Genomic DNA, 288,358 nt, shown 5'->3' with positions numbered 1-288,358 from the left:
CTTAAAGGCTGTGCTCAGAAACTAATCTTTATTATAAGAATAACAGAAAGACTTGAATAATATAAACTGGAAAGGGTTATTATCAAATTTAATGTTTTTAATGGAGAAGAGTATGGAAACTGTTTTAAAGAAGGCAAGAGGGGAATTTGGGAGACTGAATATATAGTTATAGCTTTGCCATAACCTAAACCAGATATGAAGATAGGTTGAACTAGAGTAATGAGTAATGAATGACAAAGAGAACTGAGAGAAGTATTTTATTCAACTGATATTCAGCAGGTATAAATCAATAATTTTTTAAGTGATTGATTGAGTTTGAGGTTGAGAGTTAGTCAGCAATCACGGACATGACTCTGACATCTATGGCTGAGGGGTGATAATTCCCTTTGCCTAGATTAAAAAAAAAACAGAGAGAGAGAGAGAGAGAGAAATACCAGTTGTGAAGACTGGCATAAATTGAATGGGAAATGGGATAAGATACTGAATTATGCTTGAACCTGTTGGTTTTTTAGTGCCTTTGAGGAACATCAAGAAGTGTGTGCTGGACAACAAATATAAATTTGAAAGGAATTGGGATATAAATTATATTTGACCTATAGATAGAAGACACAAAATCACTAAGGGAGATAGTAGGAAATAAAAAGAAAAGAAAGTCCAACATGTTGCTTCAAACTATAACTCTTTAAGATTGTGCAGAACTCTGAAGAAATGTTTTTGTATGTTTACCTAAAACATTTTTTCATCTTGTGAGTGGATATTGTCATAGTAGCTATACTGAAATCAATAATTTGAAGCACAACATCATATTTTTTATTATGACCACTAATATATACGGTGTTAGAGGTCCCAGGACATATCCATTAAAAGCCTATTTAACCACAAAACACAATTTGAACAGAGAGTACTAGATAAAAACAAAAGTAACAGGTGTTTGAGAACACAATCCAGAAGCATGAAAGGGGAGTTTTAGGGTGTCTATGTAGGAAACATTGTTAAAGCAAGGTCTGCATCATACCTAAAGGCTAAACAACAAGATGAATAAAAAGAAAGCCTAGAATTTATACAATATATAGAGATGTGCAGACAAGATAGACCCATGAAAAATATGTACAAAGTAAACATGAATATATATATATTTTTTTCACAAAGGGAAACATTGAGACAACATTCAATTCTAACATGAATTGCTATGAAGACATATAAAGCATGTTAACCTGATTTAATTGTTTTAGTCAAAATGTGTGATCTCCAATTTACAACCCCTGAGACTTAGAAGTAATCCACTCTTGCTTTCAATATCAAATTAGATTTTGTAAGAAAATTTTTAATACTAGAAAATGTTGTCATATTCCCTTTAAGTCTACCACAGAGTTTTCTGTATGTGAGACAAAATGACGTATTACAGAAAAACAAAATATCACATTGGATAACCTTGGGAATTAAAAAAATTAGATTAGCAGCAGGTGCTCAGAATGGAATATCACAGTTCCACCAGCCACATAGAAGTACAAAAATAAATACTGGAACAGGAGGAAATTCTTCCCTAGATAGACTTCTAAGGAAGATCTTTCAAGGAGAAAATTGCTACTACCCAGTTTGTAGCATTTCAGGAAACCTGATTCTACAGAACTACAGGCTTTATACAGACCTGGATTCTTGGGAAATCCACTTATGACTCATTTTGCATACTAACTACACTATTTATAAGCTGCGTGACATTAGGTAAGTTTTTTTACCCTCACAAATGTGTGTTTCCGTTTTCTCATCTAAAGAGCTTATTTCATAAGATCATCATGAGGATGTAATGAGACAGAATATGTAAATTCTTATGTACTGAGGACCAAATCTTATGACTGTCTTTGTAAATAAAGTTTTATTGGAACACAATCATGCTAATTCATTAATGTCTGCTCTGTGGCAGAGTTGGGTGGCTATGACAGAACAGAATGTTCTACATACAAAATGTATAAACTTCAAGAACAATGCCTGACACAGATATTTTGCCAAATTTTGAAATATGATTTATATTTTTGTCTCAGCAAGTACTCACAATGTACTTACAAGATAAATTACTTACATTAGGACATTGAAACACATGTATTTAAAAAAATCTGATCTAAGTTACATACTCATTAAAATATTTCTGAGGATTTTTTTAGGTTCTAAAATTAGATTTATTACAGAAATATACCGCTTTATACTTAAGAGTATAATATGGGAAATTTTCCCTCTTTTATTATACTGTTCAAATAACACTACAGCACTTGGCTGACCACAGTGAGTATAATTCTGTTAGAAATGCACTGGGCGGTACCACTTGGGCTAAGAGAAGCATATCTCCATGTAAAATGGAATCCAAATATATTCATGTTCATTTGCTTTGTCATGTTATTGCTTGTTCTGTGATGTGGATTGGAAGGAAATAGAGGAAGAATACGTATGAAAGTGATCCAATAGTCCCATAAGTAGTGTTTTCATAAACATAGAAATTGTCCCTTCAAGTCTTCAAGCATGAAACTTCAATGTGTTCTATGTGAGTTCCTTCCTCAGGAAAGGACTTTGAGACCTCTCAAAAAAGTATCAAATAACTGAAACTCAGCAGATCACCACATCCCAACAATGAGATGCCAGGCACCTCACTCATCATGATTGCTTCATTGCCCATCCTAGTTCCTGTTTTCTTACACATCGTTACACTGCTCCCTGCTATATAAACCCCTAGTTTTAGTCAGGGAGATGGATTTTAAACTGATCTCTCATCTCTTCACTGCAGCACCCGATTAAAGCCTTTTTCCTTGATTGGCTTTCTGTGTGGTTAGCAGCAGGATCTAGACTGAACCGCCAGTGTTTTGTTAACACATACAGTGATGAGTTATGGAAATAAGTCACATTTATCTACATTTCATATATAACAACAACAGCAGCTACAAATGTCTCTTGGGTATATTGAAGCATTAGCAATGGATGTCATTCTGAAGTGAGAATTCCAAAAGAACTTCTGGAGGGAGCACTGAAATGTGGTTTAAAGCAGGAGACAGTAAACATTTTCTGTAAATTGCTACACAGTAAATATTTACATTCTGGGGCATATGGTTGTAACTAGTCAGCTGTGGCATAGACAATACATAAGTGAATGGAAATGGCTGCGCTCCAATACAGCATTATTTACATAAACAGGGAGCAGGCTGGATTTGGCCCTCAGGCCATAGCATACTAACCATTGGTGGTTTAGGCATGAAGACTGGCTTGATGAGACCAAGGCTGAAGCCACAGGGAAGTCAATGAAGGAGGGAGTTTCAGGGACAGATCCCATTCTGGGATTAAGTTAGAAACTGGGTTGTGTGTTAACCACACCACAAGCTGACTAAGAGAGGAATAGTATAAATAATGTATAAACCAGCCAAATGGGATGGCAATTTCAATGATATAGGCAAGTAATGAAAACAAGTGTGAGACTGCTTATATAACTATATATAGCATACAGCTATGAGCTACTATAGTTGAATTTTGTATTCAGGTAATTAAGGCTAATTCCCCAATGAGAAAACTGGAGAAATTGTTGCTCCAACACCTCTGATGGTGACTATTTATGCTCTCTGTGAATTATACTAGCAGATATTATTTCATAAGATACCACTTTCTATCCATTTAAAACTCTAACTATTGGTAATTTATCAATTGAGCTAAAATTTCTCTCCATTTAATTGCTATCTAATCAACATATAACTGACTCTATATAACAGTCCTTCGGCTGTGTAAAGGTCATTGTCATGCATATTGTCTCTGACTTAATGACCTTGGGCAAACAATAGAATGGATTGGAGTACATATCCATGATTTCAAGGCATCTACAACATCTGTATACGTAAACAGTCCTGCAAGAGTACAAACCCCTGTGGGGAGAAATATGTCTATTTTTTATAATAGTTAATATAAAACAATGCATGATATGAATCAAAAAATTCTCTATATAAATTACTAATATTCATTCCTTCTGCAAAGTATCTTGGCCTGTTTCTCAGCCAAATAAGATACTTTGTATGAAAAAGGGAATGCATAGGCAAGCATAATATTTGGCAGACAAAGCACTCTATATTTAGAGGTGTGTGAGAGTATAGAAGAAAAAAAGGAAAGATGACCGATAGAGATGTCAGATGAATATATATTTTCATTTAAAATAAATAGCTGCTGGTATGATGCATTGTATATGGCAGATACTCAGGACACAATTTTAGGAATTAACTACACTATGGAAAACACTATGAAGATTCCTTAAATAACTAAAAGTAGAAGCACCATTTGATCCAGCAATCCCACTACTGGGTATCAACCCAAAAGAAAAGAAGTCATTATATAAAAAAGACACTTGCACACCCATGTTTATAACAGCAAAATTTGCAATTGCAAAAATATAGAACCAGCCTAAATGCCCATCAACTAACTAGTGAATAAAGAAAATGTTGTATATACACACCATAGAATACTACTCAGCCATAAAGAGGAATCAGATAATGGCATTTGCAGCAACCTGGATGGAGTTGGATAGCATTATTCTAAGAGAAGTAACTCAGGAATGGAAAACCAAATATTGCATGTTCTCACTTATAAGTGAGAGCTAAGCTATGAGGACACAAAGGCATGAGAATATATAATAGACTTTGGGGACTTGGGGAAAGGTGGGAGGTGGTGAGGGATAAAAGACTACACATTGGGTACAGTGTGCACTGCTCAGGTGATGGATGCACCAAAATCTCAGAAATCACGACTAAAGAGAACTTATGCATGTAACCAAAACCCACGTGTTTCCCAGAAACTATTGAAATAAAAAAAGAATTAACTAATACTAGTAAATGTATTGACATTAATGTAATAGAACTCTCAACTAATTAATATGTTCCAAAGAATTCATGTATACATGCCAGAACATTGCTCATCAAGATGAATATTGGCTAAAACTATTTGATGGAAGGAAGAAATGTATTTGATTGCAAGTTATCTTAAGCATGGTTCATATTAGCTGTAAAGGACACAAACATTTAAAAAAATAGTTCAAAATAATTATATTCACACAAATTTTCACCTCAGCTTTGTTTACCTCTCTGGGTAGACCACTGTATTTATTCATGTGGTGGTAACAGACACCCTTCCCACAGTCCCTATCCGCACTGACATCTCATTTACTTTTCAAATCTTGATGCTATTTGACTTCCCTCTTAAGGCCTTATTTGATTCACTTGATCAGAATTAATTGTTCCTTCCTCAGCACTGCCATGGAAAAACTCATATTTTGCAAATTAGTTTTCTTATGGTTTATTTAGTTATTTATAGCTTATGTGTCCCATAAGAGCTTAAGTTGTCAGTAGCAGTGACTATTTCTGAGGCATCCTTGAATACTTACTGGGCCTGGTCCAGGATCTTGCACAGAGTAGGTGCCCAAACCGCATTAACAAAGTCGAATTGCATCTCAGAGATATGGTTTTAGCATTGTAGCATTCTGTTTGATTAGGTGGCACTTTGGCCATGAAAAATGTTGTATGAGATGTATTTTTCAAAATTGAGGCTAATTAAAATTAATTTTCTTCTGAGAGTCATTGTAGAATTTTACAAGAGCCTGTGTGATAATTAGAGACACCCAAGGGTGTCACCAAACCTTTAGTGGGAGTCACTGTTCTATCAAACATGACCCTCTGAAGTAGCTCCCGTGTGGCTATTAATATCACCAACTGCAAAATATGTCAAGGTTTATTAAGTGAAAATCTCATAAAGGTTCACAAATAAAGTACTGCCTATGCAATATGGATATCACGTGGTTCAGCTCTCTTAAGAAAAAGATAATTAATAAACAAACTAAAGCTCTCTCTCTTGTTTATTCTCAGGAGTGTCCTCCAAAGATGTTGATGAGAAGTACAGAGCCCTTAATTCTTGCATTTAAAAGAAATATAGCATGAAGAGTATTTGAGGAATAGAGTCAATGAAATCTTTTCTATTTGTAATGAAGTAAAAAGGATGGATCTGTGATCACACATAAATTACACAGCAATCAATATTTTAATTTTAGCTCTATTGCAATATAAATTTTTTCTATTATTCTTAATTTTTAGTGTAGTCTGAGGGTTACACTCAAGCCAATTGAAGCATAAAAAAGGGAATACCCCAAGGGCAGAAGTCCTCTGCCTGAATCAAGGAGCTCTTGGAGTTAGGCACTTGTGTCAAGAGGTCTTGAATTATCCAGGCTGTAGCTTTTATGGTGTGGGAAATGGAGAAAGGTGAAGGGTAACACTTCATTAAAGCAAAAAGGTGAAAAGCTGTGGATTGAATTGAATTAGATGACAGCATACATAGACAGAGTAAGAAAGCTTTCCCATAGAATCAGTGCTCTCTGGAGGAAGACAGTTTAATTCTTACTGTCATCAGACTGAGGGCATGTGTATCCTTAGTTAATTTTATTTCTCTCAGGAGGGAAAAGTCTCTGGGTAGAGATTGACATACGGTTTAGTGAAAGGAACCTGGTGGCTGTCTGAGATGCCTAAGTACCTAGGAAAGAGGCTGCCCTGGCACCAGGTCACAAGAACAAACTTTCTACAAAAAGCCTGAAATAGTCTGGAGAATGCACTAAACTAATAAGGCATTATTACCATATTATTTTGGTTTAAACATTTTGATCTATCAGTCTTGTCATAATATGGTCCATGAATTGGCAACAGTAGTAGTTGCCACCTCAGAGAGGTAGAACACGGAAGATTTTACTTCCCAGTTAGTTTAAGGATTGCTTTCAGGAGTCAGAGATAGTACACATGTAAGAACAAAGGGGAAATTATACTTAGTTTGTACCATGAGGCTTATCAAAAAACTTTTTAAATATCTGGAGCTTAGTTTTAGACAGAAATGTAGCCAAGAGTAGAGCTGCAAAAACAACTCTAAGAAATGAGAATTATTTAAGCCAAGTCAAGGATTCAATACCATTTTAAGAGCTATTAAATTATTCATTATTACCCTGTCTCTAAAAGCAAAAGCAAAACACAAAACAAAGCAAATCTTCTCGTGATAAATGGAGTTCTATTATTTGACCAAACATTTTCCAATTTGATAGCATATTTCCAAAATTCAAGTATGTACAACCCAATATTTTAAACTATCTCAATGGTATTCAAGTCCCAGTATGCTAAGAACTTCTAATGTATTTTAAACCAATTAATTTGTTCTAAATGAAAAAAAAAAAAAAGGATGCATCAAGCAAGTGTAAAAGGTATTAGTTAATTTCCACTATGTTTACAGAGAAGAAAGTAGGGATTTTGAAATAAACTTATTTATGCAAGTCGGAGATTTATCACATCCCCTTAGACTGGATAGAATCACAAATAGAAGAAAGATGAGAAATTAATAATTTCATAAAATTATGGAACCGTATGCATTCATTGCATTCATAAATGTTTTATTCATTATATTACTGAATCCTTTGATAAGTGTAATTGAAAGAAAGAAGAGCTAAAATTTGTTAACATCACAAAGATAGGGAGAATTTTTCAATTAATCAATAGCAACAATAATAATAATAAAGCTACTAATAATAATGATCATGATAATGAAGTATCAGTTCTCATTCCTTGATAATTATAAAATATCTTTCCTATGTGTAATGTTGTATCAATATATATGTACATTAAATGTATATATAAGCAGACATTTAAGAAAAATGAGGATACTAAAAATATTAAATAAGTTTATTGCATGCAATAATGATTAAAATTATATCTATAGCATTATCTTAAACTAAGTATAATTTCAACTTATGGCTTGCAAACCTATGAAAATATCCATTTAGCAGATATTCAGAAGTTTAGATAAGGGTGTCTTCATAGTTTTGATGTGTGCAACTATGTAGAGACACACTTTGCAATATAATCCTCAGTGCATCTCTGGCTATTCATAAAATATTTTCACAGTTATTTTCCACTTAATGCAAAATATTAAAATATTCCAAATAATTTTACAGTCTTGTTTTCATAATTGACATGGTTTGATGTTGTGTCCCCTCCAATTCTCATGTGGAAATATGATTTCCAGTGTCAGAGGCAGGGCCTTGCTGGGAGGTGGTTGGATCATGGGAGTGGATCCCCTATAAATGGTTTAAGTTCTTACTCAGTTAGTTCACATGAGATCTGGTTATTTGAAAGTCTGAGACCTTCCCCTGTCTCTCTTGCTCCCACTCTTGCCATGTGATGCACCTGCTCTGACTTTTCCTTGCGCCATGATTAGAAGCTTCTGGAGGCCCTTACCAGAAGCAGATGCCGATGCCATGCATTCTGTACAGCATGCAGAATGGTAAGCCAATTAAACTCTCTTTCCTTTATAAATTACCCAATCTAGATATTCCTTTATAGTAACACACGAACAGCCTAATGCAATAATGTAATCCCTTTGATCATATCTTTCAGAGATTTATTCACAATTGGTTTCGGCTTTGATATATTTGCCACAATACCAAGTTTACAAATAATACTTCACAATTGAATTTTAGGAGTGATACTATCTTTGTAAGTCTACCCAGGACTAGAATGCCTGCTCTTCCCAAAGTAACCTTTCCATTAGAAGATTCTATTTTCACAATTTTTCTCTATGACACATGTTTATGTAAGAAGTTATTTTGTGTTAATACTTTTTTTTCCGATTCACATTTCTTACAGTGGTTCTCAAGGAGTCATTCTTGCTATAATTCACGGCGAAAAAAAAAAAAAAAAAAACACAACCAAACAAAACCCCCAAGAACAACAACAAAACCCCAAACACTAACAAATTCTACAAGAAAAGACGTGTTAAAAATTTTTAAACAACTGCATTCTAATTACTTATATCTTATATTTTTCTAATACTCTTCAAACTTTCAGCAGTGCTTTCTATTTGTCTGTGAATACTGTTTGCTGACAAAAAAAGTGTTTTAATGTTTCAAACTATTTCAGCATGTTATTTTTAAGTTTGACTAAAGCAGGAAGAACAATTGTTCTGAACGTTGTGGATCTTTCTGTTACAAGGCATTTAGTAAAAATAACTTAAGGCTCCTCAATATATAATAAGATAAAATTGTAAAGTCTTGGATTGAATATTTCATAATTGAATGTCACTAAAAATGTTGAGTTTGTTTCACACTCACAGTCTGCTTGTGATGTCATGTTATAATTAGGTAAAATCACAAGCCATTCTTATAAAATTTAATTAATAGTAGATGTAAATTCATAGGCAAATAACTATCTCAGGTTTTTTGGCAAATTATTATTATTATATTTATTTATTTATTTATTTTTGAGATGGAGTCTCGCTCTGTCGCCCAGACTGGAGTGCAGTGGCATGATCTCGGCTCACTGCAATCTCCACCTCCCAGGTTCAAGCGATTCTCCAGCCTCAGCCTCCCAAGTAGCTGGGATTACAGGTGCATGCCACCACGCCAAGCAAATTTTTGTATTAGTTAGTAGAAATGGGGTTTCACCATGTTGGTCAGGCTGGTCTCAAACTCCTGACGTCAGGTGATCCACCAACCTTTGCCTCCCAGAGTGCTGGAATTACAGGCATGAGCCATTGCACCCAGCCTATCCAGGTTATTAGTCATAATTGGTTCATAATCAGCTCTTATGTTCCTTTTTTATTTCTATGATATCAGTCTCCTGTTTCACGTCTGATTTTACATAATTTAATCTTTTCTGTTTTCTCTTTTTTCTTAGTCTAGCTGAAGGTTTGCCAACTTTGATTGCATCTTTTTTTTAAATCAACTCAGTTTTATAGATTTTTTAAATTCTTTTCTACCTTCTATTTAATTTAGCTGACCTGTATTATTTATTATTTCCTTCCTTTTGCTAATTCTCGGTTTGTTATTTTTTCTGCTTCTTAAGGTATAAAGTTAGCATATTTATTTGAGATCTTTCTGTTTTTTAATGTAGGAACTTGTCACTATAAATTCCATCTTGGTGCTACTTTTGCTGCCTTCAGTAAGTTTTGGTACGTTTTGCTTTTTTGTCAACTGACCTTCCACAAGTGTGACACAAATGCACAATAGGAAGAAGATGATCTATTTAACAAATATTGTTGGAAAAACTGTTTATCAACATGTAAATGCATGAAACTGGACTTTTATATTACACCATATACAAAACTTAACTCAAAATGGAATAAAAAACCTTAAACTTAAGACCTGAAACTGTAAAATTTCAGGAAGGAAACGTAAAAGAAAAGCTTGACGACATCGATCTTGGAAATAATTTTATAAATATGACACTAAAAGCACAGACAACAAAAGCAAGTAAGAAAAATAAATAGATATGGGAACTTATCAAACTAAAAAGCTCTGCAAAGAAAAGAAATAATCAACAGAATAAAAGCCACCTGTAGAATGGGAGAAAATATATATATAAGCCACCCAAATGATAAGAGGTTAATTTCTACAATGTATCAGAAAATTCTGTAACACAATAGCAAAAACAAAACTAAACTAATAACCAGATTAAATTAATGGGCTAACGACATGAATACATGTGTCTCTAAAAAAGACACACAAATGGCCAACAAATTTGAATCTTCTCAATGTCACTAATCAGAGAAATGCAAATCAAAACCACAATGAGATACGACTTCACATCTGTCAGTATGGCTACTATTTAAAAAAAAAAAAAAAAAAAAAAAAAAAAAGACTTCAAGTCCTGGAAAGAATGTGAAAAAATTGGAACCCTTGTCCATTGTTTGTGGAAATGCAATACGGTGCAGCCAGCATGAAAAACAGTAGGACGGTTTCTCAAAAAATTAAAAACAGAACTACCTTATGATTCAGCAATCCCCCTTCTGGGTATTTATCAAAAATAATTTAAATTGGGATTTCAGAGATATTAGCATTCTTATATTCATTGCAGCAATATTCATTATAGCCAAGATGTGGAAACAATTTAAATATTCAAGGAAGGATGAATGGATGGATAAAATGCCGTATATACATGTAAGAAAATATTACTCAGCCTTTAAGAAGAAGAAAATTCTGGGATATGTGACAACACGAATGAACCTTAAGGACATAGTGCTTAACTGAAATAGACTAGTACCAGAAAATCAAATACTGCATTATTTTTCTTTTATGAGATATATAAAATAATCAAATTCATAGAATTAATAGAATGGTGTTGCCAGGAGCTGAAGAGAGGATAAAATGACAAGCTGCTAGTCAATGGGCATAAGATTTCAGTTAAGCAAGATGAATAAAAGCTAGAGATCTACTGTATAACATTGAGTCTACAGTTAACAACACTGTATTTTACACTCAAAATGTATTAAAAGTGTAGATCTCATGTTACATGTTCTTGTTGTAAATAATCTACACTTTAGAGAAGGTAAAACATAGCTATTACTAATTGATTATTATAATAAAATACCAATAAAGCTAAATTGCTTAAGAATACATATTTCATAATTATAGAAGGCAATGATTTTTTTCTAATTTTAATGAGAAAAAATCTGGAAACAAAAATGTGTCATTCTTTGTTACACTTATATAACATATTTTCATAAATATAGTGAAATTCAGGGAATTTTAATGATGTTTTTAAATAGAAACATTGCAGAAATATGTCTATCTTATCAAATATATCAATACTTACATAATGTGCTTTATCTCTTCATGTCAAATAAAGAATGCACATTTACTTTGCTTATTTTAAAATCTGGTTTATAATAAAATAGTTAAAAAATGAGTAAGTTATGCATATTCATATTTTCCAAATTAGAATATAATATTTTACACTAATTATAAGGGATAGATAAGCAACTCTCTATGGTGCTGCTATGAAGAATTCTCAAAAAATTTTTATATTAAGCACTGATTATCTTTTCTCTAAAGAAATTCAGAGTAAAAATTATATTAAAATTAGGGATTTTTTGCTCACTTTGAACAGTAACAGAGGTAAAGTGTTAACATTTGCGTTAGGAAGTAAAATATATGCCACATAAATGACAAATGTTGTACTCTCCACCTCTATTATGCTGGTCTTTTCTCCCTTCTACAATCCTGCTAACTAAAGCACTAATTCAAATAGTTCTTTTCAGAATTATTAGAATATGATATACGTAATATGAGACATAAAAAGGCAAACCTTCAACTGTTCCTCATTTTTTTCTTAAAATAGTTGGTAACTAGTTTCTATAGAAAATATATTTGAAATAATTATATTGAGTCATAAAAACAAGAAGTTCAGACTTTTAATTAGAAGCAGGTGTATATTAAGCATATATACCAAGGAGCTTGTTTTATAAGCCTAAGCTAATTACAGCATCTTTCTGGCTCATTGTATTTAAATAAGACATTCCAAATAAAAATGTTCCTACTTATATATTATTGGAAGACAGCAGAAATAACTACTTATAATGATGATTAAATAAAGTTTCAGAGAACTGGACATTTTTGCAGATACTAACTTAGCATTCAGACATTCCTTCATTCATGTATTTATTCTTAATGTGAGGCATTTCTTTATTCATTTATTTATTCTCACTCTTACTTATTCATTTATTTATATGTTTAAATGATATATATTAATTGTTTAATCACTAGGATGCTTCAGAACCTACATTGCAGACTATAGCAGTAAAAAAGGCAGATGTGTTCTCTAACTTCAAAGAAATTTAGTCGGGAAAGAGTGATCAACATTAAATTAATACGCAGATAACTCTTCTGGACAACAATAAGGAAAAAGCACAACAACTATGTGAACTCATAGCAAAAGGTACCTAAATTCTTCTTGGGGACAGAGACCTAAACGTTTCACATACATTATAAGTTAAATTAAGAGAATAAAGGGGAAGTTGTTTCCAACAAAGGAAATCACATTTGGGGCAGCCTGAGATGGGACACAACTTTGTACGTTGATGAAACTCCAGAAATCTGGCATTACCTGAGGCCAGTGAAAGAAGGAGGGTGAAGCAATGCGCTGGAGTGGTGAACAGAAGCCCACGGTGCAGGCCACATTCTGGACTCTGTGGTTAATGCTAAGAGAGATTGCAAACGATTGAAATATTTTAAGACGGGGTGTGAAAAGCCAATATTTTCTTTTTTCTTTTTTTTTTTTTTTTTGAGACGGAGTCTCGCTCTGTCGCCCAGGCCGGACTGCGGACTGCAGTGGCGCAATCTCGGCTCACTGCAAGCTCCGCTTCCCGGGTTCACGCCATTCTCCTGCCTCAGCCTCCCTAGTAGCTGGGACTACAGGCGCCCGCCACCACGCCCGGCTAATTTTTTGTATTTTTAGTAGAGACGGGGTTTCACCTTGTTAACCAGGATGGTCTCGATCTCCTGACCTCATGATCCACCCGCCTCGGCCTCCCAAAGTGCTGGGATTACAGGCGTGAGCCACCGCGCCCTGCCGAAAAGCCAATATTTTCTTTTGAAGAATTGACCAATGTAGATTGGTAAGAGAGATATAGCAATGGTCTCCAAATGGCTTGGATAAGTTCATAATAATTGCCCCAACTCATCGAACACTACATTTTTATGTGCCAAGCAGTGTGTGAAAGGTATTTTTAGGTATTATTTTCATGCACAAACATAAAATTAAAAAAAGAAGAAGCTCAGAGAGACTAACAATTGCTTACGATCAGAAAGCAGATAAATGGATGACCTGGGAGAGGACGATAAATAGTCTGTCTCTGAAATTTGCACTCTGAATCAGATATAATAGAACAGGATTTGGGCAAAGAAAGAATGTGAAGTAGATAATTTGAGACAATTGCAAGTTAAATTAATTGATCTATTGAATATATGAGGTTAAGTGAAGTTTCAAATTTCAGAAACTGGGTGCATGGCAATAACACAGACATAAGATACACAGGTGTATGCATATAATTAAGAGGAAATTATGATTTACAAATTATGAATTGAGTGGTCAGTGAGATATCAAAGAAAGATGTGAATGAGACCATTAGCTACAACATTCTGCTGCTCAGAAGAGATGTTTTTCTTCAAGGTAATGACTTGGAGTAATCAATGTATAGATGGTCTTTGTTTCTTTAGGTATAGCTGAAAGCAGAGAGTGTAGAGAGACAATTGGCAAAGACCTGGTTGTTAGAGGAGAAAGAACAGCCAAGCCGGGGCATGGTGGCTCATTCTTGTAATCCCAGCACTTTGGGAGGCCTAGGTGGACGGATCACGAGATCAAGAGATCGAGATCACCCTTGCCAAATGGTGAAACCCCGTCTTTACTAAAAATAGGAAAATTAGCTGGGCGTGGTGGCGGGCGCCTGTAATCCCAGCTACTCCACTCGGGAGGCTGAGGCAGGAGAATGGCTTGAACCCGGGAAGCGGAGGTTGCAGTGAGCGGAGATGGCGCCACTGCACTCCAGCCTGGCAACAGAGCGAGACTCCGTCAAAAAAAAAAAAAAAAAGAAAGAAAGAACAGCCAAAATGCTCTATTGACAGGCAACTGGTTAGATCAAAACCACCAAGGTACTTGTCATCCATGCCACAGTAAGAGACTGTGTTTCAAGAAAGAATGTGTAGTCAGCTTTGTCAGGATTCCCAGCAATATGATTGAAATAGCAACGCAGGCCTTTTAGAGTCTGTTATCAAGAGGAATTTTCTAAGGGGGTTGCAAGGGCAGAGAAAGGAGTAAATAAGTAGGGAGGATCTGCTATCAAAAAAGGTGAACCGTCAGTTTAAGAATGTACTGTGAAGGGGGAGAAAAAATAGAAAGGTAGGAGACTTACTCTTGCTTTACTTTAAAGCAATACGTAATTAAGCATGTTATAGTTCCCACATTAGCACATTCAGGAGAGAAGAGGAGTTTAAGGATATGGGAGACAAATGGCATAACAGAGGAAAAAGGTTTTTGAAATCCTGGCGGGGAGGCAGGGAAGAGGCAGTAGTGACGGAAATCTCGGGCATGATGGAAAAAGCTATCCATAATATTGGATTTTTTAAATATATAAATTAATAGGTTTTCATTTTAATGCCTGAATTTGCAAGATAAACTGTACAATATTTGTTGATGAGCCTTTTGGTATTTATCAATAGCTTAGCAAAGTTTGTGCAAAGGGTTCCTTATCTAATCATCTTTCATTTATTTCTAAAATTAATAAAATTTTGGATCTATCTTTTTTGGGTTTGCCACCAAAGGAGTTGAGAGGAGTTGACATTTTACCAGACAATGAGTTAAACCATAAAGGCTGAACATCATTGGGAAGAGCAAGCTACAACCTAACAGATACATCCTATGTGCTCTTACTAGCCTTTTCTGACTTAATTGGTAGACCCTGACACCAACAAACATTCCATCATGTCTGAAATAATCTTCTCTGCTAACTTCCATGATGTATCTATTTTGAGTTTATCTTCTTTTTGTGACATTTTATTCTCAAAAATTAAATGAGAAAAATCACTTCTCACATGACTTATATGTTAGAATTCCCTATGCCTCCCGCTATGTTAACTTCAAAGATGTTCATGCTAATGAACCCCAATTGGTAATCTCTTTCAGGAGCAAAAATTGTGTCCACAATTCCAAACTCCAAAAGCTCAGACAACCAAAAGTCTTAAAAAAAAATTACTAGTTGTGTGGAAAAACATTGACTTACCTGAAATAATTTGGTGGCAAAACCAAACTGGCATGTAGTTATTTCTAATTAATGACAATATGTATATATTTTCATATTTGGTTACAAGGAGCTTCTCCAGACCCATCTGGAGTTACTTCTTGATATGTGCACCTTTCCACAATCCAGAAGCTTCTACAACCTAAAAGTTAATTCCAAAACACATCTGGCTCTAGGAATTTTGGACAAGGGATTAATTACACCGTTATCACATAGTTATGTCACTCAGGGCAAATGAGTCTTCATTTCATTCTACTAGCCTCTAAAAGTTGACACTTTTGTTTTTTTCTACATAAAATCTACTTAAGGATCATATCTACTCCCAATCTGTTGTCACCTTACTGTGATTAGATATGTCACACAAGTATATATACAGATCTAACATGATTCTCAACAAGAACATTAGGATATTAAATATTTCATTGTCTAAAATATGTAAAAAATCTGAGAAATTTGAGCAATCTATTTTGAACCCTTTCTAATGTATTTGGTGATATGTCCATAGTCAGTGTAATAACTGAAAGAAAAGGGCTTCATAAGAAAGAAATCACATTTACATTGCCTGTTGTAACATGCAAAAAAAAAAAAAAAAGCTGAGCATGGTGGCTTACGACTGTAATCTCAACACTTGGGGAGGCTGAGGTGGGCGATCGCCTGAGGTCAGGAGTTCAAGACCAGCCTGGCCAACGTGGTGAAACCCCGTCTCTACTAAAAATATAAAAATTAGTTGGGTGTGGTGGCAGGCAGCTGTAATCCCAGCTACTCAGGAGGCTGAAGCAGGAGAATCACCTGAACCCAGGAGGCGGAGGTTGTAGCGAGCGGAGATCATGCCATCGGATGCCAGCCTGGGTGACAAGAGTGAGACTTTGTCTCAAAAAATAAATACATAAAATAAAAACCAAAACCTAATAATATGCTACTTGAATTCACATACTTTGCTACTTATAGCTATGGTCCATTCATTTTTATAAACATACGTTATCTATATTGTTATGTATTTTTATTAATATATTTTTTGAAAAATTTTTGATTTTAGAGAAAAATTGAGCAGATGATACCCTATCCCCTCTCTTTGCACATAGTTTCTCTATTACTGACATCTTTCATTAGTCTGGAACATTGGTAATAATTGATTTGTCAATATCGATACATTACTATGAACTAAAATTTATAGTTTATTTAGATATCTTTAGTTTGTACCTATGTCTTCTTTTTCTGTCACAGTATCAAATTCATGATACCACATTATTTGTCACGTCTCCTTAAGCTCTTCTTGACTGATAATTTTAGGGACTTGACAGTTTTGATGAGTACCAGTCAGGTATATTGTAGGATGCCGTTCTGTGGAAATTATTTTGGTGTTTTCCTCATGATTAGACAAAGATTATAGGCTTTTGAAAGATGATCAAAGTAAATTGCCTTTTCAATACGTCATATCAAGGATACATATTATCAACATGATTTATGCCTTTTGATATTGAGCTTGGTCCATTGTCTGAAGTAGTGCTGTCACGTTTTTCTACTGTAAAGTGACATCTTTCTTAATCCTTTTTCATGCTTTACCCATTGGAAAGAAGTCACTATACATAGCCCACACTTAAGGAAAGGGAGTTACACTAACCCTTCTTTAGGAGAGCATATCCATGAAATGTATTATTTGAATTTTTTTTGCCTAAGAGATTTGTCCTTTGTCTTCTATTTAAGTGTATCCATATATCTGTATGCCCTCATGGATAATTCATAATTTATGTTATAATCTCATACCACTTTATCTATTATGTTCAAATTATCCTAAGGTTGAACATCGGGACATCTTTTAGTTAACGCCTGTGCCCCTTTGACATACCTCCATAAGTGAAAGCTTTCTTGTTTAGTTTTTTTTTTTTTTTTTTTTTTTTAGCACTTCCTTACTTTCTGGCACTACAGTATGCTGCAGGTCCATCTTGCATACTTTATCCCCAAGTCCTAGAATCAGACGTCACTCCACAGAGCCCTGACTCCTTCTACTGAAGAATGAGATTAAAAATCAAAATCTAGGTATTAGATTTTTTCATTGCTGCTGGGATGCCATTTCTTTTAGGTCTTATCAGCTGACAGAGTAAATAAGTAGACGTGTCTATAATAATCCATATACATATACACACACATATCTATAAATATTTCTATATGTAGCCACCTTTATCTATGTTAAGATAAACATGAGTTCTTCAACTGGTATTTTTTAATCTACACTTTAGAGAAGATAAAACACAGCTATTAATAGTTAAATAATTGACTCAAGAACAAATGCACAGTGAAAGCGAAAGTAGACTAGAAACCAATAATTGTCTAACTTCAAAATCTATGCTCATAATGACACCTATCAGTTTCCTGGAATTTTTCAAATAAAATATACATTTCTTTGTTGGTTTCAGTATGTAGTATATGATACCAACCAAGCTGCAGAAATAAGTGCCCGAAGGAGACATAATTATACTTCCTGTTAACTCCACAGACAAAAGACATGCAGTCGGGGTACTGTAGGGTGGCAGAGCAACTTTGCTCTCTGTGGTTATTTAGAGACCATGTCTTTATTCTACGTCTCTGCTTCATCATTCTCTAGGGTTTGCCTCTGTCATTAAATGTAATGTCATATATTTAAGCGGCCTCACCACTCCACCCGAATTCTAGACTGTGGAAAGGAGAGACAGGAAATCTGTGATTAAGGGGCACATCACAAAGAAGTTCCAGAAGTTGCAATTATCACTTCCACACACATCGTAGTCTAAACTTAGTCATATGAACTGCACTCGTCTAGATAAGACAGAGGGGAATGTGGTTTGTCACTGGGAAGCCATATCACCAACTATGACTGAAAACCCGTTGATTGTTAAAGGTAAAGAGGAGAATGGGTACTGGGAGTAATTAGTGGTCTTTGCTACGCTCTGATTAACTTCCAGTTAAAGAAAAATTCTCATTATTTATTAAAATTAATCAGATATTGATGTTCTATGACATTGGAGGATCAGCACAGTAAATCCCGTATGTTTCTATTCATAAATAGAAACATAAATACATAATGTGCACTTAGATGTAGAAAACAAAGTTGAGCAGAATGGAGATAAAAATATGAGACAGGTAAAAAAGAAATGAAAAGTCTGTAGAGAGAAAATAGAAAAAAGTTCAGGGAAAAGGAAAATAAAAATTAGTAGAACTAGATTGATACATATGTATTAAAGTATCAATAAAAGTTATTATTTAATGTGAATTAAGTATTGATATTTTACAATACATAGATACTATAAATGCATGTCAGTTGATTTTCCCACAAAATTATTCCTCGTGGGAAATACATATTCAAATTCTAAAAAGTACATATTATCATCAATTTCTCTCAAAGTCTTTATTTTGAAAGATAAGCATATTTTGGAAAATCTACATTAGTATGAAGCAATGTTATTCAATGCTTGTTTTTTTAAAAATAAAGTTTTTGATATGTTCAGAGTCAACTGTAAAATGTATTAAACAGGCAGCAAACACAGTTTGAAGACTTTAAATATTTATTCTTGGGATGTGGCTGCACAATAGCGACTGTTGAATGTCACTGTGAAGAAGCCTTGTTAACAGTCACTTAAAATGCAATGCATTATGCAGTTATCACTGTTGTGATCACACATGCCCCCATCTACAAAATGCTTAGGAGAGAGAAACTAATTCATCTTGACTTTGTGCAATTGGATACTAGTGATTTGAGAAAATATTTCCAGGAACAGGAAAATAGCCATCTTCAAAAACGTATCTCAAACAATTTAAATGCAAGTAAAGCCAATATGGAAAACTTGGTAAGATGACTTAAAATGTAGGCTTAGTAATTTTTAAAAAACAATTATGTTGAAGATGCTTATATGTAATTTTTTAAAACATAAATGGGAAAATGCAATATTTCAAATTGATTTTTATCTTATATCAGTGTGATCACATAAGTCACTAAATTTCTAAATTAATTAATGTGATACATATTTATTGAACACTCTTTGTACGGTAGGCACTATTCTAGAAGCTGTGGAAAGATTGGCAAGCCACAAAGATAACTCTTTTGTGCTTTCATTTTAGAGATCTAAAATTAATTACTATAGTAAATGTTGTATTAGGCCTGTGACTCTTTCACCTAAGACCTGAACATTTAAAAAATTGCTCTCAAATTTATCTTTTGTATGTTGTACGCAATTTCCAACTGTGAACATTAAAAATACATCTTGTATTTTGTGACACATGACATATATGATACTTATAAAAATAAAGTGCTAACTCAGTCTTAGTTCTGCATTTGAACTAAGTTCAATGCAGTTCTTCCATCTACATATCATTTCCCTTTTACTGCATAAAGGGAATCGATTGAGACACAGAGAACCTGTAAATACTACACCATCACATTTTTTTCCTTCACATTTTTGAAACACATGGTTTAAGACTAACTCTGCTTTATCTTTAGTTTCCAGATAGCAAAACTCCAGTATATAAGAGAAAGTATGTTATTAAGTCACTGAAGGGAATTTTGAAACATTATAGTCTACTAGGGCTGCCATAAGGAAATATCACAGACGAGAATGTCTTAAAAATAAAAATACATTTACAGTCCCACCAACAGTGTAAAAGTGTTCCTATTTCTCCACATCCTCTCCAGCACCTGTTGTTTCCTGACTTTTTAATGATCGCCATTCTAACTGGTGTGAAATGGTATCTCATTGTGGTTTTGATTTGCGTTTCTCTGATGGCCAGTGATGATGAGCATTTTTTCATGTGTCTGTTGGCTGCATAAATGTCTTCTTTTGAGAAGTGTCTGTTCATATCCTTCACCTACTTTTTGATGGAGTTGTTTGATTTTTTTCTTGTAAATTTGTTTAACTTCTTTGTAGATTCTGCATATTAGCCTTTTGTCAGATGGGTAGATTGTAAAAATTTTCTCCCATTCTGTAGGTTGCCTATTCACTTTGATGGTAGTTTATTTTGCTGTGCAGAAGCTCGCTAGTTCAACCATTGTGGAAGACAGTGTGGCAATTCCTCAAGGATCTAAAACTAGAAATACCATTTAACCCAGCCATCCTGTTACTGGGTATATACCCAAAGAATTTTAAATCATGCTGCTATAAAGACACATGCACACATATGTTTATTGAAGCACTATTCACAATAGCAAAGACTTGGAACTAACCCAAATGTCCATTAAGGATAGACTGGATTAAGAAAATGTGGCACATATACACCATGGAATACTATGCAGCCATAAAAAAGGATGAGTTCATGTCTTTGTAGGGACATGGATGAAGCTCGAAACCATCTTTCTGAGCAAACTATCACAAGGACAGAAAACCAAATACCGCATGTTCTCACTCATGTGTGGGAACTGAACAATGAGAACACTTGGACACAGGGTGGGGAACATCACACACTGGGGCCTGTCGTGGGGTGAATGGAGCGGGGAGGGATAGCATTAGGAGATACACCTAATGGAAATGATGAGCTGATGGGTGCAGCACACCAACATGGCATATATATACATATGTAACAAACCTGCACGTTGTGCACATGTACCCTAGAACTTAAAGTATTAACAAACAAACAAACAAACAAAAACATACATTTATTTTCTCAAGGTTTGTTTTCCAGTGAGACCTCTCTCTTAGGGGTGTGGATGGCCACCTTCTCACAGTGCCATCATATGGTCTTACCTCTCCACTCTCCTGGACAGAGGGAGATCTCTAGAGTCAGTTCCTCTTCCTACAAGGACCCCAGCCCTATAGGATCAGGGACTCACCCTTATGACCTCATTTAATATTTGTTATCTTCCTTAAGGCCCTAATCTTCAAATACAGTCACACATTTTGGGTTAGGATGTCAACATATGAATCTGGCAGAGTGGACTAGGTTAGGGCACAATTCAGTCCATAGCAATTAGTAATCAATGCTGGGCGATTTTATTAATAGGTAAAATATTTTGATAATTTTATTTCCAGTGAAATTTGAAAAGAATATGTGCCAAGATACGTGTGTGTGTGTGTGTGTGATGCAATTTGTTAGTGAGAAAAATTTTAAATAATCAACTGTAATTTTTAGTTTGCAGTATTTTAAAAAGTCATGAATAAAACATTTGTATATTTTAGAAGAATAGCTATTGGAACTAATTTCTAAGTACAAAAATAGATGAGAAAACCAATGCAGTATACAAAGAAAAAAAAATCTCGAAATAAATGCAAGAAGGAAGCTGGGAACCAAGAAATCTAATTTAATAAGTTACTGAACTTCTGCATTTTAACTATAAAGAAGGTAAAACATGTTAGGGTTCTTTAAAATCAACAGCAATAAGTCAAATAAATTATAAACTATATTTACAGCTAATAGAAAACCAAATGCAACTAATGACACATGTTCCAGAAAAGTTTACAGTTTGAAGTGGGAAAAGATAAATATTGCTTCAAAGAGTTTGACCTATCTACTGTAGTCCACATTCCAGGTATTTGTTTTACTGCCAGAAATTATCAGCACTTTAGAATTCACAAGGGTATGGTTTATTTATCTTTTTTAAAAGAATGATTTAATTATTATTTATTTCCACAGCAAGTGAAATCATCTTGTTAATCGCCTCGATGAACTTTTATTTTTATCATCGAACACTCATTTTTATTTATTTGCTTTGCAATTGCTTCTTGCTTTTTTGTTTCCAGTGGAACTAGTTGTAGCTTAACAACTTTGAGAAGGGTCATAGCATCTCTTTGGAGAGCTATGAGGAAACTCTTGACAGTATATTAACTGTCAAGACTCTGGTGGATGACAAAGATGCAACCTACTCTCTCTATTTTAGAAACTTCAAGAACATCATTTCTGCAGAGCCGCTGGTCACTGTCAGTCTCTGGTATTAAAAGTGAAGTCCATTAGCTAAACGTGGTTCCCTCTTTCAGCACATTTTATTCCCTATGGAGGCCAGGAATAGTAATAGAGAAAATAGTTCAACCAAATGTAACTAAAACATATACAAATGAGACTGTTTTTTCACACTCAGTGCAGGTATACCTACCTAAAAAAACAATGATATTTTCATTCTGCTTTTGGTGAAGTGAGACTAATAGAATTAATTATAATGGCTTCAGTCTAAGCTCAATTTGTCTTCTTTCATTTTCTTATATCCTTTCTTCTTTCCCCTCCTTTTCTCTCCTTTCTTCTTTTGTTTTTTTTTTGTTTTTTCATTTTCTTGGTGTATCCAATCTTTATTACTCTGACCCACGATAAAGTTGTCACAAACTGCAAGGTACTAGGACTGTCAGCTCCCTTCACTTTGTTTGTTGTTGGCTCATTCATTCATTCATTCATTTTTGGTCAGGTTTCTTTTTAGTGATTTCAGAGAATTCTGTGTCTCTGCATTTGTAACACAGATTCTTAACTTACTGGGTGTATTTACAGGAAAGCTTTCTTCACAGATGCCTTCTTATAGGGTTACTATGGTTTCGTTCACTGTCAGTGGAAAGAGCAGAGGTGAGTGGGGTTGGTGTAATTTAACCATTTTATTCCCGCTCTTCCATAGACATCATATGCATCTCACAGCATAGCAGGAGGAGGAAACGAGAAGTTTGCTGAACTAACAAGGACCAAAAAAATATGTAACAATGACATTCATTTTATTTCTGTTACAAAAAACAGAACATATTGTCTGTCTAGAAATATTAGAAACTAAAAGAATTTATAGTTAGTAAAAGTCCCAGTAAATACACATGTCTCAGAAAGCTACTGGAAATACTGATGTGTGTTTTCAAGTTTGTGTTTTCAAGATTGTGTATATTCAAGCCTGTCCTGTGTCTGTGTGTGTGTACGTGTGCAATTTCTGGAATTATACCACAAATATACAAATGTTCATACTATACATACTGATATGTGGTTTCTATATGAACAGAGTATTCTGGTGTGTTTTCACATGAATACTTACATATGTGTCATACATTTAAGAGCTGCATTAGGGTCCAGCTTTTGGAGTGATTGAAAGATGCATTTAGTTATACTTGCACTTAATTGTGCCTACTTGCTTTATATTTAAGACATTTCTAATTTTGTATTATTGTAAAAAATATTGCAAGAAACATTGCAATGTATAAGTCTTATGTTTGGGAAGTTTATGTGTCCTAGGAGTAGTGTTTTAAAAATCAATTGATAGAAGAGATGTACGTTTACAATTTTGACCAGTTAAATTTTAAAAGATTTTATTACTTACATATCCAGGAACAGTGTGTGAAAATGTGCATTTCCTAATATGGATTGAGTCATATATGATGAATTGAGAAATATTCATTTCATAATATAGAATATAGTTGAGTTGCATATTCAAACTATGGCTGTCCAAATCTTTTGAAGAAAGCCGATAATTAATGGTAGTAATGTCTGGGCAAGATTAATTCTTTTTTCACATTTATTTCTCATGTAGATAATTTCCCCCTGTGCTTTGGCCATTTACATCCCTTTCTTATTTACCTTATGGATTTGAAAAAGATTTTCACAGAATGGCAACGTTAACTTTTTATGTATTATAAATCTCACTTTTTTTTAATTTTTTATTCTTGGGATCTTATTTGTTTTTTCAACAGAAGTTTTTAATTTTTATACAATCAAGTTTAAGTACTTTCTATCTATAAGTAAGAGTTTTTACCCAAACTTCCTAAACTTAGCTTCATTCTTTTAATATTTCTTGTTTTGCATTTTAAATATGAAGCAAATTGATATATTTAGGATATGAGAATGTGTGGGCAAAGTATGCTGGTGGTTAGGGAGTTAGGTAAGAATCTATAGTAGCGCAGGGAGCACTTTTAAACTGTAATTGTCAAGAAAGAAGTAGATTACAGCCATACCTTGGAGGTTGGTGGTAGAATATCATCAAAAGTACAGACATGAGACTATTTGAGATGCTTTTCTTGACTGTGACTTAACGAATTTTACCTGACTTGAGGATTGATGAAGGAGAATAATGGAGCAAAGACTGTCTTCCAGGAACATTACAGTAGGTGTTTGGAACTATGGAATTGTGTTGTTTGTTTGTGTTTCTTTTTGTTTTTTTAATCAATGATTAACATAATAGAGGCAACATTTTAGAAATAATTTAACATAGAAAAATCTGTCCAGTCAAAGTCAAGTAAATCAGATTTATATGACTCGCAGAGATAAGATCAAGCTTTATTATTTCTAAGAGTATAAATTGTCGATACTTCAGGAAAAGCAAGTGCAAGTCCAGAGGATTGAGGAGAGCTTCCTATGTCCTTCCTTTCAGCATGAAACATCTATTCCTTGACCTAGGGTAGATGAGGTCTCAGAATGAGGTAAATGGGTTATCACCACATACCAGAGAACACTTTAGTCTAGGAAATATTTCCATTTCATACACCAGCTTATATGATGTTTTCCGGAGAACGATGGCTCTTAAATTGATAGATTCTGGATTTATAGTAATACAAGCAATTTTTGACTAGAGACATCTTATTAAGAACATTGCATAGATAAGGACGCTAAGAAACACGACGAGTTTATTTTCATGGAGGTTCATTTACCATGTTGGTCAGGAAGTCAGACTTGTTTCCTGATTCTTTTCCTCCCGCAGAGAGGATCCTCTGTTAAAAGATGTGAATGGATCACAAGACAGTCACTTCAACTCCTTCTGTCCCAAGAATGATGAACATGACTTAGATATAGAAGAGTTCATACCCACCAAATTGTGCCAGGATGGGAGATCAACCAATTTCATGGGGGTAGCTGTAGAGAGCAGAGGCAAATAAAGGTGTTATTTCATTTAAAAGGTGTTTTATAATCCTTTTAAAAACAACAAAACAAACTGAAAACTTTCTAAAACTACATATCCATGTAATAAATAAGCATTGGCAATTAAATTCGATCACCATCCTCTTTATACAGTTTTACATATTTTCCCTAATAAATTTTCAAGAAAAATAAGTATGCACATGGATTTATGTTAGTTTATACGACCATTAGTTTATACAAAATGTGAATAAAATCATGATATAAAATAATTATCAAGTACCTGAAAGTTAGCATTGCCAATTTTTCACCAATCCTGAGGTACTCATCAACAAATTAATTTGGCTCAGAGATATTTATTTGACTGCAACAAGATATACAGCTTCCTTCTTTCCAAATTTCGGGTTGAAAGCTGAGTTAAGGTATTAACAAGGAATTGGGAAATAGGGAAAAATTGTAAATAGCTGTTTTATTTGAAAAAAAAAATCTGTCTCCAAGAAGAAAAGTTCATTCTACCTGTTGCCAACAGCAGTCAAGCGGACATGTTTAAAATTTTTTAAAAAAGTATTTTTTTTTCCAACTGGAGTTTAATAGCCTCATTTTGGCTTTTGCTATTACTGCTGCAGGTGCTTTGATTTTTTTCCTCTGCATTATAATTACCACTAAAGGAAATGGGAGGTAGTGAAGCACTATTCTCTCTAATTTCCTTTGATTTTCTTCTTCAGAACTTATTTTTTCTTTTAAACCTTTGCTCCACATATTTTATTTGTGTTACTGCACAAGCTGTGGGACATAATAAGTGGCATTTTAGCACCATTCTGTTCTTTACTCATGGTGGATAAATCACAGCAGAGTCGCTAACAGCTTGTGACTGACAATCTTCCTTGATAGACAATCTGTGATCCTTTCAGCCTTTTACTAATAAGCTCATTAGGCGAGAATGGCTAGAAATCCTTTCTGGGATATAGCAATGAACCGCAGCAAATTCAGTGCATGTCTGACCACTCAAACTTTAGAGAATCAATCTTTCCTCAATCAAAACTTTGTCAAGTCCTGGTGAATGTCTGCTGAAGGTTACTGATTTTTTTTTAATAAAACTTTGTCAGAAAAATCAAGAAAGCTTTCTAGTCTAATAAAAGTCAAGGGGAATTTTTTTCTAAACAATTTTGTTGTTGTTGTTTTAAATTTTGGTGAATCAGCATCTGAAAATGTTTATCAAATTTCAAAGTTGCCATAATTTTTAAATTAAAAGTGAAAGCTAGTTTACTGCTCAGCAATTCAGTGAGCAAAAGAGATAAGAAGTTGAGCTGAATTGAGATATTCTGATTATTACCATTGGTTAGATTCATGTGTATCTTGTAATGAATAATGAAAGTTTAGCTGGCAATTATAATAAATGATAAGAAGAATTATCTATACTTTGTGCATATTAGTTAATGATAAATTACTATTGTCTTACTGGGACTAAAACAATGTAAAATTCACTCATATGTGTATCTAACACAATTATATTCCAGGTTTTTTTTAAAACTAAATCTTGTTCTCAGATTTACAGGACAAAATAAAAATTTAGTCCCAACTTTATTACTGGGCCAATTTAGTGAAACTCTGCACCTGACATGAATGATATGCTACGATACTTCATTAATATGACATTATAAAAATGGAACTGAAAGAAATGATTGAGAAACAATTAAAGGTTTCTTCTTTTGGCCATTCATGAAGCTACTCAAATTGGTAGAAATTTGAAAAAATACAAATCAAATAATCAGAGTATTTAAAGTGAAGAAAATTTAATCTTAGAAATTAAAGAAAAGCCTAGCAATTAATTAAAACTGAAATTACATGAGCCATGTATGTCTATTCATGTTCTCATTTAATTTCATTGAATAGCTTTTTAATACTGATGAATACATGACATGAAAATCTATATATAGTATTTACGATTAATTGATATTGATAATTAACATATTACAAAGTTAATAGGGAGAGACACACACACACACACACACACACACACACACACACATACACACGAGAGAGAGAGAGAGAGAGAGAGAGAATCTCCAGAGAAGACAAATGTAAAAAGAAGACATAATACCATTACATGGTCAAGTATTTAAAAATAACCAGTCAAACAAACAAATCAAAACAAACAATAAATTAAAAGTCCATTGGAAGTAAAAATTATGAATTCAAATATACTGCTATATTAGGGGAGCAAGTAGTGAGCACTGTTTAATGTTTTAAACATTTGAGAAACTCTAGAGATGGTAAGTCTTATATTTCTACTGTTTACAAAAGCAATCCGGTGAAGCCTATATTTGAAATTCTAATCCTTTTCTTATCAGTCTTGCATGCAGAAATACGTCCAGCAGAAGAGAGTCAACAAATAGGACTTATCAATCAGAAGAAAGAATTTCTAATCGCAGAAGTACATTGTCGAGGTGACCTGATTTTACCAGATAGACTCTACAGTGCCTGCCTCCTCCATTTAATATCCAACTTGGCCTATATCATCAAGCTTGGCCATGATATTTAAACATCCCCACAATTGCTTGGTTTCAACAAGAATCTCTGTCTGCAAATAAATAGAGACACAATATTAATTTGTAATCTTACCAAACTCCAGTAAATTATTGGGTTACAAATCACTAAAGAAATCGCATATTTCTCTTTATTTCTATTTTCCTCTGAGGACCACACAGAGGAGTTAATTACTAAGTCACTATTATTTACAGTGATGTCAAGACATTTTAAGGCATAATAAATATAGCCTAGACTTCCATTTAGAGGAACATTTTACTTCCAAATACATATTTTTTAATTATTTCATTATAATTCTAATTATCTAAACACCACCTAAAATTTAGGTAATTGGATATATGAAGTATAAACTTGGAGTTATAAAGCCCTTGGAGTTTACATAAAACCAATCTGATGAAAATTGATTAAAGCTGACAAATTACGACCAGAAGAAATAAACTTAATTTACTCAACAAACGAGGAATAAAGATGAAAGAAAAATCAACAAAATTATATTTTTATGATATTGCTGTATAGAGTCATTTTAAACCTATCACTAGATATGAAATGAACACATTGTGGCCCATAAAAATAATATACTACTTACTTTTAGAGTCAAAGTCTTCACATTTCTTCTGGTAGTAGCCTCAAACCTAGAAAAAGCAGAGAAAATACATAATAGAGATAATTTGATAGGCACCTTGCCATGTGTGAATTAAATTCATATGATGAAAGAGATAATTGGATCTCTCTCCTTTTCTTTCTCTTTCTGTCTCTCTCCCCCTTCTTCTCTCTCTCTTTCTTTCATCAATAGTTAATTTGTAGGAATTTAATTTGTACATGGCAAGGTGCCTATCAACTTAGCTTTTCTGTATACTTTCTCTACTTTTTCTACGTTTGAGGCTACTATCAGAAGAAATGTGAAGACTTTGACTCTAAAAGTAATAGCATTAGCATGTTATTTTTATAGGTCACAGTAATTTATATCCAGACATAGGTTTAAAATGACTCTATACAGCAATGTAATAAAAATATAATTTTGTTGATTTTTCTTTCATCTTTATTCTTAGTTTGTTGAGAAAATTAAGTTTATTTCATCTGGTTGTAATTTGCCAGATTTTCATCAATTTTTTTTTTACGGTTGATTTTATGTAAACTCCCAGGGCTTTATAATTTTTTGGAGGGGAAGATTAAAAAGGGTATTTTCAACTGTACCCCCTCAACACTTCAAAAATCCTACTAATAAAAATAAGAAGTTAAAATTTCATTATTTCTTTTTTCAACAAATAATCTCAACTTGCAATGTGGTTATGTCCCAATAAATGCATAATAAGTCAAAAATACCATGTCAAAAATGCATTTAATATCTCCATAAACTCATCATAAAGTAGAAAACGTAACGTCAAACCATCTTTTGCTATCAACAATTTCACAGCATCTTAACCAGGAGTAGATTCTATCTCAATAAACCACTTTTTTCTCATCCAAAAGAAGCAACTCCTCATTCTTTAAAGTTTGATCACGAGATTGCAGCAATTCAGTCACATCTACAGGCTCCAGTTTCCATTCTAGGTCTCTTGCTTTTGCTGCCACATGTGCAGTTATTTCTTCCATTAAGCCCTGAACCTCTCAAAACCTTACAAATTGTAATTTTTAAATAATAAGACTTGAAAACAGAAATAACTCCTTGATCCTTGGGCTGCTGAAAGGATGTTGTGTTAGCAGGAATGAAAACGACATTAAGTTTCTTATACATTTCCCTCAGACCTCTTGGGTGACTGAGTACATTGCCAATAAGAAGTAATATTTGGAAAGGAATCTGTTTTTCTGAGAGTAGGTCTCAACAGCGAAATTAAAATATTTAGTAAATCATGCCGTAAAAGATGTGCTGTCATCAGGCTTTGTTGTTCCATTTATATAGCACAGGTGGAGCACATTTGGCATGATTCTCAAAGGTCCTCGGATTTTCAGAATGGAAAATGAGCATTGGCTTCAACTGAAAGTCACCAACTGCATTAGCCCCTAACAAAACAGTCGCCCTGTCCTTTGAACCTTTAAATCCAGGCATTGACTTCTCCTCTCTAGCTGTGAAAGTCCTAGATGGTGTCTTCATTAAATGGAAGGCTGTTTTGTCTCTATTGAAAATCTATTGTCTATTGTAGCTACGTTTCATAAATTGTCTTAGGTAGATCTGGCTAACTTCTGCGGCCTCTACATTAGCTCTTGCTGCTTGCTTCACCTTTTACTTTTATGTTATGGTGATGGCTTCTTTTCTTCAACCTTATGAACCAACCTCTGCTAGCCTTCAACTTTTCTTCTACAGCTTCCTCGCCTCTCTCAAGCTTCACAGAATTGAAGAGAGTTGGGGCCTTACTCTGGATTAGGCTTTGGTTTAAGGGACCATTTTGACTGGCTTGATCTTCCATCCAAACCATGAAAACTTTCTTCATGTCAGCAATAAAGCTATTCACTTTCTTATTATTTGTGTGTTGACTAAAGTAGCACTTTCAATTTTCTTAAAAAATGTTTTCTTCGCATTGAAAACCTGGCAAACTGTTTGGTGTGATAGGCATAGCTTTCAGCCTATATTGGCTTTCAACATGCCTTCCTCAATAGGCTTAATCATTTTTAGTGTTTTATTTAAAGTGAGAGATGTGCGACTCTTTCTTTCACTTAAACACTAGATGAAATAAACAAATAGTTGAACACACAGAGGCTATTGCAGGATTATTAATTGGCCTATTTTCAATATTGTTTTGTCTCATGTAAAAGGGAGGCCCCAGAAGAGGAAGAGTGATGGAGGAATGACCAGTGGGTGGAGCAATCAGAATACAAACAATCTTTAGAGATTGTTTGATTTTTTTTTTATATGGTCACGGATCGGGGGGCTCCATAACAACTCTAACACTATGTAAAATAAGAATGAAAAAGTTAAAAATATTGCAAGAATTACCAAAATGTGACAAAGACACAACGTGAGCTCCTGCTATTGGAAAAATTGTGCTGATAGACTTGCTCACTGCAGGGTTGCCATGAACCCCCAGTTTATAAAAGAGGCAACATTTGCAAATCACGGTAAAGCAAAGCCCCAAAAAACAAGGTGTGCCTGGACATCACCAGCAGAAGTGATTTCAAGGAATGTGACAAAAGTCCTTAAAGAAGAAAAAAAATGACCATTATATAAATATATAGATCTACATAAAAGAATGAGAGCCAGGAATGATGAGAAATCATTTTTAAGGTCAATGTACAAGAAATTTTGTTAGCATTCAAATATATTTAAAAAGTAATTGGTTGCTAAAATAAAGATGAAAACAATGTAATACAGGATTTATAACATATACAGTAATAAAATATATGATAACAATTGTATGAATGTCTGAAAGGAAAAAATGGAGGTATACCACTTGAAAGCTTATTTATCTTATATGATTTGTGAAATGGTATAATACAAATTGATAGTAGACTGTAACGAGTTAAGTATGTACACTGTAAACCCTAAAGCAAACCCTAAAAGAAAAAAAAATAAAGTTACACCTAGTTAGCTTAAAAGATAAAATAGAATAATTAAAAATTGCTTAAGCCAAAGAAGTCAGAAAGCAAAGAAAGATGAACCAAGAAAAGGTGCACATTGAATTGTACAGTTTAAGTGGATGAATTATATGGTATGTGAATTGCCTCTCACTCTATAAAGTTGTTACAGAAAAAGAAAGACAAAAAATATTAATAGGACATATGATCCACCCTTGCTTTGTGAAAATGGCTTCTGTGCAAGTAGCTTTGACTGAACACAAATATCCAACCAACCTTTTGTGGATCTTTTCAATCATATTCACACACCTGGCTCCTGGGTATCATTGGATGCACCATAGGATTATGAAAAATAAAAAATATAATAGAAATCAAAGAATTTGTTGTAGCTTAAATTGTGTCTGCCAAAAATTAACATGTTGAATATTGAGGGTTAGTACTTCAACATATAAATTTGACTATATTTGAACATAGGGTCTTTAGCATATAATTAAGTTAAAACGAGGTCATTAGATTGATTTCTAAATCAATATTACTGTTGTCTCTATAAGAAGAGGAGATTAGGAAATAGATTCACACAGAGGGAAGACCATATGAAAACACTGGGAGAAGGCAACAGCCATCTGTAAGCCAAGGAGAGAGGTCAGGAACAGATCCTTCCCTCCCAACCCTCAGGAGACAAAACCCTGTCAAGACCTTCATCTTACAATTCAAGCCTCCAGAACTGAGACAAATTTCATGTGTTTAAGCCACCCATCCTGTCATACTTTGTTAATGCAGCCTTAAAAAGCTAACATTGAGTCCTGGAAGTTAAAAGAGAAAGCAGTGTTTGAAAAGCACCAGAGTTGCTTGTTGTCTATGCCAATGGCTTCTGCGTTGTATAGAAAAGAATTGTGCACATTGTGCACATGTACCCTAGAACTTAAATTATAATAAAAAAACAAAATAAAATCTTTTTCTTAAAAAAAAAGAAAGAAATCCATGATCAAAAATGTTTCAGGTGCAGGACTTAAAAGAGGGCCTACAGTATGAGAACATTTTGGAAAACATTGATTATGTCAGTTACTAGTAATAAAACCTTGAGCAAGCTCCTTAAAAAAAAGAAAAGAATTGTGTCTGCTATTGTTGGTACAACCTGGAATGGAAGTAATAAATCTGGAATGAGTACTAAAAAACAAAACAATAACAACAGAACTAGGAAAAATAGGAAACAAGAACAAAATGATTAAAAACATCTATATCAAGGATCACATTAAATATAAATGTTCTAAATGTATTATAAAAGTATTATTAATCATAATGGCAAAACTGCAATTACTTTTGCACCAACCTAATAAAATGCAAAGCTGGCTGGGCGCAGTGGCTCACACCTGTAGTCCCCGCACTTTGAGAGGATGAGGCAGGTGGATCACCTGAGGTCAGGAGTTCGAGACCAGCCTGGCTAACATAGTGAAACCCTGTCTCTACTAAAAATATAAAAATTAGTCGGGTGTGGTAGTGGGTATCTGTAACCCCAGCTACTCAGGAGACTGAGGCAGGAGAATCACTTGAACCCAAGAGGCGGAGGTTACAGTGAGCCGAGATCACGCCACTGCACTCCAGCCTGGTAACAAGAGTGAAACTCCATCTCAAACAAAACAAAAAACAAAAACAACAACAAAAATTTACCCCCTCCCCCCAAAAAATTAGCTGGACGTGGTGCACTCCAGCCTGGGTGAAAGAGTGAGACTGTGTCTCCAAAACAAACACTAAAATCCTAAACAACAACAACAACAAGCTTGTAACATGAGAGAAGTTCAAGGCTCAACTGTATGCTATGAGATATGCATTCAAACATTAAGAAGCACATAACATAGAAGAAAATGATGAAAAACAATATGAGATGCTACCACTAATTCAAAAACCTAGAGGGGCTATAGTAGCATCAATTAACAGAGATATCAGAGCAAAGAATATTAGTATTAAAGAAAGTCATTTCATAATGATAAAATGTCAATTCATCAGAGACCCACCAATCTTAAAAGCCTATGCATCAAATGGTAAAGCTTCAAAAATATATGAAGCAAAAACAGATACAGTTAAATGGAGAAATGTACAATTTCACAATTTATAGTTGACGATTTCAATACCTGTCTCTCAATAATTGGTAGAATAAGAGAACAGAAAGTAAGTAAAATTATAGAAGATTTGAATATCGTTGCCAAGCAATGTGATCTTATTGACATTATAGAAACTACAGCCAGCAATATGAAAATACACATTCTTTTTTGTGCATACAGACCTTACACAATGATAGACAAATTCAGGGCCATAAAGCAGTCTCAATCCATTTGAAAATATTTACTCCAGATAAAGTATGTTCACTGCTGATAAGATAATTAAATTAGAAATCAATAACAAAAAGAACTGTGGGGAATCACCAAATATTTAGTATTTGTGTGTTAGGATTAACACACTTCTGAATAACATGGTTTTAAGAAGAAAACAAAAAATTAGAAAGTATTTTAAACTGACAGGAATTGAAATTAAAGTCTCATAAATGTTGTGGGATGCTGACGAAACAGAGTTTTATCGAGGGAGTTCTAGCATTAAACAACTACATTAGAAAAGAAGAAAAGCCTCAGATCATTGACTTCAACTTCTGGCTAATGTAAGTAGGATAGAAATAGTAAAATAAACCCAAGATAATTAAAAGAAAGAAATAATAAATATTAAAGTAAGTGAATTGAAGTAAAAAGAAATAGATAAAAATCAGTGAAATCAATAGCTGGTTGTTTGAGAACAATCAATAAAATTAATAAACCTAAATTTTCTTCTTTTAGGAAAAAAAGTAAGATACAATTTACTTTATAAGGAATTACATAAATGATGTTTCTATAGATGATACAAATATTAAAATAATACAGGAATTTATTAATGACTTTATAAGTTACATGAAATAGACAAATTTCTTGAAAAATATACCCTCTACCAACTTTGAATTAAGAATAAATAGATAACCCAAATAGCCCCACGTTTAATGGACTTACATATGCAGTTACAAATCATCCCTCAACACAATGCCTTAATTATGAATTTTACCTCAAACTTACTAGAAAGTAGTAACTTACCTGAAAGTGGTAATACCAATTATACACAATCTCTTCCAGAAAAATTAAAAGGAATAAATTCTTTCAAACTCATTTTGTTAGACCAATATTACCAAAACAAGACAAAGACATTACAAGAAAACCACAAATATTCATCATGAATGTAAGTGCAACTCTTCATAAAAGCCAATTAAGCATCATAAAATAGTTTCCTTTACAAATGGAACTGTTGTGAAAGCAAAAGGCTAAGGCACACATGAAGAAAAAGGTATTTGCAAATATTTATCTAAAGAAAGACTGTTTCTGTTCCATGATTAGAGGACATCCAACCTAAATTTTAAAAGTGCTCTTAAAAATGCTTGTCGTCGGCCGGGCGCGGTGGCTCACGCCTCTAATCCCAGCACTTTGGGAGGCCGAGGCGGGTGGATCATGAGGTCAGGAGATCGAGACCATCCTGGCTAACACAGTGAAACCCTGTCTCTACTGAAAATACAAAAATTAGCCAGGCGTGGTGGCGGGCACCTGTAGTCCCAGCTACTCAGGAGGCTGAGGCAAGAGAAAGGAGTGAACCCGGGAGGTGGAGCTTGCAGGGAGCAGAGATCACGCCACTGCACTCCAGCCTGGGCAACAGAGCCAGACTCCATCTCAAAAAACAAAAAAGCTTGTCATCATTAGGCATTAGAGAAATGTTAATTAAAATCACAGTGAGATACCAATTCATACTCATTAGAGGGCAATAATAAAAAGCAAAAGAAAAAATGTTGACAACAATGTAGATAAATGAGAACCCTCATATGTCACTGGTAGAAGTAGAAAATGGTGTAGCCCCTTTGGAAATCGGTTTGAAATTTTCTTTAAAAGTTGGACATATATTTGCCATACAACTCAGCAATTCTGCTACTAGGTATGTCACTGAGAGAAATGAAAACATATGATTACACAAAGAGTTGTATGCATGAGTAGCCATTATTCATAGAACCAGATAGCCCATCTGAAATGGAAATAACTCACATGCCCATCAGTTGGCAACTGGATAAACCAAATATAATATATCCATGCAATGGAATCACATTCAGCAACAAAAATGAATTATTGATATATGCTAGAATATAAATGGACCTCAAAAACATTATGCTAATCAAGGATAGAAATACTTTGACTGTCAAAGACCAGCTGCTAAATAGTTTAGGCTTTGCAAGCCATATACAATCTTTATCCATATTTTTTCTCTTCTTTTCTTCAATATTTAAGAATGTGAAAATTATTCTTAGCTTACTAGCCATGAGCTGTATTTGGCCCACAGCCTGTAGTCTATTATTCCTTGTGCTAAGTGAAAAAAGTCAGATTTTAAAAATACACAAAGTTCAAAGGAATATCTATAGTGTATGCTATCATCTGAATGTTTGTGTCCTTCCAAAAGTTTTATGTTGAAATTGAATCCCCAATGCAATAGTATTAAGAAGTGGGGCCTTTACGAGCCAATCATAAATGGAATTAGTGCCCTTATAAAAGAGGCCCAAGAAAGCCTCTTTACCCTTTCCACCATGGGAGGAACTCTAAGCAATATGTTTCTGATGCATATAAGCCACCTAATTTACAGTATTTTTTGTTGTAAGCACGAGGAGACTAAGCGTGCTCTCTTTTTTTTGTAAGAAAAAGCTGATATAAGAAATACACAGGTAGATGCTCATTTGTACAAAAGGACACGGAGGAAGGGTGAGTCAGAACCCAATGAGATTAAGTTTCCTATAAGAAGTTTATGGAAATGGGTGAAAAGGGATGGAGGAGGGACACTTATTTGAGTAGATCTTTTTATAAATTTCCACTCTGTATAAAATGGCAATACTTATTGCGCACACACACACACACACACACACACAAATAAAATCAACAGTGAAGATGAGGGAAAAAAAGGGTGGCAAACAAACACAAACAGATAAATCCTACTGTATTCAAAATGAATAATGAATAACATAAACACACTGAGAGGAAGAAATAAGGCAGCTACCTTCTGAAAACAGTGTATTGACTGCAAACCCTCAGGCGAAAGACAAAATAAACTATAAACAAATATGCAACATTCCGTAAATCTAAAGTGAGTTCCAAAAAGAAGTGTAAAATAATGGAGTACTTACAAATGTTTTAAATAGTATTTTTAAGTTAATTGTCATCATTTCTCTCAAAAATTAAAAAGGAAGTAGAAATGTCATAACGGGGTAATCAGCAGATTACATTATTTGTACCCCAAACAATTTCTTTGGGGAATAAATAATGAGGTACGAATAATGGGGTACAGATTGAGTACAGGCAGCTCTTGGTTTTCTGTGATGGTGTGAGAAAGGTATAATTATTGATATGTTAAATAATACAAAGTTCTCATTTAAAATTATAATTTCTTTTCTTTTCTTTCTACTAAATAGCTCCGTGTCAAGTATTTTGGAGCCAAACCAGGTTGCAGAATGGTTATAAATTGCAGATTTGTGGTAAGTCAAACCTGGAAGTGAAACTTGCTGTTCTACTGATTAGGACTTGAACCCTAGATAATTTACATTAAATTTAAGATCCTCATGTTCCCTTCTATAAATTAATATGAATAATCTTCTAGGAAAGAAGCTGTAAACATTAAGTTACACAATTAATTTTAAGCACCAAGAATAAATCACAGTACGTGACAGTCCTTTGGGAAGTGAAATCTATTTTCATTGTTTGTATTAGTAAACAGGTGAGCAGTCTGCCTTGTTTCCTTTTGTAGCTACTAATCTATGTTAGTAAAATACAAAAACAGTAAATGGCAAAACCAAAAAATTACATTAATTTTAAGGTTTAGAAGAAGGAATAAAGATTCTATCTCCCTGTCTTTTTATAAGTTCCCTCTTGTGTCTGCCTCAAGGGAAAACAAAAAACCAAAAACAAACAAAACAAAAACAACATTTAGAATTAAAAAAAAAAATCTCTGGGTAGTATGGATACTAAAATGTGAGATGACAAGTGTCTTTTAGTGAAAAATCTGTTCTGCAACTTGCAAAGAAAGCAATGTCATGGGATGAAGTGATGAACTTTTTTTAAAGCCAACAAATGATAAATTGCCATAAGAGCTATTTAGTTACAGCATTGGGTTTCATCATGTTGGGAACCAAACAATCCCAAATGCATACAATTTTCCTTAACTAAAATGAAACTGCACCATCCAGTGTGAATGCTCGGTACACAAAAATGTGCAAACTGGAATATTTATGAGACTCCATTTGCAAATGACACTTACAATGTGATTGCTGGCAAATTGACTAAATACGGAATTAAAACAGAAGCCGAGTAGCCATTTTACTGTAATGGGAACTTGCGAAGGTTTTGAGAAATGTGTGCTCTTTTACAGCCTAGGGAAATGCCATTTTGGAATAAGAGGGAAATTTTAGTCCAGAATCTATCTGACTCATTTTTTCACCTTTGAAATTGTGAGTTTGTAATTGAGATCTCAATTCCTTCCTTTCTGATCGTCTATTCTATATAAAGATAAGAAAATAACTTAAAATTATATAACACAATGCATGAAATAAATCAAACTGCTTTAAATAATGTTGAAATTAAAATTGCCAGAAATGGTAGATAACCAATGAGTGTCATTATAAATGCCGCTGTTCACCAGATCATTCTCAATAGCACATAATGTGATCACATTGAAATACAGAAAAGGATTTTGAAAAGATATATTCTTAGATGAGAGCACTTGTCTCCATGAAGTAGAATTATTCGTGATATTTTATCTTTTTCTTATTTTGATTATCTGTGTTTTCTTACTTTTATCATACAATGAGATACACAGATTTATCCTTCACAAAAATATCTATAACTTGTGGAATATATGACATTTATGACAATGACACTTTTAAGGTGTTTTAACAATCACTTAAGCAATTTATGTGGAAAAGCTACTGTAGTTCAGCATTAAGTACAGGTATGTAATATTATCAGTTTCTCTTCTCCTCCTTGAGGCTAATTCTACTTCGAGTTCCCTCAAGGCTTGCAATTTAGTGTTATAATATTATCAGTTTCCATAAATTTACCCTTACAAAATCCTGTCTGAGTTACAAAATGTGCATTCTCTAGGATTCTCCAATCCAGTGTCTTGGTGTTCTTTGTAAGCTGGAATCTAGGTCTGTATTTGCCCTTATAAAATAAGCTATGCTCTTGTGCATTATACCACTTTTAACAAGTACCGGGCTGGGTGAGGTGGCTCACGCCTGTAATTCCCGCACTTTGGGAGGTTGAGGCAGGCGGATCACGAGGTCAGGAGATCGAGACCATCCTGGCTAACATGGAGAAACCCCGTCTCTACTAAAAATACAAGAAATTAGCCGGGAGTGGTGGCGGGCGCCTGTAGTCCCAGCTACTCCGGAGGCTGAGGCCAGAGAACGGCGTGAACCCGGGAGGCGGAGCTTGCAGTGAGCCGAGATCCCGTCGCTGCACTCCAGCCTGAGTGATAGAGCGAGACTCTGTCTCAAAAAAAAAAAAAAAAAAAAAAAGAAGAAGAAGAAGAAGAAGTGCCAGAGTCACAAGAAAATGACCTGTTTTAATTCTTCTTTATTGTTTCATAGTGTGCAGAATGTTAAACTAATAATTTAACCCCAGAAATAACTTACACACAAATTAAAAGCTGGAGGAAAAAAAGAAAAAAAGAGTCCACGTACTATTTGTAAGTATGCACTTAGCTAATGTCACCAAAGTATTAGCTTAAGGAGTTGATGTCTATTCCTGTGGGTACAGCAATATAAATACCCCAAATCCCTGCAGTGGCTCTGTGGTGACTCCTGACATCCCTTTAGAATTACTGGAAAGTCTATTCCTGGGACCAAGGAAGGTAGAGAAGTGTTTTCCTATCTTTCATTTACCTGCCACCTTCGCCACTCTCTAGTAATTTTTATAAAATTATAATAAGCTTATTTATAGAATAAAACTACCTTTTTGCAGTTTAAAAATTTGCTTTAAAAAATAATTGTTCTCTTCATTAACCTCACACCTTTGGGACCAAGTCACATTGTAGGTTATCTATTTTGTATCTTGCTGAGTATTGTCTGTAGTAGATCCCCATGAGTTGTCCAAAAAATCTGTATTTGTTTTAGATAGCACCTTGCTGTCAACATTCATGATTCCCTTGCAAAGACTGCCCATGTGACTGAGATCTGTGCAATGAAAGGGCAGAAGGGGTGGTGCACTTGCAAGCCTGTCCTTCACCTCTTACTTAACTCTTCTGTGCAGTCTTCCCTGGTACATTTGTCACCAGAGGCCAAAGGATGCAGCGAAGGACTGGGAGCCCCACGGAGGAAGCTGAGCCTAGGGAGCGGAGGGCCTTCCCTGGTTGCTGCCCACCTACGTCCCACTGGGATGCATGTGAGAAACTCTGCTGTGTAATCCACTGAGATTTGAGAGCTGTTTGTTACGGCAGTTAGCCTATTCTACAAATATGTCTTTTGCCAGTTGCAGTATAAAAGCAAACAGGGCTGTTACTGCCTTAACTAATGTGCTTATGACATGCAGTACCATAAACTAGAAGCTCATGTGTCAACTTGCACTTTTAATGATACCACGGGCAACAAGCCGCTATAATCAAATTTGAGCAATTACATTTCTGACTCCATTTACATAATATGAACCACATGGGGTGGAGAGGTTATATCTGGAGCAGGAGAAGATGATTAGATTTTTTAAACAAATTGCACATAGAAAGTATAATCAAGATTGGATTGGCTCACAGAACAAGAAAGTCTTTTCTGTTATGTTTTGTCCTTAGAGATCTGAAGAAACCAGAAGTTCACTCTCTGTGTTTCTTTCAGTCCCCTGTGCCAGTGAATTCTTTCTGTTTCCTAATATGCTCATAAGAGTTCATAATATATTATGATTTTTCATTTAAAATGCATGCCTATTTCAGAAAATACGTTACTTATGGTAATTTCCACTGTACTCTAAAAAGCAATAGAAGAAATATACTATTTTAAATGAATATGTAATCTGGAATGTATCTCATTTTCAAAGCTACCTGGTATTTGCTTGTTTTGTATCTAGATAGTGAGTGTTGTCTAAAGGCATTTTGTCCTATACACAAGGTGTGTTCACACATGTTCACATACGCGTATGCATGAATAATCATCAAATAGCAATCCTGATTCTCATGTTGCTGACTTAGTACTGAGGAGGTGTTTCTCTGGAAACTTTTGTACCACTTTCTCTTATTCTAATGAAAACCACTAACATCAACAAGAGTAAGAAATCCAAAAGTAGCCCCTTGGGGCAGAGTATAACTTGTGAAATGTGCCCCCATTCCTCACAAATGCTCTGTGTATCACCTTTCACAAAAAGGAAGAGTTAAATTTTGTAGGATAAATCTCCAGTTTGCCTTTTATGTCTTTACTTTCCAACATTTCACTATTTATCATTCTCAACTATAGCCAATAAGGAAGCATTTTTATTAACCTCTGCTGGATTGATTCCTTTTGTTGTTTTCAGGATTTAAAATCTATCAAACCATATGTACCATACGTTTTGGAGCAGTGACCATTTCGGAAAGAGGACTGTCCTGTGGGGGTGCCAATCGGGGCAAGCTGGCTCTGAATTGAGGATGGGGTATCAGAAATATTTCTGCCCGTTTTCAAGCCCCAAGGTTTTTTAGTTCTGCTTATACTTAGGAAGTAGAAACTACAAGAGAAGATCACTGCCACTCTAAAAGGGGGAAAAATTGTTGTTTTGTATAAAACGGAAGAGAGTTAAATTCACGTGGTAAGCAATTACTAATGGTGATAAGCCACTCCAAAGAAAGACGCGTTGTGTAAAATTGTTTCACTTTTGGCAATTTGTTGGTGGGAGAGTTGGCAACCATAAAACCAACTTGGAAAAAATTAAAAGAAGTTTTAATTAATTCTTAAAGGCCAAGTGCAGGTGAGCATAAAATATTATGATCCCTGGGAGCTTGTGACTAGAGGAGAGGCTGCACTCTGCTCAGCACTGCTGTCTGTGGGCTTCTACCAGGGGATCATTGGAAAGATGGGGTAAGGTCAAGGTCGGATATCCAAGAGACAAAAATGAGTAATAATATAACTTGAGCAACTGGATGACATCCTTGAGCAACTAGACCTGATTAAGATTTTTAGAGCACTCCACACGACCGCTGCAGAATACACGTGATTTTCAAGTGCACATGAAGATTTCACCATGATTAATGAAATTTGGGGGCAGAAAGCAAATCTCAAATACATTTTAAATAGTCAAAAATATTACAAAGGGTGTTATTTGACCACAATACATGAAACTATAAATTGATGGTAGAATAATATTTTGAAGCTTCCCAAATATTAAGGAAGACATTTCTGAATCCATGATTCATGAAAAATGAACAAAAATTGAGAAAATAGTTTGCACTGAATATGAATGAAACCATAGTGTATTTAAATATGTTAACTGTAGCTCAAGTGATGCTTAGATGTCTACAGCTTTAAAGGCCTCTATTAGAAGGGAAATAAATTCTCAATCAATGATGTAAACTTAAACATCAAGAAGTTAATAAAAATCAAATTAAATCTAAAATGATCACAAGTGTGGTAGATACAATATTAAAACTAACCCTGGTGGTGTATGTCAGTATATAACCCACTTCCCCTTGTGTGTAAACTGGACATGTAACTTGTTTCTAACTCATAGATTATAGCAAAGGTGATGGAATACAACTCCTGTGGTTATATTACCTTATATGGCAACAGTGAAATATTTTGCAGATATAATTAAGACCCAGGACTCAGCTGGGCTGCACTGATTGTCCTGAAACATAGAAACAGTGACAAAATAATAAACATACATTGTTTTCTGCTGCTACATTTATTAGAAGACATCATAACAATGGAGGAAATAAATGAAACCAAATATTTAAAGATAAAATAATGATAATTCTATAAAAACCATCCACAAAATTGAGGATAAAATGCTTCCTAACTTACTTTGCAGAGTTACCCTGATTACATAATATTACAAAGATCTTGCAAAAAAGAAAACACACACAATTTATCCATGAAACTAAATACAAATATTTAAAAAATATATTTGTAGAGTGAATTTGTGTGTATGTGTGTGTATGTGTATGTGTGTGTATGTGTATGTGTGTGACTTCATGAACAATAGTAGTTTATCAGAGAAATATATGTTTGAAATGTAAAATTAATCAATGTAATTTTTCATATCAATAAACCAAAAAATAAAAAAAACTCCATTATGTTCTCAACACATGCAGAAAAAGCACCTGAAAAAATTCAACACACTTTTATGATAATTCTCAGCAACTAAGAATAAAGGGCCCTGGCACTGGGGCTTTTCAGGAGGTTGGAGGGAGGTAGAGCATCAGGATAAATAGCTAATGCATGTGGGGCTTAATACCTAAGTGATAGATTGACAGATGCAGCAAACCACCATGGCACACATTTACCTGTGTAACAAACCTGCATGTCCTGCACATGTATCCTGGAACTTAAAATAAAAGTAAATTAAAAAACAATAGAGGAAATATTAACTCTACATAATAAAGACCATATACGAACAGCACAGAATTAACATTATACTGAACGGTGAAAAAGTGAAAGCATTTTCACCATGATCAGGGTCAGCATAGTGTGGATGTTCTAGTCAGAGCAAGTACGCAGATAAGCCAGATAAAAGGAATAAAAGACATCCAAATCAAAAAAGAGGTAGTAAAATTGTTCCTGTTTACAAATGACCTGATATTTTATATAGAAAACCCTAATGACTACACACACACACACACACACACACACTTGTTAGAACTAGTAAACATATTTAGGAAAGTGCCGGAATATAAGATCAACATACAACATATATGCCGGAATATGAGATCAACTATTGCATTTCTGTACATTAGTAACAAACTATCTGAAGAAAAAAGAAATATAAATCTTATTTACACTATCATCAAAAACAGTAAAATACTTAGGAATAAACTTAACTAAAGATGTGACAGACTTGTACACTGAAAACTACGAAACATTAATGAAATAAGTTAAGGAAGACACAAACAAAGGCAAAGAAATTTTGTATTCAAAATTGGAAGACTTAGTTTTGTTAAAATCCTCATGACACCCAAAACAATCTACAGATTTAATACAACGCCTTTTAAAATATTTTTGTCCTTTTTTTACAAAATGGATTTTTTTTACAAAAATGGAAAATAAATTCTAAAATGTATATAGAACCACAACAGATTTCGAATACCTAAAACAATCTTCAAAATGAAGAACAAAGCTGGAGGCATCATATTCTCTGATCTTAAAATAAATTTAAAAGCTACATTAATTAAACAATATGGTACTGAATAAAGGTAGACCGATAGCCCAGTGGAACAGAATAGAAAGCCTAGAAATAAAGCCTCACATACATAGTCAAATTATCTTTGTTGAGCAAGACAAAAATACACAATGGACAAAGGATTTTTTTTTAACAAATAGTATCTGGAAAATCAGATATCTACATGCAAAGGAATGAAACTGAACCCTATACTATAGAGAAAAAATCAACTCAAAATTGATTAATGGCCTAAGTGTAAGACCTGCAACTGTAAAACTTCTAGAAGAAAACACAGGAAATACCATGATATTGGTCTGGGCAATGTCATGAAAATGATACCAAAAGTATAGGTGACAAAAGCAAAAACAGAAAAATACTACTAGTCTCCTTAAAAGTATATCAAAAGGCTTCTACACAGAGAAGGATATAATCAACAGAGTAAGAAGTACCTTACAGAATAGAAAAAAAAATTTTTTTTGCAAAACATATGCTGATAAGGGGTTAACTTCCAAACTATATTAGGAATACCTACAACCAAAGAGCAAAAAAAAAAAACACCCCAGTAACTCAACTTAAAAGTGGGCTAAAGACTTGAATAGATATTTCTCCAAATAAGTCATATAAATAAATAGCCAACAGGTATACTGAAAAATGCTCAATGATATTAATCATCAGGGAAATGCAAATTAAACCACAATGAAATATCATCACCTCGCACCTGCCAAAATGGCTATTATCCAAAACAAAACAAAAGTTCACAAGTATTTTCAAGGGTGTAGAGAAATTGGAATCCTTGCCTTTTGTTGGTGGGAATGCAATAGGTGCAGCTACTCTGCAAAACACTATGACGCTTTCTTAAAATAAAAACAGAACTACCATATGATCTAGCAATGCAAATCTGGATACTTATCTAAAAATAATTTAAATCTGGACTTTAAAAGATATAGTAGCATTCTTATATTCATCACAACATCCTTCACAATAGCTAAGATTTGAAAATTTTGTAAATTTTCATGGACAGATGAACGGATAAAGAAAATGTGATACACACCTATGCATACAATGTGATATTGTTCAGACTTAAAATACAAGGAAGTTCTAGAATATGTAGCAACATGGATGCTAAGTAAACATTATGCTAAGTAAAATAAGCCAGTCACAGGAGTTTAAACAGTGCATTATTCCACATATATGAGGTTTTTAAAATAGTCAAACTCATAGAAGAAAAGAACAAGATGGTGGTTTCTAGAGGCTAGGGAAGGGACAAAGGAGGGGCTGCCAATCATTGGGTATAAAATTTCAGTTATGCAAGATATATAAGTCTAGAGATCAGCTGTATAATACTGTATATATAGATAAAAATACTGCAGTGTATTCTTAAGAAGATAGTGCTCACGTTAATTATTCTTACTACAATGAAATAAAATAACAATAAAGGAAGAAATACAAGTGACATATAACTCTATAACCAAAGGAATAAATACATAAATGCAGAAAACAAATAAACAAAACCCCAAAACATACACGAAGCACTAGTGAGTGTCATATTCCCATGGTAGATTGGAAAGGATGGAGAAATGGAGGAGGAGATATTTCCATTTTAGCAACATACGAAACTTCAAACTTCGAATTTGGTACCCCTGTTGTGGCCCTCTTAAGCTCAGCTTCTACCTCTTTAGCAGTACTGCGATATGTTCGCCCTCAAAGTTCACTTATTCCCCAAGAGAAGTTTGGTGTCTGCGACTGAAATAATATATCTTGGGCCAGGTGCAGTATCTCACACTTGTAATCCCAGCACTTTGGGAGGCCGAGAAGGGCAGATCACCAGAAGTCAGGCATTTGTAACCAGCCTGGCTAACATGGTGAAACCCCATCTCTACTAAAAATACAAAAATTAGCCGGGCATGGTGGTGGGCGCCTGCAACCCCAGCTACTCAGGAGGCTGAGGCTGGAGAATCACTTGAAACCAGGAGGCGGAGGTTGCAGTGAGCGGAGATTGCGCCATTGCGGGGTGACAAGAGTGAAACTGTCTAAAAAAAGAAACAAAGGAAATAATATATCTTGGAGTCTCTTGGAGAGGGACTACTAACGAAAAAACATTAACGTTTTGGGTTCTTACCAGGCCAAATATTGTCTTACATTTATTCACATTGATAGCATGCTGTGTCTTTGTGGGATCTCAGAAAAATTAGTTAACTTTGCTTTAGGGAATGTCTGAGTTGGGACAAATCTATCAGGGAGGGCTTCCAAAGAAATGATTAACTAGGTCCATTTAGTATAATTTCAACAGGCAAGAGAAAGGATTGAAAGGCATTTCTGCAGCAAAGAGCGTAGTTAAAAGCTCTTGAAATGTGAACTCTCATGGCCTGTGAATGTTGGTGGAATATTGAATGTGTCTGAGAAGAACCTGGGTGGTAATGGGAGATGAGGATGAAAATTTTGAAGCAGATCATGGAGGGCCCAGATTTATAGGAAAACCCAGAGTATTGAGTCTTTCCCTGAAAAGAAGAGAAGCCATTTAAGATATTTTAGGTTGGTAGGTGATTTGGCCACTTCAGTTTTTCAAAGTAAAATCATTTCACAGTGCTAGTGCTAAATTCTGGTTTTAGATGTGAAATACCCACAGCAGTGTTCAAATTCATTTGCAACTGCGGTTCTCTTGGGCCACAAAGTGCATTTCTAACCTGATAATTCATGTTCATCTCCAGCCTTGCCAGTAGTATAAGTGCACTGTGTTTTAACACATGCTGAAAAGATACAGGCAATGTAAGTAATGACATGATTCCAAATAGTGCCCATAAAAGCATTGTGTGAATCTGTGGGGAAGTGTGCAGTTTAGTAGTGTTTTGTATATTCTCATATTTATGAAACAGATTTCCAGAACTTTACCATCTTATAAAACTGAGTCTATATCCCCTAAACAGCTCCCATGTTCCTCCTCCCTATATCCCCTAGTAATAACCATTCTACTTTGCGTTTCTGTGAATTTGAGTACTTTAGGCAACTCCTATAAGTGGAATCACATAGTGTTTATCTTTTTGTGACTGGCTTATTTCTCTAAATAATTTTTAATATTCTACTAATTTGTTCTACTAATTTTTAGTAATATCAGAAAGCTTGTTCTACTTGATTTTAGGCATTCCAACAAAAGAGATTGGTTTGACCCCAGATTAAAAAAAGATTTACCCTCAATATTTGATAATAATGTGTTTATCCAGAATAGTTTAAATAGTTATAACTTTTTGAGTAACAAGCTTTAAAAATAAAGATAATATGAAATATTTCAATGATATTTTTTCTCATAGATTTAATAGCTTAACAATTAATTCAACAAATATTTAATGAGTTTTGCTATATTAAAGGCACTGCTCTGTGCTCCGGGGATACAGCACTGAACTTTAGAAATAAATATTTGCTTTTATTGAGTTTGAATTACAGAGGAGTGAGATAGTAAGACAATAGAGAGTTGATAGATAAAAAAAATCTTCAGGCAATAATAGGTGGTATGAAGTACTATGACGATACGGTGGTAAATTTGAGATATACATTAAATGCAGGGGCTATCCCAGAAAAAGAAAGGGAGGAGCTTCAATTTTCCTGGCAGAGTGAAGCACTAACATACAACCTATGTGGCCCAGGAGTACCAAACATGAATTTATCTGAGAACACCAGTAATAATATATTCATGTCAACTTTAAAAGTCACAAGATGCCAGGCGCAGTGTCTCACGCCTCTAATCCCAGCACTGTGGGGGGCTGAGGCGGATGGATCACGAAGTCAGCAGATCGGACCATCCTGGCTAAACAATGAAATCCTGTCTCTACTAAAAATACAAAAAATGAGCCGGGCGTGGTGGCGGGCGCCTGTAGTCCCAGCTACTCGGGAGGCTGAGGCGGGAGAACGGCCTGAACCCGGGAGGCGGAGCTTGCCAGTGAGCTGAGATCCCGCCACTGCACTCCAGCCTGGGCGACAGAGCGAGACTCCTTCTAAAAAAAAAAAAAAAAAAAAAAGTCATAAGATCTGTAAGTTTAGAAAACAGACTTTATTTCTTATAAAGCGTTACAGCCTGCAAGACGGTCAGCCTGACAGGCTGGGAAGCAGAGCCTCCAGCAAAGACCAGAGACAGGCACTTTGATGGAGGGGATTGTGGTAGGAGCTTTATGCTGAATGGGTTGGCTGTACATATACATATTCACGTTCATCAATATACATATTCAGGAGGTTGCTGAAAGAGCTATGAATATTAATGAAGAAGGGCCGGACACATGTGTACTGAACAAACATGCATGTAACATGGCCCATGTTCACTTTGGGGTGGAGTCTTAACATTTAAGTGTTTCACAATTAGGCCCTTTAAAACACCTTTGACCATTCTTATAATGGGTTACAGCCGGCAAAGTGGCCATTATGACCACCTTGCCGGCTGTAACCCATTATAAGACATAAAGTCTATTTTCTAAACGTATAGATCTTCTGACTTTAAAATGTAATACATGTAAATGAAGGCGCTTAAGTCACTCAGCCAGAACCAGTCCACGGTTGCTGGTTTTCTAACCAGGAGAAAGTTACTGAAAGTAGTCTTGTCCCATCAAAGCTGTAGTTACGGAATATGGAATTGGTACTGGGGATCAGTTACTCAGTGTCTGGTGGAGCTGCAATTGCCTCATTGGGTCTTATCTCAAGGCTAGTGCTTGTTTAAAGAAAAAGAAAAATCTTGTGGCTGTCAGAACATGGTGTATTCTTTAAATGTTAGGGGTGCATGACTAGACCATTGCCTGGAATGGCCTTGGGTCTTGTTTATAATTTGGTATCTTATTGCCACAAAGAGTCCATTCTGTTAGTGCACAATCTCCATTTTAACATTAATGCTGGTCAATTGTTGTCTCCAAACTGCAAAACGGTGAGGTATAATGAGGCATGTCTGACCATCCATCCTGTCATGGCTGGAAACTCAGATTTTAAGGTTTATCTGGGGTCCCCTTGACCAAGAGAGGGATCTGTTCACTCAGTAGGAAGCTTACAATTTTATTTTTATTTTAAAACTTCATTGAAAAATATTTTTCTATAGAGACCAACTGTTCTTTTCTTCATTCTCATGGTTAATAATTTTCCCTTGTACTGTTTTTATAGAAATGTCTCCCAAATGCCCATTGATGATAGACTGGATAAAGAAAATCATGGTCATGATAAAGACCATGAAATACTATGCAGCCATAAAAAAGAATGAGCTCATGTCCTTTGCAGGGACATGGATGAAGCTGGAAGGCATCATTCTCAGCAAACTACCACAGGAACAGAAAACCAAACTCTGCATATTCTCACTCATAAGTGGGAGGTGAACAGTGAGAATACATGGACACAGGGAGGGGAACATCACACACTGAGGCCTGTTGGGAAGTGGCGGCAAGGGGAGGGAGAGCATTAAGACCAATACCTAATGCATAAGGGGCTAAAAACCTAGATGATGGGTTGATGATGGGTGCAGCAAACCACTATGGCACATGTATATCTATGTAACTAACCTGCACGTTCTGCACATCTATCCCAGAACTTAAAGTAAATTTTTTTTAAAAAAGGAAACATCTCTTTATTGTTTTATGCAAGTAAAGTTCAAACGCATTTCATCAGTTCATCCCATTTGGCCTTAGACTCACCAACCTATTAGCTTTGCTGAAATGCAGCACTGTTGAAAAAATAAAATAGATTATATTGATGAAACTAATGTGTACAGACAAGATTACATTACTATTATTTCTAGTTGTAGTGGCAATAATAGCAGTAGCATGTATTCATTATTATTTATAGATTGAGGTCCAATTAAAAACACATTTCTGTCTAGCAACACAGGCTTTCAAAGCTGAAAGAAATCCCTCATTTAATCTAATCACACTTCTTACAAATAAAACCAGATCAGGAAGATAAGTGAATGATTAAATTAACATACATAAAATGTTACAAGTGATATTGTCTTCAGGAGATCAGGCATGAAGTCGAGTACACAATCCCTGTGAATGAAGGAGTGGCTGTCCATCCAGTTCTTTTATCTGGACAAGAAAACCATGATACAAATTGAAATACAGTCTCCTGTTCTTCTTACCTTACATATACATCGCTGGGGGGTGGGGGGTGGGAATAGAATCTGATTCTCCACAGCCAAGAGTTTCCTGGGAATAGCTGGCCGATTTGCTATGCAACTCACAATAGATACCAACCCCTGGGGAATGTGGCAAGCAGATGAACTTGGATGCTGCACTAATTAAATCCTTGGGGGATCCTAATTACTAGGAGGAGCCACTGCTCACTTCTTTTGGGTATTTGCATTTGTAGTCAGGATCAAAAGCATTTGTAGATGTAAATATCTGTACAACAAACATTATTTGTCTTGAGTTCTCATAATTTCCCAGAGAGTATCCCAAGAATGAAGTTGGGAAAAGTACATGCAATTACTATTTACAACTGGGATCTTGTCTCCCAGTTCATCTTGAATGTGATTCTGTGGCAATGAGGCTAAATATCAGTTTTATGGACATTGAGTTACTTGGTGATGTCAATCAGAAGATAAAGGAGAAAACTCTATTCCAGGCACTATTATTAACTAGCTACGCCAGTTTTGGAAAGATTATTTACTTCTTTGAACCTCAACTGTTATTTATTTTAAATTATTATTTGTAAAATGGAAATAATTATACCAACTTTCAAAGTCATAATTTGAAATTTTACTGCCTTCACATATTGTGTTTTTAAATATAAATCAAATTTCTTTTACTTTTTGGAATCAAGCTAGAATAATGTAAGACTCTACGTAAATTTTTAGGCTTGTTTGTCCTGAGATTCTTTCCTTGACCTTACTCCGCTCTGCTCTCTAAGGTAGTAATGGCGACCAGTTGAAAAACTAGAGACCAACTGCTGTGCCTGCTGGCTGCTGGATGGGTTAGGGCAACAGATGGCATAGTTAGGAGAAGGGAGAAGGGAAGAATTGAGACTTTATTTTCTGTCCCTTTCTGCTTTGTGCAGTGTTGCTGGCAACAGCTGGCATCTCAGTCTCTCTAACATCTGCTATGCAGGACCACTGATTTTCACGTCCATTAGTTGACTTTGGCTCCTTGGCATCAGTAACACCATTCTCTCCCTTTCTTCTCTCAGAATTTGGGTAGAAGTGGCTTTTGGATGTAGCTACAGTTTGGTTATGAAAAGCTATATACAATGATAGATAGATAGATAGATAGATAGATAGATAGATAGATAGATAGATAGATACATAGATACATAGATACATAGATAAGCTGTTGGGATCATTACAGATTCTGTTGAAGCCAGAAGACTTGTTTCAATGCAAAGAAATAATAAAGCACTGTTTGTTTTTGTTATTGGCATATCTGCTAATACCTGGTATGTTTGAGAGTGCATTTTTTTTTTTTTTGAGACAAAGACTTGCTCTGTTGCCAGGGTGGAGTGCAGTTGCGCGATCTCCGCTCACTGAAACCTCTCCCTTCTGGTTTCAATTCATTCTCCTGCCTCAGCCTCCTGAGTAGCTGGGACTACAAGTGTGTGCCACTACGACCAGCTAATTTTTGTATTTTTAGTAGAGATGGGGTTTCACCATGTTGGCCAGGATGGTCTTGTGATCTGCGTGCCTTGGCCTCCCAAAGTGCTGGGATTACAGGTGTGAGCCACCACAGCATGCATTTTAATGCACTTATTAAACCGGGTTCAGAAACAAAGCCAGTGGCCTGAGCAGGTCCATAGGTCAAAAATGATGGCCTGCATTAAGCTAGGATCCCCAAAGAACAGCACCCTCAGTGAGTAAATTAGGAATAACAAAAGAAGAAATAATGAGACTATGTCTCTCTTATCCTTGAATCTTGGTAACATGAAGAAAACAGAAAAAAAAATCTACTCTTAAATTCTAAACATTCAAATCCTGAATTCACATTACATTTGTGGCCCAAACAAATGCCAAGATGAAAAAAAAATCAACCTCAGAGAAGCGCTCTCCCATAAAATAAGATCAAGAACCAATGGTTCACAATAAACAGAAATCAGTGAGCACAAGTAAAGAAGCCACCATGAGTAGGTGACAGCATATATAACTCTGGTGGCTTTAAATGTGCCAGCTTGATTGAAACAAAATAGGGTCCCATAATTTCCTTCTCTAAACTTTCCATTACTGTTGGACACAGATTTTTATTTCCATGACATTTGGAAGCAGAGCAGGAGATCCATCCACTTAAGAGCTTAATGTAAATAGTCATATTCATATTTTGGAGGATGTTTGGACTCACTTTGTTGCATAGGCAGCAACTATTTGAAAGCTCCTGCCTCCCACACCCCTGCTCTATCCCACCAAATTCTGGCAAGGTGTCAGTGTGGCTCTATGGCAGAGTGACAGTTCCTCCTGGCACAAGTCATCTGTGACATCAAGGTTAGAAACTAGGAGATGTGGAGTGCCAGTGACTATTTCAATTTTCCCTGTTCTCCCTCACTTCCTGTTCATATGTTTTTCCCCTACTGCCTGTTCCACAACATCAGGCTCAGTATCAGATGCAGAAGAAACACCTGATCTATGTGTAATTCACCAGTACCCGCAATTTTAAAAGGTTGAATTTCTATCATCAAACTCTTTTTCTAAATAAGTTCATAATTCTGCTTCTAGGAGTAAAATCTCACAGATGAAATAATAAATAGTATAGTTACATCTAAAAGACTTAAAATTGAATTATCTAAGGTCGTAATATAATTGTGAATTTAATCAGTGAAAAGCAATAAAAGAAGGCATTGAAATTATGAAAAAAAAATGGATAAGTTGGATCCACTGATCCCTGGAAAAGCTAAATAAGATTTCTAGAAATAAAAGCTGTAAAACCTAAAATATTCACAGATGAAGAGAATGTATAAACAAAAAAATGCAATACAGCACTTAGAATAAAAAAGATAAATAATAAAGTGAAAATTAACAGAAAAGAAATTGAAGTGGGAATGTTAATTTCAATCACATAAAAATTATTTCAGAAAACAGAAAAATAGAGCATACACTCAAAAACCAGACATGGACTACAGAAAAGTGAAAGATAGGTATATGTCATCATAATCATATATTTTTAGTATAAAGTATATACTAAATAACATAATATATACTAAATAATATAATAAATTTTTAATGTAAAGTATTTCAGTATAAAATATTTTAGTATAAAATTTATACCATTAAATATCTTCATTGGACATCCAACTTGAGAATCTGTGAAAAGAAAAATTAAGGAAATGAAAAGGAAGTATATGGAAGGGGTTAAGATAAATAAAAGTAGAAATTAATAACATAAAACAGGAAAAAATCATACGAATAATTTTTATATAGAAATCATATTTTCGGAAATATCTACCAAAAATGTAATAAAAAGAATAAGGGAGATTCAACTCTCAAAAAAAAGTATGTATATTTGGGAGATACATACATATGTATAATTGGTAGATATCCTGGAGACCAGCTACCTTATTGACATGGGAAAAATAATAAAATCAGCCTAAAAATTAAAAAGTCGCCTTGAAGGAATACAGACAAGTTTATATTCTAGGATAGGAAGGCTTAACATAGTCAAGCTGCTTATTCTTGATTTTTTGTTTGTTTGTTTGTTTGTTTTTTGAGAGGGAGTCTGGCTCTGTCGCCAGGCTGGAGTGCAATGGCTCGATCTAGGCTCTCTGTAACCTCCGCCCCCTGAATTCAAGCGATTCCCCTAACTCAGCCTCCCGAGTAGCTGGGACTACAGGTGCCCGCCACCACGCCCGGATAATTTTTTTGTATTTTTAGTAGAGACGGGGTTTCACCGTGTTAGCCAGGATTGTCTGGATCTCCTGACCTCATGATCCGCCCGCCTCGACCTCCCAAAGTGCTGGGGTTATAGGCATAAGCCACCATGCCCAGCTGCTTATTCTTCTTAAGTAATATTTTAATTTAACACAATCCCAGATAAGCCAACATTAAGTTTTCTACTTGAGCTGGTCAAGTTGATTTTAAAGTTTATTTTATAGAACAAACAAAATTGGCCAGGAAATTTAAGAAGGAGAAAAAAGGTGAACTAGCCTAATCAGTTATTAAAACATCGTATAAATCTTTTAAAACTAAAACTACTTCATATTGGTTTATGGGTAAAAAGTCTGAACAATGAAATTGAGTAGGACAGTCATAAATGTATCGTGACATAGGTTCATTTATTACAATAAGGCAGATTCTAAAATTAATTAGGAAAAGATGCCCTTTTTAATAAGTAGTGTTGGGACCTATTAAAAATATCTATAATGGGGAATATAATATTAAGCTATCTTTTATGCTGCAAACTGAAATGAATTACACGAGGATAAATTTCTAGAGGAAAATTCAGGTGAATTTCTCTTAAGTGTAGGATTGTGGCAAACTTAAATATGTTTCAAATCCAAAAGAAACAGGGAAAGAGTAGACAAACTTGAACACATGCACACAAAATAGTAAATCTAATAGCAACCTAGATGTTTGGGGTACAAATTATCCCCTCACCCCAGTAGTGAGCTAGTACTCAATAGGTAGGTTTTCAAACTTTGCCCCACTCTTCCCCCTCTGATAGTCCCCAGTGTCCATTGTTGCCATCTTTCTGCCCATGAGGACTAAAGTTCAGCTCCCACTTACAAGTGACAATATGCGGCTTTTGGTTTTCTGTTCCTATATTAATTTGTTTAGGATAGAAGCTTCCAGCTGCATCTGTGTTGCTGCAAAAGACATGGTGTATATGCACCACATTTTCTTTATCCAGTTCTTAGTTTATAGGCCCCTAGGTTGATTAAATGTTTTTGCTATTGTGAATTTTGCTGAGATGAACATACAAGTGTGTGTGTCTTTTTGACGGAACCATTTATTTTCTTTTGGCTACATACCCAGTAGATTCCTGGATAGAATGATAGTTCCATTTTAAGCTCTTTGAAAAGCCTCCAAACTGTTTTCCACGGTGGCTGAACTAATTTACATTCCTACCAACAGTGAAATGGCTCTTAAATGTGTTAAAAATATTTTCAATCTTTCATCTACTCATAAAACTAAAAATGAAAACTACATCTTGGTTCAGTTTCTTTCTTACAGGGTAAAAATCAACAGTTTGACAGTAAACACTGTTGCAAAACTCTGATGAAACGGGACTCTCATAAGATAGTATTAGGAAAAAAAACAATACAGCCCCATTGAAACTATAGAACATTGATGAAAGGAATTGCCAAAGACACAAAAGGAAAGATTTCCATTGTTCATGGTTTAGAATAATTGATATTGTTAAAATGTGCATACTACTCAAAGATGTCTATGGAGTCAATGCAATCCGTATCAAAATTCCAATGACATTTTTCACAGATAAGGCTCCAATATCCAAAGCAGTCTTGACCAAAAAGAACAGAGGCATTATGCTACCTGATTTCAAAATCTACTAAAAAGCTATAGTGTTCAAAAGAACATGTCACTGGCATAAAAAAGACACATAGACAGTGGAATGAAATAGAGAACCCAAAAATAAATCCATGTATTTATAGTCAATTAATCTTTGATATAAGGGCCAAGAACACACAATGGGGGAAAGAACAGTGTATAAAATAATGGTGCTGGAAAACTGGATATTCACATGCAGAGGAATGAAATTAGATCCTCACCTCACACCATATACAAAAATCAACTCAACAGGATTAAAGACAAATACATTACTTGAAATAGTAATTCTACTGTAAGAAAACATAGAGAAAAATCACCATGATGTTACTCTGGACAAAGATTTTTTGAATATGAACCCAAAGCACAGGCAACAAAAATTAAAATAGACAAATGAAATTCATCAAACTAAAAACCTTCTGCCCAGCAAAGGAATAATCAAGAGTAAAGAAACAAGAATGAGAGAATATATTTACACACCATAAATCTGATGAGGTGTTAATATCCACAATATATAAGGAATTCAACGAATTAAATAGTAAGGAAACAAACTAATTTAAAAATGGACAAAGTATCTGAATAGACTTTCTTAAAAGAACACACAAAAATGGCAACAGGTATAGAAAAAATATGCTTAATATCAAACATCAGGAAAATGCAAATCAAAACCAAAATGAGATGTCACCTTACATCTATTAGAATGAATTTTGAATGTTACTGAAAAAAAAATAAGCGTTGGTGAGGATGTGGAGAAAAGTGAACCCTGGCACACTTGGTGGGCATGTAATTAGTATAGCCATTATAAAAAATAGTATGGAGATTCCCCCCTACCATATAATCCAGCAATCTCACTACTGGGTATATATTAATAACTGTAATGATATGAAATTAGTATGTGAAAGAGATATTTGCACTTCCCTATTTATTGCAGTACTATTCACAATAGCCAAAATATGGAATCAACCTAAGTGTCCCTCAAGAGATAAATAGATAAAGAACATGTGTCATATACACACAAGGAAACACTACTTCACTTTAAAGAAAAAAAGGAAATTCTGCCATTTGTGAAAATGTGAATGAATCTGGAGAACATTATGTTAAGTGAAATAATCCAGACATGGAAAGACCAATACCACGTTATCTCACTTACAAGTGGTGTGAAAAATCAGTTGAATTTCATAGAAACAGAAAGTAAAATGATAGTTGGCAGAGGCTGGGGGTTGGGAGGATTGGGGAAATGTAGGCAAAAGGACACCAAATTTCAGTTATATAGGAAGAATAAGCTCAAGTGATCCATTATTATGATGACTACAGTTAATAAAAATATATCATATATTGAAAATGGCTGCAAGTAGATTTTAAGATTTCTTCCCACACAAAAAATAAATATTTGAGGTAATGGATATTTTAAACAACTCGATTTAGCCATTCCACAATGTACACATGTATGAAATATCATATTGTGCACCATAAATATACATAATCTTTACTTGTCAAGTAAAAAAATAAAACAATACAAAGATATGGTACAGCTCACATGGAAGATAATCTGTCAGCATTGAATGAAATTACATATGCATTTCCTTCTGACTCAGAAATCCCACATTTAGTACTATATTCCAGAGATATACCAGAAGAAATGCATAACAAAATAGGCAAAATATGACTATTCATTGCAGGGTTATTTTTAACAACAAAAAGCTCAAAAACATATAACTGCCCATTAAAAAGCACTGCTGGATAAAACTATGTATATTCACACTATGAAGTGTAACATAACTATAAAAATGAATGAAGACAGTCATATGCTCGTTTACCATTTGTATGGCTTCTTTTGAGCAATGTCATTCAAATCTTTTGCCCATTTTTAAATCAGATTATTAGATTTTTTTTCTATTGAGTTGATTGAGCTCCTTATATATACTGGTTGTTAATCCTTTGTCAGAGGGGTAGTTTGCAAATATTTTCTCCCATTCTGTGAATTGAGCGGGTGTTTTTAAACTCTCAGCTCCATGTGAAGAAATGGATTTCTTTTTTGCATAAATCTAATTTTTAGAAAATACTTCCTTATGATGAACTAAAATGGGCTTTCCTACAGTTTCGTTCTGTAGTTCTAAACTTTCATTTGGAGAGTCATCAACAAATTCAATGTCTCTTCTACTTATATCTCATTTCAATATGTGGGGAAAGCTATCATGTACACTAGAAGACACTAAGTGTCTTATACCTAAATCCTCTTAAACAAGCACTTATATCTCTAATTTTGTTGCTGACTTCTTTTCCAGTCCTTCATTCTGACTCTTTAAAGTAAGTCAACTTCCCTGGATATTCCAATTCAATAGCCTTCTGAACTTTGTGACGTCATTAAATTTATGACTATCATCTTATTAATAACATTTTCATTTACATATTTCATCCTTTTATTTCATTTAGAAATAACATTTGTTTAGGTGATTATTTCAAAATACTTTCCTCATTTAATTCTTACAAAAATTTTCTGAAGTTAGCATTGTTACCCTTAATTTACAAATAAGAAAATAAACCCTCAGACTAGGTGGGTGATTTTCTCAAAAAACAATACTTTGTAGCATTTTGCTCCCACTGCTTGGCCTCTCTTCACTCTGGCACCCACTCCAATTTCAAAGCAAAGTTGTGGCTGAGCCCTGGCACTTTCATGACCTGGCCGGGTGTGTGCACACTCAGGGCAGCACTGGCACGCCAGCACCCTACAGCCTCAGACCCCTTCAGACTTTGGGCACCAACGAGCATTAGAGGGATGCCAAGTGGGATATGAAGGGTGGTTTGGCATGGGCTTGCATGTGCCCCTCAGCACAAACAGCTTGAGTGCCATGGGCACCATGGAAAGCAGGTTAATGGAGGCTGGAGGCAAACAGGCTCCTGGTGGGAAAGGTGAGGGTCCCCAGTGAAGCCCCACCTTCAAGCCAGGGAGGTCTGAAGCCCTGGTGCTGGGCTGTCAGTTCTGAGAACTTGTGGTTTTTCTGGTGACCATGACCACCCATGGACCAATCGGCACACACTTCCTCCCCTCTGAAGCCCATAAAAACCCCTGGACTCAGCCAGACTCGGGTAGATAACTGGACTACCTGCCTGTAGAGAGGAGCTACCCATTGCGAGTCTCCTCTGAGCTGTTCTGTCGCTGAATAAAGCGCCTCTTCGCCTTGTTTACCTTCCACTTGTCTGCATACCTCATGCTTCCTGGACGAGAACTTGAGACTCACCGAATGGTGGGGCTGAAACAGATGTAACACAAACAGGGCTGAAACACACCTTTTGCTTGCCACGTTGCAGACAATGAGGACAAAAAAGAGGAGAGAAGCATTACTGCCGTTTGGGGGGCCCAGTCCCAGGAGCCCCGCCCTGAGCCAGGGCTGTGACACCCTCTTTGGGGCTCTGCGGTTCCTGCTGTCTCCAATATTCCAGGCTCCACCGAGTTCCCTGGTGCCAGCCATGGAAGTTGCTTGTGGTAAACCTGCTCCAGCCACAGCCTCGCAGGGAGCCGGCGCCCATGCTGGCACCTGGAGCTGCCTTCTCTGCCACAGCCAGTGTGTTTGGCTGTGTGCAATGGCAAGACCCCACATTCACTTGCTCACACACCCCTTGTCTCTCTGCACCCGGCTTGCCCTTGGCAGGCATGTGATGTAGGCCAGTAGCACGAACCTTGAGTGTAGCCTGCTGGGCCGAGTGAGTGGAACGAGTTCAGTGGGCCCGAGCAAAACTCCACCAAAGGCACCACTGACCACAGAGGTGTTAGGGCAGAAAAGCAACACCCCAAGGATCCTGTGACACGTGTCAGTTACTAAGCACTGTCTTTTAAAATCTTCAAGAACTTTAAAGATTCAGTACTGTTAATGCCCTCATGCTATAGTTTGACAGAGTGAGTCACAGAGTGGTTAAGAAACTTCTCCAATGTCACAGACTTAGTAATCAGTAGAGTGACAGTCACCTAAATAAAAGTTGTGGAATTCTCATAAAGCATCTCAGAAGTGCTCCCCTTTATCTATGTCAAGTACTATATTAGATGCTATAGGTATAAAAATTTTAAAAAAAGACATGGCTTCTGTAATCAAGATATTTAAAGAGGTATATACATGCATAAGTGCAATAAGATTTTGCAAGGGCCATAATAAACTAATGCAAATCTTAGGGATGTGAGGCTTATGGGCTTTATAGAAGATGAGACAAAGCTTTACAAAAATTTGAGTCCCTAGCTTTGAAGAGTAAGTTAGTATTATCCTCATAGGCAAGCAATTCAGAAGGCAGTGTGGCATTTTCTGCACAAAACAGAGGAAATGTGAAACAGGATATGATGGTGAAAATACAAATACTTCTATGTATCTTTTTACTGAAACCAATGTAGAGGAAGCAAGGGAGCTGTACTACACTCAGGAATAAGGCAAGAGGTAGGAACACATCACAAAGTGTCTTCTCTCCTAGGGCCAGGGCTTAGAGATTAGCTAGGAATAATTTGAAAGATTTGAGCAGCAACAACAACAACAACAATAAAACCAAAAAGATTCATTCAATTTCATGTATTCGAATTTTTTGCCCAATTTATTGAGTGCATGCTTTATACCAAGTGGTATGGAATCAGTAAAGACAAAAAAAGCAGATAAAACCCTACACTCATGGAGATTATTTCTGGTCAGTGTTTTACTAAGGTGGCTTTGAAAATAATGTGGAAAAGATGAGGTAAGAGAGAAGACTAGAGGCAGAGATGTTCATTTGAAGCTATTGAAATTGTTCAAAGAACAAATATGGGCCTGAATTTACACGTTGTTAGTGGGTATGAAGAAAGGTGATGTGAAGTTAGACTTTGCGGGATTGGTGACTGAAGGACTTGAGGCTATGAGAGAGTGAAATATCTTTAAGTTAGATCTGAGTCTAAATATGGGCTTATCTGTACTCCTTTTATATTTCTAATTTGATTTACAAAACATATTGAACTGGATGAGTAGAGACACAAAATGTCTTGACAATTTACTAGAAATATTTCTCCACAGAAATGTTGATACATTAATCTACAACATATGATACATTTGTTTCAACAGCTACAAAAAACCGTAATTCAAGAATAGAGTAGCCCCTCCTACTAAGTTAAACTGGGATTCTAATCCCAATTCAGCATTCATTTATTTTGCAAACCTGGGAATTCTGCTAAAGTTGTGAGAGCCTTAGTTAGCATTTTTATAATTGGAGTAACCATAAGAAATTTATAGACTCACTGACTTAACGGGACATCTAAGGAGCCTCATGAGGGTTCTGAAATTACCAAATGTGACTAGGGTCAATGAGTAGAGAAAGGGGAGGTGAAAGTATCTACAAAATGCATTGTCTTTTTAAAAATTTAAAGGTTCTTTGATTTTGTTACCAAAACATCAGGGGTTTGGTTTAGACCCTGCTGCTTACTGCACAGAAAACCAATTACGGAGATCGTGAGTACTGCCAGGGAAGAAGGCTTTAAGCAGATGCTACAGCTGAAGAGATGGGAGATCAGTCTCAACTCCATCTCTCATACTGACTAAAATATAGCAGTTGATATAGCAGGGAAGAAATGTAATTGTGTGGGAAAAAAAGGAACTAGATAGGCATAAGGAATAGGAGTCGATCACAAAGAAGGAGGTGGTTGATTAGGAAAACAGAAATTAGAAAGGGGTCAGGAAGCAATTATGATGAATGAGAGGTCTGGTATCTCATTGGATGTGGTAATCTGGTGAGTTTCAGTTCTTCGATAATTTTTTGAGAGGCCTGTGGTTCCTTTAATGAGAATGGAATTGAGATAAAACAAATGTAAGTTTCAAGCTTTAAGACCAGAAGGTCAACTTCTCTGTGTATCAAAACAAGCAAACAAACAAAATTATCTATGGGACTATTGGGTAGGTTTCAATTTGAGTCTCCTCTTTTACTTATTTATCAAACACTTCTTTCTGCTCTTTGTCTCAGAGGGTTAAAAAAAAAGTCTGGTCGTCTCTTCTTTAGAAGTTTTAACTGTTCTTTTTCTTTGTGGTCTTTGATCTTTTAATTTTTTGCCTACTCTGAAATACTGCTTTCCTTTTCATTCTCAATGTCTCATTTTCCTCAGAAATATGTTCCCTCAGACCACAAAAATTAATGTGAAATCAGCATTCCAATTTTTTAAAGAATCTTTAATTTTTTATTCCAACTTTGGCGACTTTATCTCCTACCCTTCATTACTCTATATGTCTAAAATATAAAGCACACCCATTTTTTCTTTTGTACCACTCAGTGGCTTGTACTCATTTTTTCTCTGTGGATATTTTCTCTTTTTCTCTCTGCAAGACATAGTCCTTCTCCTTATTAGTTTCTACATTTTTATTGTATAAGACTAATATTTTAAAATTATTTTTAAACTATATTCGTGATATTAAGACTTTAAACAATTTAACAGCGACATAATTTAGAGTATCATCCCTTCAAAAAAAATCCTCTTGGCCAGCCATTATTTATATATTTTTTGCAGTAGTTTACCTAAAATTTACTTATATCATTATTCTTATCTGTCTATATATTATCTACATACATACCTGTATCTATCTAAATGTATCCATATATACATATATACATATCTAGCTATCAATGTATACTAATGAAAAACAATTATACTATATATTTTGATCTACAGTCTACATTTACTCTCAACTATTTGTTTATTCATTTTACTCTTTATTTATCATGGATAGCTTCCCAGGTACACAGAGAACATTTATTCTGTTTTTTCTTTTTCCTGAACAATTCAAAAGCAAACTCCAAAGATCATGTTATTATGACTATACATATTTCAAAGTGCATCACTAAAAACGAAGAGTATTTCTACATAATCATTGCCATTATTGCATCAAAAAACTAATACTCTTTCCTACATATCACCTAATATCCAACCCATAATCAAACATGCTGAAAAGTCTCAAAAATTGTAACATGACAGTGAGGATTCAAACAAGATCCACACTTTGAATTTAGTTATAATATTTCTTTGTATCTTAACTCCATATTAACTTAGATAAAGCTCATTCTCTGTCTCTCTCCCTCTCTTTCTATGCAATTAACATTTTTTAAAAACCAAGTCAATTATCTGTAGAATATTCTACATTTAAGCTTAGTCTTCCAAGCTCACGTAGTTGCTGGCAGAACTCAGTTTGTTACATTGCAAGGCTCACGACCCCGTTTCTTCACTGGTTGTTGTCTGGAGGTTGTCCTCGGATTCTAGAAGCAGCCTTCAGTCCCTTGTCACCTGGGATTCTCCAACATGGCCATTATGTCTGCAATACCAGCAAAGTCGCACTGCGATCTTAGGATAACCATGTAGACATCATCACATGCATCCTGACACCTTTGCTGTATGCTGTTGATCAAAAGGAAGTCACAAGTCCTGCCCACACTAAGAGGTGACATCACACAAGGGCAAGGACATGAATGAGTGTCATGGATCCACCATGAGAATGTCTTTCACAGTGACATTTCACATCAGGGAGGGCACAGTGGAGCTCATGAGACAACTCTGAATATATAATTTACTTTTATACTTCCATAGACTTGCTTTCCTCTTATTTATTGTTATTTTTTAAGACAGAGTCTCACTCTGTCACCCAGGCTACAGTGCAGTGGCGTGATCATGGCTCACTGTAGTCTTGACCTCCTGGGCTCAAGTGATTCTCCCACTTCAGCCTTCTGAGTAGCTGGGAATACAGGTGCATGCCACCACACTCGGCTAATTTATTTAATTTTTTTTTTTTTTTTTTTTTAGAGATGGGGTTTTGCCATGTTGTCCAGGCTGGTCTTGAACTCTTGGGCCTAGGTGATCCCTATGCCTCAGCCTCCCAAAGTGCTGGGATTACAGGTTTGTGCCACTGTGCTGGGCCCATACACTTACTTTTATTAATTTCATCCCCTTGTGTAAATTCAACTATTGCTTTATTCAAATGATTTAATGTATTCCAACCCCAAATCTCTCCTAAAATTCAGGCTAGCTTTTAGCATTGCCTGCTGTTCATCACGATTTGGATGTTTTACCAGGGCCTTAACTGTAACATGCCAAATTACTTTTGACCATTCTTCTATATCTGCTTCTGCTTCTCTTGAAATTTCCACTCTGTTGATTCTGCCATCATGCTTAATGATCTAGGATAATTATTCCTTCTTTCTTACTGTATGGTGACACTTAGATTTTAGGTTCTGCATATTCTTCTACCATAATTTCTCTCTTTTCCCCTCTTTATGCTTTCAACTTCTTTGCTGGGTCACACCCTCATTCTGTCTAAAACCAAATGGAAATATTTGTACTAGATCTTCTTGCCTCTTCTTTATTATTACCTTCTTTAAATTCATTTTACACAGCAGTCTGGCTTAATATTCCTAAAGCGCTGATAAAGTTGTATTATGCCGCTCAACACTAGTTAATAGATTCCTATTGCCTGCAGAGTATTGTTCATATCTTTAGTCTCACAAAATAGGCCTTTTATAAGCTGTTCCCATCCTGCCTTTTCAGGTTTATCTCTTGCTATTTCTTTCACACACTCAGAGTAAAGTTACATAATGGATTACTTTTTATTCTGCAAAGGTATCACATGTTCTCCCATTTTCAGACCTTTGCTCCTGCAACATTATAATATCCTCAGCCAGAAGGAACCTTTCTGGTTTCTGAAATTTGATTTTATTTGTACTGCTCTTACACAGAACTACTTTCCTTTGATTATATTTTGTGTATTTTTTTTTGAATTCTCTTTTGTGAGAGGAAGTGATGTTCATATAGTATGTTTGGCATCACCCATAACTCCTCGTTCAATGCCTGGCATATCATAGCCTCTGTATATCTATTTATTGAATTAATAATATGTTAATTAAATTAATGTGTTTCTCGTAATAAGGCCAGGAACGCACTTGTTACAAATGTATTAAATATTTGTTACATTCAACAATATATGAAAAACAACTCTAAATAATACATTATATTTATTATGTGTCTTTATTCATTCATATTCACATATTCTGAATGTACTAACAAACCACAAACAGCCAAAGCTTTGATCACAGCAGTGTCTTCAGAGTTTCTTCTTCAGTTTTCACTGGAATAGCTTTCAGAATACAAGAAAATTTACTCTTCTCAGATCCTAAAGAACAGTGGAGGTCAAGTTGGCATACAAATGTAAACTGAGATTACGAGCTATTTTGTAAGACAGTATTTTGGTCACCTGCCATTTTAACATCTGTTTCAGAATATCAGTTCTTAATAATAAAATGAAACATTAAAATTTACTTTATCCAACGGTTAGCAGTTCAAACTGTGTCACGAGGAAGGACAAACACAAACAAAGAAAACAAACGAAAATGTTCCCTTATTGCCCCAGAGCTCTGAGAGGAAACACCAAGCAGATACACCTTTAATAATGTAACATGCAATGAAATATCCACATACGGAAACTTTATGTCATTTACTGCCTTATAAAACTGTAAGTACCCTCTTAAAGTCAGTATATTCTGACACTTTGCTACCCACAGATATCATGCTGAAATCCACAGGAGTTAGGCATTAAAAATTGAAAGCAGAATGCAGTTCCCTGAAACTGGGTAATTGGAAGCTAGTGAAATATCTCAAATATGGGTGTAATAACAAGTCGACTGCTGGCAAAACATGAGTAATCTGGGTGCTGTATTTAAATTTTTAACTGACCCTTTGGCATACTGAATCATGGAATGTAACCTTCAAAGAAATAAGAGCTTTGTTTTGGCAATTTTGTGCAGGTGCCAGACAACCAACATCCTACTCTACAAACATTATCTAAAAAAAATAAAATAAATTTTTTTAAAAAGGCTTTGTGTGTACTCTATAGAAAGTGGTCTTTTTAGTGTGCTTACACAGAGACAGCAAGCATCATTTTCTTTTTTCTTTTTTGAACTTATTAATGAGAAATATTTAGGTCTTTCATAAATGTCTATGTTAGTTTTGACGAAGATTTACTCTGTTTCTTGTTAATATTGTTCCTTTGGGTGAACAGCTTTCTATAGCATTTGTAAATGGATTAAAAAAAAAAAACTAATACAGGAACAGAAAACCAAATGCGGCACGTTCTCACTTATAAGTGGGAGCTAAATGATGAGAACACATGGACACATAGAGGGGAACAACAAACTGGGGTCTTTCAGAAGGTTGAGGGAGGGAGAAGGGAGAGGATCAGGAAAAATAACTAATGGGTGCTAGGCTTAATACTCGAGTGAGGAAATAATCTGCACAACAAACTGTATAAGACACAAGTTTACCTATGTAGCAAACCTGCACTTGTATCCCTGAACTTACAAAGAATAATGTCATTTTGAAAACTTTCTGTAAGTGACAGTAAAACAGCATGCCATGGTTTGCATACATCACTGGAACTTGTGATGCTTCTACAAATTAGACAGTCCCATTAAGGGTCTAATTATAGAACTCACTTTCCAAACAAAGGAGGTCTATAGACAGCTGTGTTTCAAAATCAGAGACGGCTCTACTGTGCTTTCTGCATAACTCTCTTGTTTCACAGCTGATGCCTAAGTGTTCTTTATTAGAGCATTATTCCCTTAGTTGTTTGTGTGTATATGTCAACAGCCCTGGGAGAACAGTGCTTAGCCAGTAGGGAAGGATGCTTAGCATCAAACACAAGGATACTAGATAAGCTCAATGACAGAACAAGGAGGATGCTCATATATTTATTTCAATACATAATTTTACTAAGGTATATGCTGAACAATATAAACTGAATCTCAAATGACTTCTATTGGTTAAGTCTTCAAAAGTCTATATAGTGATTTGATTTGAGCAAGCATGGTTACAGAAAAATAAATCATTGTAGATATGTGTGAACTACTCAACCTTAAGACCACACTGCCGCATCACACAACGTTAAAATAATTGCATTATGTGACAATGAGGGAGAAACTACAATAATCAAAGCAAATATGATAGTAAGCCTTAGGTTTGTGTGCAAATAGGTTTTTCATGAATTTGGGATTTCCTTTTGAATGTTTTTAAAAACAGAAAAGCTTTACATCCAGAACGTTTTAATTATGTTTCTATCCAGAATTATATTCCTAGGTTCCTTCCAGTGAGAAGATTATTTGTTCATTTAAGAAAATTGTAGATTCAGAAATGTATATTTGAAATATCAGTAGATAATACATTAGCACATGTAACTATATAAATAAAAATAAAATAGCATGTGTAGACCTAAGAAACACTAAAATGCAATAGACTCTGGGAAAAATGGAATATGGTGACACTTTCAGTTGATATTTACAAATTGTTTAATGTTTATTTTTGGTTTACTATTTTTCAAGGCTTTCAAAAACAGAATGGCATTAAATATTTTCAATAAATAATTATCATTTCTTACTCATAGATCAGATTTATGTTGCTCAGTATGTTGAGAAGAGATACTAGGAATATTTGTGAAAGACCTAGAAACTCTAAAAGTCTGAAATTTTGTTTCATGTGTATGACCCAAGGGTTAACTGAAATATCTGTGGACAGCTTTTATTATCATCTGTCTGGGGAACAAAATCCCCTCCAGTCTCCACTCTGCTCCAGCTACCATCATGCTGTCTTTTCCTTTATAGTGGTACTTTCCTAGAAAAATATGACCTAATTTACTCAACTCACCTTCTCCCTACAACTCACTCCCCTTCGACCTCCATCCCTGGGGCCCTAGTGAAGCTATTCTAATGTGGTTTCCCATCTGCTTCTCTTGGCAAAACTCAGGGGTCACCGGTTTGTCTTTGCCATAGCTGAACCCTCAGCAGCAATCTGCATAGTTAGTGCCCTCTTACTGCCTCTTTAAAACAACGTCCTGTTTCATTCCATGATGCTATTATCTGGGAGGGTTTTCTCCTCTTCATTTCCTCTACCTTTCAGTCTCTTTTGATGACTTCTTGCTTTTTATTTGACAACCAATGGTTTTAATATGATTTTTGTGACATTTGTTTCTCAGATACTTACCTAAGCATGACTTCCCTAAACAACTGCCCAGTTGACATCACCTTTTCAGAGTCTATTAGTCTTTTAACATCTTCAATGTGCACATCAGAATGCTTGAGTTTACCCTGAACTCTTTGAAAATTTTAATTATTGTATTCTTGCTCACTTTACTCCAAAACTTTAATTCTTCTATTCTTGCTCACTTTCCTCCAAACCTTTCTCTGCTCACGAGCTAGAGTGAACATCTCAAAAGGCAATTCAGATATTTTTCCACCTACTTGTTACCCACTTCAATCAGTCACTTGCTTCCCATCACATCAAAATCAAGTCTAAACTCATTGACCTACTCTACACAGCACTTTGTGATTTAGCCCCTGTATCTTCACTTCTGTCTTTTGGAGATCGCTTGTATCTTCCCAGTATGCCTGATCCAGTCCCCCTTCTTTCTTTCTTGATCATACCAAGATTATTCAGACCTCAGTGCCCATACACTAAGTACGTCTTCTGCATAACACATACTTCCTCCAGATTTTTTGAAAATGGCTTCTTTATTAAATCATTAAAATAACACCTAAAGTAGCAGCTCTTCAAAAAAGACTATTCTCATCACCAACTTTGGTAGATCCTCACCATAATTATTTTCAATCACATTTTCAGACTTTTAAAAACATTACTTGAAATTATGTTTCTGTTTATTTTGCCTTTAAAAAATTCCTGTCTCCCCAGACTATGATATAAGCATTATGAAAGCAAAGGCCTTGTTCAGTCTAGTTTACCATATAAACTACAGTTCCGTTAGCGGTATCTTTTAACAGCAGACATTTAAATAAATATTTTCTGAATGAATAAATGGATGAATGCTGTTGAAACAGCAAAATCTGCTTTTAACCTGGTTATATTTTAATTAAGAGAAGTTATGAGAATACTGAAGCCAAATTGCACTTCTTGAGACATTTATGTTCTTTTTATCTTCGTTAAACTCTAAAATTTGGCATAAGCAAAAAGAGCAGAATAGCCCAAATTGGCCAGGAGATAGTTTTTGTTCTTGATTTTCTGCCTTATTTTACCTGTATCACATTACACAGAATAAAAGTTATTTTACTAGTGGACCTGTTTCATATATCCTCATTTATTCTGCCATTATCCGATTATGTAATTCAATAAGCTAGTTTAAAATTGATGTTTTTGTATTTGTCCTCTCAGAAATGTGCTCAGCCCATGCACACAAGCTGTAATATTCATCATTTCCTAGCTGAAATTTTTATGTGTATATATTTATTAGAACTACTGCATGGGTCACTCTAAGCAGTAGTGATAAAAATGTATCACTTTACAATCGATGTGCAGAAAGTACTTCTTATAAATAACAAGGGTTTGTTTTGAATGGGCATAAACAATTCTTATCCTCTCCCAAAGAAGAAAATAGACTACATAGGATAATGGGGAATTGACTCTTCTCATTCAACGTTTGATTTTTGTAAAGTTTTGACATCAGTACATTTTATACAGTTGCTGGAAAAGAAAGTGCTATTCATAAACTTGCTGTTATCCTCAATTTCCTCTACATAGTCAAAGTCTCTTTCATTGCTGTATTCCACAGCTTATATTTACATGCATTGCAATTTCTGCAATTGATTTCTTTCCTTCTTATCTCAATAACCTGGCAATGCACCCACAACACTTTATTTACTGGTATTTTTAACTTGAAATTTGTCTTGTTATTCAACATATATGACTGAGCTTCCAATATTTCCTCAGAATCTACCCTCCAAACCTCCAGAGTGATCAATGACCTTCTTACTTAAGATCAATGGCATCAGCAGCATTCTGTTAACTTGGACAGCACAGGAGGGGGGAGGTTTAAAAACACAGAGTCCCAGATCTATCTCTAGAGCTCCTGAATCATAATGTAGGTTTTAATAAACTCCTCCAATGATTTGTGTGTGCACTGAAGTTTGAGAAGTACTGCTCTATGACACCCATGCACAGCTCCACCACTGGCTCCTCCTGAATTCAAATATTAGATGAGCTAGCTCATTTTTTCTCCTTAAACTTCTTTAGATTTCCTTAGCCAACTTCTCTACCAACAGTGAACTGTTTGCAGTTCCCCACCCCTTAAAAGCAGTTCTATGTTTTCACATTGTTGCTTATAGACAACTTAGAGTTATGTAATGGTTAAGAGTGTAGGTGTTGGCATTAAAAATAACTGAGTTGGCCCTGTGCAGTGGCTCAAGCCTGTAATCCCAGCACTTTGGGAGGCTGAGGTGGGCGGATCACAAGGTCAAGAGATTGAGACCAGCCTGGCCAACATGGTGAAACCCCGTCTCTACTAAAAATAAAAAAAAAAAAAACAATTAGCTGGATGCTGTGGCACGCTCCTGTAGTCCCAGCTACTCAGGAGGCTGAGGCAGGAGAATGACTTGAACCTGGGAGATGGAGGTTGTAGTGAGCAGAGATTGCACCACTGCACTCCAGCCTGGTGAGAGAGCGAGACTCCATCTAAAAAATAAATAAATAAAAAATAAAAAGAACTGAGTTAAAAGTTCAGCAAAACATATTAATAGCTGAGGCTTCTTAAAAAAATTACTTGACTCCTCTGTATAGCTCTTTCTTCATCTTAAAATAAAAATTATTGTAATTTGTAACATTATGAGGGCTAAATAAGGAAGTATAAAGAAGGCATTCAGTTGCAATGACTGGCACATATAAGCACACCACAAATAAGGGCAACATTACAATGGCCTCCAGGAGACCTCGTCTCTTTATTCCTGGTGACCAAAACCTACTTGAGTGAAATATCCTCTAATTAACACTCTCCCACATCTGCCTTAAGTATAATTCCTCCATACACCTGCCATACTTTCATGCCTAAATTATTCTCCTGTTATTATCAATTTATGAAATTACTTCATTAAGTTTTTCAAGTCAATAAGAGGAGTAACTAATCTAGGGGGGATAAAGCTCATTCTAAAGCAGGTACCTAAAAAGTGACTTCATAAAATGGTAGAACAAAGTATTAATTATTACGGAAACTGCTAATTGCCTTGGATATCCATTCTTATTTTCATCTTCATTAGCAGAATCATACTGTTGTTTGGGACAGCAATGCACTGCCTAACAATAATATATTCTCTAGCCTTGGGCTCATCCTAATAACAGTGTTCTGACCACTGAGTTTGCTTTTCACAGAAGCTGATCACCTTCATTTTCCTCATGCCCTTCTTCCTGCCTTCAGTGCAGACCAAAGACTGCCCCATGTCGTTACTATAAGACAGGCATGAAGATGTGAGTCTCCTGTCCAAGATTCTTAAGCAGAAAGAAAGATTTGAGACACTGTTGACATTGTAGAGCCACTTGACCACTTCTGGACTGCCAACATGTGGACTTCCTGGAAGAAGAGGAAGAAAACAATATTTTCATTAAACTAACATATTTTGGATCTTGTTACATGCACTCAAAAACATGGTAACAAAGTAGGATTAATTAATGGACTCTTCAGAGTATATTTCAATTACTTAAGCTACTCTATAGCAAATAATAAGGTTATATTAAAGATAACATTTACATGATAACATACATATATTATCAAATTTGTATACCTAAGCATAGGCAATGTCTTAAACACTTTAAAGTTGATATAAATTGTTTGCTAAATTTTTCTGTACTTATACCTAGTGGAATGAAAATTTGAATATACGACAAGCAGTTAATGAGGCACAAGGAAAAAGTCCTATTCTCTAAGAATGTTTTATTGACTATAATAAGCTGACAAGATAGCATTTCAATCATATTTACCCTTAGTTTTTTTAAGTAAATCTTTCTTTTTGTTTACTTTATGTTTTTAGGTTTGGAAAGATATTTAACCGAAAACAAATATTAAATAGATCTAGGGAATCCATAAAGCCTTAAAATTCTGTGCGACTTTTTCTGTGCATGTTAATTTTTCTGGGGAGAGTTTCTACAGTGTTCATTTGTTTCCCATAGTCACGTAAGAATAGCTCTACTATCCTTACATTCCACTATTCTAAAAGAAGAGATTATTACTTTAGTATCACTTCTATTTCCCAATATCACTTTTACATCTCACACATAAAATGGCTATATAAACTGTATCAGGGGAACAAAACATAATTTATATATTTTTATAACTTACTCTTTAAACGCCATCTTCTAGAATATTCATATTAAGTAAGAAAAAAGGCAGAAAACTGGCAAACAGATTCTGATGCAAACTCTTAATTTATACATATATAACATCAAAAACGTATTTTGCTGATTCTGCTCTCATTCATCTAAATTTAGACAGCAGTAATGAAAGCTGCAATTTTCCTTTGAAAATTACAAATCTGCAGCAATAATTGTATCTGCACCTACTCTCTGCCTATTTTTGCCATGTTCAAAAATACTCGTATGGCTAGAGAGCAGGTGTTTGCTATGGCATGTGCTTCATGACTGCCTTCCTGTGCAAAACAAGAACTCAGCAGCATATTAAACCTACACCCAGGTGCACGTGGAGAAGAGCGTCTCCAAATGCCCAGCCTGTGAATTCTTAGCTCTGCCAGGAGAGGCTCTAACTCTGTGTTTTTGATAGACGGGAAAGGCTACAGTTTCTCTTGTTCCTTTGCAGAGCGTAAAATTTACAATAAATATACTTTGTATATTTTAAGTTTTTTTTTTTTCATTTTGGTTATGAAAGAGTTTTGTTTCTGTGGTGTCCTGGGGAAAAGTAAATGGCATGTCATCCAACAATGCCATAAAGACGTGCAAAAGTTATAGCAACATCTTCTGCTAGACTGCAAGCTCTAGGAAGGCAAGACTTGTAACTCATTGAGATTGTCTACTCATTTAGTCTGTTGCGCTAAACCCATCAATACAATATACTGTGCTGAGAAAAATATTGTGACATTAAATATTAAATCAATGGAATATGATAAATCTAGAGATGATGAATTCTAGGATGCTCTGCTGCAGAGAAAAATAACATGGCCAAAAAGCTGTTGGTTCCTCGGCATGATCAGTAAAAGGAAAACACACACTGAGATAAACTTCATCATGGAGGGTGGAGGGAAAAAAGCAAGCTGGATTATTTAAAATACAGTCTTGTAATTGAAATACTAGGTATGATATTGTACCTATTTAAATATCAAATATTTAATGTATACTGCAATATAAGGTAAATATGAGCATGTACGGATCAGATAATATGCTCTTGGAGCAAGTAAAAGACTCAGATTCAGCCCAGCTTTAAAAATAAGAAAATTAATTAATTTGAATAACAGAATATATAGCATGAATTAGGACTTTAGGTTTCATTGATTAGGTGGCTTAATGAAGCTATCAAAGATTCAGATTGGTTGTGTCATTTTGCTTTGCATCCACATTGTTGCTTGCATCTTTACCTATTCCCCATAATTCCTGTTGGATGACAAACAGAAGCTGCCAGGAAGGCAAGCACTCTTGTTTATGAACACAAGGAGAGAAAAAGAGGTCCTCTTCCGCAAATGAAGAAAACCTTTTCCAAACTATTCAGGAAATTTCCAGATGACCAAACTGGGTCATAGGTCTTGCCTTAACAAAATCTAAATAAGGGAAATTAGGCTTTTTTTGTTTTTTGTTTTGTTCTGGGTTTGGGTTTTTCCCCAGTGACACCCACTACTGGAATAAATTACAGAGATTATGGTCATTTCCTTGAAGTACATGAGCTGCTGCTGAGGTGAGGAGGTAGGGTAGGTCAGTGGATACACGAATACAAGCATGATTTTGGAAAAAGAGTATTCAAAATAGTAGAGAAAAATAAAGGAAATGCAGAGTGAAAAGATAATTTCTTCCAATGCAGTATTTAATTAAAGAATGAAAAAATGATCTGAGTTTGAAAGATAAAAATCTCACAAGTAGTAGAGGACCAAGCCAAGGCAAAACTAAAGTTTTATAATTATCTTGGCCAGAAGAGATTCTTTAAAAATGACAAAAGTGTTTTAAAAATCAATAAAAACATATTTCTAAATGTAAAGCCCTAGGGGAAAAAAGCTGTTGCTGAATGACCTATGAAGCTGCAGTTATCCTAGCCACATAGAGGAGATAAAACCGCATTAATTCACCAAAACAATCCTACCTTTATTTTGTCTTGTGCTCCAATAACACAGAGACAGTATCTCAAGGCAATGTAAATTCTAGCCAGAATCAGGATGCTGGGAAGGGATCCTAGTAGATCACGATCCAGCTGAAAACCTGGGATTTGAGACATAACATTGGCCAAGCAGAGCTAATTCTGCCTAATCTGTCATATGGCTCCCTGAGTTTGCAGATGCTCTTTAGTCACAGTCATTCCATTTCTGTTTATGCCAATCCAGTTGAATATTTGGTAAACTCATTTTTTCCATTCTTTTGTTTTTGTGTTTTCATTCAATCACAGCTCTCACTCTCCTACATATCCATAGAGCATACTATATTTTGTAATTTCAACTCGTTATGTTTTGATGATAAAACGTAATTTTTAGAGCTCCATCTTAAGGAAACAGGATTTTTAAACATCAGGTCTTTAACATTCATTTGTTCCACAAAACATGCCCCAATCTTCCCTCCCCCAAAGCACACACTTGTTTATAACCTAGCTATATTTAAGCAACACTTTCTTGCGTTCTCACCCACTATCAAATAGATAGGTACTATAAATTTTATAGTAGTGCTCCTAAACCTGACATTGCAATATGTGAAGCACCCTCATAGTTCTCTACTTTATATATTATTTTTATGGTGGGAATTAAAGCTTTTATGAGGCTGTAATTTTTGACATTACCATTGCTTCCTGGGAATTCAATGTTATCCTATTCTACAAAGAGCTACACAGGAGAAAGAACACATTTCCAAGGTCAGGTGAATGTTCCGAACCTGAAAGTGAGAGGCTCTAAGCAAAAAACATCAATGTATTTGGCTGAAAGTGTGTATACTACAATGAAAAAAATATATGTATAAGTTTTGATAATACAAGTTAATATTATTTACAAAATTTTTTGAAAATTAAAATGTTAATGCTTAAAATTTCATAATATGTTTGATTACTGTAAATAAAACCAAAATGTTTTAAAATCATATTAATTATATAAAACCTATACAGGCAAATTATTTAAGAGAACTATTAAATCCTTAAAATAATATATCAATAAAAAGTTACATTATTTCATACAAGAAATATGTAGTGTGCCTTGAGTATGCATTTGGCGCGATTTAAAGGGCATACATCAGATGCCTCTCAACAGGAACTTGAAATAGAATAACACAAAATATGTTGAAACACAACATGGAGAAAATCTTTGATGATCTCAAATCAATTTGGATTATAAAAATATAGATAAAAAGTATAGTAATAAAATCTTGAAAAGTACTCTTATTATGTAATATTGGTCCTAATCCAATTTACCAGGAAATTGCTTAATATTCATTTCATAAAGTACTATGGTAGAAACAGAGCAAAATGGTTTGGAATCAGCTTTTTCATTTCTTGGCAAAGTGTTCAAGAACAAACTACTTAATTTATCTGATGTTAGATTTTTGTTTGTTTGTTTTAAAGTAGTTATGGTTAAAATGCATTACAATAATTATTGAATTAGATCATTTTTTTTTTTTCGAAATGCAGTCTTTGCTCTGTTGTCCAGGCTAGCATGCAGTGGCATGATCTCGGCTCATTGCAACACCTGCCTCCCAGGTTCAAGCAATTTTCCTGCCTCAGCCTCCCCAGTAGCTGGGATTACAGTCACGCGCCACCATGCCTAGCCAATTTTTCTATTTTTAGTAGAGATGAGATTTCGCCATGTTGGCCAGGCTGGTCTCAAACTTCTGACCTCAGGTGGTCTGCCCACCTCAGACTCCCAAAGTGCTGGAATTACAGGCATAAGCCACTGCCCCTGGCCTCTGGTACTATTTTTTTTGAGATACAATTCACAAAACCTAACGTCACCATCTTAACCATTTTTAAATTATACAATCAGTGTGTTTTAGTATACTCACAATTTTGTGTAATCATCACTACTTTTTAATTCCAGAATATTTCTATTACTCCAAAAAATAAACAAACAAACAAACGGCAAACATACTTTCCAATTCTCCCATCCTCCCATCACTACACAATCTACTTTATGTTCCTATAGATTTGCCTATCTTGGATAATTTAAATGAATAAAATCTCACAATATGTGGCCTTTGGTCAAAGGTCCTCCACGTTTTTGTATATATACAAACTTTGTTCCTTTTCACAGATGAATAATATCTCATTGTATGGATAATGTGTTTTGTTCATTTGTCCATAGATGGACATTTGTCTTTTTGATACTGTTTAGTTATTATGAATAATGCTAATATGAACATTCATGGGCACAGTTTCGTGTGAATATATGTGGATTAGATAATATTTTAAAATTTATAAAGCCTAACAGTACCTAATAAAACCTAATAGTACTAATGAAATCACCTAAGGATGCAGTTGTGAGAATGTAGCCCTGCCATTACATGCCACATACCTACCTGTATTTAGCATATTCATCACCTCATATATTTATCATTTCTTTGTGATGGGAAGCATTGTATTATTTATCATTGCATTCCTATCATCTAGCACTTTCCATCTAAGAATGAATGAGAGTATTTAAATATATATATATATATTGCTAGGTCAAAATGTATTCTTGTCAGTATATTTGATGTTATGACCTAGGTATCTTAGGAGGCCAAAGTTCCAATACATACATAATGACATTCCCATTTTAATCACCTTGGAATATATTCATCCTGCAGTAATCAGACAATAGTAGCATTGTCAACATATCTTTTTCACAGTTACTATCAGTAACTTTTAAAAACTTTTAACTATTCCTTCCTTAAAATTGAGGAAACATATTTTTTTTGGATCCACTATTACTCATGTTGTAGCTTGGAATCTCTTTACTGAAAATTCTTTGCAAAAGTATTCTACTGTCACTAAAAACATACTTTCCTTTGTTTGCTTCATTTTACATAAATGGTATAATAATTTACCAAAGAGATAAACAATCTCATGATTTCATTTTTATAACACATTATTGATGACATATGTGTCATCAATAGTTGTATTCTTTTTGTATGTGGAACCCTAATGAATGAAAATAATCATAACATCTACAGAAATACAAACAAAATCACAATACAATGGTAAAGTGAAAACATTGCACTTGTTTTTACTCATGACTTGAAGAAAAAATAGTAATTTTAAAATAATTTTCAATGGTAACTATTAATTAATATGATAAAATGATATATGTGTTATTGAGTGTAGTTTTAGAATGTGCTTTTCTTGAGATCTTAAAAAAAACCCATACATTTTCATTTGTTCAAATGTGTTTATGTATCTGTATTAGAAAACAGCAAAATGGATAAAATTACATGAATATTAAAGAGTTCTTCTATTTACTCTTGGTGTCAGTATGAAGTTTTCCACTTTATTGAAGTAAAATATAGACGAATTTTGCTGCTCACGGAAGCTAGGATTTCGTTAACTATGGCCACAGTTTGTGAGGTCCATCCATGCATAATCTACACTTATAATATTAATCCAACATAATGTATATTGTGAGTTTGTGGCTTATTGCTTTCATTATTAAAAACCCTTCACGTATTGATTTAATTATGTATTATGGTAAGCTTTTATCTAGATATTTTGCTAGCATTTTGTTTTGCATAGAATTACAGAGCTAATATTGGGTACATATTTTGTAGAGCATCATATACTTTTAATGTTAAAACATTGTAAAAAGAAAAAATCCTATTCCATTGCTTTTTCATCTTGATTTACTTCTTGGATAATTTTGCATTGACTATTATATAAACATACACAGAATTTATCCAAAGCATTTTAATTCATCTGTTCATAAATGCTATAACAATACATTTGAAGGAAATAAAGTGACAGATAATGCGGTTTAATGGAAACAACACAGGAATATAAAACAAAGGCTGTTTGTGACAAATATGGCAGCTCTCACTTTCAAAGAAAAACAAAAGTAGAGACTTTGTCCTTGAACACTGACATTACAGCCTTTTACTTTATAACCGTTTACTTCATGTTTAATGAAAATATGGCATATTTTCTTCTCAGGTTAGTGGAAAATAATAGATTTAGACATTATCTTTGACCTTCAAACTATAGAGGGGATATGAATAATGATGAGCTAAGGGGTAGAGAGCAGTTTAAAATAGCCCACTATGTATCAAATAGGGGCAGTTGACTGTTGTGCTAAGAATATCTTCTTATAACTTTGAAACATTGAACATAAGTCATTTAAAAAAATGGACTATTTTGTACTCTCAGAAGACTTTTTAAACCTCATCTAAAATCTTAGAGCTAAAAGACACATTTGCAACATGTTAGTCTAAGTCTAGATTTTGCAAAAGAGAAACAGAGGCCTAAAAATATGAAGTGATTTCTCCCAGCTGCATTAATACAAAGTGTGATCTTCTATCCTAGTTGCCTGTCTCATTGTGTCACCCACCTTTCCGCTTTACCAAGTTTCCTGTACATCTCTCTCTTGAAGAATCCAACTGGATAGGATACTTAGCCAGAGATCTGCTCATTTGTCTACACAGCGGCGTAAATAGGACAACGTCTCACAACTAAGGAGCTGTAGTCCTCAAGTCATTTTGATAAAGGTCATCCAATCAATAAGGAGTCAGATTCTCAGCAGGTTGAATGAGAGCTACCCCACTAAATTACAGCCGCGGCTCTATCACCCATGGCAAATGTTTAGCCTTGAAAGCATCCTCAGATTTAGGTGAATAAACCAATCCTTCAAGAGAATCTTAGGTTAAACTACAGACAGCACTTTGAAGCTTCTAGTGACATTACTTCTGAACCTCAGCCTTTTCTATTAATGAAACTTATGATAGCAGGTTATCTAATATTTTCAAGCAATATGGATATAAATTATTATTAACTATTTTAAAGGCAAAATAATTTTCCAAGACTCAATGAAATTATGAGCACACATACAATTTTATGTTTTTAAAAAAGTGCAAAAAGATCACCTAAAATACATATATTAAAAAATAAGTCTTAGGTTTGACACTGTTATGAATATAACTGTGAATTATCATGTTGATTATTTTTATTTGTTCAATCAGTTAATCTTGCTTCTCTAGCAATACTACTTTGGATCAAATGGTAATTTTACAAAATTCAGTTACACATTTCTGCTTGCATGCGCACACGCGTGCACACACACACACACACACACGTTTTTGTTGTATAAGAAAAGCTCATCTGCATTATTCCAATTCTAATAGCACCTTTGTGGAACTAGTCAAGTAGTTATTACTTCCATTTGGTATATGAAGCGTCCAACACATGTAAAGTAAATCACTCTCCTACAAATTTCACAAGGGAATTTTTAAACCAGAGTCTTTCCTTGCATTCTCTTTTGATTGAAAGCTCCTTCCACGGCTGAAATTCTAAGAACACGTTGTCTAATGACCTGTTTTTAGTAAGCATTCCAAGTTGAAATGTAATTCCATTATGATATATATACACTTTCATTTGTAATAACACCTCGAAATAGATTAAGTGCCATATTATAATTCTACCAAAAATAAGTGCGAGACAGTAAGAATCAAAAACTTATTTACAAACATAGAGCCTGAAAAATTAAAGAAAATCAATAACAAATTTATTTATATTGCCATACTCAAGACTTAATATTCGAATGCTCTACTTTATTTAAAATTATCTTTCTTTCAAGTTTTTGCCAATCATTTATAGGATGAAGAAAGCTAAGTGTAAATACAAATTGAATAACAAAATATTTACTTTAGTGGTAGACAATACAATTTTTAAAACTGTGACAAAAATTATTTTCATAAATAAATTATAACGGGAATTAATGTCTATCCCTCACTTTGAACATTTTATTAACGCGAAGTCATTGAGAGTTTAGTCTTGTTGTATTATCGTCCCTTTTATTTCCATGATTCAATTTAAATATTATTTAAAGATGAAAACTTTATCTGCTTTAGAAGTCAAGTTTCTGTTCATATGTGGGCTGAGTTTTGCATATATTGTTCAGAGTATTTAATAACCTATTCACCTGTACTTATAATGTAGACAATAAAAACATACAGGCAAGCAAAATGCAAAGTGTGTTTGTTCATTATTTTTTATTCTATTAGCTTTCTCTCTTCATGCTTCCCCAGGTTAGGAAACTGAGAATATACTTAGCTTTCTAAAATGAAAATAGTTTATTCCAAATGAATGGTTACTGATAGAATTTCTAACAAAATGAAAGATTCTGATTAATCTTACTGATAATGGCTGATAACTAAAATATTATTAGATGATAAAGTTTATAGGAAAAGTGGGCCTTCCAAATCATTAACTCTTAAAAATGCAGATGGCACAGTCATTGCGTCTTTCATGAGACTGATAATTCACAAAACAAATTCATATTACATTACCATATCTATATATATTTCTAGGCAATAAAAGACAAGTTTATACCGCTAATAAAATTAGCAATAATTATAATGAAATCTGTACTGTAACACATGAAACACACATAAGTTAAGGAGAATAAATGGCATCCATGTTAAATGTGAAGTTCAGGGAACCACTTAATTCATGCTTCCAAAAGAGGCAAGTGGTTCTATGAAATAAATCTATACTGTTCCTTTTACTGAGTGACTTTAAGGAAAAATTGTATACTGGAACAGCATTCTGATACACTATGTGGTCTTCATTTGGTTAGAGAGGGAAGGAATAGAAATACATATACATGTTGCCAATTCTCTAAAAATGTCTCATTAAGTATTTAGCTCTAATTGGTTTATGTGTGTGTGTGTGTGTGTGTGTGTGTGTGTATTCATACACATGCAAACATAAATAAGATAAAGACACATCTGTATTTTCATTTTCTCATGTTTACTACATTTGATTTTATTCCACTAAATAACCAAATTCTATTCCAAACCCACCATTTTGTTTAAAACTTCTGAAGCTATGCAATACTATTTCTTCCAAAATGTTCTTGATAAATAACTTTCACAAATTGATAGATTTTTTGGTTGTGTTTTCACTGTAGTTTTTAAAATAATCATCTAAGTTATCTAATGAAAGTTAAGTAAAATTTTAAAAAATGTAATACTTTGCCTTGTAAATTTAAATACCCAATTTCTTTTAAGGTTGGCTAATTGACCCATAATTGACCAGTTATAAATATAGTTATATGCAGTTGCTACTTTGTGTTCACAAATAATCGTAGACAAAAACAATGTACACACTAAAGACTTAATAATTTTTTACATATAAAACTCTTTATATTTTGTGTCTTCCAATGGCATGTGGATATATGAAATTCTAATTGGCAGGCACAAAGTATTTTACACATTTTGAAGAAATTTAATCACCTGAGAAAATGCTTTCTATATCACACCATGGAAAGAATAAGAAGCGATTGCAATAAAAAAATTTATGTTTCTAAATATCTTGTCATATGAAAACCAATGTAACTGAAAAGTGGCTGTTACCTTTGACATCATGTCAGTTTCTTGTTTGATTGATGTTCTACCTAGTTGAACTCTTGACCGTTTTGCTATCATGGGATGTTAACAGAAAACACCGACACAGTGAGAAGAGCTACCACCAGTACTGGTCAGTACGTGACCTAGAGCTATCACAGAGCAAACCTAAAATGAACTCTAACCGACAAAGGAAAAGGGAAATACAGAATGTTATTTAAACTTTTTATACTTTATAGGCAATGGCCTTCAGGACATCAGAGAAACATTCTAGGATTAGCATTTCTTTGACATAACATAAATCAACCCAAAGTAACAGTAACCTTTGTTATCACACAGTTTACTAAAATATGAAACACCTCAATACCACACTGATTAGCAGATAAATACCTTCTGTTTCCACAGATGCTAAGTACTTATTGATTTAGCTTTACCTGCTAGTAGTCATTAAGGCCTGAAAAAAATGACCACAACACCATAAATCATTCTCATACTGAAGCATTGATTAAGCACCTGTATGTACATGAAGGCATTTGGTGAAACAGACAAGGTGAATAATGTAAAAATCTGAACATTCAGAGGATGTCAAGATGAAAGACATAATGTGATGCACATGTAGATTACAGCCTAATGTGTGGCTGTACAGCCTCTCTGTAGAATCATTCAAGTCTCGTGGGAGAAGTGCAAGCACACCCAGTATCTCAAATGTGCTACTCCATGGCATAAAATTTATCCAGGCATATTGTCAAATATGATGTTACATCAAAACTAGATCTTTCTTCAATATTTTGTGCATCAGCATAGAAAATATTAGAAGTATATTTGCATTGTGTTTTTGGTCTTTTTTGTGTTTTGGGGTATTTTTATTCTGAAAAATAGACTAGAAGGCTTAAAATCTGAATGCGATGTATGTGTTGGTTTTGTTTCAGTTTCATTTCACCTTTTAATCCTTAAGAAAACACGGGTTTCTCTAGAATGCTTTGGCTTCCGTCTAATCACAGGCAGGGATGGGGGTTTTATGAAAATAACAATAATTGATCAGTAAGAATGAAAATGGAAATTCATCCCAGTTTTGAGAATGTTAACATAACTTTCAAAACCATGAAAATTTGCAAAATGTCCTTCCTTTGCTGTCACCTGAATGATATTTTACCCTAACAACTTGGGCACTCAAAAGGAGCTATCTGATTTCAAAGAAATGGAAGCTTTGTCCTGTTTGTCAAAACGCCAGAGAGCCCTCACAAGGGCAAGTGCTTTTTCTTTCCACTCTACACCCTCATTGGCAAGCACAAGGCCACACACCTTTGAGCTGATTGAAACATAACAAAACTAAGTACTTGCTCCAAGAGTTAGACTCTGACTTCAGGCTACAGCTCAGAACAGAAGGGATCTTTGCTGAACAGAAAGAAAGTTAAACAGATGCAATCCTCAGTGACAAGCAAGAGAGACAACACCGATGCCAGGGAACAACAACAACAACAAAATCTAAGGGCAAGCCGACATTCAAGCAACTGCACAGACACTGAACTCATGAACTAAATGAAGCATTAACAGGTTATATAATTTCAATTGGAGTTTGTGTATAAGAGAAACTTTTTGTACTGAGACAAGAAAATATGCAGACCAAACTGAAAATGAAAATCAACCCTTTGCAAACCATTGTGCTCACTCTGTTCGGAAATGATTAAGAATTTGACCTTCAATGCTCAACAGTCGTATCACTGAAATAAAATAGTAAGGTTGAAGGTTTCACATATTTCAAAAATGAATGTCTTGAATCAGAATTAAAGCAAATTAGTGGCCCAGATTGGAGTGAAGCGGTGTGATTGTAGCTCACTGAAGCCTTGAACTCCTGGGCTCGGGCGATCCTCTCGTTTTCAGGCCTTTTGAACATATTTTTGGTTCAAAAACTGTCTTCAATACTTCTTCAGTTTATATATTAATTCATTAACACACCTATTAAATGCCCATGATATGTCAGGTATTGATGTAGGCACGTGGTACACAAAGGTGATAAGGACCCTGTATCTGTAGTAAAGAGGTATAATAGAGAAGTATTTAACATAAGAGAACATCACCAAACAATAATTAAGGTGACAAGCAAGTTTTCCTTATAATTTTTACTTTATTTACCAAAGGTTTTAAAAATTACTATATCTGTGTATTATGCCATAGGCAAAACAAGAGTAATTTTTAAAGTCTTCCATTGAAAGTTCCATATATTTTAAACACAAAAAGAAATAGCCTAGCATACAAACATTCTAGGGATTCCCAAATAATTTCTCTAATAGCAGAGATCTCTGATGTGCAAGTGGCCAGCGTGTTCCCAAAATATAAGCACTTCTAATCTTGGCAAACTTGTCCTTGAGATGCCAATGTTGACTGGTGACTATCCACAGGCAGGGCTAGAAAAGGGAGTGGAACATTTTACTTAGGCAGGAAGCACTGAAGAGAAGAATCTTTTTTTCAGTAGACATTTGTGGGAAATAAAAATTTGTTTAGAAGAATTTAGGCCAAGAGATAAAATGGTCTTCTTTTGACTGAGGAGAGATAAGATAGATTTTAAGCAGACATCTGAAGTTAAAGGTAAGAGAATTTTGTTTATAATTATATCACATACCTATTATAAGTGTATAAGTAAACTTATAGATAACTAAACTAAAGTTGTATAACTTATAGATACGTTTACTTATACAAGTTGTTATACAAGTTGTATAATTTATACAACTTTATACATGTTGGAACATAAAAAGTACACCAAAATTATGAGCAGACTCATAGTATCTACCAAAATTGATGATTGTTTTCACCATAAAACATAACCACATACAAAATCAACTTAATTAAAATTAATTATCAATGAAACTAGATATTCAAACTGAATAAACCTTCTTTTGGCATTCTTTGTTATACCTATACTATATTAGTTCCCTATAGAAATCCCTTTGTAAACATCTAATGCAGAGTAAGGTGCTTTCAGTCCAATGTCCTCTCCGCGCAAGTGTGATATCAACATTTATTGTATCAGCCTCAAAATGGAAAACTATAACATTGAGCAGAACCTTGGAGGAAGAGAGATTCTGAATTATTTTGCTATATTTTTGTTCTTTTTATGTCAATGGATATTGCTCCAGTGTCTCCTTTATGCTTTTATAACCCCAATTACCTGTCAACTCAAACCAAAGTGACTATCGAGTCATGCATCTCTTAACAACAAGGATAAGTTCTGAGAAATGTGTGGTTAAGCAATTTCAGTTATGTGAACAATATACACAATTTATACAAACCTATGTGGCATAGCCAGCCTCATATTTAGGCTATATGGTTAAGCTATTGCTCTCAGGCTGCAAACCCATACAGCATGTTACTGTACTTAATACTGTAGGCAATTACAACATAATGGTATTTGTTTAAACATATCTAAGCATAAAAAGGTTCATACGGTTTGGCTGTGTCCCCAATCAAAATCTCATCTTGAATTGTAATTCCCATAATCCTCATGTGTCAATGGAGAGACCAGGTGGAGATAATTGAATCATGGGGGCAGTTTCCCCCATGCTGTTCTCCTGATAGTGAGTGAATTCTCATGAGATCTGATGGTTTTATAAGGGTTATGCATTTCCCCTGCTTGCACTCACTCCCTCCTGCCACCCTGTGAAGAAGGTGTCTGCTTCTCCTTTGCCTCCCACCGTGATTCTAAGTTTCCTGAGGCCTCCCCAGCAATGAGGAACCGTGAGTCAATTCAACCTCTTTCTTTAATAAGTTACCCAGTCTCGGTTATTTCTTCACAGTAGTATGAGAACACGCTAATACAAAAGTACAGTAAAAATATGGCATAAACAAAAAAATAATGGTGCACCGGTATAGGGAACTTACAATGAGCGGAGCTTGCAGGACTGTTACTTTGGGTGAGTCACTGAGTGAGTGGTGCATGAATGTGAAGCCTAGGGTATTGCTGTGCACTAATAGACTTTATAACAGTGCACTAGGTTACATTAAAATTATAAAATATTTTTTCTGTCTTCAATAATAAGTTAAACTAATCTTACTATAACATTTTTACTTTACAAACATTTAAGTTTTTAATCTTTTGACTCTTTTGTAATAACATTTAACTGAAAATAAAAACACATTGTAGAGGTCAGTGAGCTGCGATCACTCATCTGTACTCCAGCTTGGGTGACAGAGACACTGTCTGTAAAAAACTTTTAAAAACACATTGTACAGCCATACAAAAGTATTATTTTTCTTTATAACCTTATTTTATAAGCTCATTTCATATTTTTAAACATTGGATATTAGCTTTTTTTAACTTTTAAACTTTTCATTTAAAACTAAGACACAAACACACCCATTATCCTAGGCCTTCACAAGATTAGCTTCATTAAAATTGCTGTCTTCTGCCACTGTGTCTTGTCCCACTGGAAGGTCTTTGGGGGAAATCACATGCATGGAGCTGTCATCACCTATGACAATAATGCTTTCTTCCAGAATGCCTCCTGAAGGACCTCCTTGAGGCTGCTTTACAGTTACTTTTTTTTAATAAGTAGAAGAAGTTCACTGCAAAATAATGATTAAATGTTTAGTATAGTAAATACATTAACCAGTAGCATAGTCATTCCATTATCATTTTAAAGTAGTATGTACTGTACATAATTGTACGTGCTATATTTGTATGTGATTGGCAACACAGTGGGTTTGTTTACACCAGTATCACCACAAACATGTGAGTAATGCATTGCACTATGACATTAGGACAGCTATGACATCATTAGGCTACAGCAATTTTTCAGCCCCATTAGAATCTTATGGGACCATCGTCATATATGTGGTCCAACATTGACTAAAATGTTATTATTTGATGCATGACTGAATCCCGATTTAATTTTCACAGAGTATGTACATGTATCAAAGCATCACTCCATACTCCACAAATATGTATAATAATTGTCTTAATTTAAAAATACAAAAATTAAATAAATTTAAAAAATATTCTAAAGGGAGGCTCAGGCTTTTAAACACTCTTATTCTGTAAGAGTGCATGTCAAAGTGTAGAGGAAACTATAGGACTCCTTGAGGAAACAAGCAGGCAGGCAGTCAAGAGTAGGTGACACCAAATGCTGTGGTTAAAAAATAAAAAAACAGTTAATGAGGGGATACCAATACTTTCATAAAAAACAACTAGAAAATTTGAACAAAAATAGAAGTCATGTCCAAGATGTCAAAGAAGTACTGAAACCAGGATAATTAAAGACAGCAAGATTCCAGAGAGAGGAGAACCTCTGACATTTGTAGAGGCTTTTTACCTGAGGAAATCTGCTGTCTCTGCCTTTGTGGAGGAGGCTGAGAAGGTAGGTGATGGCCCAGAAGAAGACTGCTGTTAGGTAGAGAAAAATTAGCAGACATTTTGTTGGTCTCCTGGGGCTAGAAATAGAAAACAGAGATGTGATGGCCTCTCAATACATGACTGTTTTCCCCTCTATGGTTACATAAAGGATGAGGAGATAAAAAAAAAGACTAAACAGGAAGCCTCTAAGAAGGAAAACAGAGAAAGTGTAGCCTTCCTGAGGAGACAACGGCTAACATTCGCTCAACTGTCCATGGTCAGAGTCATGAAAAACACACCAAGCTCTCAGAGAGTGCAGATATTAAATTAGCAGATCAGGACGTTAAGATAACTATGATTATTCAACTGTAAAAGAACATAAAGGAAAATATTTAAAAAGGTAAAGCAATAGTGATTATACCAAAAAATTGAAAGACTTAAAATAATATAATGAACACCTAGAATTGAAGAAATGTGACTTTTGAAATTAAGAGCTTAATCACTGAATTTAATGATGGATTAGAAACAGAAAAACACAGGATTATTTGTCTGAAATACATGCCAATAAATATAAACCAAAAAAGAGAGAGAGAGAGAAAAAGAAAACACAGAAAAGAGTTTCAGAGAAATTGAACACAGAAAAATTTGTGTAGCCTACCTGTAATTTCTGTTCCAGAGGAAATTAACAAGAGAAAAGGGAAGACATTGAATTTTAGTACATAATGTCAGAAAAAGTATTAAAACCAAAGAAAGGATTTATGGCAGCTGGTTGCAAATCTCCCCCCCAGAAAACTATGGGTTAATATTCCTGCCATGATGTAATGTCCTCTGTTATTGAATGTGGGCCAGCACTGTGCCTTGCTTTATGCAAAAGGCTGTGACAGGGGACACTGTACCATATTAGGCCCAAGCCTTAAAATTGACTGACATCTTCTTCTGAGTCTTCTGGAGCCTGGAGTCACCATGTAAAATTCCAGCTGCCCTTCTGGAGAGAGGCCCTGGAAGACAAGATACAATAGGCAAAGAATTATATCATAAAGAAGAAACAACAAGCAGCCAGGCACAGTGGCTTACGCCTGTACTCCCAGCACTTTGGGAGGCTGATGCAGGCAGATCTCCTGAGATCAGAAGTTTGCAACCAGCCTGGCCAACTTGGTGAAACCCCAGCTCTACAAAAATTAGCTGAGCATGGTGGAGCGCACCTGTAATCCCAGCTACTTGGGTGTCAGAAGTGGAAGAATCGCTTGAGTCCTGGAGGCGGAGGTTGCAGTGAGACTAGATGGCCCCACTGAACTTCAGCCAAGGTGACAGAAAGAGACTCTGGCAAAAAAAAAAAAAAAAAAAGGAAGAAGAAGAGGAGGAAGAAATAAGCATCTTGTACATGAGTGGATGAGCTATCAAAGTTTCCATCTGGAATAAAATATTCTAGCATCCAAATGACTGCATATCCAACCATGAAATAAATGGAGAACCCCAGGTGAGGCTGGCTAAATAAATCTTGAGCCACACTCAGTCAACCCATTGAAACATGAGCTCATAAAATGGTTATTTTAAGCCAATGAATGTTAAAGTGCTTATAATGCAGGAACAGACAGAACAAGTATCAACCTATTGATCAAAAAACTCATTGAACCCAAAGCAGTTTCAGTAAGAGAAATCCACACTTAGGGACGTCTCAATGAAATGCTTAGAAACAGAGAAAAAGAATTTGAATCATCCTGGGTTGTAGTAATAGGGGGCAGGGGGCGGGGGGCGGGCAGTGGAAGTACAAATTATGTTCAAAGTTGCAACAATAGTATTTGTCAAAACAAATAACAAAACAAAACCTGAATGAATGTCAGAAGATAATGGAATGGCATTTTTAAGGAGCTGAAGAAAGTCATTCCCAAACAAAAATTATATACTCAGTAAATATATCCTTCAAAAATAAAGATAAAAAAACAGATTTTAGACAAATTCAAAGAGAATTTGTTGCCAGCAGACCTACATTACAATAGAAATAATATTGTTTGTATAAAGCAATGATAATGCTACCTAATGGCAACTAAAATACATGTAGATAAAAAATGCCTAAAACAGCACAAATGGAAAGAATAAAGTAAATGTATTTCAAATGTTCTATGTTTTTTTTATTAAGGAAATGATAAAAGTAACATTGTTCAAAGGTAACAAAGCAAGTATTGATAAAGAAGCTTTTAATCCGCCACTTAAAAATTAGTGAAATAATATGTAATTAGTAATAGAGAAAATATAGAATATAAATAACTAATACAGAAGAAACAAGAAAAAACAGAAGAAGTAAAATAACATAGGTGGTCAAAGAGAAGATGAATAAGAATGAGAAGATGAATAACATATATCTGAATACATCAATAATTATATTAAAAAATTAATACGGTATTTCATATTAATAGGCTAAAAACACTTCTTTTAAGACTAAAATTGTCAAATTAATTTAAATAGCAGCAAAAACAAAATCCATATAATGCTTAGAAGAAGCACAGGAAAGTTAAAAATAAACAGAACAGGAAAGTTAAAAATAAACAACACAGGAAAGTTAAAAATAAACAGCATGATGGGCTGGGCATGGTCAGGCCTGTAATCCCAGTGCTTTGGGAGGCCAAGGCTGGAAGATCACTTTAACCCAGGAGTTCACGACTGGCCTGAGCAATATGGCAAGACCTTGTCTCCACAAAATGTAAAAAATTAGCTGGGCATAGTGGCACACATCTGTAATTCCAGGTACTGGGAAGGCTGCTGCTGGAGGATCACCTGATCCCACGTGTTCAAGGCTGCAGTGAGCCATGATGAAGTCATTGCATTTCAGCTTGGGTGACCGAGAAACAAAACAAAACAAAAACCTTTAACAAACAAAAAGCATGAAAGAAGTTCTATTATGAGCAGACTCTGTTATAGCTATATTATTAGTATTAGAATCAGCCAACTTAGCTCAAAAGAACTGAGAGAAATAGCAGGTACATGCAGAGAATAAGGGCACAGAAGCTGAAAACAACACCATCAGCACATATGCACTATGGCATGGGTAGGAGATTGCACCAAACAAAGACAGCATATAGTTTATTTTTAAGTGTACTTGTAACATTTTTTAAAAAGTGACCTCTTGCTAAGCCAATGGAGCAACAGTCAACAAATCTTGAAACATTGATATAGTTCAGGGTATTTTTTTGTGTATCAATTTAAAAACATAAGAAAGAAATCCCCAGTTGTTCAGAAAGCACATCAAATACTATTGCATAAAAGAAGAAATCATCACAGAAATTAGAATTGTGAACAAGTATGTGACTGTGACATATAAAAGTTTTTGAAATTCAAAATTGGTGTTTAGAAAAAAATTAAAAACATATAACACACAGACACACAAATGTATGAAAGACTGAAAATGCCAGACTATTTTTGAGGCTTGTATCATCATTTATGATTAAGGCTTTTATCTTAAAGCTGGAGTTTTTAAGCATATGAAATTCACAGAAACTAGAAGGGATTAATAAATAAAAATAAGAGCAGATGCAGGTAAAATAGAAAACATGCATACAGTAGAGAGCATTGTTGTAGACAAAAATAGATTGTTCAAAAGAATTAATAAAATTGATAAGCTTCTAGCAAGACTAATCACTGATAGAAGGAAGAAAACATAAAGATCAATAACTAGAATAACTTGATTCCTATAGTGGATGTCCCAGTGGAATAAGGCAATAAGCTAACAAATAAACAAAATAGATAAATAAGCAAACAGCAGACAGAAATGCAAGTAAACTAACTGCAACTTCAACAAGGAAAAAAATGAATTTCACAGAAATAAATGTGCAATTAATGAAAACAGACACAAACACATACTGTATGATTCATTTATATCAAGTATAAAAACAGTAAAATGTATTAATGTTATTAGAAGCAGATAGCCTTTGATTTTCCTGAGTTAGTTAATAGGCGGCAGCTTTAGTTGGAAGGAAGAAAGAGTTTCCGTGGGGACTGGTATGTTGTATGCTTTGATCTGGGTACTTGTTGCATGAATGTGCTCAGGATGTAAAAATTATTTGATATGCATATTTGTGATTTGTGTATGTTTCTGTATGCATGCTAAACTTAAAGAAAATGTTAGAATTCAATAACAACAAAAAGTCTTGGGAAGACACATATCCTTTAGGTAGATTAGATACTTAAAAACACATCAATGCAAGTAACTTCAGAATTCTTAAATATTGAATATTTTCTTCTTGAACAAAAGTACACAGAGATATTTGCTGGTAAGATTTCATACCGTATTTGAGAGATTAACCATTTTGTCTTTTTTTTTTTTTTTTTTTTGAGACAAAGTCTCACTCTGTCACCCAGGCTGGAGTGCAGTGGCGCGATCTCAGCTCACTGCAAGCTCTGCCTCCCAGGTTCATGCCATTCTCCTGCCTCAGCCTCCCGAGTAGCTGGGACTGCAGGTGCCCACCACCACACCCGGCTAATTTTTTATTTTATTTTATTTTATTTTATTTTTTGTATTTTTAGTAGAGACAGGGTTTTACCATGTTAGCCAGGATGGTCTCGATCTCCTGACCTCGTGATCTGCCCCTCTTCGCCTCCCAAAATGGTGGGATTACAGGCATGAGCCACTGCACCTGGCCACCAGTTTTGTCTTCTAAGAGATGAATGTCTTTCTTTTCCCATTTCTGGGTGTTTATTCACCCAGAATCTGTGTGTCTGTGTGTGGGGTTGGGGAATAAGTGCAGTTTTTCAGGTTATTGGTACCCCAAACATGAATTCATAATTGAGATTATGCTAGGACCCAAAGAGACACAATTCTCTCAATAATTAATGTAAATAAATAAATAGATAAATAAACAAATGGACAAACCAATAAATAGCTAGGGCTTCTCCCAAAATAGATGACAGTGATATAGTTTAACAGTAAGGTCAGACATGAAGGGTTCACAATAGAAAGAGTGGGGGTCCTCCCACTGCATCAATGAAACTGTCACTGTTAGGCAGGCTGGCTCTTCTTTTTCTGAGAACCATGATAGGATTTCAGCAATAGAGTTTTATATTGGGTTTAATATCATATCAGTAAAACTGTGCTTGTTATCATACAGATTCTCTAGTACTTATGGGAAAAGAACAGAAGCAAATTTGGTAATGTCATGCCTTTGGGTCAAATTAAGATCAAATGATCTCACAGCATATTATGTAGAGGCACCAAAAAAGAAAGGCAGTGGTAGAAGGGTGGTATACCCTTAGCATAGGCATAGTTAGCATAGGCAGCCAGATTTAGAAAAATTATTGTCTTGCCATGCTCTTCACTCCTAGAATCATATTGTAAATGACAGTTGGATTGCAGTGTTAAAAAAAATCTGTCAGATTTTTAAAGGATGTTTGGAGTGTTGGTTTTTCTGGCCGGGAAACCTCTGTGGCTGGTGGCACCTTTGCCCGAGTTCTTGTCCTGTGTCCAGGAAGAATGAGGTATGCAGACAAGTGAAGGGTGAGCAAGACACAGAGGGGCTTTACTGAGTGTTAGAACAGCTCAGAAAAGACCCCCGGTGGGTAGCTTCTGTCTGTAAGCAGGCTGTCCCATTGAATATTCAGCTCTTAGCAGCAAGGAGGCCATGGAGTGGGTAGCTCCTCCCTGCAGGCAGGTCATTTCCACATCTGAAACGCTCAGCAGAGAAGATGTACCAGGGTGGGTAGCTCCTCTCTGCAGCTGGTTGTCCTATCACCTGTCCATCTGCTTTCCTGTTCTAGATGAGTCCAGGACTATTTTATGGACCCAGAGAGGAGGAAGTGTCTGGCGACTGGTCCATGGGCAGCCATGGGTGGGCTAGAAAAGGCACCACAAGTCCCCACTCTGGTCCAGGGGACTGGCAGCCTGGCCCGGAGCCTTCAGGCCCTCCCTGAGCTGAAGGTCGGGACTTATCGGGACCTATCTCCTTAGCCCAGGAGCCTGTCTGCCTCCAGCAGCCCTACATCGTCCCTGAGATCACCAGACTTGCTCCCAGATCAGAGGCCCTGCTGACAGCAGGGAGAAGTCAGACAGTGGGGCAGGCACTTACGAGCCTGCAAGGGGACGGGGTCTTCCTGGGCTCTCCCCTAGCAGGGATGCCTGAGTCTGCAGCCACGGTTTGGGCAGCTGCAGCTGCGCCCAGGAGGGCAGCCCCCTAAGAGCACAGGGAGGCTTGGATCCACAGCTGCAGTTGGGGTGGCTGCCTGAATGGGGCTCCTGCCTGCTCTGTGGATCAGGAGCAGAATCTGGGGTCTGCAGCCGAGGTTTGGGCGGCTGCAGCGGCACCTTGGGAGCTCCCACCCCAACTTGGAAGAGGTAGGGCTCCCACCAGCTTCATGGAGGGTGCAGCCCCAGCTGCACCTCTCTGCTGCATCCAGCTCGATGGCAGCAGCAATCCTTCTGGAGCAGCAGCTCCCATCAACATCACATTGATATTGCAAACTTTAATTTGATTATATTTGTATTTCTATTTTTCTTATATCTAATATACATATTGTTTGGATTTTAAAGTTTCATATACACTATAAGCACAGAAACTTCATAATAGTTTTATATATGAACATATTTAGAATTTTACTTTAAACTTCACTTTATTTAAAGCAAAATCTTCCTTAAACCTTTTACTGGATAACCATCTTTGAGTGAAGTTAGAACACTAAACATTCTTTTCCTAAATTGTGTGTTTGCTTTTTATATTCCATGTCAAAGCAAAAAATATAAATAAATAAAATAAAAATCCCTGTATAAAGTTAAACAGCTAAGAAAGATTTTATTGAATGCTATCTCAACAGAACAGAGAGGTCAGAACTCAGTCTGAGCTCAATTAAATGGAACAAAGCCTGGGGAGCTTGTAAGACCAAGAGGTGGGGAATCTTAGGCTACCTATGTTTGCCAATTGGCCTTAACCAAAGGAAACAAACTTGCTCACATTTTCCTAATAAGAAGTAGTTTTACAGCTTACAGCCAGGTGCCTGCTGGAGTTAGGCTGCTGGCCTGGGAGCCGACTCTGGGAGATAGAGCCCTATCTTCCTGGATAATGGTTACACTTTAAATGGACTGCTTCCAGGTTTTTGAGAATGATGTTTCTGGGTTGTAAATCTTGTGGGAAGCTTTGACAAGATTTGTATCTCAAAAACACAGAGAAAGAATTTACATGTGTAAGTTTTCTACAGTGAATGCTCTAAGAGAAGGGAGATGAAAGGTCTGAAGTCAGGAAGAAGCCTGTCTGAAGTTTATTCCAGCTGAGGCCTGAGTGAAAGCTGTCTTGTTCAGTGAAACTGTGTCAACACACATTGGCCAGTTCTTCCTTATGCTGTAATACACTAGAGTGATCTACGTAGCTGATTGTGCTGGTTTGTTTTCATGCCAATATCTCATGTTTGGAACTTAAAAGTCCTGCTTTATCTTTTAATAAATAATCCTTCCTTTGTCTCTGTGAATACAAAATGTCAAAACTACTTATTACATTTGTTACTGTTACAAAATTTTAATGATAGAAACCAATCTTAATTTTACAATTCAAGATAAAAATTGTAACTTTTGAAAAATGTTAAAGACCCAAATTTATTAAAAGACAATCTTTTTTACCTAATTGTCTAAAACTAATGGTTGACCCCAAATTTGTGTACCTGCTAAGTACACAATATGCATTTATTTAATATACTTAAGTAAGCAATCACATTGCATAAATTTTGCATCCTTTTTCTTTTGGAACAGGTTCTCACTCTGTTACATGTGCGATGGTGTGATCACAGTTCACTGCAGTCTCAACAACCCCAGGCTTAAGTAATCCTCCCACTTCAGCCTTCTGAGTAGCTAGGAACACAGGCACATGCTACCACGCCCTGGCTAATCTTTTATTTTTTGTAAATAAGATAGGTTCTCAATATGTTGCCCAAGCTGTTATTGAAATCCTGAACTTAAGATATCCTCCTGCCTTGGCCTCCCAAAGTTCTGGTAAACCCAGTATGAGCCACCATGCCCAACCATTTTTGATATATTAAATAGAAATGTTTCAGGTCAGACAGGATATTGTGTATTATGTCACTACAATATCGTATGGCTATGTCCTCTAGGAGACTTTGAAGATACAATCTTGGAAAAAAGTACTCCACGATTTATTCTGTGTGTGTGTGTGTGTGTGTGTGTGTGTGTGTGTGTGTGTAAAAGAGAAAGAGAGAAAGAGACAGAGAGTTTTAATTGTTGACCTTGAGCCCAAAATTCATACAGATAAATGTGGTTGATGAATTGCAGTTAGTAGTTGAAGGCAAGTTGCTGAGTCTGTATGGGTGAAAACAAGGAGGCCCTAAAAGGTTATATTTCATAGCCTCAAACTAGATTTAAGTAAGAAGCAAATGTTCAAGGACAATGTTAAAATTTGCCATTCTAGAGTTAGCATCTAATTTGTAGAAGCTTAATAAGATAATGGTGCATGCTTCAGCAGTATATATCAATAGGTTAAACAAATTTGCATTAACAATTAATTTCTAGTCCACAAACATTTCATGATAACCTGCTATGTGCCAGAGATATATAGAATTAATTAGGTCATAGCTGCTTCCCTCAAAAGGTTAACTTCTAGTAGAGAGATACACACATAAATAAATAATTTTGATTGAATACACTGCAACTAAACTTTCTTCCCTTTATTCCAAAATAGGGTATGTAAGCACCTAGTAGGTCAATTTAAGATTACTAAGAAAATACAATTCAGGCTTTTCCAATGTCTTTATGTTGGTCCCAGGTTCAACTTCATTAACTAGCAAACTGAGGCAGAATTCAGAATATGTAAAATGTAATATTATGCTGACGCTCACTACTTAGCATATGAATCATATGTAAAATGATATTTATTAAAATTGTAACTTTGATTATCATTATTCACTGAACAGCATATCTTTTACCTGTAAATATTATTTTCAAAACGTCACTGTCATCGTTGTCTACAAAAATGCATAAATGATACATATTGATTTAAAAGTTTTAAGTTAATTCTGGACAGGAAAGAGAAGAAATACTTAACATTTCAAGGAGGGCATAGCTGATCTTACAATGGTTGTGGCATATGTAGTCTAAAACATACACTCAAAATATTATTTTCATTTGCAGAAATTAGAAGCTCTTTATTTTTATTATATATACTACATAAGCAAGCATTCATGACTGATAGAGAGATAGAGAAGACAAACCGAGTAACTTTTATACTCTAGTGTGATGGTAAAGTAGATGTTTCTAAAAATAGTGCTTTGTAAAAAAGAAAGAAATTGTATGTAATATAAAAATAGACTACCACTGTAAAAGTAAAAAATAAAATAAAATTATCTTGAGGTCATGTTCAATTACGCTACACCAGTTAGCTGATGAAGGACAAACCACCATAATGGTGGCATTGAGTTCTAAAGGTTTCTGTTTTTAGATTTTTTCTTATGCTGTTATGTTGTACCCTAGCTTATATGTTCATAATTTTTATTTACTTTTCAAATAAATTTTCCCAATTTATTTCCTAACATATTTTATATTATGTGCTTTGAAATTTTCCTAAATTTGATTTTGATCTCAAAAAGAACAATTTTCTTTGCTCCACTAAACATCATCCAAAAAATAAAGAAATTAAGATAATGAGAAATCTTCACTCTTCTTAATATTAAAGAAAATGGAAACAAAGTTACCACATGTAGGCATTTTACAACAGAGACATGGAATATTATCAACACAGTTCCCTCTCTTGCAGGAGAGAAAAATCTTCACAGTGTTCCCAAATCTTGATATGAGTACATTGTGTTGATATTTACATTCAAATGAAGTTAGGATCATAAAGGGTTTAGCTGGAGCTATTTGCTCATCAGGACTATAGGCCCATCAGGACCCATCCTTTTTAAGTATTCCATTTCTTTAGAACAGAATCTAATTGTTTCTTGAATGATCCTTGTGTTTTGCTTCAGCAATTGCGCCTGATAGGCTATTCCACATGTTTATTACGTTCTAAGTAGGAGGGAAAAATCTTGCTAACATCTGTTATGGGTTGGTTTCTTTTTAATTCTCATTTACATCCCTTGCAATTCTTACTTTTCTGGAAATGGGAACTCAATTGCCACAACATATTAATAAAATAGTATGTGGCTTAACCGTTGAAATGTTTATAGTTTGATGTGTTATTTTATGGCATTAAATCCTAATTATTAGAAATTAGAATGATTTTGATTTTATCCTCAACTAAAAATAATAAAATAATAAAATAAAGCCTACAAAGTAAATGCCCTTCACCAACAAAAGGGAAAAAAACTGAAACAAATAAAGCTACTACATAATCCATGAAGGACTGGTTATTACACAGTTCTAGGAATATATAAAATATAGCAGTAGTTAAGTAAAGCAAATAAAATGCTTTATAAATTGAAAAACTCAAATTATATCCATTTATTTTGTTCATGGGTATATTAATAGTAGTAATACATCCATCTTGGCCTTAACCATATGACTTTTATTATTTTTTGTTTAGAATGTAAATAACATTTACATTTCTATGTTTTATTAGTATATTTTCCTAAGCTACTTCAAACGTAACTAGAGAAATGCAAAATATAAAGAAAGCCAATATTAATAATAAGGAAAGCCTAAAATAAGTATAAAATTTTTAGAATATTTGTTTAGATAGTCTCACATAACCCTCACAATAACCTGCCAAAGAAAATGTTATTACTTTTTTTCCATGTCACCTTGAAAAGAAAAGTAAAACTCAAATAAATAAAATGGTCTACCCAAAATGGCAAAATTGGAATAGGATCTAGGCCTTTGGGGCTACAGTATTATTTCAATGAATAGGTTTTCCATGTAACTAATGTCTAAATTTACATATTTTTATTTTGTCAAGTATGGACTCAGGACTAGCTTCAAGTCTGATGGGTAGTGAATTATTCACATTTTAAATGAATTGTGTGAGTGTGTGTGTGTGTGCATGCACATGTGTGTTTGTGAGCTCATGCCAAGGTGTAAACATTAGGATTATAGAACTCATAAGAACTTCCGGGAACTATAAATGACACACCAAAGATGGAAGACATTTAGAGATGAAGGAAAGAAATGTTGACATTTAGCCCATATATAATATCTAATTGGCACCCTGCATTTGCTGAAGTCATCCAGGGATCTATAAATGATTAAAAATAGGTTTATGACAACTCACCTTACAATATTCTTGCATTGCTTAGAAAGGTGAGCTGCAAATCTAGGTTACATTGATTCTCATAGTTGTGCTCATTCAAATGCCTGAGTCTGATTTAGTAATTTAGGGAACAGATTGTCTAAATCCATGAGCAATTCTCATGGCTTCAGTTATCATACAGTATCTAAAGAACATGTTTTGTAGGAACACCACTGCGAGATTAGCAGCTGCCCTTCCTGCAAGTTAGCCAGGATGGTCTACCCTTCTCAGAAATGTGTTGTCAGGCTCTACAGAGAAATATATGTTTGCATTATGAATCTTTCAGACTTCCTGAGCATACCATCAGAAAATCTAATGAGAAATTGTTTCCAGCTTTACACTTGCCTTACTTTTATCAGATTTCAATATTACGAGAGAAAAAATTTGTGCCTTGGAGAACTCAAGATGCTAATGGTGTATCTGGCTCTGGACTGTCTTCCTGGGTTTATACAAATATCAAGGGATACCAGAAGCCAAAATACAAGGCAGAAAAAAAAAAGGAATCTAAGGATTATGGCAAATCAATGTTCCTTTGATATCAAGAAACAACATTAAATCTCGTATCCTCCATGTTGTTTTCTGTAACAGTCTATTTATGAAAAACTACGCATTGTTTCCTCAGGTCACAGCAACTAGTAATTTGGTTTCAGAAACACTGGTAGGATTTAGATATATACCCTCACAGATGGAGAAGGCAATAAAATAATGATTCTTCAAAGTAGACAATAGTACTTTCTTGGGGTATGGGGTGAGGAGGAAAATGTTATAGGATCACAATGAAGCACATTACAATATTATTTGTGAAGTGTCTCCTACTCATAGTGATATGTAAGATCTAATCAATAATTTGGATTTAGAATTATGATAACAATTATTAATGGTGCCATATTGCATAGTATATCTTGAAAAGCTATAATTTTTATCTGCATGCATTGCAATTTTCTAACTGTGAATCCATCCCTATACTTAAAACTTCAAGGCAAGATTTATCATTGTCTTATCAAAATAGGTGCTTCCTACTATTACATCTTCTACTTTGTTTAGATTTGCCACCCACCATTCTTTCAAAGAAATTTGAAATTTTTTACCTACTTTGCATTTCCCAACAATGTGTGGCATGGGGTACATGCGGTGGAATAAACATCTCAAATTTTGAAGCAAAATTTTGAAGATCAGCATTAGATGCCTATTTGTGCCTCTTATATGTTGTGTGATCTAAGCTCATTACTTTATGTTTTTTTTGAGATTCTGCTTTCTCAACTGTAAAATGGGAATAAAATGAACCTTATAAATATAACATAACCATCTGGTGAGATGTAAATGTGTAAGTCTAAAATTTATTGAATGACTTTTCTGTTTGAAAATGCTAGCTATGTTGTATTGAAATAGTAAAGGCATTCAATGAATTTTAACCGTTTCTATATTTTTCATTCATTATCCTTCTTTCCATGTGTACATATTTTCATTCATTCGCTTTTTGTAATATTCACTGCCACTTATAGATGTAAATACCTCTTACTTCAGGTAATGCCATGGTAAATGAACTGATTACTGTGCCACCTCCCCCTGCCCAACCTACCCAATCATGTTATGTATTGCTTCTGTAACTGTCCTGAAGCACATAACTCATCATGCTTCACCTCTCAAAAAATAGTTAAATATTTCTCCAGGTTGCATATAAAATAAAGTGAACGCTTTTAAGGTTGGCATTTAAGAGCCTCCATTATCTGGCTCAACAGCATTTTCAACTTTAATTTAGCTTCCTATCTTTAATGTCCTCTTACGTATTCTCTACTCACTGGTCAGGCCAATCTATTTCCTGTATTTCTTAAATCCTTCATTTTATCATGCCAGGTGTTACTTTTTAATGCAACTGTAAGGAAGTAAAATTTGTTGTTGTTTACTTATTTCAAAAACTAAAAACCACTATTTTATATACATTATCCCATTTAATCTTCACAAAAACTCTCCACATTAGGCGTTATATAATTGTAAACAGAATAAACATCGAAGCTATGCTGCCTCAGTTGGGAACTGAGCTCTACCACTTCCTAGCAATGTGACTTTGGATAAATTACTTAATCTTTCATTCTATATAAATTTAGAGGGCATTTACTCTCAGGGATACATTTAACCACCATAAGGTTTTCCAGAATCTAATTCCAGTATACATATTTAAACCAAGCTAGGCAGGCATTTTTTTTCACTCACTAATCGCAAATACTTAAGTCTTTAGTTGTTAACACTAACAATAAAAATAGAAAATTAAATAATTGCATATCCTAATGAATATTAATTTTTTCTCAAACACTTTAAGGAATACACCACACACGATTTTCTACATATGCACACAAGGAAATCTTCTGGGCTCTGTTGAATTTCCAGTGTATAAGAGTGATTCAGCAAAAGCAGTGGCAGGATATTTGACCTCGATATAACAAGAGAGAGTAATAAGCCTATGGAAAAGAATGAAAAATAATACTACAATGCACCCACAGAAGTTTACAGCTGCAGATGATATTTCATGATATATAACCTTGTGTTTTGAGGCGTAACATTTTAAATCATTTCATGATAAATCTTACACTCATCATTAAATGACCTACAGAGCAAAAACCGTCTTAAAATATACATTTGCCACGCGCAGTAGCTAGAGCCTGTAATCCCAGCCCTTTGGGAGGCCGAGGCGGCAGATCACAAGGTCAGGACATTGAGACCACTCTGGCCAACATGGTGAAATCCCATCTCTACTAAAATACAAAAAATTAGCCAGGCATGGTGGCACACACCTGTAGTCCCAGCTACTTGGGAGGCTGAGGCAGGAGAATCACTTGAACCCAGGAGGCAGTGGTTGCAGTGAGCCAAGATTGTGCCACTGCACTCCAGCCTGGTGACAGAGCAAGACTCCATCTCAAAAAAAAAATGTGTGTATATATATATATATATATGTGTGTGTGTGTGTATATATACACATTTGCCAACATTTTCATTATTACACTAAACTCTTTTTGTAAAGATTAAGAACTATGACTGAGTGTGTTTCTCCCATAATGAGGTAGTTTCCTTCCTACTTTTCTTCATCTCCTTTTTTTTTCATATGTCTGTTAGAAAGTGGTAAAGTCTTCTCCATTCTATGCTTCCAGTATGGAATGGTAATGAGGAGATTTCAGCTCTAAACATAGCTAGTTTAATAGTTTGGGTTGGGTTTGAAATTCTACCGGGGAAATGTGCATAATCCCTTCAGTGACCACCACCCTAAGTCATCACTTCTCTGGGAAAAGTAACTTTAAAAGAAAGTTTATTATCTCTATATAAAAATAGTAGAAGCTCTGAGATAAACATGTGACAAACAGAAAAAAAGCCAAATAGAAAGCCAAATCTATCTACTCATATACATTCAATGCAGAACGTAATCATTCATTCTTGAGCTACACATTCATCACTTTAGCAAATATACAAGAATACTCCTTATGCTGGTAAGTTCTGTGCTACAGAATGACCAGTGTGGTCTCCTAGGACACTAGGATGTAGACTTAATTGCAATATAAATATAAATGTATGTAGATAAAGTGAAATGCATCTCTTAAATAGCTAAGTGCATCCTATGTATTTTAGACTGTGACATATAATCAAATACACAACAGTGAATGGAAATTTTTCCCAGTTTCTTTTCTGAGTTGATTGTTGTAGAAAGCCTGATAAGCATTAATGACACAGGGCAGGCGAGCCCCCAAATTCGGGCTTAGCTTGAGAAGTTTCTTGGCTTTGCTCAGGAAGGAATTCAAGAGCTATGCTCAGGAAGGAATTCAAGAGCTAGCCAGTGAGTAGAAGAGAACAGCTTTATTGAGCGGCCAGTGTTATAGCTTTGTGACTGCTCCAGCAGAGCTGGCTACCCGCTAGGCAGTGTGGGGAGAGTAGCAACTTAGGGCCATTTAGTTCTGCAGTTATAGCTATATCCACTTTTAATTACATGCAAATTAAGGGAAGGGTTATTCAGAAAGTTCTGGAAAAGGGGTACTAACTTCCTGGATGTTGCCACTGAAAGCGGCAGTAACATCCAGGTGTTACCATGGCAACAGTAAACCAACAGGGCACTGGCAGGCATGTCTTATGGAGATGTGTGTACACGTCTTCCCTGTTTCAGCATGTTCAATCTGGCCCACATAAGTCCCAGCTCTTATTTCATTAATATATGTGTCACAACTACCGATGATATCAACCGGTTTGTTTTTTCATTCATTTTCTGAAAAACTTAACTAGATCTCAAATTTTGTTTTGAAATCTAACCCATATCCCACATTATACATAAAATTTGAAGATCAACATATTGAAAGACTGGTAATAAAGTCAGTGAAACCAGGATTTTTAGTGCATTTATATTATTAGGAAAATACAAATTAAATTATGTTAGTAGCTAACATATTTGATCAACCACAACTGCAACAGAAGCAGATCTGTGGTAACAAGGTTTGCATGTGCATGTTTGTAGAATCAAATCTAGGCATTTAAAAAGGTACATATTTTAATAAGATGGCAAACATGAAAAAGTTAGTTATACAGTTCTCTGGTGTTTTGTTCAGTAACATTGAAAGCTACTCTACAGACTATCATAAGCATACTGAGAATGAACCATGGTTATCACAAGCCCAAATTCTACGTTCCACTCCTGGCTGTGTTTGGTCAAGTTTCTTAACCTGTAATTTCTCTTGTGTAAAGTGCACTTAGTATCTTTGCTCAAAAAGTTGTCATACTAAGTGGATGTCTAGATTGCATAGTCTAGTGCCTACAACTCAGTGAGAACATCGTGTCAGCTGTGAATAATCTTTCCTTGTCCTGTTTTTTCTATTCACACAGCAACACTAATATCATGAGTGTCCTTGATAACGCCAACATATCACATTATAAAATCCTTCATAGAATATGAAAAGTTCTAATTATGCCCTAGGATCTCATTAAGAACAAGAAAAACACCAGCACCGCAAATTGGCCTATGTTGAAAGTGTGTTTTTACTATTCATTTTTGCATGTACAAACAGTCTTTTGTAATGGAAAGAAACATACTATCATTTTTTAAAATGCCTATGGAGTTTAAATGTGTTTGCTCAGAAAGAATTACTCTTGAAGAAAAGCCTATTGTCTTTCTTTCCTTTTTAAAATTTCTCTTCTCTGTTTTATTTTTGTTTGTGATAAGGCTTTATGAGAACTATTTGGTATTAGAAATCAAGATTATCAGAAAAATGTTGAAAAGAAAACTATTATACAAAGAGGAGTAGGGTAAGGATAAAACAAGTCATATGGAAACTTGAGCTACTTTATGGGGCTATCAAAATAAAGAGTGACCTTAGACTTACTGAGCATGTGGGGCCATCAGAGTTATATATATTTAAGGACGCCAAATTTTAAATATTTACGCCTCAAGTCTAGTTAACTGACATCCTGGAGGGCAAGCTACATGTTTGCATATCATTCCTGTATGAGAGCAAGATGTGAAAGTTACTGACTCCACTTATTTAAGGCAGTTTTTATGTATATTTAAGCTTCATATAATTATTATGCCTGATATTAACACTAGTGATGGTTAATATCTACTGAGCTTTTATTACTACTAAATACTGCCCTAGTGCTTTACATATGTCATCTCATCAACAATCAAAAAACTCTCTTAGCTTAATATGATTTTACTTTCCATTTTATAGAAGAAGAAATGGTAGCATGACTTATTAAGAAACTTGTCCAGTAAACCCCAGCTAGTAAATGGAAGAGATAAATTTCAAATCCAGGGTGCCTGTTAGATGAATCAGCTATACTAAAAGATTCAAACAGCAGCAGGAAGTGTAAATGCCTAAGTAGATCAGGATAAGCCTTTCCCAGATCTCAGCCAGAAGTCTGTGATTTAGGAGAAGGCTGCAGAACCCCTAAGTAGCCAACAGGCTTTCAGTGTGCTCGAAAGCCAGTCTCCCACATTTAATGCATCTTGTCTTTCATTTTTCAGTGGATGATTTTGGGTAGCTATCAAGCAGGGGTGGAAAGGCATGCTCAGTGACTCATGCTTAAATTAGATTTGCTCTTATTGCTTTATTTACAGTGTCATGATAAATCATAACATTTCCATCCTCTGGTTAACTGCATATTAAAATGACACGGGACAGCAACACTTTAGTGGGCAGAAAATTAAAAGAATGTTTCTGTATTTCATGAGAAATATTTAATTTTCAACTCTATTTCTTTTAAATCCATGTGAGTGACATTTTTAAAACCTCATACTTTAGCCTTAATAGCAATTGTCAGGTAAAGAAATCAATAATAGTTATGACAGTCCAGTAAAACAAAATAGCAACCAAATCAGGGAAAATAATACGTTAAACTGTTAACTGGTTACATTTACTTTATCATGAAAGGCCTTCAACTCTACTAAGAGTTATTTTAATTGTCACAAACTCAGGTCTTTCTACATTTCCTAAGGTGCCATGACTTATAAACATTCCTCTGTCGGTTAATGATACCTAAATGTTACATCCCTGGGGACCTTTCTCAAGTCCAGAATAATTCTACATTTTTATTCCTTCTCTCCAGAGCCTCCAGAGATTTTGTCAACTTCCATGTTACCCCCACTAAAGGTACACTGGAGATACACGAAAGATACACAAGATACACTACATTTTTAAAACAGACAGTGAAGTCACCATTTGATTTTCAAACAAATGCTGAATATTTTGTTATCAGTAATTAAAAGGGTGCAATATCAAGCAAGAGCACAATTAGAGACTTTTGAAGGTATTTTAGAAATATTACCAGCAGTTTCGTTCAGCATTTACTGAAATCAAAATAAGGTTAATCCTATGTAAAGACAGTGCAATACATTCTCTTAGACCTAAAACATGTTATCGTACATGACCTCCAAGATTTTAAAGAAATAATCAGTCATTTTGTAGTTCACAATACCCTCTACAAATCCATGCCCCACCATGGAGAATCCTATCACTGTAATATATTTTGCCAAAATATCTTAGGATGAAAACAAGATCTGTAATTGCCACTAATAACAGGAAACGGTTATTTGCTGATCTAAACTAAGCACATTTCATTTCTTTTAAAATTTGAACTTTTTAATGTTTTTTGATGGTATCGTCTTATTTTATTTTTTAACTACCTGTAACATAAAGCTTTTCATTCAGGAAATAAAAAGGCATCTTGTATTGAATCCAATTGATGCATATGTGACAATTCAGGGATCTATTTTAGGAAAAAAAAAATCAGACTGCCTATCTTTTATTTGACTTGGTAACATATAGAATATTACAAAAATCTCCCTTTTTACCTTTCATTATATTTTCAGGGAAATATTTTATATCCTGTATCAAATCAGGGATTCACTGGTTAATTCACGTATCCATTCATGAAATCAGCATTACACATTCACATACATTAATTTCTTCTTATAAATTACTGTGATAGGAGCAAAATACCATGAGAAAGAAAAGGTTTTGGATATCTACTTATTCTTAATAGCCTAGTAACAAGGACATGTCACATAAATATATAACAATAATCTTTCAAGATAAATTTGTATGTGTGATATGACACTGTACAGACAGAAGTAATGAAAGTCTATGTTAAGTAAAAAATATTTGGTGTCGTATGGCCTGAGTATATAAAGCTATGTTGGAGAACAATTCATTTCTCAGGTTTCTGTGTTCTCAGGCAGACTTATCATTTCTTTATATCATTTAACCACCTTTACTACTTTTCATAAATTTGATATTTAGAAACAGAACACTGTATATTATAGTACCTCTTCTGTTTACAATTTTCTTTCTTTTTTTTATTTATTTTTTATTATTATACTTTAAGTTTTAGGGTACATGTGAACATTGTGCAGGTTAGTTACATACGTATACATGTGCCATGCTGGTGTGCTGCACCCACTAACTCGTCATCTATCATTAGGTATATCTCCCGGTGCTATCCCTCCCCCCTCCCCCCACCCCACAACAGTCCCCAGAGTGTGATGTTCCCCTTCCTCTGTCCATGTGATCTCATTGTTCAATTCCCACCTATGAGTGAGAATATGGTCATCTTAATTGCTCACATGGATAATTTGAGATATTTTTACATCACATTTTGTTAAGATTTTCAAGTAGTTTTCTTTTTCAAACTTTTCGAATAATACATTTACACCTTATGCAATAAGGATTTCTCTGAAAGATTTTTCAGTCATTCCTTTCTTTTAAAATGTTGAATTTATTTTCATTTTTGAAAAATGGTAAACTAGATGTTAAATCAAACTCCACCCTGGATAATATATTAATAAAAGTTTAAAATGCATATCAAAACATTGAGAAACTAAATTAATATTTTTTAAATGTTTTGGCATGCATTTAAAACTCCGATTTATATATTTATATATTATATATTACATTTATATATTTAAATATACATTTATATATTTATATATTATATATATTATATATAAATACATATATAATATATAATATATTATATATGTATTACATATAATATATATTATATATGTTATATAATATATAATGTATTTTAAAATATAATTACATTATATATTATAATATATATTATATATGTAATATATGTAATATAATATATTATATATTGCATATAAATATATGTTTATATATAAATATATGTTATATTACATATATGTATAAATATATGTTATACATTACATACATAAATATGTATTATATAATTATGTATATACATATATATTATATATCTATATAGAGAGAGAGCGGGAGAAAGAAAGAGCGGGTGTAGGGAATAAGAAATAACCAACCAAAGAATAAGTTGCAAGGGTAAACTACAAGGGAGTCAGTGTCTGACTGTGTTTATTTGTCTGTATCTAGGATTCTAGAAATTGGATCTTAATCAACCAGGAAGAAAGTATTAAGTGTCAGAGATAATGATAAAGTAAAAAGCAAACACAGCCCATATGCAAACACATGTATGAACAACACATATAAAAAATCAAGATAGAATCTAGGGGTTTTGGTTAAGGAAATCAAGCTAGTAAAAAAAAATTAAAGTTCAGGATTAAGATAAGTTCATTGGGGAGGGAAATCAGAGTTTAATAATTTTCTAATCCCTGTACTGTCTAAGAAAATATTGAAAATAACATTTATGCTTAAGTATTTTGAGATAACATAAACATTTAAATTCCTAGGGCAATCATAAGATAATAAAAATATTACATAAAGCTTTCATTACAGTTAAAGAAAAATAAGGAAACGTTGAAGGAAAACACTATTAAACCAAAAGCCTAAAATGAGGCAAACAAACAGAGAAAAAAATTAGAAAAATAGAAAATAATATTATGGCAAAAATTAAATAATGTATAAGAGCTTTTATATTTGCAATTTAAGTGAGTTGAAATTTTAAATATACATACGAACAACTAAAGTGCTTTCAGTAATTTAAATATAAAAGACGAAACATAAATATTCTAGGGTCAGATATAGGAGGATATTTTTGTAACAAAGGATTGGAAATGAAGTTTTAAGAGCAAAATATGAAAAAGGGGACATGTTAATAAATTTAATTATCTTACATTTAAGAATTTCTATTTATTAATACTATAAAGAATAAAAAACCACAATCTATGAACCAAATAAAACATTTGCAAACCATTTTGCCTACAAATGATTCATACCCAGAATATATGAAAACGTTCTACCCACCAAAAAAAGATAAAACCAATTGAAAAGTAGATAAAGGTGCAAATGTAATTTCATAGAAATGGATTATAAATGACCAATAAACGTGAGTACACTGTCAAGTTCATCACTAATCAAGAAAATGCAAAACAAAATTTATGTTCACTACATGGGCAGAAACTTTAACATCTCATAACAGGAAGTGTTTTAAAGGATGAGTACCCATGGATCCTTTGTTCACATTTGATGAACGTGTAAAACGATACAAGCACTTTAAAGATCAATTAGGCATTACCTTGCAAAGTTGAATATGCATATGCACTGCAACCCAACAATCACATATGTATGTATACATGTAAATATGTGTATATAAACAAAAGTATGTATACGTAAGTATGCATACACACATGCTATAGGAGATGCGTATGTTTATCAGACAATATGTAAAATAGTGTTCTTGGGAAGTGTTGTTATTCATCAAATACACACTTTCAGTAGAATGAATTAATACATTTTTGTTCATTGATACAATGAAATATTTACTAACAAAATTTATAAAATAATGTAATAGCTATTGAATTTACAAAATGTTTTGTTGGTCACAACTATTTTAAATTTTACACTGTATAAATATTAGGAGAGGAATTAATATTCCACCAAATTCATCACGAGTAACAAACATAAGAGGTGATTGGATATATGTATACATAGCAAGCGTTATATTTTAAAGCTGCTATTTGAATCAAGAGTAAAAGTCACTGATTGGCCACGAAACCGCAGGTTAAGGTCGAATAATTGTTGACATTTCAAGTAGAGCACTGAAGAATGAAAACAGTTTTCAATGTCCACTGAGTCACAAGGTAGATATTCTTGCATTGCTGGGGACCGGAAAGAGTAGTACAATATAGTGGCTTATTTCTATTCAGAGTCAAATATAGTCTTCCATTTTACTTCATGAACAATGTTATAATTGTAAAATTTATGAAAACATTTATGAAATTAAACCAATATACTAGATATTAATAATCAGGAAACTCAATGTTTCTACAAAAACCAACAATAGCAAACTTTTTGACTTTTTCACAAGCAAATATCAGTGTTGGGTGAATGACATGGTTTGGCTGTGTCCCAAACCAAATCTCATCTCAAATTCAAATCCCCACATGTCAAGGGAGGAATCTGGTGAGTGGAGATTGGATCATGAGGGCAGTTTTCCCCATGCTTTCTTCATGAAAGTGAGTGAGTTATCCTGAGATCCAATGTTTTTATAAGTGTTGGTTTCCCCTGCTCTTCTCTCTCCAGCAACCTAGTGATGAAGGTGCCTGCTTCCCCTTCCACTATAACTCTAAGTTTCTTGAGGTCTCCACAGCCATGTAGAACTGTGAGTCAATTATACCTCTTTCCTCTATAAATTACCCAATCTCAGGGTAGTTCTTTATAGCAGTACTATAGCAGGACTAACAGTGAATTATTTATATTATTATAATAAATATATTTGGTTACTTAGAAGGGATTATTTAAACAACTTTTAAGTATTGCTCAGCAAGAGTGTTTGCTTTATTATAGGTAGAACAGAGGCAAGTGGGCATAAAAGTTTTATTTGTGTAAAAACTTATGAACTTTCAGTAGTTGCATTGTATTTTTCCCCTACAAATATTGTCTAGGGATTTTACAAGCATTTTATCTTCTTCAGCTTGTCTGAAGCTAGGGTCATTTGAAATATCTCATAATTTAAACTCTTGTTTTGCCATTCACTCAAGACCAAATGCTACTTATGATTTTGTGTAATATACTGTCAAGAAAAAAACAATAGAATGGTATCATATTATGATAATTTTGGATTGTATTGCATCTAATATCATCTTTCTAGGTTTTTTCTATTAATACTATCCTTCTAGGAGCAGAATAATTCACATGAAAAGGCATTTGAATATACATTTTGGTATCATTGATTGATTAAAAAGCAAAAAGCTTAGGTTCTTAGATGACTTTCTTTTGCAGCAATATCAGAGTGAATCTATATTTCCTGTAGGGGAAGTAAAAAAGACACCCAATGTTCAGATGCATAAAATGCCTTCAAAGCCTGACAGTGATGACAGAGAGTTTCACTAAGTGCTTTACTGGCTCTTGGCCATGTTGGCAGCAGGAGGGGGCAGTGTATCACTGGGTACTCTGCTGCTTGCAGCTTAGGCTCTGCTATACATTACAGAGTGAGTATCAGAGAGGAGCTATTGATCAGAGATAATTTTCTCTCATTGAGAAATAGGCTTTCACTACCTTTTGGCCTTGTTAGTAAAACTAGTCACTAAGAAAAATGTACACTTAGTTTCAGGGTTACTGGAGAGAAGGAAAATACTTCTCAAATGACATCATTAGATTCTAGCCGGATGTGCTCGAAACTACCATTTGAATGTAATTAATGGGTCAGTTTGTTAAATGTAATTACTGGTTTAATTTCTCTCCCCTCTACCACCATATATAGAAGATCTATAATCCATTTTCAAATAAAGACACTATGTTCAGTTTCCAATATAATTTTTCTACCTAATAATCTGACTGACAATTAAATTTGTGGTTAGGCTAAGGTTAGAGTTGCAGTATCAAAGTAGTGTAGATTGAAGAGTCTCTTACTCTTCACATTCACAACCGAATCTTGCCTGTTTTGTCATAACCACCTTGAAATGGTGAGAAAAATCGCCCAGAAAAGTGAACTCAGCTGTGTGAAGAATCATGCACACAAATCTTCCCCAGTGCCTAAGGCTCCTTGCAGACCCAGGTTTCATGCTCTTGCCAACTAGGACAGATTTCTAAAGCTAGATTTGCTTCTCTGGCTGACTGACTTCAAAACCTATAAGGATGAGAGCCTTGGAATGGAATCAAAGTGTACACTGCACACTGCAGATGGAAGGCAGCCTTTAGAAAATTATTTGTGGCTTTGATTTGCACTTCTCTGATGATTACTGATGTCGAACATTTTTTTCTTATGTGTGTTGGCCACTCGTATGTCCTTTTATTGGGAAGTGTCTGCTCATGTCTTATGTCAGACTGTCTATCATTAAAAAGTCAAAAAACAACAGATGCTGGACAGGCTGCAGAGAAAAGGGAACGATTATACACTTTTGATAGGAATGTAAATTAGTTCAGTCACAGTGGAAAGCAGTTTGGAGATTTCTCAAAGAACTTAGAACTACCATTTGATCCAGCAATTCCATTATTGGGTGTATATCCAAAGGAAGTAAATTGTCCTACCGAAAAGACACATGCAATTGTATGTTTATCACAGCAATGTTTACAATAGCAAAGGCATGGAATTGACCTACGTACCCATCAATGGTGGATGTGGAAAACAAAATGTTGTTTAACAGCATGGAATACTAGACAGCCATAAAAAAGAATGAAACCATGTCCTTTATCGCAACATGGATGCATTTGGAGGCCATTATCCTAAGCAGATTAGTACAGGAATAGAAAACTAAATACCTCATATTCACACTTATAAGTGAGAGCTAAGAATTGGGTACTCATGGACATGAAAATGGCAACAGTAGACACTGGTGACTACTAGAGTGAGGAAGTAGAGAGAGAGAAAGGATTGAAAAGTAATTACTGGGTACTATGCTCACTACCTGGGTGATGAGATCAATTATACACCAACGTCAGCATTAGGCAATATACCCATGTCACAAACCTGCATATATACCCCTGAATCTAAAATAAAAGTTGAAAAAAAGAAAAATATTTCCATGCATCAGTTAAATCTACCCTATAGAACTCCGGCCATATGAAACACTCAACCTTTTCTTGGAGAAAGGAAGCAAGGAAGAACATGAAACTCTATTAGGAGACAAACATATTGTTATTTCTGTGGGATAATATCTTCTAAATGCAAAACAAAAAACAACAAAAATGACTTATTTTAGGGTTTACCATTCCACCTTACACAAAATACACATGTAATATACAGACAATATTTTAATTAGGTTAGCATTTAAATTAAAATTTATTTAACTACAGCAGAACAAATGGAATGCAATTTGAAAAGTATGTCTTCAATATTAATAACAAAAACAATTTATTGGACACCTATTTTTTTGGATGTCCATGGACTACACATTTCACAGATTCCTACCCTCAGTAAATGATTTATTAAAGTTTCCAATATAGAAGCAATTGAAACAAGTTAAGATGGTTAGAAATTACTTAATGACCTTCCTCTACTTATGTTTATTTTCTTGTTTGAGTCCTCCAAATTTGCTGAAATTATTTGTCTTTAACATTGTCAGAAATGCTGTTAAGGCTGCTATTTTTGGAACAGTGGGAGCACTGATTTCTGTTCTGCCTATGCTGCTAACCTAATCATTTCAGAAAAAACAATTTTCCTTATTAACCTCTTCTCATAAGGTCTTATGAAGGAATGACAACAGGGAGATATCAAGGAATTAATTTTAAGTTTTGTAGAAGTAAAAGAAATTTGAAGTCACGTAAACCAATAAAACAATCTGAGTCACTTCAGTGCCCCTGTTCTTATCCCATCAATCTTCCATCCTACACTATGGAATCATTTCCACTGGTCTGCAAGGTTAAGAAGAGTAAGTCTTGAACTAGATACACAAACAGAACGCTATTCTGAGGTGCAAACATTGTCAAACCTTCCCTATGCTTAAGGAAACACTCGTAAATTGGGTGCTTCTCTTTTCTTATAAAATGCCACATCTTTATAGAATATAATCAATTATGAGCTTGTCATTATGATTTGTTCACTAGAACACAGCATGACTCTAAGAGTTTACAGGCAATTAGCATGTTTTTAAATATTTATATATGCCAAGTGTTAACATTCATTAAGTTAACAGGAACAATTTTCAATAAGTCCATTAATGGACAATATAACCATTTTACCAGTTTACTCATATCAGAGACAAATCTTTTAAGTTTTTATTGTGGAAGTTGAAGCAAGTAATATAAAATTAAGTAATACAAAGCAAAAATGTATGCCTCAAAATAAGAGTAATATGAATTAAGTTTGTAGCTTTTGGTTCAGTTTGGTCTCAGGAATCTGTTATGTAGTTTGTTATATAAAAGTGGTTCTTGTTATGTTCAACACAGTCCTACATTTGGAATTAAGACACCTGTCTCCTTGTATAATAGTCTTTGTGAAATAAATGATATTAACTTCCAACTCGAAAAAGCATTAATAAAATAGAGCAAATCTAAGGGGAAAATAAAGATGCTTACAGGGAATGAGACACACATGTCTCTTTACACATGCACGCACACTTACAACTGCAATGTAGTTAAGTTTCAGTTGTTCCACATTATTGTCAACACTTGATATTATCTATAATTTTAATTTTAGTCATTCTAGTTGTTGCGTGCCAGTGTAATTTTTGTATTTCCTCTGTTATAACTTCCCTTAGGGAGGTGTGTGTGTGTGTGTGTGTGTGTGTGTGTGTGTGTGTGTGTGTGTTGTTAAAAGGATCCATAAGGATGCCTTGATTCTACCATGGCAAAAAAATGAAGACACATGACGTATTTGAAAAACTTCATTGCACTTTGGGGATTGATTCATATTTGAATGTGGTTAAGAATGAATTTATAGATACCAAAAGGAATAGTTATAGTAAAATACATTCTAAATTTGGTTTTGTTAAGCAATTAATATGAATAAAATACAAAAAAATTAAGTATCTACAAATTCCGAGTAGAATAGAATTAGAGTAGAAGGGGAGAATTTATAAAAACCATCCTAGAAGAGGTTAATCAAAAGTACACTTTTACTACCTTTTAATTTTGAAAAATCTCAACACCATGGAAAAGTTGAAAGAATAAGGAAATATATGTTCATATTCCTTCTACATGAATTTACCTAAGTATTTTGCCAAATTTGCTTCCTCTTGTGTGTGTGTGTGTGTGTGTGTGTGTGTGTGTTACATTTGACGAAACGCTTAGGAGTATATTAAATACATCAAGGCACTTCATCCTTAAATAATTCAGCATGCATTGTCTAAGAATATAATCCACATTCTATGCAAGTACAGTACCATTATCATGCTTAAAATGAATGAAGATTTATCTTTAATCATTTTAAATCAAGTAGGGTTTACTCCTTGTTTAAACACAAAACATTTAATTTGGAGACATCCCAGGCAGTTTTCCTCAGGAATTCTTTCTCTGTTTTTTTAATTGTTTCTACATTATACTGGTGAACTTGTGTCTATATGCTCTGTTTTCTGTAAATTGGAAGTTAATCTAGAGCTCTGATTATATTTGAATTAAATATTTTATAACAGTGCTTTATAAAATAAATTATGTCTTTATGTTGTATCACATCAGAAACACAGTGACTGGTTTTTCTGTTACATTTCTATGACTATTTAGATAATGAGGCTATAATGAGTCAGGAACTGTCCTATGTGTAAAGAATGGAATCTAATAAGATAGGTAGGATTCTCATAAAACTCTCAATCTATCAGAGAAAACAGAAAATACAACAAACAAGATAACTTCTAATGTGCATAAATAACTTAAAATAGGTTACTGTGATGATACATGAATGGGTAGCTATATCAAATTTGGTGGTTAAGGAAGCCATTTCTGTGGAACAAAATTTAACCCATTTTTTTTGTGATAAGCATCAGGTACCCACAGGTCGAGGAAATTGGAAGACAATCAGGATTAGGGATGAAAAAGCATTGAACTTTATGTAATATATGCATATATATATATGTGTGTGTGTATATATATATGTTTGTGTATATATATGTGTATATATATGCATGTATGTGTGTGTGTATATATACACATATATGCATGTATGTAATAGTCTAAGCTATGAATTTTGGTCTTTTAAAATGTGAAATGTGTTTCTGGTGCCTTTTAGGAAATGTCTCTGGACATGCAATTCTGGGGTTTATTTGGGTACAATCAGGCCCAGATATACACCTTCAGGAGTTATCAGCATGCACATAAAATGTAAAAGAGACAGTTTAAGGCCAACCAGAGAGAGAGTATAAATGCAGAAGATAAGTGGTCTTCCGATGGTTATTTCGAATACTTTGTAATTTCCAGGATAGTTAGTACAGAAATAGTCAGCCAAGGAGACCAGAAAATAGCCAGTGGTGTATAAATAAAACAATATTCATGAAAGCCAAGAAAAAAATATGTTTTAAAATCGTTTTTTACTACGCAGAATGCTGCTGCGAAGAACAAATACAACTCCACTATGTAAGGTTAGATAGAGATCCTTAGTGATATTTGAAAAAAAAAATTTAGATAAAGTACCTTCCCAGTTACCTATTTTGACATTTCCACATCTTTCTTATTCTCCACGTTTCTTTGATTATCGTAATATTATATAATTAATAACATGAACTAGACTGGGCACAGTGGCTCATGCCTGTAATCTCAGCATTTTGGGAGGCCAAGGAGGATGAATCACTTGAGGTCAGGAGTTCGAGACCAGCCTGGTCAACATGGTGAAACACTGTCTCTACTAAAAATAAAAAAATTAGCCAGGTGTGGTGGTGCACTCCTGCAATGACAGCTACTCTACTTGGGAGACTGAGGCAGGAGAATCGCTTGAACCTGAGAGGCAGAGGCTGCAGTGAGCAGAGATCACCCCACTGCACTCCAGCCTGGGTGACAGAATGAGACTCCATTTCAAAAAAAACAAAAAAACAAAACAAAACAAAACCATGAACTCTGTAACCAGCTTACTTGGGTTCTTTGTGATATTGTATATGATACTCATCCTGTCTTTGTCCAGTCTCTTCATTTATGAAATGAAAATAGTATTTGTATTATCTCAATTTTGTATCTTCATAAAATACAAATTTGGGGCATTGAATATGTACAAAATCATTAGAATAGTGTCAGACAAATTGCAGATGCTATATAATTAATTATTATTTCTACTACTATGATTGTTCTTGTTAGGTTATTGTGATTACTATTTATGCCATTATGATTTATGTGTTTCTAACCATGCTATGAAATTCCTGTTTGTAATGTTTTTCAGATCACTTCCTTGTCATTTCTAAAAGATTCTTTCCTAATTTTAAATCTTTTATGTTACACTTATTTGCTTGTGTTTATCATGTCACCTCTGCCATTTGCCCTTGCAAACATCAGCCAAAGGAACATTCAGAATGTTAAAGAATTTTGCCAAATGTCGTTTATCTCACTTGTTTCACCAAATGATCAAGATGCTCAACTCCAAAGCTATGATTTCTCCTATAAAATCGTGTCCCTTCATCCATTATCAAGTCCCTGGCAGTGATCCACAGACTGTTTTCTCTCTTAATCTTCCTATGCTTTTTGATGAAATCTGCAAAAATATCCATTATCCACGAATCCTCTTTTGGCACAATCTTACCTGACTTTTTATTTCTGCTAGTCTTTCATCTCTTCTAACCACACCAACCCCTCTTCTCCTTCTCGCACAACCAGAGTTACCTACAGGTAGTGATTTCATGCTTTTATGTTTCATCATGGACTCAATCTGAGAACCTGAGAACAAACTCCTTATTTATTCTTACTTTAGAATTTTCCTGTTTCTGCTATAATTTCTCCTGTCTCTCACTATCTCTTTCTTCCCTTTCTCTCTCTCTCTCTCTCTCCACACACACATATATACACATATAACATTATTCTTATTGATATCTGCAGAAAAGTATACTATATTTTAGTCTTTCACTTATTTCTTACTGTGAAATAATTAATTATAAATGTTTTAACCTAACACTAATTTTGGTAGCCTAGAACACAACTTTTTCTTTCTAAATATCAGTATTGCTAAAACATGCTTTCTTCCTATTATATGTTGAATTTAATCACTTTTCTCATGTAATAAGCCAAATTATAAGTGTTATCTTGTTTAAAAGCAAACTTAGAACATATATTGTCCTAATAAATGATGTACTTTCCCTTTAGAAATATATTATTTCATACAAAAGTGCTGACAATTATACTGCAGTACATCTTTTTGCAAGAATATTTAAATCTAATATATATTTATCATCAATTGTCTTTCCATCTTAACATCTGACATGTTGATTTCAAATATTTGTTATAAATATTACTTTTTGGTCACTGTCAAATTTGTTTTCTTCTATGGGTTTTAACTACAGAACCCCAGTAAAGCCCAGAATAATATGTTTTTTACGAACTAATGTCATCTGTTCTACTCCAATATTTAATTAAATAAATTTAAAACCAAGAGAAAAGTTGCACATCCATATACCTGTAACCTACGTATGCTGATTGTTATTTTGCCACATCTGAGCACTAGCTCTTTTCACTCTTTCTATCTCTCCCCAGACATCACACATATTTGATGAGCTGCAGATATAATTCTCCCTAATGGGCAATGTGCACATTTTTGCCTAATAAAAAGTACACTCCCCTTTACAACCCACAACATACAGTGATTAAACATTAGAAATTGCACTTTAATACTGCCGGTTATCATGTCATGCTAACTTAAAATGCATGATCAAATATCCCAAATTATCCTAGAAGTATTCTTTATAGCTATTTTTTAAATCCATGATCCAATCAAGGTTAAAATCATCCTGTCCTTTATCTCTTATGACCAAAATTTTAAGCAATATTTTTTGTTTTGTTTGTAATTTCATTGGCATTTATAAAAAACCCAAAACAGATTTTTTTTACAATACTCTTAATTTGGATTTTTCTGAAAGCACTTATTAAAATATAGTCATGTTAAATAATTTTTTTGCCCCAAATACTATATTTTTTATTTTTTTTTAGACTGCAAAATGGGGCCACGTGGTATCCATTTATTTTGAGTCATGGTGATCAGATTTATCTATTGTAAACATAACTTATTCTGTTTATTATTGGTATGTAATCTGTGTGATAATATTTTAAATTTGGTGACTTTGTTTCTCAATTAAATTTTATTAATTGGTCAGTTTAATTAATTGGCTTGGTTTTAGCAATTGTTGATAATTTTTTGATAAATCAACTATTGTTGAATGACTGTAAAAAGAGAATTTTTATTCCATCATTCTTTCTAAACTTATTAATAAGTATATCTTGAGTGACTTTCTGTTCTCTTCATTCCTAAGTTAAAATATATTTATATAGAACCACTGATTTATTTTATTCAATGGGTTATATCTCAGGCTATCATTTAAAAGTCAATGTTTAATTTTTTTTTTCCTAATTTGGTCACTGCACACCTCTTCAAATTGGCTCCCGTGTCCTTTTAAAAGTCCCATCAATGTTTTTAAATGTTTGGCTGTCTCACACAAGAGGTTTAAGGCTCACCTTGTATTTCTCCTGAACTAGACATATAATCAGTCATATGCTCAGCAATTTACTGCTCCTTTAACTGGAGAATGAAATAAGATTGCAAAATACCTCATGGAACAAATACATTTACCATTCCATTCAGCAATACAGCTTCTGGGAATGTACCCAGTGACATAGCTCCAACGATACAAAAGCATACATGTTAGTATGTTTATGCATGTTTTTTGAAATAAGTAAATATGAGAAATAACCTACTTATATATAGATGTTTGTCAAATATTGCTGTTACAGCTGCAAAATCGAACAGTATTTGTGAAAGATTTGATTTTGTAAATAATATATCATTTTGTTTACTTATGCTTCGATGACTATTTCCTTTTTGCCGCTTTTTAAATTCTGAATATTTGTGCTTTTCCCCTTTTATCCTTACTTAATTTACTCAGTGGTTTTTCCAGTTTTAATTTTTTGAAGAACAAACATTTAGCATATTAATTCTACATTTAGGGGATTTTCTGTGCCATTGATTCTACTTAATTATTCCTTTTTAATTTTTATTTTCTGTTTAAATTTAGTTTTTTGTTCCTCTTCTAGGCTTTTGAGTGAAAAAAATAATTACTTTATTTTTATTATTTTATTTTTATACTTACACTTTTTTGTAATCAGTGGTTAAATATATTCCAAAATTCTGATATGAAGTAGTTTTCATTATCAATGTTATATAAATTCTTCTGCTTCAGTGTAAATTTTCCTTGTGCTCAAAAATTGTTATCAGAGAGTTCTTGTCATTATTATTATTTTTAAACATTCCTAGGCAGAGGAGACTTTTTCTTTAATATGCAATTTCATTGCATTGTAATCAAAGAATATAATTTTATTACTTATGGTCTGTGGAACATATTGATACTTTCTTTGCTACTTAATATATGTCCACTCTATTTGAATTACTTTTCTGACTTGCTGTAACTTTTTTATGTTCACAATGCTAATTAATTGGGAAAAAAATTGTTTTCTGTGTCCTGTATGGCCTCTGTTTACCCAAAAGGAGGTGAGGAAGACTTAGCATTAGCAACTGTATTCGCTAAAGTTTGGATAGTGGGTATAATCATAGGGAAGTCACATAATTATCATATCATAATTAATCAAACACTGTTTAGACTTCTTTGGGGGTAGGTTTCATTTTGCATGAGACAATGAAAGAATACAATTCTCTTGTTTGTTGTAGATTCATTTAACTGTGGCTTTTATCCACTCTAACAGGGGCAAAGCCACTACATTCTGAGAATGAATTGAACACCAAAAATCATATCTAATAGGAATCTAGTAATATTTCATATAATCCCTGCTATTCTGAGGTATCTAATATCAATTATAAAGTTATGACTCTGATATTTCAATTTGAGAGCTTATGACAATAAAGATTCCATGGGTAAGGGCTGGTATTTCTCTCCAAAGTAACTCTACGTTTATATGTAACAGCTTGTATTTTTTTAGTTTTATTAATGAGTTGTTTATTCTTACCTGGAGCTTGGGCTGTATTTCCAAATTAAAAATCTCAGTGGTATGACACAGCAGTTATGTATGCTGTTATACCAAATACCCTAAAGAACATTAGATGGCAAATTAATGGGTTCTGATTTTAAACACCAGCCTTAAACCAATCTGCTCTGTCTTCCTCTCCCATGATAATGGCTTTACTTTCAATAATCATCTTCAAAGTAACCATGGAGAGCAGATGTGTGTGTGTGTGTGTGTGTGTGTGTGCCATTTCCCTTCAGTTTTGCCACTTTTAATTTTTCCACCCATTGCCAATTCCACAGAATTATATTTTTTACTCTGCGTTGACAAGTTAAGTTCTATGTAAAAAATTAAAGTTGGATTGACATGCTTTCACACAATAAAAATTTAACACTACCTCACCAAACCTTGTTACCCCCAACTATTTTACCATATAGAGTCTAGAATGTCTTGTAACATACTAGGTACAGGCTCCAGGCCACTTTACCCAGGCTGTGGGCTAAGTTGCTGGAAATGAAACTGAAGCACCTACACACTGCAGCAAATCCAGACAACATCGCTGTCCATTACTCAAACCTCTGTCTGCTGTGGTTATTGCATAGCCCTTTGGGAGTAAGATATTGATCACAACTCTCGGGATGATTCTCATTAATCATGGATCTCACAACAATTTTAATAGAGTACAATCTGCCTTAGTACAACATGACACAAATCAACATTTCATTTTTCTTAAACTACCGCATTCCAGAGAACACCATTAGAGGAAAATAAATCCAGAGCCAGCATCTCAAGTGTAATGGCTCTGGGGTAAATAGCTGAGATAGTTGTTAAATTTTTACCCAGAGAAGCAATATCGATAACGGCAAACAGTAAAAATTTTGGCAAAGAAGTTAATAAATAAATGTTTATCACGTATTGGAATATCTTGCAATGGTTAAAATATTAAAATGTTAAAATGAATTAATCAATGTGTCCTAATGGTTGATGACTTTATAAAGCATAAATATGAATGAATATAAATTAGGTGAGGCTCTTGAAAATAACTGAAATGTGACTTTTGAAAGACAATCCAAAATAATTGCATATATTGTTTGTGGGGACAATGTTATCATAAAATTCACAAACACTCCAACTAGTGGTTCTCTATTCAGATGAAGAGAAACACTAGACAGCAAAGTATTTTGCTGAATCAGTAACACATTGTTTATTTTCCAAAAGACATACCTAAACAAATATAGAAGATGTTAACATACGCCTAATTTTTGTGTTGGTTACAAGAAAGTATACCACCTTGTTTTATATTATATTTTCTACACATTAATAATATTCCAAGCCCAAAATAAAACAAACACCAGAGGTGAATGGTATAGACTGAATTGTGTCCCTCCAATTTTGTGTGTTGTAGCCTACGAAATTGTGACTGTTTTTGAAGACAGCACTTCTAAGAAGGAAATTAAGGTTAAACGAGGTTATAAGGTGGGAGCTTTAATCCAACAGGACTGGTGCCCTTATGTAAAAAACAAGAAGACACAAGGAGTTTGAGTGCACAGGGAGGTCATAGGAGGACACAGCAAGAACGTGACCTCTACAAGCCAAAAAAAGGGGCCTCAGCAAAATCCCACCTTGCCAGCACGTTCATCTTGGACTTCTCCACCTCCAGAACTGTGAAAAATAAATTTCTGCTGTTTAAACCACACAGTCAGTGGTATTTTATTAGGGTAGCCCTAGCAGACATTCTTTATTTAGTTCATTCCATGATTTTGACCAAAATTTGTCTTGCTAGTGTTTTCTCAAGTGATCTTTCGAGCCTTTCCAAGTGCCATGCCATCTCATTTCTTTAAAAACTATACTTCTGCCACGTTTTTCTCACTCTACCTTGAATGCAAATATGACTGCTTTTCCCCACCTCTTCAGAAAACCCCTTTGTAGCTTTTCTCCCCGTGAAAGAATTGTCCTCATTCATTTGAGCACATGTTTCCTTTCTTCTTTTTTATTTTGACTTGCCTTTTGGCATTTTGCACAGTAAATGTTTACACACTTCTCTTTTAAAAAATGTATTTTATAATTTAAGTTAATCATGCATACATTTTCTGGTTAAAAATATAGGCATTATAGGTAAGATTAAATTATCATTTTACCATGTAAGATCAGAAACCCCTCCTCACACCTCACATCTGGAATGCTTTCCAGGCATGTCCTTTATATATTTAATTATGTTCTCTTTATATGTGTATGTGTGTGTATATCTATATCTATATCTATATCTATATATAATATAGATATATATAAAACAAAATATCACACTTCTATTTTGGAACTTCTTTTTATGACTTAATAGTATATTGGGAAAATCTATGCACATTTGTAAACCAGGTCTACCTTTTCTTTCTTTGCTGACCGCATAGCTTGGCGTTATATGAATAAACAACAGTGGACTTAGTGACTCTTTTGTAAATTATTATTCAGGTTTTAGCCAAAGTTTTTCTGTTATCACAAAGTTGTTTAATGAGCTGATAATTATTTGAACATATAAGTATCCCTAAAAATCTATTTGCAGGTGAAAGGGTATTAACTTTTTTTTAATTTAATTTTATTATTATTATACTTTAAGTTTTAGGGTGCATATGCGCAATGTGCAGGTTAGTTACATATGTATTCACTAAATAAATGGTTCTTAATGCACCTGTTTCCATGTGATTGGTCACCAACGTCTGCTCAATGTTACTTGTTTAAATTCTGCAGCAAATACATTAATCATCTCTTTCCAACACTCACAATCTCATAGGGAAAGCTCATTTTATTCTCACAATATCCCTGCCAAATATAGGTATGTATACATATATATTACTTCATTTTATATATGGGAAATAAGCTACATGGCTTGATCTGGGACTAACGTCACCTAACTACTAGTCTATTTAGCCTTAAATATGTGTATAAATTCCCTCAAGTGAACAACATTTTTTTAAAAAAATCAGAAGGAATAGTTTTATAACAAATATGTTTCCATGAAAGTTACATTTTAATTAAGTATATAAGCAATATATATACTATGTAATTAATATCATAAATATTATATACGCCATGTAATAGCATGTTCTATTCTCATAATGTAAAAAATAAGCATTTAACGTAAAATTTCTTGAGTTTTCAAGTATCAGGAAAGCATTTAAAAGTAATTAGTGGTTATTGTTATGCTTATATTTGTGTTATATTTATATTTATTTTTGAAGTAAAGCTGTCTCATAAATGTGATTTATATAAAACATATTTGCTCTGAAATACAGATAAGAAATGCATAAGACACAGTCATCTATATGACACAATTATTTTCATCTGTTATTCTAAGTTTTAATTGTATTTCTCCTTCATTCAAGTGAAGATAATAGCTTATTTTAATTTGGGGAATAATTGCTACAGCTCATAAATTACTTGCCTCTCTTCATTTTTAAGAGATGAACTTTTATACTGTTTCTGTGTACTGCAACCTTTTAAAAGTTATGAGTAACTGAGCGTCTCTTGATTAAATGTGAACAATGAGGCAGGAGGGGTCGAGATTGCATTAGAAATCCAGTGTGTCTCCTTCTTCCGAAGCATAGATGTCAGAAAAGTAAAAAAAAAGTATGAGATTAGCATTATAAACAAAATGAGTTTCTTTCTCTCTTTCTTAAGTCTTATGACCTCTCGTCTGCTTTATTATAACCTCAACCTAGACCAAGTTTTTCTATGAGGGTCAGGTAAAACAAATTTAGTACATTATTGGAGTTTTCTGTACTGGCTGCTTTAATACCTACCTCTTCTTCTCTTGCTGCAACCTAGTGAAATAAAAATACACTTTGTCAACTTGTTAACCTGTAGAGCTTCCCTTGTGGGTGGGAGGGGTATAGAAAAATTTGAAGTAATCTTGAGAAACTGATCATTTTACAAATGAATGATACTGGAGATGAAATAATTAATAATGGAGTGACAGCCTCGTGACACAAAATCATTTTGGACAGTGATACAGGGAGAGGAAGGAGGATTGATTTTAGCTATGGACATGGGGAGTGTTGCTTTTGGGAGAGAGTGTGGAAATGAGGTTATTAGTAAGTCTATAAATTTTTTATACAGTGAAAACCTTTTTTTGTCAGGTTTCTGCCTAAAACTGGTATTAAAGCGTTGCACTGCTTTTCAATGCTTTGGAGACTGGATTTGTAATTTTTAATTTTAGCGTGACACTCTGCTGACTTAAGTCCCAATTTTGTCTTGTTTTATCCAGGTAATATTTATTTCCTGCTGCAAATGAACCAAAAACAAAACAAAAAAAAAAGCAAAAAAAGAAAGAAAGAAAGAAAGGCTATATCTTCCCATAGTTTAATTGCCCAAAATAAAACAACAAAAGTCCTTTTTTGTAGTCTGCATTCCTAAGACAGAACACTGTTCGGCCCATTTTTCCCAGTTGATTTATCCTACCATAATTGCCTATTATTGGTGGGAGAATAGGATACAGAGGTAGAAAGATTGCTTCACATAAATATTATTAAAGGGATTTAACTGGGTGTGTGAGAGCCCAGTTCTTAAAGAAGATTCCTTAAAGTAGATTCTTATACAACTCATGATTTTCTAAAGGGCCTGGTGCTCTTTGATTAGATAATATTCCTCATCACTTACTCAAAATTGTTTATTATCTGCCCAAGAAATGCACTAAATCATTAGATATCAAGTTTATGAAGGCTTTTACATATAAAATGCAATGACCTTACTATTCTTTGTGTATCTAGTTGCTTCTCATTTAATTATACCACACTGCTGAAAGAGTAAACTGTCCTTTTCTTTGTCTCTTTTTTTTTTGTGTGTATATACATTTCAAAACCCTTAATTATTATCTTGCCCTTATAGTAAAATCATGAGATTTGTCACTGAAGTCCTTGCCTCATTGGATCAGACTCAACCCCCTACTCCATCTGGTTTAATGTCCTGCTCCCAATACATTGTATTTTGTGTTTTATAGTTTCCAGCTTAATGTCACAGAGCTCCACATGCCAGAAATGCAACTGGGGTGTGTGTGTGTGTGTGTGTGTGTGTGTGTGTGTGTGTGTGTGTGTGTGTGTGTGTGTGTGTTTTAAACTAGAAGGGACCTCCAAATAATCTAAGCAGGCTCTATTATTTTTTCCTATAAAGAAATATTAGGCCAGAGTGTTTAATTGACTACTTTAAGATCCCAGTTAGCCAATTGAAGAGGTAGGAAGAATATGTATGTTTTCTAGTTTCCAGGAAGCCACATCACAAAGACTACTACACCAATAGCACCAGTCTCCTCTTTTCTTTTTTTTTTTTTCCCCAGTTCACAGTAAGCAACGTGTGTATTTATTAGCTATGGGAAAAAAGACAAAATAAAGTTAACTCAGAACAACAACAAAACTTCTTGATTTTGTATTTCTGTGTTGAGATGGCAGATACCAATAAAAACTGGCCAAGTTTCAAATCTCATCTGCCCCCTTGTCAAGGACGAAGACCTCACAGAAAAGTTCAAATTTTTATGTCATAGAAGAACAAAATTTGAAAAGAATAAACTGAAAGATGTTATGGAATAATAAACACAATCCCTGGGACAGAAAAGAAAAGAAACAGAATGATACAAACCACACAAATATTAAAGGATGACAATAATTAACAAATCAACTTACCTAACTAAAATCTTTCAAAGGCTCAACAAAATGACAGTAAGCCTGGAAAAAATAGAAACAGCAATTGGAACTTATCTCAGTGACATCAATACTCTGCTTATTAAAAGTAATGTAAATAGCTCCAAGAACGGAATGATGTAGCCTGTATCATGGATATTTCAAAGAAAAAAGCTCTGGCTATGTTATTTAAATCAGAGTATTTAATACTAGGTATTAAGTACTCATTAGTTGTCATGTAAACTCAGCTACTCATGAAAGAAAGGAAGTCTGAGTAAAGACTATAAATGACCTGTTTATCAGATTAATCCAACTGAATGATTACTTGCACTTGGGTAATACACATAATTCCTTAAGGCCCCAGTGTCTGTCTTATATGATACAGAAAATCAGACTTTTTTAGAGTTTTAAGCATAAGCTTAGGTATAATATGTATAATAATTGGTTCATGTTACGTGACATAAATAACTGTTATTTAAAAAATAATATAGAAACATTGATTTTAGTAGTATATTTAGCATTTCTAAAAACTCTGGTTTTTAAAAAATGTGGTCTATTTTCTCTAAAAGCACTTCCTGGTAGTTCTCTTACAATTGCCAAACAAAACTTCAGCAAAAAATTCAACTTATTGGGAAGGAAAAGTATAGATTATTACAATCCCAACCAAATGTATATCAAGAGTAACAGATAAACACAATGCAATTCTGGCCCAATTGGAAGAAATTCCTGGAAAGCAAAACAATTCTCTACAAATCTGTCAAAACATGCAAATTAAGTAGAGAATTTTATCTGACCAGATTAATGGTTTTTTACCATTAAGCTGCTAGGAAACTGGCAGGACTTACTTCCTAATTCTGATAAAATGTAGTGAAAAATGTCACCCAAACAGCAGCTGGTGATGAAAGCAATCCCTAGCTGCCCTAATTGCTCATTAGCATAAGACACTCCCCCCGCCCCCCTGCCCCGCCAGTGCCATGACAATGTGCGTGTCACACCAATGACCTGGAAGTTACCTCTTCTTTCCATGTCAATGACCTGAAAGTTACTGCCACTTTCCTAGAAAGTTCTGAAAAATCTGCCCCTTAATTGGCATTAACCTACACTTAATTTGCATGTAAGTAATAGCGGGTAAAAATGGGTATACATAGAACTAGCCAACAGCCCACAAGTGTGGCTCTGGGCACACTGGCTATGAGTTGGCTCTGCTGGGCAAGGAGGAGATCTGGTTCAATAAGTGATTGCTGTTTAACGCCGCCACCTTGCTCTTGAATTATTTCCTCGGTAAAGCCAAAAATTCTCCTGGGCTAGTTACTAATTATGAGGATCACTTGCCCAGCTACATCATTGTGGCAACCCTGAAGGGACAAATATAGTGAGAAATGGGGCAAGATGACAAGATGGTGAGACAGCCATCAGTGAGTCGGCAAGACAGTGATCGGCACAGTGAGATGACAGTCAGCTTGATGGCAAGAAACGGAGATGGAAATCTGACAGGTAGATGTCAAGAGATAGTGACTTTAACAATAAAGATCTTCTAACCCTGCAGAGCTGAAACAGTAACCAAGGCTCTTTTAAGAGCTGTCATACTTGCTGACATGCAGTGGAGCAGGGAGAATGGTGAGCAGCCACAGTACAATCTCATGTGAGACACAGCACTCTGGCCAGGTAGTTGCAAGAGTATACACGAGTTCCCTTGTGGCAGCCAAACTCATCCAAGCCAGGGGCCTAGTTACAAACCAGTCATCTCCATTTGGCTCCAGCAGATGGGTGAGTGTCCCCACTGACCCTCCTCGCATCAACATTGGGTGAGCCAGAAAATAAGGCGTTTGGCCAGGTAATCAATTCAAAGTCCCCTTTAGCATATCTGACCAACTATAATATATACTTTTTCCTCTTCTCTCAGTCTTTTTTAAAATGCCATTTCATTTTTTCCATCAGTCATTTTATTTTATTTCATTTTTTGCTCTGAAATGTATGTTTTGTTTGCATCATGTTTTGTTTTGTTTTGTTTTGTTGTTTTGTTTTGCTTTAGCTCCTAGCTAACTGTATTTGGGTAATTATTTAAAGCAGGACATTTGGTTGTGAGGTCGCTGTTGTGTTGACTCTGGGATGTCAGAATCACATTGTTCTGTCACCCCAACCAGGCCTTTAGGGTATGCTATTGCCTGCCCCTCGGGGTTGAAAATGCTGAAACCCACAGGGTTTTCAACATTGGTTGCCCCTGGATACTCCAGGGTTTCGGCATGTGGTGTGGGAACTCTAGTTGTCCAGCACTTGGGTAATCCAGGCTTTTTGGCACTTGGCATCATTGGCAGTCCCCTGGATGCTCCGGGGTTTTCAACCTTAGCATTCCTTCTAGGATTGTAGGTTCCAGGCCCACTCCAGGGAAATTTTGCTCTTGCCTTTTTCTGTTTGCTGCCCTAGGGTCCTGTCACTCTATTTTCACTTTTCCTTTTATACTTCGCTAGGTAAAAATATTCCTTTTGTTGCATTTTGCTCACCAGCGAGCACTGTACTCTACTGCCTGCTTGTATCTCACACTCCGTTTGTCTAACACTTCGCTACCTGTACTTATACCTTCTCTACAGGAGGTAAACATCTAAACAGAAAAAAATAACAAGAGCCCAGTTGCTTTTCCTTTTGTTAGACCTTAAAAAATTCAATTCCTGGTAAAGATTCCTGTTAGACATGGAGACAATGGCGAGCATTCCAGAGGACTTGCCACTAGAGTGTCTTTTAGGCAATTGGAGCAAATTCAAATCCGCTCAAAGAAAAAGAAACTCATTTTCTATACCAACACCTTTTCAGTGTAATACAAATTGGGAGATCAAAAATTAGGCCTAAGAATGGTTCTTTACATCATAATAGTGTTTTGCAATTGAACTTAATCTGTAATAAAGAGGGGAAATGAGTAGAGGTCCCATATGTAAACCTTGTATTGCCCTTTACTGCCTCATGTTACTTTTAGGCACTGAGAAGCTGTTTCTAAGGGATCCTCCCATGATGCTGTTCCTAGAAGGCTCATATCCTCCTCAGAGACTCCTCAGTCACCCAGTTCTAAGGGGAGTACTCCCAGTTATCTAATCCAAGATTCCACCCCAGGGTCATTAGGCACACTTCCCTTTTAACCAAATAGCCACAGACTATACCCCTGTTGCCCAAGGAAGTAAGCCCAGACTGTACCATCATGAATGGGGCTCCATATCAGCACCTAAAATCAAACCTTGTACGTTGTGGGAGGTAGCTGATGGAGATGAAAACTTAGAGTACATGTGCCATTTTCTAAATCTGATTTGGTGTTTCTCACGGACAAATTTGGCAGGTTTTCAGATAATCCAGGGAAGTTTATAGAGGAGTTTGTTAAGTTGTCATGTTCTTAGATTTAACTTGGCATGACTTGCTGTCTGTGGAGGAGAAGAGGAGAATTCTGAGTGCCACCCATGAATCTGCAGATGGAGTGGCTGCACATAACAATGGCCATGCCAGTTATCACCTTGGGGGAGATGCGGTTCCAAGTATGGACCCTCAATGGGATAACCAATGGGGTTTCGGAAGATTTGAGTGCAGAAACCACATAGCAACTTTTTAAATAGAAAATATTTTTTAAAGTGTGAGATTAAGCTAATTATAAAAATAGTAGAGAAGTAACTCAGGGGAGAGCCAAAAATCCCACTGTTTTTCAAGGCCCAAACAACCTCCTGGGCATGCATTTTATTACTCAATCTGCCCCTGACATTAGCAGGAAGCTAAAAAACACAGCAATGGGTCCTCAAACCCCTATCAGCCCACCCTGAAACATAGCGTTTGGAGTTTAGAACAATAGAAACAGAGTTGAGGAAGCGAGAAATAGCCAAAAGTGCAGTTGTTAGCAGCTGCTTTAAGCCCCTTCCCCATCTCTGGGTTACCTGTACTGAGGAAGTTTCTTGAGACCTATGTCCGGGTTGCTCAGTTGAAAGCCTCAAACTCACTGCCCCCTGGACCAGAATCAGTGTGCCTACTGTGAGTCAGAGGGCCACTGGCAATGAGAATGTCCTAACCGTTCTTAGTAAGAGAAAAAAAAGCTCTGCCCGACAATACTACAGCTAACCTTCTTTCACTTGCCATTCAATGAGCTGCATTTACTGGGGTCCTGAACTCCACTCCTGACCTGAAGGACACCTTCCTGAAGCAGCAGGCAAGTGGCCCAAACACTTTTTCTGAGTGTCTCTGCCATTGGATAGATTCTTTGATGGCTCAGGGCCATCACGGTCTCCCCTTAAGCAATGTGGTTTTACCCTTCCCCTCTTTATTTGGTAGTATGGGATCCCCTTCTCTGCTTTTCCCTGTCTCTCACACCTATTGGGGAAAACAAAGTTTAGCCAAGTTGACACATACCAATTTTGTGAATAATTTGAATCCAATTATCTTGTATGGTTCACTTTATTGGGTAATGTGTATAGATATTATGTGAATATGTATAGATACATATATTGTGTATACTGTCAAATTGGCTTACATCTAAAAGGCACTGATAAACTAAACAAATAAGCAATTGTATATGACTTGGTAATATATGGGTAAAGGGACTAGTCTGAACTTGTTAGTGTGAATGTTTAAAACACCTTTGAATGGTAACTAGCTTTGCATAGTATCTGGGTTCTCAGAGGTGGTCTAAATAAAACTTTTGAAAGAGAAAGAGTTAAATGCATGTGAATGGAATGGATCCTTAAAGGTGACCATTTTGTTTGATTTGAAATCATAAATCTGTGTAATGAGTCTCATGAAATGTGAAGGAACCTGTGAGTAAAAAAGAGAGATGTGAAGAAAATTATAGATATAAATATATATTTTTAGTAACAAAAGATGTGAAGAACAATTTTATGTGAGAAATAATCTTTTCTGATAAATTCTTATCCTAGAATAAAATGACTAGTTTCTTTAAAAAGAGCTGGTAGAGGGCAAGTAAAAAAGTCCAAGTATGTCATAGATAGCCTGTGTAGATGATAGTAAGGTCTATGAAGGGGATCTTATGAAAGAAATCAGTGTAATTAAAAGAAAATTGTTTATAATATTCTTTCTAAAGAATAGTTTTTGGGCCAGGCATGGTGGCTGATGCTTGTAATCCCAGCACTTTGGGAGGCCGAGACAGACAGATCACCTGAGGTCAGGAGTTCGAGACTAGCCTGGCCAAAGTGGTGAATCCCCATCTCTACTAAAAATACAAAAAATTAGTTGGGCATGGTGATGGGTGCCTGTAATCCCAGCTACTTGGGAGGCTGAGGAAAGAGCATTGCTTGAACCCGGGAGGCAGAGGTTTCAGTGAGCCAAAATTGCACCATTGTACTCCAGCCTGGGTGAAAAAAGTGAAACTCCAACTCAAAAAAAAAAAAAAAAAAAAAAAGAATAGTCTTCATATTAAAACGAGTTTTTTAAGGTATCATTCAGTTTTCAATTCTATAATCTGTTTCTTTTAACATTTCTCTGATTCATATCTAAAAGTTCAATTGTTGTGTCTTGTTGCTTTCAGAACTTTTTCCCTCTGTAGAAGGTCTGAGATAATAACTCTCTCCTTCAGCATTATCGTCAGCTTCTATATCTTTTTTCTCCTTCAGCTATAACTGTTGCTGTGGTCTGATGCTGAAATATTTTATCTTAGAGGTATATAAAAGCAATTTTTTTCAGTATTACTTGATTCTATACTCTTGGTTTCTCTTGATATGTAACCTTATTTTTGACTTTTGGTTTTGATACTTATGTTGCTTTTAAAGGTTTTAACGGCTAATGAATGCCTGCTTTCCCCCCATATTCATCTGCTCTAGTGATATGGTTTTGCTATATCTTTACCCAAATCTCATCTTGAATTATAGTTCCCATAATCCCCATGTGTCCTTGGAGGGACCTGGTTAAGACAACTGAATCATGGGGCTGTTTCCTCCATGTTGTTCTTGTGATAGTGAGTGAGTTCTCATGAGATCTGATTGTTTTATAAGGGGCTTCCCCATTCGCTGGGCACTCATTCTCTGTCCTGCCACCCTGTGAAAACGTGCATTCCACCATGATCATAAGTCTTCTGAGGCCTCCCCAGCCATGCAGAACTGTGAGTTAATTAAACCTCTTTCTTTTACATATTCCCAGTCTTGGGTATGTCTTTATTAGCAGCACGAGAAAGGACTAATACACCTATAACATTTAATTAGCTATGAAATCCTGAAAAACTAATTCAGATCTTGATAGAAATAGTCATTCTGACATGCCTCACTCTGACGACTTTTAAAATTTAGGCCAGACTCCAAAGGCCCTTCAATACTATGGAAATAAAGTGTTGGCTCCTTCCACAAGAATTTGCCTTAATAAAACATGGAAGGAAAAATCCCCTGAGGATCATTTACAACCAAATTGGAAAGCCTCCTGTAAGCTATGTGATATTATTTGGCTGTGTCCCCACACAAATCTCATCCATGGTTCCCATAATCCCCATGGGTAGTGGGATGGGCCTGATGGGAGGTAATTGAATCAGGGGCAGTTGCCTCCATGCTGTTCTTGTGAGAGTAAGTGAGTTCTCACAAGATCTGATGGTTTCATAAAGGGGCTTTTCCCCCTTTAGGTCAGCACTTCATCACTTATCCATGATGCCGCAATGTGAAGAAGGACATAAATGCTTCCCCTTCTTACATAATTGTAATTTTCCCGAGGCCTCCCCATCCATGCTTAATGGTGAGTCAATTAAACCTCATTGCTTTATAAATTACCCAGTCTCAGGTATGTCTTTATTAGCAGCATGAGAATGGACTAATAAAGTATTGTTAGAGATCCCCACTTCTGTTAGATTTTAGGGAATCACTAGGTGGGTACACCTGTCTGGGGTAAAACAGTTTTTTATGAGTCCCCACAGGCATGACAGGATGATATCAGGACCTACACATGTGAATCCCAAGAAGACTTAAAGCTGTTTTTTTCTCAGGTGTACAATAAGTAGCATGATGTTGTGTGTGGGCACAGGAGCATTAATTTTTCTCTTCTCCTTTTCTACTGTTCTGGCAAACTGCCTCCTCCAGGGAAACACCTCTTTTGTCCTCTTTGAGAATAGAAGCCACTCTAAGGACCAACTAGACACCATGCTGCCTCTACTAATCCTCTTGCTCTCCAATTAACCTAATACAGTGTAGGAGGGGGAAAAGACTTCATAATAAATGTTTCAGAATTTATAGCATTCATAAAGGGAATCATCTTCAGGGATGTTGGATCTATTATCAACCTTCTTCCACATTTGGCATATCTCTATCCCCAAAATAGAGTTCCACTTCCTGGCACATCTGGAAAATCTCATGACCTTCTCTCCAGACCTTCTCATTAATCATGGTGATCCCAAATTACCCAGAACCCTATTTGTTAAGAGGAAGTCTCTCCCACTGAAAGGATTCCACCTTATCCACAACACCACTATTATCTGGACCTGGGAAGTCGGGTATCTATATCTTCAGTGCAGTAATGATACTATCTTTTGTATTCATTGTTGTGTGAATACACAAAAGAGAAAGCTTCCTTGCCCTAGTGGATAAATTCCCAAGACCACAAGGAGATAAATAAAATCCTACTTATACGCAAGGAAAATGTACATCATGCCTCCTCCTGGATCAAAACATGCACCAGAGAACAACCGCCTGATATGGGAAGGTGGGAGTACTGCCCTCTTCTAGAAAACAAAGATTGCTCAACTACCACCATTGCCCTCTTCTAGAAAACAAAGATTGTTCAACTACCACCATTGGACAAGGGAAAAATATCTATAGAGAGCCAATTTGGCTCAGCAGAGAGACATCACATTCAATAGGGCCTAATTTGTGTGCCAACTGGGCTCATTTTTGTTTGTGGCCATGAGTGGGAAGAAATTCCACTCTGTACCCACTCTTGACTCCCTCAAGAGCCACCTATTTCTTTAAGAGTTGTCATCCCTTGCATATTAAAAACTCGAAACAGGGGTAAATATACATTGGCCACCATTGCCTCTCTGGGGGTCACCATCTATAAACCCATAATACCCAGAAATAAAAATAAATGATTAATAAGATTAATTCTGGCAGGAATTAGGGCATCAATAGGACCAGCATCCCCTTGGAGTGACTTTACTTACCATGAGTCACCCCTAAGAAATTTGACAAAAGCTCTAATATTATTGGCCACCAGCACAGGTCAAGCATGAAAGGAACTTCAAGGATCCCTAGATTATTTGGTAAATGTAGTCCTTGACAACAGACTGACATTGGATTATTGACTAGCTGAACTGGGTGGAGTCTGTGAAGTTATTAATAAGACCTGCTGCATTTATATGAATCACTATAGACAAATTAAGGTTAACATCCAAAAGATCTATAAGCAAGCCACCTGGTTACATAGATATAACCAGGGCACTCGCCCCCACTACATCTCGTCCACTATCAAAAGTGCTTTCACTAATGTCACCTGGTTTTTACCCTTCCTAGGACCTTCAAGAGCTATCTTTTTACTACTAAAATTTGGCTCTTGCTTAACTCCTTGTAATGTTTGGGTCTTCTAGACTCCAACAATTTCATATAAAGACAAGGCTAGCAGAAGGCTTCCAATCCTTCCCTTCTTCTGACCTAGAGAATGAAAACATCCTGCTACTGGGTCCCTTAAATCAGGTATCCAGAGATTTTTACTCCTTCATTCCTAAGCAGGGCCTATGCTTATAAACCCGGAAGAAAAAAATTAGAGAAGATAGGCCTCTGCTATTCTGCAGCCCCCTTAACTTCATGGAGGAGTATCTGATCTCTGAAGGGGGAATGAGGTGGGAGACTGGCAGAACTTATTTCCTGATCCTGACAGGATGAAGTGAAAAAAACAGTCAAAACAAACAGATGGCAACAAAAATGATCCCTAGCTGCACTCATTGTTCATTAGTATAAGATACTTCCACCAGCATCTTGATAGTTTACAAACCCAGAAGTTACTGCCCCCTTCCTAGAAAATTCTGAATATCCTGCTCTTTAATTTGCATTAACCCACTCTTTAATTTGCATGTAAATAACAGTGGATATAAGTGGGTGTAAATACAGTTGCCAACAGTCCACAAGTGCACAATTGCTGCTCTGTATGCACCACCTATGAGTTAGCCCTGCTCTGCAAGGAGTAGCTCTGGTTCAATAAAAGATTGCTGTTTAACATCAGCTCACCCTTGAACTCTTTCCTGGGCAAAGCCAAGCACCCTCCTGGGCTAAGCCCCAACTATGGGGCTGGCCTGCCTACCTGCATCAATGGGAATTTAACTAAAATCTGTTACATGCCAAAGAGTGGCAGGCAAAATAAAATTGAAAAAGGTGAGTAGTCACACACTCTTTATAGGGTACAGGCTAGAGAAATTCTTAGAGAATAAGAGAAAGAGACAGATAACTTTAGATAGGTAGAAACTGAGCAAGTTTAGCTTTAAAAAAATCATCATCATCATCATCATCATTTACTGCAAGAAAAAAATCACTAAACACAAGATTTCTCTATGAACCATATTTACCTTAATGTACCCCCTCTGTGGGAAGGAGGGGCACATCTGGTACAAGAGGAGAAAAGTCCCCAGGGAAGAGATTCAAATGGTTTTAATGAGAAGTGTTCTGAGACCATATAGGTGAAGCTGCTACTGCTTCAATGAATGCTCCTCCACTCTTACTAAAAGTCTTCATCTTTGAAACAAAGACTGATGCAGGTGGCTCTAAGGCAGTGGAATCTAAATTGCCTACATTTACTCTAGCGATAAGAGAGAAAAAAATTGTGTGATTTCTGAATGTTTCCTTGGAATAGTAGACTTTAAAAGATAGAAATGATCTAAATATAAATAGCATGTTGAAATTACATGAATATATATACATAAATGACATCTTTAAAAGTTTACTGTAGGTCTAATTTTAACATATGCCCATCTTTCCTAACTACACACTTTCTCCTCCTGCACAAAAATTGGGTTCTCTGCCTGACATATCCAAGTTTCCCACCTGCAAATGAAAATGAGCTCATCATTTCTCCAAAATTAATCTTATCATCATTCCATGCACGTAAGAATAGTTCAAAATTTAAAATTCACTGATGTGTTTTTCCTTGTCAAAAGGTCAGAATAAAATAGTACAGAAAGTTCTGAAATGCATGTATTATTTCTCAAACAACCTTTTAAGAAGTTTAGCAACCTCATTATAAAATATAGAAATTAATAAATATTTCCTCAATAAGTTATAAAATACATAACAGCAAAGAAGATAATTATAAATAATGGAATATAAAGTCAGGAGTAAGACATTAATGTCCATTGATTTAACTTTTCTTGAAATGCTATCTAAAATATAATTACAAATATAAAATGTGAAATAAGTGCTTCAAATATTGCAAATAGGAAACTAAAACTGTACGTATGTATATTATTTTTGTAGAACTCCAGTCATCTCTAAAAATCTTTCAGAAAAGAAATACAGTGGAAAATTCAGAATGGTTGCTGGTTATGAAGTTAGGAAATGCACAATTGAATAATTTTACAAACAAACAATAACCAGTTTGATAATGAACCTGGCAACAACACTAATGAGCCTAAAATATACACACTTAACTTTAACAGAAAATGTGTGTTACTTATGAAATAAATGGCAACGTCTCACAGAGGGGAATGAAAGCACACCTGAATGAAAGAAATGACCCATCTTAGGGAGATTTAATAGTGTAACAAAACTAACTGTTTTCGCATTTTATTTTTGTATAAGTGATAAGTAGAAACAACAGAATGGTTATTTTTACCTGATGTCAAAATAACTGGTTCAAAGTTACAACAATTATCCAAAGATTCCATGGTTTGGAGATACATTGATTCTGAACGTATATTGCGTGTCTAAAAGGTGACCCAAAGGTCATCTAAAATGCAAATCCCTTCCCTAATTCTTAGCATTTAACAATGCACAATTCCATAGAGTTACAATTTTATGTACCAATAAAGACTACTAACTGGCTAGCCTCTAAACAAGTATTTTATAGTAGAAATTGGTATATTACCAGATACTTTTCAACTTCAATATTCTGTTAAGAAAGGTGCATTTTTCTTCCTATAAATGTAGGCTCAGGATAGTGGCAATTTTAGTATTTGAGTGTCATCAGTGTGCTTTGAGTATGCCACAATTTTTAATTACTCTTATCTTTGATTTCTAATAATAAATTACTATTAGTATATTTTATAGTTATCAGTTTAGTTGTGGGTTGTTTATTTAAACCTGCAACTACATGATGTATTTACATCAACTATATTTATGAACAAAGACTTTCCCCATTATTCAAACTTTGACACATAAGTTCAATGCAGTTTACGAATCTCTTCACAGGAAGATTTTTTTTTTACAAACAGGTGAGAGAAGGAAGATAAACTGGGTGATTTTGCTCACCTAAGAAGGTACACAGATCCAAAGAAAAAGAGATTCGTAAGTATAGACTATATAACCTATATCCAATGGGGAACTGATAAATTTGTGATCACTTATATAATCAATTCTTTTTTCTCCATTTTACCATTTTTAAAAAATTTAGCCACCATACAAATATATGGTTAGTATATTTAGTCACCCTACAAATATATGGTTAGTACAAGATACAAGATATCAAACAGGAACCTTTTAAAGTCAAACTACAAAAAATAGAACATAAAAAACTTGAATTTACAGGCCGTTTATTCACACAAAAAGATTCCCTTAATGGATACCTGTAAAACGCAGGATGGTAGTGGTGAGTTGCCTTATATTTTATAAAGATGGTGCATGGTCCAGGCCCCTGCTGACTCCATTTTCTGTTAAACTCCTTTATCAACAACATATTTATGTGGGAATGTTACCTATATCTTTTCTTCTGCTCTCTCAACTTCAATTTTATTTTTTTTTTCACCACACAATGAACTTGAATAAATCTTTGCACTCTTTCAGAGTAAAGCAAGGCATTAGAAAATATTACAAGGTATAGTTGAAGCAGTATTTCCAATGAATTACCTTATCACTAAAGCAGGGGGAAAAAGAGGTAAATGGAGTGCTGCCCAGCCTCATTCGTGTTTAAAGAATAGGAACCTCTAACCCACATCCCAATGAAGGGGGAGGAGAGGAAAATGCATATTGAAATAATATATTCCATAAAGACACTTATTTAGAAGTGCTCGTATCTCAGGTCTATTTATCGTTATGTGGAAATAATTCCTGTTGTAGGTATAAATGTCCACACATAGCCTGTAATGTGCAGTCTATGAATTCAAATCAGGTATTGCCAGGAAGATGGAGAGATTTTAAACTGAGTGAAGTGTAGGGTTGTTTTCTTTCACATTTTTCATGGTAAAATTGCTTGAGATAGTGCAAAAGCAGCATTGAATTTTCTAATTACATTTCAGGAGAGGTGTCTCCAGCTTCTGATTTTGATGACATCTCCCAGAGAGGACCGTGTTGCCATCACCATCCCAGAGTCTGAAAGTGTCCAGGTCAGAGACGCTTTCACTAAGGTGTCTACATCCTGCAACTATAGATGAATCTCTAACAAGCTGCCTGCTTTGAGACCTATTACTTCCATAATGGGACTCATTGCTTTCCTAAGCAGCCCTTGTAATTTTCAGCAAGGTCCTTTAACTCAGTTAATGTGAAACATTTGTTCATGCCTAATTTGTCGGAGCCCGGCCATAGTTGTGTTCTCCTTGAGTTGCAGAAGGTTGATTGTGGGGGTAAAACGGTCAGCCTCAAGTGACTACATATCTCCGCTGAATTATAGTAATTACTGTGGATTGCATTTGGTTGGTGGATTGCATTTGGTTGTCGTGGAGAGAGGCCCTCCACGACAAGGTTAACAAGCAGAAGGTAACCAGACATCAGAATATAAGTGCCTCATCACATACAGACAATTGTTGACAGTGCATTTTTTTCGTCTCATAATTATGATAAGGTTCGGTAATGGATGCAGCTGTACAATGCCCTGGAAATTAAATTCTAGAATCCATAATGTAAGGAAAATTAGAATACAGTAGCAGTATTTTTCTTCAAATTCTGATATTAAGACAGTCCTTTGCAAATGCTTTAAAATGTTAGATAACCCCATTTTTATGGAACTTTGGTAATTCTCACCTCTAATTCTCACCATTTCAGACTCACATCACACTCTTCTTTGTTTGGTAGTTTTTTTTTTTTCAAAGTGAGAAGAGAACATTATTTGGCTATAATTCAAAATGACAGCTGCATTCTTTTTGATTTTTTTTCTCATAACTTGGTATATCAAAACTGATTTTGTTGCTTGTATACCATCCCCAAAACCATTTATTTTATTTTAACGTGTGTTTATATAAGATTTAAATTAGCTTTTTCCTTTCTCTTTCCTTTGCATCTGTCAAGAGTGGAAGACTTTTTTTTCAACTCTACCATTACGATGACCTTAAAGTCCTAGCTGTGGAATTATATTAGAAAACTAACCTTCAAATAAAATTTGGATAGGAGACAACTGCGTAATAAGCATGCAGACATTTGAGTTTTAGCATAATCTTCCTTTGAAGTGTAATTTATAAAATGTACATATACTTTATCATTACCCATAATTTAATGAAGCATGATGTAGAATATATAAAATATTCTTCTAGGGGAGAAAATTAACATTTTCTAATATGCACACATGTGGAGCATACATATGGAACATTTATCACACACTTTATTTATATTACTAACTGTATACAGTAAAATTACATGATGTTACTTTTATTTTAGAAACTAAATCTCAAGCTGTGTAGTTTGAGTAAAGGCTAACAGTAAAAAGTTTCCATAACTATTCCTCAACTTTAAAAATCAACCTATTAAATATTTTAAAAGAAACTGTGACTTTGAAATATAATTGGATTATGGGCGGTCATTCATCCCAGAGGAATGACATTTTATAGAAAAGATAACTTGAGCACTGATAGTATGGAACCATGCTAATAGAGAAATTATGTTTCACTTTCTAGTTTACTAATCAGTAACTCGTCTCGATTTTGCTCTTGCGAGATTGTGTGTGCATGTGCGTGTGTGTGTGTGTGTGTGTGTGTGTGTGCATATTTGTGTGAGGGAGATCTTCCTTAAGGGAAGACCATAATAAAATCATATACAATGGTATAAAATGAGATATTTTCTTTCTCATGAGCTTCTGACAAATTTCAGATAAAACTTATTTCAAAAAAAATTGTCATGTGAAAGACATAGAACAGCTAAAATTTCTACAAATATAAGGGTCATCAACTAATAAATGAATTAAAATAGATGCAATGATTAGAAAAAAGAAACAATATAAATAAAATTTAACAAAGGAAGCATCCAACAAAAACAAAATCATGAGAGAAATCATGAGAACTAATACCTGGACATGGGGGGTTGGGGGGAGTAGGGAGAGAGAGAGAGAAAGAGACTTATTTACAATTTCCAAAAAGCAGTTGCTGAATTTTTTTTTTAACTCTCATTTTGCTTTATTTGGTGACAAGCTCCATTTGATAAGAACAGATAATTAAGTTGTTTGTTCTTCACTATCACAGTCTATATTTAAAGTCTTTACTTCTGGAATATGGTGAATAACATTGAGGCTGAGACTTGAGCACATTCATATTCAAGAGCAAAGATCAGGTCTGCACTTAATAAAAGTAAAACCCTGCTCTCCTTTGTGTAATAAGCCTATAAAGTAGACTTTTTCTTTAGCTTGGCTAAAAGCGGCTCTATTGTGTGTGTAATTTTGAATAATTATCTCTATGTAAATCAGAAACTGCCTTGTGACCCAACATAGCTTTACTTTGTTAAAATTTCTGTCCTTAGAAAACAATGTTTCCCAAGGAAGAACTTTATCACTATTTACATAAATCTTATGAATCAGAATGAACAAAATTATTACAATTCACACAAAGTGGACTGCAAACCAAACATAGATATGTGATTTTTTAAAGGGGAATTTTCATTAATCTAACATTTTACTAAAATTTAAGAAGTAAAAATGTAAGTGTATCTTCATAGATAAGAAATCAAAATAATAATAAAATTGACAAATGAAAAAAGTGATATTTATTGTTTACTTACTTATATAGGAAATAACAAAATCGATAAATGAAAATAGTGATATCTATTGTTTACTTATTTACATAGAAATAGGTATTGACACAAATATTTTTCAGGAAATATCAATGAAATCATGGAATTTTGAAGAAGATACAACAATTTTATTTCTGCTACAACAGACGTTCTGCTAATGGAACAGAAGTCAGCGAAGGACCTATTAGGTTTTAGGTCACTTATTACTCAAAGTTTATACATTCTACACTAAGTTATTTATTGCTCAAATTTATCTCATATTTATTCCTAGATTGTGTGTATTAATACAAGGCCCAGAAAAGTTGAATAATGTACAGTATATTTCAAGTATTATAATTAAAAACTTAGAGATTTAGCCCAGGTTTATCTGAACCAATATCTTCTGTTTTTTTCACTCAAATATTTTGAGGATGAGCATTATTTAGCAGTGAATAGGTGTGTTCTTAGGCAGAAAATCCTCCAATGCATTCTTCTTAGTGAAAGAAGCCAGACACAAACAGGATGCAAATTGTAAGATTCTATATGAAATATAAATCCATGGAGACATAACTCAGATTGGGGGGTTGTTAGAGTATAGAGAGGAAGGATGGGGAGAAACTTCTAAATGAATAAGTTTTACTAAGCTTTGTGGAAATATTTTGCAACTCGAGAGAGATGGTCATTGCACAATATTGTGAAAATGCTGAATGACACTTAATCGTTCATTTTAAAATGGGTAATTTTATGTTGTGTGAATTTCACCCTAGCAAATTATTTTTAAAATAGAAAATACAACTGTGATGACAAAGAACATTAGACTCCAGTTCTAACATTATGACAGTTAATGCATGGAAATAGATATGACTCTTTTCTTCCCCCACACATTACATTACAAAAGTTGATACCCAACATTAAATCCTTTCGTAATAGAGAAAATATTGCTAGACAATGACAGTGGTTCCAAGGCAGCTTTAAGAACAGAAGTGCCACATGTAACTCACTGTGATTCATATCTGTGTTTTGCTTAGTACCTAACACCATACCTGGCAAAATACCCTATAAAAGTGAAGAGGATTAAATTTTGAAATCCAGGATCAATATAAATAAATAGGTACAAGTTTTCTGAAAGCTACTGCCTGTATGTTTCATAGTTTTGCCTTTATAATCAGTCATGGTTCAACATCTTATTTCTAAGTTTAACTAAAGATATATTCTTCATACTTTAAGGGTAGGAGAAGAAAGTATAAATTGGATTAAAATTAAAATATAGCTTTTTGATGAAAGTTGAATTCTTTGGCACCAGCCATCACGTTATAAGCAACTTTATTGACACACAAGTAATTGCTTATACACAGTGTAAACATACACTATAGTTTATCTCAGTCAGTGGTGGCTTTTTATTTTAAAGAGCTCTATAAACATGAAACCATTTTGTTATATGTAATCAACTACACTTTGCTGCCTGATTAAAAAAAGAGATTTTATCTCTTTCATTGGATGACACTTTAATAAAGAAAAAGGTAATGCTGTTGAATATTAGAAAACACGGGTAATAAACAGCATCTTGCAGTTGCCAAGGCTTTGGTAAAAAGTTAGCAGTCAGGAAAATTTCCAAATGGAAACAAGTGTTATTTGACGATTTTATAAAATTCAGCAGAACACAAAGCAATTAGTCCTGTTTGTGGCTTTTATTGTCCACTGAAGTAAAGTAATTATAGTATTTCTGATCTCATGTCAAACAGCTTTGACTCTTTGAGCTATAATGTGAGTTCTGACATTAGGACTCAAAGTCTGAATCAAACATCAAACATAAAACAGTGAGGGACTGCATCTTTAAAACTTGAAGATCCCTCAGATTTTAACCTGTAACAAAGTTGAACTGTTTTATGAAATTAACTAAATGAAAATAGAATTATTCATTCAAGGTGGAATGGATAATATTTAATGGACATGGGAAAATAAAATGTCCCTTCACCAAATATATCCAGACGTGTTCAGAAATCACTTTCCATCAAAGAGAATTTATTTACACCCAGTATGTTGCCTGGTCCTCACTGTCAGTAATGATTTACAAATTAAATAGTCATGGTGAATATTCAAACAGCCTTCTGCCTCCTGACATCTCTCCCTTCCTTTCTTCATTCTCACCACTCCCTTCCAGTTTTTCTTTGCTTTCAGCATTTGGCTGGCCAATCTGTTTTGAACTTTTGGGGTAGCCTGATGTTTCAGCAGGGTAGTTTTTTAAACAGAACTTTCAAATCTTAGCTATATCCCAACTTTAAAGGTCAATGTAAAAATAATTTAAAGTATGGAGTTTTTAAAAGGGATTTAAAAAAAGTCCCCAATTCTGCTCAGTCATCTCTGCAATAGCGCAAAACTACCTAATAAATAGCAAAACTTGGGAAAGGTCAAAATGGAAATTATTAATAAATGCTAAATAACCCAGAGCCAGTACCGGTAATATATAAAATGATGAAATGCCAATTTAAAACCACCATGTGAAGCAAAAATATCTTTATATTTAATTGAAAATGTCCATAACAGGAAGAAATAAAACAAATTTCCAAGCTAAAGCCTTCCAAGGCTTGATTACTAGATTGCTGTCACGAGGAATATCATTTCTGCTTAGGATGTCATGGTGCATAATGGGGTTTTATCTTTCGCAGATTATTGTACTGACCTCATTAAAATAAATTAACTAATTCATCAGTTGACTTGTAGTTTTTGCAAAAGATAGCTAATAAATAAGAAAAGGAAGAATAATTTATTTTTTAAAACTTGAAAGTATTTGTCTTTAATGACAAACTTGTGGACGTTGGTTGCTCTCCCACTCAAGGTCATTAACCCTATAATACTACATATGCTGGATAGATTCTGAACTTTTTTTTTTTTTTTTTTTTTTTTTGGAGACGGAGTCTCGTTCTGTCACCCAGGTTGGAGTGCAGTGGTGCGATGTCGGCTCACTGCAAGCTCCGCCTCCCAGGTTCACGCCATTCTCCTGACTCAGCCTCCCGAGTAGCTGGGACTGCAGGCGCTCGCCACCAGGCCCGGCTAATTTTTTGTATTTTTAGTAGAAACGGGGTTTCACCGTGGTCTCGATCTCCTGACATCGTGATTCACCCGCCTCCACCTCCCAAAGTGCTGGGATTACAAGCGTGAGCCACTGCGCCCGGCCACGATTTTTCCATAGTCAAGAAAAATCTTAAAATTTAATATTTAATGCAGTTATAGCCTATGAAAGCCTAAGGATGGCTTTCAGAAACTTTAATAATCTTAGAAAATGACCACTTTTTTAAGGCACACATCTGCCCGTTGTGAGCATATTTGTCATTAGCATTTAGTAAAATAGGTACAATCCATTACTGCTTATTTCTAATACTATTTCCGCTTGTGTTTGCATTTCAAAGTAGCCTTATGAGAAAAAAATAGAGCTTTACCATGAGTTATTATTGTTATTTAAAAAGATAGATGGCTCATGATAATATTGTTAGAGTTGCTTTGCCCAAACTATACTTTTATTTTCTGAATTTTCAGACTTCCTTTATTTCTCTATTTCATTCTTCATTCCCCCTGAATTGTTTTTAATTTCTGGGGCAAATCATAGGAAAAATCTCCAAGATATTTAAGGCTCATATAGTTAGAGAATAAATGAACTTTCCTATATTATAAACTATAAATTAGGTAACTGTAAAATCATAAAAAATGCCCTTGGCTTGCAGAAACAATGGTAAGTGACAGACTATGAAAGTGTCTTCATAACTTTTATCTAAATTTTTGGGGGGCTCAGTTTATTATTGTTCTCTTCATGCATGACTTTTCTAAAATGAGATTTGGAAGGAACAGTATTTCAGGAAAACCCTAAGTTTTAATGATGAATGTTTTAAGTAATAAGGATAAGAAGATTTATTGTGATTATATTTAAAACATTTTCCACAGTGGGTGCCCTTGGGAAAATCTGCATTCTGTGTGGTAATTAAAATTCTGCACAAGCTATATTGAATAGAACAATGTAGAAATAATTCTTGGCTGTATAGATTTAGCATCTATTTAGTGGAATGAAAATCTCCTGTGAAAAAGTAGGGTGACATCAATTAACTGCCAATTTTTAATTTATAATAGTGACATAAAGATGAGAAGTAAAGCAAAAGTAAAATTAATCAATGCAATAATGACATCGGACACTACTTTTCTAATGCCTAGGAACTATGAGAATACTGTAAGAATATTTTACATTATAAAAGTAATATATCAACATTGCTACAGTCTGGAAAATACTTTTAAATAAATATAAAATCAGTACCTAGAATAATGCCTGCTAGGCAGTCAATACATATTTTTGTTGTTATTGACCTATATAAATGATCTGAACACAAGAGTATTTTAGACTTAAAAAGTTTACAATATTGAAATCAGAAAATCATATAAAATTTATCAGAAAATAATACAACTATTTATGCGATGGAAAAGACAATGTTATTGAAACAAAAGCAATTTTTAGAAACCAGATGCACTGATGCTACATATAAATGCAGTTGATAGAACTGCTAGTAGACCAAAATACTTTTATGAGTAAACATATAAAGAATGATTGAAAGTTCATTTATCTTAGGAGTTATTTAAGTATGTATAACTGTCCATGAATTTTATTGTGGAACATTTAAAGGAAGATGTTAATAAACCAATTTTGAATGTTGCTATTCCTAGACACCTCATTAAAAATCAGAAATTAGCCTATCTTATTTCATAATATAAGGCAGCAGAGTTGTGCCTCCCCGAAGTAAGAATGTGAAGATAAAGGTATATAGGTACTTTAAAATATCTTCTAAATTATATGTAATGTTAAAAGTAAATAAAAATGGATGAAATAGGAATGCATTTATGCCAATTCATGATTGATGAGAATATATTTGGAGGCTTTGGCAAGAGATAGAAATTGTCAAGACCAGTGACTGAGGAACAGAACTTGTTTATGGAAAAGCTTTCCTTTCTCTTGACCTCATGTGTACACATGAAGTGATGAAGGGAGGAGACAGCCACCTTTACACTTGATCAGCCAGCCAAATCAATCACGAAAATCAGTGGACTGTTTGCCATATTGCTTTCAGTCCAAAGTTAGGAAGGTGTTGAAGAAATGCTGCATTTTGATGGAGGGCAGGTAGTCTTTCAATTAGTATGTGACACCATGCAAGTTTAGTGAGGAAGGTGAGAATTCAGCTTCCTTACAGTCAGGTTTACTTTCTGGAAAAGGCACTATACATAGAATGACACTATATACATGGGAAAAACTAAGAATATACTAAATATGATAAAGCTACCTGAAGTAGAAGGGAATACTGTGAGAAGTCTAATGGGGATATTAATGAAGAAGAATAAGTCCATCTTGAAATACTGAGAAAATTAAAAGCTCCCTGTATTTTTCCTGGTGTATTCCATGAAGAGAATTAAGCTAATACAGACAGAGAAAATTGCAGAAGACAGAGGCAGTATATGAAAAAATCTACATATATTAAAGGTAAAGGAATATTTGAGAAAAATTATTAATACACCATATTTCAAAGAAGAGCTAATTTATTAACTTTTGAACTGAGTCAACGAGGTAACTACATATTTTTTTTCTTTTGCTCTAACTCCTGTAATTTGAGACACAATTATTTGATGGAATCTTTATTCTATTATATATGTATTATATTCCAATTTCTGATATTGACTATAATATGCTGTGATTTTCTCTGTGTATAGGTCTGTACTGGAATAATACTCATCAGTTTGCTTATAAAGGCTATCATTAAAAATAATAATGTAAAAATTAACTGCAATACAGCAAGCTTTTGGAAGAATATAAACATTCCCTCAATGACCCAGAAAACTACACCAGGATCCCTTCAGCATCCCTCTGAGTGCTGAGTTGCAGGAGGGATGGCTGTGGCTCTCTGATTTGAATTGAAACTACAGACATCCATCCTCTCATTCTCCATCCTATGGACATAAGAGGCAGTTGTCCCCATGTTTCTGCTGCTTCTTATCGTCTACTTCAGTGGCAGCCTCGGGCCGTGGTTTCTCTGGTGTGCCAGGTCAATGTGTCCACGGAAGAGCTTGCTCCTGCAAACCCTTCCTGATGATTTCTTTAGACAACTCCCTGTGTTCATTTCTGCCCTGCGTAAGATACCTGGAATAATTTTTATTCTCTAATGAATGATTGAAATAAAAGTCTTTCATGAAATATCTGGATTATGGAATGAATAAAGTAGGAGTAAATTCTATAAAAATGTTTGACATCCTGTAGGTTGTAAGAAAACATTTCAAGTTTAATTTTTATAAATTTCTTTATATTAAATAATGTATACTTGTAAAAAATTTGAAACTATAAAATATAAATGTAGTGAAAATGTCGTTGTTTCCTCAGATCAAAGTAACAAGTAAGCAAGTTAACATTTTGAAATATTTCCCATCATATGTTTTTTCTATTTATATTTTTTAGTACTTTGGATCATTCTGGATTTATAATTTTATAGAATTACTTATAATCACTGCTATAATTATAGATTAATACTCTTTAAAATTTATAACAAACTTAATCACTGGGTGTTTCTCATCTACAAAGGTGTCATAACAAACTTTTTATCTTACTGGATATTAGTTAAGATTATTTTCCCTTAATATATCTTTTATCCTTGGACAAGTAAAGAAAGAATCTATTTGTTTAAAAGTAAATATTTATATGAATTCCATTGAATTTAATATTTTTACATGTACTTAAATTAAGTTTGTAGGGTTTTTTCTGTTTTTGTTTGAGTCATGCAAATAAAATTGTGGCATGGGACATTCGTATTTTAATCAATATGCAACAGTGTACAGTACAAATTGGAGCTGTGCTAATAATAACAAAAGCTAACAATTTTTTCATAATTTATGAGTACCAGGCACCATTCAATGTGGTTTACACATATTTCCCATCTCATATAATGTTCATAGAAACTCTATCCCTATTTCAATTTTAGAATAAGAAATTTTGAGGCAGAGAATGTAATTAATTGCCCCAAGATCACTTAGATTGGAAGCACTTAAACCAAGGCTAGGAGCAAGTTAATCTGACTCTAGATTTTATACTTAAAAACACGAAGTTAAATAAATGCTCACATATTGCTCCTATTATTTTCCCTGCCCAGCATTTCTCTGTAGTCTTAGAAACAGAATATTTGGCCCAGGATCCTGCCCATATGTTAAACATATGGTTCTAGAGGGTACTGTCAACCCGTCATCTTTCTGGAAGCCACACTTAACTAGTTGTGATGAGCAACTGTGACTCACACGGGGCCATTGTAGTGGTAATCTTTGTTAAGTACCAAGGGAAGGGATAATTTCTCTGGTGTTGAAATTGTGAACAGTGCCACTACAAAGATATCAGTAGTCATGCTGCCCATTATGTGGAAGAAAACGAGCCTAAGACCGTGAAGCCAACACAGGGAGGTAGAACCCAGGGCCCCATTTTGTAAACCCTGGCAGCTGTTAATCTGTTCTCCAGAAATATAATCTTGTCATTTCAGAAATGGTACATAAATTAAATCATAAGAATATCCTTATGAAATTGGCTTTTTTCATTCAGCATAATTCCTTTGAAATACACTGTCCCTGCAGTGCTGGGTGACATGCCATTCTGAATGTTTTAATGTTCAGAATGCTCCTGTGGTTGCCTCTTGTGTGAGTTCAAAAGCAAGCGATGTAAAAAAGTTAACACAGATATTTCTAAAATCTCAGAGGAGTTAAACTCTAATTCTTACTGTTAATAATGAAAAATTACACAAAAATTCATCATGAATATTCTATTATAGCATTTTTTCAATATTGAGAGTATGTCAGGGCTAAGACTCACAGAAAATTATTAGTTTTGTTTTATCAATTTTATATGCAATCTACTCAATTTTACAGATAACTTATGGCTACTCTATATGCTTGCACCTTTTTTAAAAATGGGAGAAGTCATCATCAGAGTACAGATGTCACCTCTTCTATTACTAATCAACATATTTCATGTGTATTTTTCCTTATGTTTCAGCAATTGACTATTCAGACAGGAATGTGATACATAGAATCTCTTCTTGAATGTAATAGAGTCATTTCCAACATACTATGTCTTATAGTTAGCTCAAAATTTCGTACCCAAACCTAGTTTTTATAATTTCACCCACTCCAACTGCTTGAAATTGGATGCCTCCATGTTCTCAGACAAAAAATTTTGGTGTCCTCACTGACTGCATTTTTTTCACACTCCTTATCTCTACGATTTTTTTAAACCCTGTTGCAGCCCTCTCAAATAAATACCCAGAATCTGACAATATCTCATGACCTCCACAGTTATGCTAAGTGACTCCAGCTTCCCAACTAACGTAGTTGAACCTTTGATCCTTCAATCCACTCCCCCATCTATTCTCAGCCCAACAGTAGAAGAAGCGTTTATATGTCAGATTAAGTCACGCCTCTGATGGAAAGACTCTGATGGCTCCCTGCATCCTTGAGCATCCTGGAAGGAAACAGGTGGCATCCTCAGCTTAGGTCATTTGAAGAGTGACTGATAAAGGGACTTCTTCCAATGTTGCAGGCAGGGTGCAGTCCGGGCAAACCACAGTGCAGGACCTGGTGGCTAGTAACTGTAGGTCTGTTACCCCCTCTAAACTAACAGTACAAGGGGAGCAGGTAGAAGGTTCAAATCAAACAATAAACATGAAACTATAAAGAGGCCATGATCAATAAAACGCAAACTATGGAACAATGACATTGTTAGCTTATAAATAAGTACCCTTTCAAAATAAAGGTAATCCCAAGTAACAAAGCATATGTTCCTTTTTTCTCTAAATATAAAGATAGATAAACAGAGAGATGTGTGGATAAATAGATAATATGTGAATCTGTTGGTATCTTCTCTAGTCCCATGCTTCGAGTTTTATTGTTTACAAGATGTAACCAATCTTATTTCACCAACCTCAACCTTTTTATCTACCTCTACACTAAGGACCCATTTATATTCTCTTTGGAAGAGACAATAACACACTTATAAAATAGGTGACTAGCATATCTCCATTGAGCAAATGTACGAAATTACATAGATATTTCTTTTTGATTATGGTGACATTTTTATTAACTCAATATTTATATCATGTAAAACATTTACTTAATACTTATTAAATTTTTAATAAAGTAAATCAAAATTTAGAGAGTGCAGAAAAAAAAAGATACACGTTTTCCAGATTTTCCTCCCAGTGTTCCACTGGCATTATTTTATAAATGAATGACAGCTGTAATATTCAATGCTTCATGCTTCAGTTAAAACATCTGGTGAACAGAGAAGATACGCATTTCTACTTGCCAGATAACCTAATATATCATGAAACATGCCTAATACACAACTGAAAAATATCAGCATACTAGTAATAAATAGATTTTGGGAAGCTTGAGCAATTAGCAGAAACTGTAATAATTTTATATATTTATGTAGCTTTTTAAGGAGGAAGGCACACAGAGCACTTGTGAGAGTTGTCGTCATAACACAGCGTGATACTGCTCGAGTTGAACTGGTGCTATCACCTACTTAAGGAATTGGCCTAGAAACAATCTGTTACTTTCATGAAAGTAGGTTAATATTCAAGCTGATATATTTTGATATATTTTTCCTTCATTCCTCAGGCTTCAATTCTAGCCCTGTAAATTTTAAAAATAATTGGCATACATAACTCATTGACATAATTACATAGAAATATCAAGCTGGCTCTTCACTGTGCCCATAGTGTGCTGGTGTTGACTATGGGTTTGCAAATCCATAACACTGTCTGTCCTACTAAAATGTGCAAACTATTTTGAAATATAATTAAATGTAATTTAATTTTTTACCTCTTATGAAGTCCCAGGCTCTGATTTGTGTTGTGACTATTTAATATATGGTACCATGCATGGATAAAATGACTATTACATTTGCCAACTGAAACAACATTAATCTTGCCTCTTTTTTCATTTAAATGATATAACTTTTTGTTCTAAAACAAAATATTATAAAATTTCTGGTTGTTTTTGTGTAAATGAAAACCCAGTTTCTACTTTTGTTGTTTTTTTGTTTTTTGCAACGGAGTCTCTGTCTCCCAGGCTGGAGTGCAGTGACAGGATCTCAGCTCACTGCAACCTCCGTCTCCCAGATTCAAGCAATTCTCCTACCTCAGCCTCCTGAGTAGCTGGGATTACAGGCATGTGCAACCACACTCAGCCAATTTTTATATTTTTAGTAGAGATGGGGTTTCACCATGTTGGCCAAGCTGGTCTTGAACTCCTGACTTCAAATGATCTACCCGCCTCGGCCTTCCAAAGTGCTGGGATTACAGGCATGAGCCACCTTGCCCAGCCATCTTTTTTTGTCCTATCTATAATAATTCCCTCAATGCTGGAGTGCCCTATTTGAGTTATCTGATTTAGTATTTGTCTGAAACTCTGCTGCCCAGAATCTCACAAGGAAAAATTTACATACCAGAATTGTTTTTGGCGTCTCGACTTCTATTCTTCTTCCTCTTTGTCACTAGGTCTTCATCAAATATACAGTTTAATTTTAAAAACAACTTAATTTTTCATTATGTTAAATCTGTATAATTTTCCCAGGAATTTCTGGCTTGACTTATAGTCTATAAATTTTAGGCTATAGGTTCTAGACTGAAAATGTTGATATGGTATCACTTTATCTGTCCTCAGATTTCTAAGCCATATGTCAGTTTATTTGGAATATTCTACATAGCAAATAAGATATGGGATATTTTCTCTTTAAAATTATCTAAATCTGATAATAAACACATATTTTTTTCTTAACTTTTATGTTTGAGGGTGCATGTTCAGGTTTGTTACATAGGTAAACTTGTGTCATGGGGGTTTGTTGTACAGATTATTTCATCACCCAGGTATTAAGCCTAGCATCCATTAGTTATTTTTCCTTTCCCTCCTTCTACCTCCTCTCTTACCCCTCAGCCTCCTAAAGGCCCCAGTGTGTGGTGTTCCCCTCCCTGTGTCCATGTGTTCTCATCATTTAGCTCCAATTTATAAGTGAGAACATGTGGTATTTGGTTTTCTGCTCCTGCATTAGTTTGCTGAGGATGATGACCTCTGGCTCCATCCCTATCCCTGCAAAGATGCGATCTTGTTTCTTTCTATGGCCACATAGTGTCCCATGATGTATATGTACCACATTTTCTTTATCCAGTCTATCATTGATGGGCATTTAGGTTGATTCCATGTCTTTGCTGTTGTGAATAGCACTGCATGTGTCTTTATAATAGAATGATTTACAGTCTTTTGGGTATCTTCCCAGAAATGGGATACTGGGTCAAATCATATTGCTTCTTTTAGGTCTTTGAGGAATTGCCACACTGTCTTCCACAATGGCTGAACTAATTTACACTCCAACCACAGTGTGTAAGTGTTCCTTGCTCTCCACAACCTTGCTAGCATCTGTTATTTTTTGACTTATTAAGAGTCTTATGTTCATCTCATAGTTTATCTGCTATTAAATGATTCCGCATATTAAGTAAAGATATTTGATGTACACTTGTGTGTACTGATGTAGAAAATGATTAATAAATATTTATCAAAAAGTTTTCAAAATGCCTTAAAAACTGTAAGTGTTTTAATCCTATTTTGATTTATTACAACCAACAGTTCTTGACAACATATGAAGCTGAAGCACTGGGTTAGAAATGTGTTAAATAAGAAATCACCCATTAAGGGCTGAAGGACAGTTAGAAAATATTCTAAACATGATAAATATCATTAAGGGAAACACCCAATACAATGGTATGACTTTAAAAGATGGAGAAATCACTTCTGGATGTGGCTGTAATTTCAGTGGATCGGGAAAGAATTCCCCATAGAGATGGATTTTGATCTGTTGCTTAACATGTTGGTGAGCTTTTGAAAAGAAAGTTGCAGGACTAAGAGGGATTGTCTGTCTCCTGGAGGAAAAACAGAGGGGTGCATGAGTTGCAAAACACTGAGAAGAGCAAGCAACCTTAAAAGCAACTAATTCATGCAGGGCGAATTTAAAGTAACTCTAAGAATGCACGGTAAAGAATGCACTCATATTTGATTCCAATGCATAGTAAAGAATGCACCCATATATGGTTCCAAAATACTAATATCAAGGGAAAAATCAAAACTCCTTGTGGATTATCAAAATTTCCCACATAAAATTAAATGCTTTTTTTTTTTTTTTTTTTTTTGAGACAGAGTCTTGCTGTCTCCTAGACTGGAGTTCAGTGACGCAATCTCGGCTCACTGCAAGCTCCGCCTCCTGGGTTCATGCCATTCTCTTGCCTCAGCCTCCTGAGTAGCTGGGACTACAGACGTGAGCCACCATGCCCAGCCAATTAAATGCATTTTTAAGCACTATCAGAGATTGTTTGATATTTCTTGGCATTAAACTCAACCAGTGCTCAATCATTAATTTTAAATTACAGTTTTAAATAAATGACAGTGAATGTATAGAAAAGCCTGCATTATAAAATATCACTTTGGTTTTATACAAAGAAAGTGTTTTCACTTTGGGAGGCTGAGGCGGGCGGATCACGAGGTCAGGAAATCGAGTCCATCCTGGCTAACATGGTGAAACCCCGTCTCTACTAAAAATACAAAAAATTAGCCGGGCGTGCTGGTGGGCGTCTGTAGTCCCAGCTACTCAGGAGGCTGAGGCAGGAGAATGGCGTGAACCCGGGAGGCGGAGGTTGCAGTGAGCTGAGATCGCGCCACAGCAACTCCAGCCTGGGCGACAGAGCGAGACTCTGTCTCAAAAAAAAAAAAAAAAAAGAAAATGTTCTGTATGACTTTAGAGCACTTTACTTATTTTCTTTCACCAAAATAGGAATATTTTGCAATAATTTTAATATTTCTCCTAAAATATAAGTTTATTTGGAACTTATAACTACTGAAAAAATTAAATATGTATTTTAAATAATATGAGCTAGTTAGACATATTATTAAGGATAGGTACAGAATTCTGAAGGTAGAGCTATGCTCATCATATTTTTTTGTTGTTGTTAGCAGAAGGAAAAGATTAAAAGTAGGAACTATACTGAAATGCAATATAGAGACTGAATTTGGGTAGGCAAAGAAATAGTGTACCCTTAAAACACAAAATGTTAAGTAGCCAACTATATTATTTTAAATTGGGTAGGAAATTTTAAGAGGAAATAATTTTTTAAAGGCAAAAGCAAGTTGTCCTGTATCAAAAACACAAACTCTTAAACAAATATATATTCAATTAAAAAGTATACAAATAGGCACATAAATGCCTACAATACACTATTAGAAATGATGAGTTTGATTATTTAGAGGTGGCAATTGTAGAGGCATAGAAGTCAGAAGGATGGAAAAGAAGGAAAGCAATGTATTATTCTGTAGGCACTCCCACATTGCAAGGAGAGCAGTGAGATTTCCCCAATCCAACACCTCCTTGCTCCCGAGCAAGCTCTCAAAAAGGAAGCTCCTGCCCTCTATTGCCCACAAACCACTTCAAATGCAAGAAAAACAAGCAGTCTCTTTTATCAGATGATTGTATATTGAATCAAAATAAAGCAAAGAAAAAAGGACCACAACTTCAGCTCCCAGTGATCAGAAGCACAGTACCCAGAAGGCCGGGATAAATTGTCAGCTATTTGGGTATCTGGTAGTCAAATTTACATAATCCCATGTAATTCTAAGATTAATACTCTTAAGTAGGCAATGTGAGACATATTTCTAAATATAGAAAAGCCAAAAATCAAACCCAGATCTGTTTGATTAAAAAATTGATTATGTCCGTCTCTTTATGTTACATTTCTGTTCAGCAAACAAAAAAAATGTCAAAGTGATTTTTTTCTTACTTTTTATTTAGATATGTTGATATTGGGAAGCCATCACCACCAATAACTTTTAAGTGTCTGTGTGTGTGTGTGTGTGTGTGTGTGTGTGTGTGTATACACCTCATTTTCCTTCTCTAGACTTGGGCTCTGGTATAAAATATCACAAATATTTAGAAACTTTGAAATCAGGACAGATGCCAAGTTTTGTTTTTGTTTTTGTTTCAGTTGTTCCTGAAACTGTTATTCTCTGATTTTTAAAAATATTGTTGAGCTTGAATTGTAGACAGCTTAGAAGTATTTGAATAATATTTTTTAAGTGTGCCAAGTGCTTTTGAGCAGAAAATGATGGCATCTTTTCTCTAAATCAATTGTGGAGAGACTAGAGAAATTTAGCCAAAGATGATTCAGTTGTGTAGAAGGAGACTCACAAAGGCTGTTAGGCACTGAAGTGGGAGAAATCCTTGACTGGAGAAATTTAAAAGTAAAAGATACTATTTGGCCTTTTATGAACGATTTTTAAGGTATGGTCTTAAGAAAAACGGCTTACAAAAATGAACTTCTTAAATATCCTCTTGTGTCTGAAGTTATTTCTTTTTTTACACAATATCTACTATATTATCTAGAAGAGGAAAAGGCACTCACATATGTGGAGTGGGTACTTTTAGACAGAAGCTTTACATTATCACCTCATTAGAATGTTCAAGTCCACATGATGTTTGTTTAAACATATTTTTTTTTCAGATAAAGAAGTGAAAAAGTAATAACTAAACCATTTTTCAAACACATGAGATGGTATTTGATCACTGGTATATCTTTTTTTTCTGAAATAATTTTCTTTCCATAAATCCATTTTTGTTGTGGCTAATTTGCTTGTATTAATTTAATGGCTAAGATGATTAGAAAAGGATGAACATTAAATTCGATTGAGCCCATAATGGAATTTTCAGGTGCTTTTAAAAACAATTAGAGCTTACTCTTTCTCAATAACCTATTCTGCTTATACTTAACTGTTATAAGATCACGATTTCGTTCTGCTATTTTAAAACATCGCTAAAATATAATGTCTAATATGATTAAAAACAGAAGAAGATAAGATAGCCTCATAAGGTAAGAATTGGTGTGTTTATAGGCCTTAATTTCATGTATTACCCCTTTCTTGTCACTCTTTGGAAGTGAAGAAAGAGAATTAGGGGGCTTAGAAAAAGTAATGGCTACCATGTCAGATCCTCAGGACTTATGGCTTCTGAAAGCAAAGTCATTGCTTGCCTACCTCCAAGCATGGTGACACAAAGAACAAAGCAAAAAAGGAAGGGCACAGTTTTAAGTTCCTTGCCTTTGTGATAATGCCAATGAAATGTCACAATTCTACACTAGTTAACTGTACCAAGAATGATGACCTCATTCAGTTCAACAATTATCTTACTCAAATTCAAAGCTAAAACATCTTACTTTTACAATACATGCGAAGTATTATAAGTGAAAAACACTTATGAATTAAAAATGTTGAACATTTTTACACAAAATCAGTCTAAAATATTCTTCTATCCTAAAATATAAATTAATCTTATAATTAGAGTTTTTACCCAAGAAAATCTGTTGCTTTTGTTTTACATGCATCAAACTCATGAAGTTTAGTGTTCTGCTTTGCAAAATATTTTACAAAATGCCTCAGGAATTTCAGTTGTGGCAAATGAAACTTACACAATTTCTTCATTGAAACTCTATTTTATAGATAAACATGCCGTCCTCCCGAGAGTTAAACTGCTTTTTTTTTTAGCTTTCTTATTTATTTCTTTATTTCTTATCTCGATTACTTAAAAATTTTGTACAGTCTTTCTGGAGTATGTGTTTATAAGCTGAATTTATTGTACCATGGCTTAGAATCAACTGAATATTGAAACCTGAACAAACACAAATATAATCTTCTAAGTAACTTGTGAGTTTTAATTCATAGATTTTAAAATCGTGTCAATATTCTGTAATTTTGAACCAAGTGCATACTTAAATAGTATTTTACTGCTTTTAAAATATTTTGAATTTACAACCTATTTTAAAATGTTGAATTACAGTCTGATGCTCACAGAGTGAAAACAAATGCCAACAATGTTTGCCTGGTTATAATCATAGAACATGTCTCCAAAGTAAATCTATATTAACACAATTCAATGTGGTAATTAAGATAGAAAAAAGCAGCACTAAGCTGTGTGTCCTATCAGTTTCCTTGGGGAGAAAAAAAAAACCACTGACGTGACTTGAAATGTGTCCAAGGGGTTTAGTTAGCCTCCAATTAGCTGCAAAGTCCTGCAATTAAAATGCACAACAAATACCAGCCTCCATGTCCCTGAACCCTTTATTATTTAAGTCCTAATTTCAGATGGTTCCTTCATTAGAGCATATATCCCAAAAGCTACCTTTGACTTACAATTACACTGTACAATCAGTGCTGTCAGGTGATAAGTTGGAAGGACAACAGACTCCAGGGCATATCTTGGTGAACCTCAAAGGCCCAGGTCTTAACCAGAGGCAAACAACAGAACAAAGGCAAACATTCTAGGAACAATCTACCATGAAAATAGGCCAAATTGTTGCCCCTGTTTAACCTTGCAGTTTATACCTGTCATGAAATCCATATAGTAAATTCAAGAGGCCATGCAGAAATATGAACACAGCGGATGTGTAAAGAGCGGGAAATTGGAATCTGTCTTTTCTCAGGTTCAGAAAGCATATGCCATGTTTTCATATCATTTTCACCTTCTGCATCATTACTTCCTTTCATAATCATTTGGACTCATAAGAAATGCTTTTTTGCAATTTAAATACTACCTTGACACTTAATATCCAGGTTGGATGACAAAAAAGTCGGCTTACTAACTGTTTAATGAATACTTCTGAGACCATAGTTAGTTTATTTTTGGACAGATATATTTCTATTATAAATAGTCTACTTTTAATTTACTTTTTTGGAAATTATGGCCCATTTTTCTTTATAAAACATGTCTCAAAATGTTATTCAATTCCCAGACAGGACAGGTCAGAAAGTAGTCTAACCCATAATATAACTTTAATGGCCTTCAGAATTAAATTTTACCCATTTGTAACACACTGAATATGTAAGAGTTGTCTCAACTTCCAGTTAACGTCCAAATAATATTCTGTGCCTCTGAGCAAGGATATTTTTAAAAAGAGCCAATTATTTGGTCATAATTACTTCCCTGACAATATCAGCACATAAAAGAGAGTGGGCGAAGGGAAAACTTTTTATATGAAAACAACTTTCAAAATTAATATGATTTTATAAATAAAGGGATCTTTCAAAATTTTGTTAAGGGAAAAATATTACCAAGAGTCAATCATCCCTCAGTTGATCTAAATGAGAGAAAAATTGTATGTGAATGCATTTTTGAAAGTGTGAGTTGACGTGTGTGAGCATGTGTGCATAATCTATGAGCATGTGTATCAGCATGCGTGTGTGCTTGAATTTGTGTGGATGTGAGCATGTGTTTGAGTGTACAAACATGCATAAATCAATATGTGTGTGTGATGTGTGGAAGAGAAATGTGGTATTCATAGGCTGAGACTGGCAAGCAATGCACGTGGATACAAGTGGAATAGTTATCACCTAAGAGAAACTCACAGCAATTCAACACCATATGGAGGAATTGCTGGAAAAAGCTGGTGGAGGAATATGTTAAACTTGATTGTTGAAATAATATTCATCTAAGGCATGTAATTTCCATATGATCTTTTTGCATTGAAGGTAAATCAAAAGCAAGCTCTCAATAACCATATGAAAAGAAATACAATTTCATAAGTAAAAGGATCTTTCAAAATTTTGTTGAGAAAAACACTAGTGAGAGCTGATAATCCCTCAGTTGCTCCAAATTGCGTTAAATTGGATTGCCTTAAAATGGCACCATTAAGAGGATAAAAAGAAGTCACAGAGTGGAAAAAGGTATTTTTAATAACCAACAAAGGGCTTATATCCAGAATATATTAAAAACTTGCATAATTTCATTAAAAATCAGGCCTTCCCTTAGGAAAAAAAGTGCAAAAACTTGAATAGCTGCTTCTCAAAGGAGAATATCAAAAAGACCAATGAATCTGGAAAAGGTCTCAACCTCTTCTGTGGAATGTCATACAAACCCATGGTGTGGTATCACTTTCCTCTCAAAGAATGGCTAAAATAGCCCAGATGAAAGTAGAACCCCACTTGCACCATGTTTTAATGGACGTCATATTGGGGTGCTTTGTGTGGCTCTGCACCTGTCACAGGGCAAAGCATCCGTAGGCTAAAGGCAAATGCCCCCTAAGGATCTGCCATAAACCCACTACCAGACCATGCTTGAGCTACCAGCACCCCACATTCCCTGTCCAGACAGCCTAGAACCTGTTCCCACAAAGTGCTCTGGGCTTTCTCCTGGGTTTTTCATCTGAAGGGAGATGATACCACCTATGTGTGTAGCTCTACATCCAAGGAATGGTTCACACCCAGGAAGTAGTAGACAGAGCCTTAGTGTATAGATCGGCTTTTCTCAAGTGTGTTTCTCTTTGTAAGTTCACCATTTTTTTCACTCATTTAAACCTATCAACTTTATTTTTAAATATTTCTGGTATCTTTCAACTTCTGACTCTATCTGAAATATCCTTTCAGTTATCATTGATTCCTCATTTTCCTGCCTAAAATAATCCAATGCTCAGCACTGCTATGGAGATAAAGAAAAAAGAAATCTGTAACATTACAAGAGCCTACATTTCCTCTGCCTGAAAAGTCAACAATCCCTTCTTGTAAACTCTAGACTTCACTCTGATTCTCAACTACAATACCTTGAAACTCTTCAATCTTTTCATTTTTCTACCTCAAGTCCATCTTTTCCCTCTGCCTAGAACTTCCCCTTTCAAGACACTCACATTTCACCTCGTCGATTCCTATGAATTATTCATAGCTCAATTCATAAACATTGTTCTCAAAAAGCCTATCTATACTCCCCAAATTGTCAGATCTTCTATTATAAAATTCTAATAGCATTCTGCATTACTTTCTTAGCATTTACCTAGCTCTAATAAAATAATTTTATTGGCTGTTCAATATCTGCCTCCCAATTTATATAAAAATTTTTAGAACGAAACTCTTCATGTATGAATGCTCTATATGTAGTTGTTTAATAACAAAATATAAACATTTAGCTATGTAAATTGGGAAAATCTGCCATATTTAGATTATACGAATGAAGGTTGAATAATGTTTAAAGAATACTTTAAAATCTCAATGATCTGTCCAAGAATTATTTTTAAAATGGTGATATTCTACATAATACATTATTTTAAATAACCCTAAGATTATGCTTCTAGGAAGGATAACAGAATAAGCAAAATAAATAAAGATACAAATCTATAAACTTAATTATAATAAGGATTATTAGTTAAACAAAATATACATAGATATAAATTCACAAACCATAAGTTTTCATATTCAAACAATTTTAGAACTTATGTGTACATTCTCATATAACATATTATTTATGATGCATATTAACAGCTATTAATGCTGCATATTAACATCATATTAATAGCTATCACTTTTGAGAATTGAGCAAGTATAAGATAATTCAATTATCCCTAATCTCACAAAAAGTCCACAAAGCAGACATTATTCCTGATTCACTGGTGAGGAAATGAGGAATAAGTAGCTATAAAACTTGCCAAGATTCCTGAGCCAGAGCTTGAGTGTGTCTGTCTGACCTCAAGGCCTGGCCCTTCCCCTTTCCCCTCAACAACAAAAAAATCATTTTTCTTTTGACAGAATTAAGTTTTTCAATCTCTAAGTTCAGTTTTTGGATCAGAGCTTAACTTTTCCAAAGAAAAATTGCTTAATCAAATCTCTTAAATAGGTTAGCATTTAGCATACATCGTGAATAGTGCACTAAGCAGAAGAAAAATAAGGCAACAGCAAACTAAGCAACCTATCGACCAACCCCCAGATTAGTTTGTTAAGCCATTTGAGGGCAATTTCAAACAAATCTTTTCTTTGTAAAGTGGGAACTTCTAATAGGCTACTTTGCATTTACTAAAGGAGAGTACAAACAAAATCAAAATATAAACCAGGAAGGTACTCATGATGCAATACTAATGTACAAGAAAATAAGCAAATAATGCTATGAAATGACTGTAATCTGCTAAGTATAGAAGTATATTATTTTAATTTGAATACACATATTTTCTTTCCCTGATAAGCTAATTGTCAATGATTGAGGCTCAAATCCAAAGTAAAAATCAATTATTGAACACTATGGCTCATTTTAAGCTAGAATCTCAGTGTGCAATTTATTTTAATCCTTGTCCTTTATCTATGGAGAAAGGATACACATGTGCATCATAAAATGCCAGATTGTTTCTTACATTTTCTTAGGAACATAGCCATATTGAAGACACAATTAACCACATGATGTTAATTACTGAAGAAATTATCATTGCTAAAATAAAGTGAGAATTGTCATATATATATATATCTACAGAATTTTGAAATGGCATGTAATGTGTTCATATATATTCTTACAGTGTATGTATATATTTTAGCTATATATAAATTAACTAAATATATGTATAATATATACATACATACCACGTGCACATGTACACACACATACATATAAAGTATGTCAGTGATCTAACTTGGATATATCTAAACTGTAAATTTGAAAATCAAAGAAACTACCATATTGCAATCTATATGCAACTGTATATTTTACATGAATTTGTGGTTATCATATAGCTTAAATTGGAAAGTGAGTCCCTAAAAGCATCATTAATTCAGACAAAGTAAATGCCAGAAAATAAATTAGGTGCATATAAAATGAGGAACTGCAAATATATTACTTACTTTTATATTAGTGGAGGCAAGAAGACAAAATGTAACTGAAGAAATGTTTTTCACAGATAACTTACTTCCTGAAAAAAAAGTATTTTCCGTTAACGCTATAGATTTTCTTTATAATTCTCAACAACACTACCTAAGCAGTGTTTTGCAAAGGTGTGGAGGCATCTCTGCTTTTCTCCATAATTGGAGATATAGTCATGGAAAACAGAAATGCTGGACATGTTGGAAAATGTGTCCTCTGCCATTTTCTCATATTCTTGCCAGCATTATGTTGACATATCTGTGTATAATCACATGATAATAAAACATATTTTTACAGCTGTGCATGGTGGCTCACGCCTGTAATCCCAGCACTTTGGGAGGCCAAGGTGGGAGAATCACGAGGTCAGGAGTTCAAGACCAGACTGACCAACATGGTGAAACTTCGTTTCTACTAAAAATACAAAAATTAGCTGGGCAGAGCGGTGGGCACCTGTAATCCAAACAGCTCGGGAGGCTGAGGCAGGAAAATCGCTTGAACCGGGGAGGCGGAGTTTGCAGTGAGCTGAGATCACACCACTGCACTCCAGCCTGGGCGACAAAGTGAGATTGTTGAAAAAAAAAGCATATTTTTACATGTAAACATAGAGACTTTATTGAAGAGTTTTAACATGCAGATGTGTATTGTCAAATAAATCAAGGGAAGATTTCTAAAAAATATATTTGAGATGTTCATCATTTTAGATAAATATATCATTGATACAGCAAACTTATTTCATTAGGGTCATCAATAAACCCTAAACTGTACGAGTTGTTTTTGTGGCTCTCACGTTCAAGTAAATTCCACGTATATTTTAGCAGTGGGCTCAACGTTGGCTGGACATCACAATCATCTGGAAAGCTGTAAAATTCCAATTTCTAGACCACACCACAAATGATTAAAGCAGATCTATGAAACTGTGAAGCCAGTGAAGTGCCACTGCCATCCACATTCACTCCGATGACAAATGTTTACATATGAGTATATATTATTGCAATATATATTGCATTCTTTTTCTTCCTCATTACATAAAACTGAAGACATATACCTTTTTGAACTTACGTGCAAAAGAACATTACCAAATGTTTGCTATAAAATGGTAGCCCAGAATGTAATAGTGAGGAAAACCTTTGATCTGTGGTTTCTCACCACCCCAACATGTGAAATGCTCCAATACAGCCTCATATGGAAGGTTAACTTTAGCATCTTTGGCAAAAACTTTTTAGCAAAACACTAAGTTCATAGGCATATTTTATTTACATTGTTCTGCCACTTTCTGAATATCAGAAGTAAATCTCAATCTCTTTGTATGAAGCATATATCAAGAACTCTCTTTTTTAATAAATGCCTGTCCCTTGTTAAGAAGTTAACAAGATATTCTTTTAGAAATATAAAATGACAGTAAAATTACAAAATACTGTAAGAACTACTTTCCTGGAAAATCTTGGACTTTTTTCTGGAAGAATGGTTTTTTTTTTAATAAAACATAAGAATATGATTAGAAGTATATGTGGAAAAGTAACTTTACAAAATCTAGTCTTAGAGAAAATAATATTTTTCTCTTCATTAAATCTTGTTAAGCCCAATTCTACATAACTTCTTAACTCAAACATTCAGAAAGCTACACTTTGGGAACAACTAGAGTAGTGATAGTTGTTTTTTGTTAGTTAATATTTTAAAAAGTGAGAGAGAAAAGAAGGGGGGAAGAGGAAGCAGAGAGAAAAGAAAACACAAAGAAGGAGGAGAGGAAGGAGGGAGAGAGATTTTAAGGATTATATAATGCAATGTTTATAACAAGCAGACACCATTTTAACTGGAGAAGACATTGGGTAAATCTTTGTTATTGAAATGCTTTCTGAGTCGACTTTTTTTTTTTTTTTTTTTTGAGACAGAGTCTCGCCCCGTCGCTCAGGCTGGAGTGCAGTGGCGCGATCTCGGCTCACTGCAAGCTCCGCCTCCCGGGTTCGCGCCATTCTCCTGCCTCAGCCTCCCGAGTAGCTGGGACTACAGGCGCCCGCCACCACGCCCGGCTAATTTTTTTTGTATTTTTAGTAGAGACGGGGTTTCACCGTGTTAGCCAGGATGGTCTCAATCTCCTGACCTTGTGATCCGCCCACCTCGGCCTCCCAAAGTGCTGGGATTACAGGCTTGAGCCACCGCGCCCGGCCCTGAGTCGACTTTTAAGCATAATATTTCATCCTGTGTGAAGGTGAAGTATTTAACTTTGCTGAGTAGATGACAATACTTCAAGGGAACATGTGTTTACTAACCTGTTTGGAGGAGAGTTAAATAATATCTAGAATGGTGTAAACTGTGATACTCACTGTGGAAAAATATGTAAAAAAATTTTCTTAAAAATTTCCGTTTTATTTACACCATCACTATAATGCATCTCTTTTATAAAGAAATGATTTACACAGACTTGCAATATTTCTACATAATTTAAAGCAAATACTTTTACAGCAGTCCTTTGAAAACTTTAATAGGCCTAAAATTCTGCTGAATGTGGACACATGTTTCAAATGCTTTTGGCCATCTGGGAATGTGGCGTTCTTCATAGGAGCTCTACTCCCGAAACTGCCAGTGCCTTTGCTGCACCAGGCTCCAAAAACCTATTGATAACTATATCATGTTGTGCAGGTGGAAATTGACCTTGATCATATTAGACAAATACATAAAAGGAAGACTGAAGAATACAGGCTACTTAAGACAAAAATATCCATTCCTGAAGATGGGTGGGAAAAGTAGATATTTTAATAGAATGCTCTAGATATTTTCTTCCGCTTTCTGGCACCAAAGTAAAACTTAGGTGCCAAAGTGGCACTTATCTTCAAAGAACCACCTTTTTTTCTCTTATTACCATTGTATGAGAGAAAGTCATTGGCATTTTCATCATGTCTCAAGATTTGTAACATCTACCTAGAGGTATGAATTTGCTTTTCATGCATTTAAATGACTATAAACAGCATTCTTTTGAAATCACCTAATGAGTTCTATGATATGAAAACAGATATGTATCCCCAGAAATAATATATATAATTCTGATTCTATAAGAGAACTATTGGGGCTTTTTTGTGAACATTATTATAGCTCAATATTATCTTTTTGTTTTTCATGGTATTCCAAAGATCATTTAAAGGATGAGGATATGTAAGGTTTTCTTCAGTGCACTTGTCTTTGGTGATAATGCCCTAGTTCACTAGTTCAGTTGCCTATTATGCGACATCCTTTTAGGGATTATTCTGATGTACATAAACATACCCTTGCTAAGTACATACACATATATACCATATGCACACATGCACACCCACCTGCATACAAACACACACAGACACACACACACACAGACACACACACACACATACATTTCTTATCCTGGATTGGAGTTACATGGTACTGGAGGGGGGGTTATGTTTCTAAAAATCCAATAGTAATTAATGGAATAAAAAGTATTCCTTTCTTTATATTGTTTGGCTATTTTAAAATGAATTTTAATACTTTGGATTATAGTTTAATAAAGATGATATGGAAAAGAAATTATTTACTTAAAAAAATCAAAATAATGCAGAAAAAAGTTATTTGTGAGTATTTATGTGAATGTGTGCTGCACTAAATAATGAAGGGTTTTCTATGTCCTTTCTTCCACCTATCTTGAAAATCCACACTCAAAACTTCCTTTCTTATTAAAATGCCCTTGGTAAAAATCCATATAACTCCACTCACTTATTATTTTCTATATATGTAAAGAAATTTTTACATGGTATATAGATAGCAAATACATATTAATGTTTTATGTTTTTAATCTCTTACAATGGACTTTGTGCAATGTCCATAATGATGACCACTTTTGGTATGCAACAGGATGATAAAATGTTTAACTGATGCACCAAAATATAAAAAAAAGGTAGATACTAAAGTAAATTCTGAGAAGAACTATCTAGAACTTGAAAATTATCATAGTGTGATCATAAACAAGTCAGTTAAGACTACAAGAGATAATAATGCTGTACAAAAGCCAGGAGAAATTATTTTCAAGGACAATTTATTTTAGAGGATCTACTAGTGTTTTCAGAGTTACATATCTTCTTCCTGACCCATTTCTTTTAAGTTTTAGATCTGGAAGAATTTTGTTGTTGTTTGGGTGTGCTTTTTTGGAGATGGGGTAAAAGTGCAGACTTTAAAAATAGAACTTATTAAATCCTTTAAATTTTAAAATTTATCTTTAATTGACACATTGTAATTGTGCCTGTTTGTGGAATACATCGTGATGTTTCTAATTTTCATTCAGGAATAATGAAAAAAACCTTGAGACTGACTTATAATTTTATTCTATTTGCTACTTGATCAGAATAAATTATATGTGCATATAGGTAAAGTTACAAGGGTTAAAGAATAGGTACAAAACATCACGAAACCAGCATGCCTCGTTTGATGCAAAATTCCTATAATGACTACAATAGTAATGATAGTGACTATCATTTAAAAATCTCTATGCCCCCAAGAAGTATTCATATTTCATGTCAGTCTTAATAGTAGACATTTATAAATAATAATATTCATCATGAAATGAAGAATAGATTGAAAGAAAGTAAGGATAAACATAAAAGCTTCAAATCATTGTATTCTTATTCCTCTAGATTTTCAACTTATGTCAGTTATGTTCACAGAATATGAAAATTCTATGACCACACATGTTCGGTCAGCCCTGCCCTTTGACAGGTAACTGATAATTTCTCCTCTGTGAGAACACTTTCAGGAATTATTTATTCACAGATTTATTTGTGTCAGATTCAAATGAATGTTTTTTCTATGGTATATTATTTTAGCTTCTAAATTTGTTTTTAGAAGTGATGACATAATCTTGACATACTTTTGTTCATTTATAATTATAGAATTCAGTTTTTCTTTCTTTAGCGTAGCTCTGGTTTATGAATTAAGAGAAAAAATTAGCAAAAATGATATTCATGACTTCTCAGAGTTAAAAGAAATAACTTATAATCTAAAATATTTAATATTTGCAATATTTCACTTACAAAACAATCACACTGCTAATAAAATAAGCTACAATGCCACTTACCATGTATTGGTATAAATTTAATGGCTGTCACAATAAAGATTGAAGCCTCCTGGTAGGATATGGAAAGCAGAGTCTATTCATAGAGAAATTAGAAAATGTCAGCTGTGTGGTTTCCATGGAATAACTTGGCTTTAATTAAACATCTATTCATTAGTAACAAATGCCAAATAACATTAAGCTGTTAGTAGAATATTAATTACATGCTTAAGGACTAATGGTAGCATATTAACAATTAATGGTACTTTAAGAAACTAGATATACTATAGTACATAATTTGTTTAAATTGAAAGCTATTCTACGAGTGTGATTTTTTATTTCCTAATTGAAAAACTCCATAATTATATGCACAATATACATATAATTCTATGTACAATATACATATAATTTTGAAGTTTTTTTCCCCTGAATATCATGGTATATATTTGGGTACTATGTATATGTCCAAATATACCTCTCTTAACTTTAAAAAGCATTCATTACAAATTGTTCTCTTTCTATTCTTGCCTCCCTCTGGAAAAAGGAAACCTCACTTTATGCATAAAATTTCTATTTAAGATGACATGATGGTTGAGTTAATATGAAACCTTAAAAAAGTAAAGTCGAACTATGAAAACACCCATTTTAAAGAACTGTTTCTCCGTCCCAGGGTCTCTCCTTCTGTCTCAATTTTCTCTTCTAACAGAATAGGTATATTTGGTAAAAAATATAGCAGGACAGGACCCAGATTCAACGAAAAGCCAGAGACATCCCACTCTGGAATCTGACACAAAGACTTTCTCATTCAACACAGACAGGCACTGAAATGCCTGCTAGATCTGCTGCCTTGATACTGTGAAAGGACATTTTGAATATTCTTTAATGTGAAGGCAGAGGAAAAGAAAGTAATTATATTTTAGGATTGGGAGCTCTTTTATCGAAAACTCTGTGGACCTGTTTGAACTTTGCCAAAACATTTCTCTTCAAATCAAGTAGAACCTTGTCCATATACTTGGAAACAAATTAACTCTCAAATACAGCCAGATGATGATAGACAGTGTTGTTGACCACACATATGAATCCGTCTTGATCTTTACCTTATAACATTTCAGTTATTCCTACAGATGGAAGGGTGCACTTTCCTGCCCCTTGACTTTGGAATCAGCGAAAGAGATATTAGCAAAAGTGGTATGATGAAACTGACACTCCATATGTGCTTTATGGTAAGGCTTTCTCTCTTGTGCTTGTATCATTGTCATGTACTGCAGAATAAACATGGCCACAAGTGCTCTGACATTCCTTATATAGAGTGGGATATTTATTTCCTTCCTCCTGGTGGGTAAGGGAGAAGCTTAAAAGGGCCCTGGGAGACTGTCACTGAATGGTGGAAGAGCTTCAAGGGGATTATTAACAAGAAATGTAAAAGCAGTGAGGAAAATGTTATTACAAGCAAGAAGGAAGCAACGTGTAATCAGGAACATAGAAAGAGTAACTAATGATCTCTGAGGATTGGCCAAGGATATTTGCAGGCATAATGTTGCAAGTTCCATACTCTTTCTTGACATCTATGATGAATTACAAAAAAATAATGAGATAAAGAAAAAACTGTTCTGTTTTTGGCAGAATTTAGAGTCATTATAAAGGCCCCAAGACATGCTGGGTTTGAAAATAAAATTGTTGCATATTCCTAGTTTCTACCAGAAAAAGACTCTCAAAGTTATAAATGAATACATGCCAGAAATCAAATCAAAGGCTCAACTAGTTATCCATAGCCTGAGAATACAGATATCAAGGATGTGGCTGTAAGATCCTTTCATCAGATCACAAAAAAGATACATGAATTTGCTTAGTAAGGCTTCTAAAAATATAAACTGAATGTCTCCTAGACTCTGCTGCACAAGTGGGTCATTAACCCATTTATGCCAGAGGTTGCAAATTTTTTTGGTGAAAAATGAGACCTTGGAAATTACCTTGAGCAGCAGGATATAAATAACTCCCACAAGCTTAGTGTTCCAATAATGGAAAACTGGGCATAAATGCGTTAAGATTTGTCAAATCATGCTTCCATGTCAATATGAAATGCTTTTACAAAGAAAGATTTTATGGCCCCAAGATATCATATCTTATAAGTAAAGCTAGAGAAGTTACTCTATCAAAACAAGTGGTTTGGTTTCGGCTAATTGAATTAATTTGATACACAGGAAACCAATCAACATTTTAAAGCCATTGTATCAGATTAGATGCAAAATGCAGAGATAGTTTAAAATGAAAAGAGGCCTTTGTAACCTTGGTATTATTTCTACAGGAAGTAAACAGGCTGAGAATAATACTCAGCTGCTGTAAACATAGACCACTTATTAGTAAAATTAAAAATAACTCATAAGGCCGTGGGGAGTAGTACTGTGTCCTAATCAAGAAACTACAATATCAAATGAAGTAGATTTCTGAATTACCACGAATCCATGACTGCTATGTACCTTCATATCACTCCTTTCAGAATTAGAATACCTGTTGTAATTTTCATGTCTCTCTCTTGTCATTATTATGTTGATTTTATGAAGGGAAAAAATTCACCTAATTTGTTTCACATAACAGGAATCATAAACAGGGATCAATTCACCTAATTTCTCCTTACATAAACAGGAATCATATGTGAGGAAGCACCCCTGGATAGTCTAAATCCACTTGATTTAAATAATAAAATCCTGTATTTGAGTTAATTATGTAAGAGAGTGAGGCTTTGGGGGCCTTTGGAGAAGAAAGTACATTTTGTATAAGGGAGGAATTTTAAATACATGGCCACAGTTTGAGCTTCTGTGGATTAAAAGTGGTTAAGTATTCTTATGCACTTCTCTTAGCAAGATCTGCACACTATTTCATCTTGCCATTGATTGTGTGAGGGCTTGGGGTTACTTTTGACCCTGTCACAATAGAATCAAACAGTCATGTCCTATTGGAAGTCCTTACAATCAAAACCATGACATATAGAACATCAGCCTTGTGGTAGTTTGTTACACAGTATTTACATTATTAAATAACTAGAAAATTATAGAAAGGCATTAAGATAGTTTGTGTACGCACACACTCAAAAACACCTCATAGATATTGATTTTGGATTGTTTTAAATCTATAAATCTGTGGTGGGAGAATAGACATTTTCATTATTGAGTCTTATAAAGTATGAATACAGGCCTTCTTTATTTCTTTCAAAAATACTTTATAGTTTCCTTTAGACCTCTTGCGTCTCTGATTTTTGTGTTGTTGATATTATAATTTTTCCTTATTTCTTATTTGTAGAAATAGATTTTTAATAAGTATTGGCCTTGTAGTCAACAGTTTTATTTAATTCACTTAGTAATTCTAAAAGTTATTCTGTAGCTACTATTGAGTATTCTCTATATGTAATCATGTAAGTTGTAAATAATTACTTTATTTCTTTAGGCACAATTCCTTACATATTTAATTGTATTTGCTTTCTCTGGGACTGGTTAGGATTTTCAGCACCCTGGCAAATATAAGCAATAATGCAGAAATCATTGTCTTATTCAAAGTCTTAGAAGGAAGCTTTTAATATTTTAATATTAAATATTATGTATGCCTTTTTATCTCATTAAGGACTGTCCCTCTTAATGTTAGTTTTATAATTTTTTTTTAAAAAGAGAATTGGTGAATTTTAACATTTTTAAACTTTTTTTTCTATGTCTGTGATGATGAGCATTTAGCATTTTTCTGATTTTTGGAACTTAAACCAACCTTGCATTCCTGGAATAATCACCGCTCAGTCTTGCTATATTCTTCTTTTTATATTTATTGTTGGATTTGATTTGCTTTTTCAAAAAACTGTTTCTTTGCTTCATTCTAAATGAAAGAATTGGGCTTTGATTTTTAATGTTAACATCTTCATTAGGATTATTTTCAATATTTGTGATCCTCATAAAACAAGTTAGAAAAACTGCATTTTCCTTAAAATTTTGTTTTTTTTTAAAGTGTTACTTCTTTACTATTTGGAAAACTTTGATTATGGGAAGGTTTTCACTTAAAGATTTGATTTATTTAATAGATATGTAAAGTAAAATGTTCTATTTTTTGTGTTGTTCTTGCTAAGTAACGTTTTTCAGTGAATTTGTTCAAGTGTAATAGCAAAGTGTAATATCCATGTATTATCTTTTTAATACTTGTTGGTCTATAGGATCTATACAAATGTTATTTTTTAAGGTTTTTTAATTATGAATTTTCTTAAAATTTGGAAGCCAGAAGAGGGAGGATTGGTAAAGAAATGTTTATTTCTGGGATGCATTTGAACTGACCTGGTAGACTTTCAATGTGTCAGGTTTGTGGCAGCTTTCTGTGGGTGACAGAAAAACTTTGTAATGGCAAGTCTAAGAAGCTAACTATTTCATCCTCCATAGAGCACAAAATTATGACAATAAGGGAAGGGAAACACATTAAGGAAACACAATAAGGAAAGAGCCACATGGCTTCTTCACAGAGTGTCCCCAGATGGAGTGGACACATTTAAACCATAATTGGAAACACATCTCACTGAATGTTACACTTGTGAAGTGAAGGTGTTAAGAGGTGGGGCCTTTAACAGGTAATTAGGCCATTCATCCATTCCTCGTGAATCGAGTTAGGTCTTTATAAAAGGGGCTTCACACAGAGTTGAGCTCACTTGACTGTTTGTCATTGACCATGCAAATACACAGCCTTCCTCTTCTCTGGAAGATTCAGCCCTCACCAGACAACTGAACCTGCTGGCACCTTGATCTGGGACTTCGCAGTCTCCAGATCTGTGAGAAAATAAATTTCTGTTCTTTACCCAGCTTCAGGCATTTTGTTGTAGCCGCACAATGGACTAAAGCAGGTCCTAAATATTTTAGTAAAATTTCTGTTTAATATTTAATATTTAAATTAATATTTTACTTAAATTTCAGGCTATTTTTAAATGAACATAAGCAACTCAAATTCCCTTAAGTAGCATATATAGTTTAACTTATTTATGCCTAGGAAAATACTATAATGAGAAGTTAGAAATTTTGATTATATAGATATAAACACTCTCACGTAGATTGTTTAAGGCAGTGAAAAAACTGAATGGATGGAACCGGGTGGTTGTCATTCAGAACTATTGAATCCAAAACTCAACAGAGACTTATCTGTCCCTACAACAGGTGCTAAATAATAATTGACATTCCCAAATATGATTCTGTTATAAGACAAGGAAGGAATATACAGCTGATACTTGGGGGAAAATAAATATGTATCAAAAGAGTTTTGAAGCAGGAATAGTAAAATTGAGTAATATGTTCAAATTTAAAAATTTGTATATGTTCCAAACAAAGTCATGTGTCATCTTCAACTTAAACTTTTCCTCACATAAAAGATTAAACAATTGCTCCTAATAGTCTTTAATGTACTTTCTGTATCTTGAGTTCTCAGTTATTCCCATCATTAACTTTGATAACATCAGTACTGTGTCCAAGATAGTATTTTTGACTCTTTAACTGACCATGATAAATATAAGGAGAATGAGACTTAAGTGCACTGACTATATCTCCATTCCTTTGATTAAAATTTTTTTTAAAAATTGAATTGTAATGGAACAATGCAAACCTGCAGAAAACTTTTTGCATGCTATTTTTCATCTGAAAGTAAAATAATACCTGAATACTCTTTGTCTCACCAGCTTTTTACAGAATGAATGGCACTTACAGGGCTATTTTTTCTCTGTAATTATTGAGAAAGATTTTAAGGCAAAGCATTTAGGAGCTAAAGCCTGCATGATTTTGCTTCTGTGTGGGGAGAAAAGAAACCCACATCCTTACTTGGTAAAGAACTTAAGGGACAAAATAATAATAATAGATTCTAGGAAAATATTTAAAAAACCCTCAAAACTAAAATGTATTAACATTATTCAAAATTTATGAATTGTTGGTCCTTTTACAAAATGAAGCAAAAATTAAAACAATCCAAGAAAGAAATACAATCTAGTTCAACAACTTATACACATGCCAGTGGGTTCAATGAAGCACCATGAGGAACAAGGGAACAAGCACTGAGTTCATCTAATTCAGGGATAGCATTCCCTAGAGATTTGGACGAGATACTTACTGCATTATAACTTTTGGTAAAGAAATAAAATAAAATACATTATTATTAATATTATCACTCAAATATCAGGCTTTTTGATATCTTCATAGTTTGTATGACTATAGTTTATACACAGCATTGATTAATAAGAAATAATTTTCTCAACAACCACATAAGTGAAATGCATAATTGAGATTTTGCAATCAGAGATAGGAAAAAGGTTGTCTGAGGAAGGGTACTCCAATATGTGAAAATCAATCTGTATTTATTAAATCTACATGCTGCTACTTTGGAATGTTTACAAAATGTTGTTAAAAATGGTCTCCGTTTAAATATGTTTATTGTTTCTCTAATTTTTAACTAGTCAGCTTAACTGATACTCAAAACTCTCTACAAATTTTATTCAACATTATATTTTTATCTTTACAAGTTTTTCTTGTAAATTAATTGTGGGGTATTTTACTACATCATTAAAATCAAAGTAGACTTTTTTAGTTTTTATCTATGTTTCAACAATCTTAGATCCTATCGATAAAAATCAACTAACTTCTAATACTACATTATTTGTGTGTATGTGTGTGTGCATGTATACTAATAGTATAATACTTAATATAAATTAAATATTTTAAATGTTCATTATTATTACTTGTTTAGTACATAAGTTGTTTAAATATGTATTCTAACATTTATTATTTGCTAAAACACATAACAGAATATGTAGCATCTTAACAATTATTAATTGTACAGTCCAGTGATAAGTTCATAATGTTGTCTAATCATCACCATTATCCATTTCCAGAACTCCTTTAATCTATTTCCTCCTTCTTCTAAATGTTGGGAACCACCAGGCTTTCTGTTTCTATTACTTTGACTCTTCCAGAACATTATGTATGTTGAATCATATAGTATTTGCCTTTTTATGGCTGGCCTATTTCACTTAAGTGTAATGTCCTAGAGGTTAATTCATGTCTTAGCATATGTCAGAGTCAGAATTTCCTTCCTTTTTTTTTTTTTGGAGGAAGTCTGGTTCTACCACCCAAGCTGGAGTTCAGTGGCACGATCTCGGCTCACTGTAACCTCTACCTCCTGGGTTCAAGTGATTCTCCCACCTCAGTCTCCTGGGTAGTTGAGACTATAGGCATGCACCACCACACCAGGCTAATTTTTGTATTTTAGTAGAGATGGGGTTTCCCCATGTTGGCCAGGCTGGTCTTGAACTCCTGACCTCAAGTGATCCACCAGCCTCAGCCTCCCAAAGTGTTGGGATTACAGGCATGAGCCACTGCTCCTGGCCAGAATGTCCTTCTTTTGTATGTATATATCACATTGTTTTTATAAATTCGTCTGTGTATGATAGACAAGGGTTGCTTACACATTTTAGTTATTGGAAATAATTCTGGTGTGAACATTGGTATACAGATATTCTTTTGAAATTCTTTCTAGTCTATATTCAGAAATGGAATTGCTGGATTGTATGGTAATTCTGTTTTTAATTTTTTGAGGAACTGGCATACTGTTTTAATTTTAATTTTTATTTTTGAGGTTCTGTGTTTGTTTTTCAAATTTTATTTCAATAGTTCTGGGGAAACAGGTAATTTTTGGTTACATGGAAAAGTTCTTAAGTGGTGATTTCTGAGATTTTGGTGCACCCATCACCTGAGCACTGTACACTGTACTCAGTGTGTAGTCTTATGTCTCACCCCTCTCTCACCCTTTCCGCCAAGTCCCCAAATTTCAGTATATCTCTCTTATGCCTTTGAGTCCTCATAACTTACTCCCACTTATAAGTGGGAATATACAATATTTGGTTTTCCATTCCTGAATTACTTCACTTAGAATAGTGGTCTCCAACTCCATCCAGGTTGTTGTGAATGCTATTATTTCACTTCTTTTATGGCTGAGTAGTATTTCATCGGATGCATATATATATATATATATATATATATATATATGTCACATTTTCTTTATTCACTTGTTGGTTGATGGGCATTTAGGCTGGTTCTAAATTTTTACAATTGCTAATTGTGCTACTATAAACATTTCTGTGCAAGTGTCTTTTTCATATAATGACTTTTTTTCCTCCAGGTAGATACTCAGAAGTGGGATTGCTGGATGAAATAGTAGTTCCACTTTTAGTTCTTTAAGGAATTTCTCTACTGTTTTCCATAGAGGTTGCACTAGTTTATATTCCCAGCAACAATGTAAAAACTTGCCCTTTTCACCACATTCATGTTGTCTTTTATTTTTTGCTTTTTCAATTATGGCTGTTCTTGCAGGAGTAAAGTAGTATCTCACTGTGGTTTTAATTTGCATTTCCCTGACATTTAATGATGTTGAGAATCTTTTTCATATATTTTTTGGACATTTGTATATCTTCTTTTGAGAATTGTCTATTCATTCTCTTTGCTCACTTTTGGATCAGATTATTTGCTTTTTTCTTGCTGATTTGTCTTAGTTCCTTGTAGATTCTGGATATTAGTTCTTTATTGCATGCATAGTTTATGAATATTTTCTCCTGCTCTGTGGGTTGTTTGTTTACTCTGCTGTTTATTTTGTTGTGCAGAAGCTTTTTAGTTTAATTAGGTCTCATCTATTTATATTTGTTTTTGTTGCATTTGCTTTTGGGTTCATGGTCATAAAACTTTTTGCTTAAGCCAATGTCTACAAGAGTTTTTTAATGTTGTCTTCTAGAATGTTTATGGTGTCAGATCTTACATTTAAGTCTTTGATCCACTTTGAGTTGATTTTTGTATACGGTGAGAAATGAGGATCCAGTTTTGTTTTTCTACACGTGGCTTGACAATTATTCCAGTACCATTTGTTTAATAGGGTGTCCTTTCCCCACTTTATGTTTTTGTTTGCTTTGTCAAAGATCAGTTGACTGTAAGTATGTGTGTTTATTTCTGGGTTCTCTATTCTGTTCCATTGGTCTATGTAGCTATTTTTATACCAGGACCATGTTGTTTTGGTAACTATAGCCTTGTAGTATAGTTTGAAGTTGGGTGACTTGATGCCTCCAGATTTGTTCTTCTTGCCTTGGAGATGTGGGTTATTTTGCTCCATATGAATTTTAGGATTGTTTTTCCTAGTTCTGTGAAGAATGATGATGGTATCTTGATTTCACTAGCTAGTTATTACTAATAATATGGCTATAACTATTAATGTACAAGTCCTTGGGTAAACATATGCTTTCACTTCTCTCAGATATCACTCTAAGAGTTAATTTGATGAATCATATGTAGCTCTATGTATAAAATTTTGAGAAACTGTCAGACTTTCTAAAATAGCAGCACCATTTTACATTCCTACCAGCGACATAGTAAAGTTCCAATTTCTCCACATCCTCACTAATACTTGCTATTGTCTGTCTTTTAAATTTTAGCCATCCTAGCACATATGAAGTGTTATCTTTTGGTCTTTATTAGAATATTATTATAAACTTAAATATAAACATATCATATGACCCAACAATCACATTCCTAGGTATTTATTCAATTTAAAAAAAACTTAAATAAGTATTTACAAAAATATTTATAGCCATCCTAAGCCAAACAATGATTTGAGGAATGAAGCCTGAAATCCTCCAGCTCTGAGGATTACCTACCTCTGAAGGGTTGGTCAGAGAAAATAAAAGTGAACAAACAATCCTTTTTTCTATAAGCCACTGTTAAAACTAATTCTGAACCTAATCATAACTAATACAAGGCTTATCTAAATTAAAATAATTATGCATTTTTTGTTGCTAACTAGCATTGTAATAGTAAAAATTATTTACAGTTTATTATGTACAAGGTGCAGAGTTTGGCACTTTATAGACATTATCTTATTTAATCCTCATAATAATATACAAGGGATATAATATTATTGCTTATCTCTTATATTTGATAAATTTGAGGCTTAAAGAATATAAGTAGGCTGCTGTAAATCATACAGCTAAACCCATGTCTTCTGATGACAAAGTCTGTGCTTCTAAATCTAGCTTGGTGCAAACATAATTGTGGTTTTTGCCATCAATTTTAATGGTAGAAACCGCAACTACTTTTGCACCAACCTAATATACTATGTCACAGAGCCCTACTAAATTGTATCACATATCAAGTTTTGTGCTAAGTAATGAGGATCGTGGGATAAACAAACAAAAAGAGGCACATTTCTTGACATTGAGATTACATGTTTCTCTGTGTAATAAAGAAATATAGTATTTTTAGATAGAAATTGCTTAATTATCAGTCTCTTTGGTACAAAAGCTATAAATATCTCCCTCCATGCTTAATTCAGTTAAACTGAATAATTCCTATGATGATTTGATCACTCATACAAATGGAGGTACAGGGACTGGTTGAGGGAGAATGGGGTGATATTGGTCAAAAGGTACAAACTGTCAGTTATGCAAGATGAATAAGCTCTGAAAATGTAGTGAACAGCCTAGTAATGAGGGTTAATGAAATTCTATTGTATACTCGAAATTTACTAGAGAATAGATCATAAATTAAATATTATCTATATTTAATATTATCAAATACACATTATCAATATTATCAATACACATACATAAATGTACAAAATGCTAACTTTTAGAGGTAATGGATATGGTAATTTGATTGTGGGGATCTTTTCATAGCATATACAGATATTACAAGATCACTTAATACACCTTGAATATATGAAATTTTCTATGTCAAAGATAACTCAGTAAAGCTGTTGAAAAAAAAAAAAGAACATCTGGAAAGACAAAAGAGAAGCCCTGGTTTCAAAATCTAGTAATCTGTAATACAAGTTATATTACATAAAATGCTACATTATGTGCAATGCTGCTTTATTGAAGTTTTAAAAGCTGGGATGGTATATCACAAATCTGTATTTGAAGTACAATTAATTTCTATTAAAACCTGATCAGTAATTTGATAACAGTTTGCTATTACTTGCTTTCTTGTGATAGTGGCATAGTCAGAAATCTGAAATGTGCTGATAATTTAACTCAACATTCTGACCATGTTTGACATTTTTTCTGATCACCTTGACGGATTTTCTCACTTGAATGAAAGAAAGTGAAAAGATGGAAATTATAAGGGCTGTGAGAATTGCAGAAGCAACTGTCCGAAAGGCAAAAATTTTTTAAAAAAAGGACTTAAAAAAACTTATTTTAAGAAAAGACTTTTTATCATAGAACAAGACTCTAACTACATAATTGAGATTGTAGAAAAATGATACATCAAAGAATGATCTCTTTTTCTTATTTGTCATTTTCACATTAATTAAATAGCAGTAAAATAAAAAATATTAAATGACAAGTAACATTTTATAAGAAGTTACATTTTAGAAAATATCTTCATGGACATCAACAATAGTGATGAGGGACGCTTTCATTTTGAAGTTTAAGAAACTAAGGTCCCAGGAGAGATTAAGTGACTTCAAGGTCAAATAAAAAGTAAGAGTACAACTTAGATGTAAGCCTGGTCTTGACATCAAAATCCACACAACAGACTTGTGTTTATGCCACCATTGCAAAGGAGTATCAAAATATGAGTTCATATCTAGAAAGTCTAGCTTGTGCCATTAGCTTTTTCCCCCAGATAATTAACTAACAAGCCTCTATTAGGGTTAGAGTGAATCTGTTAAAATAATTTACATTAAACAATTTCTATTGAAAAGTATAATTTCAATCTCAAGACTAAATATATCAAAATGTAAAAGAGTAGAATTCAGACATATTGACTGATGGTGACAAAGTGAATGTCTTCCAAATCTTTATGTTGATTAGATTGTGGATGTTGATTTACAAATTAGGAGGTTTCACAAATTTCTCAAAACTTGATGTTGATAAAGCATCTTTATATATGTAAACTAATGTATGGAATTATAGCTTTTGCATGGCTTTAATCCTGTATTTTTCAAAATAGTAAACTAAGTATACAGATAACTAAGTTTTACTGTGCACAAGTCTTTTTACATCCATTATTTGAAAAGACTGTATAGAACTGATTTACATAATTTGTAGATGTGTTAATTTTCTATTGTTGCTCAATGAATTATCCCAAATTCAGTAGCTTAACATTTATTATCTAGTTTCTGTGGGACAGGAGTCACAAAACAGCTTGGCTTAGTCATCTAGGATCTTCCGTGGCTTCAACCAAGGTGACAGCCTGCTGTGTTTCTTCCTAGGACCTGAGGTTCTCTTTCTATCTCCACGGTTGGCAGAATTCATTCTTTTGCAGTTCTGAGACTGAGGTCCTATTTTCTTGCTGGCTGTCACGCAGACATTACTGTCAGCTCTAAGAGACATTCCCCACTCTGAGTTCTTTGCCATGTGAAACTCCCAAAGATTCTCACACCATGTGAGACCTAACTTCTTCAAAAATAGCAAGAGACTCTCTTCACTTCTGTAAGGTTGAGTCTTTTGTAAAGTAACATAATCATGAGAGGGCCACCCCATCACTTTTGCTATAGAAGCATACCTCATTTTATTGTGCTTTGTTTTATTGTGCTTCACAGATACTGCATTTTTTACAAAGTGAAAATTTGTGGCAACCCTACATCAAGCAAGTCTTCGGGCATTGTTTGTTCAACATCATGTGCTCACTTCTTATCTCTGTGTCACACTGTGGTATTCTTAGACTATTTTAAACTTTTCATTGTGATTATATCTGTTATAATAATCTGTGATCAGTGATCTTTGGTGTTACCCATTATAATTGTTTTGGAACACCATGAATCATGACCATATAAAATGTCAAACTTAATCAATCAATATTGTATGTTCTTACTGCTCCATCGACAGGATGTTCCTTCCTCTCTCCCCCTCCTCGGGCCCTCCTATTCCCTAAGACACAACGACATTGAAATCAGGCCAGTTAATAACCTTGCAATGGCGTGTAAAAGTCTAAGGGAAAGAAAGAAATATACTTCTCTCACTTTACTTCAAAAGCCAGAAATGATAATATTTAGTGAGAAAGGCAAGTCAAACATGAAGATAGGCTGAAAACTAGGCTTCTTGCATCAAAAAATTAGCAAGTTGTGAACACAAAGAAAAAGTTCTTGACAAAAATTAAAAGTGAGTTACTTACCACATAAACTATAAAGTCTATAATCATCTTTATACAGTCTTTACCAGTTAATACATGCAAAAAGACTTTGCATATTAAAACTTAGTAACTATTAGTCATTTATTTCAGCAAGCATAAGAGTGATAAGAAAGTGAAACAGTCTTATTGTTGACATGGAGAGCGTTTTAGTGGTCTAGATGGATGATCAATTCAGCCACAACATTCCCTTAAGCCAAATTCTAATCCAGACCTAACTCTCTTCAATTCTATGAAGACTGAGAGACGTGAGAAAGATGCAGAAGGAAAGTCAAAAGCTAGCAGAGGTTGGTTCATGAGGTTTAAGAAGCCATATCCATAACATAAAAGTGCAAGGTGAAGCAGAAAGTGCGGATGTAGGAACTGTAGCAAATTATCCAAAAGCTCTTCATAAGATAATTGATAAATGTCAAACTTAATCAGTCAATGTTGTATGTTCTTACTGGCTACACTAAACAAAAGATTTTCATTGAAAAAAAAAAACAGCCTTACATTGGAAGAATATGTCATCTAGGACTTTCATAGCAAGAGAGGAGAAATCAATTTCTGGCTATAAAGTTTCAAATGACAGGCGGCTCTCTTGTTAGGGGCTAGGGTAGGTGGTGCTTTTAAATTGAAGCCAATGCTCATTTACCATTCAAAAAATCCTAGTGTTCTAAAATTCAGGCTAACTCTACTCAGCCTGTGCTCTCTAAATAGAACAACAAAGCCTGGATGATAGCACATCTGTTTATAGCATGATTTACTGAATATTTTAAGATGATTGCTGAGATCTACTGCTCAGGAAAAAAAGAAAAAGATTTCATTCAAAATATTACTGTTCATTGACAATGTACCTGGTCACCCAAAAGCTCCATCAGAGCTATCAAGAAAATTTATGTTGTTTTCATGCCTGCTAACACAACATCTATTATTCAGCTATAGATCAAGGAGTAATTTTTACTTTCAATTTTTATTATTCAAGGAATGCATTTTGTAAGCCTATAGCTGACATAGATAGTGATTATTCTGATGGATCTGGGCCAAGTAAATTAAAAACCTACTGGAATGAATTTATCATTCTAGATGTTATTAAAAACATTAGTGATTCATGGAAGGAGGTCAAAATATCAATATTAACAGGAGTTTGTACAAACTTAATTCCAACCCTACTGGATGACTTTGAGGAGTTCAAGACTTCAGCGGAGGAAGTAACCGTAGATGTGATGTAAACAGCAAGAGAATTGGAAGTGGAGTCTGATTATGTGACTGAATTGTTATAATCTCATGATCCAACTTGAATGAATGGAGTTATTTCCTATACGTGAGCAAAAAAGGTGGTTTATTGAGATGAAACCTACTATACATAACTGTATATAAAGAGACATATACATCATATATATACTTCATATATATCCTATATATACATATCAAGTATTTTTATTAATCTTTGTGCATGTGTGTATATATAGACATATATGTAGAGATATGTCTATAGATATCTGTATATATATACACCTTAATTTAAAAATACTCACATATAGCTTAAAATACTCATATATATGTCTATATATATATACAACTTAATTTAAAAATACTTTATTGTTATATATATGATGTACATAACTCTCTATATACAGGGTATATATATAGAGAGACAGAGACATCATGCTATTGCACACTTAATATACTACAGTATATTGTAAATGTAGTGATAATTTTTATATGCACTGGGAAACCAAAAAAGATTCTGTGACTCTCTTTATTGCAATATTTTCTTTATTGCAGTAGTCTAGAACTATTGCAATTTCTCTGAAGTATGCCAATATTCTGTTGACCCGAAGCATGTCACTGACTCCATCCACCCTCAAGCATGGTTATAATACAATGACTTGACTTGTTGGAGTACAGTTTTGTGTATATCTGCCACAATACATAAATAAGGGAAGTAAAAGACTGGTGAAGCTTGAATTCACTTCCAGATTTTTAGCTTTCAAATTTTATACTTTGCCTAATTAAGTCCATAAAACCTTTCTTTTGATTTAATCTCCTGTTCTTTTTTCAAGGGCTATTTTTGAATGAGTCTATAAAATTAAATGAGCAGGTAACTTCACATTTGTATTCTTGTAAATAGCTTCACCTTTTTTCCAATTCACATTACTGCTCCCTAGAGATTTTCTCATCTTGGGCAGCATTTGACTTTCATCACCAGGTGGAAATGCCATGTAAATAGATAGAAATGATGTTTCAGGGGCAGATGTGAGAGCAAGTGCTTGGGGGATCTCACTTGCTTCATTTTTCTTCTCTTCCAAGCCTGGTAAGACTTTTCATGATAGTGTGGTCTGTTAGGCCCTCATATTATAACCCTAAAAATGTCCATGTGCAAACCTAGTACAATACATAATTTTAAGTTGTGGCTTAATTTTAAATGAGTGCCATAATATATTTTACAGGAAAGCAGGATATAGAGAGAATATTAGGAAGAAAAAAAATAGCTTAAATGAAAGCTATTGAAGTTGGGACTAAATTCTACTTAGAAACAAGAAGCCTAACACAAGCTGGATGACATATTTTTAAGCTTTATTTATAATTAATACACTATAATCATACATATTTATGGGTTACAGTGTGAATTTTCAATACTTATATACCTTGTATAATGATCAGATCAGGGTAAGTAGCACATCCATCACTTTAATATTTATCATATCTTTGTGATGATGACATTTAAAATCCTTTCTTCTAGCTATTTTGCAATATAAAATACATTATTAGTTATAGTTACCTTATTGTGTAACAGAGTCCCACAATTTATTCTTCCCTATTTCTAATGAATTAAATCATAGAAAAACAAGATGGTTTTTAAATGGTTTTGCTGTGTCCCCACTCAAATCTCATTTTGAATTCCCACAGGTTGTGGTAGGGACTTGGCAGGAGGTAATTGAATCATGGGAGCAGGTCTTTCCTATGCTGTTCTTGTAATAGTGGATAAGCCTCATGATCTCTGATGGTTCTATAAGGGGCCATTTCTCTGCACAAGCTCTCTCTTTGCTTGCTGCCAGCCATGTAAGACATGACTTGCTCCTCTTTACCTTCTACCATGATTGTGAGACTTCCCCATCCACATGGAACTGTAAGTCCTTTAAACCTTTTTTCCTGTATAAATTGCCCAGTCTATGGTATGTCTTTATCAGCTACATAAAGACAGACTAATACAGTAAATTGGTACCAGTAGAGTGGGGAACTGCTGAAAAGATACCAAAAATATGGAAGCAACTTTGGAACTGGATAACAGGCAGAGGTTGGGGCAGTTTCAAGGGTTCAGAAAAAGACAGGAAAATGTGACAAAGTTTGGAACTTCCTAGAGACTTGTTGAATGGCTTTGAACAAAATGCTGACAGTGATATGGACAATGAAATCCAGACTAAGGTGGTCTCAGATGGAGAAAAGGAACTTGTTGGGAACTGGAGCAAAGCTGATTCTTGTTATGTTTTAGCAGACACTGGAGGTATCTTGCCCCTGCACTAGAGATTTGTGGAACTTTGAACTTGAGAGAGGATGACTTAGGGTATCTGGCAGAAGAAATTTCTAAGCAGCAAAGCATTCAAAAGGTGACTTGGATGCTGTGAAAGACATTCAGTTTTAAAAAGGAAATAGAGCATAAAGTTTGGAGAATTTACAGCCTGACAATGTGATAAAAAAGAAAATCCCTTTCTCTGGGGAGAAATTCAAACCAGCTGCCGAAATTTGCATAAGTAATGAGGAACCGAATGTTAGTCCCCAAGACAATGGGGGAAATGTCTCCAGGGCATGTCAGAGACCTTTGCAGCAGCCCTTCTCATCACAGGCCTGGAGACTTAGGAGGAAACAATGGTTTCATTTGCTAGGCCCAGGGACCTCCTGCTGTTTGCATTCTAGGGACTTGGCACCTTTTGTGTCAGCCGCTCGAGCCATGGCTGAAAGGGACAAAGGTACAGCTCAGGCTGTTGCTACAGAGGGTGGAAGCCCCAAGGCTTGGCAGCATCCATGTGGTATTGAGCCTGTGGGTACACAGAAGTCAAGAATTGAGATTTGGGAACTTCTGCCTAGATTTCAGAGGATGCGTGGAAATGCCTGGATGTCCAGGCAGATGTTTGCTGCAGGGGCAGGGCCCTCATGGAAAGCCTCTGCTAGGGCAGTGTGGAAGGGAAATGTGGGGTCAGAGCCCCCACACAGAGTCCTAGGCACTGCCTAGTGGATCTATGAGAAGAGGGTCACCATACTCCAGACCCCAGAATGGTAGATCCCCTGACAGCTTGCACCATGTGCCTGAAAAAGTCACAGATACTCAATGCCAGCCCAAGAAAGCAGCCAGGAGTGGGGCTATACCCTGCAAAGCCACAGGTGTGGAGCTACCCAAAGCCATGGGAGGCTACCTCTTGTATCAGCATGACCTGGATATGAGACATGAAGTCAAAGGAGGTCATTTTGGAGTTTTAAGATTTGACTGCCCTGCTGGATTTCCGACTTGCATGGGGCCTGTAGCCCCTTTGTTTTGGCCAGTTTTTCCCGTTTGGAATGGCTGTATATACCCAATGCCTATACTCCTGTCATATCTAGGAAGTAACTAACTTTTTTTGATTTTACAAGTCCATAGGAAGAAGGGACTTGCCTGGGCTCAGTTGAGACTTTGAGCTATGGATTTTTGAGTTAATACTGAAATGAATTAAGACTTTAGGGGACTGTTGGGAAGGTATGATTGGTTTTGAAATGAGAGGACAAGAGATTTGGGAGGGGCCAGAGGTGGAATATGTTTTAGCTGTGTCCCCACTCAGATCTCATCTTGGATTCCCATGTGTTATGGGACGGACCTGGTGAGAGGTAATTGAGTTATGGGGTAGGCCTTTCCTGTGCTGTTTTTGTGATAGTGAGTAAGTCTCATGAGGTCTGTCTGTTCCAGAAGGGGGACTTTCCCAATACAAGCTCTTTCTTTACTTGCTGCCATCCACTTAAGAGGTGACTTGCTCCTCCTTGCCTTCTGCCATAATTGTGAGGTTTCCCCAGCCATGTGGAACCATAAGTCCATTAAACCTTTTTTCTTGTATAAATTACCCAGTCTCGGGTATGTCTTTATCAGCAGCATGAAAACGGACTAATACAATGATCATATTCAGATAATAATCTTTTCAAACACATGTCCTCCTCCAAAGTTCCCATGTAAGGACATTGTTTAATTTTTCTTTTCAAATTAGGTGTCACTAATGTTTGTCTTAATGAATTCATCTATTGCTGTTATATTGGTTTCCTATTGCTAGTGTAACAAATTACCATAAACTTAGCAACTTAAACCAATTAACATTTATTCTTTTGCAGTTGTAGAGGCCAGATGACTGAAAAGGGTCTTACAATGTGAAAATCAAGGTGTCAATAAGGCTGGTTCCTTCTGGAAGCTCTGAACCTCTCTCAACCTCTGGTGGCTGCCAGCATTGCTTGGTTCTTGGCCATATTCCTGCAGTCTCTACTTTTATGGTTGCATTGTTTTCTTCTCTTCCATAGTCAAATTTCCCCCTGCCTTCCTCTTGTAAGGACTCTTATTATTGCATATTGGACCCATCCCTACAACCTAGAGTAATCTCTCCATCTCAAAATTCTTAATCACATCTGCACATTTTCTTTTTCTAAATAAGGTAGCATTCACAAGTTCTAGGGATTAGGATATGAATAACATGTTTTCAAGGGTTGGGTGAAGAGACACTATTCAGTCTACTATAGTTGTGTATCCCTGTATCTGAGCAATTCAGGATACTTTTATATTACAATAAAATTTTAAACAAATGCTGTATTTCCCTACTGGATGGATTTTCATTTAAGTAAAGAATATTTGAAAGCTTGTTGAAATTTGAATATTTGCAGTTACACAAATACTTGTCTTTCATTCTCTTTTTCCTTCCTTTTCAGTATTTTAGAATGTTTATCCCTGAAAATGAGAACTCAAAAGGTTTAATAACAATAATATACACAAGTAATTGTAATTGTGTTTGTTTCTTTGCCTCTATCTATGGAAAAATGTATTATTCTTATTCATGGGTTGAATTTTTTAAAATTAATTTTAATGATTGGGCACATATAGTTGGTGTTCATTTTAGTTTTTATATTTTTCTTCTAATCCTATCATACTACAGCATCAAGCATTATTTGGTTTTGTAACTCCACCTTATGATGATTTTTCTTTTTATGTGTTTTTATCAGCTTTTTAATAAAACAATATCATGAGTGAGTATGTAGAAAAAACAGCACAGAGCAGAGTCACTGTTACTGGCAGGTTTGTAGAATTTCAAGGCTATCTTCTCTAATTCAGAAGGGGAACTTTAGCATTAAAATGTTTTTGAAAGCATCAAATCAGTGTTTCACTCTCCGTTCTGGACCTATCAACGTAAGCAAAGTATGAAAAATAAACTCCCACAATAGTTATATTCTTGTAGATGAATATTATATATTTATAGAGCAATGAGTTAATCTTGTCTGGAAGCATTCGTTTAGAACTATTCCTGAGGAAAAATAGGGAAGTGATAATACAAGTAGGAAATTTCACAGATCTAGAAATTAGGAAACAGGTTCTCATCCCAATTTCAACATTAGTCAGTTTTGTAACCTTGTACAACATTAGGTTTTACTGGTTCTCATTTTTTCTGATATAAAAAGTAAAAAGACATAAACATGTTGTCTCCCACATCTTTGTAATACTAAACTATGTGACTTTACTGACTGCATTACTGCTACAGGTGCCTTTCCTCGTCACATTTTCACACACAGCAGAGCTCTGTATTGTTTAGTGACACTGAATGATTGCATTAAGATGTGGTACATCATTGAGGATTTGGAAGTGTGAAACCACCCAAAACCAAACAATTCATCCTTTCCTTGCTTTTGCTTGGAGTTCACAAGAAGTAAAAAAAAAAAGGAAGTAAACTACTTGCTTTGATTTGTTGTATGCTGAGGAAGGTTGATAGGTTCTTATTTTTCCCAAGCCAAATCATTGTTCCTAATTCTATATCTGCTGGAGAAGAAACATTTGAGTTACTGGATTCATGTTTTTATTTTAGTTCACTCTGGGCCCCAAATTTCAGGTGAACCATGGTATTTAATTCAGGCTTTATGACAATGATACCATGGAAATATTTCTAAAATGCCAAGCAAACATCCAAATACATTGCCTCTGTAACCAGACACTAAGATTATTGTATCTTCTCCTTTTGTACATGTATTCTCTAGCCATACCAACATTGTACACTGTAACAGATGTGCAGATGTGCTCTCTGCTTGGAAGACATAGGTGTAACAATAAGAACAATTTTTTTATTCTGTATAAAGACCTTTCCATCCTCAGAATATCTTGCAGGGAGCATTCACTGGGACTAATTGTCGCAAAAAGCAGAAGCAGATTTTTGACCTCTCTTTTCAGGGACTGAGGTGACAGGCCCTCCTCCTTCCCCTTCCTTAAGTTAGCAGTGATTAAACTCCTTTCAAAGAGCCAGACTCAGACATTATTATATCAAGACTTCCATTCTAGGCAGCGGTGTCTTTTCTTGTTCCTTTTTCTTTTTTTTTTTTTTTTTTCTTTTTCTCCCCAGAGAAAGTGAACAAGAGGCAGTTTTAGCTTGAACTAGACTCTCTGTAGTTCCCTGATCTTTATTCGGGTTTCAGACCTGTACTTGCAGTGCCTTATGCTGTGCTTTGACTTTGCAGACTCTGGGGGAGAAGCTGCTTCAGTTACCACTGAACGCAAAGGTAAAACTGACCTTATAATTTGTGTTAAAAAACAAAAGACACAGTTTCCTTTAAGAAGTACCAGTGGACATGGAATGGAGTTTTATGATAATAGTTTTAAGAAGAATTATGATTTAAAGATTGTTATACATTTTAGAAAGCCATTTCACAGATATTATGAAACCTGATCCTCTCAATGCCTCGGAGAGATAGGCAAGATATTTTTAATCCTTACTTTGCAAATGTGAGAACCAAACTCAAGGAGATTAACTGAATTCCCCAAGGCTTTGCTTCTAGAAAGCATCAGAATTGAGCAAGAAATCCAGAAGATTTTGTCCTCAATTCAATTATTTACCCATTTCACTCATTGCCTTATCCTCCATATGCTGCCTCCACTAGCACGTGTTTCCAGACTGTCTGCTAATTTCATCTGCAGAGGTGGAAAGTATTTTCAGCCGTATTTTAACCACTATTTTACTTTAAGGAGACATTCATCTATTATGATTTACTGCAAGTTTATAAGATTTTATCTGTTAGTTGGGCATTTTGGTCACTAAATAATATGCCGCAATTTATTGATGAGACATAGGAAGTGAATGCAGGATGGATGACCATGGGACTCCACAAACATGTGGTTCATCAGGTAAGTAAACAAAAAGATTGTACGTAACAGAGGCCATCGTGGGTCTTCTCTACTGCCACACAGTTAAGAGGAGTCAGCCATTTTCTGTGTTTGTTTCTTTATATCTTATTAATACATCTTCCTCTGTTTCTTCATGGTGTATGTCCCCACATCATTTCAGATTGACCATCACTGGAAACTAACAACCCCACTTGGGTCCTACTATATCATAACTTTCAGTTTAAATGCCTACTTCTGTCTGGTGATTTTTTTCTGCAATATGTTGGTGAAGATTGTCAAACGAGAATCTGGCAGCACAGATTCTAGTTTTCTTCATTTATTGAAGGCTTTTAACACAGAGAAAATTTAGTATGTTCCAGGGACTGTTTCAGTTATTAGGGACAGAGCATTAAACACACAGAAAAATTATCTTCATTTGTACTCTTGTATTTCAGTAATATAAATTGCTTTTCAGCTCAAGCCTAATGAGAAGGTACAGACAAAGAAAAAAAAAGGAAAGCAAGAGAGTGTCATGATATAGAAGCATAAAAGCTAAGAGAAAAGTCTGTTTCTTTTTTAATCCTCAACACTTTTCAAGCTGCTAGATTTGGTGTTGGCAAGAACATATGGAAGGAAATATACAGAGATCATAGGTGGCATCCTTTTTATTAGAATGAGATATGGGACAAGCTCTGGAATTGAAAGAGCCACTCTTGCTTATGCATACTTCGGTAGTTATGGAGAACTATTTTATTCTTTCTTCTAAAACTTTAAGTTTGGCAGAACTTTAGTCCTTTATCTAATGTACATATGCATGGTGCCCCTTTAGAAAACTGGTGAATATCTAATTATCCTACACAATTTAATTAGTAGAAATAATATTTGAATATGTTAGGTTAATCAGGGGGGTGACAAGAGCAGAATTACATTTCTTAAAAAAAATAACTAGCTAGTTGATAGACGTCAGTGCTTAATTCAAGAATGCACTAAGGAGACAAAAAAAGAATTGATAATAGTTGCCTGGAAATAATAATAATTGCTACTGGAAAAGAGAAGGAAGGGAGGTAGTCAAATTAGGAGATTATTTATGCATCTTTTTGTGCAGATGTGCAGGCATTATGAAGAGAATTATTGAAAAGATGGTCATGATCAACATAAGTAAAGGTCACTGAAAATCTAGTAAGTATGTAATGTGGGCTATCCATTGAATTTATTTAAAGGGGATCATTGTCATTGATTATTTTTGTTAGATCAAGTTTAGTGGTGGGCATAGAGATAACAGTAAATTGTAATGGGGTGAGGTATGAGATGCATGGGTGGAAAACAATTCAAGGAACCAAGATAACTCTCTCATGAAGTTTGGCTATGAGGAGAGGAGATATGTAAGGACAAGATATGCTCTACTTAATAGAGAATATAAGGTAAGTGCCAATACTACTCCTAACAAAGAACTGTTTCTGTCAGTTGTCTATTCCCTTTTTTTACTAATCAAGTTCTTTTTATCAGCTTATTCCTATAAGTATTTAAATATGTTTAATCTCTGCCATTTTAGAAAATTCCTTTCTCAAAAACTAACTCCTTACCCAGGCTTATAAATCACTTTCTTTTGTAAATTGACTTAATTTTCTGCAATCCACAGCTACTCCTTACTTTATGGTCAATAGATTGAACATCTTTTAGTACTTCATGTATGCTAAGCTTTCTGTCTCACCTCTAAGTCTATGCATATGCTAGTTCTTGAAACACTCATTTCTTTTCTCCTGCATAATTTCTATTTATTCTTCAGATTTCTTCCTAAATACTACTTCATCTCAGAAATATTACAAAGCCTAATTAGACTTTTCATAAATAGATGTGTGAGGGGTGGTGGCGGGATTTTCATTGCCTGGATCCAGTGTTCTCAGAACTGGACTGCAATGTGAAGTTCTTCTTACTCATTCTTCCTTCCTTCCTTTTCTCCCCACACAGGTGCCAGACCTATGTCATCTTCCATTGCATTGCAATTATATCATTGTATGAGAATCACAGCATTAAATTATTGTGGCAATTGTCATGTAATGACTCATGGATCACATTTTGAAAACTGTAATATAATAAATGGCTATTCATGGTTTTAAATTCTAAGATAACTCACTGCTATCTTCTACCTCTATCTTTCTGACTTGCTTTTTAACCCATACATAACACATTCACATAAGTGAATTTCATCTGTTATCTTGTGTATTTGTCAGATATAAGGTACCAAAAAAAAGTGACACTTCTGCTCTCCCAATCCAACATCAAGGATTAAATTATTCTGGACTTAATCAGCTTTATTTCCCAGATGTAGGCTTGTAACTTTAGGGTGAATCCTAATAGCACAAATATGTTCATGCTCAACTGTGAGTTTTTAAAATATTGTAGAAATATTGGAGGAATGTTATACTTGACAACTAAGACATATGTTTCTCATATATAGTTGCTGGAGCAGTGCATATGTTGGTATATAAATAAGTATGGATATATAAGTATAGCTACACACACACACACACACACACACACACACACACCCCCTTCATTGCTAAGGTTTAAATGATTTCATATTTAAAAGCTTTATAGATACTAAAATTTACCCCATCAACTAAAATTTATCAATTTTAAACCTTTATTTGTAACCTTGGGTAAATCATGAAACTCTAACTGCTTTAGTTTATCATCCGCAGAATGAGGACTCATTGTCTTAGATAAGGTTTCACATCCTTCCCTGGTTTAATTTTCCATGGTTTCCAAACACTGCATGTTCTCACTCATAAGTGGAAGTTGAACAATGAGAACTCATGGACACAGGGAGGGGAACCACACATCAGGGCCTTTCAGGGGGCCGGTGGGGGGGTGCGGGGAGGGAGAGCATGCAGGGCTTAATACCTTGGCGATGGGTTGATAGGTGCAGCAAACCACCATGGCACACATTTACCTATGTAACAAACCTGCACGTCCTGCACAAGTATCCCAGAACTTAAAATAAAATAAAATTTAGAAATAAATTTTCCATGGTTTTATGACATCATTTAAAAATGGATTATAGGCCTGGTGCAGTGGCTCATGCCTGTAATCCCAGCACTTTTGGAGGCTGAGGAGGGCAGATCACCTGAGGTCAGGAGTTCAAGACCAACATGGCGAAACCCTGTCTCTACTAAAAATACAAAAACTAGCTGGGTGTGGTGGGGGGAGCCTTTAATCCCAGCTACTCGGGAGGCTGAGGCATAAGAGTTGCTGGAACCCAGGAGATGGAGGTTGTGGTGAGCCAAGATCATGCCATTGCACTCCAGCCTGGGAGACAAGAGCGAAACTCTGTCTCAAAAAAATAAAAGATTAGAAACCACTGATTTCTTAGCCAGAGAACATCAAAGATGGTTTCATTCTTTGTTTTTGTTATTGATTCAAGGTCATCAGTAGGAAAGCTCACCATACTACAAAAAAAATTTTATAGTTCTTCTGTCTTATTTTTTGATAGCAGGCTGTCAAATTGTCATTTCTGCTATCACTGAGATGAGCTTTTTCAGCTGTCATAATTCCCAAGTCCTTTTTGCTCAACTCTTTCTTCATTGCTTCAGATTGTAAAAAGAAAAAATAGTGAAAACTGAAAACAATAGTATGCTAAATTACCTATAGTAACAAAAAATTAAAGTAATAAAATTTAAAAATGCCTAGTTTTAGAGACAGGATGGCCAATAGCTGTTTTAGGTGTTTGGTGTTTTTTTCTTAAGTTTGACTTTGCTACAGAAAATTAAATTTCCTGGAAAACAAGCAACTAAATAAGTAGCATAGGACTGGACATTGACTTTCAGATAATATATTCAAATATAAATGAGAGCCTTCACATTTTATACATGTTGTAGCATCTCCTTGAAAAAGGTGGCCAGAACTTAAATTAACTTAGTTTTATACTTCATTTAAGTAATGCACTAGATTTTTAACCTTAGTTAAGTGTGCTTATTGTATTTATATATTTTTATTGATACTATTATTTCTTCCATTTAGGCAGTATTTCTTTCTCCAAATTACCCCTACTAAGAACTATAACATTATGAAGCAGACAAACACTTTATATTTTTGTAAAGTATAAAGTAGAGGCAAAATGAAGAACGTGACTTGCCCAAGATCGAAGAAATGATGAATTTAAAATTAAAACCTGACCATTACATTGGTGCAAAAGTGATTACTTTTAATGGCAAAAACCGCAATTACTTTTGCAACAACCTAAAACTTCTGCTTCTTATAACTACTTTCTGCGCTGATCATTAGTCTCCTATTGTCAGCTGAATTCATGAACTGTAGAAGACTTAAACTATCAATATTCAACATCATTGATGTAGATTCTAAGAGCATTAGAAATATGTACTCTTAAGAAAACCTAATTACATTATTTGAAAATATTAAATAGATATTTTCTCATACTACAATGTTAAAAGATAAGTATCATATTTGACACTGTTAGCTAACAAGTGGTGGAAACTAACCTTTATGTAGCGTTTCAGCCTTAATCTCAATCACCCACTGATCGATACTTACATTTATTAATTCTACTCTGCATCCATTATTATGCACAGTACTTAACTAGATTTTCAAATCTAAATGGAAATCTGTTTTCGTGGAGCCAGGTCATATATTCATCTAAATCTACTTGTAAGCAAAAGGCTGTCATTAGCACATTTACATTGCTATATTATGGCTTCAACTGTTGATATAATGGAATAAAACTTATACAGCTAATCTCAGCAAATATCTACTTATGTTACGGGAAATTAAAACACTGAGAGATAATTGTCACCTTCTGAAACCAATGATTATTTGCTTTGAATTGAGAATGGCAGTCTGAATGTAGATATGAGATAGACATGGAGGCTTTTCAGTAAATAAAGACATACACATGTTGCAGGCACAGAATCATTTGTCTCTTTCAGCTATAGGCTGTGGTCTTGGGCAAGTTAAGTGAGTATTTTTGTAATAATGTACTGTGTTATGGAGGTTTTGCTGTTGTTACTGGTTTCAAAAATATTCATGGAGATCCATAATCAGTAAACAGTTATAACCCTTCATTTTTCTTGGTTTCCTACATATATCACAAAGTATGCAAACTGCTGTATATGAGAAAATCAATAAATGCTATGCTTAGGTGATGAATGTTTACAATTTACTTTTTCATTGCTACTGTGTTCTAATAAAAACAACATCGAAAAAAGAAAAGAGAGGTTACAAACATAGAAAAGATACCTGCCCCCAATCAAATATTTTCCTAGTAGTTAAGTATCATAGCATTTTCATTGCTAGCATTTTACTTCATTGCACATAAATTTCAGACTTCACACAACTCATCCATCCCATTCAAAAAGAAAATGTATAGTTCCATAAAATTGAAATGAATGTCATTACACAGTTGGGTAAATCATTTGTGCATTCAACAAAAGCAAACATTAAATATGAATAAATACAGTTGGGTTATCTGTAAGTCTGTCCCAGAAAACTTTTTTATGCATGAAGTATCTCAAAAGTTAAACTACCCAGTGTCATAATACTTTATATAAAACAGCTGCAGAAAGTTTCACATGTTTTTGAAAGGTAGACCAATATCATATGCATTTGCAATATGGCAAAAATTTTTCATTACATATGAGTGCCTTTTGAAGCCTCTAGAGTAAATTCTTTTCTGCATTGGGAAAACTGTCATACCATTAAAGTAATGAAAGCGATCCCATTTCTCTCCTGCTGAAAATATAGCTCCCTATAGTAACAAGGCAGTAAGAAATCATTTCCTTTGTTAATACTTAAAAAAGAATACTTTTTTTTAACAATCCTAAGGAATAGATAGAATAGAGTAATCCCAATAGATATAATTTTTCTATTTGAAAGCAATGACATGCATAATATTTCTTTTCTTCATGTATTATTGTTGCGGAAAAAAAAAAAGTCTCAATGTGTACTTCCCAATGTAAAGCCTGGTTTCTTTCCTTTGGGGTTGTATTTACACTTACTAAGCCAGACGTAAACGGAAGTGCCTTATAGAGTAGCCAAACAAAGACTAGCAGCTTATAATTCCCTGCTGCTCAAGGTCACACAATGTTGTGAGAGCTTTTTGTAAAGACTAAGGTCCCTGGGCCAAGGCCACTTATTTTGATATAATACCATTACTCCCTTCTCCCTATTTAAATCACAACTTATTTTGAGTGCCATTTAAGATAGATTTTTTTTCCCACTGTCAAGGGAAGACCAAATACATGTTTGGAGAACAAGACCTTTAAAAATAGAAGCTTAGAGGTCAGATGCAGTTGCTCATGCCTGTAATTCCAGCAGTTTGGGAGGCGGCGGCAGGAGGATAGTTTTGAGTCTAGGAGTTCAAGACCAGCCTTGTCAACATAGCAAGACCCTGTCTCTATAAAAAACAATGAATAAATAAATAAAAATGAGAGCTTAGAATTGATACATGTAATAGTGAAGCATGCAGTCCAGAGCTAAGTCAGATGATGTCACATATGGAGCTCATCCATTATTTATTTTTCCTCAGCTTTATTGTGGTATAACTGACAAATATAATCTGTATATATTTAAGGTGTACAATATAATGTTTTGATATATGTATACATTGTGAAATGATTACCACGATCAAGCTAATGAACACATACATAACTTCACATAGGAACCATTGTTTTTGTGTGTGATGAGAACACAAGATGTACTCTCTTAGCAAACATCTAGTACACAATACCGTATTATTAACCATAGCTATCACAGAGTTCATTAGAACTCTATAATTTATTTATGTTATAACATTCTTACACTTTGATTGACATTTTCTCACTCCCCTCATTTCTACCCTCTTTGCCCCTGGTAACCAACATTCTACTCTTTGCTGTAATGAGTATGGCTTTTTCAGTTTCCACATATAAGTGAGGTCATACTTGTCTTTCTGTGTCTGTCTTTAGCATATTGCATTTAGCATAACGTTCTCCATATTCACCCAGTTTGTTGCAAATAGCAGGACTTCCTTATTTTTATGGCTGAAAAATATTCCGTTATAGATAGACAGATAGATAGATAGAAAGATAGATAGATAGATAGAAAGATAGATAGATGATAGACAGACAGATAGATAGATAGATAGATAGATAGATAGATAGATAGATAGATAGATAGATAGATATAGAGAGATAGGGGTGGGATCTCCAGAGGTGGGATTGCTGGATCATATGCTAGTTCTATTTTTATACTGATAAAGATTCATACTGTTTTGCATAATGGTTCTACCAACTTATATTTCAACCAAGAGTGTTCGAACATTCTCTTTTCTCCACACCCCCATAAACACTTGTTATCTCTTGTTTAATATTAGCCATCATAAAAGGTATGAGAAGATAACTCATTGTGGTTTTGATTTGCATTTCCCTGATGATTAGTGATATTGAATACCTTTTATATACCTATTGACCACTTGTATGTTTTCTTTGCAGAAATATCTATTCACGTCTTCACTAAATTTTTAATCAGGTTATTTGTTTTTATGCTGTTTAATTCAGTTTTATAAGTGTATTTTGGATATTAGCTCCTTATCAGATATATGGTTTGAAAACATTTTTCCCATTTTGTAGATCTTTTTCATATTGGTATTATTATTATTTTTTTTTTGAGACAGAGTCTCTCTTTGTCCCCCAGGCTGGAGTTCAGTGGCATGATCTCGGCTCACTGCAATCTCCGCCTCCCTGGGTTCAAGCGATTCTCCTGCCTCAGCCTCCTGCATAGCTGGAAATACAGGCACGTGCCACCACACCTGGCTAATTTTTTGTATTTTTAGTAGAGATGTGGTTTCACCATGTTAGCCAGGATGGTCTTGATCTCCTGACGTTGTGATCTGCCCGCCGCAGCCCCTCAGAGTACTGGGATTACAGGCGTGAGCCACTGCGCCCAGCCAAAGTTCATTTTTTTACCCTATGGATTGTTTCCTTTGCTCTGCAGAAGCTTTTTTTTTTTTTTTTGATTTATTTTTTTTTTATTATACTTTAAGTTTTAGGGTACATGTGCACATTGTGCAGGTTAGTTACATATGTATACATGTGCCATGCTGGTGTGCTGCACCCACTAACTCATCATCTAGCATAAGGTATATCTCCCAATGCTATCCCTCCCCCCCTCCCCCCACCCCACAACAGTCCCCGGAGTGTGATATTCCCCTTCCTGTGTCCATGTGATCTCATTGTTCAATTCCTACCTATGAGTGAGAATATGCAGTGTTTGGTTTTTTGTTCTTGTGATAGTTTACTGAGAATGATGATTTCCAATTTCATCCATGTCCCTACAAAGGACATGAACTCATCATTTTTTATGGCTGCATAGTATTCCATGGTGTATATGTGCCACATTTTCTTAATCCAGTCTATCACTGTTGGACATTTGGGTTGGTTCCAAGTCTTTGCTATTGTGAATAATGCCGCAATAAACATACATGTGCATGTGTCTTTATAGCAGCATGATTTATAGTCCTTTGGGTATATACCCAGTAATGGGATGGCTGGGTCAAATGGTATTTCTAGTTCTAGATCCCTGAGGAATCGCCACACTGACTTCCACAATGGTTGAACTAGTTTACAGTCCCACCAACAGTTTAAAAGTGTTCCTATTTCTCCACATCCTCTCCAGCACCTGTTGTTTCCTGACTTTTGAATGATTGCCATTCTAACTGGTGTGAGATGGTATCTCATTGTGGTTTTGATTTGCATTTCTCTGATGGCCAGTGATGATGAGCATTTTTTCATGTGTTTTTTGGCTGCATAAATGTCTTCTTTTGAGAAGTGTCTGTTCATGTCCTTCGCCCACTTTTTGATGGGGTTGTTTGTTTTCTTCTTGTAAATTTGTTTGAGTTCATTGTAGATTCTGGATATTAGCCCTTTGTCAGATGAGTAGGTTGCAAAAATTTTCTCCCATTTTGTAGGTTGCCTGTTCACTCTGATGGTAGTTTCTTTTGCTGTGCAGAAGCTCTTTAGTTTAATTAGATCCCATTTGTCAATTTTGGCTTTTGTTGCCATTGCTTTTGGTGTTTTAGACATGAAGTCCTTGCCCGCTTTTTACTTAAATCTAATCCCATTTGTCTATTTTTACTTTTGTTGCCTGTGCATTCACTACACGTAATCTTAGCCAAAAGACTGAGACGTGATGCTTTTGCCTGTGTTTTTGGTGTCGTATCTAAAAAAAAGAAAAAAGAAAAAAAAATCATAGCCAAGACAAACATCAAGGAGTTTTTTCCTGTTTGCTTCCTGCAGTTTTACATTTTCTGGTCTTAATGAGTAAATCCTTAATTTGTTTCAAGTTTTATGGTGTAAGCTAAAGAGCCACTTTTATTCTTTTGTATTTAGATGTCTATTTGTCCCAAGACAATTTGTTGAAGAGACTAACATTCCTTATTTTGTATTATAGGCACCCTTTTCAAAGACGAGGTGACCATAAATGTGTGGGTTTATGTCTGGGCTCTCCGCTCTGTTCCATTGGTCTGTTTTTATGTTCCATGTGTCTGATTTTATGCCATTGTCATGCTGTTTTTATTAATATACATTTGTAATGTACTTTAAAATCAGTAAGTGTGATGCCTCCAGCTTTGTTCTTATTCAAGATTGCTTGGGCTATTTGGGGTCTTTTGGAGTCTTTTAAACTTAATGTTTATTTTTTTCTATTTCTGTGAAAATGCCACTGGAATTTTTAAAGGGATTGCACTGATTCTGTGGGTCACATTAGGTGGTATGGACATTTTGATAATACTAATTCTTTCAATCCATGAACACAGAATATCTTTCCACTTGTTTGTGCCTTCTTTAATTTCATTTGTCAATGTCTTATTGTTTTCATTGTTCAAACTTTACCTCCTTAAATTGATTCCTAAGTATTTGATTCTTTTGGATGTTATTTAAATGGGAAAGTTTTCTTAACTTCTTTTTCAAATAGTTCCTACTTAGTGTGTAGAACGGCAACTGACTTTTGTATGCTGACTTTCTATCCAGCAACTTTACCGAATTTCTGTATTACTTCTAACAGTTTCTGTATTACTTCTAACAGTTTGTTGGTAGAGTGTTTAGGGTTTCTGTACATAATATCATGATATTATGATGTTATTGGCAAATAGAGACATTTTACTTCTTCCTTTCCAATACAGATGCCTTTTTTTTCCTTGCCTAATTGCCTTGTCTAGGACTTCTAGTTATTATATTAAACAGAAGTGATGAGAAAGGAGATCCTTGTTTTGCTTCTGATAGTAGAAGAAAATCTTTCAACTGTTCACCATTGAGTATGATAGCTGTGGGCTTGACATGATATTTATTATGTTATGATATATTCCTTTTATACTTAATTTGTTGAGAGTTGCTTTTTAATTATGAAAGGTTATGAACTTGTTTTATTATTAGTTTTGTCAAAGGCTCTTTCTACATCTATTCAACTGATCATATGATTTTATCTTTCATTTTGTTAATGTGCTATATCATTTTTATAAATTTGCATATGTTGAAACAGTCTTGCATATCAGAGATAAATCCCATTTGATCATGGTGTATGATCCTTTTAATGTGCTGTTAAATTCAGCTTGATAATATTTTGTTAACAATTTGCATCTATATTCAACAGAAATATTGGCTTGTGATTTTCTTTTTGGCAGTATTTTATCTGGATTTACTATAGGGTTAATGCTGGCCACATACAATTATTTGTAAATGTTTCCTCCTCTTCAATTTTGTGAAAGAGTTTGAGATGGATTGCCATTAATTCTTCTTTAAATGCTTGTTAAAATACACCAGTGAGGCCGGGCGCGGTGGCTCACGCCTGTAATCCCAGCACTTTGGGAGGCCAAGGAGGGCGGATCACGAGGTCAGGAGATCGAGACCATCCTGGCCAACACGGTGAAACCCAGTCTCTACTAAAAATACAAAAAATTAGCCATGCGTGGTGGCGGGAGCCTATAGTCCTAGCTACTCGGGAGGCTGAGGCAGGACGATGGCGTGAACCCGGGAGGCGGAGCCAAGATCGCGGCCACTGCACTCCAGCCTAGGTGACAGAGTGAAACTCCTTCTCAAAAAAAAAAAAAAAAAAAAAAATACACCGGTGAAGCCATGAAGTCACACGCTTTTCTCTGTTGGGAGGTTGTTGATTTTGTTGATTACTGCTTCATCTCCTATCCCATTATAGTTTTTTTTCAGGTTTTCTGTTTATAATTCATTCTTGGTAGGTTGCATGTTTTTAAACACTTTATCCATTTATTCTAAGTTATCCAATATGTTGGCATATGACTGCTGATGGTAGTCTCTTATGATCTTTTGTATTTCTGCGGTATCACAGAAATGTATTACTGTCTCCTCTTTCATGTGTGATTTCATTTGACTCCTCTCTTTTTTTCACAGTGAATTTAGTGGAAGGTTTTTCCATCATTTTTGTCTTTTCAACAAACTAACTAAATTTTATTGAACTTTTCCATCGTCTTTTTAGTCTCTCTTTTATTCATTTCTTTTTTAGTTTTCGTTATTTCTTTGTTTCTGCTAAGTTTGAGAACAAACTCAACTCTTTTTATGTATACTTTGACTCATTAGTTGTTCAGAAGTGTGTTAATTTTCTGCATATCTGTGATTTTTTAACTTTCCCCCATAGTTGATTTCTGATTAATTGTCATTAATGTCAGAAATGATACTTGATATTATTTAAATCTTCCTAAATTAGTTAAGATTGTTTTGTTTTCTAACGTATGATATATCCTGGAGAATATCCTATGTGTGCTTGAGAAGAATATGTATTTTCTGTTATTGTACGGAATATTATGTATATGTGCATTAGGTCCATTTGTTCCATAGTGCTATTCAACTGTGCTGTTTTCTTATTGATTTTCTGTCCAGATAATACTGTTGAAAGTGGGATGGTGATATGATTGGCTGTGTCCCTACCCAAATCTCATCTTGAACTATAGTTCTCATAATTTCCACATGTCGTTGGAGGGACCTGTGGGGGGTAATTGAATCATGGGGGCAGTTACCTCGATACTGTTCTCATGATAGTGAGTGAGTTCTCACAATATCTGATGGTTTTATAAGGGGTTTTCCCCCACTTCACTGGGAACTTCTTCTTGCTGCAACCACGTGAAGAAGGAAGTGCTTGCTTCCTCATCCACCATGATTCTAAGTTTCCTGAGGCCTCTCCAGCCAGTCTGAACTGTGAGTCAATTAAAACTCTTTCCTTTATAAATGACCCAGTCTCGGGTGTCTTTATTAGCAGAATGAGAATGGACTAATACAGAGGATTAAAGTCATTTACTGTTATTTTATTACTATTTATTCCTTCATTTCTGTGAGTATTGGCTTTATATGTCTAGGTGCTCCAATTTGGTGCACCATATGTAATTAAAATTGTTATATCCTCCTGATGTACTGACCACTTTGTCATTATATATAGACCTTCTTTATCTCTTGTGTCAGATTTTGACTAAAAATCTATTTCATGCTGTACAGTTATAGCCACCCCTGCTATCTTCTGGTTATTAATTAGAGGAATATCTTTTTCTATCTTTTCATTTTCAGCCTGTATGTATTCATAAAGTGAAACTGAGTATTTTATAGGCAGAATAATGTTGAATCTTGGTGGTTGTTTTGTTTGTTTTTTCAGCCTGTCTGTGTCTTTTGATTGGAGAATTTAATTCATTTAATTTTAATATAATTATCGATAGATAAGAAGTTACTATTGCTATTTTGTTAATTATTTACTGTTTTGTAGTTTCTGTCTTCCTTTCCTCTTATCTTGCTGTATTATTTTGTTATTTGTTGATTTTGTGTAATGATATGCTTTGATTACTTTCACTTTATCTTTTGTGTATCTACTACAGATATTTTTTTCTTTGTGCTTACCATGAGGTTTACATAAAATATCTTCGTGTTATAATAATTTATTTTAGTGATAGCAACTTAAATTCAATCACATACACATGCTCTGCATTTTACTTGTTCTCTGACATTTTATGCTATTTATGTCACCCTTGACATCTTTTTATATTGTATATCCATTAATAAAGTATCATAGCTATAGTTATTTTAAATATTTGGTCTTTTAACTTTTTTACTATAGTTAAAAGTGATTTATTCTCCACATTACATTATTAAGGCACTATGAATTTGACTATATATTTACCTTTGGCAGTGAGTTTTGTATTTTCATAAGTTTTCATGTTGTTACTTATCAACCTTTTGTTTCAACTTGAAGAACTCCCTTTAGCATTTCTTATAAGACAAATCTAAGCCCTTGTTATTCTGGGAATATCTTTCCTCTCTGTGTCTGAAGGAAAACTTTGCTGGGGTATAGTATCTTTTATTGGCAGTTTTTCTTCTCCCAAAACTTTTTGGTCTGCGAGGTTTCTGTTGAAAAATCCAATGATATTTTTGCAGGCAGAAGGGGTTGCTGGTATGTGACAAGTTGTTTTTCTCTTGCTTTTTTCAAAATTATATCTTTTTTTTTATTTTTGACAATTTGATTTTAATATGTCTTTGGTTAATCTCTTAGGCTGAATTTTGCTTAGGGGCTTTCAAGCTTTAGAAATCTGGAGGTTCATATACTTTCCAATATTTAAGAAGTTTTCAGCCATTATTTCCTTAAATATGCTCCCTTCTGCATTTGCCTTCTGAATCTCTCATAATACATATATTTGTTCACCAAATGATGTCCCAATTATCCCATATGATTTCTTTATACTTTTTATTCTTTTTCCTTTTTGTTCATCTAACTGGCTAATTTCAAATGACACATTATTGAATTCATTGAATATTCTGCATGATTGAGTTTTCTTTTGAAGCTCAGATCAATTTTTCTGTTCAGTCGTTGTATTCTACTTCAGGATTTCTGTTTAAATCTTTTTATGGTTTCTATTATTTATTAAATTACTTATTTTTTACACATTATTTTTCTGATTTTATTTTGTTATGTCTTCTCTTGCAACTCACTGAAGTTCTTTAAAATGATTATTTTGAATTATGTTTTGGACAATTCATAGATTTTCATTTCTTTCAGGCTTAGTTCCTGAAGATTTATTAATTTCCTTTGATAGGAGTTGTGTTTTCCTGATTCTTCATGGTCCATGTAGATGTGTTGATGTCTGTGCAACTGAAGGAACAATCACCTCTTCCAGTATTTATAGACTGCTTTTTGCAGGTAAATACCTTCTTCTCTCCGGTGCCTGGGCTAATGGGATTGCCTCCAGAATTGCAGTAAAGTAGGGCTGGAGTGGGGTCACACAGATGCTGCTGGGTCCATAGTGTGATACAAGGTTGACAGGCCTGCTACCAGGGACTGGGGAGGCTGTGGATCTTGTCTGGTTTCTGGGTGAAAAGGGCTGCCTCCCTGACTTGATCAGTAGGGCTGGCACGGGGAAAAGGGTCCTCATCAGGGCCTGCAGTTGGCTCTGCAAAAGGTGGAACTGTTACCAAAGGTGTGGATGGGTATTTCTCCTACCAGATCCCTGGATTGGCTCCCAATGGGCTACTGGGCAGGTCTTTAAATTGGCAAAACTGGTTCTAGGCCAAGGCTAAAAATGGCTGAACCTAATTTATAGGGTGTTTTCAGGTCTGCAGGCCTGCCTCTGTGAGTACAGATGGGTTTGTCTCCAGTGTGTGGGTACACCTGCCTGTGGACTGAGCTGATCAGGGTTGAAGCTAGGTCACAGAGATGCTTCAGGAGTTGAAGTTGGAACTGCAGTCAGCCAGCCTGTTACCCAAGAGACAAGCAGGTAAGGCTCCTCCAAAGTCCCTTAGTAGACAATGCTGATAGAGGAGCCAGAACAAATGGGGCTGTGGCCAAGCCTAAATAAAGAGAGTGTTATCTCTATGTGTGTAGCTAGAGCCACTGCAACTTGGGTGCAAGCCTGATGTCTCAAAATGGCCCTACTTGATCTTGGACTCCACTGGTGTTTTGCAGTCTCCTTTCTGTATCTCAAAGTCCCCACAAAGGTGTTTCTATCCACTGATGGTTGACAAATTATTGTTGTTATGGGGGGATATGAGTGGAGGTTCTCCTATTCTGCCATCTTACTGATGTCACTCCTGAATGTATTTTTATGATTTTCACTTACACATGGTTTTTTGAAGATGCTTTATAATATTAAAATAATGTGTTCAATTAATGAATAAATGACACTATATAATTCATTGACTATTAGGTCATATATTAGAGAAGATATAGTAAGAAGTTAGTCTTAAAATATGTATTACATTTTCAGAAAAGTATTCCATTTGGGTTCCTAGAGATTCTAGAAAATTCCATAAGTTGTTCTTAATACTTGATGGGAAGGCATCAATTATTAACCTATTGCATTATGTATGAAAGAATATTTATATACAAATTTATTATTATAGAAATCATCTTATTCATCTCATAAATTTCTTGTACATTTTTATCATTTTTTAATTCTTAGGTTTCTAATAAATAGTAAATGTTTTATCTATTGATCGGTTATTATCTATTTATGCTTAAATGTGTGAACTTGAATCTCTTCATATATTTATCCCTGGCTTGATTATTTTTCTAATTATTTTGGTGAATAAACACATTCCTTCAATTTAAAAATTACATGTGTATCGCATTGTGCAATGCCTGAAAATGATCCTGAACACTCACTGTGCATTGACTGAACAATCAGCTTTTTGGAACCAGGGGTGCATCTTTATCTAGATGTTGGAGCTGTACCCAGTCTCAGTTTTCCACATGAATAGGAGGGGACAATATTCCACAGTTGCCAAGATCTCCAAATACTCAGGAGCTGGATTCCTCAGATAATTCCTGTGACTGTGTGGCACCCCGAGTCTTGCCATTACTACTCATTGAATGTCAGCAGTTTCAGGAAGGTACGACATTGAGTGGGGTTGCCCTCTACAATTTAGATAATCCCCATAGCAGCTGTCAGCTGAAGGCTGATACCACTCCCTGCAAATAGGAGAACAACTTCTTCTTTTAAGAATGATCCCCAGAATGGTGCCTCACCCTGACCACCAGAGAATTATAGCTTTATTGTCCCTGGCCACGTAAGATTTCCTATTACCCCAGCAAAACCTATTCTTTCAAAAATTTCATGTGATATTGTGGAATTTATCTAGAATCATGACATATGACTAACATAGAATACTTGACAGCTTGATTAGGTAGTTTTTTCTAAATTGACTGGTCTACTTTTCAAAATAGCTAAATTAGATATGTTATGGTACAAAGTCTGTCCAGAGTTCAAAGGAACCATAGGAACCTGTGATAATTGCCCTTATGTTGACATGGAAAGACTGTAAAAAACCTTCTCTGTAGCATGAAAATTAGCACTTGTAAGCACTAATTGTTTTTCCATGATTATAAAACCTGCAACTAATACACTAAAAATAGCTAGCTTATGCTATGCTACTCATGTAGCAATTATCATGAAAGCATTTCATTACATTCATTCATATTAATGGTGCATTCTTCATTTATAGGTTTGTAAACATTTCAGACTCTATTACCTACTAACATTATTTCATTCTTTTGACAGAATACATTATCTTTTGTTTTATGCTGAAGTAGAGTGCAGCAAGCAAAAAGCAGCAAAAGACACATAATCAAAGTACTTGGAATGCTGACTGTAAAATTATGCTGAGAACTGGCTGCATGATAAGATGCTTTTCCTTCCTCTTTGTTATTTGTATTATTTTGTAAAGATAGGCCAGTGTGAGTATGTCCAAATAAGCTAATAATCTATTTCCCTTAAAATTTCAGCAAATATTCAAGAGAATAAAAATGTAAGTTATTGTCCACACAGCTAATGTTAATTTTTCATTAACATAATTTAAGTCTCGGTGATAGTTTGAAAATGTTCATAATGTTCATTATCTAATAAAATAGATAATTGTGGAATTATCTAACTCGTAGAAGATTAATTGTGGAAGAGTTGTTTGTATATTTGTAACTGTCTCGTTTTTAGTAAAACCAATTTTTTTTTCTGAGTTAAAATATTAAACAATGAAAAAGTAAACTCAATAAATGTAATTCAGTGCCTTGCATAATAGAAAAATGTTAACAAGGTAAAAGCTGTTAAAATTGGGATGGTTTCAAATTTTAATGTGAAAATTTCTGTGATAATTTAATCTGCTAATATAATGTTTAACTCTAGATCTCTTTCTTGTGACATGGCTCGATGCAATTTAGGTTGCTGTCATTAAAATTCTACAAGCACATCATACAGGCCTATCTGCAGTGTACCCATTTCTGCTCTACCTATGTACATACCTAAACCTGAAAACAGGGTTGGAGCTCACTTCTTATGTTCATCTCCTTGCCCTCCCATGCTCATTTGCAGCATAGTCAGATGAAGTATAGTTAACAAACTTATAGCAAAGACAAAGCCTCGGGCTTCAGTTTGAGCTTTGACTTTACCATTCAGTAGCTTTGATACCTGAGCTAAATTGCTGATTTTGTTTAAGTCTTGCTTTCCCTTCGCGTAAGATGAGCTGAAAGTTATTAGCTTCTTCACAATGTTAAGAATTAAAGGGAAAATATAAAAAGTACTTAGTACAATGCCTGGTGCCTACTAAGTGTTCAAATTCATTATCACCATCAAGATTATCCTCCTCTTTCTCCCCCTCTTCCTTATTATCTCATGTTTTAAAGAAGTCTTGGATGGGGAAGAAATAATGAAGGATGTGTGGGAAGTATTATATGATAGTACATCCAGAGAGCTCTGCTTCAGAAATAAACATGTAGATTTTTCTCTTTGTTTTGGCCAAATATGGCTAACACAAATATATTTACAAAAACTAAAAAGCAAAGAAAATTGGTGTAATTTCAGGGAATTTAGTACATGGTAAGAATTATTATGTCTGAAAGACAAAAGAAAAACAATATAACTATATAAATTATAAATTGAAAATTTATATGAAAAGTAGATATACTTTTATAAAATTAATATATATATTTAAATCTGAGAATTTAAATGTTCTCTTTAATTATTAACATCTTTTTTAATTTGTTTGTTTTGTAGACACCATGTCATTAATAAGTAAGAACCTGGGTATTAGACAGAGATTTTAGGGATTTCCATTTTCTCATGTGCTACGGTTTGATAGTAACTGAGCATTACTTTCCCTCTCTGACACCCAAATTCATCATCTATTGTTTTAAACTAACTCACAGAATTATAAAAATAGAATAAGTAATTATTAGGTGTAATTTTTGAAACTTTTGATGCCTAAAATCCACATTCGTTTTCTAGGATTATTGTAAAAACAGTATCACTAATTGGGTAGATTAAAAACAGCAGTAATTTATCCTCTCACAGTATTGGAGGCTGTGACTCTGAAATCAAGGTGTGGGCAGTGCCTGCTCCTTCTGAAGCTCTGGGTAGAATCCTTCCTTGTCTCTTCCTAGCTCATGGTTTTGGCCATCAATCCTTGGTATTCCGTGGTTTGCAGCTGCATCACTACAATCCTTGCCTCTGTCGTCACGTGCTGTCTCTCTGGGGGTCTCCGTCTTCACGTGGTCTTCTTAAACAGACAACAGTCACGCTAGACGAGGACCCACCTCAGTGACCTCACCTTAATTTTATTACATCTGTAGACCCTGTTTCCAAATAGGGTCACACTCACAGGAACCAAAGATGATAATATTTTTTTTTGGAGGGAGGGAGTTCAACCTATAAAAGTCTTGAGCTTGAATATAAACTTAATTCAATATTTCAAGGCTTTGTACTAAAGCCCTGGATTTATACTTAAACTGTTTCTGAGATGACTGACAGCTTTAGTGACAGGGATCTCCAATCTTCTGGAGCAATCTCATGACCAAGGATCTTTAATTTTTGTGTCTTGAATCTTGCAGTTCTACACACATTAGTGTACATGCTTCATCAGAGAAGAATGGGAAAATGAGCAGGAAATCCTGTTTTTGTGATTTCTAGATTCAACCTATGGTTTGATGCAGTAGAAACATATAAGTGGAGATCCTACTCTGAAAATGCCTAAAAAATGCAGGTTTCATCGAACATATTTTCCACTTATGGTGTAGATTTAAAAACCTCCATTTTTGGCAGTCTCTATAATTCTTTATGTTAATACCTCAAGTGAAAATACATTATGGTCTATTAGTCACACAATATTCACCATCAGAGATAATCATGATAGCCATGACTCTGTTTCCTTTTTCTGAATAAGTAACCCCCAAAATGTGACCCATCAAATTTTCAAGTTATGTAACACCTTACAATTCCTATGTCGAGACAATGTTACCCAACAAGAAAATACACCAATATTCAGACTACGTCATATGCAGCACTTAATATCAGGCCAGAGTTAATACGGAATCAGAGCAAAGCTGGAGGCATCACATTATCTGACCTGAAACTATACTTCAAGGCTATAGTAGCCAAAACATCATGGTATTGATACAAAAACGAACACATAGATCAATGGAGCAGAATACAGAAGACAGAAACAAATTCATATATTGAAAGCCAACTGATTTTTGACAAAAGCATCAAAAACATACATTAGAAAATGGAGAGATTCGTCAATAAATTGTGCTGGAAAAACTGGATATAATATACCAAAGAATGAAACTAGACTTCAACCTCTCACCATATACAAAAATCAGATCAAAATAGATTAAAGACTTGGATATATGACCACAAACTATAAAACTGCTAGAGAAAAACCTAGGGTAAATGCCTCAGGACATTGATCTAGGTGAAGTTTTTATGGCTAAAACTTCAAAAGCAGAGACAAAAAGAAATAGAGAAATGGTACTATAGGAAAATAAAATACTTCTGCACAGCAAAATAAATTATTAATAGAATAAAGACATGACCTGTAGAATGGGACAGAATAGTTGCAAAATATTCAATTGACAAGGGACAAATATCCAGAATATGCAAAGAACTCAATCAACTCAACAAAAACAGAAGGAAAAAAAACACTGAGAAATGGGCAAAGAATTTTAATAGACATTTCTCAAAAGAAGATATCCAAATGGCCAACAGGTATGTGAACAAATCTTCAATGCCAAGAATCATCAGGGAAATGGAAGTTAAAACTACAATGAGATTGCATCTCATCTCAGATAGAATGGCCAATTATTCAAAGACAAAAAGTATCAAATGCTGGTGAGGATGTGGAGAAAAGAGAACTCTCATATACAGCTGGTGGGAATGTAAATTAGTACACCCGTTATGAAAAAGAATATGAGGGTTTCTTAAATAACTAAAAATAAAACTACCATATGATCCAGCTATTCTGCCACTTGGTATCCGAAAGAAAGGAAATCAGTTTATAACCAGGAAAAACTGCATCTCTGTGTTTATTGTAGCACTATTCACAGTAGCCAAGACATGGAATCCATCTAAATGCCCACTAACAGATGAGTGGATAAGGAAAATGTGATACATGCCTATCTCTAATGTTGTCATTGTACATACACATATATACAATAGGATATTAATCAGTCATAAAAATAGAATAAAATCATATCACTTTCAACAGCATGGATGGAACTGGAGATCATTGTTTTAAGTGAAATAAGCCAAGCACAGAAAGACAAATATTTCTTGCTCTCACTCATAGGCGGGAGCTAAAAAGGGTTGACCTCATGGAAGTAGAGGGTGGAATGATGGTTACTTGAGTCCGGCAAGGGTGACCAGCATTAATTAATAATACGTGAGCCTGGTAAGGGTGGGCGGTAAAGAGAGATTGGTTAATGGATACAAACATACAGTTAGAAGAAATAAGCTCTAGGATTTAATAGCACAGTAAGGTAACTATCGTTAACAATAATTTACTGTATATTTCAAAGTAGCTAAAAGAGAAGATATGAAGTGCTCCTAACATAAAGAAATCATAAATGCTCAAGGTAATGAATATCCCAATTACCCTGATTTGATCATCACACATTTTATGCATGTATAAAAACATCACACATTCCTCATAAGTATGTACAATTATTATTCAACTTTTTAAAATATCGATTTAATTGTTAATCATTTCAGAGGCTACTGAAGCCAAAATACAAAATGCCAAATATATTAATTAAAATCACTCTATTGGACACACTCTTTTTCCCCCTGCTAACTCCCTTAAAGAATCTATTTCTGTTCTCATCCTTGAAGGTCCTGTTGTTATATGAATCCCTTCCTTCTTTCACACGTAACTGGTCAAAAGTAGACAACTGAACTAAAGTAAATTCATTAATTTCTTAGAAGTTAAGATTTTTTTCTTAAACATACGAGCTAAGAAAAACTAGTTACATTTGTAGTTGAATTTCATTATTTGATATTGTAGACAAGATCTCTGCACCACTCTCTGTTGATAAGAAATCAACATATATGTACCAACAACATATGATAAAAACCTATTTAGATAAGGTTTTTTGTTCGTTTTTTTTTTTTTTTTTTTAATGACTGAATCTCACTCCATTGCCCAAGCTGGAGTGCAGTGACGCGATCTTGGCTCACTGCAAGCTCCGCCTCCTGGGTTCGCACAATTCTCCTCCCTCAGCCTCCCAAGTAGCTGGGACTACAGGCACCCGCCACCATGCCCGGCTAATTTTTTGTATTTTTAGTAGAGATGGGGTTTCACCATGCGCAGTGGCTCACGCCTATAATCCCAGAACTTTGGGAAGCCGAGGCGGGCGAATCATGAGGTCAGGAGATCGAGACCATCCTGGATACAGTTGTTTTATTACTATGTCTATATCTACAGAATGGTACGCTTAAAGAAGACATAATTACTTCAGTACAAATTTTGTAGTCTGTTTTGACATTTGGATCAGAAGATTGAGGCTCATGGACTACACATTTGTAAGTGTGTGATGTTTATCAGTTGCATAACCAAACTCAAATATTGCTGATCAATATGCATGTGGCAACCCAGAGCATGGTCTCTAGAAAGGTGTGCTCTGCTACCTGACTTCAAACTATACTACAAGGCTACAGTAACCAAAACAGTATGGTACTGGTACCAAAACAGAGATATAGACCAATGGAACAGAACAGAGCCCTCAGAAATAATGCTGCATATCTACAACCATCTGATCTTTGACAAACCTGACAAAAACCAGAAATGGGGAAAGGATTCCCTATTTAATAAATGGTTCTGGGAAAACTGGTTAGCCATATGCAGAAAGCTGAAACTGGATCCCTTCCTTACACCTTATACAAAAATTAATTCAAGATGGATTCAAGACTTAAATGTTAGACCTAAAACCATAAAAACCCTAGAAGAAAACCTAGGCAATACCATTCAGGACATAGGCATGGGCAAGGACTTCATGTCTAAAACACCAAAAGCAATGGCAACAAAAGCCAAAATTGACAAATGGGATCTAATTAAACTAAAGAGCTTCTGCACAGCAAAAGAAACTACCATCAGAGTGAACAGGCAACCTACAGAATGGGAGAAAATTTTTGCAGTTTACTCATCTGACAAAGGGCTAATATCCAGAATCTACAAAGAACTCAAACAAATTTACAAGAAAAAAACATCCCCATGAAAAAGTGGGTGAAGGATATGAACAGACACTTCTCAAAAGAAGACATTTATGCAGCCAAAAGACACATGAAAAAATGCTCATCATCACTGGCCATCAGAGAAATGCAAATCAAAACCACAATGAGATACCATCTCACACCAGTTAGAATGGCGATCATTAAAAAGTCAGGAAACAACAGGTGCTGGAGAGGATATGGAGAAATAGGAACACTTTTAAACTGTTGGTGGGACTGTAAACTAGTTCAATCATTGTGGAAGTCAGTGTGGCTATTCCTCAGGGATCTAAAACTAGAAATACCATTTGACCCAGCCATCCCATTACTGGGTATACACCCAAAGGATTATAAATCATGCTGCTATAAAGACACATGCACACATATGTTTATTATGGCACTATTCACAATAGCAAAGACTTGGAACCAACCCAAATGTCCAACAATGATAGACTGGATTAAGAAAATGTGGCACATATACACCATGGAATACTATACAGCCATAAAAAAGGATGAGTTCATATCCTTTGTAGGGACATGGATGAAGCTGGAAACCATCATTCTCAGCAAACTATTGCAAGGACAAAAACCAAACACCACATGTTCTCACTCATAGGTGGGAATTGAACAATGAGAACACATGGACACAGGAAGGGGAACATCACACACCGGGGCCTGCTGTGGGGTGGAGGGAGGGGGGAGGGATAGCATTAGGAGATACACCTAAAGTTAAATGACGAGTTACTGGGTGCAGCACACCAACATGGCACATGTATACATATGTAACTAACCTGCACGTTGTGCACATGTACCCTAAAACTTAAAGTATAATAAAAAAAGAAGGAAAGAAAGGTGTGCTCAAAGGTCCTGTAAATATGGTTAATAAATGGGGTCGTCACATTTCAACAGTGCTAAAGACAGTGTTTCCAATGTCATCATCACGAAAAGGTAAACATTTGAGGTGATGGATATGTTAACTATCTTGATTTAATCATTCCACATTGTATAAAAAATTAAAACACCATTTTGTACCCAATAAATATACAGAGCAATAATTCGTCAATTACAATAAAAATTTTAAAAGGTCTTGTGCTTTGACCAACTTCTATAAAATGTTATTTACAACTTGAATAAAAAGACAAGAATTGCCGGACACAGTGGTTCACGCCTATAATCCCAGCACTTTGTGGGGGCTGAGACGGGCGGATCATTTGAGGTCAGAAGTTTGAGACCAGCCTGACCAACATGATGAAACTCCGTCTCTACTAAGAATACAAAATAATTAGCCAGGCGCGGTGGTGCATGCCTGTAGTCCCAGCTGCTCAGGAGGCTGAGGCAGGAGAATCACTTGAACCTGGGAAGTGGAGGTTGCAGTGAGCAGAGATCACACCACTGCACTCCAGCCTGGGTGACAAGAGCGAGACTCCATCTCAAACCAACAACAACAAAAAAGAATCACATTTCAAACCATAGAAAAGAATAAAAACAAGAAGAAATAATAACATACAAGATGTAAGACTCAAAATAAAAAAATGTTGGCAAGACTGTAACTTTTTTGAATACGCTCCAAATAAAATATTCTACTCAACCATGGCAGAAAAATTTCAAAGATTCTAAAAATTTAACACCTGTTATGGGATATGAGATTTTCAATTAATGTAAAAATCTTCAAAAGTTGTAGCTACTGTAAGACCAATATTAATTACTATTGCATAATACATTCACTTGGCATTATATTTTGAGAGGCATATTTCACAAAATATGTACTGCGTAATACTAAGTCTGCTTATGTTGACACTCTGAAAGGAGTGACATGCTATGCTACATTTCTCAAGCATAACCAAAATAAATTCTTTTCTATAAAGTTTCATTTTTGAAGTGTTTCAATGACTACACAAAAAATACCAAACTACAGTGTTCACAGGATGGTTTACAGAATAGAAAACAATTAAGAAACTATGTCTCATTAGGTAAAAATAACATACCTGGTTAGTTGACTCAATAATTCAAAGGATTATAGATTTATTCTTTCAAAAAATGTTCTTGTGTATATTTAAAATATACAACATGATGTTATGGGATAAATATAAATAGTAAAACGGTTACCATAGTGATGCAAATAAACACATCCATCATCTCACATAGTTATCCTTTGTGTATGTGTCAATAACAACTACATTTATTCATTTAGCAAAAATCCGAAACAGTATAATTTTATTAACTACAGTCTTCATGTTGTACGTTCGATACATAAACTTGTTCATTTTACACATCTACTACGTTGTATTATGTGACCCACATCTCCCCATTTGCATCCTTCTGATCACCACTCTTTTATTCGCTGTCTGTATATTTGATTCTCTTAGATGCATACGTAAGATCCTGTAATTTTTTTTCTCAGTCTTATTTCATTTAGCATCATGTCTTCCAGGTTCATCCATTTTGTAAGAAATGGCAGGATTTCCTGATTTCACTTACTTTTGGTATACACTCAAAAGAGAGATGCTGGGTCACATAATATTTCTAGTTTTAATTTCTTTTGGAACCTCCATACTGCCTTTCACAATAGTTGCCTCAATCTACATTTCTGCCAACAGCATACAAGAGTTCCCTTTTCTCCATACCCTCAGCAATATTTGTTATATCTTAACTTTTGATAATAGCCATCCTAATGGGTGTGAATTTATATCATTATAGTGGTTTGGTTTGCATTTCCCTGGTGACTAATGAGGTTGGAGCAGCCTTTTTTATACCCACTGGTCAATTTTATCTCTTCTTTGGAGAAACATCTGTTCAGGTCCTTTGCCCATTTATTATTCAGGTTATTTGGCTTTTTACTAGGGACTTGTAGGAGTTCCTTGTGAATCTTGGATATTAACCCTATTAACGCTTTATCAGGTAGATGGCTTGCAAACATTTTTTTCCAATACATGGGTAGCCATTTTATCTTATTGATTGTTCCCTTTGCTGTGCAGAAGCTCTTTACCTTGATTCAATACCATTTACTTATTTTTGGTTTTGTAGCCTGCGATTTTGGTATGATATCCAAAAAGTTATTTCCAAGGCAAATGTCAAAGAATTTTTTTTTCCTACATTATCTTCTAGGAGTTCTGTGGTTTCAGGTTCTAAAATTCATATGGAACCACAAAAGGCCCTGAATAACCAACGAAATTCTGAGAAAGAAAAACAAAGTTGGAGGCATCACACTTCCTGATTTGAAATTATACTACAAAGCTATAGTAATAAAAACACTGTGGTGCAATCAGTCAGAGGTTATTTGGTGCTCCACCTAACAACCTAACACAGAAAATGTGTCCTTATTTCCATCTGGATAACAAATAGCAGGAGATACACTGCAAAATTCCATTTGTAAAATTTACCAATGGAACATGTTAGGATAATCAGTTTTCTAATCCTTGTACTCCAACCAAAGTGTCCTGTACCAGCTTACTTAGGAAATACATTAGAGAAAGGGGAATCCTCAGATATTTAAAGCAGGGTTCAATAAACTTTTTCTTAAAGGGTCAAATGGTAAATATTTTGATTTTGCTGGCCAAGAAGCAAAATTACGAATATTATGTAGTTATTTTTTCTAATAATTTGAAATATTCCCATATGAAAATGGGGAAAAAAATCCTCATGTTATGGGTCATAAAAGACAGGGGGCTGGCTAAATTTGCTCGAAGAGCTATAGTTTGCCAATCTCATTTAGAGGACAAATATTGTTGACAGAGGTTTACTTTTCATACCAGCACCACATTTCAAGAGTTCAAAGAGTGTTTGATGCACCAGCATGGACTTCCATACTATATTGCCTTAGACCAAGACTCCTGATTTACATAAAAAAGTGTGATAATGGGATGCTTTGTGGAATAATGTTCTCATCACATACCATACCACCAATGAGCTGTTGACTTCATAAGTAGATGGTAAAGTCATTTGAACATGAAATAGAAGTCCTGTCTTAAAGGTTATACCCTATTTGGTTGGGGCATCCAATGTTCCTAACTTTGTAAACTATTATTTTATTTCAAATGAAACTCTCCACCAAACAGACTATTGTCTTGTTCTGGTGCTTCCAGAAAGCACATTCATTAAGGGAACCATGCCTGTCATTATCATGACCCCTCAGAAGAAGCTCAGAGGATACGTTTTGCAGCCCTTGCTCCTTTTCTGTTAAAGGGAAAGAGAATTTAACCATAATCTTTTTAACAAAATCCTGCTGAGAATCATGGGCATAAAAAAAGCTTGCTGCTCTAGTTATCTGAAAGTTAGTTTTAAAACACACTTAAGACTATGAATTGTCACCGTCAATGATGGGAATATCTTCCTGCACCTTTATTCCCTAAAAAAATATTTTTAGTTTCGTGTATTAGTGCTTAAAATTCAATCAGAAGATAACAAGAATGAAGATCTTAATGATAAAATCAGAGAATGTAGCCAAGTGTCTGGCACTGTTTGGAAGGCGAGCTCATTACCCTGAGGAATATCACAATGCATTCATTCAAAAATCTTCCTGACAATCTACTGACAAAATTGTACACAGGTATGTACACAGGCCCTGCTATATTTGGATTCTTGTGTGGCTCATGTGAAGCCACATGGAAGTCTATTAGCCACTACAGTTGCCAGTCATCACTCTTAGTAATATCTTTCCCTCTCAGATCAATTAGAGAAGTCAGCTGTCCAGTCTCCCAGTTCTTCCCTCTCTAACAAGTTTTGAGTTCTAAGTACTCCACAGTAGCAAAAAAACAAACAAACATAAAACAAAAACTTTTTATTAAAAATTAGTGTATTGTTTTCATTACTACCTACACACTTTTTCTGATAGTAGTGAGACTATTTTCTAATTGCTGATGGTTTTAACACAAATTCTGATTGGAAACTTCATTATCCACCTAGCAAAAAAGAAATAAGAAATCAGCTCAAGAAGGAAAGTATGTGATTTGTATTTTTTTAATTAATTTCACAAACCTGAACCTAATGAAATTTTTAAATTTTTTTCTTTGAAAATGAAGGAGTCATTATTTGTATCCAACTGAATTATAAGTTATTAGCTGCCGTCTTTCATAAATAGTTTGGCTTGTGGTCTAATTTATCTCAAATAGTGTTTTAGTTACCTTAATAGATGAATGCATTAATTTTAATTGGATAATGACTAAATTAGATAGGTAATGGCCTACAAATTTTTTTATTTACTTGTTGGAAAAATGCTCAAAAGTGATGCTAAACATAACAGAAAAACAACCTAGTTTATTTAAAATATATAAGCTCACATGATCTCATGCATTTTACTTAAGATGTCAAAATTTAAATGACAAAAAGATCACAGTTATCTAAAATAATATTTATGGAAAACTGAAAGGGAGAAAAGTTGTATTAGAAATTACGTACTGCTTTAGGAATAATGAGTGTTTACAAGTTCAGACTCTGGACCCACTTGGGCCTACGTTTGATTCTTGGCTCTGTCCTCTGCTAACTGTGAGACAGTCTGAGAGGCAAGGAACCTTTTCATGCTTTATATCTTCATTTATAAAGTGGAAACTGAATTGTACAAATATCTTGAGATTTTTGCAAGCACGGTCTAAGACTATGTAGATACAAAGCTTAGCAATTTCCTGATAGAAAGGAAGGTTTATTAAAAGCTAGCTGTTATAATTATTACTATCACTATTGTTATCTTTGAGTTTCAAAGTTTCAGCCCAATAAATGAAAGAAGCATGAATATTAGTCTTAGAGTCTCTCTCTTTTTTTTTTTTTTGTTAAACCATATACTACTGGAAATTATTTTTGTGTCTGGTTTATTAATGCTAGTAGAGTACTTAAAATTGTCATAATTCTTAGGTAAGAAAGGACTGAGTCACTAAGACACTAGAAGTTTTATACTATCTTTCTCAAAAGTGCTTTTGGGGATATATTATATTGACATTTGGGCTGCAATTCTCTGGCCTTCTTAAGAACTAGAAAAAAAGAGAAATGGAACAATAGTGAGCATTATTATTTAATTTTAAATCCAGGAAGATTCATATATATTTCTAATGTATTTTTATATACTTAATAATTAAAGTGAGCTGTGAATTTATGAAGGAACTAAACCTATGTTCTAAAGATTCTCCCACATTATTCAATCAGAGCTTGACTCAAATTAGTAATTAATGAAGAACAAGATTTTTTTAAAAAAGTATAAAATAATGTTCACAATGTAATCTAGTGATGTCAAATTTGAAATGTATTTTATATCTTTCTTTGTGTTCATATTTTTATATTAATTTTAAATGATGCTAAATACAGCTAGACATTTCTATATTTTTTCCATTCCACAAGCCTTAAAAAATAAATTGCTTACCAGTTTCACATATCTACAAAACTATTGATACAGAATACTCACATATCACAATTTTTTTAAATTAACCATTTTGCCCCCATTCTCCCTATTAGAAGAAAGTCTATTATGTAACATTGAAGGAGCCTCCAATTTTTTCATGAATTTCAAGGGTTTTGTTAATTCTAAAGATAATGGATTCAAAATGCTAGGCAAAAGCAAATTATAGAATCTAGTGGAGATTACTGTATTAGTCTGTAATACTAATTACTAATACAAACATTTTGTAAGGGTTTCCCCTTATAAAACCATCAGATCTTGTGAGACTTATTCATCACCACGAGAACAGTATGGGGAAAACTCCCTCCGTGATTAAATTATCTCCCACTGGGTCCCCCCAACAACACATGGGAATTATGGGAGCTACAATTCAGAATGAGATTTGGGTGAGGACACAGCCAAGCCATATCAATTATTAATGCTAGTGGAGTACTTAACAATCTAGCTAGTGGAGTACTTACTATTAATGTTAGTGGAGTACTTACAGTTACCTTTGTTTTCCTACAGAACACAGCTGCACCAAGGAAGACTGGTATGGCAAGGAGCAATAACCACTTTCTTACTCCATGTTAATGCTCTTGTCAACAGGACTCTGGCCAGTTGCCTGTGGTTCTCAAGACCATGTTTTTCAAACTTACCTTAGTCAGGTGGCAGCGGCCAGGGTAAATTCTATCACACGTGTTATCATGACTGTGTGATTCTCCCATGCAGGCACACACACCAGACTTGAGTCACAAGCCCAGCCTACCATGTTCTGCAACACACTTTTATTTCTGAGCAATTCTTTCCTTATGATCGCCTTAGGGTTGCCCCAAACTCACACAGCAGGTCACCACAAACCATTGGATTTTCATAGCTTGACTTACAAAAGTCCCTGGGGATACTTATGTAAATTAATCCAGCTTTCTCCTGTGACTAGCTTTGCATAAAGACATTAGAAAAGATGCATGGATTTTTCACTTCAATTTAGTCCTCTAAAGAACTTAGAAAGCATTGCTCCCATTCACACAACAGGAAAAGTCAAGTAAACTGAAAATCAATGGCCTTACTTGGAAACATCAGAGAACCGAAATCACTACTGTAAACGTGGAGAGACAAGCAAATCCAGCGAGCCAACATGAAGACCTATTTGCTTGGGAAATTGCCACTGGAGCCATAAACTAGTAGGATCATTTAAATGGTATTTTTTATAAATTACTAGAGGTCAAGTGAGGACTAGTTTAGGACTGAGAAAAACCCATGACTCCACACTCAAAGGACCCCACAATTTTGTGCACATTATCGCCTGTAGCCAGAACAAGTTTTCGCAAAAAAGAGCCAAGAAAGATCCAGTTCCACTAATGGCTCGGGGAGGGGTAGGGAGAGAGAAATTAAGACGAAATAAGCCCATAGAATTCTCCACGATGACGACCTGTTCTTCAGGGGGTTAAAGACTATGCTGGAACTTCATCCTGCCCAAAGGTTGGACATTCATCTCACTCTAGCCCCCTCTACCTTTCTGTATTAATAAGGATTAACAAAAACAAAACAAAATTGTGCTAATGGAGAAACATTCGTGAAACTGGTGAAGGAAATAGCTCAGGAACACACACCCACTGAAAGTCTATTTAAACATAAGTTTATAGAATGCTTCTCTTCCCCAACACCTTGCCACTGTACCAACAGGCCCCAGTATAACAACACTGGATTATATCTGAAACACCTGCATGATGCAGATCTATCTGAGAAATACTCAGACAAGCCTAAAGCCAAGAGAGGAAAGAGAGAGAGAGAGAGGAAAGAGAGAGAGAGAGGAGAGAGAGAGAGAGAGAGAGAACTCAAGGAATTTGAAGACTCTATCACCTACACGACAGAAAATATTTTTGAACCAATTAAAATAAAAATAAAACAAAAATTTGTGAGGAGGAGCAGAATCAGAATTATTGGAAAATTTATAGCAATAAGTGCAAAAATTAGAAAAAAATATTCCAAAATCCATAATCTAAGATTCCACAATAACAAACTAAAGGAGAACAACATAAACCTAAAATGACCAAGAGAAAGGAATAATAATAATAAAATTAATACAGTTAAAAACAACAAAATCAATAGAGAAAATGAATGCGAATGAAAGTGAATTCTGGTCCTTCGGAAAAAAATTAATACAATTGATAAAAGTTTAGCATGGCTAACAATGAAAATCAAAGAGATAAGGCATAAATTGCCAATATCAGAAATGAGAGAGATGACATTGCAACTGATGTCATGGTCATTAGAAAAGTGATAGACTAAGAACATCTCTATGCCCACAGACTTATTAATTTACATGAAATGGAGAAAATCCTTGAAAAACACAAACTACTAAAACTTACACAAGGAGAATTAGAAAACGTAAATATATCTATATCTATTAGAGATATTGGATCAATAAAAATCTTTGAAAAGAACACACTAGGCCTAGTTGGTTTCACTTATTAATTATCAAATAATTGAGGAAAGCAAATCCAATCTCCAAAACATCTTCCAGAAAACAGAAGTACTCCCATTAGAGGGAGTACTTCCTTGCTCATTCTGTAAGCCAGCTGTACACTAACACCAACAAGAGGCAAATACATGATAAGAAAAGAAAACCGAAAACTACTATCCCTCAAGAATGCAGATGCAAAATCCTCAGCAAAATATAAGTGAATTGAATCCAACAATGTATAAAAATAATTATTTACCATGATCAAGTGAAATTTCTGTCAAATTTGCAAGGTTGGCTTAACATTCAAAAATCAATTACTGCAATCCAACATATCAAAAAACAGAAACTCATATGATTGTATAAATTGATGAAGAAAAAGCTTTTGACAAAATCCAAGTTATTCATGACACAATCTGTCAGCAAACTAGGAGTGGAGGAGAACTTGCTCATCCCGATAAAGGACATCTACAGAAAGCTACAACTAAAATCAACTTAGTGATGAAAAACTGAATGCTCAGATTGAGAATAAGACAAGGATACCTTTTTCTCATCACTTCAATTCAACAGCATACTGGAAGTCCTAGCTAGTTCAATTAGACAAGAAAGAGAACGCCAGGCCTGGTGGCTCACACCTGTAATCCCAGCACTTTGGGAGGCCGAGTCGGTTGGATCACGAGGTCAGAAGTTCCAGATCAGCCTGGCCAACATAATGAAACCCCGTCTATACTAAAAATACAAAAATTAGCCAGACATGGTGGCTCGTGCCTGTAGTCCCAGCTACTCAGGAGGCTGAGGCAGGAGAATCACTTGAACCTGGGAGGCAGAGGTTGCAGTGAGCTGAGATCATTCCACTGCACTCCAGCCTGAGCAACAGAGCAAGACTCAGTCTCAAAAAAAAAAAAAAAAAAAAAAAAAAAAGAGAGAGAGAGAGAGAAATAACAAGTATACAGATTTAAAATGAAATAAATAAAACTGTCATTTGTACGTGGCATGATTTTATATGTAGGAAATCCCAAAGAATTTACCAAGAAACTTCTGGATCTTATAAGTGAATTTAGCAAAGCTACAGGATAAAAACTTAACAATAAAAAATCAATTGTTTTCCTATAAGAAAAGTTGCAATTTGAAATTTGAAGAAAGGAATACCATTTCAAATGAACTCCAAAAATTTAATCCTTATATATAAATCCAAGAAAAGATGTTGGGGATCTATTTGAGGAAAACCACATAACTCAAAGAAATCATGACATCACCTCCTGCAACCTCTGCGTATATACCTGGCTGGTGTCCACCGCACTTTGGGACTTTCTATTTCGGCATTGGAGCTACTCCTTTCTCTGTCACTGTACAAGGGAGCCTCTTCCTTCTGCCTTCTCTTTTCTTTCTTGCCTATTAAACTCTCTGCTCCTTAAAACCAAAAAAAAAAAAAAAAACCTAACTAAATGGAAAGATGCTTATCTTCTTCATGTATTGTTGGTCTCAATATTTTTAATACATTAATTTTTCTCAACTACATCAATAGATTTAATGTATTCTCAACCAAAATTCCAGGAATCATTTTTTGTAGATATTAATAATATGATTTAAATTTTATATGGACAGGCAAAACAATACCAATGTCTAGCCAACTTCAAGACTTACCATATTCAAGGCAGGCCAGGAGCAGTGGCCCATGCCTGTAATCCCAATATTTTGGGAGGCTGAGGTGGACGGATCACTTGAGGCCAGGAGTTCGAGACTAGCCTGGCCAACATGGCAAAACCCCATCTGGACTAAAAATACAAAAATTAGCCAGGTTTGCTGGTGCACACCACTGGTCCCAGCTACTCAGGAGGTCTGAGGCACCAGAATGGCTTGAACCCAGGAGTCGGAGTTTGCAGTGAGACAAGATCATGCCACTGCACTCAAGCCTGGGTGACAGAGTGAAACTCTGTCTCAAAAAATAAAAAAAAAAAATTAAAGACATTGTGGTATTGGCAAAATAATTAATCAATGAAATAGAGTAGCACTCAGAAATAGACCCACACAAACATAAACAATTACAACTTTTTTCAAAAATCAAAGGCAGTTCAATGTATAAAGGATATTCTTTTAAATGAATGCAACCAGATCAATTTGATGACCATAAGCAGAAAAAAATGAACCTAGACACAGCTCTTACCTTCCACAAAAAGTTGCTGAAAATGGATTGTAGACCTAAGTTTAAGTGCAAAACTCTAAAATTTTCTGTAAGATAACATACAAGAAAATCCAGTTGACCTTGGGTTTAGTGATGAGTTTTTAGAATTAATACCAAATAAAACAAACTATGAAAAAATTAATAATTAATACATTATTAAAAGTAAAAATTCCCCTTCTATAAAGACACTGTTAAGAGAATTAGAAGACAGATGGTAGACCAGGAGAACATGTTTGCAAAACACCATCTACTAAAAGACTTCTATTCAAAATACACAAAAGATACTTTAACTAACAATAAGAAAACAAACAACCAAATTAAAAAGTGGACAAAAGACCTAAACAGATAGTACATCAAAAATATATGTATTCAGATAGAAAATTAGCATGGGAAAATGTGTGCACTGATTTTCATTAGGTAATTGCAAATTAAAACAATGAAATATTACTTCATAGGTAAAAGCTAAAAAAAAATGACAATGCAATTTAGAAGGTTTCCAGGTCCCAGAAAATAATGTAGACATTGACAAAAGAATCTAACAGTATTAAAAATAGAATCATATGCTGCATAATATGGTTTGGCTGTGTTCCCACATAAATCTCATCTTGAATTGTAGCTCCCATAATTCCCACATGTCATGTGAGGGATCCAGAAGGAGGTAACTGAATCATGGGGGTGGATCTTTTCCATGCTGTTCTCATGATAGCAAATAAGTTTCATGAGATCTGATTGTTTTATAAAGGGGAGTTCCCCTGCACATGCTCTCTTGCCTGCTGCCATGTAAGACATTACTTTGCTTCTCCTTCCCCTTCTACCATGATGGTGAGGCCTCCCTGGCCACTTGGAACTGTGAGTCAATTAAACCTCTTTCCTTTATTAATTACCCAGCCTCAGGTATGTTCTTATTAGCAGCATAAGAACAGATTAATACACTGCATTACAATGTTTCAGTCAATAAGATACCACATATATAATGGTGTTCTTATAAGATTGTAATACAGCATACGTACTTTACCTTTTCTATATTTAGATATTTTTAGATACACAATTACTTGTGTTACAATCACCTACCGGTATTCAATGGAGTAAAATATTGTATAGGTTTGTAACCTAGATACCATAGCTATATCATACAGCCTAAGTGGAGGCTATCATATCTAGGTTTGTATAAGTACACTCTATGACATTTGTACAATGATAAAATAACCTAAGGACAAATTTCTCAGACTGTATCTCTGTCATTAAGTGATGAGTGACTATACATGAAACAACTGCAGTTAAGGTGAGGGGGAGTTAACTGTAGTTAAGATGGGGGAGGGAAGAGCAGGAAAATGCTTAGCTAAGCAACTTTGGAGATGAGTGGAGATGCTAAGACTAAAGGCAAAAGAAACAGCACACTAGTACTGTATTATAGTTGATAAAGTTATTTTTGATGGAGGCGCAAGTGAACAATTTGGATATTGATATACATCATGTGTATTGGAATAAATTAAGTAATTGGATATGTGTGCTAAGAACCATGTTTTCCACTCTTGGAGTGGGCATATACAGATAAGCAAAGAGAAGAGTGAGAATAATCTATATGATAAGTGTTAGACTTGGAGACACAGCATAAAATCATGATTTGCTTAATATAGATACAGATAATTACAGAAATAATTATTATAGACATAAGTATATACATGAGTTAGTTCACAAAACACATAATCACACACATATGTATGTATGTATGTATCCATATTCTATCAGCTTAGGAAATGTGGAAGCAATGTCACCCCAGTAGCCTTAAGGGTACCTCAGGCTCGTGACTTGGTTTCTAATATGATTCTCTGAAAAAAGAGACTAAAGCTCCATGAAGAAATGACTGAATCATTGAATAGGCAGGAAATATACAAAATGAGCCTGGAGCATCTCGTGATAATGTCAGAAAGAACCGTCCCCTACCCTCAAAAAGCACAATGATGGGGGCATATAAATGAGACATAGGAGCCAACTGAAAGTGCCCCCACATTGCAAAAGCTGAAAGAATAATGAGCATCAAAAAAGACAACATTCAATTAAAACATCAAGCATAAAATAATTATCTGAGTCTCTGCAGATATAAATAAATAAATAAAATATAAATAAATGCTGAAGAATAGACAAACTTTCCACGTAAAGGAATCTCAAAAAAATTACGTAGGTATTCTGTTCTCAAAAAGACAGAGCATAACTTTCCATTCTTAAGTGTGGGCTGTGCACTGTGACTTCCTTCCAATGAGTACATTGGTAAGTGGGAATGAAAAAAAAAAATAAAGAAAAGAAACCTAACAAATACTCTCTCAGCCTGCTGATCATGGTAAACTTTAACAGCTACGTCATGTTGATAATACGTGCCCTTCATTTAATATGATTAAAATGAAGTTTTTCCATACGATTCCTCAGAAAGACTCATCATGCAAGCATAATCATATGGGAAAACTTTTCACAAAATTTCAGATGAGGGACGGTTTATAAAATACCTAACCAGAACCTCTGAAACTGTCAAGGGCTTCAAAAACAAGGACAGTCTGAGAAACTGTCACACCTAAGGAGGGCCTCAGGAGAGATGGCTAAATGTAATGTGGTATCCTGCATGACATTCTGGAATAGAAAAAGAACATTAGGTGAAAACTAAGGGAATGAGAATAAAATATGAACTTAAGTTTATGGTAATATATCAATATCGGTTCATTAATTTTACTAAATGTATCCATGCTAATTGAAGGTGTTAATAATAATGGTGTGTATTGAGTAAGAAGTACATGAGATCTCTGTAGTAGCTTCACCATTTTTTACTCAATCTAAAATTGTACTATAACTTTAATGATTATTTTAGAACAAAAGTTATATAAAGACAAAATGTCAGAAAAAATCATGCAGCCGGTTCTTTTGCAGCCGAAGCCTTTCCTCTTCTACAATGAACAAGAGTACTTCCCAAGAGAGGCAGTCAGCTTCTCTCAATCAAGAAGCAAACAAATTTTTTGTGCCTTGCTATATTTGCACATGGGAAGTCACGCAAAATAGATTTAAGTAGGACGAGGACCAGTTTGGGCTTACATTTATGTACACACATTAGATGAAAATTGGAAAGGTTCTGTGTGTTATAAATATTGTTTTTTGGACACCAAAGATTAGCTGAGTGCCCAGAATACTCACCGGTTTGAAAGCATGTACTCAGTAGCCAAGGCCTGATCAGCTGCTACTTAACCGTGGCATTAAATATACACCCTGCTGTTTTTGCTGACATTTTGTCCTGTACATCTCCATCATCTCCATCAACTAAATTTGGTAATTCCTAAACTAAAAGCTTCACGAATTAAGGGATTTGTCTTCCTAACTATGCACCTTATTTAGAAATTACTGCTGACAACTACATACTTCCTAAGTGCATTCTGAAATCATGTAATTAGCTGTTGGATACTTGTATTGGGATGTGTAATTCAAAACTCTAAGTACTCGTGATACATTAATACTCGCTCTAACATAGTGAAAGCCTGTGGCTTATGTTTGCTTCTTCCCTTTTATTATCAATCATTTATTTAGTTCAGTACAACTAAGACTTAGAACATACCAACTGTATTAGTCAGGTTCTTTAGAGGGACAGAACAAATATGCCAGATGTGTATATGAGAGGGAGTTTATTAAGGAGTATTGACTCACGGGATGGCAAAATGAAGTTCCACAATAGGCCGTTTGTGAGCTGAGGAGCCAGGAAGCCAGTTCAAGTCCCAAAATCTCATAAGTAGGGAAGCGGACACTGCAGCCTTTCAGTCTGTGGCCGAAGGCCTGACAGCCTCTGGCAAACAGTCCAAAAGCTGAAGAACTTGGAGTCTGATGTTCGAGGTCAGGAAGCATCCAGCACGGGAGAAAGATGAAGGCCAAAGACTCAGCAGGCCTGCAGTTCCATCCTCTCCTGTCTGCTTTTTTCTAGCTGTGCTGGCGGCTGATTAGATGGTCCCCACCCAGATCGAGGGTGGGTCTGCCTCTCCCAGTCCACTAACTCAAATGTTAATCTCCTTTCGCAACACCCTCACCGACACACCCAGGAACTATAATTTGCATCCTTTCATCCAATCAAGTTGACACTCAATATCAACCATCATACCAACTATAATGTTAAGGAAGAAAAACTCTATCAAGATTTGGTCCAAGTTTTTGATTTACTAAGATAAATAATTAAGTATATGTCTCTATTTGAAAGCATAAAAAGTGAGGTTTTCACAACTATATTGTATCTCCTCTAAGATGTTGTGAATATTAAATGATATAAAGCATACAAAATTAGTTATCTTTGTTATATAGAATATTCAGGACTCAAGAGTATTAGCTGGATAGTTGGCTAATTATTGACAAAGCCTACCAATAAGCTCCCAACCCACGCATAATAGCGTTTGGGATATAAGCGCACTGATTAAGCCCTGGGCCAAAGAACATTCCTAATAAGTTTCACCTTTGAAAATGAATCCTCAACACTGGTGCATCTTTTGAATTTCTCACTCATTTTAATAAAATATAAAGTATAACAATAATAAATGTTATGTTTTACCTGCCAATATGAATCCAAGCCAGTTTTAAAGGAAACACATTCAAAATGACACATGGTGACAGATTACAGTAAAGTCTGAAGAAGGCATAAAGTTCTGCAAAGTCTACACTTTGGCAGGTCTTTTGGTTTTACTACCAGTTCCTTGCCAAAATCCTATTTGATAGATGAGAACAATTTGTCTTTTTGGACATTCATGAATGCGACTCTGCAGACATTGAATTACAAGTACAGAGGTGAAATTCACTTTTCATATTTGAATTTGGCAGATGAATATGCAAGTAGAATTAAATGTCCCAGATGTCTTGCCAATTTAAACTACAATAAATCTAGATATTCAGACTAATTCAACTAAATCACAGTATCTTGTACAAATAAGGCAGGCATTTTATGTATGTTTGATATTGATACTGATGATACTAATAGCATCTTTAAAAATACACATAGATAATAATTTATTCATTATTGAACAGTTTTAGTCTGAAGGATAGAGTTTAAGATGCCCACTCAGCACAAGCTCATTTGATATGCAATTTTGAGGTGTCTCTGGTTTATTAGACATTGCAAACACAGGTTGAGATCTCAGAGAATATTATGAATGACATAAATATCTGATATTTTGCATAAATTGAAGGAAATAGCACTTCTAAAGTATTGTTTATGAAGCTAGGCCATTCAGAATTAGAAAGACCAACGTATCTCTAAGAAAAACCACCACGTAAATAAATGTTCACAGTATAAAGTGTAAGCACTTGACAGACATATGTACAAAAATTCATGACATCCTTCTAAGAGAAAATAATATCTGAAGTCACTGATCATTCACTGTGTCTAGAGGAGACACATAGTAAACTCTCCTAAATCTTATTGTGACAAATGTGAAAAGGCACCCATGGAATTAAGTATGAAATATTATTTTGTGACAAGAGAGTAAAATGCCTTGGGTATCTTACTTTGGGTTTGAAATTTTGTTCTGTCTGCCATGACAACTATTCAAAGAATTTTAATTAGAATAATGACAGATTGGAATTGTGTTTCAGAAATATAATTCTAGTCACAATATTGTGAATCAACTAGAAGGGATAGAGGGGAAAGACTTGCAATTCTTGAAGTGAAAATTATATAACATTAAACTAACTTAGTAACAATGAGACTCGACTCAAGAAAATGATTTAAGGCACACTTAAGAAGTAAAAATGACAGGAATTTGTGGACTATTAAATGTGGAAGATAAAGGGGAAAAGTAAAAGTAAGGAGAGAGATATATTCATCATTATACTCACTTTCAATAAATGTCTACATAATTAAAAAAATTCAAACATGTCTCTACATAGTATCAGTGCAAAAGGGAACACATATAGAATAATTGTGGACTTAACAGGAAAGGGAGAAATTCAGTTTCCTGCCTATGATTAGTAGTATACTCAGGCAACATGTGATCACTGACCATTACATATTGCAAACAAAGACTTAATATTCAGAAAAAATGAAACTGCAAGAAATACTTAGGGCTTAACAACAATGAACTTGAGGTGATGAGCATCTATAAAACATTGTCCATGGAACAACCCATGCAGAAATAATGAAAGAAGAATCCTTAACCCAGAGGGGGAAAGTTTTCAAGTTCTTACAGCAAGATGTTACACAAGATATGAGTGTATCAGTATCTAAATGGAGTTACAAACGGGAATAGGAAAAAAAATTGAAAGTTGACCTGGGGAAGTTAGTTTTAATAATGTTAGGCTTCATAATCTCCTAAATATTTTGATTTTTTTCTTCTTAGATCTGAGTGTGATAGTGAGGCTTAAAATAAAAGAGAGTTTAAACAATGATTAATTCAGATAAGGAAAACCTTTGCCCTCAATACTCCAACAAATATACATTTAGCAAAATATAGCTTAAATGACATTCTGTTGCCCTTCCTTTTGTAAAAGTTTCCATAGAGAGATGAACCTACAATTTCTCGATAAGTGAATTTAAACAAACTGCAAGTACTTTTTCTTTTTCTAACTAAGAAGTCATGTGTCTTTCAGAGAATCATTTAAAATAAAATTTATAATGACAAGATAATTTGCTAGAGGATTTATGGTTACAAAAACGATAGAACAAGCATTTTCTAAAATATCTAGTTTTGGGTAACAAATGGAATAATAAAACACAAATGTAGCATTTCAAAGGCTCTAAGCTTTGTGATGTGTAAGTGATTGTTCTAATTTAGGGGAATAAAACTCCTCTGTCAATATATTCTTACCTCAAACATATGCATATTAGATTTATGGGAGTTTTCTATATATTTGCATATACACATACTTATTTGTATACACATGTATCACTTGGGCTATATCTATGAAACAATTATCTAGAAAAAAAATAACAAAAATCCAAATAAATTTTTGGTATTAGTACTTTATACTTTATAGGGTAAAGCCTGAAATTTGACACAATTCTTAGAAATAACACAATGCAATACATGTATATGCCAGTTGTCCTGCAAAATATTGACTTAAGAGACACTTAATCTCATTTTGCTGAAATTGCTCAAAATCTGAGGAGGCCTCTTTTGGAAACACTTTCAGAGACATTTTACTGGTGAATTAAGAAAATCAATCTCAATTACTTTAAATTCATACCTAATTTTAAACTCTAAAGAGATTTTCTCAATGTGATTGCTCACCGTATTTACCAGACTAAAATCTAAAAGGCTCTCAGCTATTAAAAACAATTAAATTCTACCCTAAAGTATGAAATACTGCTTTAACAGTGGAAATTAAAAAGCACAATCTAAAATAAAGCAGTTCTAAAAGAGTTCTAGTGTTTTTAAAATTTGCATGTGGGGTTATTTTTTAATTAACAAAATTTATTTGTAAAGCAGTGTTAGTTTCAAAGCAAGATTCAAAAATAATAATAATAATAATAATACGGGGAGATTCCACATAACCTCCTGCCCCACACATACACAACCTCCCCTCTATGACATACCTTTCCATAGTGATCCATTTCTCACAATCAATGAAGCTACATTGACACATCGTTATTACCCAAAGTCCCTAGTTTATGTTAGTGTTCACTTTTGGTGTTGTACATTCTATGGATTTTAACAAATGTATCAGGACATATATCCACTATTGTTGCATGATACCGAATAGTTTAATTGCCCTGAAAATCCTCTGTGTTCTGTCTACTCATCCCCCCTCCCTTTAACCTCTGGCAACCATTGATATATAGTTTTTACTTTCTTCATAGTTTTGTCTTTTCCTAAATGTTATATCGTTGGAATCATACAGTCCTGTTCAAATAAAGTGCTTTCTCTTAATAATATGCACTTTAGTTTCCTCCGGGTATTTTCGTGGTTTGATAGCTTTCTCCCCCGCTTTTTTAAGCACCAAATAATGTTCCATTGTTTGAATGAACCACATTTACGTATCTGTTCACCCACTAAAGGGCATTTGGTTACTCGCAAGTTTTGGCAGTTCTGAAAAAAGCTGCTATAAACACTCGTGTGCAGGTTTTTGCATGGACATATGTTTTCAGTGCATTTGGGTAAATATCAAGGAGTGTTGTTGCTGGATCATGTGGTAAGAGTATGTTTAGCTTTATAAGAAACTGCCAAAATGACTTCCAAAGTAGCGGTACCATTTCACATTCCTACCTGCAGTTCCTGTTGCTCCACATCCTTGTCAGCATTTGGTATTGCCAGTGTTTTGGATTTCGACCATTCAATCGTATGGGTAGCGGTATCTTATTGTCATTTTAATTTGAAATTCTCTAATGACATGTGACGTCGAACATCTTTTCGTATCCTTACTTGCCATCTGTATATCATCTTTGGTGAGGTGAGGTATATATAGTCAGTTCAGGACTCTGTAATAAAGGACTCTAGGCACGGTAACTTGTAGATAACAGAAATTTATTTCTCACAGATCTTGAGGCTGGAAGCTCAAGCATCTTAGAGTGCCAGCATGGTTCAGCTTTCATGAGGGCCCTTTTCTAGGTTGCAGGCTGCTGACTTTTCATTGTATCTTATCATAGGGGAAAGAAAGCTATGCAGCTTTCTGGCCTCTTAAGTGTACTAATCCTATTCACGAAGGCTCGGCCCTCACAACAAAGGCCCTGCCTCAAATACCATCACATTCAGGTTAGGTTTTCAACATGCAGATTTGGGGACAGTGGGGAGGGTTCAAACATTCAGTCCGTTGCATGTCTGTTCAGGGCTTTTGCTTATTTTTTAAATCAGGTTGTTTTCTTATTGATGAGCTTTAAGGCTTCTTTGTATATTACAGCCAACAATCCTTTATCAGATATGTCTTTTGCAAATATATTCTTCTAGTCTGAATCTTGTCTTTGTCATTGTCTTGACTTTTTGCAAAATAGAAGTGTTTAATTGTCATGAAGTTTAGGTTATCGATTATTTCTTTCTTAGATCATGACTTTTTTGTTGTATCTAAAATGTCACCACCTAGCTCAAGGTCATCTAGCCTTTTCCTATGGTATCTTCTAGGAGTTTTATAGTTTTGTGTTCTACATTTAGGTGTATGTCCTATTTGGAGTTAATTTTTGTGAAGATATAAATCTGTGTCTAGGTTCATTTCATGCATGTGGAAGTTCAGTTGTCCCAGCACCATTTTCAGAAAAAGCTTTTTTCCACTATAGTGCCTTTGCTTCTTTGTCAAAGATCTGTTCATTATATCTACGTAAATCTATTTGCGGGTTCTTTATTCTGTTCCATGGTTCTAAATGTCTATTATTTTGAAAACACCACAGTGTCATGATTACTGTAGCTTTATAACAAGTCTTAAAGTTGGGTAGTATCAATCCTTCACCTTTGTTCTTTTTCTTTAATATTGAGTTGGTTAATCTGGATCTTTGTCCTAACATATAAATTTTATAGTCAGTTTGCCAATAGCCACAAAATAACTTGCTATGATTTTGATTGGGAAGGCATTGAATCTATAGATTAATTTGAAAAGAGCTGATATCTTGGCAATATTTAGTCTTTCTATCCATGATCATGGAATATCTCTCGACTTCTTTAGTTCTTCTTTTATAACTTATCAGAGTTTCATAGTTTTTCTCACATAGGTCTGATAGATAGATGATACAGTTAGATAGATAGATAACAGAGAGATGTATACCTAAGCATTTCATTATTTTTGGGTGTGTAATGCAAATGGTATTGTGTTTTTAATTTCAAAGATCCTTGTCTTATTACTGATATATAGGAAGGTGATTGACTTTTTACACTAACCTTGTATCCTGAAACCTTGTTATAATAATTTCTTGTTAGTTCCAGGAATTTTTATGGTCAATACTTTCAGATTTTATACATAGATGATCATGTATCTGTGAACAAAGTTTTATTTCTTCTTCCCCAATCTGTATATATTTATTGCCTTTTATTCTCTTATGGTGATAGCGAGGATATCTAGATGATGTTGAAATATTGTGGTAAGAGGGGACATTCTTGTCTTGTTTCTGATCTTAGCTAGAAAGCTTCAACTTTCTCACCATTATGTATGGTGTTATGTGTACATGATTTGTAGATGTGTGTTATCAAGTTGAAGAAGTTCTCCCCATTCCTAGTTTGCTGAGAGTTTTTATCATGGATGGATTTGATTTTGTCAAATAGTTATCCCAAACCTATTGATATAATCATGTGATTTTTTTCCCTCCAATTGCATCTTCAAGTTGTGTGAGTGAAAGTTGGGCATCAAATTATTGGCAGGAATGAGTCAAATTGGCTTCTGAGTGACATCTGTGTTACACACATGCTCAGAGTGACTGGTTTTGACATTCTCTGTCAGCATTAGTTCAACATGTTTGAACAACACAAAAATTTAGACATTTTAAAAATAAAACACAAATTATTAAAATTGATTTTAAAATACCTAAAACTTATACATAAAATAAAAGGAAGACCTTAAGGGAAAAAAGGGTAACAGAGTTACGGCTTCAAAGACATTGTATCAGACACTTCCACAATAGGTCATGATGAAGTTATGAGTAATGGATTTATCCTCCCATTTTAATCAACTCAAAATCAGGACAAATATATAAAACAAAGGTTTCTAGACAACGGGCAGCAGAAAATGGAAGTCAGTGATGTTTAAAAGAAGAGAAACTAATCAGGGGAACCCTACAATTGCCCAGATTGCTTCTAAAAATGTTTGCTAGCAATAATGCAGATGGCAGATACAAGCAGAGATTGACAGCTTTCTTAAAGTAAAGATACAGAGCTCAGAAGGTGCACAAGGCCTCCTAGACATTACTGCAGAAACCACTATAGCTGATGTAAAATAGACCCAATTTAATGAGCCATCTAGGAGAAGAGAATAGATTGATAGTAGAATAACATCATTGAAGTTTATCCCATCCCATTGTGGTAACATTGCTGACAGCTGGCTCAACCAGGTTTGAGTTAGATCAATGCAGGAAAAAGGCTAATCTACCTCTTAGATGGTGGAGGCTTTCTTGTCTATCAACACCTCTTCTCTAATCGTTCTTATATTTTTAAGTGGTTTGAGTGATTTTTCTGGCTTCCCATCTATATAAAGATTTAGACCATGAAAGTGCAGGATCACTATATACTAGAATGTTGGTCAATGGCACATGCAACTGTCATTCATTAGCCTAAGTTGTGAGGCAATGAGATCTGCGGAGAACTTCATACACTTCACTTCAATTATGCAAGTTCTATCCAAAATAAACCTGTATTACATTTGTATTGTGTGGCACTGTGGTGTATAGCCGTGACCCTTTGGCACACCAGGGTATAATACAGCATGCTATTGCAGAGAAGAATTTCCTCCAAGAATAGAAAATGATAGAAGTTATGAAATAAAATATTATTTGAAAGCATCAGAGGGCTATGGAAGCAATGAAGACTAGCTACATGAAAATTTTAGAGAGAACATAACTGTTCCAAGGTGAGTTGATAATAGCCAGCTGTCCCCTGTCTTCCACAATGCTCAGTGTTTGTCTATCTTGGGTAAATAAATAAATAAATAAATAAATAAATAAATATTTATTATCTGTTTTACAGGATGTTCTGTGCCTTGTATGATGCTAATTAGCAAATGCTGGATTCTATACTCACAGTGTGAAAAATAAAAATATCTCTGGACATTATTAATTGTCCCTCTGGGGGCAACATAGCTATAGCTGAGAACCGCTGAACTAGAATAACTAATTAACATCATGTTGCATATAATGTACATGGCCAGTTACCTCTGAGGAATACTTTCTGAGTTCTAGGATGACACAGGAGACTGAAGATAAGGGATTCTAACAGGTAGCTGGAAATTTTAGATGAACATATTTGAAGGAAGCAAAAAAAGAAAGGACCTCTCGGAGAGAAGAAAACTACCTTGAATACACAGTTGATCTCTCCTCAAGTTATTTAACAAGTTGTATAACTGCATATGGAGTTACAATAAAGAACCTAATTTTAAAAACTCTGAAGATCACAGTGTAATTTCCCATAATCTTTTAGCACTAAAGAGGTAGAGACCCACCAAACTTGTAGCCCAAATTCTAACAAGGCCAGGCCCTAGGCACGTAAGTTAGCTAAACTAGACTGAGACTTACAAAACTTAAACCTAGCTATGACTCAGCTTGATAATTAATTTAGTGATCAGAATCCCATCTTATGGCTTCTATGTGAATTCCTAAAATAACATCTAAAATAACTAGATGCGCAAAGACATAAAAGCATGTAACAAATAATCAATAAAACTACCAGTGAATAGAAGTTAACACACAGATAATTCAGGCTTCAAATTTAAAAGGCAAGGCATTTAAAATATGGTTATTAAGTTTTAAAAAATAGAGTAAAAGCACAAGCATTGTAGACTAATGATGAAGTTTATCAGATAATTTGAATTTATATAAAAGAATTAAGTAGTCATTCTAGGACAGAAAATATCACATATATATAAATAAGCTAACTATATATGTAACTTTAAATATGTGTGTGTATATATACATACATATATCTCAGAATTAAGAATATATATGTAACTTTAAATATGTGTGTTTATATGTCTATATATCTATATATATATATATCTCAGAATTAAGAATTGAATGGATAGCTGCAACAGCAGACTAGGCACTACAAAACATAAAACTGATGATCTGAAGAACAATGAGAAAAAAAGAAAAATAGCATTGATATATGCATAATTGGAGGCCTTGAAAGAGAAGACAGAAACAAAATTGAGGCAGAAGTAATATTGATAGATACATGGCTAAAAACTTTGCAACATAGATTCCAGAAACTCTGTGAATGTATATCCCAAAGAAGGATAAATGCAAGCAACACTACAAGTAGAAACATTTGAATAAAACCATTGAAAGACATAGATAAAGAATATACTCTAGGCCGGGCTCAGTGGCTCACTCCTGTAATCCCGGCACTTCGAGAGTCCATGGCGGGCCAACTACTTGAGGCCAGGAGTTCAAGACCAGCCTGTCCAACATGGTGAAACCCCGTCTCTACTAAAAATACAAAAATTAGCTGGGCATGGTGGCAAATGCCTGTAATCCCAGCTACTCGGGCGGCTGCAGCACAAGAATCTCTTGAACCCAGGAGGTGGAAGTTGCAGTGAGCTGAGATTGCATCACTGCACTCCTGCCTGAGTGACAGAGTGAGACACTGCCTCATATATTATAATAATAGTAATAATATACTCTAAAATGAAGCAGAGTAAGAAAAGACAAGTTCTTTTTAAAGGAGCAACACTAAATCTAACAAATGACTTTCCTATAGAAACAATGAAATCCACAAGTTAAGAGCAGCATATTTAAATTGCTGAAACAAAATATCTCCAAACATCAGTTTCAAAAGTAAAAGTAAAATAAAGATATTTCAAATGAACAAAAGCTATGGAAATTTGCTTTCAACATTCCTGCATTAAACAAATCTTAAAAAAGGAGAAAAATTAATCCATTTGGAAGCATAGAAATACAAACGGGAACTCTGGAAAGGTAAATATGTGAGCCACGATAAATGAGTATTGACAGTAAAACATAGTAATTCATTATAATATATTGTGAAGTTTAAAATACATGTAAAGGTCTCATGTATGCAAGCATTAAAACATAGAAAAGCGTACAAGTTATAGTTTATTTTAAGGTTTTAAGATTTTGTCAATACTGGGAAAGGGGTAAAAGTAATTCATCAAGCTTTACAAACCCTTAACATGTGAACTTTTTATACAGGTTGATCACTATACTTTTATACATGTGTAACTTATGCAGTATATTGGTATATTTTATAGCTATATGCATATGCAAGCATAAGTACCTTTATATAACTATATTTATTGAAAACATCTGGAAATATACATACCAGTATATTACTAGTGGTTATTTCTTAACTTGGGAATCATTGGAAAATTTTATTTTGTTTTAAAAATTAAAACATATTTCTAGAAAGAGAAATTATATCATAGAATAAAATGAATAAGAAAATGCAGAATCAGTAGAGCAAAGCAGGAGGGGAAATAGGAAGAAGAAAGGCAGGCAGAAAAGTTGAGCTAGGATAGATTACAGCGTCTAAAGACCTGTGTTTCAACCCTAACTTACTGTTTCTGATTGTGTGGGGGGGAAGAAAAAAAAGAAAAGTTCAAATACTTATCTCCTTCTTTCATTGACCAAGAAGACCTTAACATTCCTCTCAGGTTGATTAAACTTTAGACAGGCTTCCTTAGGACTCTAGGAACCTGACCTCCTTTTTCTTAAGAGCATTTACTTCAGAGAACTTGTAATTGTAAAATCCTTTCTCTTTTGATATGTAAATCTTTAAAGCTTCTTGCCAGTTTTGATATCCAGAAATATATTTCTCATGTACCTGGGAATCATCCTTTTGCAATGTAATTATCAAGGAAATAGGCCCCCTAAGTCCCAGTTTCTGTGGGAGGGTAGAGCCTAACTTCAGCTGGAGTCTTGCTACAAGTTGTAAAACTACCTCTTGTTATGAAGATAGGAGAGTTTACTTTTCCTCTGGGGAAAGCCAGTTAGCAAACACAGATAGTCTACGATCTCTCTGACCCCAGCTCTTAAAAACTCTACAACTTTTATTTCATCAACATTGAATCAGATTGAGTTCTAGATTCTCTCCCCTATTGTAACAGCCTTTAGTGAAATATTTCCTGCTTGATTAACTTTGGTGTAACTTTTGATTTGGCACTATAAAAAAGTGATTATAATAAGATTTATATATTATTATTATAAAGGAATGTGGGAAGATCAAATGTTGTAAAGGTTGGAGAACTGCTTCATAAACAGAAAGTGGACACAGAGTTGAAAACAGGTGAGTTCACAGGAAAAAAACAGACCAGAAAATCATTTCAATGTACTAGAAGTATCTTGAGACTTACCATCTATTAAATATGATGCTATTAATTAATTCTCAGTATCCATCTCTGGAAGGCTTTATTTTGGAAGACTAATTTCAGTGCTCAGGATAGATTTTTTTTCTATGACAAAACAGATAATAAATATTGATTTTTAAATACGAAATTTTAGTGACCATAATTTAAATCTTATTTGAGAGACAAAATAACTTCAGTTGCAACATTATTATTTTAAATAATAATGTTAAATTATTTTAACATTATTTTGTTAAATATGTTAAAACAAATTTAAAAATGTTAAAAAATTTGTTAACAAATTATGTTAAATTATTTTAAATAATTCTGAGTGTTAGGAACAATGCAATGAAAGTTTATAGGAGCAAAAGAACCTCTGTTAATAAGGATTCTACTTTGTTCTTGTAAGGAAAATCCAGTTTTAAATGGCTTAATTAAAATTGGTTAGTTTTTACTCACATAGTACTAGGCATAGGGCACAGGTCTGGTGTGGGCTGCTTGTTAGCACCAGTGTCCTGATAACCTTTTTATCTTTCTGCTCTAACATTTACAGCATTTGGCCTTTTCTGATGTATGCTACTTTCTCAGAGAACAATGGCTGACCTAACTCTAGCCATGTCCACTTTGCAGACTGAAGGAAGGAAAATTGGTGGGTGAAGGAGAAAATGTCTGTATCGGAAAAGCAAATTATCTGCTGGTCCTCCCTAGAAAATTTCTGTCCACAAGTAATCTATCCCAAGGGTATCCATAGCAGCAAGAGAGGCTGATAATTCAGATTTTTTTTTCTGAGAACAGTGCCACACAGAACAAAATCAGAATTTGATCAATGAAGATGAATAGCTAAGTAGGAGTATATGCCACAACACCTTACAATGCTTCCTAGGAGAATATCATGCAGTTATGATCAATTGTCACACTGATCTCAAATATGTGAGTTGAAAATTAAATGATCTCACCCCAAAGCAACTCATATTGGTTGACATGGTCAAACATTAATTTAGGCACTTAAGGTCAATAGATTCAAAATACTTTCCTTAGCTTACAAAAAAAAATTTTATAATACTATATTAGCAATATCTGCCTGCATGTCTATCAAACATTTTGCATAGCACATTGATTTAATTCTCACAGCATTCTATGAGATGAATATTCATCCTTTTTCACAGATGAGGAACTCAATGATTCAGAGAAATATGCCTGTTTATATCATTGTGGTTTTATATTAATCAATTAACCTATGAATTTTTTATCTGATATGGGCAAATGGAGTCATTAATTTAAGATTTTTTAACATTTAACTAAACTTCTAGAACTGTGTAAAGGTTGGCAATGTCAACTAGCTTTTTGAATAATTGAATGAAGCCTGGACAAAATTTTACAAAGCCTATCCTAAATGAATAAACATTTGTTTTGCTGAAAGCCCTTTGGTGTACATGGCATGTGTATGTATGTACTTATGTTTATGGCTGTGTGTGTGTGTGTGCATTTGCAGATTGTGTAAAAAAGAGAATAGAACAACTCTATGATTGCTAATCCTGAGCTCTTGGTTTATAGCACTTAATGCATCTTACTCCATCTAATATAGTTTAGGTGATTGTCCCCTCCAAATCTTATGTAGAAATGTAATCTCCAATGTTGGAGGTGGGGGCTGGTTGAAGGTGTTTGGGTCGGGGGTATATCCCTCATGAATGTCTTGGTGCTGTCCTCATGATGGTGAGTGAGTGTTCGCAAGACCTGGTTGTTTAAAACAGTAGGTCACCAACATTCATCCCTTGCTCCTGATCGCACCATGTGAGGTGCCTGCTCCTGCTTCACCTTCTGCCATGACAATAATCTCCCTGAGGCCTCACCAGAAGCCCAGAAGATGCCAGCACCATACCTCCTTTACAGCCTGCAGAACAGCAAGCCAATGAAATCTCATTTCTTTATAAATTTCTCAGTCTCAGGTATTTCTTTATAGCAACACAAAAATGGCTTAAATCACTATCTCTTTCAATCTTTCAGTTCTAATCAAAATATTTTCCAAATGTGTGATTAGTAATATATAGAATATAGCCTATAGCATATTAATTTAAATAAAATTCTCTAGAATTTTTGATATTATATTGAAAATAGAATTCACTTTTACAATATCATGCAATGCACTTTTATTGCATAGGATATTTTTGTTGTTTTTACTAGTTTATATAGGTAATATTGAGAGTTTCCATCCACAATGAGGAACCGAGAGATCTAAGACCTTTTGGAATCTGAAAGCTATTTATTTCAATGGAAAGTAGACTGTGAAGTCTATACTGGAAGTTGTTCCCATCTAGCTTATGCAAAAAACAATTTCTTTTCCTGAAGTTACAGCCTACAATGAAACATTTCAACAGTAAAACTGTAGTGAGGAAGGAGTAAATTTCTTAATAGGGCTTCATAAATAGGGTATATACCTAGAGATTTGGAGATATGCGGGCATCAAACTATCAGCAATTTGTTGAATTGCTTTGTGAGGGGTTTAACACTGCATTTAGCAACTAAGAAGCTGGGAGAAAAATTCTGAATTAGATATCTCAAATATGCAAGGCAAACAAAAATTAACTCAGCATTTATGAAGCCACAGTAGAAACTGGCTGAAAAGATGTTTCTTTGTTTCTGAAATATAATAAAAGGATGATAAATCGTGTTTTTTTGTTTTAATTAAGTTGGGTAAATGACTAACAAAATCATTGTTCCAAAAGCATAGTTCTATTGAGAGAAACACCAGATTGCCTCTAAATTATATTCTCCCCCAATGCTTAATTTGCCACCATTCTATTCATTTGGTATCTCCGTCCCATATTGAGAGACTGTGAGAGTAATACAGTATTGCTGCAAGAATCATCCTAGAAAACATAGAAGATATCTTTATCAATGCAGTGGTCTTTACTGTTAGCTTTACATTTGGCAGGCATTCAAGGTCTCTGTGGACACAAAAATTCCTCTTCGTAAGTTTTCCCACTTTATTCAAAAAATAATTTACATATTTTTTAGGTTTATTCATGTTTTAGGAACTTTTCTGTGCCCCATCTGGTAGCTGGGAGTAATGTTGTACATTTATCTCATTAATTCATAGGGACTTGTTCAAATTTTGCTTTAAGGACTATTTCAAGTTTTGACATAGATTTGACTTGGGCTCTACTAAAAGAAAAAATATATATTTTTTAATCTTATTTTTGCTACACATGCTTAAAATACATTTAGTTAACTATTTTGAGTTTCACTTTCTTTATTTGTGTAAAGGACATGACTGATCCAGTTGTCTTGAGGCTATTGTGAGAATCACTCAGCAAATAACAGAAGAATCATATGCTAATGATTTGTGACATTTTCAAAATATTTCTGAAGAAATGTTCCTTTTATGATCGTGTGTGTGCCGCTTTCACAAGCGGTCAATAGAAATTACTTTGTATAACTATTCATCAAGTTAGTAAAACTTAAGAAGCATATGTGAAAAGAACATTGATATTTTGAAGAAATAAAGTAAAATAATAAACATTAAATGTTAACATTAATTATTAACATCATAGGCTGGGCGCGGTGGCTCACCCCTCTAATCCCAGCACTTTGGGAGGCCAAGGCAGGCAGATCACGAGGTCCAGAGATTAAGACCATCTGGCCAACATGGTGAAATGCCGTCTCTACGAAAAATACAAAAATTAGCTGGGCGTGTTGGCGCACGCCTGTAGTCCCAGCTACTCTGGAGGCTGAGGCAGAATTGTTTGAACCCAGGAGGCAAAGGTTGCAGGGAGCCAAGATCGTGCCACTGGACTCCAGCCTGGAGACAGAGCGAGATTCCATCTCAAAAAAAAAAAAAAAAAAAATCGTAATTAGAAGATTATGAAGTGAAACTTACCTGTTTTATTTCAAATAGAGATTTGAAGAAAGCAAAGGAAAAGGCAAAATGTCTTCATTTGTAATCAGATAACCAAGATTTTCCACTCTAGTTCTAATAGATAAAACTTTTATAAAAATTTCTTAATCTTATTAACCTTTATTTAAGTTAGTTTGCCATTTTTAAAGTGAATCTACTGTTACTTCAGCATTTTTGGTAGGATCAACGTAAAGTTTAAGAAGACATCCAACAAAATACTTTCATTCTTAGCAGAAACGATTAATAAATGAATATTATTTCAATTCTTCAATCTAGGGGAAACAAGACAAATTGGTATATTCTCCTATCTATTTATAATTTTCATGCCTGAGGCTTTATGTCCTTATTTTGATTAATATTTATGGAAGAATTCTGGAAGAGTAAAATAAATCACATACCAATAACATTTATCAGACCAGCGAAGCTCAGAATACTTGTTTAGTGAAAGCACACAGATCACATTAGACAATGATTTTTTCCATTCTATTTTTAAAGCATATGTAAGATACTAGATTATTGTACAACATATTTCTAAAGATTAAAAAATTAAAAACAGTACTTTGTGAATAAGCATGATCAATCATAACATAATCACAACTAAATTCTTACCTTTTCTCTAAGGGCATTCATGATTATTATCAATATTTACTTTTTGCCAGTATTTGAGTAGATTCATTTACTACTTTGGTTACACCCTCATAGATTGAAAACACACAATTCATCTATGTTCCAGTGATGGTCTTATTCCTTAGTGGTATCTTAATGTTGCTTTTTATTCACAGAAGCCAGTACATCATTATAGCTTACAACCATGCTGTTTTCATTTAAAGATCCTACCTTAATACTACTTATACCCGTTGTTGCAAAACTAAGTTTTACATGTTGGTTGAAATTTCAGTGCAACATTTGGGGAGAGTGTACAGCACTCCATGTGCTGCAGTTGATAAATATGAATTAAGAAAATACATAAAACTTCTGTTATTTTTACTATGTATGTTATTCATAATATCAATAACAGCATGTTTTAACTTGTATTTGATAAATGTTTAAGGAGTAACTATTGTGGGTTCGGTTTTTCATATATAATGTAAAACCAATGGATATGAGGCTTTCTATCACAGAAGAGACTGAATGCAGGAGACAGACATCACACAAATAAATGCATAAATTATCAGTGCAAGTCATAATAAGTTCTATGAAGAAGAATGGATTGTTTTGAGAAAACCATAGTAGAAAATAATCAGGAGCAGTGGTCTTAGTGAAAATTATTTCTCTGTGGAAGTGACATTTAGATCAGTAGGAGAAGAAATGACTTGGGGATACCCAGAAGAGGAACTAATGAGGAGTTCACCAGCCAGAGTCTAGCTTTGAACAGCCCTGAGCAACTGCCAGAAGGCCAAGGGGGCTGGAGTTAGTGACCATGGAGTGTTTAGTGTGGTGACAGATGGTAAGAAAGGAATATATGTGAGATTAAATCATGTAAGCAGTACTTAGGGGTTCAACTTTTATTGTAGTGTAAATAAAGAAAAATAAAGTTTTTAAGCAGGTGAGTGACCTTTATCAACTTAAAATTTACTCATAGCAAATGCATCCCTCACATTATAGGATGGGGCATTTCATCCAACTTGAAAAAGTCAATAGACGTTTGTCTTTTCATTTTTTTTTTTTTTTTTTTGGAAATACAGACATTTCCCTAAGAAGAGTTATTATGGTGACAAGGTCTCTTTAGGGTGGGGCATTCAAATATAGGCTTGACTTCATTCCACTTCATCTTTTTTTTAATCAATATTCAAAGCTTTGAAATAATCTGATTTCTCACTTTTGGCCTTTCTCCTATTAACCAAACTAAATATTTCATAGATATTGATAACTGTAAATTCACAATACAAAAACATTATTTGCTGTTTAACTTTAAAATATCTAACATTACTTAGTTGCAAATACTCAATTCTGGAAAGTGTCCGCCCAACAAATACACACAAAATCTCACCCCAGAGTAAGGGGGTAAGTGTTTTATTTGAAATTATCCTGAAAATATCTTTTTCAAAGTTATATGTAAAAGTATACATATTAAACATTCAAAATTAAGAATAGATATTAAATGCTTTGTCTTATTACACCAGAAAAATATGTGGAGCAAAAATTTATTGTATTATAAATAAAATATATATTTTGCTTAATTCAGAATTGCATTAGCCAGTTGTCTTTGCAATTAGAGTAGTGCATAAAATATTTATATATTTTTGCCCTGTTAATATCCAAAAATAAATAAATACATGGATTGAAATATGTTGTGGGGAAAAAAAGCATGATCACCCTGTTGGGAAATAACCTAGAACTAGAGATAAAGTTTTGAACAATGCAAACATTTTTGGAATCCAGTATATTTATGTTCAATTCAATTGCTTTCCTGAGAAGAGATCAGCCCTTACTGTTACAATTTCCTTACACAAATATGAGTTACTACCTGAACCAAAAATTAATTTGCACCTCGAGAAATACAGTAAAGAGAGAGTTACCAATCTGCCAGGTAAGAAATTGCTTAAAGATAGAATAAACGCGTTAGCATTCTTTAAAATTGAATTTTCACCTTGCTTCAGTGGGGGTGCAGGATAGGTAATGAGTTCACTCTATTACATGATTGATGGTGTCTGCACATTTTTTCCATACTTTCCCAAATAATTTGGCTTCTTATTTTTATAGACATATAGATGGGCTCCTGTAGGTGGAGTCAAATGCAGCACAGAAAATAGCTATTTAAGGAAAGAAAGGTAATTTAATCACTTTATCTGCTCTGTATTGGACTGTTTCTCACCCAATTGCCAATGATTGAAGCAATTAGAGAACAATCTTCAGTCACCACTTTACAGGTGCTACCAAAAGGTCACAATTTGTTGCTGTTATAATCTGCTGCTGAGTTTGAACTGGCATGTTGGATCTAAAACATTCCACTGCCCTTTTTCTGTAATTATTACTTTTCCTCGAGGTTGTGAGGTGGGCCCTAATTATGTGCTGGATTGAAGTCAAAAAATACTCATATAACTCCATAGTTTATAAGCAGATCAGCAGTGGTGCAGCACTGAATATATGGGGCTGTTCCAAAAACAGGGAGGATTAATTATGGGGGTATTGCCTTCATTAGGGTCCTGAGCAAAGTAAGCAATGAAATCACTGGACAAGGGATTACAGGATCATTAAAATGCTTAGGCACATAAACCTACTTAGCCTACAACCAGGCTGTATTACTGCCCCTGAGTGCTGGAAGTATCTGTAGTTATCCCATTCTCTTTCCAGTTAAATTATTAAATTATAATTGTTTTGGCATATGTAAGGGTGTAATCCCTCATTTATCTAACATATGTTGTCATATGTTAGATATGACTGATCATGATACCAGGGAAATAGTGATAACATTTACACACACACACACACACACACACACACTTCAGAGTCCTGTGCAACAGAACTGTTAAAAAAAAATGAGACCTATATGATGTTACAAACTTTTTATTATGACACGTTAAGACTTTGAAAGGAAAAAAAAATAAGGAAAAAAGGAAGAAAAGAACAATGACGCCTGTCATCATGATTACTTGATAAAGAAAAAAGCATTTTAATAATAACAAAATTGAGAAAGAATTTAGTTGAGAATGAATAATAGTGCATTATTATCTCCAAATGTGGCTTTATGAAAAACTCCTTAAGTTGCTTCTAACGTTTTTCTTTCTCTGTAAAACGGTAATAACTTTGACATAAATTCTTATATGTCTGTAGATCAATTTTTTGTGAAACACCAGTAAAGAGAGAGAGAAAGAAAATAGTGACAAACAGCATATTCAAGAAGGTGGTTTTGAATCACACTGGACAGACAATGACACAGTCTACAAAGGTGAGAGGATATTTTCAGGAAAAAGTGTAAAAGAGATAGAAGCTTTGATTTGAAGTTTGAATATAAGTTAATGAAAAATCAGATGGTAGCATGCATTTTCCAGGCAGGGTATAGAAAATCAATTTGCACATAAAGAAGCATAAGCAGGCACAATGCACCTGGGAAATGTAAATAGCTCTGGATAAGTGGAATACAGGTTGCATGTTTGGGACAACTGAGAGAAAGAGAGAGTAAATTTTTAAATCACTGGGCCTGGAAACTCATAGTACAGAAGGACTCACATGCTATAGATATTTTGTATGAAATATTATGTGGAGTACAAAGTGTGATCACTTGTTGAGAAATAATCCCGAACTAAAGATAAATTTAGGAACAATGTAAACATTTTTGGAATCTGGTATATTTATGCTCAACTAGTCAGTAAAAATGTTTAATTTAATTTTTCAAAAATTTACTTACAATCTTTCACTACGGTCTGATGGATAAAAGGCTTTAAGTAAGAAAATATTATATCAGAAGGTATGTGATCAAGAAGACAAAGATATGAAGAAACATAAAGGAGAGTTATTAATCTGAGGAACTCTCCCAAGATGCTGAATTTAACAAACTGACAAGAAACAGAGGAGATTATGTAAACACAGCATAGGATAATTCCTAGAGGAAGGGAAAATGACGGCCCACATCCAAGATCTAGAAATACAAGAATTGTCTTGGCACATGGTGAAAGATGAGGTTAAAGGCTGAGAGAAGAAGGCATATTAAAGTGAATATAATATGCAAGGCCAAATAACACATTGCCCAACAAAGACATAAGGAATATGCTGGAAAAACAAAGTGTTCTGCTCTGTCACCAGGGCTGACATTAGGAGATTCTGTTTATGGTTGTTAGCAATAGGGATGATTGTCTCCCTCCCATAATAGAGGCCTGGTGTGACAGGGAACATCCAACTCCCAGTGAACACAATTACCTATGAGTGGAAAGATTTGCAGACATGCAGGAGTCAACTGTAGATGGTGATGAAGATAAAAATAGAAGATAGTATCTTTTTTGGGGGGCAATATAGATGGACACCCAAAAAGGCTCCTCAATCTGTAAAATTAAAACAAAATTGAATATGAGGAGAGCAATTACCCCAATACAAAGTTGTAGTTCCCTTCCCAGTTTTCAGACCTGTTCCAGTTTTCAAACTAGGACCTACTGACTGAAAGCAAAACTAGGTGCAATTGACTGAAAGCAAAACTAGGTCCAGAATGAAGGAAACTGAAGTATCACATCAATTGCATGTGATGATGACTTCTCCAGACATTCCTCAAAGGGATTTCTGGACATTTTCTTAGTTAGCTGTGCACTGGGAAAACAGAAATACTCAAACATTTTGAAGACTCGTGAACACAGGGTTAGAGATGACCACAATAGCCAGAGACTCAAAGCGTCATCATCATCATCATGCTCCCTCCCCAAATATTGGGGGCATACGTAGGAAAATAATAAATGGAGTTGATGTGGCATGGCTCTGTGTCCCCACTCAAATCTCATGTTGAATTGTAATTCCTACGTATTGGGGAAGGGACCTGATGGGAGGTGATTGGATCATGGGGATGAATTTCTCCCTCACTCTTCTCATGATGGTGAGTGAATTCTCATGAGAGCGGATTATAAAAGTGTGGCACTTCCCTCCTTATTCTCTCTCTCTTGCCACCATGTAAGGTGTGCCTTGTTTCCCCTTCTCCTTCCATCATGATTATAAGTTTTCTGAGGTCTCCCCAGCCAAGCGAGACTGTGAGTCAACTAAACCTCTTTTCTTTATAAATTACCCAGTCTCAGGCAGTTCTTTATAGCAATGTGAAAACTGACTAATACAGGATTCCAGAGCCATGCTAACTTCGTGATGGGCCTGCTATCTAGTAGTTACTCTTTGATCCTCCAAACTGAAATAGACATACTAGATGTTTGGCATAGTTCCTAAGCTGTGTAATATCCTTGCCCTGTGGAGTAAAAGCTTCTACGGTAAGAAAAAAAAGGTAAAGCCTCTGAAATCTCACCCCCTCTGAATAATAAGTCAAAAATACTATCATATCCCAGGAAGGGATTTTTTAAAAGTATATATAATTCAAGTCTAAAAGGTATATAACTAGATATTCAGTCTATTTTAATTTAATTCACCAATCAGAACTCAAAGGATCAGACAGATCGTAGAAGATGTGAGTGGACTATTGTCAACTTAACCAAATAATAGCCCTAATTGTAGCCACTATATCAAATGCAGTATCTTTTCTGAAGCACATAAACAAAATTTCATGTGCATGGTATACAGCCATTCAACTGGCAAATGTGTCCTTTTTAACTTCTATAAGAATATACAATTAGATATATTTCATATAGAAATGACAATAATATATCCTTAAAGTTTTGCCCCAGACGAGGTTAACTTTGCCACCCCATCATAATATAAACTCACGACCTCTAGACCATCTAGAATCACTCTGGTCTATTATCTTGATTATCTCATACTCATCAAATCAGGTAAGCAAGAAGTGACTAGTACATTGTGGCCTTAGTGAAACACAAGCATTTTCTGATGGTAGGATATAAACTTCATTAGAAACCCCATGAAAACTCAGTCTCACTACAGCATCAAAATATTATGTATTTTATATCTATTTGTATATAAATATATATTTATTTCATATGTATCTTATATGGAGAGAGATTTAATAAAATGAGAGAGATAAAAATGAAGTATTTTATTGTGCTTTGCTTTATTGTGCTTTACAGATATTGTGTATTTTACAAATTGAAGATGTGTAGCAATTCTATGTCAAACAAGTCTATTGGTGCCAATTTTCCAAAAGCATGTGTTCATTTCATGTCTTTGAGTCACATTTGGATAATTCTTGCAATACTTCAAACATTTTTTATTATGATATATGTTATGGTAATTTATAATCAGTGATCTTTATTGTTACTATTATAATTGTTCTGGGGCCATAAACATCACCCATATAAGACTGTAAACTTAATGGATAAATGTTGTATGTGTTCTGACTGCTCCAGTAACTAGCCATTCCCCCATCTCTCTACCTCTCCCTGGGTATCCCTATTCCCTGAGACACAAGAACATTGAAATTAGGCCAATTAATAAAACTACAATGACCTCTAAGTGTTTCAGTGAAAGAATCTCACACCTCTCACTTTAAAACAAAAGCTAGAAATGATTACGCTTAGTGAGGAAGTCAGGTCAAACCCCAGAGAGGCCAAAAGCTAGGCCTCTTGTGTCAGTTGGCCAAGTTGCACATGAAAAGGAAAAGTTCTTAAAGATAATCAAAATAGCTATTCCTGTGAACACATGAATCATAAGAAAGCAAAACAGTCCTATTACTGATAATGGAGAAAGTTTTAGTGGTCTAGATAGTTCAGACCAGCTATAATATTCTGTTAAGCCAAAGCCTACTCCATAGCATAGACCTAACTCTCTTCAATTCTATGAAGGCTGAGATAACTGAGGAAGCTCAGAAGAAAAGTTTGAGTGTAGCAGAGGTTAGTTCATAAGGGTTAGGGAAAGAAGCCACCTCCATAACATAAATGTGCAAGGTGAAGCAGCAAGTGCTGAAGTAGAAGCTACAGCAAGTTATCCAGAAGATCTAGCCAAGATAAGTGGTGATGATGGCTACATTAAATAAGAGATTTTCAGTGTAAACAAAACAGTCTTGGCCAGGTGTGGTGTCTCACGCCTATAATCCTAGCACTTTGGGAGGCTGAGGAGGGCGGACCACCTGAGGTCAGGAGTTCAAGATTAATCTGCCTGGCCAACATGGTGAAACCCCATCTCTACTAAAAATACAAAAATTAGCCGGGCGTGGAGGTGCATGCCTGTAATCCCAGCTACTGGGGAGGCTGAGGCAGGAAAATCCCTTGAACCCAGGGGGTGGAGTTTGCAGTGAGCTGAGATCGTGCCATTGCACTCTAGCCTGGGTGACAGAACAAGACTCCATCTCAAAACAAAAACAAAAACAGTCTTGTAGTGGAAGATGCCATCTAGGACTTCATAGCAAGAGAGAAGCTAATGACTGACTTTAAAGCTTCACAGGACAAGTCGACTCTCTTGTTAGGAGCTAATGCAGTTGGGGACTTAAGTTGAAGACAATGCTCAATTATCATTCTGAAAATTGTAGAGCCCTGAAGAATGATACTAAATCTCCTTTGTGCTCTATAAATGGAACAACAAGGTCTGGATGATAACAACTGTTTATAGCATGGTTTAATACATATTTTAAGCCCATTGTTGAGACCTACTGGTCAGAAAAAAATATTTCTTTCAAAATGTTACTGTTCATTGACAATGCACCTGGTTACCCAGGATCTCTGATGGTAAGGAGTTTCATGTTGTTTTCATGCCTGCTAATATAACATCCATTCTGCAGCCAATGGAACAAGGAGTAATTTTGACTTTCAAGTCTTATGATTTAAGAAATACATTCTATAAGGCTACAGTAGCTATAGTGATTCCTCTAATGAATCTGGCCAAAATAAATTGATAGCCTTCTCAAAAAAATTCACCATTCTAGATGTCCTTAACACCATTTGTGATGCATAGGAGATCAAAATATCAACATGAACAAGAGGTTGGAAGAAGTTGATTCCAACCCTCATGAATGACTTTGAGAGGCTCAGTAATTCGGTGGAAGATGTAGTGTGAATAACAAGATAACTACAATTAGAAGTGGAGCTTGAATATGTGACTGAATGACTGCAATCTCATGATAAAACATTCATGGGTGAAGAGTTGCTACCTATGGATAAGCAATGAAAGTCGTTTCTTGAGATAGAAGCTACTCCTAGTGAAGTTGCTGTGAGCATTGTTGAAATGACAACAAAGGATTTAGAATATTACACAAAATTAGTTGATAAAGCAGCAGCAGCTTTTGAGATGATTTACTCTAGCATTGATAAAAGGTCTACTGCGGGTAAAATGCGATCAAAAAACATCATGTACTACAGAGAAATCTTTTGTGAAAGAATGCCACAAGCTCGTCATTGTCTTATTTTAAAAAATTGACACAGCCATCTCAAGCTTCAGCAACCACCACCCTGATCAGTCATCAACCATCAAACATCAAGGAAAGATTTTCCCAGCAAAATATTTTTATGACTCTCTGAAGGCTGAGATGATTGTTAGCATTTTTTGGTAAAAAGTAGTTTTTAATTAAGGCATGTGCTTTTTTAGACATAATGATATTGCACATTTATAGACTATAGTATCATGTAAGCATAACTTTTTTTTTTTTTTTTTTTTGAGATGCAGTCTCGCTCTGTCACCCAGGCTGGAGTGCAGTGGCGCAATCTCGGCTCACTGCAAGCTCCGCCTCCCGGGTTGGCACCATTCTCCTGCCTCAGCCTCCCCAGTAGCTGGGACTACAGGCGCCCGCCACTGCGCCCGGCTAATTTTTTGTATTTTCAGTAGAGACGGGGTTTCACCGTGTTAGCCAGGATGGTCTCGATCTCCTGACCTTGTGATCCGCCTGCCTCGGCCTCCCAAAGAGCTGGGATTACAGGCGTGAGCCACCGTGCCCAGCCCCAAGCATAACTTTTATATGCACTGGGAAACCAAAAAATTTGTGTGACTTGCTTTATTGCAATATTCACTTTATTGTGGCTTTTTGGAATGAAACCTACAAACTCTCTGAGGGAATAAGGGATTTAGTTTTTGTATAAAAATATCTTTATTTTGGCGTCTTCATTTATTTAATGACAATTCATCAAAACAGATAATTTTAGGTTGGCAGGTCTTTGATGATAACACTGTTTCATTAAAGTTTCACTCATCTCATTGTTACAAGAAGTTGGTGTGGGGATATCACGGTATCTATAATTATTTTTCCCTCTTAGTCAGCTAGACTTATATTCACTGAAATAATCTGGATAATCTATTTTATTCTCAATTGTAATATTCAATTATATTCCAGATGATAAGATCATTATTAGGATGGACTGCTAGTACACAGAGAGAGATGAACATACAAGCAAAGGCATAACATGTTATTGTGACTATAACAGAAGATAGAGTTTAGAAAGGAAAGAAAATGCCAGAAAAACCAAAGTGGAACCTGTAGCAGTTGTCAGTGTCCTACTCATTTACCTTCACACTCCGCATGTCGATATACATACGCCTGACATCAACTGCTTGAGAAACTTTTTTGGAACCCAATCTGGCTTTGCCACCTAGAGATCAGCTTGAAGTTCCCAGGATTTGATGTCATCCCAGGAGCAAGTATTAACCAGTGACTCACAAGACTTCCTCATGTATATGAACCCCAGCTCCCTCCACCTCCCTCAAACGTTGGGCAGAATAACTCCAATATACAAGTTTTACGTTACCAAGACCACTCTCCACTTACAGGAATAAGTTGCTTGTTGAAGAACTCTGCATGGTCTATATTTGCTCATTTCCATTCCCTTTCTACCTTGTTCACTCTCCTACTGGTGTTTCCCGAGATCACCTATAAAATAAGTTATATTACAAAATAAACAATTCAATCTTGATCTCAAGATGTACTTCCAAGGGGACATAAATTAACACAAAATCCAATAAAGGGAATGGTCAACTGTCTGTTAACCGGAGATAGAGCATGTTGAAAATTAAGGAATTCAGCAGTGTCTCAAAGCAAAGTCACAGCTTCTGCTGAGGATCTCGCTGTTCATATTTCAGCGGTCACTCAGGAAGAAATCACTTTAGGGAATGTGGGTCACCAGTGAATGACATTTGAAAGGCAGATTGGTCACTAGAAAGAATAATAAGATGGAAAAGAAAAAGTGTACCAGAAAGTCCAGCAGTCATAATCCTTCAACTAAATCTCAGGTAATAGTATAGCAATATAAGATAATAATAATAATAAATAAAATAAATTCCAGCCAACTGACAAATAGGAAATCCAATGTGATTTCTCTGATTGGTGTTATGGCAGTGAGAGATTTAAATCAAAGGATGAATTATGCACAATAACAGTTTAATATGAATCACATTGACTGGTTTTCCCCCTATTCTTCTCTAGGCATATTTAAGCACTGCCTAAATTCTTTTAGCCAGGCATCTTTGAGGAAATTTAAAATTATATGAGCAACCGAATACTATTTTTAATCAAGTTCAAATCCTTCATGATATGTTTCTTAGGAAATATATGTTAGCGGTGCTCTAATTTCAACAAAGCTACCTAAGAACCATCTCCTTAGAAGATTCATATTATAATTCATTTTAAATTTCATCATGGTATTAATAGTTTATCCTGCTATACATATTGTGTATTGAAATTGTACAAAAATTCTAGCTTGGTATGGGAGAAGAAAAATAAACACTTGTAATGTACTACATAAAACCAGAGAAATTAGACACAGAGAACTAGACATAGTTATGGACCGTTGCCATTATATTCTCCCAAGGTCACACGACCAAGGTGAAACTTCAAAAGCCTAATAAAGTGTGTGTCATGTAAATAGTTATAAAAAACAACTTTCTGATAGAATTTAAGAGATGAGAAAGCTCAGAATACGATTTAAGTAAAGTGCAACAGTATTTGCACTTAGGGCTTCTATTGGAAAGACATTTCATACACTGATTCAGAGTATAATGGGCTTGTCTAAGGCAAACTATATGTAATTTATTGCATACATAGAACATTTTTTATGTAGATACTTTCTGTAAAGTCTTTTATTCTCCCAATTGCTATGTTTCCATATGGAGAACATCTTTATCTTCAAGGAACTGAAGGAACTTCTTTGTTGCCAGAAAAATGTAGGAGTAAGAATGTTTTACTAGGATTAATATTCTTTCCATCTGGCATTTTACTATTTGAGCCACATTATAAATAATACTTTTAACAACAAATAAAGGTTTAAGGGGTCATTAGTTTAAGTGTAATATTTTAAAGACAAAATATATTTAAAAGGAGCCAAATGAATGTCTCTGAGGACCTAATTAAAATTTAAGAATTTATAATAGAGTCTTGAAAAGCTAAATAAGATACACATAGTAACAAACTATAATAATACTAGAGAACTTTTTTTGCAAATAGACTATATCAAACATTTCAGTTTAGAGGCACAAGGTGTAATGTTCTCAGAAATGAAAGTAGAATTTAAACATTATGTGCTCATTTTATTTGCCCTAATATAAACACCAGGGAAATAACCTTTCCATGAAACAAAAACTGTTTCTGATAGACTCACAAAGACATTGTAGACGTTCTCTGTCTCTGTCTCTGTGTGTGTGTGTGTGTGTGTGTGTGTTTATGCGTGTGCATGCACAAACATATCCCTGGGTACACAGAAAGAATACAAAGACATAGAGACTTAACTTCAAAGAACAGTGATAAATAGCATCACATCAAGTTGAAGAAACATGCCACGCAGAACAGGTTTGGACTTGAGTCAACAGACAACAGATTACAGGAGCACAGTTAACTACACACTTCAAAAAGAGGTGGCCCACAGACAACAGCAAAGTATCATGGCTACAAATGTCTTCAAAAATGTGAAATGGAATAGTTTTATATGCAGCTTTGATTGCTTAAAAATATGTGTTTAAAACAAAGCTTTTGAAAATTCTAATAGCTGCCCAAGTACTAGTCTGAATAAACCAGAAATGCATGGGAGGGCTACAAGATTACAGTTATTTAAACACAGGAAAGAAACAGATAATGAGGAGTGCTATGTTTCTACCTCTGCTTCTGTGATTTAGAGAGGTCTCTTTCCTTAAGATTTCTGACTCATAAAATCATTCATATACTGACCTGGAAGCTGGGTTATTAGATTTCTTCTCAAATTAGGCAACTTGGTGAAGATCAAAATTTTAATTAATTGTTCTGTTTTCATGAGCAAGGAGTCAGGAAAACCCTCTTCATATCTTATAGTTTGTCATTTGCCCTCGTTGAAGGAAGAATAATTGTACATAGGGAAGCTGGGATATTTCAAAAGTTGTACAAGTGATGCTGTGAGAGTCTCTCTGCAGACGCAAAACTACTCTCACAGACACAGGCATTCATAGCCCTGACCAAGCTCTTATTGAGAGGTGAAAGACTGAAAGTATAGTAACGTACTGATGGCAGTGAGGTTCTCTGGGAACAAGTTTAACTTTTGAACATGCCAATTGATATAACAACATGGAGAAATAAGGGGATTCTGATTGATTTTATTTCTTATGTTTCTTTCTTTTTTTTTTTTTTGGCTCATCCTGCGTTAGCTACGCACTCCTTCCTGATCTTCCTTAAGCATTCCATGTGTGTCTCTATTGACACCCTTGCAGGGCCTTTTTTCTGGAGTTTCTTCCCCAGGTGTCCACATGGCTTACTCCCTCCATCCATTCAGGTCTCTGAACAGCTGTTGCTTTCTAATAGAGCCTTGACTTGAACACTTTATTTAAAATGGTGCCCCGGTTATTTTTAAAAACTTATTTCACAGCTCCCATTCATTTTATCTTGTTTAGTTTGAAAATTGTCTGTTTCATTTCTCCTGAATGTGTCTCCATTAGGGCAGATTTTTGTTGGTTTTATTCAGTGCCTTATCCCAGTATTGTAGAAATGCCTGGCACATTAAAAAAAAGTTATTACTTTTGTTGTTCAATGAAAAACACAGTATGTGCAAGCACTGGATTCCATTCACTGGAAAAAATATTTAGTGTGTTTTTATTATGCGTTAGACTCCACACTAGACCCAACTATTACCAAATCTCTACATAAAACATGTTTGTGTTCAATGATAGATTCTAATCACCACTCATGTTTGTCAGCAAATCATATTTTAAATCTTTAATTCATTTATTAACATATACTGGCAAAAGTATTTTGAAAATGCCTAAAAGTAAGTACTAATAAAAAATTTAAATGACAATATCTTCATTGTATTTGGACACTATAGGAAAAATCTGTGAGATATAGAGAACAAGCTTCAGTTGCTTATGGCATCATTGGAAGAACCACAGCTGCTGTTCTATGTTCTCCTCTTCCCCTCATAAGCATGGAATTCGTTAACTTTATCCTCTGCGTCCATGTTAGAATGTAGATTGAAATGACAGGTATAAAAATGCAGCAAAATTACATATGTAAATTGTATCTAATCATTACATTAATAGGAATTAGCCACTCGAATACAAAGACAGATATAGAAAGAAAAATTGAATACAATAAAATTATCGGCCTTTGCTATCTATCTTTCTATATAGATAGATAGCACAAAGGCTGATATATATACATACATATGTACTTGAGATTCAAAGACACAAACAGGTTGAATGTGCAAAGATGGAAAATAATGTACCATATAAACAGAAACAAAAGAAAGCTGAAGTGGTTATATTAATATTTTTTAAAAAGTATTTAGGACACAGATTTGTTAACAGAGGAAAGGACTGAAATACATGCACATAAAAATAGTGTGCTAATGCACAGAAGACATTGCTGAACTTGAAAAGAGAAATAGACAATTGAAAGAGACATAACTGACATACACAGACCCTCCAATTAACAGCAGAATACACATTCTTCTCAAGTGCGTATGAACCATTTTTCATGATAGACCATATGCTAACACCTAAAACTAGCCTCAGTACATTTAAAAAGATAAAATCATATCAAGTATGTTATCTGATCACAATATCTGATCACAAATTCACAAATATATGGAAATTAAACACCACATTGCTAAATATTCAATGGGTCAAAAAAAGAAGTAACGAATAAAAGTATAAAATATTTTGAGACGAACAAAAACAAAAAACACAATATACCACAACATTTGGGATGTAGCTAACACTGTGCTTAGATAAAAAAAAATAGCCATAAGCATATACATATGAACAAAGATCTTGAATCAAGAACCTAACTTTTCAACATAAGAAACTAGAAAATAAAGAGCAAACTAACCTCAAAGCAAGATGGTAGAAAATTAGAGCAGAAAAAGTGAAGCAAATAATGAAAAATAATAGAATCAATGAAACCAAAAATTATTTATTGAGAAGATTAAAAAACAAAATTTTATCTAGACTTACAAAAGAAAAAATGATTCAAATGATTAAAATAAGCAATAAAAGAGGGATCATTGCAAGCAATCTTACAGAAATAAAAAGGACTATTAAGTAAAACTCTGAGAAACTGTATACCAACTAATTATACAGACTAAATGAAATTCCTACAAAGACACAAACTACTGACACTGATATCAAATTAATAGAAAATTTTAATAAACTTTTAACAAGTAAAGGGATTGAATTAATAACCCAAAAGAACCCCCAAAACCCCAAACTTGTAAATTTAAAAGTGCTCCAAATATAAAGTCTACTTAACTAGTTAAAATGGAGGGAAAAAAAAATCACACAAAGAAAAAGGAAGCCAGGACCAGATGGCTTCCTTGGTGGACTCTCTCAAACTATTCACAATAGCAAAGACTTGGAACCAAGCCAAATGTCCAACAATGATAGACTGGATTAAGAAAATGTGGCACATATACACCATGGAATACTATGCAGCCAGAAAAAATGATGAGTTCATGTCCTTTGTAGGGACATGGATGAAGCTGGAAACCATCATTCTCAGCAAACTATCGCAAGGACAAAAAACCAAACACCACATGTTCTCACTCATAGGTGGAAATTGAACAATGAGAACACATGGACCCAGGAAGGGGAACATCACACACCGGGGCCTTTTGTAGGGTGGGGGGAGGGGGGAGGGATAGCATTTGGAGATATACCTAATGTTAAATGACGAGTTACTGGGTGCAGCACACAAACATGGCACATGTATACATATGTAACAAACCTGCACGTTGTGCACATGTACCCTAGAACTTAAAGTATAATTTAAAAAAGAAGAGAAAATATGTACCCTTTATACAGTCTTCCAAAAAGTCAGAGAATGAAAATATTTCCCAACTCATTCTATGAGACCATTATTACCCTGATACCAAAATTAGACAAATAATTGGACAAATTAGACAAATAATTCCAAAATCAGACAAATAGTAATACCAAAATTAGGCAAAAGAAACCCTGCAGACCAATACTGCACATACAATGTGAATATACATATTAAATTCCTCAACAAAATACTAACAGACAAAATCCAGCAAAATATAGAAGAGATTACATACCATGACCAAGTTGTCTTCATCCCAGGAAAGCAAGATAGGTTTAATTAGAAAAATCAAGCAAGATAATACACTATATTAATATAATAAAAAGCAAAAACCCCACAAAAATCTCACCACATTTATATATATATATATATAAAGCATTTATAACATCTGAGCTTTTTATGATAAAACACTCAACAAACTAAGCATAGAAGGGAACTTCCTCAACCCAATAAAATGTATCTATGAAAAACACACAACTAGCATCAAATTTAATGGTTTAAGAATGAAAACTTTTTCTCCTAAGATCAAGACCAAGACAAGGATAACTACTCTCATCATTTATTTTCGAAATTGTAGAGGAAGCTGTAGTCAGGGCAATTAGGCAGAAAATAAAAAATAAGTAATGACTTTCAGATAAGAAATAAAGTATAGATCTGTATCTATTGATATATCTATTGCAGATGATATTATCTTATATAGAGGAAATCCTAAAGGATTTACAAAACAAAACAAAAAACAACTTGAAAATGAATGATTTCAGTAAGGTTGCAGAATACAACATCAATAGGGAAGAATCAATTGTATTTTGTACACTAGCAATGACAAATCCAAAAATGAAATTACTAATACCATTATATTTTTATTGCTTCAAAAATCAAAATACTCAGGAATAAACCTCATAAAGAAATACAAGATCTGTACCCTGAAAAAAACAAAACATTGCAAAAATAAATTCAAGAGGACCCAGGTAAATGGAAAGACATTCTATATTCATGGATCAGATAACTTAATATTTCTGAATCAGTAATACCTCCTAAACTCTTTTACAGACTTTATTTAATCTCTATTAAAATCCAGTTTTCTTCTTTTGCAGAAGTTTACTAGTTTGTCCTAAAATTCATATGGAGATGCAAAGAACCCAGATTAACCAAAGAAATATCCTCCTCAGCTACAGAGGAAATGGACAAGGGAGACACGAACCTAGCAAATAATGCAGGATCAGGGAGTAATCAAGTAATTTCCCCACTCCCAAGGCAGGATATCCTTGCAATGTCTACCTAGAGCAGTTCAGATAGTTGTGAACCAGTGACTACTGTTTGGTTTTGTTCTGTTTCTCTAACATTTCATACCTCTTTTATTCCAAGTGGGAATATTGGCTACTATTAATACTGTCCTAGGTACTACACATATACATTCTTTATGCATATACTTCTATAATAGTTGAAATACAAGTGCCTTAGCTATGTCTGGTCAAAATGGGAATAAATTTTTGGAAATCCTAATATAAAGATGGATGAAATTACTTCCTGCACTGAACTTTGGGATATGTTTCTTTGCAAAAAGTCAGCATATACTGTGTGTGATAAAGAATGAAATAAATACTTAACAACTAGAAGGGAAGATTCTGGCAGAATTAATCAATCCCATTTTTTTTTTCTGTACACACATGCTATCTTTCCTATATACTTCCCAGCAGGGAGGGCCATGTGACTGGCCAACAGAATGGGGGTAACTATGAAAGACACCTCTATGCCTGGAACACTAAACCTGCACAAGCCTCCACAGCTCTGTCCCTCATTTTACATCCTGGCTGGATTCAAAGCATACTGGGGAGGATTCTAAATCCACAGCTTTGGTGAATCCACATCATGGAAGAAGCCTGAATCAGATCATGTTACAGAACCTTCCTACTGATCTTTATTGTATTGTGACATGAGAATGAAGTGAACCTGTAATGTCTTAAGTAAGTGAGGAACTGGCATTTTTGTCTTGCTACCATCATTATCTCTCTCCAAGGAATCAGATGCCGTGGGATGGATGGTCTAGCTTCTTCTCTTCCATTTCCTTCTTTCATCCCAGGATTCCCCTCAGCCACTTCTTGACCATTGACTCTTTGGAAGTATCTTTCCCCTTCCTCTTTCACTGGCATTTGAGAGGGAAATGGGAAATTTCTTAGAGAAATATTTGCACAAGAGGAGTCAGAGAACTCACGTCTTCCTTGTTACTGGGTTCTGGGTCCTGAGGTAGAAGCTACTTAAGGCGAGACTACATAAATAGCTGGAGGAATAAGAACTGAGGAAGAAAACGGGCTTGCCGTTCTCTGAGATGGTAATGGTGGTGGGAATGGGTGGATACATGTACACAGCTAGAGTAAAATGCTAGAATTCAGATCATTTTTCTTTCTAGATGACAGTAACAGGTAGAGGCTTAGTGTCAGGCAAGAAATGTACAACCTTTTTTTTTTTGTTTTGTTTTTTAAATTCCACACTACCATGGAAGAGCACTTGATTCCACCTGTGCCACACGGGGAGTTTGGCTGTTCCCTGTGATGTTGGGAATCTAAGAATACGCCTCCTGTTTTTTTCCTCCCTTTGATTAAAATGATAGGTGATCTGTGGACAGAAAGGATCTATGTCTTGGATTGTCTCCAGTTAAATTCTCATCTCTAGGCGAGCCTGAGTCTATCTCTCAAGTACCATGATCCTCTTCACAGAATCCTTGACTCTGCTTCACTCCATGGCGTATGTTTTGTTTTTTCCTTCTCATAAGCCTCTGAGTCACAAATTAGTTAAAATAAAATATGATTGGGCACCATCTATGTACCAGAAACTGTCCTAGTATTGGAGATGCAAGCGTAAACAAAATAGAAAAAATATCATGCATTTATAGTCCTGACATTCTAGTGGGAAAAATTGGCTACTGCTTTCACATGAATTTGTGCCATGGACCTCCATATTACAAACGTTTAACACTTAATTATACCTCATGTTCTGTGTATAATTGAATATGGACTATGCTTCTCTCCTGAGGGGAAAAAAAGTGCTTTAAATAAAGAAAAATGTATTGATTTTTATTGACATAGAATAATAAATATATGATTAATGAGGCCTATAAGTCAAGCAAAACAGGGAGAAAATAATGATACCTAGAGGTCAGATTCAAGGGTGAAAAGCAGCAATGGGCAATTTGGACCTACTCTACAGAAATAGGAAAGAAAATTATTATATTTAAGAAGAAATACATTGAGAAAAATATGCATAATTTTCTGAGAGAAAGCAGGTTTCAAAAATAGTCATATCTGTACAACTTGACACTTTTTATGTAATTCACCCTGTGGAAGCTGCTGTGTTTTGTCATATCCATGGGCGATTTTGAGCTGCAGGAGCTGGTTAGTACATGGGAATATAGATAGACAAGGTAATGTAGCACTCCAATTTGTGGTCCTTGCCTCATTATAAATCCAGCTTTATGCAAGTCCTGTCTGAGTGACACGGAAGTTCCGGTTCTGTCTTTCAGGACTTTTCTCTACTTCCTCCTAATTTACTCCAGCTTCTTGCTTCACCATCACTTGAGCCACCTTATTACTCTGAGTGCACACTTAATTACTCTTTGCATTTAATTTGGCTTATCCATGAAATGGAAAAGCAACAAGATGCAAAACACTTGTCAAGTATTTGCAGATTTTATTTGAAAGTTACATTTTAATTAATATTGTTAACTGTAAGAGTCATTGACTGAAATCACATAGAATAGTATGTCAATTATTATTTTTAAAAAATTGTATCTTAATAGATATTTTAATTTAGATATTAAGACACTACAGGATGGGGTTGGGGGCAATTTGTACAAAAGAACTAAGTGAATGTAAGTGGAATGTTTTTGTTGTTACCAGTTTGGTAATAAACCTGCTGTGAACATTATTGTATTTGTCTTTTAGTAAATATAGGTACCGATTTTGATTTTAATTGAAAGGCTGTGTCATGGGGTATATGCATGTTAAATTTTAGCAATTAAACCAAACATTTTCCCGAAGTGGGTATACTCCAAAACTCAAAATTGTCAGATAAAACAGTGCAAAACCAAAGAGAGCGTTTGATTTTGAGAAGGATCTATCCGCCTTTAATTTCTGGGATTTCATGAGGAAAACAGAGTTTGTCTGTTTATTTGTTTTTCACAAAACAGAGTCTGTGGCACATCCTCTGTTTTTCCCAAAAAAAGTCTCATGCTACCAGAAGTTATCTTAGGGCCTCTCATGTGTGCATTAAGAGTGGAAAGACAAAAAAATAGAGAAAAATAATTCAGTTGACTGAGACAGTTTTTGAACTTTACTAAAAGTAACCTCACAGGTGAAACCAACATGGCTTAATTAGGTTATGACTTAATTTCGAGTGTACGAGGAATTTTCAAAGGGGTGATAAGCAGCTTTTGAAGCCATCATTGCAAAATTGTGACTGAGATAGTGAAAAAAATCTGACCCAACCAACTTCATTTTGTTTCTAGCTTCCAACCTGTCCTTGCCCATCCCTGGGCGTAGGCGAAACTAACTTTGGGAGGAGCCTGGTTTACAGTTTATAGTCTAAAACAAAGATGGTAACAGCCCCTTTTTAAAAATATTTTTCCCTCTTTCCTGGGGACCAGACCAAAAAAATAGCTGCAAGATTAGAAACCATCACCTAGGAGTCACAGAGCTGGAGGCTACAAGATTTTGACCCTCCCAAAATTGCTTTCAATCATTGTTTAAGACATTTTATAAACACTGCCCTTGATGGATCAGCTGGCACCACCCACACTGATAAACTGGCTTACCTGATTTTGTGGCCACCACCCAGAAATGGACTTAGCACAAGGAGACAGCCACCATTGTAAAATAGTAGAGACTAAAAAAAGTATTGCCACGTGGTTACAGGTCATGTTGCCAAGGATGTGAAACAAGATGGAGGCCTATAGCCATGTTTGTAACTGACCATTTTATGGGGCTGCCTTGAACAGTAGGCTTATGGTACCCTGGGCCTGCATTCTAATGTAAGGTACCCTTTCTTTTGACAGCACCATACAGAAAGACATGCAAAGCAAGCCAGAGTGCCTACAGCTTACAACCAACTTCACTAGAATCCTATTTCATTGATTAAAACTTTAAAAAGAATATAAACAGTGATCCTTACTATCCATTTTGCCAGTGTGCATAGGTAGAGAGAAGCCAAAAGCTTGACTGTTAAGAAAAAAAAAAAAGAAAACAAACAAACAAACAAAAACAAAAAAAAGAAACTTTAACCCTTTTGCCAGCAAGTCAGGCTTCTGGGTTCCTTTCCCCCTACCTCAACTCTAAGCCAAGCATTTTAAGGTTTGGAGAAATTAAATTTCCCTAGTTTGGAGGAACATACAAGAAGAGAAAGGAGCAATTTTAAACCATGAAAGAAGGAAAAACACCATAGAAAAGTCTGAGGGTTCCAATTAGGTTTGTCAAGAGGTACTGCCTGTCTTCATATTGGAAATGTTTCCCCTATTTCTTCACTTTTCTTATTTTCTCTTTTCCGTTTAGGCCTGCAGTAGGAAATATATTGCTCATCACCAAATTACTCCGCTGCCTGCAGAGCTGCCTGCTTCTCAGCTGCTGTTAGGGTTTGGCTTAGGAGCAGCACAACATCCCTCCATGAGAGGTCAAATACGTGAGTTAAATTTTGGAAAGCTATATTCCTATCAGGGTCATTAGAAAATTGGCCTAAGTCTCCCTTTATTTGTCTAAGGTGCTGTATTGACAAGGGATCACGAAGGGGCCCCAGATAAGAGGGATCCTCAGATGGTTCTCCTGGAAGTTGCTTCTCTAATTTTGGGGTATTATTATCTTTGGGCCTGCCTGATATGATTGCTAAAAGGGCTGGTTCAGTTGTGCAATGCTTGCAAAGGTCTGGGTTGTCTAACATGGCAAAGAAAGTCTGTACATAAGGGTCCTTGAACCATTTGCCCTCCAGTCTGCAGGAAAGGTTCATTGTTGGACAGTTTTAAAATCATGGCTTCCCTCCACAGACCAGGCTGGTTCAAGAGGATAAGAAGGTCATGCCTTCGTGCAAAAGAAAATGAGCTGCTTTTTCTTTAAAGTCTCAGGATAAAAGGAGCCCCAGTGCTTCTGAATGCACTCCAGGGAAGTGCAGACTGAAGATGGTACCCACCTAGAAAGAGAAGTGAGAAAAGGCCTCTCTTCAGTTTCCTTCCTTTTGGTGTGACCCAGGGTGGAAAGGAAGACAATGGGGGCATCCCCCCAGCTGTTTTCCCCCTGTAGTCCCTGGGTCCCAGCACCTTGTTGAAAGTGCCACCCATGGTTGCAGGTGTGAACCCCCAGACATGAAACAAGATGAAGTAAGCAACTGGGGTTTGTCATGCACACCCAAGTGGCTCTAGTCCTCTGCCTGTGACTTCCCTTTGACTTCCTAGACTCGTGTGAACTGCCAGGCTCCCTGAAAAATGGATCTTGGGAGAGACTATGTGACACTTGCATTTAGGCAACTGTTGCACTTCCCTCCTTAATGGAGGAAGTGTGCTGGTTTGAACTCTATACCCTGCTATTATGCTACGTGCTAAAGCATTTACTCTTAGAGAATGGTTCTGGTTTGGTTTAGCTTCCAAACTTAAAATCTCCTTACTAATTAAGTATCATTCTAATTGGAGGCAGACTAACTGCCTTAAAAAAATGTAGGGACCAAATGGCCGTTTTCCTGCTGATGGGACAATATGGAGACTAAAATTTGGCTTGGGAGGATAGTTTACTCCTAGTTGTTGAAGGCAGAATTTTCCCTTGTACAGAAGTAGCATAAAGACTGGTTTCTAGTAGAGAGGCACAAAAAGGGGAGATAATTGGGAAGGTAGGGTGTTTTGGAGAAGGACCAACAATGTGCTTCATGGAGAGGATCCCTATTCCACTAGGTTTCGCCGTTGCCCTTGAAATGTCATGTGTTCTCCAGACCAAGGGCAGAGTGACCTTGACCTGCTATGTGCTCTCAAGACCAAGGGCAGAGAGTGACCTGGAATTGCCATGTGCTGTCCAGACCAAGGGCAGAGAGAGACACTCACTGTTGGCAGGAGTAGGGCGGTGCTCTGTTCCTAAAAAATCACAAAAACACCTTTCCTTGAGTTGTATCCCCAGTTACTATGACGTTCTCTAATCTTGCCAAAGTTACTTCTCTGAACTGTCAAACTTCCTGCACATTGCATAAGAGAGGATAAGAAGTATGAGGGTCACAAACAGGAAAGGAGGAAATTAGGATAGAAAAGTTAGAGATCTGGTTGTTGACACCCCATTGGGGCAGTCGGAGGCAGTCGGAGGCTGGGGTCAGTCCAGAAGCCTTTGGATAACACTGAGGGATAGCCCCTGCCAGAAATCCTCAATTGCCCCAGGACTTCTTCCAATCCCATACAATGGCTAAGTCCTCCATGAAAGGAAGCAGGTTTAAACATGGCCAATATACCAAGCAACCCATGGGTGCTGAGAGATTCTCCATGTTCTCCCCAATAAGCCTGTTCCCTAAGTCTTATAAGGCTGGGAGCCATACTAATCGTTTTTAAAATGGCGGAAGGGGTCCCAGTATTTGATTTGATTTGTTTCTAAAATGGAGACCAAGAGCCTTGGAATGAAAGGAGAGAGTTCGAGTCCACTCTTCTACTCACAGTTTGATGAATGTTGTACCTTGATATCCCAGATGAGCCCCCAGTATGAAGCAGCTACATTGTCTGGAGTTTGTACCCTGGAGTTTGTTGTTGCATGCCAGGAAAATTTAGGACACAACACGCATGAGGAGTTTAGGAGCAGAGGTTTAATAAGTAGAAGAGAAGAGAAAGAAAAACAGTTTCCTCTTTAGAGGAAGGGGTCTCCAAGTGGAAAGGACTGGCTGGCAGCTGAGTTTTATAGTCCAGTTTGAGGAGGAAGTGTCTGATTTACATGGGGCTCATAGATTGGTTCAATCACGCATGACATTTACATAGTGCATGGAGAAGGCTGGTCACTCCACCCTAATCTTCTTATTCAAATGAGCTTTCCAGTTGATCAGCACCATCTTGTCTGCTCCTTTACAGTACATGCAGCTAGCAGAGAAAGGAAGATGGAGCCACCATCATGAAAATATCTAGTCCTTAGCTCCTGCTGGCATTCACCTATGCAAGCTCCCAGCTTGCAGGCTGTTCTTTGTTAGAAAATGATTTAGGGTTGCTTTTCATTAAAAAGAAAAGCCTTATGGAGGACTCCCATACCCTTGCTATCTGCCTAAGTTATTTCTTCTGAATTCCTATATCAGCAGCAGGTAAAGAGAGAGCTTGTACAGATAAATTTCCATTTTTAAAACCATCAGATTTCACAAGAGTTCGCTATCATGAGAACAGCATGGCAACGACCAACCCCCATGATTCGATCATCTCCTATGGGTCTTTCCTACAACACGTGGGAATTATGGGAGCTACAAGATGAGGTTTGGGTGGGGACCCGGAGCCAAACCATATCACCCATCTTTCTCTTAGTTCGGTATCTGTGTACACAGAAACTGTCAATACACAATCTTGTTGGTCTCCACATCCAAACTCTTTTTTTTCATATTTTCTTTTCTGTCATTCACAAAATACATATTGTCTATTTATAACACATAAATAGTGTAAATTTTCTGAGGATGATATGTAAGTGGTTTACCTCAAAATTCTTCCTAATAAAATCAGAGTTTTTCTTCAGAGGTTCTAATATTCTTTACTGTCACATTTTTTGAAAGTCTTTCTTGCTTCAAATTTGTTTATACTCTTCTAGGCTGAAGTTCAGACCTTTATGACTGCTATTTACTCTCATTTCTTTATTTCTTTCATTAACATATTCATTTTCCTTGTTTAATAAGCATACATTGGATTCTTATTTTACTAGTCTGGGGGTATAATCCCCTTGCCCCTAAATGATCATTATAATAACAATAATGAAAATAACTCATTTTTTTGTTAGTTACCACATGTTGGGCATTATTTTAAGCTCATTATTTACATTAATCAATTTTGATTTTACCTGCTCAAGAACTTTTTAAGACAGAAAATGTCTCCCTGTTTTACAGATATGAAAACTAAGATTTAGGGTAAATAAATTACCCCCACTGTGAAAAGCAATGGGTTACAGAGCTGCAATTTGAAACCAGGGAGACTGGCTCTGAAATTCCCATGTTGTCCTCAAACTTCTTTTACCAGATGGTGCTTTGCAGGTCCAGGATCTTGTTTTCCCAAACAAAGAATTGGATGCGACAATTACAGATAGCAAAGCAAAGCAGCAGAAGTGTATTAAGGGCAGGCTTACACTCTTGGAGGGGGACAGCGGACTGACCTCACCTCTGCGAGATGAGATCAGCCTCAGTTTGGTGTGCTTTGGGTCTATTCATGTGATGGTTTTTTTCCTTCTCTTCCCATGGCTGCCTAATCTCTAGCCGGTGTCTGCCTTTTTGATTAAAAGATGTGTTGCTTTCTTTGGCCCTTGCGACCGTGGAGGATGGTCACCTCCATCCCGTAATTTTAAGTGCATGCATGATATGCAGTCCTGATGCATAAGCTATAATGAACTGATTATCACATAGTGTTATATTAAGGAAACTTTTTATCTCTAATGCACATAACTATCCCCAAAAAATCTGCCCCTTACTGGTTTGATCTAGATCTTGCTGACCTTGGTGTCCTTTCCCACTTTTTTTTTTTAATCTTACTTTTTGTTTTGGCTGCCTAACTTTTGCCTCTTGTCTTGCCTGTTGCTCATCTGCCCCTTCACCTTGCTTCTCCTGCTTTTACTCATTCCACCCTTTATCCAACTTTTAATTCCTTTTGCTATTCTCTTGCCTGATTTTGCACATTCTCCTGCTTCTATGGTATTCTTTAAATTACTTGGGACTTTTACCCATTGGAATATGTAAATGTTCTCTATGTATTCGTTTTCTCGTGCTGCTGTAGCAAATTATCACCAGTTTAAGCAGTTTTAAACAACACATTTTAAAAAGGTTTTCTTCCCACAGTTTCTGAAGATCAGGGGTCTAGGTATACCTAGCTAGTTTTTCAGCTTCCTCTCCAAAAAGGCAGAAATCAAATATCCCACCAGCCTGGGATATTATCTGGAAGCTCTGAGGAGAGAATGTTCTTCCAGGATGATTCCTGTCTTGGCAGAATTAAGTTCGTTGTGGTTGTGGGGATGACTTTCACGTTCCCTCACTGGCTGTCATCTGAAAGCCTCTCAGCAACTGACATACACCTGGGGTCTTCATCCTTCTCTCCCCTTTCTCCTAACCTGCAACAGAGAATCAAGACCTTCTCATGTTTCTAATTTATCTGACTTCTCCTTCTGCTGAATCTTTGCTATTTCTGACTGGAGAAAATTCTCAGCTTCATAGGTCTCACGTGATAAGATTTATCCCACCTGGATAATCCAAGGAAACTTCCTTATGTTAAGATGTGTAATTTTAATTACCTCTGCAAAGTCACTGTTGCAATGCAACGTAACATAGTTACAGGTCTCAGAGATTAGAACCTGAATATCTTTGGGGGCCTGTACTCATCACTCCAAGGGCATATACTAGTCATTCCCAAAGTTCTATTCCAAAGCTTAGCTTTTGTTCCCTTATTCATTCATTCCATTAATATAAACCTGTTATCGCCCACTCACTTATTTTCCAACACTGTGTTGTTTACTTAGAATTTGAAAGTGTGAAGGCTCTATCTTTAATGATCCACAGTAAAATGAAAAAAAAAAAACAAGACAAATACTCAGTTGTCATTCAACAGGTAAATTATACGACATAAAAGCTCATAAAGTGCCATTACAACATAAAGGAAATGTTCTTAAAAATGCCAATGGGATACTTTTAACTCTTACATCTCACTGGACAAAATTAGCATCCACATTTCTAAAAGAAATAAAGTTTAGTCCACACGAAGAAACGGTTCCTTCTGCCAGTTTTATTGTCCCTCTTTAACTTTGTATTAGTCACTCTTTAACTCAGTGTTGAAATTTTGGAGACTTTTCTCCTCCTGTGTTAGTTTGCTAAGGGTGCCATAAGGAAGCAGTACAAACTGAGTGGCTTAAATCAACAAAAAATTATTCTTTCACAGTACCAAAGGCCAGACATCCAAAATCCAGGTGTCAGTCGGGTTGCTTCTTCTTGGGGGGTTCAGAGGGAGAACGTGTCTCATACATTTCTCCTGGCTTCTGGTGGTTGCCAGCGATTCTTGGTGTTTCTTGGCTTGAAGTTGCAACACTCCAAACCCTGGCTCTGTTTTCACACACTCCATCTTCCCTCTCAGCGTGTCTGGTCTCTGTCTTCATTTCACAGGGAAAGCAGTCATATTGGATTAAGGGCCCATCTACCTTGAGTCTGACCTCAATTTATCTTGGTTATGTAATTTCAAAATAAGGTCACATTTAAAAGTCCCAGATATGAGGATTTGAATGTGTCTTTTTAGGGGTCACAATTCAACTCATGACACTCCTCTTGCTACAATTCTTTATAAATGTAAAAAGCTTTAGAAAATTCTAATTTATGTCTTTCATTTCATTTCTATTACCAGTACTGCAACTTTGTCATACATTTCCCATTGCAGTATTATCACTAGTATTTCTCCCAATAAATGCATTTCAAGATTTTTTTAAAAGGGAAATTGTACATATTATTTATGTGTGTAAGATCATTTTAAAGTCATTTTCATATAGTAATATTTGAGGAATAAATGTATTAAATCAATGCATATATGAGATAAAACATTGAAAACATTAAGACAATTCGTCTGATTTTCCTATATTAATTATTAGATAATCACTTATTTCATTTAAAATATATATGATGGGTTTTTATATATTCCTAGATTGAAAGTAGCCTGAGAGCCAAGAGTGTATCATTTAAGGTTTATGCATGCCAGATTTCATAATGAGGGATTAAGCCTTTTGCTTCATATCACAAAATAGGGAGATAAGCAAATTCTAGATTTCCCTTTAAAATTATTTTTAAATTACTTTCTTATTTGTGTTCATAAACTATAATATCTGATCCTTGGATTTTCCAAATATGTATTTCAGAAAGAAAATTTACCAATGAAAAAATCTTTACAATTTACAATGTACCAAATATCACAATTTTTAAGTCAACACCTGGAATTTGGATTTATACCACATGTGTTTTTTTGCTATGCTCTATCCCAATTGTTCCTGAACTGCATATTTATTTCTCAGATGAATGATTCTTTTAGTTTACATGTTATATTAGTATTTTTTACATACTGATTTACCAGGCCAAAAGATCTGGGCATTAATCTCTATGAGGTATACATTTCATATGAAGTTGATAAATCAACTTTTTTTGTAAAATCACTTTTACAGATTTATTGACTCTACTGTGCTAATTGTAGACCAGATTCATATTATTTAGTAATCTATATAAAATTAGAATATGCATGAAAGCATAACAATTTGTTTTCCTGAGCAAACAGGAGGAACAACTATGAAAAGAGCTGTCTGAGTCAGTGTCATTGTCATTACATCCACTGAAGCCTTGGACAATTCCTCAGAGGTTTTCATAGGTGATATAGATGGTACATTAATATTATGCAATGTATAAGCTAAAGTTAAGTGATTCAAGATCACTTTAAGCTGATTTTTAAATTAGGGTTTGAAATAACATTTTGGTGATAAACTACTTAAAATACTTTTAAGTTATTTCGTAGTCCAAAATATTTTAAAGGAAAAAGAAGAGGATGATTTTGTTCAACTTTCTCTTCCTACCTCTATCTCAAAGAACAGTATTTCATAGTACGTGCAAGCTCTCAGTGTTTATTAATGTTCTTTGACACATTTCTATATGAATGTGTTTTATTTTGCAAGAGACTTATTCAAAACTTTGGTGACACATCAAGGGTTATTACCAATTAGGCTGAAGATAGACATATTTCTTTTACTTTTGTCCTTTATTTTATAATAGTTCAGGCTACTGCACTTCATAGAATATACATATTCATCTCTTTAGCTGTATACAAAAATATCCTCTTAAATCTTACCTAACCAAAAGGTTTCCATTCAAGGTCCACAACAAAATTAGAAATAATGACTCAATCCTGGTGACTTACACCAATTCCTTATTCAATAAGACAGAGGCATTGCATTGTTTTCAAGTGCTGGCAACTTTCCTATATCAACCATAAGTGCCCCAGATGGGTTTCTGATTCTGTCCTCTAAAATTTAGTAGCCTCTGCTGAAATACATCTGAATTTATGGAATCTGGTCATATTTTCCTACCATCAGTATTCTGTTCATCATCAGCTCCTGCTGCGTTCATGCCACCTGCTTGCTCCATCTGTGTGCTTTCTGTTTCGGGCGCCTTGCATCCTTTCTTTGCTTAGTTTTACGTCTACTCAGTCATTAGCTGCAAATGAAGCCTGTTGCTTCCAGTTTGCCAGAAGTGTACTGGGAATCTTACGTTCATTTTTCTTTTCATAATCTTGCTTTACATAAAAATGAATGAAACCTTTAGTCTTTTCATACAATTGTAATGCTTACTGACAGCTTTGTAAATTAAATATTTAGATGCATGCAATTGGTTCAAAGTGAGTGCAGATCAGGGCATACCATTGTGCCTTGAGCAAGAGATGGATGCTTTGAAACTCCTGCACTGGATTATTAAGAGACCCCCAGTGGCCTAAGCACTTTCCTAAGTTATTTCAAGCACTATTGACATAAATTACACGTATACCCACCTTTTTATTTTAATTAGTCATCTCTCAAAAACCTGAGACATATCTTTGAGGCCCCATCAATGTTTTTTTTTTCCTATGAAAAAAGGTTTTTAAAATATGTAGGGAGACATTGGATCAAATAATTTTTCAAATACAATGTTAAATATATTTGAATTGTATTTGAATTACTGAATATATTGTATTTAATCACCAGAAAATAAGTTGCAATTGCTTCGTTGTCATTTATTTATACATGTATTTGTTCCTTAATTATTCAGCAAATATGTATACAGTTTCTACAGTATAGAATGATTGCACTGGACACCTGCTGATAAAGACCTGAAAGGTTAGTGACAAAGCAGCATGCGTAATTGTTCTGACAGAGCTATAAACAGGGAACAATAGATTCTCGTAAGAGAGTCTGACCTAAACTTGGAAGGGCTGTCTGTGAAACAGGGTGGGGTTGGCGAGGAAATTTTCCACAAGAGATTCTACTAATACAAGTAAAATTGGATTAGTGAGGGATTGCATTTCTTTGAAATGAAACAACGAAAGAAAATACTGTTACTCCTTTAAATGAGCATGTTATAATTACATTTTCCCTTTGAGTTGAATTCACCTATTGACAACTTGATCAGGTTTTGTAATTTGTCAGTGTCTACACTTACTACTCTAGTCTGATTTCAGTATTTAATCCTTAGTTTTATTTATTGTCATTTTGTTTCATCCTATCTTATACTCTTATCAAAAATTATCTGAATATTTAAGGAATTCACACAAAGAATATACATGAAAGTGTGAGAATAATGCTAAATCTCTAGTATTCGCCACATAACTTAAATACGGGTGATTCAGCCAATCTGCCAGGATCCTCCTGAAGCTGAGTCACCTCCCTGCAGCATCTCACTCCTCACAAGTAGGTCATATCTACAATTTTGTATCTAGCTGCTCCTCATCCTTTTAAATAAGCCTACCAAATATGGTAGGTAAGTTCTCTTTTCCTTCTAGTTACCATTTTTTTGGTAGATCATATTTATGATCCTAAGGTATAACAGATTTTTAAATCAAGACCCCTAAAGCATACAACATAAATAATAATGATAATTTTGATTACATAAAAACGAAGTGCTTATACTACAACCACCACCACAATAGCAACAAAGACACAAAGAGATAAGCCAGAGATGGGAGAATATACACTATCCAAAACCAGCAAAATATGAGTATTCAGAACACATACAGAATTCCTATGAATCGGTAAGAAAAAGACAAAACCCAAATTAAAATACAGTGAACAATATGAACTAGAAATCCACAGAAAATGAAGTTCTAATGGCCAATGAACAAATGTATTAAAAGAGGGTCTGCTTCCCAACAGATAAAGGGAATGCAAATTAAGACAATGAGAACAATACTGATGATATTTTTAAAACATGTATGAGAATACTATGCACTGACAAGCATGTGAGAAGAAATTCTCATACACTGCTATTAGATTTTATTTATAGATTTATATTTTGTTGCTGTTGTGGTAAGAATACTTAACATAAGTTCTGCCCTTGTCGCAGAGTTTTAGCACAGTGTATATAATGCACTGTAAGTACAATGTTGTACACTGATCCTATTCACCTTGCACAACTGAAAGTTTATACTCATTGGACAGAGACTCTTCATTTCCCCTCCTCCCAGGCCCTGGCAACTACTATTCTACTCTCTATCTCTGAGTTTGACTTTTCTAGATACCTCATATAAGCGCAATCATGTGGTATTTGTCCCTCTGTGGCTGATACGTTTCATTTAGCATTATGTCCTCTAGGTTCATCCACATTGTTGGATTTGGCAGGCTTTCCTTTTTATTTAAAGACTGAATAATATCCCCTTGTACACCACATTTTGCTTATCCTTTCATCCATCAATGGACAGTTAGGTTGATTTTATATCTTGGCTATTGTGAATCATGCTGTAATGAACACGGGAATTCAGGTAAATCTTCAAGATGCTGATTTCAGTTTCTTTGGTTATATACCCAGAAATGGAATTACTAGATGATACGATAGTTTCATTTTTATTTTTATTTTTATGAGAAACCTCCATAGTGTCTTCCTAGCTGGAATTTTCATTAAACATTATTTTTTGTTTGTTCATTTGTTTTTGAGATGGAGTCTCGCTCTGTCCCCGAGGCTGGAGTGCAGTGGCGCAATCTCGGCTCAATGCAGTCTCCACTTCCTGTGCTCAAGCGATTTTTCTGCCTCAGCCTCTTGAGTAGCTGGGACTACAGGTGTGTGCCACCAATGTCTGGCTAATTTTTTATTTGTAGTAGAGTTGGAGTTTTGCCATGTTAGTCAGACTGGTCTCGAACTCCTGACCTCAGGTGATCCACCCACTTCACTCTCCCAAAGTGCTGGGATTACAGGCATGAGACACTGCACCGGGCCTAAACTTTATTTTGAAATACATTTAGATCAACACACAAGTGTAAGAAATAATACAGAGATCTTGTGCAAAAGTTACCCAGTTTCCCCAAAGGTAAAAACTTGATATAGTACAATATTACAAGCAGAAAAATGATATTGACACAATTAACCTCTCTTGTTCACATTTTTGTTTTACATGTATTTGTCTTTCTCTCTGTGTGTGTGTGTGTGTGTGTGTGTGTGTCATATGTTTAGTTATATGCAGTTTCATTGGAGGTATAGATTGGTATATCCAACATCACAATTCTGTCATTACAGAGATTCCTTATACTGCCCTTTTATTAAGACAACTATATCCCTCCTACCCTTCTACCTCAACTCCCCTGTCATGATCCACTGGCTACCACTAATCTGTTCTCTGCCTATGTACAAAGGAATCATATATAAGAAATAATACAGTATGTAACTCATTGGGATTGGCTTATATCACTCAGCATAGTTCTCTTGAGATCCATCCGAGTCATTGTGTGTATCAGTGGTTGGTTTCCTTTCACTATTTGCTAAGTCTTCACATAGATGTAGCACAGTTTGTTGATTTGTGTTTGTTTACTTTTTTTTAATCAGTCAACAGTTTGAAGGACATTGAGATGTTTCCAATATTTGCTAATAGAAATAAAGCTGTCATGAGCATTTGTGTATATATGAACATATGTTTTCATTTCTCTGGGATAAATGCCTGGGAGAGCAATTACCAGGTTGTATGGTAATTGCATTATTTAGTTTCATAAGAAACTGCTAAACTGTTTTTGAGTGGCTGCACTATTTTATTTTTGCATTTTTATGTATCAGTAATCCAGTTATGCTGTGTCCTTGCCAGCGTTTAGTGTTGTCACTATTATTTTTTAAATCTTATGTTAGCTACTCAGATAGGTATGTGGTAATATTTAATTTTCATTTTAATTCTTATTTTCCTAATGGCTAGTGATGCTGAATATCTTTTCATGTGCTGATTTTCCATTTGTATATCTTCTTTGGTGAAGTGCTTAGTTATGAATTTTGTCCATTTTCTGATTTGAATATCAGCTTTGTAGTTATTGAGTTTTGAGTGTACTTTATGTATACCAGACACTAGTTCTTTATACCTTAAGCAAACTAATTCAGGAGCAGAAACCAAATACCACATAGCCTCACTTATAAGCAGAAGCTAAACATTGGGTACATGTGGACACAAAGAAGAGAACAACAAACAGAAACTGGTGCCTATGTGAAGGTGGAGGGTGGAGAAGGGTGAGGATCAAACAGCTACCTATCAGGTACTATGCTTATTACCTGTGTCAAAATAATCTCTACACCAAACCCCCGTGACATGCAATTTTCTTATATAACAAACTGGCACATGTACCCCAAACCTAAAATAAAAGTTAAGAAAAAGTCACATTGGAGAAGCCAAAGGAGGGCTCCTAGGACTCTATTTATTGTTGTAGCATCCTGTGAGTTTGTAATTATTTCAAAATGAAAAGATTTTTAAAAGGTGAAAAGTTACTTGTGGTTTGCAATTATTATTATTTTTTTTAATCTGTAGGCTGGCTTTTATGCTCTTAACAGGGTCTTAGGCAGAACAGAAAATTTTGATGAGGTCCTATATATTGATTTAATATTTATGGATTATACTTTTGTTGTCAAACACAAGAAATCTTTGATAAGCCTCGGTCTCAAGAATTTTTTTCTGAAAGTTTTGTAGTTTTACATTTTGCATTTTACAGTTAAGTTCACGATCCATTCTTGGTTTATTTGAATGCAGGGTGCAAGTACTCAGTTGAGGTTCATATTTGTGCCTACAGAAGTCCATATGTTCCAGCACCATTTGGTGATTGTTCCTCCATTTGAGCACTTACACATTTTCATCAAAAATCACTTGAACGTATATTTGTGGGTTCATTTCTAAGTTCTCTGTTTTGTTCTATTGATCTGTGAGCCTGTTCCTCTCCAATACCACACTGTCTCGGTAACTGTAGTTGCATATTAAACCATAATATTTAATAAAGTAATCCCTCCAATTTCATTCTATTTCCAGAGTGTTTTTGCTAAACAAGTTTCTTTGTTTTTCTATATACATTTTGAATAGTTTATGTCTTAAAACTCTGAGATGCTGTTAAATTTATAGCTCAAGCTGGGGCACATTGATATGTTTGCTACGTTGAGTCTTTCGTTTTATGGACATGATATGTGTCTCTGTTTATTTAATGGCGATATTTATTTCAGTAGTATTTTGTAATTTTAAGAATACATATCCCGTATATTTTGTTAAGATTGTAGAGTGCTATTTAATTTCATTTGGGGTATTTTTACATGTTTTTATGCTTTTAATTTCATCTTCTATACAGTTCACTACCAGCATTTAAAAATGTGATCGCTGGCCAGGTGCGGTGGTTCATGCCCGTAATCCCAGTACTTTGGGAGGCTGAAGAGGGCATATCACTTGAGGCCAGGAGTTCGAGACCAGCCTGGCCAACATGGTGAAACTCCATCTCTACTAAAAATACAAAAATTAGCCAGGCATGGTGGTACACGTCTATAGTTCCAGCTACTTGGGAGGCTGAGGCAGGATAATTGTTTGAAATCGGGAGGCGGAGGTTGCAGTGAGCTGAAATCACACCCCTGCACTCCAGCCTGGCTAACAGAGTGAGACTCCATCGCAAAATAAACAAATAAATAAATAATATAAAAATATTTTTAAAAGTGTGGTTGCTTTTTGCATCTTGATCTGATATCCTGAAACCATGCTCAAGTCATTTATTTGTTGTAGGAGGATTTTTGTAGGTTTCTTGGGGGTTTTCATAAAGATACTCATCTGAAAATTGAGATTTTTAAAACATTTTTTCTTTCCTATCAGTAGGCTTTTTTTTTCCTTATTGCTGTGGCTAGACTTTCAGTACTATGTCAAATAAGAGTGACAAGAGTTCTGTAAGCAGACAGTCTCTCCGTGTTCATGATCTTGAGGTAAAACCATTCACTCTTTCAACATTAGGGGTGATGTTAGCTGTAGGGTTTTTGTAGACATTTGTTATCAAGTAAAGGTAATTCATTTCTAGTCTTAACATTTTGAGTGCTTTTAAAGGAATGTGTGTTGTATCTTGAAGAGTGAGTTTTTCTTCAGGTGATATGATTTTTTTTTTTTGTCTTTTGCTATATGGATTGCACTGGTTGATTTTCAAATGTTGAGTCAATTTTGCATGCCTCTAATGCTTCACGCTTAGTCATGTTGTGTAATAATTTTTGTATGTTGCTGGATTTAATCTGCTACTTTTATTTAAGGGACAGCATCTCCCTCTGTTGGAGTGCAGTGCAGGCTGGAGTGCATTCGCGCAATCCTAGCTCACTGCAGCATTGAACTCCTGCACTCGGGATTCTCCCACCTCAGCTCTCCAAACAGCCAGGACTATAGGCACGAGCCACCACCCCCGGCTAATTTTTGTATTTCTTTTGTAGAGACAGGGTCTTGCTATGTTGCCCATGCCGGTTAACTCTGTGCTCAAGCAATCCTCCTGCCTCGGCCTTCCAAAGTGTTGGTATCACAGGCGTAAGCCACAGCTCCCAGACTTAAAGCAATTTTTTTGTTTTTATTCTAAGTTAATGAGAGAGAGCAGCCTGTAGAGTTTTATCGTGTATTTTGTTTTGTTTTGTTTTTTTACACTGTTTGATCAGATCAGAGTAGTTCCCGCCTCATAAACAGTTTGGAAGTGTTTCCTCCTCTTTTATTTTCTGTAAGAGATTATGTAAATTTTATGTTTTTATTTTTTGCATGTTTAGAAGATCCCCAAGTGAAGACATCTCAGCCTAGAGATTTCTTTTTAGAGGGCTTTTAAATTATGAATCTAATTTCTTCAATAGTTATAGGCCTAATAGTATTATCTAGTTAGTTTCATTTTGGTAACTTGTGGTTTTCATGAAATTGATTCATTTGTTCTAAGATGTTTAATTTATGAACAAGAACTTGCTCATAGTAATCCCTTATTATTTCTTTAATGATTGTAAGATCTGTAGTGATATTCCTATTTGATCCTTGATATCAGTGATGTATTTCTTTTTTTCCTTTTTTAATGTTTCAGTTCTTCTGCAGTTATATGAATTTTATGTATTATTCTGAAGAACAGAATTTTGTTTTATTAATTTTCTTCTGTTTTCAGTTTCATTGATTTTTGTTCTTATACCTTGTTCCTTTACTTCTGTTCTTTGGGATTTTGCTTTTCTTTTTCTAGTTTGTTGATCCAGAAACTTAGATTTTTTTATTTTAAATATTCCTCTTAAATAATATGAGCTTTTGATGCTATGGTATAATTCTTTTTTCTCAGCACTATTTTACCCAGCTCACACATGTTTTGATATGTTGTATTTTCATTCAGTCTTGTCACCTTTTAAATATTTTAGTTAAGGATTTATCTTTGGCATACAGATTATTTGGAAGTACATAATTTAATTTTTAAGTGCATGAAGATTCTCCTGTTTTATTTCTGGAATATACATGTTATATTATCTGACCATAATTAAATTATACTTTAAACCATGGTTTCAAATATAACTTAATTATGGTCAGATAAAATAACATGTATGATTTCAATTATTTTAAATGAATTGAAGGTTAGTTTTTTGGATCCAAGATGCCTTTTGGAATATCCCATGAGTACATGAAAACAAAAAGTATATTCTGCTATTTCTAGGTGGAGTTTCTATCAATGTTGATTAGATTCTCATGGTGTTGCTCATATCCTCTAGATACTTGCCATTTTACTTTCTAGTAGTTCTATTAGTTATGAGTTGCAGAGAAGAGGGTGTTAAAAGTCCCCAGTTATAATTGTGGACTTGTCTAATTATCCATTCAATCCTATCCTTTTTTGCTTTATTTATTTTGAGGTTTGCTTACTTGGTTCATACACATTTAGAATCCTTATGATTACCTGATGGATTGATCCTTTTATTTTATTTATCCTGTTCCCTTTTATCTTCAGTAATATTTTTTGTTCTTGGGTACACTTTTAACTTATGGTCGTATACAGGCATAACCCAAAGATACTATGGGTTTACTTCCAGGTCACCACAATAAAGCAAATATCACAATAAAGTAAGTCACACACATTTTTTTGGTTTCCCAGTGCATGTAAAAGTTATGTTTACCTTATGCTATAGTTTATAAATGTGCAATAGCATTAAATGGTGTAAACTACCAACGTACATACGTTAATTTGAAAGTACTGCTTAGAAAGCTAATATTCCTCTGAGCCTTCAGCGAGTCATAATATTTTTGCTTGTGGAGACTCTTGCCTCCATGGTGACAGCTGCTGACTGATCAGGCTTGTGGTTACCGAAGGTTAGGGTGGTTATGGCAATTTCTTAAAATAAGACAACAAAGCTTGCTGTACTGATTAACTCTTTTACAAAAGATTTCTCTTCAGCATGGAATGCTGTTTAATGGTCTTTTATCCACAAGTAGAATTTTAAAAATAATTAGAAATAATGAATAAGACCTACTATTTGAGAGCGCAACCGGCTGACTGTAGTCAATTATAATTTAATTGTACATTTAAAAATAACTTAGAGTATAATTGGATTGTTTGCAACTCAAAGGATAAATGCTTGAGGGCTTGCATAAAAAAACACTGGAGTCAATCATCTCAAAACGTGTCATTGCTTCATCAATTACGTTTATCTAATATTCTAAATCCTTTGCTGTCATTTCAACAATGTTCACAGCATCATCACCAGGAGTAGATTCAATCTGAAGAAACCACTTTGTTTGCTCCTTCCTAAAAATCAGCTTCTCATCCATTCAAGTTTTATCGTGTAATTGCAGTAATTCAGTAACATCATCAGACTTCACTTCTAATTCTAGTTATCTTGCTATTTTTACCATATCTGTAGTTACTTCTTCCACCAAAGTCTTGAACCCTCAAAGTCATCTATGTGGGCTTGAATAAACTTAGTCCAAACTCATCTTTTTTTTTTTTTTTTTTTTTTTGACAGAGTTTTGCTCTTGTCACCTAGGCTGGAGTGCAATGGTGAGATCTTGGCTGACTGCAACCTCCGCCTCCTGGGGTTCAAGCAATTCTTCTGCCTCAGCCTCCCGAGTAGCAGGTTATAGGCATGCACAAACACACCCAGCTAATTTTGTATTTTTAGTAGAGACAGCATTTCTCTCCATGTTGGTCTGGCTGTTCTTGAACCCCCGACTTGAGTTGCTCCACCCGACACAGCCTCCCAAAGTGCTGGGATTACAGGGGTGAGCCACCCCACCTGGCCCCAAATTCCTTTTCATGATTATATTTTGGCCCTTCCCATGAATTATGAATGGTATTAATGGCATCTAGAGTGGTGAAATGTTCAGGTTTTCAGTTTATGTTGCCCAAATCCATCAGAAGAATCACCATCTATGGCAGCTATGACCTTATGAAAAGTTTTCTTTAACTAACATGACTTGAAAGTCAAAAGTACTCATTTATTTTTTGGCTGAATAGATGGTGTGTTAGCAACAATGAAAACAACATTAGTCTCCTCGTACTTCTCCATTAGAGTTCTTGGGCGACTAAGTGCATTGTTAATGAGCAATAATATTTTGAATGAAATATTTTTTCCTGAGGAGTAGATCTCGACAGTGGATATAAAATAATTAATAAACCATATTGTAAACAGATGTGCTGTCACCGTGGCTTTGTGTTTCATTTATAAAGCACAGGCAGAGTAAATTTAGCATCATTCTTAAAGGCCTATAAGTTTCAGAATGGTAATTGATTATTGCCTTCAACTTAAGGTCACCAGCTGCATTAACCACTAACAAGAGAGTCACCCTATCCATTGAAGCTTTGAAGCCATCATTGACTTCTCTCTAGCCATGCAAGTCTTAGATGACATCTTTTTTTTTAATATAAAGCTATTTCATCTGAATTGAAAATGTTTTGACATGCCTTCCTCATTAAGCTTATTCATTCCTACTTTTTGAGTTACAGTGAGAGACATGTCACTCTTCCTTTCACTTGAACACTTAGAAGTCATTTTAGGGTTACCGTTTGGGCTAATTTCAATATTGCTGTAGCTCAAGAAATAGGCCTGAGGAGAAGGAAAGAGAAAAGAGTATGACCATGACCTGTCACTGGAATAGTCAGAGCACACTTATCAATTCAATTTGGAGTCTTACATGGCAAGTTCGTCTTATATGGGCAGTTTGGAGTCTTATATGGGAGTCTTATATGGGTGTGTACGGTGTACATTTTGGAGTTTTTTTTTTTTTGGTAATTGTTTTTTAATGTTATCTGGTAACTTTTTTTTTTCTTTTTTTTTTTGAGGAGTAGGAGGTAGCTGTAGTCTGATTTAACCTTTGGCCTCCCAGCTTCTTAGATTTTTTTTTTTTCTTTTAGACTTACTGCCTTGGGAAATTTCTAAGGCATTGTCTCCTTTCCCTGTGCCATGGACGGCCACAGAATGCAGGCTAAAATACATCTGTGTTTGGCGTATAAATGATAAAAGCCCACTGTAGTCTTCATTCAGCTTCCTGGGTCCATGCTTTGGTCTCTTTAGAATTTTCACTTTCCTTTCTAGTTTGAAGGGGATATTCTTTTTAATATTTTCTTTAGCTTTTAAAGCTTTTAAATTGTTTTCAGCAAAAGTACTATTCCAGATATTTAATACAAAATGATGCTAAAGATGAAAATACTTTCTAAAATTTTGTTTTTAATCCTATTTTAACATTTCCTTCTCCTTTCCAACCCTTCTCTTTCAAGCACGGAATGGGGGTGTGTTATTGATTGCTTGCTGTTGGGGGGCACAGAGATGGGGTGAGAATTTTACTCAAATCTGGAACGGCATTGTCCTTTCGTCTCCTACATGCTAACTTCTGCCGTGGGAGCACAGGGGAAGATTAGAAAAGACTTGTCAGTTTTGGGGGTATTCCTTTTTTGCTTCAGTCTAGTTCCATCTATTTTCAGCTAGCACCTCAGGATTTGGCGATCTTTTGTGTTGATGATATAATGGATACTTTTACAGTGAAGATAAACATAAACTCCACTCCCATTACCAGCTTTTCTATTAGCAGAAGAGCAGTATTTTTCCTAGCCCTTCTTCCAACCTCTACTCAAGTTGTCCATTGATTTTCTTGGCTGTTGGCCACCTAGAAAGAGAACTCCACCCATTCTCACTGCTAGTCTCTTTGTTCTCTCTATCTCCTTCTTTGAATTCATGGACACCAGTTTCATCGGCCTCAGCAGAGAGCACTGCAAATAGAAGAGACAATCTAGGGGTTATCCTTATCTTCAAGCCACCACAGTGTCCTGGAGTATTGCTCCACAGTACTCCAATATGTTTGCTCCTCTCAAAAATGTCCAGGCCAAAAATGCATGCAGATATCTACATTCAGATCTACCTCCCAGTCTTAAGGGAAATAAGTTATCTATCTATTCTCTATAGCACTGGGGAGGACTAAATGGGCAGTATTAATAGTCTGAGGACTCAGACCACTTGCCTAAGAAAACTTTCATTTAATAACATTTGCAGAAGCTACATCAGAGTAGGTCTGAATTTTTTCTAGCACAGCAAACACCCAGTCAGAGAAGAAATGTGTTTTTCTTTAGGAGCACCACCAATTTTATAAGTCTTCTTCTTGAGGTCTTCCTTTCTATCCTCTTCATTTATGGGAAAATAAAGCGTCTCTTTGTGAACATAGCAATCCTCAATGCCAAACTAAACCAGCCTATTAGACCTGGGGTTTAGTAGGAGCCAGGGGGTGTTAATGGTTGGCCTGTTCTGCACGGGCCTTTTTCAGCAAACCCTGTGGGACAGGTGCCCGTTTATAAATGCTAGAGGTGATCTTCAGTTTACGGAGACAATTAACATCTTTCGTTTTTAGACAAAGCTACAAGAACTAAAAAAATTAACCAATTCATTTACTGTTGAAATTTAAGAAAAAATATATAACTTGCCTCACTTGTAGGGGGTTCTCATTTCTTTAACTTTTAAAAATGGTAACATTTGAAAATTTTCAGGTCCAATGTCCAAGTAAACAGATATAATTTTTAATACTTAAATGTCATTTAATGCACACTGACAGTAATTTATACAAAAATACAAATTAGATAAATATACGTAGCATTTAGCCTGGTTATTATGAGGCAAACACACTGTATTTATTATTTCTCTTCTTTTTCCTCATCTAATACAGTTCAGTGAAAAAAAAAAAAGATAATAGTTTTATCTTAGAGTCTTCCCAATAAATAACATAGGCTATCCTATGTTAAGGTTTTTGAGACAAGCACTCATTGTAAAATTTTAATATATAATGAAAATGTAACATTTATAAAAGTACATTATCAGAAAATGAATTATTGTTCTGGCCAGAATCAAACAGGAGTAAACCGGAGGCAAGATTCTTGACAAATATCAGTCATTCCTCTGCAAACACCTGTATTTTGCAGGTATAAGTGTGGCATAACTTTTGGAAAAAAAATCAATCTTGTAGACAGGAGTATCTATTAGGAGGTTAAGGGACATACAGCAGGACCAGGTCCCATGGTGAATCATTTCAAAAGCAACTAAAAACTTAACAAAGTTTTATGAGAGAATCTGTAGCTAAAGGTCAGAATATACTTGACATAAGTTAATCACACCTCAAAAACCAGGAATTCATTAATATTTACTTATAAAAGATATGAGGTTTGCTAAACTAGCTTGGATGACTTTCTAAGATGAAGAGAGTCGGTCAAACTAATTTCCACTTAAAAAATGAGATCAATTGCCTGTGTATTTTAATTCACTTTGGAGTAAATATCTTAAATTGTTTCCATAGTGGGATAATATAAGGCATTCTAGGTTCTCTATAGAAGAAATAGGAAGAAAGAAAGCCATCAGATTAGATTTTAACATGCCCACCCATCCCTTAAACACAAAGAAAAGCATAGGTTTAAAAATTAAGAAAACTGAGAACGTATTGTGCATATGTACACTTATATAACATATAGTCTATATGTATATTATAAGTACATTACAATTTAAAAATAAGCAGAATCATAAGTTTTTGTGAATTGACTGGAAGTCATAGTTACCATTTGTATTCAGTATTTTCCCAAAATTATGTAGTAATAAGATCTACTAAAAGTCGCAAGTCATAAGTTTTCAAAGGCAATAAATGTGATAACCAGTCTGGAATGTAATGTCATACAGTGAACACCTCTGTGCTTCCACAATTGATGATGAATTATAAAACTAACATCTTTATTTAGAAACTCGAGATTTTCTAGAACATTTTAACAAAATTATCAGCTTATAACATGTATTTCTATACGTTCTTATTTTAATCATTATTTAAAAATAAGTGATAGTTTAACTTCTTACCTTATTTAAAATTTTGATTAGCTGAATTTGCTTTAAGAGTTCATGGTTATAAGAATTTGAATACCGATGTGTGAGCGTGTCTGTGTATGTTAATGTATATATATGCATGTGTGTGTGTGTATGACAAAAACATTTCTTCCTTTGGAACTGTTTCTGACATACTCAACACAAGTCTCCATTTGGTGGATATGTAAAATTCATAAGGCAAATAAATTAAGAAAATTGATTCATCTTCTCACTTTATTATCATTTCTGTTCATTCTCATAATTTGTTGACAAATAGGTGTTCTTCCAAGTCACTTAAAATATAAAGGTACTCTTGGAAGCATGTTCTGCTAGGTGTAGTACCTGGGTATTTTGTTATTTTAAAAATGAGAATGCAAATATTTAAATGTATTAATTTAATTATTTCAACAATTTAGTAACAGGTCACTTAGTGGAATAAAAATATTATATAAGTAAGTTTCTGGCTTCAATCTTCTTATAATCTTGATGGATTTTGTTGACTGTGGCTCTAGATTTTCTGTATGTATTTACAAGGCCACACAGTCTTTTCAAGCAAAATCAAAAACATACACATGGCAATGACAGCTCAGCATAAGAAAGGAATTTGATCAGCATTTACAAACACTACAAAGAAAAATGATAAATAATAGAGTTTACTAAAGATGACAAGAACTCTGCAATATACATGTAATGGGAAAAAAATACATTGAGATGAACTTTTTGGGTTTATCTCAGAACCCAGGTCTCTCAGCCTTACGGTATTTTAGGCAAAATTTGCACTGAGGCAGCTTCTGAATCCCCATGCTTACCTATTTTGTGTCAACTTAATAAAATATTATTCTGCATAAGCTAGAGGGACAGAGATAGTAGGAAAGTTTTTCTGTTTTGGAAGCCTCTGTCTCCCCTTCACAAATCCTCTTTTTTTTCTTTTTCTTTTTCTTTTTTTTTTTTTCTTTTCGAGTGCTGGAAATATCAGAGCTATCACCCGGTCCCTAAGTGACTGTTTTTAACTGCTGCTGCAAACTGCTACTACAATAATTTGTCTGCAGACAGGTCTGTAAGTCTCTCATGCATTTGCCAAAGTAATTTAGTAACTTCAGTCACCTTGATTTGTCCAAAAAATGTTAAACTCTAAAAATGAATACATTTATTTATGATAGGAATTATTTTTGGTTTTGAAATATTCTCCTGTTAAATTTAATTAAATTAAAATACATAATTTATTTAACATCCTGCTCATTTTTATCTCCTACTCACTTTTTATTTGTGAACAATATCTAAACAGTAACCTATAAGCTCTTTACCTACAGCTCTAATGAGACTGATGCACTTCCAAAACTTAAACCCAACGCTCTCACCTGGGCTTTTAAGCATATGTGTGATCTGACATTTAACTGCTTCCTCAATTTATCTCTTCTTCATGATCTCTGTCTTCCAAACACAGAAGTCCTGTTTTCTCCCTCCAAATACATTGGTACTTTAGGTTATTTAAGTATCTGCATTCTCCTTTTTCTTTTAAAAATTAATAACTATTACTCTAAAATATAAAGTGAGAATTTTGTATTGTTAAATAACTTGACAATGCTTGATTTATTTATTATATTTTAGATTAACTAAGGCTATCTACTTTAGGACTTTTGCTTTCTGTAGGATTTGATATTTGATCTGAGACCTGAAAAATTAGATAGCATTAACCATATGGGGATGTAACTTTCTAGGCAATAGAAACAGAGCTTGCAGAAACTTATAATGGGAACAAGACTGTCAATAAGATGTAGAAAAATGTGAATAATGTACATCTATTGAAACATGGAACTGCTACTAAGAACTGTTAGAAATATGCTTGAATATATTTCTCACAGAAATCTACATAAATATTATTGAACTTAGCTATATAAAATAGTCAATGAAAAACAAAATTGAGAAGTGAGGGTAGGGAAAGGGGAGAAAGTGTAAGCGCAATACTTTCTCCTATTTCATATTGGCAGACAATCCACAAGGTCTAAAATCAAAACACCCATGCAATGAATGACAACATGCTCTGAATCCGTTTAGTAAATGATTTTTCTTAAGTGGAAAGAATTTAAGTGAAGTAATATCTTTATTTTGTAAAGAAGACTTTATCATAATTTGAGCAATTTGTTTTGCTCCATTTTCATTTCTTTTTGCTTAAGTAAAATAAAATTGAGCTACTAGTGAGGCTGAGGTGAAAAGACTGATTAAATTCAGGAGTTTGTGTCCAGCTTTGGCAACGTAGAGAGACTCTATGTCTTTCAAAAAAATGAAAATGAAAATAGATCAATTACTGTTAAATCTTAATAATATGATTTCATTTTGTTAAACTCTCTTATATGTGAATGCACGTATGTATATCTCTATGATCCCTTTGTCTCTTTTTTTGTATATAAACATATGTGTGTGTATGTGTGTGTGTGTGTGTATCAACAATGGTGTTATCTTAATGACAGCTTAATGGCAATTCTTTCTAAATAATGTGATTTAGATATTTAAGGGCTCTACTAATTATTTTTCGGTATTCCAATTTTTTAACGATTAGGTAAAATTTACACAAAGCATTCCTTTTATTATTTTAAAGAGTATCCATCTACTAGAATAAAACATTATATTATGAGTCCCGCATATATGCTAACAGTGTTAGAAGGCAGGACATTCCTTTCACTGGGGTTGTGAGAAAAAGCCTCATATGAGAGGGAAGAATACCCTCTTCTTGAGGAGTAAATAGAATTCAGTGATAGAAAATAAAGATTTGTAGGCAAAGGGCCAAGCACACACACACGCAAACATACATAAGAAAGTTTAAAATGTGTTGAAAAATAAATAGTAAATAAACAATTGAGCTTCACCACAGTTTCATGTAAAGAGCTACCATTCTTTTAGGCAGGGAAAGGTGGATTGGTACTCATTTGCTAACAGCTTTTTTATAAACAAAAAAAAAAGAGCCCTTGAACTAGACCACAAAAATTCAAGTTCTTTCCCTAAGGTTGCACATTTAATAGCTGATGGAGACACTAGCAATCAGTTACTTGTCAGTGAACCACATTCCTTAAGACATGAGGAAACAGGAAACACTGAATAGCTTTAAGTGGGAAAACTCAGCAGCCCTAGATGCACGTTGGCATGCACTCTCATGGCAGAGTAGGGCAAGGATGAGAAGAAAGAGCGTGGGAGCCTAGTCCAGGCTAACGTCCATGGAAGACACAAGGAAGGAGAAAGCTGAAGCCCTGGCTGCTTCGGAATCTGACCTATTCACATATTCACAGATTTCACCAGGAATATATTTTCTTCACAAATTTAAGTCAATTTAAGTTTCTGACAGATCATTAAATCCTTAAATGGACTAAAACTCGAGTTTATAATAGCCATCTTACATTCTACTTAGAGGTGGCATGAAGGTTTTGATATATCCCAGGTTTTAATATGCAAAGTGGTTGAAGGGCATAAGAAAAAGTTTGAGTTCGAAATGTTAGTGCTAAGCTTAACTTTTCTGGTACCAAGGTATTTTTAGCTAAAGAAAGCTAGTAAATTCTCCAAATAACAGCAATATGTTCCTAATATGTGTATATGTGTTTGTGTGTAAATGTGCATATATAATTTCATTAAGAATCCAATTTTTAGCTCCATTTTGCTATTGAAGAAATAGATACAAAGAAGTCACAGGAGGTTTTACCAATTACACCCTTATCCTCTTGGGCTTTAGTGCCTAGCTTGGAAGCCATAGCACTTAGTTTATTCTTTGAAAACCAAATGAAGAAGAAAAGAGAGAGATGAGAGAGCGATGAGAGGAGGAGAGAGAGAGAGAGAGAGAGAGATCCTAATTACATTTAAGCTTAGTGCATATAAAATCATTCTCGTCTTTTCTGACTCATTTGCCTTCTAATAATAAGACCGTTTGGAAATGTGCATCAAAAGATTTAAACATGTGTTTTAAAAGGATTGGACAGCACCTGCAGGAAATGGCAATGAATCAAAACTTAATGCCTTACCGAAATTCTATATAATCTATATTTAAATAGTATGCAATGAAGTTAGACATTAGGCCATTTGGGGTAGTTTGTTAAATGACAAAAAAAATACATTCAGTGAATTTGAGGTATCTCTGTGTTTTAACTTATCTTTTTAGAGTAAAAATAATGATTGGCGTAGCTATCTGAATTCATCTGAAAAGTAGATAACCTTTTAAATCACATCTATTTAGCGATTAAACGTAGTCATTGTTTGAATTATTGGTATTACATGTACCTTTTCTATAACTGTTATATTTTATTCCCATCTCTATGGCTTGGTAAGAGGTTTTAATTTGTTTCATTGAAAGAAGGTTGATTCAGCTTTTCAAAATATAGTTTAATAATCTCAAACATGAGGATTTTTGATCTTATAACTGTCTAAGCATGAGAATGATTGTTTTGGTTATAGATTTGGCCACAAGCAATTCAGAGGGGCATTAAAGTATAGAGTGGAGCACTTGTTGGAATAAAGCATCAGGAGAGAGTGCCACTATTCAGATCCGAGATTGCAGCTGCTCAGAACTCTGCCAAGGAACCTCCCTACACCCTTTCACCCTCTAAGGTCTGCCCTGGTCGCATTTACTAACACAAGATTACAAAGGGAGTTCCTACTTAACACACAACCCTGTGTAATGAATGTGTGGAGAGCATTCTAGACTTTGCTTTCAGAGTTCTCAAGTATCAAATATTCACACATGGCAAGTATTGCTAAGTATAGCTGCTCCTGTCAATAGATAGTCCCATCCTGAAGCAGGCCTCCTAGTTAATACATTTGCAAGTGTTAAAAGGGAAAATTGAAGACATATTAGTGTCTAAGTGACAATTATATCCTTATTTGGAAACCACTGAGGAGAGAAACTCATGTGGAAAAAGTGAGCAGCAATCGGAAGCATCGCAAATGTCTCCACCTGAGGAGGTGTGTAGATCTTCTAACACAAGGCCAGGAGGTTTACTAAAAGCACTGAAGGTGAATGAGTAGTCACCACCTGCTGAGTAGTCTATCTTCACATAACTTGTTTCTATTCTCTCCTCTGTATTCTCTTCCCATTGCCTTAGTTTACACCGCGCATTCTCTCCTGGGCAACCGCAAGCACTGTCTAAATTATCTCCTTCACTCAGCATCACTCTTTTCAATATGTTGTCTATATATATTTGTTACTCAAAGTGTGTCACAGCAACAGCAGCATAATTATCTCCTGGTTGCTTGCTAGAAATGCAGATTCTTAGAATTCACCCCAGATCTACTGAATAAAGTCTTTCCTTTTTTTTTTTTTTTTTTTTTTGAGACAGAATCTTGTTCTGTCTCCCCGGCTGGAGTGCAGTGGCGCCATCTCGGCTCACTGCAAGCTCTGCCTCCCGGGTTCATGCCATTCTCCTGCCTCAGCCTCCCGAGTAGCTGGGACTACAGGCGCTCGCCGCCACACCCAGCTAATTTTTTTGTGTTTTTAGTAGAGACGGGGTCTCACCATGTTAGCCAGGATGGTCTCGATCTCCTGACCTCGTGATCCACCCGCCTCGGCCTCCCAAAGTGCTGGGATTACAGGCGTGAGCCACTGCGCCCGGCCAAAAGTCTTTCTTTAAACACGATTTCAGGTTGATTCTAAGGAACATCAGATTTAAGAAACAATGCTCTTCATTATCACTAAATTCTAAAACTATGTTCTAAAACATAAAACTCATAACTAATTACAACGTAATCACCCCCTCCAACCCCACCACCAATACAAGACAAAGTCCACACTGACTTTAATGGGTCTCAGATTAAGATGAACCTCATATTCTACTCACCAATTCAATATGAAATCTGCACTTTTGAGTCAATTTACCTCATTTTATTCCATCAACACATCAGGCTTGCATTGTTTTGTTGGTTGACAAGCTCACTTCTAGGCCAATAATTGTCTTTTTGTTTAGAATAAATCTGAACAAAAGAGAACATAAGAATGGATGTCGTCTGTTTGTCCTTTTATAGCTGGAATATATTCTTCCCTCAAGGAGGGACGAAATGAAATAAATAGCATCGTAAGTCATAATCATCAGTGAGCAATTAACAGTTTCCATTTGCCCTTTTCCGCATAGCTCCAATGATCAACTTATTTGTGCCAGGCAGGACATAATCCCAAACTGAACTTTCTGTTATGCTGTATTAATGCAGAAAAAGAAAACAAATAAGTAACTTCAAAGTCTACAGAGCCCTTATATATTTGCTTCTTTCAGTGGTTCTTTTTGGAATACCTATGGTACATATTTGAGAATTAGACTAACAGAATATAACTGTATTTATTTACCTCTTAAAACCTATATATGATGCCACATTCTCCATGGAACCTTCCATGAACTCCAGTCTCCCACTCCTATATTGCCCCAGACATAAAATGACTTTTTCTCTTGAACATCACATATTTATATATCCTGTTCTTAAGTCCTATTAGTTAAAATTGGTGGAGAAGGAGAAGAAGGGGAAGAGAGAAAATAAATATATCTTTTATAGTTTTTGAGACTATGAAGTTGTGAGGTCCTGTATTGCGTCCTAACTACTTAATACACACACAGCACAGCAGGAGGTAATGAGCCACAATAAAGACAAGGGTGAATATTTGAGTGCTTTTTGTTGTCTGTCGCTGCTAGAAGTTAAATGTCTTGATAATAGTAATTTGTAAGAAAATATTTTTGAGTGGATGAAAATCAACCATCAACATTCACCTAAGACTCTGGATGACTACAGTGGATATGAAATCACCTATTCTTCTGCATTATAGAGTCAGTGTCTCCATGATGTTACAAAATTTACACGAATAGTTGGCTAGTATTTAGGTTTTTGGACATCAATTATTCTT

The 288,358-nt window shown here is 34.8% G+C and overlaps 2 long non-coding RNA genes across 7 annotated transcripts; one reads left to right on the top strand and one right to left on the bottom strand.

Annotated features, from left to right (window-relative positions):
* Window positions 1-82,985: 82,985 nt before the first annotated feature.
* Window positions 82,986-204,409, top strand: LOC101927404 (uncharacterized). Of its 6 annotated transcripts, XR_935580.2 has the most exons (7): window positions 82,986-83,389; window positions 135,841-135,913; window positions 136,861-136,947; window positions 166,449-166,559; window positions 200,939-201,042; window positions 201,454-201,616; window positions 203,399-204,066. It is a non-coding gene; the product is annotated as an uncharacterized LOC101927404 (long non-coding RNA). The 6 variants fall into 6 exon arrangements; XR_935579.3 differs by lacking the exon at window positions 166,449-166,559 and having other exon boundaries at window positions 203,399-204,409; XR_935581.2 differs by lacking the exons at window positions 200,939-201,042; window positions 201,454-201,616; window positions 203,399-204,066 and adding exons at window positions 187,958-188,031; window positions 188,821-188,935.
* On the bottom strand, window positions 124,381-249,565 carry LOC107985178 (uncharacterized). Its single transcript, XR_001753480.1, has 5 exons — window positions 249,490-249,565; window positions 235,319-235,417; window positions 165,361-165,433; window positions 160,268-160,335; window positions 124,381-124,520 (listed from the first exon to the last, which is right to left on the bottom strand). It is a non-coding gene; the product is annotated as an uncharacterized LOC107985178 (long non-coding RNA).
* Between the last annotated feature and the right edge of the window lie 38,793 nt (window positions 249,566-288,358).

Source organism: Homo sapiens, chromosome 18, assembly GCF_000001405.40.
Source record: "Homo sapiens chromosome 18, GRCh38.p14 Primary Assembly".
Classification (NCBI taxonomy): Eukaryota; Metazoa; Chordata; class Mammalia; order Primates; family Hominidae; genus Homo; species Homo sapiens.
This window is presented reverse-complemented; position numbering and strand designations above follow the sequence as displayed.